This window comes from Chiloscyllium punctatum, chromosome 33 (genome assembly GCF_047496795.1).
Source record: "Chiloscyllium punctatum isolate Juve2018m chromosome 33, sChiPun1.3, whole genome shotgun sequence".
In the NCBI taxonomy this organism is placed as follows: Eukaryota; Metazoa; Chordata; class Chondrichthyes; order Orectolobiformes; family Hemiscylliidae; genus Chiloscyllium; species Chiloscyllium punctatum.
Genome location: NC_092771.1, coordinates 54,189,438 through 54,433,866, shown reverse-complemented (window position 1 = coordinate 54,433,866; position 244,429 = coordinate 54,189,438). Strand labels below are relative to the sequence as shown.

The following is a 244,429-nucleotide window of genomic DNA, read 5'->3' as shown; positions in this document are numbered from 1 at the left end:
ATTCCCTCAGTACTGACCATCCGACAATATAGCCCTCCCTCAATACAGATGCTCTTACAGTGCAGCACTCCCTCGATACCGACCCTCCAATAACGTGGCATTTTCTCAGTACTGACTCTCCGACAGAGCAGAACTCCCTCAGCACTGACACTCTGACAGTGCGGCACTGCCTCAGTCCTGCACTTCTGATAGTCTGGCAATGCCTCAGTACTGAGCGTTTGGCAGTGCAGCACTCCCTCAGTACGGACCCTCTGAAACAACACTCCCTCAGAACTGACACACTGACCGTGTAGCGCTCCCTCAGTAATGAACCTTTGAGTGTGCATCACTCTCTCAGTACTGACCCTCTGGCAATGCAGCAATCACTCAGTACTGACTGTCTGACACATAGTGTGGAGCTCCCTCAGTACTGACCCCCTCACAGTGCGGTGATCCCTCAGTACTGACCCCCTAAGAGTGCGGTGATCCCTCAGTACTGACCCCCTCACAGTGCGGTGATCCCTCAGTACTGACCCCCTCAGAGTGCGGTGATCCCTCAGTACTGACCCCCTCACAGTGCGGTGATCCCTCAGTACTGACCCCCTCACATCGCGGTGATCCCTCAGTACTGACCCCCTCACATCGCGGTGATCCCTCAGTACTGACCCCCTCACATCGCGGTGATCCCTCAGTACTGACCCCCTCACAGCGCGGTGATCCCTCAGTACTAATCCCCTCAGAGTGTGGTGCTCCCTCAGTACTGACCCCCTCACAGCGCGGTGATCCCTCAGTACTGACCCCCTCACAGTGCGGTGATCCCTCAGTACTGACCCCCTCACAGTGCGGTGATACCTCAGTACTGACCCCCTCACATCGCGGTGATCCCTCAGAACTGACCCCCTCACAGCGCGGTGATCCCTCAGGACTAATCCCCTCAGAGTGTGGTGCTCCCTCAGTACTGACCCCCTCACAGCGCGGTGATCGCTCAGTACTAATCCCCTCAGAGTGTGGTGCTCCCTCAGTACTGACCCCCTCACATCGCGGTGATCTCTCAGTACTAATCCCCTCAGAGTGTGGTGCTCCCTCAGTACTGACCCCCTCACAGCGCGGTGATCCCTTAGTACTAATCCCCTCAGAGAGTGGTGCTCCCTCAGTACTGACCCCCTCACAGTGCGGTGATCCCTCAGTACTAATCCCCTCAGAGTGCGGTGATCCCTCAGTACTGACCCCCTCACAGTGCGGTGATCCCTCAGTACTGACCCCCTCACAGTGCGGTGATCCCTCAGTACTGACCCCCTCACATCGCGGTGATCGCTCAGTATTAATCCCCTCAGAGTGTGGTGCTCCCTCAGTACTGACCCCCTCACATCGCGGTGATCCCTCAGTACTGACCCCCTCACAGCGCGGTGATCCCTCAGTACTGACCCCCTCACAGCGCGGTGATCCCTCAGTACTGACCCCCTCACATCGCGGTGATCCCTCAGTACTGACCCCCTCACATCGCGGTGATCCCTCAGTACTAATCCCCTCAGAGTGTGGTGCTCCCTCAGTACTGACCCCCTCACATCGCGATGATCCCTCAGTACAAATCCCCTCAGAGTGCAGTGCTCCCTCAGTTCTAACCCTTTCACAGTGCAGCGCTCCCTCAGTAGTAACCCTCTCACAGTGCGACACTCTGACAGCATGGCCATCCATTAGTACTGACCGTCAGAGAGTGCGCACTTCATCATTACTGAATCTCTCACTGCACAGCAATCCCTCCATCCTGACTCACTGACAATGCTGCACTCCCTCCACACTGACCCTCTCACAATGCTGCACTCCCTCCACACTGATCCTGTGACAATGCTGCACTCCCTCCACACTGACCCTCTGACAATGCTGCACTCCCTCCACACTGACCCTCTGATAATGCTGCACTCCCTCCACACTGACCCTCTGATAATGCTGCACTCCCGCCACACTGACCCTCTGACAATGCTGCACTCCCTCCACACTGATCCTCTGACAATGCTGCACCCCCTCCATACTGAACCTCTGACACTGCTGCACTCCCCCCACACTGACCCTCTGACAATGCTGCACTCCCTCCACACTGAACCTCTGACAATGCTGCACTCCCTCCACACTGACCCTTTGACAATGCTGCACTCCCTCCATACTGATCCTCTGACAATGCTGCACTCCCTCCACACTGACCCTCTGACAATGCTGCACTCCCTCCACAGTGATCCTCTGACAATGCTGCACCCCCTCCATACTGAACCTCTGACACTGCTGCACTCCCCCCACACTGACCCTCTGACAATGCTGCACTCCCTCCACACTGATCCTCTGACAATGCTGCACTCCCTCCACACTGACCCTCTGACAATGCTGCACTCCCTCCACACTGATCCTCTGACAATGCTGCACTCCCTCCACACTGACCCTCTGATAATGCTGCACTCGCTCCACACTGACCCTCTGACAATGCTGCACTCCCTCCACACTGATCCTCTGACAATGCTGCACTCCCTCCACACTGATCCTCTGACAATGCTGCACTCCCCCCACACTGACCCTCTGACAATGCTGCACTCTCTCCACACTGATCCTCTGACAATGCTGCACTCCCTCCACACTGACCCTCTGACAATGCTGCACTCCCTCCACACTGATCCTCTGACAATGCTGCACTCCCCCCACACTGACCCTCTGATAATGCTGCACTCCCTCCACACTGACCCTCTGACAATGCTGCACTCCCTCCACACTGATCCTCTGACAATGCTGCACTCCCTCCACACTGATCCTCTGACAATGCTGCACTCCCTCCACACTGACCCTCTGATAATGCTGCACTCCCTCCACACTGATCCTCTGATAATTCTGCACTCCCTCCACACTGATCCTCTGACAATGCTGCACTCCCTCCACACTGACCCTCTGACAATGCTGCACTCCCTCCACACTGACCCTCTGACAGTGTAGCACTTCCTCAGTACTGACCCTCTGACAGTGCAGCACTCCCTCAGTACTGACCCTCTGACAGTGTGGAAGTGGCCCTATACAGACCCTCTGACAGTGTGGCCCAATCTCAGGCCAAAACCTCTGACAGTACTGCACTCCCTCAGCACTGACCCATTGACAGTGTAGGACTCCCTCAGTACTGACTAATTGACAGTGTAGTACTCTCTCAGTACTGACCCATTGACAATGTAGCAGTCCCTCAGTACTGACCCATTGACAGTGTAGCACTCCCTCAGTACTGACTCATTGACAGTGAAGTACTCCCTCAGCACTGACCCATTGACAGTGTAGTACTCCCTCAGCACTGACCCATTGACAGTGTAGCACTCCCTCAGTACTGACCCATTGACAGTGTAGTACTCCCTCAGTACTGACCCATTGACAGTGTAGTACTCCCTCAGCACTGACCCATTGACAGTGTAGTACTCCCTCAGTACTGACTCATTGACAGTGTAGTACTCTCTCAGTACTGACCCTCTGCCTCGGTCCTGCACCTCTGACAGTCCAGCAGTGCCTCAGGGTACTCTCTATCTGACAGTGTAGCACTCTCTCTGTACTAACCCTCTGACAGTGCAGCACTCTCTCTGTACTAACCCTCTGACAGTGCAGCACTCTCTCTGTACTAACCCTCTGACAGTGCAGTGCTCCCTCAGTACTGACCCTCAGACAATGAGGCACTCCCTCAGTACTGACCCTCTGATGGTGCAGTGCTCTCTCAGTGCAGATCCTCTGATAGGGAGGCTTGCCGTCTGGACTGACCCTCTGACAGTGTGGTGCTCACTCAGTACTGACTCTCTGACAGTGCAGCACTCCCTCAGTACTGACCCTCTGACAGTGCAGCGCTCCATCAGTACTGACCCTCTGACAGTGTGGTGCTCCCTCAGTACTGACTCTCTGACAGTGCAGCACTCCCTCAGTACTGACCCTCTGACAGTGTGGTGCTCCCTCAGTACTGACTCTCTGACAGTGCAGCACTCCCTCAGTACTGACCCCTCTGACAGTGCAGCACTCACTCAGTACTGACTCTCTGACAGTGTGGAAGTGGCCCTATACTGACCCTCTGACAGTGTGGCCCAATCTCAGGGTTTTGAGGAAGGGTCACTTGACAAAGGCACTTCACAAAGATCCTGATCAATGTAACTTTGTGATATTAGTTCAGAAGGAACAGCTCAGACCTAACATTTCCGTGTGCCTTTGTTCTGTATCTGTTCTCCCATGTAGCCCGCCCTCCGAATACAATACCTTACACAGCCTTAAACCTGTTTGTCAACTTTCAGCAGAAGCAGCCTCAGGGCATTGAACACAGACTGAATTACTCAGTGACGCTTGGATCAGGTGAAGTTCTCAAGTCAACAGATGGTGAGGAAATTCAGCACAATTCAGCAGGGAGCAACGGTGAAGAGAGAGAGGAACAATTCGCATCCCAAGTGACTCTTCCTCAAAATGGTCTGTTCTGAAGGAACTTTCCCGCAGAAATCACTGGATTGAAAGGTGAACTCTCTCTCTGTCTCTTTCTCCCTCTCCCTTCAGAGATGCTGCTGGACATGCTGAGCTTCTTCAGCAATCTCTGTATTGATGTTTCAGGTCTCTAGTGCGTCCGTACAGATTGATTTTAGTGTTGAATTCTCCAGCTTGCTCTATTAAAGGGATTGAATCCCTCTGCTACAAAGGGGGGTCTGTTACCACAGCTAACAGGTTCGTGATGCCAACATTGTTGGTTCAATCTCTATGATGTCTGAAATTACCATGAAGGCCCCAGCTTCTCAACCTCGCCTCTCATCTGAGGTGTGTGACCCACCAGCCTCTCTCCCTGACAAGACAGCAGCTCTCGGGTCCTCCTGGTCTATATTAACTTCCCAACTTTAAAAAGGACACTCCAGTAAGAGAGCTCTTTACATGGTTCAGGTCAAACTCCTGGAGCCCCCTCCCTAACATCACTGTGGGACACCCAAGGACTGCAGCAGGAGAGTACAGCTCACCCCCACCTTCCAGGCAACTATTAGAGGCTGTGGGAATCACATACAAGCCACATTTGAAAATAAGTTTTATAACAGGGTGATGGTGGATGGTCACTAACTCTGTTTCTTTACCTCTGTTGAAATCAGCGTAATGAAGAAGCTCAGGGTGGGTCAAAAATTACAGAGGGTCAGTACTGAGGGAGCACCATACTGTCAGAAGGTCAGTACAGAGAGAGTGCTCCGCTGTCAGAGGGTCAGTACAGAGAGAGTGCTACACTGTCAGAGGGTCAGTACTGAGGCACTGCTGGACTGTCAGAGGAGCAGGACCGAGCCTGAGGGTCAGTACTGAGGGAGTGCTTCACTATCAATGAGTCAGTACTGAGGGAGTGCGACACTGTCAATGAGTCAGTACTGAGGCAGTGCTGTACTGTCAGAGTATCAGTTATGATGGAGTGCTGTACTGTCAGAGGTTTTGTCCTGAGATTGGGCCACACTGTCGGAGGGTCAGTATAGGGCAACTTCCACACTGTCAGAGAGTCAGTACTGAGTGAGTGCATCACTATCAGAGGATCAGTGTGGAGGGAGTGCAGCATTGTCAGAGGATCAGTGTGGAGGGAGTGCAGCATTGTCAGAGGGTCAGTGTGGAGGGAGTGCTGTATTGACAGAGGATCAGTGTGGAGGGAGTGCAGCATTGTCAGAGGGTCAGTGTGAAAGGAGGGCTGTATTGACAGAGGATCAGTGTGGAGGGAGTGCAGCATTGTCAGAGGATCAGTGTGGAGGGAGTGCTGCATTGTCAGAGGGTCAGTGTGGAGGGAGTGCTGCATTGTCAGAGGGTCAGTGTGGAGGGAGTGCAGCATTGTCAGAGGATCAGTGTGGAGGGAGTGCTGTATTGACAGAGGATCAGTATGGAGGGAGTGCAGCATTGTCAGAGGGTCAGTGTGCAGGGAGTGCAGCATTGTCAGAGGGTCAGTGTGGAGGGAGTGCAGCATTGTCAGAGGGTCAGTGTGGAGGCAGTGCAGCATTATCAGAGGATCAGTGTGGAGGGAGTGCAGCATTGTCAGAGGATCAGTGTGGAGGGAGTGCAGCATTGTCAGAGGGTCAGTGTGGAGGGAGTGCAGCATTATCAGAGGATCAGTGTGGAGGGAGTGCTGCATTGTCAGAGGGTCAGTGTGGAGGGAGTGCAGCATTGTCAGAGGATCAGTGTGGAGGGAGTGCAGCATTATCAGAGGATCAGTGTGGAGGGAGTGCAGCATTGTCAGAGGGTCAGTGTGGAGGGAGTGCTGTATTGACAGAGGATCAGTGTGGAGGTAGTGCTGCATTGTCAGAGGGTAAGTATGGAGGGAGTGCTGCATTGTCAGTGAGTCAGGACGGAGGGATTGCTGTTCAGTGAGAGGGTCAGTAATGATGAAGTGCGCACTCTCTGACGGTCAGTACTAATGGATGACCATGCTGTCAGAGTGTCGCACTGTGGGAGGGTTACTACTGAGGGAGCGCTGCACTCGGAGGGGGATTAGTACTGAGGGATCACCGCGCTGTGAGGGGGTCAGTACTGAGGGATCACCGCGCTGTGAGGGGGTCAGTACTGAGGGATCACCGCACTGCGAGGGGGTCAGTACTGAGGGATCACCGCGATGTGAGGGGGTCAGTACTGAGGGAGCACCTCACTCTGACGGGATTAGTACTGAGGGACCACCGCGCTGTGAGGGGGTCAATACTGAGGGAGCACCACACTCTGAGGGGATTAGTACTGAGGGATCAGCGCGATGTGAGGGGGTCAGTACTGAGGGAGCACCACACTCTGAGGGGATTAGTACTGAGGGATCACTGCGCTGTGAGAGGATCAGTACTGAGGGATCACCGCACTGTGAGGGGGTCAGTACTGAGGGAGCACCACACTATGTGTCGGACAGTCAGTACTGAGTGATTTCTGCATTGCCAGAGGGTCAGTACTGAGAGAGTGATGCACACTCAAAGGGTCATTACTGAGGGAGCGCTACACGGTCAGTGTGTCAGTTCTGAGGGAGTGTTGTTTCAGAGGGTCAGTACTGAGGGAGAGCTGCACTGCCAAAGGGTCAGTACTGAGGGAGTTCTGCTCTGTCGGAGAGTCAGTACTAAAAAAATGCCACGTTATCGGAGGGTCGGTATCGAGGGAGTGCTGCACTGTAAGCGCATCGGTATTGAGGTAGGGCTGCATTGTCGGAGGGTCAGTACTGAGGGAATGCCACATTGTAGAAATGTCAGTGCAAAGAGAGTGCTGCAGTGTCAGAGTGTCAGTACTGAGGGAATGCTGTTGTGTCAGGGCGTCATTTCTGAGGGTGTGCTGCAGTGTCAAAGGAGCAGTGCTGAAGGTGTGCTGCACTGTCAGAGGGTCAGTACTGAGGGAGTGCTGCACCGTCAGGGGCGCAGGGCCAAGGGGCTGTTGCAGTGTCAGAGGGTCAGTTCTGAGGGAGTACTGAATGATCAGAGAATGTGCCGCATTGTCTGAAAGTCAGTATGAAGGTGCCCACACTGTGGGAGGGTCAGTATACATGCAATGCCTCACTGTCAGAGGGTCAGTACAGAGGGAATGCTGCAGTGTCATAGGAACAGTATTGAGGGAGAGTCACACTGTCAGAGGGTCAGTACTGAGGGAGTGCCACACTGTCAGAGGGTCAGAACTGAGGGAGCGCTGCACTGTCAGAGGGTCATTTCTGAGGGAGTGCTGCACTGTCAGAGGGTCAGTACTGAGGGAATGCTTCACTGTCAGAGTGTCAGTACTGAGGTAGTGCTGCACTGTCAGAGGGTCAGTACTGAGGGAGTGCTGCACTGTCAGAGGGTCAGGACTGAGGGAGTGCTGCAATGTCAGAGGGTCAGTACGGAGGGAGTGCTGCACTGTCAGAGGGTCAGTACTGAGGCAGTGCTGCACTGTCAGAAGGTCAGTTCTGAGGGAGGGCTGCACTGTCAGAGAGTCAGCACTGCAGGTGTGCCATACTGTCGGAAGGTCAGTACTGTGGAAATGCTGCACTGTCAGAGGATACGACTGAGGGAGTGCTGCGCTATCAGGGGGGGTCAGTAATGGGGGATTGCTGCAATGTCAGAGGGTCAATCTGGGGGCAGTGCTGCACTGTGAGAAGGTCAGTACTGAGGGAGTGCTGCAGTGTCAGAGAGTCAGTACTGAGGGAGTGCTGCACAGTCAGAGGGTCAGTACTGAGGGAGTGCTGCAGTGTCAGAGAGACAGCACTGTGGGAGAGCTGCAGTGTCAGAGAGTCAGTACTGAGGGAGTGCTGCACTGTCAGAGGGTCAGTACTGAGGAAGTGCTGCACTGTCAGAGGGCCAGTACTGAGGGAGTGCTGCACTGTCAGAGGGTCAGTACTGAGGGAGTGCTGCACTGTCAGAGGGCCAGTACTGAGGGAGTGCTGCACTGTCAGAGGGTCAGTACTGAGGGAGTGCTGCACTGTCAGAGGATCAGTACTGAGGGAGTGCTGCACTGTCAGAGGGCCAGTACTGAGGGAGTGCTGCAGTGTCAGAGGGTCAGTACTGAGGGAGTGCTGCACTGTCAGAGGGTCAGTACTGAGGGAGTGCTGCACTGTCAGAGGATCAGTACTGAGGGAGTGCTGCACTGTCAGAGGGCCAGTACTGAGGGAGTGCTGCACTGTCAGAGGGTCAGTACTGAGGGAGTGCTGCACTGTCAGAGGGCCAGTACTGAGGGAGTGCTGCAGTGTCAGAGAGTCAGTACTGAGGGAGAGTTGCACTGCCAGAGGGTCAGTACGGAGGGAGTGCCACACTGTCAGAGGGTCAGAACTGAGGGAGTGCCACACTGTCAGAGGGTCAGTACTGAGGGAGCGCTGCACTGTCAGAGGGTCATTTCTGAGGGAGTGCTGCACTGTCAGAGGGTCAGTACTGAGGGATTGCTGCACTGTCAGAGGGTCAGTACTGAGGGAGTGCTGCACTGTCAGAGTATCAGTACTGAGGGAGCGCTGCACTGTCAGAGTATCAGTACTGAGGGAGCGCTGCACTGTCAGAGGCTCAGTATTGCGGGAGTGCCGCACTGTCGGAGGGTCAGTTCTGAGGGAGGGCCGCACTGTCAGAGGGTCAGGACTGAGGTAGTGTTACAATGTCAGAGGGTCAGTACGGAGGGAGTGCTTCATTGTCAGAGGGTCAGTACTGAGGGAGTGCTGCACTGTCAGAGTATCAGTACTGAGGGAGTGCTGCACTGTCAGAGGGTCATTACTGAGGGAGTGCTGCAATGTCGGAGGGTCTGTACTGAGGGAGTGCTGCACTGTCAGAGGGTCAGTACTGAGGGAGTGCTGCACTGTCAGAGGGTCAGTACTGAGGGAGTGCTGCACTGTCAGAGGGTCAGTACGGAGGGAGTGCTGCACTGTCAGAGGGTCAGTACTGAGGGAGTGCTGCACTGTCAGAGGGTCAGTACTGAGGGAGTGCTGCACTGTCAGAGGGTCAGTACTGAGGGAGTGCTACACTGTCAGAGTATCAGTACTGAGGGAGCGCTGCACTGTCAGAGGCTCAGTATTGCGGGAGTGCCGCACTGTCGGAGGGTCAGTTCTGAGGGAGGGCCGCACTGTCAGAGGGTCAGGACTGAGGTAGTGCTGCAATGTCAGAGGGTCAGTACGGAGGGAGTGCTTCATTGTCAGTGGGTCAGTACTGAGGGAGTGCTGCACTGTCAGAGGATCAGTACTGAGGGAGTGCTGCACTGTCAGAGGGTCATTACTGAGGGAGTGCTGCACTGTCAGAGGGCCAGTACTGAGGGAGTGCTGCACTGTCAGAGGATCAGTACTGAGGGAGTGCTGCACTGTCAGAGGGTCAGTACTGAGGGAGTGCTGCAATGTCGGAGGGTCTGTACTGTTGAGAGCTGCATTGTCGGAGGGACTGTGCTGTAGGAGATATGCACTGTCAGGGGGTCAGTACTGAGGCAGTGCTGCACTGTCAGAAGGTCAGTTCTGAGGGAGGGCTGCACTGTCAGAGAGTCAGCACTGCAGGTGTGCCATACTGTCGGAAGGTCAGTACTGTGGAAATGCTGCACTGTCAGAGGATACTACTGAGGGAGTGCTGCGCTATCAGGGGGGTCAGTAATGGGGGATTGCTGCAATGTCAGATGGTCAATCTGGGGGCAGTGCTGCACTGTGAGAAGGTCAGTACTGAGGAAGTGCTGCACTGTGAGATGGTCAGTACTGAGGGAGTGCTGCACTGTCAGAGGGTCAGTACTGAGGGAGTGCTGCACTGTCAGAGGGTCAGTACTGAGGAAGTGCTGCACTGTGAGATGGTCAGTACTGAGGGAGTGCTGCACTGTCAGAGAGACAGCACTGAGGGAGTGCTGCAGTGTCAGAGAGTCAGTACTGAGGGAGTGCTGCACTGTCAGAGGGTCAGTACTGAGGGAGTGCTGCAGTGTCAAAGAGTCAGTACTGAGGGAGTGCTGCACTGTCAGAGAGTCAGTATTAAGGGAGTGCTGCAGTGTCAGAGAGTCAGTATTAAGGGAGTGCTGCACTGTCAGAGGATCATGACTGAGGGAGTGCTGCACTGTCAGCCCATCAGTCTGGGGGATACCTGCATTGTAAGAGAGGCAGGACTGAGTGAGTGCCACACTATCAGATGGGCTGAATGGCCTAATTTCTGCTCCCATGTCTTGTGGTCTAAGAGGAATATCTGAAATTGTTCAGTATATTTCTGCCTCTGCTTCCTACAAACCCTGCTCAGCAATGATTCCCACGTTCAGATTCCAGAGGCTGTGTTCAAACAGACCGCCTTCATTTGGTTACCACCCTCTGTTCCCAGGGATCAAGTTTTCGTTTCGTGTGACTGACCTGCCAGCTCAATTGTATATTTTCATGCTGCAGGACTGAGGTTTATTCCTCAGCTTCCATGTGCTCATCCCAAATGAATCCCACTGCCCCACACTCAGCACAGTCGGGTGTTCCTTATTTCTGAGCTTCCCAATGCTAATCCACACTCCTCCAAATCGTATCGCAGGCGAATTGCCTGGGAGAGAGGAGTGCTAAGAGAGGAAATAAAAATCTGAAAGTACCTTACAGTGACACTAAGGGTGAATTGATAATGACAGAAAGAGTAAGTTGTGGAACACAGTGAGAATTTGTGCATGGACCCAGAGGCTACAGTGAATGGATTCATTTTGTCAATGCTCATTGGGACAGGGTTGATATGAAATTGTGAAGATGCTCCTTGATACAATTAAATGAATTAGCATATATATAGAGAGAGATGGTTCTGAGTGGTCTGGCCTTCTTCCAACCCAATAAATCTCCAAAGACGGTGGAAATGTATCTCAGTTTACCGAATGAGGTGATGGAGGAAGGAGCAGGTACACTTGCAAACATTTTCAAATCCCCTCTGGCCACAGGAGAGGTGTCGTCGGACTGACCAGGTGGTACTGTTATTCAAGAAGGAGCATGAGATATATCAGGCAGCTACAGGCCAGTCAGGCTAATATCGTGGGTGGGACGTCTGTTGGAAGCAATTTTGGGAGAGAGAATTAATCAGCATTTAAAGAGACTGGAGTTCATGAAGACCAGTCAGAATGGTTGTGTTAAGGAGGGGTCAGGTCTGACCAATGGGATTGCACTTTTTAAGGAGGTGACCCCGTGTGTAAATAAGGGCAATACTTTCCTGTGGCCTGCTTGGAGGTCAGTAAGGCTTTTATCAGGATCCATACTGGAAACTGATAGTGAACATAAAAACTCAAGATCCAAGGAATTTGGCGCAGAATGCTGAGTGGCAGGAAGCAGACAGTGATGGCCCAATTAGAAATCTCTGTCTGTTCATGTCTCACTGTTGGGGTCTTACTGATGTGGTTGATAGAAAAGATTTAGATTTGAATGGTGGAGGGTTAATCATTGGGTCCATGAATGATATGAAGATTGGTGGGGTGATAAATACTGAGGATGATAGCCTTAGATTACAGAAGGATGGAGATGGCCTTGTCAGATGGACCGATCAGTGGCAACGTGTGAGGTGCCTGAAGACTGGAGGGTGGTTAATGATGGGCCATTATTGAAGTAAGGCTCCAAGGAACAGCCATTGAACTATGGAGCTGTGAGCCTGATGGCAGTGGTGGGTAAGCTGTTGGAGGGCATTCTGAGAGACAATTTACATGCATTTGGAAAGGCAATGATTGATTAGGGATGGTCAGCGTGGCTTGTGGAAATGGTTTGTGATGGAGGCCACGTCCATTTTAAAAGATTCAGATCTTTTTAAACAATAAGTGAAAAATAACATCACCAGGTGCCTTAAACATGGATAGGGGAAAAAAAACTATTGTCAATGTATGGTCACTTGATGCTTGGCGACTCTCTAGAAAAGCAGGCACCCAAACAGACCAATGCTATCGATGCAAGATGCGGTGCACAGGAAGATCCAACAAGTCATTTTCAGTTGCTGTCTGTCTCCCTAGAGCAGTAATCATGCGAGATCAGGGTTCAGTCCTTGGAAAGTGATCTCTCCATTGAACCTTCCTCCACGTTTGTACCCTCCACGTTTGTACAGTAACCGTGGTTTTGTGTGCTTATCTCTGTGAGAGAGAGACACAGATAGCGAGTGTCTGTCCGTGTGTGTGAGAGAGTGCATGTGTGTGTATCTCTGTGTGTCTGTGTGTGAGAGAGAGGGATTATGTGTTTTTGTACGTGTCTGTCTGAGTGTGTGTTTGTGAGAGAGTGTGTGTGCATGTGTTTTTGGGGGAGTGAGAGTGTGTGTATGTTTGAGAGAGTGAGTGCCTGTGCGAGAGAGAGAGAGAGAGAGAGAGAGAGAGAGAGAGAGAGAGAGAGAGAGAGAGAGTGTGTGTGTGTGTGTGTGTGTGTGTGTGTGTAAACTAGCCAATCTTATCAGGTGCCCATGAATATAAAATCCAGCTGCTGTTTCAGGTGAATTGGTCCTTGTGTCTCCAATGACACAAAACCTGTCAGGGTGGCTTAACTGGGGGAGAGTGCTGTTCATTCCAGTGGGGATTCATCCAGTAAACCTTCCCCACACACTAACATCCCTCTGGTAATGCAGTGACTAGTCCTGCACACAGTGCTCCAGGTACAAACCAATGTAATGTCACCGTAGTCTTACCAGAGCATGGGACAGCTCCTCATTACAGAGTGGGGTCTGGTGGGGATTTAATCAGAGGGTCACTATGGCCCAACTGAGGGGAGAGGTTGTGAAGGAGAGTCCTTCAGAGTAACTTTAGCTAGTGTGGTAAGCTAACTGACCAGCCAACTGAGCTAACCAACCTCACTCCAGGGGCATGCCGTGTATAACCCAATCATTGCCAGCCTGCACCTCAATAGGAGCCAGAAGCAAGGCCATTCGGCCCCCACCCTAACCCAGAAGGGAGAGCACGGGAAGCTGATGAAGGAACCAAGCCCCTTCCATGTGGCCTTCTGAAATGGAGCTGGAGGACAGGGCAGACCTGGCCTGCTGTTTGCTTCCCCGAGACTGGCCTGCTCCACCTTACAGTGAGAGACTGAGGGGAACCTCGAGGAGATTTCACTTCTCACTGAGAGGCTGGAACTCCAATCCAAATCAGACTGGTTCCCTCCGAGACTCACGGAAGAGTGCAGCCCTCTACAGATCAGGGCCTTGTGGAGTCATAACCTCCAGTGTGGGGACCAAGAGCTGGGAGGTAGTGTTAAGGACATAAGACCATCTGAAATAGGAACAGGAGGAGACCATTCTGCCCCTCGAGCCTGCTCTACTATTCAATAGAATCGTGAATGATTTAGTATTGATTTGGGAGCTGAAACCTGGACAGTACAGAGACAGAGAATCAAATTATTCTGCGATAAGGAATTATCAGACGAGAGCACACACACACACACACACACACATACACACACACACACACACACACACACACACACACACACACACAAATTGTGGGATTCAGGCCGTCTGTGGGAACGGGGAGAGACAAAGGAGCATAATGCTAGAGAGGGATCTGATCCCACAGATTTCACTCCTTCCCTCTCTCTCTGCAGCTCTCATGTCTGTTTTTGTTTTTCCCAGTTCTCTCTCCCACATCTTTCCTTCAATCCCTATCTTTCAACATCCTTCACATCTCTGTCCTGTTTACATTTCCCAGTAGATTCCCTTCCCCCTTTGTCACCTCACCTGGTTTTTCAGGAATGCTTAATCATTCAGTCTTTCACAAAACTAACACCTTGCTCATCTCTCTCTGCATCTGTCTCTCAACTCTGTGGGATCTTGCTATTCCTGTCTGTACATCACTCTAGCAACATCATAGCCCCCACTACCACCCCACTCTCTCAGCTCTATCTCTCTGCTGTTGTAACTCCTCTCTCTCTCTGTCCTATATCTCTCCCTGGGATTTCTGTCTTGCTGTCTGCCTGAACTCTCCCTGTCTTTCTCCTCCCATTTTCTCCTTGTATCTGTCTGACATTGTATTTCTCTTCCTGGAGTTTCACTCTCTCTCTCTCTCTCTGTCTCTGTCTGCTCTCTCTCAGTTCTTCTCACTTCCTCTACCCCCCCCCCCCACCCCGCCTGCCTGTCTTTCTCTTGTTCTCTCCCTCCCTCTCACTGTCTGTCCATCCATCTCTCTTTCTCTCGTGTGATTGCTCTCCCTCTTTCTCCCTGGACCCCTCTGCTCTGTCCCAGTGACTGGGGGAAGGGGCATTGGGAAGAGCTTGCCTCAGTGCCTGGTCTCTCCCAGGTTTTACCCCCACTGTGGGGTGGAACATGAAGTACTTTTCTGAGTGAGTCTGAAATAGAGAAAAAGAGAAAGAGAAAGGGAGAGTGAAAAAAAGAGAGAGAGACATGGAGAGAGTGGAGATGGAGAAAGTGGAGAGAGAGAAATGGGCAGTGAGAGTCAGGGACGGGGAGTGAGAAAAGGACAGAGTGAGAGAGACAGGGAGAGAGAGAGAGAGTGAGAAGGGCATATATGGGGGGAGAAGGACAGTGTGTGTACTTGGCGATGGTTTCAGAGTGGGATCTTGTTGTGCATTACTGCAGTCAGTCAAAAGGTGAGTTAGTCTCTGCACTATGTCCTCCAGCCCAGGGGCTGTGAGTCTGCATGGGAAAGGGGGAGACTGGGAGACAAGGAGAGAGTGGGACAGCCAGAGACAGGGGGAGGGTTTGATGGAGTTTTGGGGTTGCTGGAGAAAGGAGGGGCTGTTGTCAGAGAGAGATGGAGGGAGGGATAACATGTGATGCAAAATCTGAGACAGGGTTGTGAAGAGGTCTCCACAGGAAGGATAGTCAATGAGGCCATTCAGGGGCCAATCCTGAGGATCCTGAACCGGTCCAGGATCATTTAATGGGTGAGGGGGGATGATGGGCAGAAAGGACTCCATCTGTGATGTAAACCTTCTGTAATTCTCGGACTGGGATCTTGCTGTACATTAAAATCGTCTCAGGCGAGTCAGTCAACCCAGACTCATTTACCTGTGTGAGAAAGTGAGGACTGCAGATGCTGGAGAGTCAGAGTTACAAAGTGTGGAGCTGGGGAAGCACAGCAGGTCAGCCAGGAGAGTCGATGGGTCAGGCCTGACCTGCTGGGATTTTCCAGCTCCACACTTTTCCACTCAACTCCCTCTGCCCCGGGGAGGGGGGCTCACAGCAATGTTGGGGGCAGCAAAATATTTGAGGGGGGCACAGTTGGTAAGGTAGGTATTTGGGAGGGAAGGTATTTGGGGAAGGGAATAAATTTGGGAGGAGAGTAAAAAATGAGGGGCAAATGTTTTTAGCGGGGTCAAAATTGGGTGAGCACTTTCAGGTCTGAAATAAAGAAAAAGAGAAAGGGAGGGTGAGAAAAAGAGAGAGAGGTAGAGTGAGTGGGGATGGAGAAGGGGGATGAGAGAAAGATGGGGCAGAGACAGACAGTGAGAGGGAGGGTGTGAGAGAAAGGCAGATTGAGAGAAAGAGACAGACGGGGAGAGAGAAGGACAAAGAGAGAAGGGGAAGTCAGACTGAGACAAACAGGCGTTAAAGCATGGACAGACTGAAGGGGTGACACTCAGTATTCCAGTTGGTTCCAGCTCTCTCTCTCTCAATGGTTTTTCACACTCCCTCTCTCCCATGCTCCTGAGGTTTCCTTCAGCTTGTCTCTCTCTCCCTCTCTCTCTCCCTCTCTCTGGATGGTGAGCTGGTCTCGGTCCCTTGCCATGTTGGTCACCTCAGAAAGCCTCCAGAAAATTCAAGAGATCAGTCTGCAGGTGATCCCTGGTTTTGTTCATTTCTGGATGGTTTCCCAGAACTTTCTATACTTCTGGCCAATTCGGAGAATCAGTTAATAGTTTGAAGCGTTGCTAATCATTTGGATGGCTTGTTCCTGTTAGTTTCTTTGTGTAGCAGGACCCGGTACCTTCCTGTTTGGGCCCTCCTTTGTTTAGTGGAGACGTTATTAGGGATATGTCTGCCCAGGGGAACTGTTGCCTTTTACATTATGCTGATGGGATAACCATCTGGCTGCTGTCTGGCTTTTGTGATTTGGGAGTATAACTTGTCCAATATACCCAGCATCTCTTAGCTGTCTATCTGTGTTTTAGCAAGGAGGCAGGAACATTTCACCCATTCCCCCTCCCCCACCCAGTCTTTTGAATAGAAAGAAGCTTATACAATGAATTACAAACCTAATTTTAAAAGCTGGTTATGTTTGTTGTCAGAGTAGCCTGCTGTTTGAGCGAAAACCATTTTGTACATTGGTCAAACCGATTGTCATATGGCTGATAAGTGATACCATAGAATCCCTACAGAGCAGAAACAGGCTCTTCAGCCCATCGACTCCACAATGACCCTCTGAAGAGAATCCAACTCAGATCTATCCCCTGATGATATCTGTGAAACCGTACATTCCCCATGGCTATTCCAGCTAACCGGAATATCCCTCGGCACTACGGGCAATCTGTCAAAAATGCCCACCATTGAACAGTGGGAGAAAACCCATACAGATGGAGGGAGAATGTACAAACTCCACACAGACAGTCGCTCAGGAGTGGAATCAAACCCAGGTCTCTGGCACTGTGAGGTGACAGTGCTCACCACCAAGTGACTGTGGCTCTCCAAACTGTTTTGACAAAACATATTCCGTTCTGAGAATCCATACAGAATTGTGATGCATAGCCAACATCCGGTGAGCAGAATAAATGCAAGTGAATGAGACCTCCTGGCTCAAACTCCCGGAATTCCCTTCCTAAGGACATTGTGGGTCTATCACCTGCAACAGTTCAATGTGCAGCTCATCACCAAAAGCAGCTCCCGAGCAGCTACGGACAGGCAATCAATACTGGGCCCAGACATGAACACTCAAACACTGCAAATGAATGAAACTAAGGTGATCACCCGGGGAGTTCCATCTACCTTCCAGTCCCTGGGGGTGTGTCCAGGCATTATTCACTGTTAGAAACGAAAATTGCTTCTTAATAATCGCTCTTGACAAATTCAGGAAAACAAAGCTTTATTAGCAAGTTTGCAGAGATGGGCAGCCTTCTGAGTAAAAGGCGCGCTGAGGCTTACAAAGTTTCTCATTATATACAGTACAAGTCCCTCCCCTCCTTGGTTCTAACGAGCCATGAGGTTCACATTCTTAAAAACATCATTATTCTCCAACTTACATCCTTATCACAAAGTCTGCAACAAATGTCTCCAGACCCTCCCCTTCCTGGCCCTTAACGAGCCATGAGGTTCACATTCTTAAAAACATCATTATTCTCCAACTTGCATCCTTATCACAAAGTCTGCAACAAATGTCTCCAGACCCTCCCCTTCCTGGCCCTTAACGAGCCATGAGGTTCACATTCTTAAAAACATCATTATTCTCCAACTTGCATCCTTATCACAAAGTCTGCAACAAATGTCTTCAGACCCTCCCCTTCATGCCTCCAGACCCTAGAGGTGTTATTTTTCTCTCCCTGTAGTCTTATCAGTCAAAGACTTATTCTTCTCTGTCTGTGCTGTAGCAGATGTCTCTGTATCAATCTGTAGCAGATGTCTCTCGAGTCGTTTCCCTGTCCTGCAGTCTTTATCAGTCAAGGACTCATCCTTCCCTGCCTGTGTTTATGGTTTCATCAATCAAGGGCCTGCTTGTTTTACTCTGCTCACAAACTGCATGCACTATTTTAAACTATTCTACTTTTGAGTATACAAAATGTTTTAAGAAAGCAAAAGTCTAATGTTTTAGAAAAGAAGCAAAAGTTTTATCTTTTATTATAGATCAGTCTGTGGTCTAGGCACATCTTAAAGTTGCAAACCGAAATTACCTCTCACAATCACCATGATCGTACCCATCTGTTACAGCCTGCAATCCTAACCACCGGTATCCCGAGATATATCAAGGTGAGTGTGGTTAGGACCACAGCTTGATGTGAGAGGAGCCGAATTCGTTAATGACAGGTGGTGGGAATGCCATGGTATGGCCTGATCCTTCACATTTACGTAAGTGTGGTCCTTTTCAATGTCCCCTCTATCTCCACAGCATGTGGGATGGAATCATGATAACCCATCTAAATACCTTCTTTAATGTAATTCCGATACTTTCGACTTCAAAGATCCCCATCCTAACATTGTCACTTGGGATAACTGGAATCCCTCGCACCAAGCCCAGTGCCCCACCGAAAGTGTCCTTACAGCTGTCATTAACCCAGCCCTTGGTGAGCTGCTGTAACTGACAGTGAGACATGTTAGTGTGGGTGTTCTCCTGGAACAAATATTTCCGCTGTTTGTCACTAATCCGGGATGGGACTTCTCTCGAGCAGTGAGGTCCGCTGCCTTCATTTCATAATGGATGCCCCCCCCCCTCACTGTTGTCCCTCAGGGAGGGCTGAATGGCCTGGTGGACAAAGTCACATGGTGATTAATTTAATTTGTTTGTCAGCATCCAGTCCGTGTATGACAGACTGTCGGTCTGTCTCAACCAAAAATGTATCTGGGTTTGAGACAGGATCAAACAGAGTGGCCTTTTTGGTGCTGCCCACCAGCTGGGTGCCTGGAACGGCTGTTGTGTATGGAGTGAGACCATCAGCTGTTTGACTCTTGGTAACCACAGGATTCATGGAATCTGGGTCCGTCTGTGGGTCAGGGCTGGGGGCAAAAGGTGCAGTTACCTGGGAGACAGGCAGTGGGAGTCCCCATCTGTGAGCGGGTGTGGATGTGTCAGTGTGGAGCCTGTCAGTATCTCCCTGGGGAGGTAGAACCCCAAAGGCACACATTATCCCATTCTGGGAGGGGTCCTAGTTCCCTAGGGATTGTATTTGCTCCTGGCACCTCCTACTAGGGCCTGATGTGTGTTGTTCCGTGTTGTAGGTGTACAGGACCCATGCAGCTGCTTGGAGCTCATACACTGTCCTTCCAGATTGTCAATGTAACCTGAGGCTGCCTCCCCATCCCCAGAGACCCTCCTTTCACTGGATTGGGCTCTTCCCAATTGGAACTGGAGTAGTCCCATGTTCCTGCAACCTTCTGTCCTGCTCATTGTGTCGGAGACCAAGCTCGGTCACAGCCTGTAGTTTTCCCTGGGGTGACTGGATCCCAGCTGCCTTATCCCAGCTGGGGGTCCTCCAGGCTATCGGCAGTGGAGTGAGCTTTCCAGCTTCCTTCCCCGGTTCTCTATGGGCATCTCACCACAGCTCCTGTACCAGGAACCCTTCACTGCAAGGCTAGGCTGGCTTCCTGTGAAATTCTGCAGGACTGTTTCACATTTGTCCCGGCTCGTGATCCTATTGCTTTGGTCGCTTCTGTATTATGGGACACCTGGGTATACTCATAGAGTCATAGAGTTCTACAGCATGGAGACAGGCTCTTTGGCCCAAACTGGTCCATCTACACTAACCCCGTTTCCATGCACTTGAACCAAATCCTTCCAATACGTTCCTCTCCATGTATTTGTCCAAGTGCATTTTAATTGTTCTTAAATGTATCCTCCTCGACCACTTGCACTGGTAGTTCATTCCGTATGTGTACCACCCCCTGGGTAAAAGCATTGTCCCTCAGGTTCCCTTTTAATCTTCCCCTTTCTCCTTAAACTGATGCCCTTTCATCCTTGATTCCCCAAGCCTTGGATAAAGACTGAGTGCATTCACCCTATCCATGCCTCCCATGATCTTATACACCTCTATAAGGATACCCCTCAGTCTCCTACACACGAAAGAAAATGTCCTTGCTTGTCCAACCTCTCTCTTTATCTGTCTAGTTGAGCTCTGGCAACATCCTTGTAAATTTTTTCTGTCCTCTTTCTAGTACAATAACATCCTTCCTATAGCAAGGTGGATAAAACTGAACACAATATTCCAAGTGCGGCCTCACCAACATCCTGCACAACTACAACAGACCTTCCCAACTTCGATATTCCATGCCCTGACTGGTGAAGGGCCCAGTGTGCCAAAAGCCTCCTTCACTGCCCTGTCTCCCTGAGTTCAGAGAGCCGTGCTCCTGGAATCCAAGGTCCCTCTGTTCCACGACACTCCTTCAGGCCCTACCATTCACCATGAAACCCCTGTCTTGATGTTACTTTCCAAAATGCAAGATCTCGCCCTTGTCTGTATTAAACTCCATTTGCCATTTCTCAGCCCAATTCCCCAGCTGATCAAGGTCCTGTTGCAATTGCTGAGAACCTTCCTCACTTATTTTAGTGTAATCTGAAAACTTTCTAATCATGCCTTAAACATCCTCATCCAAATCATAGATATAGATAACAAACAGCCATGGGTCTAGCACTGACCAGCTGCGTGGCACAATGGCTCAGTGGTTAGCACTGCTGCCTCACAGCACCGCGGATCTGGGTTCAAATCCAACCTCACAGGATGCTCTGTGGGGGTTAGATCCTGTTAGGGTTAGATTTCCTACAGTATGGAAACAGACCATTTGGCCCAACAAACCACACCGACCTGCTGAAGAGTAACCCACCCAGAGCCATTCTCCCTACCCAACATTTACCCTTAACAAATGCACCTAGCAATATAGGCAATTTAGCCTGGCCAATTCATCTGACCTGCGCATCTTTGGAATGGGGAGAAAACCGGAGCACCCAAAGGAAACCCACACAGACACAGGGAGAATGTGCAAACTCCACACAGTCACCCGAGGCTGGGGTCGAACCTGGGTACCTGGCGCTGTGAGGCAGCAGTGCCAACCACTGAGCCACCATGACACACCAACTGAGTTTGTACATTCTCCCCAGTGGATTTCCTCTGGATGCACCGGTTTCCTCCCACAATCCAAAGATCTGCAGGTCAAGTAAATTGGCAATGCTCAATTGCCGAGAATGTTCATGGATGTGTAAGTAAGTTGCATTAGTCAGGGGTAAATGCAGAGTAATAAAGTAGGTGAATGGGTTTGAGTGAAATATTCTTCAGAGGGCCAGTGGACTTGTTGGGCCTTAGGGCCTGTTTCCACAGAGGAGGGATTCTATGATTCTATGACCGCTGAGGCACACCACGAATCACAGGCCTCCAGTCTGACTGTTACCCTCTGCTTCCTACCATCAAGCCAATTGTGTACCCAGCTTGCCAACGCCCCCTGGATTCCATGTGATCTAACCTTCCAGAGCAAGGTACCATGTGGAACCTTATCAAAGGCCTTCCTGAAATCTGTAGAGTCTACACGTACTGGCCTGCCCTCGTCAAACTTCCTGATCACTTCAATAAAGAACGCTGACAAATTTGTGAGGCATGGTCTCCCATGCACAAGGCTTTGCTGACTACTCCCAATCAAATGTTGTATTTCCAAATGCATGTCTATCTAATCTCTCAGCATCTTCTCAAGTAACTTACTTACCACGGATGTTAGGTTTACTGATCTATAGTTCCCAGGTTTATCTTTGCAGCCATTCTTGAATAAGGGCGCAACATATGCTGTCCTCCAGTCTTCCGGGACCTCACCCGTGGCTAACGGTGAGGCAAAAAGATCAGCAGGGACTCCACAAGAACTTCCCTCACCTCTTGAGGTGCCGTTGGATATGTTTGGTCAGGTCCAGGAGATTTATCCACCTTCATACATTCTAACACATTCAACACATCCTCTCCTGTGATATGGTCTGACACCAAGAGATCATCACTAACTTGCCCAAGTTCCCAAGCCTTCATGTCCTTCTCCAAGGTCAACACAGAGGGGAAATAACTCCTCTGATTCTGCACACACGTCTACTTTGGTCCTTGAAGGATCCTATTTTCTCTCTAGTTATTTTTTTTTCCTTGGGAGGGGTTGATTGCAGTGCTGGGTAAGGATCAGTCAGGGGGGGATATTGCAGTGCTGGGTAAGGATCAGTCAGGGAGGGGGAGATTGCAGTGTTGGGTAGGGATCAGTAAGGGAGGGGGAGATTGCAGGGTTGGGTTGGGATCAGTCAGGGAGGGGGTGATTGCAGTGTTGGGTAGGGATCAGTAAGGGAGGGGGAGATTGCAGTGTTGGGTAGGGATCAGTAAGGGAGGGGGAGATTGCAGGGTTGGGTTGGGATCAGTCGTGGGGGAGATTGCAGTGTTGGCTGGGATCAGTAAGGGAGGGGGAGATTGCAGGGTTGGGTTGGGATCAGTCGTGGGGGAGATTGCAGTGTTGGCTGGGATCAGTCAGGGAGGGGGAGATTGCAGTGTTGGGTAGGGATCAGTCAGGGAGGGGGTGAGTGCAGTGTTGTGTAGGGATAGAGGGAAATCAGGAGGCCAAAAAGGGGACATGAGATTGCTTTGGCAAATAGATTTAAGGAGAATCCAAAATGTTTTTATAAATCCAAAAAGGACAAAAGGGTTACTAGGGAGAGAATAGGGCCCCTCAATGATCAAGACAGCCTGCACGTGGAGCTGCAGGAGATTGGGGAGGAACTGAACAAGTATTTCCTGTAGAGAAGGACATGGAAGATATCGAATAGAATGATGGTTTGAGAAGTAGCATTGGGAAAGAGTTGATGTCATCTTGTAAAATGTCCACATTACAGAGGAGGAGGTGCTGGATGTCTTGAAATGGTTAAAGGTGGATAAATCCCCAGGACCTTATCAGGTGTACTCTCGATCTCTGTGGGAAGCTAGAGAAGTGATTGCTGGGTCTCTTACTGAGATATTTGTATCATGGATATTCACAGGTGAGGTGCCAGAAGACTGGAGGTTGGGCTAACGTGGTGCCACTGTTTAAGAAGGGTGGTAAGGACAAGCCAGGGAACTACAGACTGGTTCGCCTGTCGTCAGTCGTGGGCACGTTGAGAGACGGATACATGAGGGACAGGAATTACATGTGTTCAGAAAGGCAATGTCTAATTGGGGATAGTCAGCATTGCTTTGTACGTGGGAAATCATGGCTCAAGATATTGAGTTTTTTGAAGAAGTAACAAAAGGATTGATGAGGGCAGAGCGGTGGATGTGAGTGATCTGGACTTCAGTAAGGTGTTCGAAATGTTTCCACATGGGAGATTGGAGAGCAAGGATAGATCTCACCGAATACAGGGAAAACCAGTTATTTGGATACAGAACTGGCACGAAGGTAGAAGACAGAGGGTGGTTGTGGAGGGTGTTTTTTTCAGACTGGAGACCTGTGACGACTGGAGTGCCACAAGGATCGGTGCTGCGTCCACTACTTTCCATTAATGATATAAATGATTTGAATGTGAACACAGCAGGTATAGTTAGTAAGTTTGCAGATGACACCAAAATTGGAGGGGTAGTGGACAGTGAAGAATGTTACTTCACATTACAACGGGATGGTGAACTGATGGGCCAATGGGCTGAGGGGTGGCAGATGGAGTTTAATTTAGATAAATGGGAGGTGCTGCATTTTGGGAAAGCAACTCTTCGCAGGACTGATCCACTTAATGTTAATGTCCCAGGGAGTGTTTCTGAACAAAGAGACCTTGGAGTGCAGGTTCATTGTTCCTTGAAAGGAGAATTGTAGGTTGATAGGATAGTGAATAAGGAGTTTGGTATGTTTGTGTTTAATAATCAGTGCATTGAGTAGAGGAGTTGGGAGGTCATGTTGTAGCTATACAGGACATTGGATAAGCCAGTTTTGGCATATTGCGTGCAATTCTAGTCTCCTCCCTATCGGAATGATGTTGTATAAATTGAAAGGGTTCAGAAAAGATTTGCAAAGACGCTGACAGGATTGGAGCATTTGAGCGAAAGTTAAATGGGCTGGGGATGTTTTCCCTGGAATGTCTGAGGCCGAGGGGTAACCCATATGGAGCTTTATAAAGCTATGAGAGGCATGGTTCGGTTGAACAGACAAGGTCTTTTCCCTGGGGTGGGGTAGTCCAGAACTGGAGGGCCTAGGTTCAGGATGAGAGGGGAAAGATATAAAAGGAACTAAGGGATAACGTTTTGATGTGGAGGGTGTTGTGTGTATGGAATGACCTGCCAGATGAAGTGGTGGAGACTGGTACAATTACTGTATTAAACAGGCATCTGGATGGGTATACGAACAGGAAGGGTTGAGAGGGATTTGCGCCAAGTGCTGGCAAATATGACGAGATTATGTTAGGATATGTGGGTGACGTGGATGAGTTGGACACCGAAGGCCTTGTTTCTGTGCTGTCCATCTCTCTGACTCTAAATGTTTTGCACTGTCCATTTCCAGCCATACACTTCACTGTTTCCCCTGTTTACCTTGGTCAGTTCCCCTCTCAAACACATGTCAATGGCTTTGGTTGTGATTGTTGGGTGTGCTTTATGGTCACTTTAAAAATCCATCATCTCGCTGAATTCCACTACACTACAATTTCCCAGAGGATATCTCAGTGGGACATTACTCCTTCCCTCAGCGTCATCACCCAACGGTCGATCTGAGATAGTCACGTCCCTGGCTGTTTCCACGACGTGTTATTCAAAGAAACACTGACACAAACATTCAAAGAGGAGTTCGGAGAACATCACTTTTGCCGATGTGACTGTCTCAGATTATACAAAGACTGAAGTCTCCCAGAATTATCAGCGCCTTTGTATTACACAGGAATACATTGGAATGTGGAACAGGGATGAGCAATAAAATGCTGTTTTGCAGCCTCTAAACTGTTCTCCTGCTTGTGTTTTTGACACGTGTTACCCAGAATCTCCATTCGGACTGATTCAGCTTCATCATCTGAGGCCAAATGCTTTCTCTGTTATGCCTTTGTTAACCATTACTGTCAGGGTCACCAATCCTCAACTCCCTGACACCCCTCAATAAGGTGTACAATAAAATATTCATGTTCCACCTTTTGTTCACCCTGTCACCACTAAATCTCATTTATCTCTGTGCCCCAGTCCATCCACCTTATTGCAGAGACTTTATCCAGTCCAATAAAAAACATTACGACTGACTCTTTCCACAATTTCTTGTCACAGTCCAAGTCACTGATGTGCAGTTTCAGTTAAACTCTGTCTCTCCCTGTTCCTTTCTGCTTGTCTTCAGCTACATTGCCATTTCTGTTTGGATTTGGAAAGCTCCTTTCACCTGAACCCTGGCCCTGCATCCTCTCTGTCAGTTTAAAGTCCTGTCCATAAGCTTACCGACATGGTTGACCAGGACACTGCTCCCAGCAGTGTTGTGTTTAATTCACTCATGGGATGTTGCTGTCTCTGGCTGGCCAGCATCGCATGCCCACCCCGAGCTGCCCTTGAGCTGAGTGCCTTGCTGGATGATTACAGAGAGCAGTTTAGAGTCAACCCCATCACTCTGGGTCTGGATCATGTGTAGGCCAGACCCGCTGCCTATAACAGATTTCCATCCTAAAAGGATATTAAGCAGTTAGATGGTTATACTGGACACCGGCATTAACATCTGGATGAACAGTCGGGTGAGAATAACACGAGGCCATCACCTGTCCCACTCGTAGCTCACCTGTCACTGAGTACTGATCCCCGTGCACCATGAATCACAACCCTTTTATCATGACCATTGTGTGATCCTGATACCTTCCTGCACTCTGGTGATATCACTCAGTATCTCTCCATGTGGTATCCCTCACTGTGTGGGTCTAATTACTGCCTCTGTCAGTGTCTCTCACTCTTGCAGCTACTCCAGATCCTGAGCCAACAGCATCCTCCATTCCAGAGAGACACAGTAGCACAGGCCAGGGATGGAGACTGGGATTTTCCAGATCTCTGTGGGACTCAGTGCCATTCTTCATGTGTAACCCTCACTGCATCAGTCTAATTTCCCATTTTGTCTGTTTCTCTGTCTCCTGTAGGTCATCAGGATGTTCCTGTCTCAGCCGAATTCCTAACTCTTGTCTCGTCCATAACCACATCAAAGACGGTTGATCAGTCAGAGAGACATGAAGAGGGAGGTCTGGAGCCTTCAGTAAATCCTGCAGCCGGTAAGATGACTCACAGTAAACAGCACAGGGAGGGGTTAGTGACCTTCTGTATTCAGACCTGGAAGACAGGACATAGACACAGAGCTGGGGAAGGAAAAGCAACATTCTAGGCTTCATTCACATCATCTTGTGAGGGACCTGCTTTCACCTCTGCTGTACTGGTCCTCCCTGAGACATCTCTCTCTGACTCTCTCTCTCACCCCCTCACTCTCATTCTTTCTTTCTCACCCTCTCTTTCTCTCTCACCCCCTCATTCACTCTCCACCCAAACTCTCTCTCTCACCCGACTTCTCTCTCCCTCGCATCCCTCTCTCTCTCATCCCTCTATCACTGGATTGCCCTCTATCTCTCCCTATCAGCTTTGCCTCCTCGATATCTATCTTTCTCTCTCTCTCTCACTCTCGCTCTCTCTCGTCCCCTTCTCGTGCGCTCTCTTGCTCTCAGACTCTCTGTCTCATTTCCTTCCCCTCCCTCCCACTCATTTGCACCTCTCTCTCTCTCTTGCCCCCCCTCTTGCCCCCCTCGGTCTCGCGCTCTCGCTCGCCCCTCTCTCACTCACTCGCCCCTCTCTCTCACCCCCTCGCCCCTCTCTCTCACCCCTCCTCACTCTCAACCCATCTCTCTCTCACCCTCTCTCTCCCTTCCCCTCTTATGCTCTCTTCCCCCTCTCTCACTTACCCCTCTCTCCCCTTTTCTCACCCCCTTGCTCTCATTCCCCCTCTCAACAGTTTGTATTTTTATTATCATGCTTATAATTTCACAAAAATCCTATTGAGAACTTTAGACATAAGGCCAGAGATGGAGATATTAGGTCATTGCCAAAGCATTGCCAAAAAGCAGGTTTTGAGGGATGTCTTAAAGGTGGAAAGCAGACCTGTGAGGTTTTGGCTGCGAATTTCAGACCATGCTGCTTCAGCAAGTGTAGAAACAGCCACACAGGTGAAGTAATGAATTAACAAATGGTTTGGAGTCTCGAAGAAAATGGGTTGTCCAGGTCTCAAAGTGTGTGTGGTGCAGGGAGTTAGGGACTATGACAGCCAGGAATTAAATCAAGTGTGAGAATTTTAAATTGAGGGATATTGGCCAGGTGCTGGCAGGTGAGACTAGATTGGGTTGGGGTATCTGGTCGGCATGGACGGGTTGGACCGAAGGGTCTGTTTCCATGCTGTACATCTCTATGGCTGTATGCTGTTGATTCTAATTAGGAGCCTTTTGATGAATCAACAAGCAGAGATTTAGACTTTCTTGAGATTACAGGGAGATTGAATGTTGGAAGCTGGCCCTGAGTATGTTTGGATAATGAAGTCTGGAGATAACACACAACGGATGAGAGTTTCAGTATATGAGCTGAGACAAGGGTAGAATCAGCTAGAATTAGTGATCTTGGAGTGGGACTGGGCTGTCAACCTCACCTCACCTCTGGGATTCAGTTAGTTGTCAGGTTGTGAATCAGGGCAGTAACACAATCAGGAGCTGAGTGGCCCTGGTGGAGCCTAAAATGAGTGTCGCTCAGCTGGCTGTTGTTGAGCAGCTGCTGCTTGGTAGCCCTGTTGATGACATCTTCCATCACTTTACTGTTGGTCGAGTGTGGACTGATAGATGGAAATTGCCTGGGTTGGGTTGCCCTGTGTTTTTGTGTTGAACATCCCTGGGCAATGTTCCACATTGTCGATAGATGCCAGTGCTGGAGTGGTACTTGGCTTGGTGGGTGGCAAGTTCTGGAGCACAAACCATCAGTATTATTGCCAGAATATTGGCAGGGCCCATAGCCTTTGCACTATTTAACCATTTCTTGATGTTATTCAGACTGAATCGAACTGGCTTAAAACTCGCATCTGTGATGTTGGAAACCACTGGAGAAGGCTGAGATGGATCATCCCACTTTGCACTTCTGGCTGCAGATTGCTGCAAATGCTGTCATCTTATCTGGTGAATGGATGTGTGAGGCCCCTCCATCAGTAAGGGTGGGGATATCTGTGATGCCTCCTCCAGTGAGTTGTTTAATTGTCCATCACCGTTCACAACTGGGTGTGGCAGAACTGCAGAGCTCCGATCTGTTCCACTGGACGTAGGATCACTTAGCTTTACAGATTGTGCTGGAGTACAGTTCTGCTGCTGTTGATGTCCCACAGTGCCTCCGAGATATCCAGTTTGAGATCCTACATCTCTTCAAAGTCTGTCCCATTTAGAACGGTGATAGTGTCACTCAACACAATGGAGGTTTTTCTCAACTTTAAGGCAAGACTTTGTCTCCAAAAGGAATGTGTGATGGTCGCTCGTACTGATACTGTCATGGACAGATGTATCTGCCGCTGGTCAATTCATAACAATGAGATCAAGTATGTTTTTCCCTCTTGTTGGTTCCCTCACCACCTGCTGCAGACTCAGTTGAGCAGCTATACCCTTTAGGACCTGGCCAGCTCAGTCAGTAATTCTGTTGCAGAGCAAGTCTCGATCATGGACATTGAAATCCTGTACCCAGAGTACATTTGACATCATTTTATTGCCTCAGTGCTTCCTCCAAATGTTGTTCAACATGAAGGAGAACTGATCCATCAGCCAAGGGAGGATGGTATGTGGTAATCAGCAGGAGCCATGAAACCTACTGGTCTCCGGAGCCAATGCTGTGTACTCCCAGGACAAATCCTCCCTGTCTGTACACCACTGTGCCACCACCTCTGCCTGGTCTGTCCTGCCGGTGGGACAGGACATATCAGAGATTTCAGGAGAAAGTGAAGATTGCAGATGCCGGAGATCAGAGTCAAGAGTCTTGTGCTGGAAAAGCACAACGGTCAGGCAGCATCCGAGGAGCAGGAGAATCGACGTTTCAAGCCTAAGCCCTTCATCAGCCTGACCTGCTGTGCTTTTCCAGCACCACACTCTCGATATCTAGGGATGGTGATGGTGGTGTCTGGTTATCTTTGTAAGGGATGATTCCGTGAGTATGACTATGTCAGGCTGTTCCTTGACTAGTCTGTGAGACAGCTCTCCACGTTTTGGCACCAAAAACCATAGGTTAGTGAGGAGGACGTTGCACCATCGAGAGAGCTGATTCTGTGGTTGTAATTTCTGGTACCGTGTTAGTTGCCAACTGGTCCATCCAGTTTCATTCCTGTGTTGAGACTTTGCAGTGATTAGTACAGTGAGTAGCTGGCTGGGCCGCTGTCAGGTTGGCAGGATTTTTTTCGCCATTGACAATGGTTTCATGGAGTTCAGATTTCTAGTACGTTATTCTTTTTCTTGAATTCAGATTCCACCATCTGCCAAGATGGGATTCGAATCAGGACTTCAGCCGTTTGTTTTAATATTCTGGATAAAAGCTAAATACATCAGGTTTGTTCACTCATTTTAAATATCACTAACCCTGGTTTTGTTTCTTTCTAAAACACTGTCCATCGTCCTGTCTCCTCCATCCTCCTCTCCAACAACGAGTGAGGAGCACATGGGGTTTCCCTGTCACTAAGACTGAGATAATCCGATCTGCTGTTTCTCTCCCTCCCACTAGCCCACTGAGCCAAACTGCCTCACGTGGTGTTCCTGGTTTTTGTCCTAAACCTACATCTTTCTCCAGTCTCTTGTCAAGCCTTATCAGAGCTCACCTTGACCCTTTACCCTAATCTCGCTAAACTCACTTTCCAACTCTCTTTCCTCTTCTGCCGCCTCATCACTCCCCCTCGCCAATTTATAGATATTGTTCCTTGTTCTGTCTGTTGGTCTTTTCTGGTTATGTCCTTCTCTCCCATTCTGTGAAAAACTAATATTTGACCTCACCGTTGTTGGAAAACCCTGCTCCATCTCCACTCTCCTTTTCCTTTCTGAATTCCTTGCATTTGGTGTCCCTCAATGATCCATCCTTGGTCTCTCCTGTATCTCACGTACATAGTGCCAGGAGGTGATATCATCCAAAAACACTGTGTTAGGTTTGACATGTACACTGACGATGCCCAGCTCTCCCTCCCCATCATCCCTCTCCCATTACTCCACTGTTACTCAGTTATCAAACTGCTTATCACATTCCCACTACTCAATTAGCTGCAATTTCCTCCAATGAAACATTGTCAAGGTTAAACCCATTGCCTTACTGCTGAGCCCCTCCCTCCCACTGGGAACTCTGAGGCAGAACGACACTCTCAACAATATTGCTGTTCTATCTGACCCCAAGGTGACCTTCTGATCAGACATCCACACAATCACAGCACCAGGAAATCCAATCTTTTAAAAGTTGCTTTTCTCCACCTCACCCCAGCTCCATTGCTACTGAAACCCCTTACCCGCGTCTGTGTTCCCTTGTAGAACATAGAACATAGAACAATACAGCACAGAACAGGCCCTTCGGCCCACGATGTTGTGCCGAACTTCTAACCTAGATTAAGCACCCATCCATGTACCTATCCAAATGCTGCTTAAAGGTCGCCAATGATTCTGACTCTACCACTCCCACGGGCAGCGCATTCCATGCCCCCACCACTCTCTGGGTAAAGAGCCCACCCCTGACATCTCCCCATACCTTCCACCCTTCACCTTAAATTTATGTCCCCTTGTAACACTCTGTTGTACCCGGGGAAAAAGTTTCTGACTGTCTACTCTATCTATTCCTCTGATCATCTTATAAACCTCTATCAAGTCACCCCTCATCCTTCGCCGTTCCAACGAGAAAAGGCCGAGAACTCTCAACCTATCCTCGTACGACCTACTCTCCATTCCAGGCAACATCCTGGTAAATCTTCTCTGCACCCTCTCCAAAGCTTCCACATCTTTCCTAAAGTGAGGCGACCAAAACTGCACACAGTACTCCAACTGTGGCCTAACCAAAGTCCTGTACAGCTGCAACATCACTTCACGACTCTTGAATTCAATCCCTCTGCTAATGAACGATAATACTCCATAGGCCTTCTTACAAACTCTATCCACCTGAGTGGCAACATTCAAAGATCTATGTACATAGACCCCAAGATCCCTCTGTTCCTCCACCTGACTAAGAACCCTACCATTAACCCTGTATTCCGCATTCTTATTTGTTCTTCCGAAATGGACAACCTCACACTTGGCAGGGTTGAACTCCATCTGCCACTCCTCAGCCCAGCTCTGCATCATATCTAAGTCCCTCTGCAGCCCTCCTCACTGTCCACAACTCCACCTATCTTTGTATCATCTGCAAATTTACTGACCCACCCTTCGACTCCCTCATCTAAGTCATTAATAAAAATTACAAACAGCAGAGGACCCAGAACTGAACCCTGCGGAACTCCACTTGTAACTGGGCTCCAGGCTGAATATTTACCATCTACCACCACTCTCTGCCTTCGACCGGTTAGCCAGTTTTCTATCCAATTGGCCAAATTTCTCTCTATCCCATGCCTCCTGACTTTCCGCATAAGCCTACCATGGGGAACCTTATCATGGGGCGGCACGGTGGCACAGTGGTTAGCACTGCTGCCTCACAGCACCAGAGACCTGGTGCTGGGTTCAATTCCTCCCTCAGGCGACTGACTGTGTGGAGTTTGCACATTCTCCCCGTGTCTGCATGGGTTTCTTCCGAGTGCTCCGGTTTCCTCCCACAGTCCAAAGATGTGCAGGTCAGGTGAATTGGCCATGCTAAATTGCCTGTAGTGTTAGGTATGGGGTAGATGTAGGGGTATGGGTGGGTTGCGCTTCGGCGGGGCGGTGTGGACTTGTTGGGCCGAAGGGCCTGTTTCCACACTGTAAGTAATCTAATCTAATCTAATCTAAATGCCTTACTAAAATCCATGTACACTACATCCACTGCTCTTCCCTCATCCACATGCTTGTTCACCTCCTCGAAGAATTCAATAAGACTTGTAACGCAAGACCTACCCTTCACACATCCGTGCTGGCTGTCCCTAATCAAGCAGTGTCTTTCCAGATACTCGTAAATCCTATCCCTCAGTACCCTTTCCATTACTTTGCCTACCACAGAAGTAAGACTAACTGGCCTGTAATTCCCGGGGTTATCCCTCTTCCCTTTTTTGAACAGGGGCACAACATTCGCTACTCTCCAGTCCCCTGGTACCACCCCCGTTGCCAGTGAAGACGAGAAGATCATTGCCAACGGTACTGCAATTTCCTCTCTTGCTTCCCACATAATCCTAGGATATATCCCGTCAGGGCCGGGGGACTTGTCTATCCTCAAGTTGTTCAAAATGTCCAACACATCTTCCTTCCTAACAGGTATCTCTTCTAGCTTATCAGTCTGTTTCACACTCACCTCTTCAACAATACGGTCCCTCTCGTTCGTAAATACTGAAGAGAAGTACTTGTTCAAGACCTCTCCTATCTCTTCCGACTCAATACACAGTCTCCCACCACTGTCCTTGATCGGACCTACCCTCGTTCTCGTCATTCTCAGGTTTCTCACATACGCATAGAATGCCTTGGGGTTATCCTTGATCCTATCCACCAGGGATTTTTCATGCCCTCTCTTAGCTCTCCTAATCTCTTTCTTCAGGTCCCTTCTGGCTATCCTGTATCCCTCCACTGCTCTGTCTGAACTTTGTTTCCTCAACCTTATGTAAGCCTCCTTCTTCCTCTTTACTAGACATTCAACCTCCCTCGTCAACCAAGGCTCCCTCACACGACCATTTCTTTCCTGCCTGATAGGTACAATAATATCAAGGACACGTCGTATCTGCTCCTTGAAAAAGTTCCACATTTCCACCACATCCTTCCCTGACAGCCTATGCTCCCAACGTATGCTTCTCAAATCCTGTCTTACAGCATCGTAATTTCCCTTCCACCAATTGTAAAATCTTCCTTGTTGTGCGCACCTATCTCTCTCCATAACTTGAATCCAAGACAGAACTCTTGATTCTGTAACTCAGAATCTTGTTTCAGACTCCCCTCTCAGTATTTACCCTCGGACACATCCTCTCAGTATTTATCTTGTCAAACCCCTTAAGAATCCCATCTGTCTCAATGAGATCACCTCTCTTTCTCCAAAATCCAGTGAGTAGAGTCCCAACCTTTTCAGCCTTTATTTAAATGATAATCCCTCCAAACCAGGGATCATCTCATTGAATCTTCCCTGAAATGCCTCCAATAAAGTGACACATTTCCTTCTCTAAAGGGACCAAATCTGCTCTCATTCCTGCAGATATGGTGGTCTCACCAGCACAGTCACACGTTACTCTCAGGTAGAGACGCAAACTCTAATACTGAAAACCTTTGAAACAAAACATTCGATTCCCCTTCCTGATTCCCTATTGTAACTGTGTGGTAGCTTTCTGTGTTTCCTGAACAATTACCCCTGGTCCCTTTGTGGTTCAGCTTTCTACAGTTTCCACCATTTAAATAGTACTTTGTTCTTTTATTATCTCCTCCAAAATGAGCAACTTCCCATTTTCCCGAGTTACACCCCATCTGGCAACTTGTTACCTCCTTCTCCTGTGCATCTCTCTCTCTCTTCATAATTCTCTTAGACCTTTACAGTTATGCCTTTTCTAGGAGATATTCCTCTCCTCCCCCCCCCCCATCCCATTCTTACAAACATTTACTGGGAGCCCTGGGCAGTGGGAAGCAGAAAGAGTTGCTATCTTTTTAGGGATAAGCTTTGGAGTGATTGGGAGGATCTTCCTACCCATTGGTCAGGATGGAGACAACTTGCCCATCGTTAGGCATTAGCCTTTCACACCCATGTCTTATTGATGAGGCAGAGCGGCAGCACGGAATGAAAGAAAAGAAAGTCATTCTTGTTCCCCATATCTCACTGACCCTTGGATCATTTTCTCCAATGTGTCAAAGAACTGCTGTGTTCAGTCACATGAGATCTCAAGTTGGAATCTCCTAGAAACCCACAGATTTCCCCCTGAGTTGACAGCTGATGTCCTCAAGGGTAATATGTACAGTAATCCTGGGCCACAAGGAGGGGATGGTGTGAGTTTCTAACTTGAACTGATAGTGACAGATTTTATAAACTTGTATTAAGGGATATTACAGGTGGACATTCAGATGGTAATCTCAGTAAATATTCTGCTAAACTCTGATTGAATTACTCAGTATATCAGGATCTGGATATTCACATTGTGTGTGTGAGTATTGTGTTCCAGATCAATCCCATTTGCTGCTTAAATATTCTCCTTTGAATCATCGCATTCTCTCAAAAGGTCTCCCCAAACCTTCAATGTGTCATGTAATCCTTTTATGCTGACCTGATGAGTGTAAGGTTTATTATTCGAATGTGTAATTTTTGTATAAGGATGTTTCAGAGAGGGAGCAGAATATTCTTAAAGGGGAGAATAACCATTTTGAGGGGAGGCTGTTGTTTATTGTTGTCAATGACATAGGAATAGAAGAGTTCACATTGTTGGATCATTGGAATCTCTTGTGGGGTAGAATTGACCTCCATCAGAAGGTTGGATTGCACTGGCACTGGAAGGGAACAGTTGCTAGTGCTATTCAGGAGGCATTAAACCAGTGAAGGTATGTGGGTAAACCCAGAGAGAGAGAGTGAGGGAAGAGCTCAGTCCGACGCTGGTACAGTTCAGATGTCAAACAGTCAAGGCAGACAAGGGCAAGGCACAGAATGAGCAGCTACACTGCATTTATTTCAATGCAGGAGGCCCGATAGGTCAGGCAGAGGAGCTCAGGGGGATGGTTTTGAACATCGCACTGGGGTATTATAGCAATTACAGAAGCATGACTTAATGATGGATAGGACCAGCAGCTTAATGTTTCACTGTATAGATGCTATAACAAAGATAGAAAGGGGGCAACAGAGCAGGGGGAGAGGAATTTTTGATAAGGGATAACATCACAGCTGGGCTTCAAGAGGGTATTCCTGGGAGTACATCCAGGCAGGTTATACAGGTGGAACTGAGAAATAAGAAAGGGATGATCTCCTTATTGGGATGGTACTATTGACCCCCCCCCCCCCCCCCCCCACTTCCCCAATAGTCAGCAGGGAGTTGAGAAGCAAATTTACGAAGAGATCACTTATCTGTAAGAACAGTATGGTTGGGTACAAGACTTGACCTTCTTTGTTATTCATTCACAGGATGAGGGTGTCACTGGCTGGGCCCAAAGGGCAGTAAAGAGTCATTGCTGTGGGTCTGGAGTCACATGTAGGCCAGACCAGGTAAGGATGGCAGATTCCTTCCCTGAAGGATATTGGTGAATCTGATGAGGTTATTTTTTGCAATAATCAACAATGGATTCATGGTATTTAATAGATTCTTAATTCCAAATTTTTATTGAATTCACAGTCCACTGTCTGCCATGACGGGATCCAAACCCTGGGCCCCAGAACGTTATCTGGGTGTCTGGATTATCCATCTAGTGATAATCTCGCTAGGCCATTTGGCAGGGTGAGTGACTGAGATATCCATGGGGCAGCACATCAGCACCAAAGATCCCATGGTCTCTGCGGAAGATAGAAAGGGCTGGAGAGGGAGATATATCCCTGGTAGTGGGGTCTGACTGTAGGTAGCGGTCATAGCAGAGGTTAATGGAGATTAATGGGTGGCAGGTGAGGAGTGGGGGATTATATTCTTATTGTGGTTGGAGGGGTGGGGGGAAGGCGGAGGTACAGGAAGTGGAGGATATGCGTTGGAGTGCATTGTTGATCAAATGGGAGGTAAATGCGGTCCTTGAAAGAGGAAACCTTTCTGGGATGTCCTGGAGTGGAATTGCTTCTCCTGGGAGCAGATATGGCAGAGGCGGAGGAATTGGGAGTACAGGATCACGTTTTACAGGAATATACTCGAGAGTAATCAGGAGAGCAAAAAGGGGACTTGAAATATCTCTAGGAAATAGTTTAAGGAGAATCCAAAGAGATTCTACAAATACATTAAGGATAAAATAATAACCAGACACAGAATAGGACCCCTTAATGATCAACAAGGGCATCTATGGAACAACAGGAGGTGGGAGAAATACTATGCTATTCTATTCTGGAGAGTTTGGAGAAATAAATAGTGATAACTTGAAAAGTGTCTATATTACAGAGTAGGAAGTACTGGAAGTCTTAAATAGTAGCAAGGTGGATAAATCCCTGGGACCTGATCAGGTGTATCCCAGAAATTTGTGGAAAGCTAGGAAGGTGGTGGCAGTGCCCCTCCCTGAGGTATTTATACCATTGTTTGTGACAGGTGAGGTGCTGGAAGATGGGTGCCATTATTTAAAAAAGGTGGTAAGGAAAGGCCAGGGAACAAGAGAACAGTCAACCTAACGTCAGTGGTAGGTAAGTTGGTGGAAGGGATTCTGAGGGACAGGATTTACATGTATTTGGAAAGAAGAGGATTGATTAGGGATAGTCAACATGACTTTGTGTGTGGGAAATTCTCTCTCTCTGACTTGATTGAGGTTTTTTTGAAGATGTGACAAAGATGATTGATGAAGGCAGACTGTGGACGTTGTCTATATTGACACTGAACGATGTTCCACAAAGCAGACTGGTTAGCAAAGTTAGATAACATAAACTGTTGGGAGAACCAGACATTTGGATACAAAACTGGCTTGAAGGTAGGAGGCAGAGGGTGGTGGTGGAGGGTTGCTTTGCGGACTGGAGGCCTATGAGCAGCAGAGTGCTGCAGGAATGGATATTGGGTCCTTAAATAAGTGAATTGGATGTGAATATATGAGATATGGGCATTGGGTTTTCAGAAGACACCAAAATTGGAGTTGTATTGGACAATGAAGAAGGTTAGTTCAGAATGCAACAGTATCTTGACCAGATGGGCCATTGGAGCAAGGAATGGCAGACTGGATTCAATTTAGACAAATGTAAGCTGTTGGATTTTGGAAAGGCAAATCAGAGCAGGACTTGTACACTTCATGGTAAAGTACTTGGGAATGTTGCTGAACATAGAGACCATGGAGTGCAGGTTCATTGTTCCTTGAAAGTAGAGTCGCAGGTCGGCAGACTAGTGAAGGTGGTGTTTGGTATGCTTATATTTATTGGTCAATGCATTGAGTACAGAAGCTGGGACGTCAAATTGTGGTTGGACAGGACATTGATTAAGCCATTTCAGGAAATATGTTTTAAGTTTGAAATTCCCTGTTCTGGAAAGGATATTGTGAATCTTGAAAGAGTTCAGACAAGATTTACAAAGACGATGCTCGGGTTAGAGGATTGGGGCTGCAGGGAGAGGGTGAATAGGCTAGGGGTAATTTCCCTGGAGAGTCAAAGACTGAGAGGTGACTTCATGGAGATTTATAAAATCATGAAGGGCATGGATAAGGTGAACAGCCAGGGTCTTTTCCCCCAAGTTATGTGGGTTCAAAACAAGATCACATGGGCTTATGTTGAGAGGGCAAAGATTAAAAACGGATCTAAGGGGCAAAGTTTTCAAGCTGTGTGTGGTGTATGTGTGGAATGAGCTGCCAGATGAAGTAGTGGAGGCTGATACATTTACAACATTTGAAAGGCATCCGATTGGGTACGTGAATAGGAAGAGTTTCCAATGATACGGACCAATAGCTGGCAAATGGGGTTCCATTTGTTGAGGATTCCTCGTTGTCATGGACCAATTGGACCAAAGGTCTGTTTCTGTGCTGTACATCTCTATGACACTAATAAATGAAAATAAGATGTGTTCCTCTTTTGTGGAGAGCTAGCAGAAGCACAGATAATTGTCCTTGGAGCTGAGAAGGTTAAGCAGTGACTTTGACCAGGTGCAAATTTGTTTCTAGGATCTCTAATCTGCAGAGAGAGGGGAATTGTTAACAATGTCACAATTTGAGTAACTATTTTCAGGTAACTGGCAAATAATGTGAATATGTGAACATTATTTTATTCAGTAAGTTCTGAGTATCTGGAACAGTCTGAATGGCAGCTGGAGACAGACTCAGCAGTTATTCATAAACAGATTTGGAATTTTACTTTTTAAGGGAAGATTTGGGGGTCTATGGGCAAATGGGAAGGGAATTGGGACAGATTTGCAGCATCTCCAGAGGGAGAGGGTACATCCCAAATGGGCCGAATAGCCCCAGCCCCTGTGCTCTGTGATACTGCCCCATTGACTGTGAATGTTGAAGCTCATCCCAGGGCAGAGAGAGGGAGGATCCCACCACTCACCTCACAATGGGCCCCGATGATTGATGTCAGCGCAGGCCAATGGGGCAGAGGGTAGTACTAGAGGACCCGGTCGTACCAGTTTGTCCTCCAACCAATCGGAGTGAATGAGGGCATCCTCAAGGCTGGAACTAAAGAAAGGCACATATCGCAGAGATTTGAGAAACTGGAGGACATGAGATAGGGAGCGTTCTGTGGCTGGTGAGGAATTCTATAAATAAGGAAGAGTTGTGAGGCTGGATGAGGTGACAGTGATTGGGAGAGTTGTGAGGATGGAGGAATTTAGAGTTAGTGAGGATTCGAGTCATAATGTTATACAGCAAGGAAACAGGCCCTGTGGTCCACCCAGTCCATGCCAACCATAATTCCAAACTGAACTAATTGTACCTGCCTCCGCTTGGTCCACATCCATCCAAATATTTAAGGTCTTTTAAATATTGTAATTGTATTCACAGCTACCACTTTCTCTGGAAGTTCATTCCAGTGTGTAAATTTTTTTTAAAAAACCCTAATGTCTTTCCCCTCAAATCTTTCTCATTTCTTCTCAAAACGAATGCACCCGAGTTTTGAATCTCCCTCTCCCCCAGCTATTCACCTTATCTACACTCTTTCTGATTTTGTAAACCTCAGTTAAGGTCACCCCTTAACTCGTGCACGCCAGTGAAAAAAATTCCCAGCCTATCCAGCCTCTCCTTAGAACACAATCCCTCCATTCATGGCAACATGCTGGTAAATCTCTTCTGAACCTGCTCCAATTTAATAATATCCTTCCTATAACAGCACAACCAGAACTGGACAGAGTATTCCAGAAGAGGCCTCCCCAACGTCCTGTACATCCTCAACATAACGTCCCAACTCCTGGACTCAAAGGTCTGAACAATGAAGGTAGGTGTGCTAAGCAAAGCACCTTCTTCACCACCCTGTCTACATGGAACACAAACTTCAAAGACGTGAAGCTCTCAGTCTCTTTGTTCCCACATCACTGCTCAAGGCCCTACTTTTATTGAGTGTAAGTCCTACCTTCGTTTGTTTTGTCAGGATGTTATATTTTGCATTTATTCCAATCCAAAAAATTTTCGAATATAATTAAAAGGGAAATCAGGAGGGAAAAAAGGGGCGTGAGATAGCTTTGGCGCATCGGGTTAAGGATAATCCAAAGGGCTTTTGTAAATACATGAGGAACAAAAGGCTAACTAGGGAGAAAATAGAGACCCTCAAAGATCAGCAAGGCAGCCATTGTGTGGAGCTGCAGGCGATGAGCGAGATAGGAAACAAGTATTTTGCATCAGTGTTTACTGTGAAGAAGTATATGGGAGATATAGAATGTGGGGAAATAAATGGTGACATCTTGAAAAATGTCCATATTACAGAGGAGGAGGAGGAGGTGCTTAATGAGTGGCTAAGGAGCTGGTGCAGGGGAAAAGGATTCACGTTTTTTGGATCGTTGTGATCTCCTGGAGTAGAGTTGACCTTCATAAGAAGGATGGATTGTACCTGAATTGGAAGGTGTCTAATATCGAGGCAGGGAGACTTGCTGGTGATACTCGGGAGGCATTAAACCAGTGAGGGAGTGGGTGTAAACCCAAGAAGATAGTGAGTAAAGAGATATGTCTGTGGCTGGTACAGTTCAGAAGTCAAATAGTCAAGGCAGGCAAAGGCAAGGCACAGAATGAAGTCGGACTGAGCAGTTGCACTGCATTTACTTCAATAGAAGAGGCCTGACAGGGAAAGCAGATGAGCTCAGGGTATGGTTTTGAACATGGCACTGGGATATTATAGCAATTACAGAGGCATCACTCAGGGATGGATAGGACTGGCAGCTTAATGTTCCAGGGTATGGATTCTATAGGAAGAATAGAAAGGGGGAGAAGGAAGGAGGGGGAGTGGCATTTTTGATTCGAGACAGCATTATGTTTTTGCTTAGGGAGGATATTCCTGGGAGTACGCCCAGTGAAGGTATTTAGGTGGAACTGGGAAATAAGAAAGGGGTGATCACCTTATTGGGGATTTCTGCATGGATCTCGTCTGGGTCCTCTGGTTTCCTCCCACAGTCCAAAGATGTGTAGGGTAGGTTGGATTATCCAGGCTGAATTGCCCACAGTGTTGTGGGATGTGCACGTTGGGGGGATTATGCAGGCTGAATTACCCATAATGTTCAGGGATGTGTAGGTTGGGTGGCCTTGGGAAATGCAATGTTATAGGGGGAAGTTTGGAGGCTCTCAGGGTCAGTAGTAATATGATGGGCTGAATGACCTGAAAACACAGTTTGGAATTCTGACATTTCTACTAGTTTTAAAATATAGAACATAGAACATAGAAGAATACAGCACAGTAAAGGCCCTTCAGCCCTCGATGTTGCGCCGATCAAAGCCCACCTAACCTACACTAACCCACTATCCTCCATATACCTATCCAATGCCCGTTTAAATACCCATAAAGAGGGAGAGTCCACTACTGCTACTGGCAGGGCATTCCATGAACTTACGACTCGCTGAGTGAAGAACCTACCCCTAACATCAGTCCTATATCTACCCCCCCTTAATTTAAAGCTATGCCCCCTTGTAATAGCTGACTCCATACGTGGAAAAAGGTTCTCACTGTCAACCCTATCTAACCCCCTAATCATCTTGTACACCTCTATCAAATCACCCCTAAACCTTCTTTTCTCCAATGAAAACAACCCCAAGTGCCTCAGCCTTTCCTCATAGGATTTTCCTACCATACCAGGCAACATCCTGGTAAACTTCCTCTGCACCCGTTCCAGTGCCTCCACATCCTTCCTATAGTATGGCGACCAAAACTGCACACAATATTCCAGATGCGGCCGCACCAGAGTCTTATACAACTGCAGCATGACCTCAGGACTCCGGAACTCAATTCCTCTACCAATAAAAGCCAGTACGCCATATGCCTTCTTCACTGCACTATTTACCTGGGTGGCAACTTTCAGAGATCTGTGTACATGGACACCAAGATCCCTCTGCTCTTCCACACTACCAAGTAGTCTACCATTAGCCCAGTAATCCATCTTTTTATTACTCTTACCAAAGTGAATCACTTCACACTTAGCTACATTGAACTCCATTTGCCACCTTTCTGCCCAGCTCTGCAGCTTCTCTATATCCCGCTGTAACCTGCCATATCCTTCCTCACTGTCTACAACTCCTCCGACTTTCGTATCATCCGCAAACTTGCTCACCCAACCTTCTAACCCTTCCTCCAGGTCATTTATAAAAATGACAAACAGCAATGGTCCCAAAACAGATCCTTGCGGAACACCGCTAGTGACGGCACTCCAAGATGAACCTTTGCCATCAACTACTACCCTCTGTCTTCTTCCAGAGAGCCAATTCCTAATCCAAACCTCCAACTCACCCTCAATGCCATATCTCTATATTTTCTGCAGTAGCCTACCATGGGGGACCTTATCAAACGCCTTACTAAAATCCATATATACCACATCTACCGCTTTCCCCTCATCTACCTCCTTAGTCACCTTCTCAAAGAATTCAATAAGGTTTGTGAGGCACGACCTGCCCTTCACAAAACCATGCTGACTATCCTTGATCATATCATTCTTATCCAGATGTGCATAAATCCTATCCCTTACAATTCTCTCTAAGACTTTGCCCACAACAGAAGTGAGACTCACTGGCCTATAGTTACTAGGATTATCCCTACTCCCCTTCTTGAACAAGGGAACCACGTTTGCTAGCCTCCAGTCCTCTGGCACTACTCCTGTCGACAAAGAGGACACAAAAATCAAGGCCAATGGCTCTGCAATCTCCTCCCTTGCTTCCCAGAGAATCCTAGGATAAATGCCATCAGGCCCAGGGGACTTATCTATTTTCACCCTTGCCAGAATTTCCAACACCTCTTCTCTACATATCTCAAAGCCATCCATTCTACTTATTCGTGCCTCAGTATTCATATCGACAACAATGTCCTGTTCCTGAGTGAATACTGACGAAAAGTATTCATTCAGCGCCTCCCCAATCTCTTCAGCCTCCACACGCAACTTCCCATTACTATCCTTGATTGGACCTATTCCTTCCCTAGTCATTCTTTTATTCCTAACATACCTATAGAAAGCCTTAGGGTTTTCCCTCATCCTACCAACTAAGGACCTTTCATGTCCCCTCCTCGCTGCTCTTAGCTCTCTCTTCAGGTCCTTCCGGGCTACCTTATAACTCTCAATTGCCCCTATTGAACCTTCACGCCTCATCTTTACAAAGGCCGCCCTCTTCCATTTAACAAGGGATTCCAACTCCTTATTAAACCACGGCTCCCTCACACGACCCTTTCCTCCCTGCCTGATAGGTACGTATTTATCAAGGACACTCAATAGTTGCTCCTTGAACAAGTTCCACATATCAATTACGCTCTTGCCTTGGAATCTACTTTTCCAATCCACACATCCTAAGTCATGCCTCAACGCATCATAATTTCCCTGCCCCCAGCTATAACTCTTGCCCTGTAGTACACACTTATCCCTCTCCATCACTGGAGTAAAAATCACCGAATTGTGGTCACTGTCCCCAAAGTGCTCACCTACCTCTAGTTCTAATACCTGGCCTGGTTCGTTACCCAGAACCAAATCCAGTATGGCCTCACCTCGTGTTGGCTTATCTACATATTGTGTCAGGAAACTCTCCTGCACACATTGCACAAACACTGACCCATCTAACGAACTTGAGCTATAGCTTTCCCAATCAATATCAGGAAAGTTAAAGTCTCCCATAACAATCACCCTATTACTGTCACTCTTCTCCTGAATCATCTTCGCAATCCTTTCTTCAACGATTCTAGGACTATTAGGAGGCCTGTAAAAGACTCCTAACAGGGTGACCTCACCTCTCCTGTTCCTAACCTCAACCCAAACTACCTCAGATGGCAAATCTTCGTCCATCTTCCTTTCCACCGCTGTAATACTATCTTTGACAAGCAAAGCCACACCCCCCCCTCTTTTGCCCCCACCTCTGACCCGACTAAAACATTTAAACCCTGGAACCTGCAACAGCCAATCCTGTCCCTGATCTAGCCACGTCTCCGTAATAGCCACAACATCGAAGTCCCAGGTACCAACCCACGCTGCGAGTTCACCTACCTTATTTCGTATACTTCTGGCATTAAAGTATACACACTTCAAGCCACTCTTCTGTTTACAGGCACCCTCCTTTAAGATTGATGCCATATTCCTAACCTCCCTACACTCCAGGTCCTGCACCCTAACGCTACAGTCTGGGTTCCCATGCCCCTGCAGAGTTAGTTTAAACCCCCCCCAAGAGCACTAGCAAACCTCCCCCCAAGGATACTGGTGCCCCTCAGGTTCAGGTGCAGACCATCCTGTTTATAGAGGTCCCACCTTCCCCAGAAAGAACCCCAGTTATCCAAGTACCGAAATCCCTCCCTCCTGCACCATCCCTGTAGCCACGCATTTAACTCTTCTCTCTCCCTATTCCTCGACTCTCTCTCACGTGGCACGGGTAACAAACCAGAGACAACAACTCTGTTCGTTCTAACTCTGAGCTTCCAACCTAGCTCCCTAAAAGCCTATCTAACATCCTCAGCACTCCTCCTACCTATGTCATTGGTGCCAATATGGACCACGACTTCAGGCTGCTCCCCCTCCCCCTTAAGGACCCGGAAAACACGATCAGAGACATCACGTACCCTTGCACCTGGGAGGCAACACACCAAACGTGAGTCTCTCTCGTTCCCACAAAACCGCCTATCTGTGCCCCGAACTATCGAGTCCCCAATTATTATTGCTCTGCTCTTCTCCACCCTTCCCTTCTGAGTAGCGGGGACAGGCTCCGTGCCAGAGGCCTGAACCCCATTGCTTACCCCTGGTAAGTCGTCCCCCCCACAAGTATCCAAAACGGTATACTTGTTCTTGAGGGGAACGACCACAGGGGGTCCCTGCACTGGCTGCTTCCTCCCAGTCCCCCTCACTGTCACCCATCTATCTGCCATCTTTGGAGTTACTACTTCCCTATAGCTCCGATCTATGACCCCCTCTGCCTCCCGAATGATCCGAAGTTCATCCAACTCCAGCTCCAGTTCCCTAACACGGTCTTGGAGGAGCTGGAGATGGGTGCACTTCCTGCAAGTGTAATCAGCAGGGACGTCCATGGCATCCCTCACCTCATACATGTTGCAGGAGGAACATTGCACTGCCTTCACTGCCATCCCTCTAAAGCTAACCTTAATTTTAAACAAAAAACTGGGTCTAAAGAATACAACAAGCAAAATTCGGCACTTACCTCCTTACCACAACGGATCTTATTATTAGGTTAGAGGAGGAGGGCGGGTGGGAGGCACTACCTCCGTAGTGCCTCGGGTTCTTCAGCTGTTACAGAAAATAATACACCAGATCTAAACGTTAAGGTTCTGAATTGGACAAAGGCCAATTTTGATGGCACAAGGCAAGAACTTTCATCTATCCCCTCAAGCCTGCTCTGCCATTCAATAAGATCAGGCCTGAGCTTTTCATGGTCTCAGCTCCACATTCCTGCTCTCTCACCATAACCCTTAATTCTTTTCCTGTTCACAAATCTACCTTTTCCCTTAAAGGCATTCAAGTTGATAACGTCAAATGCTGCACTCGGCAGGGAATTCCACAGATGCACAACCCTTTAGCTGAAGAAGCTCCTCCTGAACTCAGTCCTAAACCTGCTCCCCCTTATTTTAAGGTTATGCTCTAGTTTGACCCGCCCCCAGAGGAAATAGCCTCCCTGCTCCAAGCTTATCCACTCCCTTCATAATTTTATTTTTTCCTCTCCAACCTCCTATTCTTCTAAATTACAATGACTGTCAAACCAGTTTTCTCAATCTCTCCACATATACCAATTCTCTCAACTCCCAACTCAAACTAGTGAACCTCTTCTGTACTCCCTCCAGTGCCAGTACATCCTTACTAATGTAAGGGGACCAAACCTGTACACAGTACTCCAGGTGTGGCCTCCCCAGCACCCTGTACAGCTACAGCAGAACCATCCCTCTAGCAATGAAGGACAATATTCCCTTCACTGCCTTAATTACCTGCTGCACCTGCAAACCAACTTCCTGTGATTCATGCACAAGGACACCCAGCTCCCTGTGCACAGCAGCCTGCTGCATGTTTTCACCATTTCATCAGTTAGCTGTTAGTCTGACCAAAATGGATGACCTCACATATCCCAACATTGTCATCCATCTGCCAGACCCTTACCTACTCACTTAACCTATCTGTATCCCTGTGCAGACTGACAGTGGCCTCTGCAGACATTGCTCTACCTCATCTTTGTATCAAATATGAACTCTGACACCGTACACTTGGTCCTCAACTCCAAAACATTTGTGTAAATTGCAAACAGTTGTAGTGCCAACACTAATCCAAACACCCATTTATCCCCATTCTTTATTTTTTGTTGGTTAACCGATCCTGTATCAATGATAATACATTACCCATAATTAGATTAGATTAGATTAGATTACTTACAGTGTGGAAACAGGCCCTTCGGCCCAACAAGTCCAAACCGCCCCGCCGAAGCGTAACCCACCCATACCCCTACATCTATATCTACACCTTACCTAACACTATGGGCAATTTAGCATAGCCAATTCACCTGGCCTGCACATCTTTGGACTGTGGGAGGAAACCGGAGCACCCGGAGGAAACCCATGCAGACACGGGGAGAATGTGCAAACTCCACACAGTCAGTCGCCTGAGGCGGGAATTGAACCCGGGTCTCAGGCTGTGCATCTTTACCTTATACAGCAGCCTTTTGTGTGGCAACTTATCGAATACCTTCTGGAAATCCAGATACACCACATCCACCAAGTCCACTTTGTCCAATGCGCTCATTGTATCCTCAAATAATACCAGTAAAACCTTAAACGTGACCTGCCTTTCATGAATCCATGCTGTTTTTGCAAAATGAGACAATTTCTACCCAGATAACTCACCACTACTTCCTTAAGAGATTCAAGCATTTTCTCCCCTCAGAAGTTAAGCTAACCGGTCCTTTTTGAAAAATAGTGGCACCACATTTGCAGCTTCCAGTCTTTCAAAACCATCCCAGAATCCAACAAATTTTAAGTGAATTATCACAAGTCTATTTGTTATTCACCACCCCCTCCAACCACTACCCCCGCCATCTACTTTACTCCCTGGGATGCAATCCATTAGAGCCAGGAGACCCATCTACCTTTAGGCTGTTAACTTTCCCAATATTACCTCTTTACTGGGAATGATTGCATCTCTGTCCTCATCTGCCATTGCTTCCATAGGCCTGCGACAACAAGAGTACAAAGACAGTATGTTCCTGTTAAGGCCAAGGCTGGAAGGTGTAGGGAATGCTGTCTATCGGAAGAAATTGAGGGCCTGGTCAAGAAAATGAAGGAGGCATATGGCAGGTACAGAGAGCTGTTTTTGTGTGAATCCCTAGAGGAGTATAGGGGCAGTAGGAGGAGACTCGAGGTAAACCAGGAGGGCAAAAAGGGGACATGAGATAGCTTTAGGAAATAGGTTTAAGGAGAATCCAAAGTGATTGTACAAAAACATTCAGGACAAATGAGTAAGCAGGCAGAGAATGGGTACCCACAAAAATCATCAAGGCTGTCTGTGGAACCGCAGGAGGTGAGAGCGATTCTGTATGAGCGGAGAGGTTTTACAAACAAACTGTGCACGTCGGAAAACACGTCCCAGTCTCTTGTTTTCAGTAAACGGTGAATTGCCTCAGTGTGGCTGCAGGCATGGGTGCGCGCCGCCATCTTTATTTGGGGCAAAAATTCACTGGACACGTGTGGAGCCGCCAGCTTTGTAGGGGGCAAGGTGCAGCCAGGCGCATGTGCAGCCTTTCTCTGGTACAGAGTCATTGGGCAGGATTTACACAGAGCACATTCAAACTCCGAGAAATGGATGTTTATTTCGGGATTTGTTTCATCATTCATTTAAATGATTTGGTATCATAAATGAGTTTGCAGGTCATACAAAATTGGAGGTATTGTGGATAATGAAGAAGGTTACCTCAGATTACAATGAGATATTCATCAGATGGGGTTTCATTTAGAGAAATGTGAGGTGCTGCATTTTGGAAAAGCAAATCAGGGCAGGACTTGTACACTGAATGGCAAGGCCCTGAAGACGTTTGCGCAACAAAGAGACCTTGGACTGCAGGATCATAGTCCTTGCAAGTCAAGTTGCAGGTAGATAGGATTATGAAGAAGGTGTTCAGTATATTTTCTTTCTTTCGTTAGAGCATTGAGTATTGGATGTGGGAGGTCATGTTGCTGTACAGGACATTCGTTAGGCCACTTTTGGAATATTGTGTGCAGTTCTGGCCTGCCTCCTATCAGAAGGGTGCTGTGATACTTGAAAGGTTTCAAAAAGGACTTACAAGGATGTTGTTAGGGTTGGAGGATTTGAGCTACAGGGTGAGGCGTAAAAGGCTGGGGCTGTTTTCCGCTGAGTGGTGATGTTATGGAGGTTTATACAATCATGAGGGGCATGGATAGGGTAAATGAACAAGGTGTTTTCCCTGGAGTGGTGGTGTCCAGAAGTACAGGGCATTGCTTTAGGGTGAACAGATAAAATTTCAAAGGGCCCTAAAGGACAACTCTTTCATGCAGTGGGTGGAATGAGTTGCAGAGGAAGTGGTAGAGGCTAGTACAATTAAAACATGTTAAAGGCATCTAAATAGGCACATGATATGATTAGGAAGCATTTACAGGGATATGGGCCAAGTGCTGGCTAATGGGAATAGACTAGGTTCGGATACCTGCTTGGCATGGATGAGTTAGACCAAAGGGTCTGTGTCGGTGCTATACATCTCTATGACTGTGGGATCATAACAGCTTATACTGCTCTGCCTCATCTCTGGGCTCCCTCATGACCACTTTGTCAATATCTAGCTTCCTCAATCTCGAACAATGGGTGTATTTTTGGTCTGTTTGGTATTTTAATAATATAAAATACCAAAGGGTGTATTTTTGGTCTGTTTGGTATAAAAATAATAACTATTATTTTTACAAACATTTCTGTAAGTTAATTTTTCACTGCCACCCAGCCCCTGACCATGTGCTGCTTATCAATATTTTCTGGAAAATCTTTAACAGTCAAGAATTCCTTTTTCCAATAAGCAAGTGTATCTTCCTTCCATTTCTGACTATCTCATTCTGCACCGTTTTCATTCCCTGTAATCCATTTTGCTCTCCCTGAAACATCAACTGTGTTTCTCCTTCCACAGATACCAGTGATAAATGCCAAATCCCTGTTGCCTGGGAGAGGGTGATGTTTGACTTTCATGTACAGCTGCAGTTTGTGTGGTGAAGGTACTCCCTCAATGTGGTTGGTTAAGAGACATTACAGAATATTCATTCAGCAACAGTAAAGATCTGAAGATAATGTCCAAATCAACAACAGTTCATATTTTTATTATCATGCTTATAATTCCACAAAAATATTATTGAGAATTTTAAACATAAGGCCAGAGACTGATGATATTAGGTCAGGTGACCAAAAGCATTGCCAAATAAGCAGGTTTTGAGGAATGTCTTAAAGGAGGAAAGCAGACCTGTGAGGTTTTAGCTGCAAATTTCAGACCTTGTTGCTTTGGCAACTGTAAAAGCAGCCACACAGGTGAAGTAATGAATTAACAGGTCATTGGGAGTCTCGAACAGAATGGGTGGTCGAGGTCTCAAAGGTTGTCTGATGCAGCGAGCTAGGGATGATCACAACCAGGAATTAAATCAAGGGTGAGAATTTTAAATTGAGGGATGTGGGCCGGATGCTGGCAGGTGAGACTAGATTGGGTTGGGATATCTGGTCAGCATGGACGGGTTGGATTGAAGGGTCTGTTTCCATGCTGTACATCTCTGTGGATCTATGTTGTTGATTATGAATAGGAGCCTTTTGATGGATCAACAAGTTTTGGTACGAGGGAGTACTTGGGCACCAGAGATTTAGTTTTTCTTGAGATTACAGGGAGGTTGAATGTGGGAAGCTGGCCAGGAATATGTTTGGATAATGAAGTCTGGAGATAACACAGAGATGGATGAAGGTGTATAAGCTGAGACAAGGGTGGAATCAGCTAGAATTAGTGATCTTGGAATGGGACTGGGCTGTCACCCTCACCTCACCTCTGGGATTCAGTTAGTTGTCAGGTTGGGAATCAGGGCGGTAACACAATCGGGAGCTGAGTGGCCCTGGTGGAGCCTAAAATGAGTGTCACTCAGCTGACTGTTGCTGAGCAGCTGCTGCTTGGTAGCCCTGTTGATGACATTTTCCATCACTTTAGTGCTGATCGAGTGTGGACTGATAGAGGGAAATTGGCTGGGTTGGATTGCCCTGTGTTTTTGTGTTGAACATGCCTGGGCAATGTTTCACATTGTCGGTAGATGCCAGTGCTGGAGTGGTACGTGACTTGGTGGGTGGCAAGTTCTGGAGCACAAGCTATCAGTATTATTGCCAGAATATTGGCAGGGCCCGTAGCCTTTGCACTATTTAACCATTTCTTGATGTTATTCAAACTGAACCAAACTGGCTTAAAACTCACATCTGTGATGTTAGAAACCACTAGAGAAGGCTAAGATGGATCATCCCACTTTACACTTCTGGCTGCAGATTGCTGCAAATGCTGTCATCTTATCTGGTGCATGGGTGTGTGAGGCCCCTCCATCAGTAAGGGTGGGGATATCTGTGATGCTTCCTCCAGTGAGTTGTTTAATTGTCCATCACCGTTCACAACTGGGTGTGGCAGAACTGCAGAGCTCCGATCTGTTCCACTGGACGTAGGATCACTTAGCTTTGCAGATTGTGCTGGAGTACAGTTCTGCTGCTGTTGATGTCCCACAGTGCCTCCGAGATACCCAGTTTGAGATCCTACATCTCTTCAAAGTCTGTCCCATTTCGAACGGTGATAGTGCCACTCAACACAATGGAGGTTTTTCCCAACTTTGGAGACTTGTGTCTCTGAAACGAATGTGTGATGGTCGCTCTTACCGATACTGTCATGGACAGATGTATCTGAAGCTGGTCAATTCATAACAATGAGATCAAGTATGTTTTTCCCTCTTGGATCCCTCACGACCCCCTGCAGACTCAGTTGAGCAGCTATGTCCTTCAGGACCTGGCCAGCTCAGTCAGTAATTCTGTTGCAGAGTTAGTCTCGATTGTGAACATTGAAATCCTGTACCCAGAGGACCTTTGACACCTTTTTACTTCCTCAGTGCTTCCTTCAGATGTTGTTCAACATGAAGGAGAACTGATCCATAAGCCAAGGGAGGATGGTACGTGGTAATCAGCAGGAGCCGTGTGACTTCCTGGTCTCCGGAGTCAATGCTGAGTACTCCCAGGGCAAATCCTCCATGTCTGTGCCACGACCTCTGCCTGGTCTGTCCTGCCGGTGGGGCAGGACATATCCAGAGATTTCAGGAGAAAGTGAAGACTGCAGATGCTGGAGATCAGAGTCAAGAGTCTGGTGCTGGAAAAGCACAGCAGGTCAGGCTGATGAAGGACTTAGTCTCGAAACATCGATTCTCCTTCTCCTCAGATGCTGCCTGACCTGTTGCGCTTTTCCATCACCACAATCTCAATATCTTGGGATGGTGATGGTGGTGTCTGGTGGTGTCTGGTGGTGTCTAAGTCTGTAAGGGTTGATTTCATGAGTATGACTATGTCAGGCTGTTCCTTGATTGGTCTGTGAGACAGCTCTCCACATTTTGGCCCCAAACTCCAGATGTTAGTCTGGAGGACATTGCACCATCGAGAGGGCTGATTCTGTGGTTGTATTAAATGGTGCCTTCTTAGATGCTCAGTGATCCACCCAGTTTCATTTCTTTGTTGAGACTTTACCGTGATTAATACAGTGAGTAGCTGGCTGGGCCACTGTCAGGTTGACAGGGTTTTTTCTGCCATTCACAATGATTCCATGGAGAACAGGAGTTTCCTAATTCCAGTTATTTTTTCTTAAATTCAGATTCCACTGTCTGCCAAGATGGGATTCGAATCAGGACTTCAGTCATTTGTTTAATATTTTGGTTAAAATTTAAAGACATTAGGTTTGTTCACTCACTTTAAATATCACTTACCCAGGTTTTGTTTCTTTGTGAAACACTGTTCATCATCCTGTCTCCTCCATCCTTCTCTCCAACAACAAGAGTTTGGAGCACATGGAGTTTATCTGTCACTAAGACTGAGATAATCCGATCTGCTGCTTCCCTCCCTCCCACTAGCCCACGGAGCCAAACTGCCTCACGTGGTGTTCCCGGTTTTTGTCCAAACCTACATCTTTCTCCAATCTCATCTCATGTCCAGCCTTATCAGAGCTCACCTTGACCCTTTACCCTAATCTCACTAAACCATAGACTTTCCAACTCTCTTTTCTCCTCCTCCACATCAGTCCCCTTCACTGATTCACAGACATTGTTCCTGTTCTGTCTTTTCTGGTTATGTTCTTCTCTCCCATTCTGTGAAAAACTGACATTTGACCTCAAGGTTGTTGGAAAATCCTGCTCCATCTCCACACTCCCTTTCCTTTCTGAATTCCATGCATTTGATGTCCGTCATGGATCTATCCTTGGCCCCTCCTGTGTCTCACCTACATACTGCCAGGAGGTGACATTGTGCAAAAGCACCGTGTTAGGTTTCACATGTACACTGACGATGCCCAGCTCTCCCTCCCCATCATCCCTCTCCATTACTCCACTGTTACTCAGTTAACGAATTGCTTACCAAATTCCCACTACTCGATTAGGTGCAGTTTCCTCCAATGAAACATTGCAATGTTTAAACCCATTGCCTTCCAAATTCCTTTCCCTTCCTGCTGAACCTCTCCCTCTCACTGGGAACTATGCAGCAGAACTAGACTCTTCACAATACTGCTGTTATATCTGACGCGAAGCTGACCTTCTGATTAGACATCTACACAATCCCAAACACCAGGAATTCCAATCTCTAAATCGTTGCTTATCTCCTCTTCACCCCAGCTCCATTTCTACTGAAACCCCTTACCCATGTCTGTGTTGACTTAAACTTGACGAATCCAAAGCAGAACCCTTCATTCTGTGACTGGCTCAGAATTTAGTTTCAGACTCCCCTCTCAGTATTTACCCTCAGAGACATCAGTATTTATTCTGTCAAACCCCTTAAGAATCTGGTGGTGTGGTCTGATTGTAGGTGGTGGAAAGGCAGAGGATGATGTGTAGTATCTGGGTGGAAGGTCAGGACTTGAGGGGGGGTGTTCTATCCTTGTTGCAGTTGGAGGTGTGGGTTTAAAAGGCAGATGTGCGGATAGTGGATGGTATTGACCACATGGGAGGTAAAATTGCAGTCCTTGAAATACGGGGCAATTTGGAATATTCTGGCTTCACTGGAACACAGCAGTAAGCATGAGACAGAGATGTTGGCCAGGGAACAGGTTCGTGTGTTAAAGTGGCAGGCATCTGGAAGATCAGGGTCTGTTTTTGCAGCAGAACATAGATCATTAGTCGCCATTTTTGGCACCTCCACTGAGATGCTGCCAGACACAGCTTCCTGTCCCCTCCATTAACAGCTATGCACCCTCCCAGCCAGATCGTAATCCACTCCTTTGTCTTTCCAAATGTTCTGGTCTCTCTTTGGGTTCTGTCCCTGCCTATTATTGACTCTTTAACCCCTATCTGCTGCAGTACAAAGATCTGCAGGTTAGTTGAATTGGCCAAGCTAAATTTCCCATAATGCTCAGGGATGTGTAGGTTAGGTGCATTAGTCAGGAGAAATGTAGAGTAATAGGGTAGGTGAATGGGTCTGGGTGGGATACTCTTCGGAGGGACGCTGTGGACCTTTTGGGCCGAATGGCCTGTTTCCACAATGTCAGGATTCTAATTTTCCCAGCTCCATCGGTTCTGAGGAAGGGCCACTGGACAGATTTCTGTTCCCAGATGCTGCCAGACCTGCTGAGCTTTCCCAGCACCTTCTGCTTGTTGTTCCTGATTGACACCATCCATACACCTTCTGGGTTTGATTCAGACAGGGGGAGGATCCCACCACTGACCTCACAATGGGGTCCAGCTGATTGATGGAAGCTTCGGACCAATAGGAAAGATTGGTGGGACCGGTGGACGAAGTGGAACCAGCTGGTCACCCAAACAATGGGAGTGAATGAGGGGCGTGGCCAGTGGGATGACACGTCACTAGTAACTCAGCCGATGCAGTGCCATGTGACTCTGAAGTTGGTGAATGTGGGAGGCGGAAACAGGGAAGGGGAGAGTGGCCTCAGAGACAGGGAGATAATGAGTCACTTTAGACTGGGAAGTTTTAATTACCCTCTGTGCGGTTCGTAAATCTGAATTAGAAACTCTTAGTCCCGCGTTTGCAGCAGATGGGAAAATGACTGCGGACATCAGGCAGTGACAGTTCCTGGGATATGGCTGCCATCTTTATTGGGAGCAAGGTACAGTGAGGCACATGTGCATGTTCCCTTCCTAGGATGGGGGGGGGAGAAGGTTTGAAGAGAGGCATTTACACATCAAGCACATACCAAGAGAAAAGTATGTCTTTGTATTCTTCCTGCACTGACTGTGAGTTTTGTTTTGTGAATTCATTTCATCGGATATTAAATCAGAATAATTGAGGCTGGGATCTCAAAAGCAAGTTATTAGAGTCAATGGAGTCATTAGGATCTGAATATCATTGGCATTTTACTGTGGAAGGAGAAAGGTTTGTCTATTCTGTTTGTGGGAAGATATCTCCAATATTTTTGTTAAGCAGAAAGATGTACAAATTCGTGATTGGATTACCCTTTGGGTCTGTGCTCTGTTCTGGGCCCTGGGGCTGAGGAAGAAGATATTTGCCTGAGAGGGAGCCCAGATTTATCCAAATGACACCTCGTCTCTTTGTAAGAACTCTCAGATTTAGACCCAATCACCCACTTCATGATGTTAACCTGTAAACTTCATATTTTCAATTACCTGCAAACTTCGTTTTAAAAATCCTTTTGGACTCAAATTCCAGCACCTTTTCAGGTGGAATGTTCCAGATTCTGACAACTGTCTGTTCATTCAGAAACTGCTGAGGTCCATGTTGACTCTGGGGTTACAAAGGACTGAATTGAAAGATGAGATGCTGTCCCTGAGCTCCCATTGAGATGCATTGGAACAGTACAGGAGGCTGAGGGCAGTGTAGGTGTGAGCAGATAATGAAAATGACAGGGCTACGCTGTGAGGGCTGCTTGGCTCAATGAGAGTGTTCTGGAGTTGGGTGTAAACAGAGTGGGGGGAGACAGGGAGAAGGTGAAGCTGAAACTCCGTTTTAGTTCATGCCATTCAGAAATTCACAGTCCCAATGGGAACAGCCAGTTTTTAAGTGATACCTGCGGAGTATTTGTTAACAGTTTTTAAAGTATTATTCCTGAGGGCAGTTGAGAGTTAACCCCATTGTTGTGGGTCTGGAGTCACATGTAGGTCAGACCAGGTGAGGATGACAGTTTCCTTCCTTACAGGACATTAGTGAACCAGATGGGTTTCTAACAATCAACAATAGTTTCATGGTCATCATTCGCCTTTCCATTCTAGATTGTATTGAATTCCGATGCTGCCATCAGCCATGTTGGGATTCTAACCCTAATCCTCGGAACATTGCACATGTCACTCATCTGGCAGGAATACCATTAAGCCATTGCCTTCCTTTTTAGCAATGTTTAAAAGAAAGTTCAATCATTCTACGTGTACAATGTGAGATAAAATACTGCAACGTCCATGTGTCAGACACTCAAAAAGTTCAATCAACAGAAAATTGTTTGTGGGCGAAATATTTCACTTTTTTGGGGTGTGGTTTATTACACAAAAATGAATCCAAATAAAAATCTTATCCCACGGCCATGTAATTTCTGAAGCCGGAGGGGGATGACAGAGACAGGGAGGGTGGTGAGGCTGGAGGGGGATTACAGAGACAGGGAGGGTTGTGGGGCCAGAGGGGAATGTTGTCCAAACATCACAGTGGTGTACATGGACTGCAGCATTTCAGGGAGGTGGTTAATCACCACTTTCTCCAACACAAAGGTGGCCAATAAATACTGGTCTGGGCAGCAAAGGCAACCCCCAGTGAATAAAACCAAACAGTGACCTCTCTGAGCTGACTGGCTGTGAAGTTAAAAACCTCTCTGGAAATGGAGTGGGCAGAGAAGAGAAACAGTGACATTTCACAGCTGTCCTCAGAGAGACCTCACCCTTGGAAGTACTAAGAGCCGGGAATCAGCTCAGTGAGTTTCAGTCTCTTCAAATATCAATCTTAGTCGGTTTTATTTTATTAAATCTACAATAGTGAGCCAGGTGAGGATTTCTTTTTAATGTCTTACGGTCTCTTGATTAAATGCTTAAGGTATAAAACGGAAGCATTAAGTTATTCTCGGGCAGTATTTTTCGAGCAGTAAGACTGTGCCTTTGTCTTGGTCTGTAGATTGTTAAGGCGGAGAGATGGCCTGTTGTAGAGTGGCGTGCTGTTCCTGGCGGATGTGGGAGATTAGGGAGAGTTTCGATGACCCTGATGATGATGTCTGCAGGAAGTGTGATTGCAAATCCTGTTGGATCGCATGGATTGGTAGAGGAGTGATTAAAGGCAGTGAGGAATTGACAGGAGCCTGGGGGTGTGATAAGGGGCAGTCTCAGGATTGCAGGATTGCAGGATACTGCAGATACAGTCAGGTAGATGGGTTACCTCCAGGAAAGCTAGGAGGGGTAGGTTGGTACTGCAGGAGTCTCCTGTGGTTATCCCCATCTCAGACTTTTTTTTTTATTTCAAAAATATACTTTATTCATAAATGATTTGATGGTCTGTACATTGGATCATGCCATACATATGTCCATATTTACAAACACAGATTCGACTTTATTCTTGTCCTTTACAATCCTGTGCATTTTTTCAATCTTGTATATATACATAAATTTGGCTGAGGCATCAGCAGAGCCCAAAAAAAACGTCCGTATGGGCCCCCTGTTCTTCTTTCGGCAGGCCGATCTTACACGGTGGTCTTTCCCCACCGCGCCTTGGCGGCAGCTGCCCCAAGCTTCAGCGCGTCCCTCAACACGTAGTCTTGGACCTTGGAATGTGCCAGTCTGCAACACTCGGTCGGGGTCAACTCCTTCAGCTGGAAGATCAACAGGTTTCGGACCGCCCAGAGAGCGTCCTTCACCGAGTTGATGATTCTCCAGGCGCAGTTAATGTTCGTCTCGGTGTGAGTCCCGGGGAACAGGCCGTAGAGCACGGAGTCCCGCGTCACGGCGCTGCTCGGGACGAACCTCGACAAGCACCACTGCATTCCTCTCCAGACTTCCTCTGCATAGGCACATTCCAGAAGGAGGTGTGTGACAGTCTCGTCCCCCCCGCAGCCACTTCGAGGGCAGCGTGCGGTGCGGCAGAGAGTCCGGGCGTGCATAAAGGATCTCACGGGCAGAGCCCTTCTCACCACCAGCCAAGCCACGTCTTGGTGCTTGTTGGAAAGTTCTGGCGATGAGGCATTCTGCCAAATGGCTTTGACAGTCTGCTCAGGGAACCGCTCGACAGGATCCGCCCTCTCCTTTTCCCGAAGGGTCTCAAGGACGCTACGTGCTGACCACTTCCTGATGGACTTGTGGTCAAAGGTGTTTTTCCTCATAAATTTCTCCACGAAGGACAGGTGATACGGAACGGTCCAACTACTCGGAGCGTTCCGCGGCAGCGAGGCCAGGCCCATCCTTCGCAACACCGGGGACAGGTAGAACCTCAGTACGTAGTGACACTTGGTGTTTGCGTACCGGGGATCCACGCACAGCTTGATGCAGCCACACACAAAGGTGGCCATCAGGGTGAGGGTGGCATTGGGCGTGTTTTTTCCCCCATTGCACCGGTCTTTGTACATAGAGTCTCTTCGGACCCGGTCCATCTTTGATCTCCAAATGAATTGGAAGATGGCCCGGGTGACTGCGGCGGCACAGGTCCTGGGGATAGGCCAGACCTGTGCCACATATAGCAATACTGAGAGGACCTCACACCTGATGACCAGGTTTTTTCCCACGATGGAGAGCGACCGTTGCCCCCATCTGCCTAGTTTCTGTCTCATCTTCCTGATCCGTTCCTCCCAGGTCTTGGCGCACGCCCCAGCCCCCCCGAACCAAATACCCAGCACCTTCAGGTGGTCAGTCCTGACGGTGAAGGGGATAGAGGATTGGTCGGCCCAGTTCCCGAAGAGCATGGCCTCGCTCTTGCCTCGGTTTACCTTGGCCCCCGAGGCCCGTTCGAACTGGTCGCAGATGCACACGAGTCTGTGCACGGACAGCGGATCCGAGCAGAAAACAGCGACGTCATCCATGTACAGGGAGGCCTTAACCTGCAGGCCCCCGCTGCCAGGAATAGTCACCCCTCTCAGGCTCGCATCCTTCCTGATGGATTCGGCAAATGGCTCTATGCAACACACAAACAAGGCGGGTGAGAGGGGGCATCCCTGCCTGACTCCAGATCTTACAGGGAAGCTATCTGATTCCCACCCATTGATTGAGACTGCACTGACAATGTTGGTGTAGAGCAGTCTGATCCAATTTCCGATTCCCTCCCCAAAGCCCATTTTGGAGAGGACATCCCTCATATATGTATGCGATATCCTGTCAAAGGCTTTCTCCTGGTCCAGGCTGATGAGGCAGGTGTCCACCCCCCTGTCCTGCACGTAGGCGATCGTATCCCTGAGGAGTGCGAGACTCTCAGAGATCTTCCTGCCCGGTACAGCACAGGTTTGGTCCGGGTGGATCACCGATCCCAGAGCAGACCTGACCCGGTTGGCGATGACCTTTGACAGGATTTTGTAGTCTGCATTTAACAGTGAGATCGGTCTCCAATTTCTAATTTCCTCCCTCTCCCCCTTCCGCTTGTAGACGAGGGTGATGATGCCTTTCCTCATGGATTCACTCATGGTACCTGCCCGGAGCATACTGACATACACCTCCAGCAGGTCCTGGCCGATCAAGTCCCAAAGAGCGGAATAAACCTCGACCGGTAAGCCGTCGCTTCCGGGAGTTTTATTCTTTTCGAAGGACTCGAGGGCCTTGGTCAGTTCATCCAGAGATAGCGGCTGGTCCAGCCTCTCTCGTGTTCCGTCATCTAGGACCTCCGTGATAGAGGACAGGAACGACTGGGAGGCCGCGCTGTCGGTCGGCTTCGAGTCATACAGGCTGGCGTAGAAGGATTTGCTGATCCTCATGACGTCAGCCTGAGATGACGTTACCGAGCCATCTTCTTTCTTCAGGCTGCTGAGCACGGAGCTCTCTTTGTGCACCTTCTGGAAGAAGAAACGTGAGCACGTCTCGTCCTGCTCCACCGAGCGGACCCTGGACCGGAAGATTATCCTGGAGGCCTCCGAGGCAAAGAGCGAGGCTTGCTGGCCCTTCACCTCCTTGAGGTCCTCCGTGACATCCACCCCCATCGTCTGCAGCAGGAGCAGGTTCTGCATACTTTCCTGGAGCTGGGACAGTTTTCCCCGCCTCTCTCTCGCCTCCTGGACACCTTTGAGGATAAAGAACCTCTTGATGTTCCCTTTTACCGTTTCCCACCAGTCCGCTGGAGACTCAAAGAGGGGCTTCACGGTTCTCCAACCTGCGTAATCCCTCTTGAGCTCTTCGATGTTTCCCGGGGTCAACAGCTTAGTGTTCAGTTTCCACGTTCCCTTGCCCGCCCGCTGTTCGTCCTGTAGGTGACAGTCGGCCAGCAGGAGGCAGTGGTCAGAGAAGAACACCGGCTTGACGTCGGTGGATCTGACCGAGAGCGTTCGGGACACAAACAGGTAATCTATCCTTGAGCGGATAGACCCGTCTGCCCGTGACCAGGTGTATCTACGCTGCGCTCCGTCTGCAGGGGCGCTGAAGGCGTCGTGCAGCTTGGCGTCTTTGACCGTTTCCATCAGGGCCCTGGACGTAGCGTCCGGTTTACTGTCCCCCCCGCCGGATCGTCCATCAGCATCAATGATGCAGTTGAAGTCTCCGGCCAGAATGACCGACCTGGACGTAGCCAGCAGCAGTGGAAGCTGTTGCAGGACGGCCAACCGTTCACTCTTACCCACTGGGGCGTACACGTTGATTAGTCTCACGGGAGCGTTTCTGTATTTAACATCCGCGACGAGGAGGCGCCCGCCCACCACCTCCTTAACCTCGGAGATGGTGAAGTTGCCTCCCCGCAACAGGATACCCAGGCCGGAGGCGCGGCTATCGTTGCCCCCCGACCACACTGACGGCCCGTGGGCCCACAAGCCCGACCATCTCCTGTAACTGCTGAGGTGCGGTATCCCACACTCCTGCAGAAACAGGACATCGGCTTTGACGTTGGCCAGGAAGGCCATCGTAGAAACACATCGCGTAGCCGCTTTAATGCTACGCACATTTACGCTGGCAATTTTAAACCCCATTTTAACAGTTTACGGGGTTACCAGTGTCCATTTTCTTCTGGTCTTGCTCCAGTGGGGTAGCTGCGTGCATCCCCGTGGTGACAGCAAACTGCTGGACCTTCCCAGGGCTGAGGTAGTTGTCCGGCTCCACGCTGGAGTCATTTCCCCGCTCTGGTGTCATCGTGTCGGACCCAGGGTCCTCATCGCCCCGTTCTCCATCTGACAGCAGGGCTGTCACTGGGACGCTGCTCCCAGTTCCCTGGAGCTGTGGGCCGGTGGGTACCCCTTGGTTCTCACCGGGTAGGGGGAGGCCTTCACCCATCCCCTCAGAGGGATCGTCTTTTCCTTCTTGGGCGGTGTTGCCCTCCTTTCTCCCCACGGCGCTCTGCCTCTTCCTCCGGAGGCGACCCTTCTTGCGCCCGTCCTCACCCTCGGAGGAGCTGCCTGTATCCTCCTCTTGGAGGTGTCTCTTCCCCCTTCGCTTGGTGGCTTTGGGGCCCTCGAGAGGTTTCCTTTTCCTGTTTTTAACGATAATCCACTGCTCTGCCTCCTTTGATCCCTCCTCTTCCATTTCCTCCGTCTGTCTTGCAGGAGCTTGGGTCGGCTGCTGCATCTCCCCGCTGTCTGCTGCCTGCTCCTCTACAACTTTCCCTTCCTTCTGGGTGCCTCCAGGTACCGTTCCTTTGCTGATTCGCGGTACCTTGTTAGACTTTGTCGGTCCGCGGCTCGTGTTGCCACCTCCGGCCATCTGTGCGTAGGTGGCGGCTCCTCGTCTTGGGCAGGCCTTGTACATGTGGCCCGCCTCCCCGCACAGGTTGCAGCTCTTTTCCTCCCGACAGTCCTTTGTCAAGTGACCCTCCTGTTTGCAGTTCCTGCAGACATACTGTTTTGGAAAATGTAGGTGGTAATAGACTTTCAGGGGAATGTAGCACTGACAGCGAAGTTATTGATACTGAGACTGGCTTCTAACATAATGTGAGGTGTATCCAGTTCCACATGATCGATGATGATAGGGGACTCTCTAGTCAGAGGCACAGTCTGCCATTTCTGCAGCTGACAGTGAGACATCAGAATGGGGTGGTGCTGCCCTGGTGCTAGTGTCAAGGATGTCTCAGAGGGAGCAGAATATTCTCAAAAGGGAAACTAACCAGTGGGAGGACATTGTACATTGGTACAAATGGCATAGGAAGGGGAAAGCATGGGGTCCTGACGAGCAGGGAGATTTGCTAGTGCCACTTGGGAGGCATTAAACCTGTGAGGGAGTCAGGGTAATCCTAACGAGGTGAGTCTGAGGCTGGTACTGTTCACCAGTCAGACTGTCAAGGCAGGCAAGAGCAAGTCACAGAATGAGGTGGGACGGACCAGTTGCACTGCATTTATTTCAGTGCAAGAGACCTGACAGGTCAGGCAGGTGGGCTCAGGGTATGGTTTGGAACATAACACTGGGATATTATAGCAATTACAGAGGCATCACTCAGGGATGGACAGGACTAACAGCTGAATGTTCCAGGGTATAGATGCTATAGCTAGGATAGAAAGGGGCCAACAGAGCAGGGAGAGAAGTGTTTTTGATTAGAGATGACATTATGGCTGGGCTTCGGGAGAATATTCCTGGTAGTACCTCCAGGCAAGTTATTTGGTTGGCACTGAGAAATAAGGAAGGGATGACTATATTACTGGGATTGTATTATAGACTCTCTACCAATAGTCAGCGGGGAATTGAGACACAATTTTTCCAGGAGACCTCAGATATCTGTAAGAATAATATGGATGCAATGATAAGGGGTTTTAACTTTACCAACATGGCCTCGGAGTGCTGTCATGTTAAGGGCTTGGATGGAAAGGTATTTGTTCAGTGTGTACGAGAATATTTCAGATTCAGTTTGTAGATGTACCTACTAGAGAAGGAACAAAACCTGACCTGTTTTCTTTATTCATTCCCGGGATGAGGCGGTCACTGGCTCGACCAGCATTTATTGCTGCGTTTACCCAGAGGGCAGTTAAGAGTCAACCACGTTGCTATAGATCTGGAGTCCAATGCAGACCAGACCAAGTAAGGATGGCATTTTCCTTCCCTAAAGGTCATGAGTGAACCACATTGGTTTTTCCAACAATTGACAATGGATTCCTTGTCGTCACTAGATTATTTTTTTCAGATATTTATTGAATTCACGTTCCAAAATCTGCCGTGATGGGATTCAAACCCGGGTCCCCAGAATGTTATCTGGGTCTCTGGATTAACTGTCTAGCAATAATTTCACTCCGTCATCGCTGCCTCTTAGAAAATGAGGCAGGGTGAGTGATTGAGGTATCAGTGGGGCAGCGCATCAGCACCAAAGATCCCACAGTATTGTGGCTCAGTGGTTAGTGCTGCTTCCTCAGCATCAGGGACCTGGGGTTGATTCCACCCTCAGGCGACTGACTGTGTTCAAGTTGGCTCATTCTCCCCAGTATTTGTGAGGGCTTCCTTCGGGTGTTCCAGTTTCCTCCCACAGTCCAAAGATGTGTAGGTTAGTTGGATGAATCATGTTAAATTTCCCATAGTGTCTAGATGCAGTATATGAGGTTTTGGGATGTGCAGGCAAATCTCTGCCTGATGTGAAAAGATCCTTTTGTGGTCTTGGACACAGGTCAGAGGGAGGTGTGGCCGCACGTTTTACATTTCCCATAGCGGCAAGGGAGGGTCAAGGGTGTGGAGCGTGGGTTGGTGGGAGGGTGTGGACCAAACAAGGAAGGCGCAGAGGGAATGGTCTCTGCGGAACACAGATAGGGTTGGGGAGGGAAATATGCCTCTGGTGGTGGGGTCTGACATGAGGTAGCAGAAATAACCGAGGTTAATGGGCTGTATCTGGAGATTAGTGGGGTTGAAGGTGAAGACCGCAGGATTATATTCTTTATTGTGTTTGGAGGGGTGGGGTAAAGGCGGAGGTGGGGGAAGTGGAGGGTATGTGTTGGAGGGCATTGTTGATCAAGTCAGAGGAAAATTCCGGTCCGTGAAGTCGGCCTTTCTGGGATGTCCTGGAGTAGAATCCAAAGAGATTAAACAAATGTATCACAGACAAAAGATTAACTGGACCAGAGAATAGGACCCCTTAAAGGTCAACAAGACTGTCTATGGAACCACAGGGGGTGCGAAAGATATGCAAATATTTCACGTCATTTTTACTGGAGAAGTATATGGAAGCTCGAGAGTTTGGAGAAATAAACAGTGATAACTTGAAAAGTGTCCATGTTTTAGAGGAGGTGGTACTGGATGTCTTAAATCGCATCAAGGTGGATAAAGCCCTGGGACCTGATCAGGTGTATCCTGGAACTTTCTGGAAATCTAGGGAAGTGATTGTTGGGCCTCTCCTGAGGTATTTGTATCGTTGATAGCGACAGGTGAGGTGCCATTATTTTTAAAAAGGTGGTAAGGAGAGGCCATGGAACAAGAGAACAGTGAGCCTGAAGTCAGTGGCAGGCAAGTTGTTGGAAGGGATTCCGAGGGACAGGATATCCATCTATTTGGAAAGGTAAGGAATGATCAGGGAGAGTCAATGTGGCTTTGTACATGCACAATTGGGTCTCACTAACTTGAGTGAGTGTTTTGAAGTGACAGAGAAAATTGATTAAGCCAGGCGGTGAACATTGTTTATATGGACATTCAACAAGGTTCCACAAAGCAGACTGGTTCGCAGGGTTAGATAACATGGAATGCAGGGAGAGCAAGCCATTACAAAACTGCCTTGAAGGGAGGAGACAGAGGATGATGGAGGGTTGCTTTGCGGACTGGAGGCCTGTGAGCAGCAATGTGCTGCAAGGATGGATATTGGGCCCTTACATAAATGACTTGGATGTGAATATATGAGGTATGGTCAGTAGGTTTACAGAAGACACCAAAATTGGAGGTGTAGTGGACAGTGAAGAAGGTTAGTTCAGAATACAACAGGATCTTGATCAGATGGGCCAGTGGAGCAAGGAATGGCAGACGGAGTTCAATTTAGATAAATGTGAGCTGTTGTATTTTGGAAAGGCAAATCAGGGCAGGACTTATACACTTAACGGTAAAGTCCTGGGGAACGTTACTGAACAAAGGGACCTTGGAATGAAGGTTCATCGTTCCTTGAAAATAGAGTCACAGGTAGGCGGGGGAGTGGATGCAGCATTTGGTACGCTCCCCGGTTTTGGTCAATGTATTGAATGCAGCTGTTGTCATATTATGGCTGTACAGAATACTGATTAAGGCCCTTCTGGAATTCTGTCTTCAGTTCCAATCTCCCAATCACAACATTTAAAAAGGTTCCAACTGGGTACATGAATAGGAAGGGTTTTGATGGATACAGGCCAATAGCTGGTAAATGGGAATCCATTAGTTTAGGATTCCTTGTTGGCACGGACGAATTGGACTGAAGGTCTGTTTCTTTGATCTTAATAAATTAAGATGCATTCCTCTATTTTGCGGAGAGCTAGCTGAAGCACAGATAATTATCCTTGGAGCTGAGAAGGTGAAGCAGTGATTTCGACCCGGTGCAGATTTGGTTCCAAGGTCTTCAATTTGCAGAGAGAGAGAGAGGAATTGTTAACACTGTCACAATTTTTAGGAACTACTTTCAAGTAATTGGCAAATAATACAAGGTGAAAATGTGAACACTATTTTCCTCAGTAAGTTCTGAGCATCTGGAACAGTCTGAATGTCACAGATTCAGCAGGTATTCTGAAACAGAGGGGGGGGGGGAGGGATAAAAGGAGTAAAGGATAGGTGGGGATAGAATGAGAAGAACAGTTGGATAAAGGAGTGGATAACAATCTGGCTGGGGGAGGGTGATTAGCTGTTAATGGAGACTGTTAGTGGCGAACCATAGGTAGTGTGTAATGGCAGGCTGTGAGAACGAGGACTGGTGTGTGGGGTAGGGGGGCTAGGACATGAGGTTGTTAACTTATGGTTAGTCACTAACTGTCTCCATTGTAAGCTTTTTTTTATTTCAAAAATATACTTTATTCATAAATGATTTGATGGTCTGTACATTTGATCATACCATACATATGTCCACATTTACGAACACAGTTTCGAACTTATCCTTGTCATTTACAATACTGTGCATTTTTCCATCTTGTACATATACATATATTTGGCTGAGGCATCAGCAGAGCCCAAAAAAACGTCCGCATGGGCCCCCTGATCTTCTTTAGGCAGGCCGATCTTACACGGTGGTCTTTCCCCACCGCGCCTTGGCGGCAGCTGCCCCAAGCTTCAGCGCGTCCCTCAGCACGTAGTCTTGGACCTTGGAATGTGCCAGTCTGCAACACTCGGTCGGGGTCAACTCCTTCAGCTGGAAGATCAACAGGTTTCGGACCGCCCAGAGAGCGTCCTTCACTGAGTTGATGATCCTCCAGGCGCAGTTAATGTTCGTCTCGGTGTGAGTCCCGGGGAACAGGCCGTAGAGCACGGAGTCCCGCGTCATGGCGCTGCTCGGGACGAACCTCGACAAGCACCACTGCATTCCTCTCCAGACTTCCTCTGCATAGGCACATTCCAGAAGGAGGTGTGTGACAGTCTCGTCCCCACTGCAGCCACTTCGAGGGCAGCGTGCGGTGCGGCAGAGAGTCCGGGCGTGCATAAAGGATCTCACAGGCAGAGCCCTTCTCACCACCAGCCAAGCCACGTCTTGGTGCTTGTTGGAAAGTTCTGGCGATGAGGCATTCTGCCAAATGGCTTTGACAGTCTGCTCAGGGAACCGCTCGACAGGATCCGCCCTCTCCTTTTCCCGAAGGGTCTCAAGGATGCTACGTGCTGACCACTTCCTGATGGACTTGTGGTCAAAGGTGTTTTTCCTCATAAATTTCTCCACGAAGGACAGGTGATACGGAACGGTCCAACTACTCGGAGCGTTCCGCGGCAGCGAGGCCAGGCCCATCCTTCGCAACACCGGGGACAGGTAGAACCTCAGTACGTAGTGACACTTGGTGTTTGCGTACCGGGGATCCACGCACAGCTTGATGCAGCCACACACTAAGGTGGCCATCAGGGTGAGAGTGGCATTGGGTGTGTTTTTTCCCCCATTGCACCGGTCTTTGTACATAGAGTCTCTTCGGACCTGGTCCATCTTTGATCTCCAAATGAATTGGAAGATGGCCCGGGTGACTGCGGCGGCACAGGTCCTGGGGATAGGCCAGACCTGTGCCACATATAGCAACACTGAGAGTACCTCACACCTGATGACCAGGTTTTTTCCCACGATGGAGAGCGACCGTTGCCCCCATCTGCCTAGTTTCTGTCTCATCTTCCTGATCCGCTCCTCCCAGGTCTTGGTGCACGCCCCAGCCCCCCCGAACCAAATACCCAGCACCTTCAGGTGGTCAGTCCTGACGGTGAAGGGGATAGAGGATTGGTCGGCCCAGTTCCCGAAGAGCATGGCCTCGCTCTTGCCTCGGTTTACCTTGGCCCCCGAGGCCCGTTCGAACTGGTCACAGATGCACACGAGTCTGTGCACTGACAGCGGATCCGAGCAGAAAACAGCGACGTCATCCATGTACAGAGAGGCCTTAACCTGCAGGCCCCCGCTGCCAGGAATAGTCACCCCTCTCAGGCTTGCAACCTTCCTGATGGATTCGGCAAATGGCTCTATGCAACACACAAACAAGGCGGGTGAGAGGGGGCATCCCTGTCTGACTCCAGATCTTACAGGGAAGCTATCTGATTCCCACCCATTGATTGAGACTGCACTGACAATGTTGGTGTAGAGCAGTCTGATCCAATTTCCGATTCCCTCCCCAAAGCCCATTTTGGAGAGGACATCCCTCATATATGTATGCGATATCCTGTCAAAGGCTTTCTCCTGGTCCAGGCTGATGAGGCAGGTGTCCACCCCCCTGTCCTGCACATAGGCGATCGTATCCCTGAGGAGTGCGAGACTCTCAGAGATCTTCCTGCCCGGTACAGCACAGGTTTGGTCCGGGTGGATCACCGATCCCAGAGCAGACCTGACCCGGTTGGCAATGACCTTTGACAAGGTTTTGTAGTCTGCATTTAACAGTGAGATTGGTCTCCAATTTCTAATTTCCTCCCTCTCCCCCTTCCGCTTGTAGATGAGGGTGATGATGCCTTTCCTCATGGATTCACTCATGGTACCTGCCCGAAGCATACTGACATACACCTCCAACAGGTCCTGGCCGATCAAGTCCCAAAGAGCGGAAAAAACCTCGACTGGTAAGCCGTCGCTTCCAGAGTTTTATTCTTTTCGAAGGACTCGAGGGCCTTGGTCAGCTCATCCAGAGATAGCGGCTGGTCCAGCCTCTCTCGTGTTCCGTCGTCTAGGACCTCCGTGATAGAGGACAGGAACGACTGGGAGGCCGCGCTGTCGGTCGGCTTCGAGTCATACAGGCTGGCATAGAAGGATTTACTGATCCTCATGACGTCAGCCTGAGATGACGTTACCGAGCCATCTTCTTCCTTCAGGCTGCTGAGCATGGAGCTCTCTTTGTGCACCTTCTGGAAGAAGAAACGTGAGCACGTCTCGGCCTGCTCCACCGAGCGGACCCTGGACCGGAAGATTATCCTGGAGGCCTCCGAGGCAAAGAGCGAGGCTTGCTGGCCCTTCACCTCCTTGAGGTCCTCCGTGACATCGACCCCCATCGTCTGCAGCAGGAGCAGGTTCTGCATACTTTCCTGGAGCTGGGACAGTTTTCCCCGCCTCTCTCTCGCCTCCTGGACACCTTTGAGGATAAAGAACCTCTTGATGTTCCCTTTTACCGTTTCCCACCAGTCCGCTGGAGACTCAAAGAGGGGCTTCACGGTTCTCCAACCTGCGTAATCCCTCTTGAGCTCTTCGATGTTTCCCGGGGTCAACAGCTTAGTGTTCAGTTTCCACGTTCCCTTGCCCACCCGCTGTTCGTCCTGTAGGTGACAGTCGGCCAGCAGGAGGCAGTGGTCAGAGAAGAACACCGGCTTGATGTCGGTGGATCTGACCGAGAGCGTTCGGGACACAAACAGGTAATCTATCCTTGAGCGGATAGACCCGTCTGCCCGTGACCAGGTGTATCTACGCTGCGCTCCATCTGCAGGGGTGCTGAAGACGTCGTGCAGCTTGGCGTCTTTGACCGTTTCCATCAGGGCCCTGGACGTAGCGTCCGGTTTACTGACCCCCCCGCCGGATCGTCCATCTGCATCAATGATGCAGTTGAAGTCTCCGGCCAGAATGACCGGCCTGGACGTAGCCAGCAGCAGTGGAAGCTGTTGCAGGACGGCCAACCGTTCAGTCTTACCCACTGGGGCGTACACGTTGATTAGTCTCACGGGAGCGTTTCTGTATTTAACGTCCGCAACGAGGAGGCGTCCGCCCACCACCTCCTTAACCTCGGAGATGGTGAAGTTGCCTCCCCGCAACAGGATACCCAGGCCGGAGGCGCGGCTATCGTTGCCCCCCGACCACACTGACGGCCCATGCGCCCACAAGCTCGACCATCTCCTGTAACTGCTGAGGTGCGGTATCCCACACTCCTGCAGAAACAGGACATCGGCTTTGACGTGGGCCAGGAAGGCCAGCGTTGAAACACATCGCGTAGCCGATTTGATGCTACGCACATTTATGCTGGCAATTTTAAACCCCATTTTACCAGTTTACGGGGTTACCAGTGTCCATTTTCTTCTGGTCTTGCTCCAGTGGGGTAGCTGCGTGCATCTCCGTGGTGACGGCAAACTGCTGGACCTTCCCAGGGCTGAGGTAGTTGTCCAGCTCCACGCTGGAGTCATGTCCCCGCTCTGGTGTCATCGTGTCGGACCCAGGGTCCTCATCGCCCCGTTCTCCATCTGACAGCAGGGCTGTCACTGGGACGCTGCTCCCAGTTACCTGGAGCTGTGTGCCGGTAGGTACCCCTTGGTTCTCACCGGGTAGGGGGAGGCCTTCACCCATCCCCTCAGAGGGATCGTCTTTTCCTTCTTGGGCGGTGCTGCCCTCCTTTCTCCCCACGGCGCTCTGCCTCTTCCTCCGGAGGCGACCCTTCTTGCGCCCGTCCTCACCCTCGGAGGAGCTGCCTGTATCCTCCTCTTGGAGGTGTCTCTTCCCCCTTCGCTTGGTGGCTTTGGGGCCCTCAAGAGGTTTCCTTTTCCTGTTTTTAACGATAATCCACTGCTCTGCCTCCTTTGATCCCTCCTCTTCCATTTCCTCCGTCTGTCTTGCAGGAGCTTGGGTTGGCTGCTGCATCTCCCCGCTGTCTGCCGCCTGCTCCTCTACAACCTTCCCTTCCTTCTGGGTTCCTCCAGGCACCGTTCCTTTGCTGATTCGCGGTACCTCGCTGGACTTTGTCGGTCTGCGGCTATTGTTGCCACCTCCAGCGCCCCCCCCCCCCTCCCCCCGTCTTGGGCAGGCCTTGTACATGTGGCCCGCCTCTCCACACAGGTTGCAGCTCTTTTCTTCCTGACAGTCCTTAGTCAAGTGACCCTCCTGTTTGCAGTTCCTGCAGATGGTCACTTTGCAATCCACCGCCACGTGTCCCGACTTCCCGCAGGTTCGGCACACTTTCGGCTGCCCTGCATATGTCAGGTAGCCTCTGCTCCCTCCGATTGCGAAGCTCGAGGGTGGGTGGAGGATGTTCCCACTGTCATCGGCCCTCAGAGTTACCTTGACCTGCCTCTTACTGGTCCAGATCCCAAAGGGGTCGATCACATCAGTGGCTTCTCCCTCAACTTGGATGTACCTTCCCAGGAAGGTCAGGACATCAGCCGCTGGAACATAGGGGTTGTACATATGGATTGGAACAACCCGATTCCTCTGTGCAGGAAGCACACACAATGGGGTCGCTGACAAGATGGAAAACAGCAGCTCCCCTTCCTTCTCCTTGAAGACCTTCAGGAACTGTTCGCACTGCTTCACGCTTCTGAAGGTCACATCAAAGTAGCCTGCGCCAGGGAAATCTGCAGCTGCAAAGCCGCAACACTCCAGCAGAACTTTCTTCACAAACACCGTCCGATCCACTGGTGTGTGCTCCTCCTCCTTCTTCACAGTCACCCTGACTGTGTTTCGAACCCCCTGGCCCGGGCAGCGAGTGGCTGCTGAGGCCATAGCTCAGAGGTTGGCTGGTCCCTGAATTGGCGTTAGGCCGAAGCCAGCATAAAGATCCACCAAGAGCAGGTCAGCACAACCAAACGATCCTTCAACGTCCAATCACGATCCAGCGATGATCTCTTCACTAGCTCTGATGACTCGCAACTCGACACCTGTCCTGATAAGAACAGACACTTGATCTTAGCCAAAAGGCCGAGAAGCGATATGCTGTTGCCCACCTATATCACTCCCGATTGGAGCTGCCGAGGACACAAACCTTTGGAATATCCTCCCTAACCCCCTCTGTCCGCCTTTAAGATGTAATTAAAAATTGTTCTCTTTAATCAACTCTTTCCATCATTCGTGAAACATTTTAGGAGATTTGTCAATGTGAAAGGCTCCATGCAATATAGGTAGTTGTTGTTATTGTCTGATATCAGGAGAAACAGGGATGAGCAGCTGCTGTCAATCACCCGGACTCCTGTATGATCGGGAGCACGTGCTGTAGGAGGGGAGACGAGTACACGGGCGCAGTGCTGGCCAACAATGGGAGTATGTGCAGTATAGGTCAGTGCCTGGGAAGGAGGCTGTGGGTGTGAGGGATTAATCTATCATTAGCAGCTTCATCCCTCTGGGAGCAGGACCCAGGGGAATGGCCCTTCTCTTGCTACCCTGACATGTGATCAGACTATCAGTGGGGCAGCGTTTTGCAGAAAGTTATCAGAACTCTTTTGTGAAGATTCAGGCTTCTTGTGGAAAGGGACAAGGATGGACCTGCAATTCTAATTCTAATTTGGCTCATTTTAGTCAGATGGGTTTTGGCCAGAGTGTGCAGGAAGCTGTGTATGCAGGATGGTTCTCATCAGGAGCTAGGAAACTGAATTTGAAGAGAGTGTGTGTGAGAACTGGGTGTGGAGGAAAGGAGTGGGGGGATTGGTTTGGATTTCAGTTCACAGAAGAGAGAAATTGTGAGACTGAAGTTTAAAGCTTTGGGGGAACAAGGAAACTACAGTTTAATACAACAATTGTCTTATGAATTTCCATCCTGTATTAACAGTGGTATCTTGTGTGCTCTGTTGTATGGTACTGAAAGGGTGGATTTGCGGATGAGAAATACAAATTGAACTTCATGTTCCGATCTGATAGTTACTTGATCCGTGCCGATCTGAATATCATTGGCCTTTTCATCTGGAAGGAAAGGTGTGCATTCTGTCCGTGGGCGAATATTTCAAATCTCAGTGTGACTGCAAAAGTACTGAGACACAGCCAAGTCCATGTCAGCGTGGTGAGTGTGGAGAGAGATTTCATTTGTTTTTGAAAGTCTGGAAAATCATGGCACATTTCCCAGGAACAATTAATCCACAACTTTGTTTTGTAGAAGGACAAGTCTTTAATTAACCATACAACCAGAAAGACACAAGGATACCTGCACCATGGGGAACACTATGAAAACGGGATTGTTGTAAAGGAGTTCATTCTCGATCATGGATTGTAATCCATTGACATTGTCCCGTCGGTTCCAGCCCCGCAGGGAAACACTGGAAATATGATGGATGTAATGGAGGTTTCAGTTATTAAACTGTAAAAAGTGCAGAACAATTTACAAGGATGTTGCCAGGGCTCAGGGGTCTGAGTTATAGGGACAGGTTGGACAAGTGAGGATTTTATGTTTAGAGCAGAGGAAACTGAGGGGGTTCTTTTCTAGAAGTGTATAAGACCATGAGAGGCATGGATAAGGTGAATGCACTCAGTCTTTTTCCCAGGAACTCGAGGATTGGACGGCTTGATTGGATCAGTTTAAGGTTAGAGGAGAAAGAATAAAAGGGAAGCTGAGGGGCAACTGTTTTACACAGAGGGTGGTATGTATATGGAAGGAGCTGCCAGTGGAGGTGGTTCAGGCAGGAACACTCACAACAGGTAAAAGACATTTGGACAAATACATGGATAGGAAAGGGTCAGAAGCAAATGGGCCAAGTGCAGGGAAATGGGGTTAGCGTGGATGGACATTCTGGTCGGTATGGGCCAGTTTGGGCCAAAGGGCCTGTCTCTGCTGTCAGACTCGATGACTGTAAGTGTATTTGCTCTTTCTCCCACTAACTCTGTTGGTATCCTGGGATGTATTCCATCGGGGCAAGGAGACTTGTTTACCTTTAGCTCCATTAACTTGCCCAGCTCTAACTCTATCGTGATAATGGGTGTTTCTTGGTCCTCACCTTCCTCAGTCTCCTTATCAATTACTGGCATGTTCTTCGTATCCTCCATTGTGAAGACTGACTGCTGTGTACTCATATTCCTGAACCCGGCTGGATAGGAATAACTGGGCACAGAACTCTGAGAGGTCTTCTTTCAGTATTTATTGATGAAACATGGCAGTTACCTGTGTAGTGTACATGCAGAACACCTCCAGGCAGCATCAGGGAACCCCCCACCTGTCCGATGTGCCGCTCCCACTCTTATACCTTAGTGGTTTGGGACTTAGAATAGAGACTGTCTCTCAGTATTATCTCCATGGCAACGGCAGTTAGAAAGTCTAATTCAGTTCAGCACTTTGTGGTTAAACCACACACCCCTCCCCCACGCCCCTGTGGCTCCCTCAAGTACCCTGACAGGCACTTCAGTTTCAGTGGGGTATCTCTCAGGATTCTGATGTGGAGGAGCCGATGGTGGGGTGGGGTGGACAAAGTTAAAAACCACACATCACCAGGTTATAATCCAACAGGATTATTTGGAAGTACAAGCTTTTGGAGTGTGCTGTGATTTTTAAATTGCTCAGGATTATCTCTATGGTAACAGTTAAGTGCTTCAACAATTCCAGAGGCCATATATTCCCCACACAATAGGTTCCCCTCTAGCAGGGTAAACTGCTGTTCCGGCCCTGGGGATAGCTACTCATCACTTTTCTCCCCCAATCCCATCTCGCTTTCTGTTGATCTTTAAAGTTTTTCTAATCTCCTCGTTTCTCCTTGGTCTTTGCCAATCTGTGTGCATTCTATTCCAGTTTGATCGACTCCCTTATTTCCTGAGCCACCCACGGCAGATTATTCCTTTTCCTACAGTCCTTCCTTTTCCCTGATCGGTAATTTTGCTGAGCACTTCAAAAAATTGCTTTGATATTCCCGCACTGTCCGTCAACTGTCCCACCCTAAACTCTTTGTTTCCAGTCTACATTAGCCAACTCCTGCCTCATCCTATTGTAGTCTCCTTTTGTTTAAGCACAGGATCTTGGGATTGGATTTAATCTTCCAACTTTCCATCTTTGTTCTAAGGTCAACCAGATTTATCAGAATTCTTTTATCAGATTACGAGGTGAGGCGATGTTTCCTGGGTGTATTGGTTTTCATTGTCAGTGACCTTGGCTTTGTAATAAAGTACAGGATGGATATTCACAACAGCGTACTCTGGACGCTGCAAATCTAAAATCATAAATCACTGTCTCCCCTCAGTTTAAAATTGCAAAATCATTATCTCCTACATGCTTCCTCACTATCTAAGATTGGAATGCTAATCCACCTGACTATCTGTCATTTTCCGAAAATCTCCTTTGGTGAAGGTGATGATTTTTGGATTCAGCTTTCCCGTTATTACCGCCTCTCCAAGGACACCCTGCTTTATCCTCAATCATAGAATAGCCTTTATCCTCAATCATAGAATAGAATCCCAACTGTGTGGCAGGAGAGCATTGGCCCATCAAACCCCACCAACCATCTAAAGAACATCCCACTTGGAGCACTCTTATCCTTGTAACACTGCATTTCCCATGGCTGATCCACTGAGTCTGCACAATTATGGAGACTGTGGACAAGTCCACACCGACCCGCCAAAGCGCAACCCACCCATACCCCTACATTTACCCCTTACCTAACACTACGGGCACCCACAGAAACACAAAAGGCAGCATGTGTACCTGAGTTGAATGAACCTGCACTTAGGAAAATTTTAGAACAATCACAACTAGTTAGAATTACAGAATCCCTTAGGTGCACAAAGGGACTATTCGGTCCATCGAGTCTGCAATGTCCTGCTGTCCCACCCTACCTCCATAACCCCACATTTAGCATGGCTAACCCACCTAACCTACAAACTACAGGCCATGTTAGCACGGCCAATCCACCAAACTGGCACATCTGTGGGAGGGTCACATATTATGTCTAAGTGCTCAGGATTGTGGATGAAGGCTGACAAATACTTGAGTCTGACAAAAATCCTCTTTTTTTTTCAAAATAAAATCTGGGGGAAATTGCAGCCAGATAGTTTTCCAATTATCTCATGAGAAGAGATTTCAAAACTCGTGCCCCTGACCCAGGGGGTGCAGTGAAGTCACAAAAGGTCTGGGAACCATCAGAAATGTAACCAGTTGTGAGCAAGGTGAGAGTGAGACAAGGACAAAAAGACAGTCTGTCACACAGGGGAAGGCAGGAGAGATTAAACAGCAGAAATGGTAGTCCCTCAAGGCCATGGGGAATGGAGTTAGAGCTGGGAAAGAAACCAGGAAACAAGGTGAGCAGCTGTCAAAGAAATACATTGACAAAACAGATTATAACAACATAGAGGGCAGAGTACACAGTCTGAAATTGTTGCTCTCATTGGTGAGTACAGAACGCTGTAAAGCCTGGGTCATTCTATTACAGCCAACACATGCAGGATGGGCCAAGTGGCCTCGATCTGTGCTGAACTTTCTGATAAATTTATTCTGACATTTGGAATTCAGGTCGGATGATGTTCATAAATTCTCAAATTGGACTTGAGTTTAATATTCTGGAGAAATGTTAAATCAATCACAATGATCCCATTCTGCAGACTTTAGTCCGCAGCCCTGCATGTTCCAGCATCTCAGTTACATCCATGTCCTTTTATTCTAATGTGATGCTGGTTACTGCCTCTGCCACCCCATCAATGAGTTCCTGCTCCCCACCATCTCCGAGTGAAATGAATTCTCCCCTCCCCTCCTTTCTGGGAATTAGTTTCAATCTAAATCCTCCAGTTTCTGACCTCTCAGTTAATGAATAGCTCCTTCCTATCCACTCGATCTGGATTCCTCAGCATTTTATCACTTCAATTAAATCTCAGCTCATCCTCCTCGGAAATCATCCACAGCCTATCCAACCTTTGCTCAGAGCAGAAATTTTCCAATTGTAGAAACATTCTGATCAATCTCCTGTGTACCCTCTCTGGTGTGATCACATCAGCCCTGGAATAAGGGGATCAGAAGTGTGTGCAGTACTTTAACCGTGGTCAACCGAGTGTTCCTGACATTTCCCCTGTCACCTCCGTGTTCCTGTGGTTGTCGCTCACACAAGAGTGTCCTGGTTTTCCACGTGGAACTGGATGTGCACTCCATGGGGCTGGGATTCCCTACCATGTGTTTTTTTGTTAACTAATCCTAAATTAATTTCAGATTAAAACAAGATTAGCAGCTACCTACCAATCAATTTTTTCCGTTATACTCAAGTCACCTTACTTTATAAAATCTCTTTAAAATTATTACTATCTAAACACAACAGGCTTTAAGTTGCAGATCAAGTATTCAGATGTCTCCACTGTTACTATCACTTGAAGATTATCTTTACCTTCAGCTACATTTGGTGAATTGAACACTGATTGTAAATATATGAATATCAAACGGACTAGAGTTTTATGGTAATTAATCCAGTCTGACATTCTTGTTGGTTGATATCTTGAAGAGAACTGTCCTCAGAACTCCAGCTGCGCTCTGACTTCATTCACAACTGGATTTGGTTGGACTGCAGATCTTAGATCTGTTCTGTTGTTTCCCGGATTGTTTTGCCTGTCTATCACTTGCTGCTTATGCTGTTTGGAACGCAAGTAATCCTCTTTGGGAACTTCATCAGGTTAACACCTCATTGTTAGGTATTCATGCTGCTGTTACTGACATGCCCTCCTGAATTCTCTCAGTGGAATGAGGATTGATCCTCTGGTTTGATGGTAAGAGGCAAGTTGGGGGCATGCGGGGCTGTGATTCTGTAAGTTTTGTTGGAGTACAATTCTACTGTTGTTGGAAGGAAAGAGCTAAACTCTTGCACTGTAAGACGTATATGCAAGAAGCTACATGCAGTGTCATGAACACTGATAGGCCAAGACATGAAATACGAGCCACATTGTACAATGATGCAGGATCACAACTGCAGCAAGGGGAGATTAAGATCCAACTTGACATCGGAGTTGGGAAAGAAGCAGCTGATCAGATTGTCTTATTCATCGTCACAAAGAGACTCTGTGAGATTATTGTACTGTTGGGGGTGAGGATGGAGGAGGTCGGGGAGATGGAGAGCCCTTCAAAAGAAACTAATCTGCCTGAGAGTTATGGGATCGACTTGATTGCCATGCATTTAAAGCCCCAGATAGTGTTCTGGAGACCAGGGATCAAAGCTTGCTGCAGCAGATGGGGGGGAATTTAAATTCAATAAAAAAAGCTCTGGAATTTAAGAGTCTAATGATGACCATTAATCGATTGTCAGAAAAACCCATCTGGTTCAGTAATGCCCTTTCAGGAAGGAAGCTGCCATCCTTCCCTGGTCTGGCCTACATTGTGACCTCAGACCCACAGTAATGTGGTCGACTCTTACCTGACCTCTGGGCAATTAGGGATGGGCAGTAAATGCTGCCGGGCCAGTGACATCCTCATCCTGTAAATGGATAAAGGAAAATAAAAGTCTCGACCCAGTGTGAATCTGCATGTTCAACGATGTTGTGAACATTTCCAAAAGTAAGTTCTCTATATGCAAAACTTTATGAACTGCCAAAACCATTGTTCATTACTTGGTGTGAACAAGAGAAAAGAAATCCTTCAACTTGTGGTTATGAGTAAATTCACTGGTGTCTCAGCAGGATGGATGCCTGAGAGAATCCCTTCCCCCTCACACACACACAGAGCAGGTGAACAGCTTCTCCCCAGTCTGACTGGTTTGGCCAGTTTCCAGGTGGGATGGGTAAAGAATTCCCTTCTGACATTCCCCACATTTCCAGAGTCGATCCCTAGTGTGGCTGCACTGGTGTTTTGCCATTTCAGATAAATGCTGGCAGACTGTTATACACACCGTTACACCGCCCCCTCCCCCCCCCCCCCCCCACCCCCCACGACCCCCAGAACCCAGTATAAAGCAGTAAACATTATCTCTTGCTGTGGAGGGACAGCCTGTATTGGTCTGAGTAGGAACACTCAGCAGATTTACCTTAATGAAAATTTAATCGGTGATCAAAGCAAGTTAAGCAAGTTCAAATAAAATGCATTCTAGCACAGAAAGAGGCCCATCAAATCCAGGCTGGCTCTCTGTCGCAGAATCTCACATTCTCATTTCCCATCCGTCCCCAAACTCTGCGATTTTATTTCCCTCAGATCTGATATAAATGTTTTTTTATCAATCATTCATCTTCTCTGCCTGCACCACCATAATAGGCAGCATGTTCTGCATATTTCCAGCCAATACAGTCAGCAGAGACACTTACTCATCTCCCACTGTCTCAGATCCTCACATCTGGTCTTAATTCTTGTGCCATTACCTATCGAATAAAGATATTTTTGTCTGCCATATCTAGGTCTGTTATAATCTTATACAGCTCTATCAAAAATATATTTAACTTGTTTATTTCAAAGAAAATAGCAATCTCTTCAAATCAATCCAGTGACTGCATTTTCTTCATCAGTGAACCACTCCAGTAAGTCTGTACTCCACATCCTGAAGATCACTTATATCCTTCCTTGTTAATGTCTGTTTTGTTCCACAAATCCAGACGACACAAGTTTTCTGTACAACAGCAGTAGCTTTATTATCGGACAGCTGGCAAGAATTTCAAAGCATCTCTAAAGTAGCCAAGTGTCTACTTGTACAGACTCATCTTCACGAATCTCTGCCTTACCCTCAGAGACAGTATATTTAATAAGAATTAGACAAAGGCATATCAGTCACATGGACGATTGTCATTACATAGTTTAAAGCAGGTAATTATGAATTTACAAAGCTTGATGAATGCCAATGTCCTGTGATAATGTGTGATAGATTACAGAAACTGATTATCGTATTGTCCATGATTGTGTGTTGATGGGAAGAGATTAAGACAGAAGGGTTCTTCCTTCAGTAAATGGGGGGGTTAATTACCTATGCTCATATGGAGGGGAGGTAAGACAATGGGAGCAGGAGGCAGTTTAACAGGGTTGTGCCCAGGGCTCTCAGTCTTGTCTGGAAAGGGCAAATTGCTCTATCTGGGGTTATGGTAGAATCCACATGTGTGGCTCCAAGAGGTTCTGTTTCGAAGATACGGTCTGCCTCACCCCTACTGAGGTGTTCCGTCTGTATTGGAAGAGTACAGGCCTTGTATTCTTACAATATGGCAGGAAGACCTTTGGCAGGAGAATGTTTAACCCTTGAGTCGCCAATGCATCCTGAAAGAGAAGCAAAGTATGGAACAGGCCCCTCTGTGGTATTTTAACTTCCTCATCCTGACCAGGAATCTGTTGACCACAATTGGATGCAATGATTGACTGTGACCTAACTATAACTTTGTCAATGGTCAGCATCTTTTCCATGAGTATGTTATCATTCCCTCCATTAATGAAGCCCAGCATCCGATACGTTTACTCAAAACACTTTATGTTCTCTCTCCTTTAAAGATTTGTACACATTGTCCCGCATTCCTGCTGTCCTGCTCTCTATGTCTGTGCCATTCAAATATATATTCCCTTTCGACATTGCTTCTCTCAAAATGCATCAATTTACTGTGTGTTCTAAAGAAGAGACATATTATACTCAAAATATTATCTCTCGCTCCACACATTCTCCCCCCAGGAAAACAGAACAGGACAGCACCGGAATAATCGGCCCACCATGTCTGTGTGGATCATGATGCCATTCCAAACTGATTCCATCTGCCTATACATGATCCATATCCCTGCCAACCCTTGCCTGCTTATCTGTCTATCCAAATGCCTCTTAAACATTGTGATTGTTTCTGCTTTTACCATCTCTCGGGCAAGTACATTCTAGTCACTGACCACCTCCTGCACAAGAAACTTGTCTGACACAACTCCCTTTTAACTTGCACAGATGTTGTTGAAAATGCTCAGCAGGTCATGCAGCATCTGTGAAGAAAAATCAGTTAATGTTTCGGGTCCGGTCCCCCTTCCTCAGAAATGTTAACTAATTTCTCTTCACAGATGCTGCGAGAATTGCTGAGCTTTTTCAGAAACTTCTGTTTTTCTTTCTGGTTTACAACATCTGCTGTTCTTTCGGTTTTCATTTCCTTTAAACTTGCCCCCTCTCCTCTTAAATCTATGGCCTGTCGAATTGGTAATTTCCACTTGAAAAAAGATTCAGATTATTCACTCTGTCTGTGCCTCTCGGATCACTCCACAGCCACTGACTTTCCAAAGACAACAATCCAAGATTTTCCAACCTCTCCCAATCCAGGCAACATCCTGGTAAACCCATTTCCACCCTCTCCAAAGCCTCCACATCCTCCTTATAATGCGGTGCTCAACACAGCCCACAATCCTGCAAAGGTGGCCTAATGACAGTTTTATATTCAGTCCCCTGACAGAAGAAGGCAAGCCTGCCATCCACCTCCTTCACCACATTCAGGGAGCTGTGAACTTGCACCTGAAGATCCCTCTGTGTATCAATGCTGCTCAGGGCACTTCCTTTTAGTGTATACATTCCTCTTACAATGAGCCGCCCAAAACGCATCACATCACACTTGTCTGAATTAAAATCTATCTGCAATTTCTCCGCATAACCTTCCAACTGATCTCGTCCTTGATGTTTCCTTTGATAACATTCTTCACGATTCACAACTTCTTCACTTTGTGCCATCTACAAACTTGCTAATTAAGTCGTTTACATTTTCAGGCTAATCATTTCTATGTATTACAAAGGACAGATGTCCCAGCTCTGACCCTTGTGGAACAGAGGCACTGGTCACAGACCTCCAGCCACCAACATACCCCTGCACAACTGTTACTGGGAGAAATATCAAAGAGGAGCCTTGAGTTCTGTGCTGAGCAGCACGACCAATGTTTATTCAGAGCTCCTTACTAATGCAGGATGGAAGAGTTCCCTCTCTGGAATTCTGTGGATCCCCCAGCCATGTCCAGCATTTGGATGTGTTTCTTTCATACGTTCCACTAATATTTCCCCCCTGACCCGATCTCCTGGGTTCGGGATGTCAGCTCGGATGTTTATGAGCTCCCTTTCCCAGTCTCTGATTCTCTGTCCCTCTGCAACTTCCCCTCTCAGCTCATGCAGTTGCTTTGTCAGTTCTTTCACAAATTGTTTCACCCTATCCTTGCCATTGTACATCTCCTGCCCTCCCACTACCCTCTGGCAGCTGCATAGTCCAAATTCAAAGGGGGATTGCTCAGTTCCCTTTGCTGGGGGTGACGTCAGTTTTATTAGGATTGTGGGGAGTACACTAACCCATCCCGGCCTGTCTCTGTCAGGGCCTTAGTCAGACGAGCTTTCAGTGTCTGCTTCATTCCTTCTACTGTCCCTGAGCTCTGGGGGTGGTATGTGAGATGGGATTTCTGCTCAATACCAAACAAGCCACAGAGCTGCTTAACTTCGTTTCCTGGAACATGTGTCCCTTGGTCAGAATCTGCAGGGGAATGTTTCCACCCACTGAGTAAACCTGTTTATTAAGACCCAGCAGGATTTCCTTCCCTGGGATTGGGATGGGGGTGTATGTAAAATCCATCTGTAATTTTTCACGTGGGCCCCTGCTGCTGTCTCCATTTTATCCTGATTGTTTTTCCTTGCTCGCACTTTATACAGACTACACCCCTTCAACAAAACCTTCTTGTTCCAGAACACTCCTGTAGTTGATCATCCGATATTGCATTTTATCCTGCTCAATATGGGCCAGCCCATGATATGTTTTTAACAATGTTTGTCTTATACAGTGGCACTGCTGGATCATCCTATGTCCTATTACTGCCCCACCCTTTTCCCATTCCTGTTTCTCCTGCTATGGGACTGTTTCTGGAAATGTCTTTAAACTTTCCTTTCTCGCTTCTGTAGCTACTGCCATTGCATCCTCCTAAAGAGTCTGCACTGTTCCAGTAAGTATGCTCACCCATGCTCACCAACTACCCCGTTGGTGTGGGGTTTCTACTTTCCTGTGAGCTCTAATCTTCTTTATTGCTGCTTCACTGGGAAAGTTAGCTGCTTCCACTAACTCTCTGACCTGTTCTTCATGCTCAATGTGGCCCCCAGACAGGGTGATATACCTTCACCAAGCCCAGTCATGAACTATACCAAAGGCATGCTGACTGTGTGCATTTTGCCTCCCTCACCACTGGTTAATGAGCGCGCTTCTGCCAGGGCTCGTGATGGTTCTCTATTTCTGGATAATTCCACACAAAATTCCCACAATAATTAAACAATCCTAAAGTTTGCCTGATCCCTTTACGGTGTGTGGGTGGATAATTTTATAATCATAGTTTTTGTTCCCCCTGGGACATAGTTTTTGTCCCCTCTCCCTTCCTGATTTGATCTCCCCAATATGATGTCCCAGTTCCGTCTCTCCCTACCTTCCCAGTTGCACTCTCTGTGCGTTAATTTTCAGCCTGGCCTGGCTAACCTGACCCAATACTCTGTCTAATATCTGGGTATGTTCTTTCTCACTGCTTGAGGTGATGAAGTGTTGGTAAGATCAGTGTGACTAAATCCATCAAACACACATCGGTGGGATATACTGGAATATTGCGGGATCCCTGAGGTAATAGTATCCTGGTGGACTGTTCTTCTCGGTCAGTAAACACCACTTTCATCTGCCATTCAATGTCCGCAGGTATTGACACAGATTATTTCCAGCTTATGTCAATCTATCACTCACAATTACTGTCTCTTCAGCCCCAGCTTTGATGAGATCCCGTTTGTGTGGGGAGTGAGAGGGCCCTCAATCTCTACAGGGTCGATAGATAACAACCCACTTTCCTGTTTGAGTTACGCACACCGCTGAGTGGGTCCGAGCTATAACCCACCAGATTCTCTGACTGTCCCAGTCTCCCTGCAATGTAGCTACTCTGGAGAGGTTGCCTCTCCTTTTCTTTCTGTCCCAGTCCTGGCTGGAGCATCCCCATGTTTAAATTCGGGTGTTGATGTCAATAGTTGCCATTTTAGAATAAACAGGAGCAACTCCCAGAATGGTCCCTTCTTGAGTTTCACACCTCCATATCTGAATACGTTTTGTCATACTCCCGGTCTACATCGGGGCAGGTTTGCTTCATCCAGCTTCCTAGGTTCCCTCTCTGACTGCTCTCATTTTAGTAATTGAGGGGGTGAGGGGTAAATCCTTATCGGTAACTGACAAAGATGCTCTGGTGTTAGAATCATGCAAATGTTGGCCCCTTAACAGCACGTCAATGAATATTCATGGACTATGCATATACCTACATGAACACAGGCCACTCACAATATGAACACCTATCTCCCACTCTGTGCCTACGTTCCTTGTCTATGTGCCCTTTCCTGCTTCCCTTGTAACATTGTGGGTCTGATTACCCTCCCTGTACTGCAGCTATTCCCCTGTGTTTCTGTGTTTGCCTCAGCTCTCATGGCCCAATTCAGAATGTGGTTAAAATTATCTCCCACTGGGAGTCCCATGTTTATAATTACAGTTAAATAGGGTCCCATGTCATCTTTTAAATACATCAAACCTATTTCATCATCACATGTTAGGGTTTGGTAATCCCCCATAGTCCTTACACACCTCAGGCTTCCTCTCTGTATGATCCTCGATATTACCCTTGGCTCCCTGAGTCACCAAAGTTATTTTAGCCCATTCAGTCTGTCCCCTCCCCAGTGTGTCCCTGCAATATCTGTAAATGCCTGGTGCCATGGATCAGCTGTACTCTGGGGGGAACCGGCTCACACCCCATCCTCTCATTGCAGGTACAGTTTCTGCTGTACACTTCAGGGCATCTTGGGCCGAGGAAGGGTCCGTACATCATCTTCGGTGAGACTGTGTACCTCTACTAATTCATCCATATTGTCCCAATAAGGCCCCATTATTACCATTTCTGTATCAGGCTGGGTGTTCATTCTCCAACATCTGTCATTCAGCGGGTGAACGGTTCAGGTTTGGTTTCTGTCAGTTCCCTTTGTTGCTCCCTACTGTCTAAGTTGAGCTTTGATGCCCAGTGGTGCCGTAGACATGGCCTTCTGGGTCTTACAGGGCAGTGGGTCATCCCACCCATTGCCGTCCCTCTGTCCATACGTGGGTGCTTCACCATCTAACCCGTTCCAGTCAGTGTCACCATCCTCACTGCCTTCTGAGGAGAGCGGGGCACTAGGTACCTCCCCCACTGTAACTACCACCTGGCCCTTTGGCTTTAAGGCCTCACGTCTGACAGCCACCACCTTCACTTGTTCCTGTTTCCCATAATAATGTAACATATTCCATCATGTCTGGATTCAAACAGAACAAAATGTGAATTTGGTTTTACTTGAAATATTAATAATTTGACATTCACTTTACATATCTATAGAGGTGAAAATTCTACTTTGATTATTTAAGTGAATTTAATGTAATCATACAATGAACTGATAGTCAATGACAATGAATGAACTGAATAATATGTGATTATTTGTACAAGTTCTTACAATGAAAATTCAATTTTATTTAATGTTTGTCACCTATTACACCATGGGCATTGTTATTAGGGAATAGAGTAATGGAAGGATATCAGAGAAAATAGACTTTAATTTTAGCTTCACTGCAATAATGAACCAAAACAATATTTGGAAATATGGTTAAACTACATAACAAAATTTCCAGTGTCATTATTGACATGAAAACTCTTTTAGTTTGCAAGTTGTTTTGCACTAAGAATAATTGAAAATGAATTGTGATTTGGAATACACCATTTAAATTATATTTTGAAGAGAATAATCAGATACATTTTTGGGAGGAAATTAGGAATGGAAATAAATATATATTCATTGATATTAATAGTTTTAAAATGTTGAGAAGTTGACTGGGATTATTTGATTGAGAGAGGCTGCATGATTATAAAGACCAATTCACCTTTTTCATTGCATTGTTGGTTTCACTAGAATCTGTTGTGGTCTGAGCTCTTGTTCTGTGCAGTGGACTGTCACTAATAGCTTAATTAACCTGCGAGTCCCTGATCAGATTTCCTTTGTCTGCAAGTCAGTCTGTAAGTGAGCAACACACCTCCTTTTGTGAGGGGAAACAGGTTCTCTTCAAAGGACATAAGTGGCAGATCACTCTGAGAATGATTTCTAGCACACACCATCAGCAGGGAAGGGTTTTTTTCTAAAGAATTCCAATCTCTATCTACAAATCTGATTTGTCAGTTTGTGGAGGATTCACCCCCTTTGTTCTGAGCTGTTTTTATACAAGCAGTTGGTTCATTACGTCTTTGCCAAGAATGTTGTTTACTTTCCCCTTTTACTGTGATTCTGCAGGTTAGAATATTCTGTGAGTCAGTAATGTTCAGTAACTGAACATTGAATGGTTTAGACTCTAACAGAGCAGTGGCCTTGTTTTCAGCTAATTATTCACTTTCCATTTCCTGGTTGTGTTGAATGTTCCAGAACCAGACTCTGAGCAATGTTTCCATTCACTTGTGTTGGAGTCACTGACAGCCACATGGTCAGTCAGTTTCAGCAGTTTGAATTCAATAATCATCTAGAATTATGAGTCTATTAATGAAATTATTCTCGATTGTCAGGAAAAACCCATCTCGGTCACTGATGTCCTTTAGGGAAGGAAGCTGCCATCGTTACCTGATCTAGTCTACATGTGACCCCTGACCCACAGCAATGTGGTTGACTCTTTCCTGCCCTCTGGGTAATAAATGCTGCCCATAGCCAGTGGCACCTACATCTAGTGAAGGAATTTTCAACAAAGCTCTTAGTCCGGTGTCATGTGAAAAAGAAGCAGAAGGTGACCATTTTGCCTCTCAAGTCCATCCATCATTCAATAAGGCCAGGCCTGATCTGTTAGTGATTTGTGTTCCATCTTCCCCCAACGTCCCTTAACAAGAACCTATCAACCTGTGTCTTAAATTTATTCATTGAGCCCACCTTCTGGGGCAGAGAGTTCCAAAGTTGCACAGCCCTCTGAGAGGAAATAAATCTCCTCATCTCTGTCCTGAAAGGGTGAATCTAATTTTAAAGTAGTTCTCTCGAGTTCACGTATGACCCACAAGAGGAATCATCCTTTCCACGTCCTCCTTTAACAAACCATTCAGGATCTTAGACACTTCAGTCATGTCACCCCTCACTCTCCCAAACTCCGGCTGAAACAAATCCAGCCTGTCCAACCGATCCACATTTTATTACTGTCATGCCGGGTTGAAATGTTGTGTTGTGTTTATTGTGCAGTGAATGTGTTGTTCCACTGTGTGGGCTCTAAGAGTCAACGTAGCCATACTAGCTTTCCTGTCTCACTGTGTTCCATATATCTTACATCACTGTGGTGATCCAATCCCTCCCTACCTCATATACCCAAAAAGAATGGCAGAGAGAGATCAAGAAAAGTTGTTAGAAAATTTGTTTTTGCCTAAAAGGTACTTGGTCTGTTTGTAGAGATTGCATTGTAATTGAAGTAACCAGTTAATGAAAAGTTACTGACAAAATCTTTGAAGCGGAGTTGCTGCTGGTGATGGAAATGCTGCTGGTTGGTATAAGAGAGGGCTGGGGGGAATACTGTACTGAGGAGAAAGTGGAGCAAGGTAACCTTTTATCATTGTCAATAAGAAGAGGCAGAGATTGCAGCTCGGACAGCGTTGGAGCTGTTTTGATCTTGCAGACATTATTTTAATATTTATTTGATGTGATGTGGGTGTCACTGGCTGGGCCCAGCATTTCTTGCCCGTCCCTAGTTACCCTTGAGAAATTGGTGCTGAGCTGTCTTCTTGAACTGCTGCAGTCTACCTGCTGTGGGTTGACCCACGATGCCATTGGGGTGGGGATTTCCAGGACATTCACCCACCGACAGTGAAGGAATGGCAATATATTCCCAAGTCAGGGTGGGTTAGTACCTTGGAGGGGAACTTGAAGGTAGTTATATTTCCATCTAGCTGCTGCCTTTGTCCTTCGAGATGGAAGTGGCCATGGGTTCCTTGAGTGTTGTTCGGGCTGCACTAATCCAGGCAAGTGGGGAGTATTCCATCACACTCCTGACTTGTGCCTGGTAGCTGTTGGGCAGGTTTTCAGGAGCCAGGAGTTGAATTACTCTTGTAGCCACTGTGTTTATGTGGTGAGACCAGTTCAGTTTCTGATCAATGATTATCCCCAGGATAATGTTGATAGTGGGTGTTCAGTGATGGTAACAGCATTGAATGTCAAGTGATGGTGGTTAGGTCATTTCTTATACGTGATGGTCGCAGCCTGCATTTGTGTGGCATGTATGTTACTTGCCCCTTGTCAGCCCAAACCTGGATATTGTCCAGATCTTGTTGTTCTTGGGGTTGGACTGCTTCAGTACCTGAGGAGTTAATTGGTTATCAATGTTCAATAATTACAAAATTATGCAAATTCCTTTTTCTATCAAATGTCATGGACTGTATCTTGTGGTCACTCTGATATTAAATTTCGTTATCACCTTATTTTCTTCCAAATTCAGACACAAACGTTTGAACATCAATCAGGATAAAATTAAATAATTTAAAAACATACGTTTCTACATGTAAACTAATTGAATGAAATACATTCCTTCTGTATTGTCTGCATTTTGAGCAAAAGTCATTTCTTTTCAATCATTACCGAATGGCTCATTTATTGTCCTCAATCCATCAATCCAGCTGTTAGATTTTAGTCTTCAGTTTACCGATCTTAATGATGTCTAATCAACATTAGAGCAAAGTGCTTTTAAAATGTTGAGTCAATTTATTTGTTCTGATTACAACATTTATTATGAATTCAATATCATTATAATAATTACAGAATAATTTGTTTGTCTTTTTAACATGTATAGTCAGATCCATATTTTAATTTAATCCATTGTTTCATTTAATCCATTGTAACAATACTATTGTTTTCAGGTCAAGTATCCCACAATGGAACCAATGATTTTGCATCCAACATGCTTCGAAAACTGACTTTTGCTCGTTTGAATAATCACAGTAATCTCAGCCTTATAAGTTCAGAGAACTGTAATTACTTTTCAATGCAATGATTGCTGTTCATGTCTACACATTGCACAGTCACATAGCAACATTAAATATCTCCTTCTTTGAAGTGTACTGATATATTTTCAAAAATCTATGTGTTGCTAATATGTAACTATTGTTCAGTTCAGTAAGGGGTATAAATGTGCAATAATAGCTCAGTACGTGAACTGATGTGAATATATTGCAGTGTACAAACTCACAATCATTGTGAAAATCAATTTTTGTTTTAACCATGGAAACACAGTTGAATTAATTCAATTAAATTTCACTTTAATGCTCGCATTCATTGTATTTCTAATCACAATGAGAGTGAACTATTTCATGTGACACAATTATTTAAAATTCATGTCACTTTTTTATGGACACAAACTAGAATTAATACCCGTTTTTGCTTTCCCTTACATATCACAGTCAAGTTTGAATTGTAGAAAGTTAGACTGATACAGCACGGAAACAGGCCATTCAGCCCAAATTGGCATTCCGGCCAGGTTTCCAAAACTAAACTAGTACCATTTTCCTGTGTTTGTCCCATATCCCTCTGGATGTTTTCTGTCCATGTAACTGTCCGAAAGTCTTTTAGATGTTGTAATTGTACCAGCCGCTGACTTTCCTCTCACATCTCATCTCAATATGCCAAACACACATTGTGAAAAGAGTTGCCCCTCAGATGCCTTTTAAAACTTTCCCCCTTACCTTAATAACATTTATACTTTAATCAGTGACCTGAAGCAAATAAATTCAAGATATTGTGACCATTATAATCAACAACAGTTGAGAAAATGTTGGATTGAAAAGTAATTCAATTGACACTTAGATATTTTCTAATCAACTCTGAGGTGCTTTGACACATCTCTCTTTAAGGTAGGAATTGAACGCCTGCCTCCTGATCTATTAGTACAGACATTACCAGAACCCTCCATAATGTTCCCATGCAGGAAGGGCAGGACTATAATCACATACTTTCTGTGGTTACTCACAGGGAAAACTGCTCAGATATTTATCGTGATAATTGGACTAGGATTATATTAGACACTTCCAGTGTGTTATGGATAAAAAGAATTCCTAATTTCTAATAATGATGGAACGAAGCGACAATGATCTTAAATAAATATAAGTCTCATGATAATCAAATAATTCAATATGTTTGTTGCAGTTATTCATACACATAAATTAACATTGACCTGCTTTGTAACTCACATGATTTGGAAACAAAGCATTCGCCATTCAACGTGACTACTCAGCGAAAGACAACTTTCCTCAGTTTCACAAAATTGTGATTTCTAAGAATTCAAGATTTATTGTAAAAGAATAGATCAAACATTTGTTAATTCTGGTTTGTGTACACAAGAAACACATGAAATTTAAATAATGTTTAATGTGAAAAATAGTTAGCTCTTTTGTAATAATCAGAAATATAGAAATGTTAGCATTGAAGTGAAATACAATCAGTACAAGAACGCAAAAAACTGTGGATGCTGGAACTCAGAAACAAAATCAGTAATTGCTGGAAAACAACACAGCAGGTCTGGCAGCATCTGTGGGAATCATTCAGTGTTAATACTTTGGGTCCAGTGACCCTTCCTCAGAATGTATTTTTGCTCACAGCCAATTCAATCCAACTAAGCTTCTGCACTGAAAATTATTTTGCTAAGATTACGAGATTGTAGAGTGCAATATTGTTTGTCAGTTGATGTATTGAGTCATTGTTCCACATCGACAGCTGGATATATTGCATTTAAACAATGATTACCAGTTAGACATTAGCAATAATTAGTTTTAAAATGGCTGCAACCAAATTTAAGGTTGATAAGAAAATCCTTATTGCAATGTAATTGTGCAGTATATCTGAAAAAACTGAAATATTGAAGTGAAAAATAATTAGCCATCTCTTAATTGATAAGGCTGATTAATAATCCTTCCATTAATACGAGAATTCAAATGAAAGAGAATGAGATAGTTACTATGAGTGTTGGGTGAGAAAACTCTGGTTGATTGCAGGTGTGTTGACCTGAAAAGAATGTTAATATTTCATTATGATACTGGCACTAAGAAATAATGGATTCAACTAAAATGTGAATCTCATGATGGTGTGAGAATTGAAATGACAATCAAATAATAATTAATGTTAGAACTCAACACTTAAAATGATTCAATATATTCAAAGCAGGTTGTACTGGATATTCATTAAGATCAGTAAACTGAGAATTAAAATATTGGGTTAATTTAAAACAAAAATCACAACTTCAGAGATTATTCATCAGAATTGTTTTGTCATTGAAAAAACCTCATTTATTCAAGAAATTTCCCTCATTTTCTGTCTTTTTTCCACAGGGATCTGTACTGGAACCCTTCTGGTTACGATACAAATATATAGAAGTGACATGAATTAAAACCTAATTGGGTGAGTTAATAAGCTTGCAGATGATACAAAGTTCAGTGCAGTTGTGAATAATATAGAAGGTTGTCAAAGAATGCAGCAGGAAAAAGATAAACTGCAGCTATGGGCAGAGAAATTAAAGGTAAAGCTTAATCCATACAAGTATGAGGTGTCACACTTTGGGAGCTCAAATATTAAGGAAAAGTAGATAGTTAATGGCAGGACCCTGAACAGCTTTGTTGTTCAAAGGGATGTTGGTTTTGAAGACCATGGCTCCCTGAAAGTGTCCATGCAAGTAGATAGGGTGGTAAGGAAGAGAAATGGCATGCTTGCCTTTATTCGTCAGGGAACTGGTTACAAGAGTCAGGATATCATTTTGCAACTTTGTAAGACTTTGGTTAAGGCATACTTAAAGTATTGTATTCACTTCTGTTCGCCACATTTCAGGAAGGGTATGGAGGCTTTGGAGATGGCACAGAGGGCGTTTACCAGGATGTTGCCTGGATTTGGAGAGGCTGCTTTTTTGTGGAGTGGTGGTGGCTGAGGGGAAGAATTGATTGAAGTCTATGCAATCAGGAGATACATAGGTAGCGTTGTCAGTCAGGAAGTTTCTCCCCAGAGTTGAAACGTCAAAACTATGAGGCATGCATTTAAGGTTGCGGGGGGGGGGGGGGGGGGGGGGGAGTTCAAGGGGCATGTGAGGGGCATTTACTTTTTACACAGGGAGTGGTAGGTGTCTGGAATGAACTTCAAGGGTTGGTGGTGGAGGCAGATACATTAAGGCTATTTAATGTTCATTTAGATAATTTGGACGGATATGGACCAAGGATAGGCAGAAGGGATGAGTTTCTTTTGCATTATATTCAGCACAACGTTACGGGCCAAAGGACCCATTCCTGTGCTGCACAGATCTTTCAGAGAAATCTAATACCTCACTCATACGACATTTTAATCTAATCAATATTTAGCCACTGGTGTCAGAAATAGGAAGAAAATAAGTAGAGAACAAACTTGACGATAATCTAAAGATAGAGTCAATGACATTTACAGAGGTAATTTTTTTGATTTTTTTAAATTATAAGATTAATAACTTTGGAGATGTGTTGAAAATATTTGCAGTTATTGATGTGCTGAGCCAAAATTACCCTTTTTAAATTGAAGATTGGCCTAGAAACCTGTTAGAAAACTTGAAAATATTCAGTAAGGTGTGATGCGCATCATAATTTAATCCATTGATTATTACTGCCAATACTACAATAAAAAAAATTTCAGCTCTACACCAAAAAGCATCAATTTCCCATCCAATGCTCATTGGAAATATTGGAATACTACTCATTTCAACAATCAAAGTAATCACAGCCTCATCGATTAAGAGATATCTAATGACATTTCACCAATTTTGTTTATTTTGTTTATTTTGTCACATTGCTCGTTCAAACGGCAATGTGAAGTTTCTCATTAATATTCAGTTCACTGACAGCATATTAATAATTTAGTTATTGCTAATATCTAACCATTGATCAATCCAGTCAGGGATAGAAAAGTGGAAATATGGCTCAGTACATAAACTGATTATTGTGAATATCGATGTATATTTTGATTTGATTTGATTATATTTTTCTTCAACACAAAGATTTATTGTAATTCTGATCACAGTAAGCTTATTTAAATTTGTGACTTTTTTGTAAACAAAAAATAGAATTTACAGGTGTTTGCTCTTTCCTTTATCAATTAGAATACATTTGGAATTGTTGCAAGTTATACATTTGTGGAAGGAAGAGAAGATGTCTGCAGCTAAATAGTTACAGTGAATGACATTTTCTTCCGATTCCATCCGACTGCTAAACATTCTCATTATAGAACATAGAACATAGAACATAGAACAATACAGCACAGAACAGGCCCTTCGGCCCACGATGTTGTGCCGAACTTCTAACCTAGATTAAGCACCCATCCATGTACCTATCCAAATGCTGTTTAAAGGTCGCCAATGATTCTGACTCTACCACTCCCACGGGCAGCGCATTCCATGCCCCCACCACTCTCTGGGTAAAGAACCCACCCCTGGCATCTCCCCTATACCTTCCACCCATCACCTTAAATTTATATCACCTTGTAACACTCTGTTGTATCTTTTTCTTTATAAGAAAAACTGCTTTAAACATATTCAGCAGTTGTATTTTTTATAAATTTACAATAAGCTCATGCCGATTTATCTTGCTTCCAATTATTCTGATATTAATTTGTAAGTAAGAGCATATGTGCTTAGTACCATTATTATAGTGAATTACTATTTCATTCTCAGTCCATTACACAGAAACAGTCGAATTAATTCCCAGCCCAATTATCGGAATGAACACTGGTTAGTTTTCATTTGAGTAATCCCATTGATTATAATCCCAACCTTCCTTGTTGGGACGATAATGAAAGGCACTTGTGTATCTCTAGTAGTGTCTCTCCTAAAAGACCAGATCACCTGATGCAGAGCCATAGCCTTGAAAGCTAGTGCTTATAAATAAACCTGTTGGACTATAACCTAGTGTCATGTGATTTTTAACTTTGTCCACCCTAGTCCAATACCGAGATCTCCAAATTGTTGTTGCACAAAGGAATTCTCGTAATTTTTAAAAGAAAATATGACTTTAATTAAGATCTTTAACACACGATTATTAATCCCTTCCTATATTCTTAAAATATAGTTGCAATTGAAAAAAATGCTCACTGACCACGGCACACACAGCTGCACAAATGTCTTCCTGGTCATCTAATTACTGCTCCAGAGTTAAACCTGAGTAAGTATCTTATTGTTTCTGAGAACAAGAACCACAATAAACATTTGGTGAGCAGTTTCATCCAATAAATGCACTTGATTTCTTACATATCACTTCAGTAATTGCACATGAAATATTTCACTAAAACCAATAACAATGCTTTATTACAAATGAGCGAGGACGCTAACGTCAGCATACATAGCAGATTTCCAATCCAGTTGAAGTATCGCAAAATAAAATGATGTATTTTGGCTTAGTACAACCTGTAGGTGAAAACATTTTGAGCTTGCACCTTTAAAATCTTTATCTGCTTATTCAGAGAAAATAATGAAAGATGGCACTGTAATTTTATTTTGACTTTCACTCATGAAAATACTCATGTGAATCGCTTCTCATTTTCTTCCTAGTTCTGATACAAATGTTGAAATATTTACGATAATAAAACTTTAGGAATAATAAGAGTGTTCTTTGCAAGAACGACATGAAGATGTTCAAGGTCCTCGAATTCCTGTTGAGTAGAATACCCTTCATAAGGGTCTTATTGTCTCGCGCCGATATTTTTTGTGACTGGTGACTGATGCGTTTTCAAATCATGTACACTGTAGAATGATTTTTTTAAATTTTCAATTTGTTATGAGCAAAAAAACTGCTTTGAACATGTTGATTTACTTTTTTTACTCCAAAGTTATTTATCAATGTACAATCATCACAAAATTATGGAAGTTCCCTGTATCTTACGTTCACTGTCATACGTACTTTCACTATCTACTTATTAACATCCTACTTCTGACAGGAATATCGAAACATTGGTCATGATCAAAAGTATATAAATTAAAAGTACGTCTCAAGAAGCAAACCAATGGATGGTAACATGTCATTCTTGTAATCCTGCATGTTTGACCCAAAAACAATTCTGCTGAATAATAACTGAAATGCTCATTTTTGTGAATCCATAAAGCTAGCCATTATATTGTATTCCTCAGTTTACCGATCTTAATGAATATCCAATAATCATCACAGCAAAGTGCTTTTAGAATATTAAATCAATTTATTTTTTCAGATTATAATGTTATTTTTCCAGTCACTGCCATTATGATAATTGCACAATTATTGGAGTTAATCTTTCTAACAAATATAGTGAGAATCGCATTTTAATTGCATCAATTGTTTCTGAGTATGAACCCTACAATATAAAAATCAATTTACTGTTCAGCTGAACGATCCCATAATGGAACCAATGACTTCCCATTCGATGCCTCATTGTAAATATTTGATGATTGCTCATTTGAATGATCACGGTAATCTCAGCCTGAAGCGTTCAGAAAACTGTAATGACTTTTCATTAGAATAATTCCTGGTCGTTTCTCCGCATTGTTCAGTGAAATAATCAACTAAGATTTCTCAGTATTCTTAAATTAGAATTTAATAGAATTTTGACAATCCAATTGCTGCTATTATCTAATCATTGTTCAATATAGTTCAGGGTATATCTGTGGAATTATGGCTCATGCATGAAATAATGTAAAGATTTGCAGTGTGTGTTGTAAATATCAATTTTTATTTTAACCCTAACAAAAGTTGAATTGATTTAATTATGTTTCGCTTACATGTTAACATTTACTGTATTTATAAACACGATACAAGTTAATCATTTTTCATGGAACAAAATAATTTAAAGTTCTTGTGACGTTTTGAAGTTCAACAAAAGGAGCTAATATCTCTATTGTTCCATGAAATAGTCACAGTACATTTTGAACTTTGGGAATTTGAACATTTTGGGAAAGAAGGGAAGTTGTCTTCGGATGAATAATCATATTGTGTGACAAATTCATTTATTTTCCTATTCATTTATGTTGCAAAAGCATTTTAATTTTCTTTTTATTCTGTGAAAACTTGCTTTGAACATATGGAACTATTTGATTGATTTTTGTTCATCAGTGTACAATGATCAAATGATTAGGCTTCTTTTCCTCTCATGGATCTTCATGAGATTCATATTTAATTAAAGTCATTATTGCTTTGTTACAACTTTACTATAAATTACTAATTCATTTTGTCAGTTCATTACACACAGGAAATATGTAATTAATTCCCATACAAATTATTACAATAAACATCTGATTTGTTTTCATTTGTGATGCCACAGTTAGCATGTGACTATGGTCCTACCCTTCCGGGGGTGGGGACATTATGAAGGGTCCTTGTGGAGCTCTAACAGTGTCTCTACGACAAGATCAGGAGGAATGATTTCAATTCCCACCTTCAGCAGAGACGTGTCAGAGCAGCTCCAAATATTCATGAGAAAATACCTGGCAGAGATTGAACTGCTTTTCAAAACAACATGAAATATACTTCAATCTGCAGTGCATTTCAATCATCACCATATCTACTACTTATTTTCTTCAGGTCACTAATAAAACGTATCATATCTGCTAGTTCAACATTCCTTGAAAAAGTAATTGAGAATGTTGCAATCTTAAAGTTGGAAGAGTCTAAGAAATGATACTCACTGATTTTTTTTCTCTGTTTGAAAGAACCTAGTTCAGACATTTCAAGCACATAAATCCTTATTCTCTAGTGTTATAAAGATGAAAAAATAAACAGTCAAAATTCCTCTTCAGCAAAATAACCAAATGCAACTTCATATTATTCATTGGTCAGTTGATCACCTACAATTGTAACTAAATATTGCAATTCATCTAAATATTGTTATGTGCTTTGAACAAATTAAATTTCTTATCACTATTCATTCTTGAATTGTCAGGAATTTGTTTTTATTTTCCATCCACCAATTCATAATTCATAAGATTGATATGCTTTCAAAATATCGACGTGTTCATTTTAACATTTAATTTGTCTCTCTCTCTCACTTATCTCACTTCATGCATGATAGCTTCAATGCATTTTGCTAATTAACTCTACGAAACTTAAAAATGTTGTTGACTGTGCTTCTTTTGTACGCAAGAAAACAATGAAGGTACACCCATTTGTTCATTAGCTCAAATAACACTAAATTTTAAATTATTGAAAAGACTACACTGGGGGAAAAAGAACGATTCTTCATCTCAAATATCACATTAAATGACACTTTTTTCAAATCGATACAAAATGATTTGTATTTTAATTTCATTATAAGAAAAAAAACCAGCTTTGGAAATGTTAGAATCTGTTCCTTTTACTTCCAGCATTAGTTGTCAATGAACAATAATCACGTAATTATCAGTCATTTTGTGCAAAATAATTTTCTGTACCAAATGTCATTTATTTGACCTTTTGTTCACAATAGTACTCACTTTCCTGGTCTAATTATTTTCTTCCTTATTCTGTCATAGATGTCTAAACATTTATCATGATAAAAATTAAAAAAAATAAACATGACTCAACAAAAAAACCCAATGTTGAACGGTGTCAATTGTTTGAGTATTTTTTATAATTATTAAAGCGACTTTTTATACATTAATTTCCTGTTTATCAATCTTAATTATGACGCAATTGATGTCAGAACAAAGTGCTTTCAAAATATTAAGTTAGTTTATCTATCAATATTCTAGAAACAATTAACAATTACAATAATTACACAGCACTTTGTGCTTGTTACGAAGTCTAAGTTAGCATGTTATTAATATTTTCCATATTTCGTATTGTGAATGCTACAATATAAAAACCTGTTTGGTCGGGCCAATACACCCAGAAAAGACCAATAACTGCCCTTGCGACATCCTTTGTAAATATCTGACTTTTGCTCATTTGAAAGATCACAGTCATCTCAGGCATTGATATTCAGAGAACACCAGTTACTTTACACTGCAATATTTCTCTTCATTTCTGCACATTACTCAGTGGAATAGTAAGATGAGATACCTCATTATTCTTAAATTCATTAATAGTAGTTTTAAAATCAATTTGTTGCTAATATCAAATAATTGTTCAATTTGGCGAAGGATGTAAGTGTGGAATTATGGTTCCATATAATAGCTATTGCAAGAACTTATCAATGTAGAATCTCTCAATCATTGTGAATATTGCTTTTCATTTTAAACTTGGAAACACTCCTGAAATGATTTGATTTTAATTCACTTCAATGTTAACATTTATTGTGCTTCCAATCACAATAATAGTTGAATATTTTTCTTGTGCAAAATTATTTAAATTCCAATGAATTTTTTTGAAGTACACAAAAAAAGGATTGAGATCTTTCTTGTTTCATTAAACAATCACAGGAAATGGTGACTTCTTAGAAATCAGACATTTTCAGAAACAATGAAAGTTGTCTTCAGCTGATTACTCCCATTGACTGACCAAGTCATCATTTTGTTCCAATTTATGTGTAGAACAAACAAAATTTACGTTGCATTTTATAAAATGAGAAACTATTATGAACATGTAGAATGATTGTATTCATTTTTATTTATCAATTTACAGTAATCACACAAATCTGTCAAGTTGTCATTCCACAAATTATCATAAAAATCATATTTAATTAAGACATCTGTTAACTCCCATCATTATTGTAAATTACTATTTAATTTTAAGTACATTACACACAGGATCCATCCATTTAATTCCAATCCAATTATCACAATAAACATCTGATTATTTTTCACTTGAGTAACCACAGTGAGCATGTGATTATAGACCTGCCCAGCCTGGTTGGGAACATTATGAAGGAATGTTGTACAGCTCTGATAGTGTCTCTGTTACCAGACCAGGAGGTACAGTTTCAATTCCCACCTTGCACAGAGTTGTGCCAGAGCAGCTCTCAATGTTGATTAGAAAATATCTAAGAATCAAATGAATTGCCTTTCAATTCAATATTAGATATGCTTCCATCTGTTGTTCATTCCAATAATCACAGTATTTGCTATTAATTTTCTTCAGGTCACTAATAACAGAATGTATCTAATTCCACTCAATCAATATTCGTTGGAAAATATTTCAGAATGTTGCAGTCATACAGATGAAATATACAAAGTAATGATATTAATTTATTTTCTTTTGTTCTGAAGAGCTGAGTTCAAACAGTACATAGAACTTGATGCTCCAGTGCTATAAAAATGAGGAGAAAAAATACATTTCTTGTTCAGTCAAATAAACAAATGCCAATTCTTTTTATTTATTAATTTTTAAGTATTGATGTTTATGAATTGTGTGAAATTTGTTTTTTCATTTTCTACTCACCTATTATTTTTAATGTGAGATTGAACTGCTGTGAAAATATCCAAGTGCATTCATTTGAAATTTGACTTTGCATATTTATCACTGTGGGATATATGTAAAGCACTGTTACTTCTGCAATCATAATTGTTTATTCAAGGTAAATGAACTCGCACCAGTGTATAATTGTTTCAGCCAAGAGCTGAGTTAACAAGAATGAAAACTATATGAAGGAAATATATAATTGCTTTTGTATTAGCTAAAATGTGCATACAAGTATGAAATGTGTCTGCAAATAACGGGAGATGTTATAGACAAATAGTTAAGGTGCTGCGAGGGGAGGGGTGCAGGTTAAGCTAGATATACCTGTACAAACAGTTACAAGCATCTGTTTCTCGCGTCAGCAGGAACAATATAACACCATAAAAAGGTCATAAGGCTCGGTGTAAATAAAGAATAAAAAGAAATTATGCTTTGGTTAGCATGGAAATAGATGGCAGTGAAGAAGGATAAATAACAATAATACCACAGAGGGAGGTGGTCAAACGGCCTTGTGAGGCCAGAGATAAACATTTTGTCAGGGACGAGGCTGGATGAGTTCAGAGATAAACAGCCGGTTTAGATTAGAAATAGTTGTAAACAGGGGAGGAGCAATGGGAGGAGGGAAGAGAAACGAATTACATAAATATTGTGTACTCGTTAAATTCAGTGTGTGTGTGTGCCTTGTGGACAGTGGACACCACACCCCTCTTGCAACAGCGTAATAAACGATACTACTGATTCAGGTCTTGTTCCGGACTGAAGTTATTGAAGTGACTGAACTTCATTTCTCATAATCACTTATCTCATTTATTGCATGATGTCTGAAGTGTGTTTTGCTCAGCAATTCTATCAACTATTTAAAAAGTCTAATCTTAAATAAGATCCTTAACACCCAATTACCAATCTATTCCTAATTCATGTAAATATCTCAATTTTCTTGAAGTCAATGTTCACACAAAACAGTGCACATAAAGTGACACAAAGATATTCATCATCAGCTGATTACTGTTCAGTGGAATAACCTGAGTATCTTATTGTTCCTGAGACTAATGACAACAGTAAGCATTTGTTTACTCGTCCATGCAGTAAGTGCATTTGATATCTTATATTTCAGTTCAATCGTTAATGACAATTTATGTTGTTTAAACCAATAATTCTAATTTATCATGGATATTGACTGTAATACAATAACACTGGAAACATTTTTTAAAAAATATTCTAACAATCTTTAAGCTCCTCTTCTGTTGTGTGTGTGCAAAAGATAATTCAAATTATAACCATTTTTGTTGCAAATTCAACAAACGCTACATTTTGAATTTATGAACTTCTTACAGTTTTGCAAAAAAGTTAGTCCACTGTATGTCATATTAAGACTGCTTTTTCCAATCATGCATGCTACAAAATGATTATTGCTTTCATTGCATTGTAAGAAAAGAAGTGTTGAATTTTTTGTTGTTTCAATTCCAACATTATTCATCATTGTACAATAATGACACAATTATTACAATCGCTTCATATACCACCCAGCAGTGACTTCATTGTTTGTTTATTTTCATGCTCATTTTCATGATCTATTAATTCTCTTCCTAATTCTGACACTTTGATTATAATATTAATCAACGTACCATCTCTACAAGGAATACAGTGAAAGAAATTCGCAATTTGTATATTGCATATATTTTTGAGTTCAGAAAAGAATTTTGTTCAATAATCACTGAATGTCTCATTTTTTCTTTAATACGTAAAGCTAGCTACTATGTTTTATTCCTTAGTTCACTGATCTTAATAAATATTCAATCGACATCACAGTAAAGTGCTTTTGAAATATTGAATCATGTTAATTCTTCATATGTATTGCAGTGTACAATCTCTCATTCATTGTAACAATCAATATTTATTTTACCTGTTGAAACATAGTTGTATTCATGTAAATATATTTCACTTCAATGCTAACACTTAAGACTTAAGCATTTTTCATGCAACAAAATCCAATGAAAAAGCATCAGCATCTCTTTATTGTTTCATTAAACAATGACAATAAATTTTGAATTTTTGAAAGTTGAACATTTTTAGAAAGAAGGAATGTTGTCTTCAGTTGAATGTTCGCATTGAATGACTTCTTCACAGGATCTGCTGTTTATTCTCTTCTTCGGGTTCCCAAGAAAAGAAATTAACTAGTTCTGCTGGTTCTAAATTCCTGAAAAATATTTGAGAATGTTGCGGTCTTAAAGGTAAAAAGCTAAGTGATCATAAGTGATTAGTTTTTTGTTCGAAAGAGCTCGATTCAAACATTTCGGACATTCACATTGTTATTCTGCTGTGTTACAAGGGTGGAAAACAAGTCGCTTTCTTCGTCTGTAAACATATGACACTTCCAATTATTCATTAGTCAGCTAATTACCTACATTTGTTATTAAAAATTGCAATTCATCTAAATATTGGAATGACCTTTGATCAAATTAAATTTCTAATTATTTTTCATTCGTGAATTCTTGAAGTTTTTTTTTGTTTTCCATTCATCTATTCGTATTGAATGTAAACTTTACATGCTTTGACAATAGCGGAGGGTGTTTATTTGAAATTTGTCTTTGCATACCTTTCACTGATTTTACTTATTGCATGTAGTTGCACTTGGCTCAGTCATTAACAATGCTGCCTCACAGTGCCAGGGATCTCGGTTTGATCCCATCCTCGGTGACTGTCTTTGCGTACTTCACCCATTCTCCCCAAGTCTATGTAACTTTGCTGTGGTTTCCTCCAACAATCCAAAGACGTGCAGGTTAGGTGAGCAGACCATAATAAATTGCACATTGTGTTCAGGGATGTGTATTTTAGTCAGCAGTAAATGTAGAGGAATATGGTTGGGAAAGTGTTTGGCTGGGTTACTCTTTGGAGGGTCATTTTTTTAAACGAAATGACCTGTTACCACATTGTGCTAACAGGGATTCTACAATAGTTTAATTGCGTTTCTCTAAGCAATTCTAACTTTTTAAAAGTTGACTTTAGTTAATACTTTTAACACTTGATTATCAGTGTTCCTAAATCTTGTAAAATATCTCAATATTTTTTAAATCATTGCTCACACAAAACACTAAACATGAGGCCACACAAAGGTCTTCATGACCATCTAATTACTGTTCAGTGGAATGATCAGAGTAACTATCTGATTGTTGCTGAGATCAATCCCCACTGCCACAGTAAGGATTTGGTTATCATTCCCTCCAATAAATGCAGACGTTGTCCTCTGGTATTTCAGTTCAGTAATTACACACGATACTGGTTGTTCAAAGCAGTGGTTATTCTTTATTATGAATGGCAAAGGATTCCAACGGAAGAGGTGTTCATATGTCCTAAAGTGTTGCATGATCACAAACAATTTTCAATCCAAATATTGCACAAAAAAGTGTAAATTTGGTTTTGTTCAACTGCCGAGGCTAACATTTTCAGTTCATGTCCATTACAAATATTTGGAAAGTGAGGAAAGTAGATGCTGGAGATCAGAGTAAAGAATGTGGTGCTGGAATAGCACAGAATGTCAGGCAGCATCTGAGGAGCAGGAGAAACCATGTTTCAGGCATAAGCCTTCATCGGGAATCTCCGGCTCTATGGATGCTGCCTGGTCTACTGTGTTTTTCCACCACCGCACTTTCAACATTAAAAAAAATTGCTTATTTGGAGCAAATACTCTCTGTTTCCTCTGTATTTTAAATCTACTGTGCTTTCTATTCACTCAAGTTCTCATTTTAATAGCTCCTCGTTTTCTTCTTAATCTGATACAAATCTCAAAACTCTGGGCACAATAAAAGCAATATGAATTATAAAGTAGCATCTGGACAAGAGAACCAATGAACACCTACATAGACCTCTTGAACAACAAAGATATTAGAATGAAAAAGCAATGCCTTCCAAAAAAATCTCTGTACGTCTGTATCCTTTTTCAATTCATTAATCCTGCAAATAGCTTATCATTGTCAGTTGATCTCTCTTAATGACTATCTAATCAATGTCATTGTAAACCACTGATAAAATTGAAACATTTTATTTGTTAAAATGCAAAGATTCATTCTCAATTCGTTATTACAACAATAAGTGAACCATATTTTATCTGTCTGCTAAGGTCAAGTGACCTGTGGCCCATAATTGAACTTTCTAAATATTCCCACAGCTGGGGAAAGCAGAGCTAAAAAGGTCAAATGAAAGGAAACAGAAGACAAAGTAACCAGCTCCAGAAAACAGTGGAAAGCCCAGTCAAAGAGCTCAGAAAGGTTCGGTAGATCCTGTTACAACCAGCCCAAGAGCTGTGTTTTGGAGAGGTTGAAGCAGACTTCCTGGCACCTTGACTTCCAGCCAGTGCCTGAGTCATTAGACACCTCACTTGAGAATGACGACAAGTGAAGGGTGTTTACACAATACTCATTGAATGCTTACAATCCAGAATTTTGGTAAAATGTTGTGAAACATTTCCCAGATCATGGAAATCAGCTCAACATTATTGAAATCAAAGTACTTGTAATGGTCTTCAAGACCACCTAATTACTGTTCGGTGAAAAACACTTTGTACGTGTCTTATTGTTTTCAGGATGAATAATCATAGCAAACATCACAGTCTCACCAGATCCAGACATATGTAAGAGACACCTTATTATAATTTACACACTATGTCTTTCCCAGATTATTGATAACACCTTATTACTTATGCCTGAGGATACCACGTGTAACATGTATCGAGATGAAGCAAGTCCTGAATGTAAGATTTTTTTTCTGATAAATTTCCAATCCAAAAATTATGATAAAAATGATATTGTGGTTCATTACAATGTCAACAGATCCCCATTAAACATATTTAACTGTTTATTCAGAGACAATATTGAAACAAATACGTTGATAAATGCTGTTGACTGTATGCTTCTGTGAAAATAAATCTTCCTTATTGACTTATTTTCATTATAATTCTGACTCAAATGTCTAAATATTGATGATATGAAAAATTGTATGAATTAAACACAATGCAGAATTTGTTCTTATTATATATTATATTTCTCCAGAAGAAAAGTAGAGAAACCAAATATAGAAATCTTGAAGATCTGAGAATGTTGAATGACAAACCATTTCTGATTAACGTTCACTGAATGTCTAATGTCTTTCCATGTCATCATGGCAGAATTTGCATTCTCAGCTGACAGATGGAGAAATATCTAGTCATCATCAGAGCAAATCCATTTGAAAATATTGAATCATTTATTTTGCCAAAGTTCTAAAATTAATTATCAATTCATTGCCATTCCAAAAATCACATAGTAATTCAGTTTAGGTTTTGTAACAAACATCATCAAATTCACATTTTAATTTAATCCATTATTTCTTAGTGTCAATATTAAAAGAAGAATAATAGTTCTCTTATTCCAGGATAACACAAACACAAACTAATTAATGATTCCCTATCCAACACTCACAGATAATATCTGTTCCCTTCTCATCTGAATGTTCCCAGAATTCATTGGATTAATATTCGGCCTTACATATTAAGAGACTTTATAATTAATGAGCAGTCAACATCATTCCGTGAAGTTAATTCCTAAAACTAGCTAACTTCAAATCCCAGTCTAAATGCTTTTTCCATAATGTTTTTAGTAGGCATTGGTTACATATATCAAACTTATGTTGCAAATTTCCCCTATTATACTCAAGAATCTGTACTTAGAACCTATATTTAATATTCTGAGTAACTGTAAAATAATAACTATATCTGACAAATGAACTTTTCTGTTGTCATGATAGCTGCTTAGTGAGTTAACTGGGCTGTACCCTGCAGCTGCTGTTTTACACTCCAATAAATGCTGCTCATTTTTACACATGACGGGCAGCTATATGAGATTTCTAATCATTTTTAAGTTTGCTATGAAATGTTTTTAAGATTAATTGTTGCTTGTATCTAATATTTAAGAATTGATCAAATCCAGTCTATCCAGCTTTAAGTGTGAAATTAAGGCTCAGAAACGTAAACGTCTTGCATTGTACAGAAACCAATGGTAGTGAATGGTGATTTTTATTTTAATACTTGAATCTTAGTTGATTTACTGTTCTGGGCATGGCCTGCCCCCACCTGGAATAGAATGGTCCATATTGGCTCATACAAAATGCCTGACATTTAAATACAGGCAGCCTACCTTCGAACTAAAATACAAGGTGTCAGGGGGGTGATAAACTCGACTAACATTCTGTTCCAGCCTTAAATTAAAAGAAAGCACACTACCAATGGACCTACTCCAACGCCAGGACGACAGCATTCCTGACATTTCTTGATAAGAGCATGCCGACATACAGACAAATGACCAATCCTGATCTTCATAATTGAAAGGATAATTGTCCCAGTAAATGAATAAACAGCAGCTGCAGGGTGCAGCACAGTTAACTCACTAAACAGCTATTGTCAGATATAGTTATTATTTTACAGTTACTCAGAATATTAAATATAGGTTCTAATTACAGATTCTTGAGTATAATAGGGGAAATTTGCAACATAGGTTTGATATATGTAACGAATGCCTACTAAAAACATTATGGAAAAAGCATTTAGACTGGGAGTTGAAGTTAGCTAGTTTTAGGAATTAACTTCACGGTATGATGTTGACTGCTCATTAATTATAAAGTCCTGACAGAAAGAGTAGCTGTATAATTTTACACAATATAACAAACTTTATAACACAAGTCATATTACTAATCTTATAGCAAGTAAGCGAAAATCAACTGTCTTTTCTATTTTTTTGTACATATATAATTAAGACAGTGAACGATATGAGGAGTAATTGGCTTTGATAAAATAAAATTAAATGAATGGCAGAACTCAAAATGTCTCAACTGATACGGTATCCTGAGATGCCCGAGGGAGTTCAGGAATACCTTTGGAATCTAAGTCAATAAGATGCATGGAAAGATCCCAACAGGAATCTGGGGAGGTCCATTAGAATGCCCATCTGCGATTATGTGTTTCAATTGGGTGGCTGGATGAGGAGGGAAGGGCTGTAATCACATTGCACGTGGCCATTGTGATGCAGAAAGTCCATAAAAATGCTGCTTTTTACTGTACATGTTACAGTGTGTTATGGATCTCCCTTCCGAGATTGGCCTCGGGGGACGATCCCTTCATTAACTGGTTGCTGCATGAGTAAACATCTTCCACATGCCTGAGCTCAGATTGCCTCCTGAGTCCTCATTTCCTGCCAGTGAAAACAATTCGACAGCTATGATGACATTTCAATTCAACACATACATTTATTGTGTGAAATGATTACATTCAGAGCGATATAATTTTCATGATAAAATTGCTTTACATTTACTTTTTTTGGTGTACAAGAAAACATTTCGATTATATCCATTTGTTCTTTTGTTCAACCAACACTAAGTTTTAAATTAATTTAAAGACTACAATTGGGGGAAACGGGAACGAGTCTTCAGCTCAAATGTCATATGAAATGACTGTTTCCTTTTTTCAAACAAATTGCCCTACAAAATTATTTTTATTTTCATTTCATTATAAGAAAAAAATTGCTTGGAAATGTTGACAATTCTCTTTTTCCTCCCATAGTAGATGTCAGTGAACAATAAACACACAATTATGAGAATTCCTTTCCGTATCAAATGTTAGTGACTTTATATTTTGTTCACAGTAATAGTCACTTTTATGGCCTAATTCTTTTCCTCCTAATTCTGAAATAAATATTGGAACATTTATTGTGGTAAAAATTACACCAACAAAATTGACATGAAAACTATTGGAAGCATATAAATCTTGCATTGCCTGCATTTTTAAACAAAATCATTTTTTTCAGTTGCTGCTGAATGATTTTTTTCACACCATCCAGCTAAGTTTTCTGCTTTAATTTTCAGTTTCTTAATTTTAATGAATATTCAATCAACATCAGAGCAAAGTGTTTTCAAAATATTAAGTCAATTTATCTGTCAGGATTCTAAAAGCAATGATCAATTACAGTAATTGCACAGCAATTTAACATAGACTTTGTAAAAATGCAGTGTTATTTTGAAAATGTCATTCATTATTTCTTGTTGTCAATGCTACTATATTAATACCTATTTGTTCAGGCCCATGCACATACCAAACAACCAATAATATCCCTTGCAAAATTCTTTGTAAATGTCTGATTTTTGCTCAGGTGAAATATAACAATTATCTCAGCCTTTGAAATTCAGAGAACTCCAATTCCTTTTCCCTGCGATATTACTCTTCATTTCTACATATTACTCAGTCTAATATCAAGATGAGATATCTCATTATTCTCAAATTCACGAATATATATTTTAAAATTCCGTTTGTTGCTAATATATCTTATATCTAATAATTGTGCAATCCAGTAAGGGCTACAAATGTGGAATTATGCTTCTGTACAATAAATACTGCAAGGACATTACAATGTACAATCTCTCAATCATTGTGAATATTGTATTCATTTTAAACTTGGAAACATTTTTGAATTGATTTGATTGTAATTTACTTTGATTCTGACATTTACTGTATATCCAATCACAATATCAGTAGATTATTTGGAGGTCTCATCGTCCATTCCAATAATCACACTTTCTGCTATATACTTTCTTCTAGTCACTCATAGCAAAATGTATCTAATTCCACTCAATCAATATTCCTCAGAAAATATTTGAGAATGTTGCAGTCATAAAGCTGAAATATGCAAAGTCATGATAGTTATTAATTTTCTCTTGTTCTGTAGATCTTAGTTAAAACAACACAGAATTTTATGCTCCCGTGCTATAAATATGAGAAAAGATCAATTACTTCTCAGTAAAATAAACAAATGTGACTTGCTATTATTTATCAATTTTTGGTTATTGGTCAGTTTATGAATTGTGTGAGATTTGTTTTTAGATTTCCAGTCATCTATTTATATTGAATGTGACATTGAAATGGCGTGAAAATATCAGGGTGTGTTCATTTGAAAGTTCAATTTGCATATCTCTCACTTATCCCATTGATTGCATGATGGTTTAAGAATGTTTCATTCAGCAATCCTGGTAAATATCATAAACTGTCTGATTTTAAATCAGATCATTCACACCCAATTATCACTCTGTTCCTAATTCATGCAAATACCTCAATTTTATCAAACCCAATGTTCACACTAAACAATACACATAAAGCAACAGAAAGACATCCATCACCATCTGATTATTGTTCAGTAGAATAACCTGAGGAAGTAACTTATTGCTCCCGAAACCAATGTCAACAGTAAGCATTTTTTTACTATTCCGTGCAACAAGTGGAACTGATACCTTCTATTTCAGTTCAGTAGTTAATGATGATTTATGTTGCTTAAAACAATGCTTCTACTTTATCACGGATATTGACTGTAATACAATCATGCAAACAACAAACGTTTTGTGATTCTAAAAATCTTTAAGATTACTTATTTTAAATTTGTGTGCAAGAGATATTTCAAATTACAACCGTTTTTGTTGTATAATTCAGCAAACCTAAGTTTTGAATTTGGGAAAGTCTCCATTTTTGCAAAATGGAAGTAGTTTTCAGTTTATATAACACAGTAAATGACTGGTTTTTTTTCCAAATCACGTGCTTTGCAAAATGATTATTGGTTTCATTTAATTGTAAGAAAAGAACTGTTTTGAACATGTTAATTCTTTTTGTCTTTTCTATTCCAACATTATTCATCACTGTACAATAATAAACAATTATTATAATTCCTTTATGTACCAAATGTCATTGACTGTATCGTTCACTTTCATGCTCACTTTCATTATCTATTAACTTTCTTCCAAATTCTGACACAAATGTCTGAACTCTGACCATAATATTAATCATCTAAATTAAAATAACATGTCTCTATGATGAAACCATTTGATAGAGATTCATATTTCTTGTGTTACCTTCATTTTTTAGTAAAGGAAGAAAAAAATTTTCTACTATCACTGAATGGCTCATTTTTTCTTCAATTCATAAAGGTAAATTCACAGACCTGCAATTACTTTTCACTGCAATAATTCCTGTTTGTTTGCACATATTCCTCAGTCACATAGCAAAACGAGATTTCTCATTATTTCTAAATTCATTGATCGAATTTTATAATTCAGTTGTTGCTCATACCTAATAATTATTCAATCCAGTACATGCTGTGAACGTGGAATTACGGCTCTTTACATGAAAAACTAATATAGTGTGCAATCTCTCAATCATTGTTAATATTAATTCTTATTTTACCCGTAGAAACATAATTGAATTCATTTAAATATATTTCACTTTGATGCGAACATTTACTGTATTTCTCATCATCATAAGATTGAAGTATTTTTCATGACACAAACTTATGTAAAATTCCTGCGTTTTTTTAAGTCAAATGGAAAAGAGTTAACATTTCTGTATTGTTTCATTTAACAATGAGAATGCATTTTGAATTTTTCGAAGTTGAGCATTTTTGCAAAGAAAGGATGTTGTCTTCAGCTGAATAATCACATTGAGTGACTAATTTACAGAATCTGCTGTTTATTCTCTTCGAGTTTCCAAGCAACCAAATTAACTAATTCTGCTGGTTCTAAATTCCTGGAAAGTATTTGATGTTGTTGCAGTCTTAAAGATGAAGAAGTCAATGTGATTTTACTGATTTTTTTTTTATTGGGAAGAGCTTAATTCAAACATTTCAGGCACATAAATTGCTATTCTGCAGTGTTACGAAGATGAAAAGCAAGTCAATTTCTTCATCAGTGAAGTAAACAAATGTCACTTCCCATTATTCATTAGTTAGCCCTTTCCCAAATTTGTAATTAAACAATGCAATTCATCTGAATATTGTTTGCCCTTTGATCATATTAATTTTCTAATTATTGTTCATTCATGATTTGTCAGGAATTTCTATTTTTTGTTTTCGATTCACCTATTCATATTGAATGTAAGATTGATACGCTTTGGCAACATCAGAGAGTGTTCATTTGAAATTTGACTTTGCACATCTCTCACTTATCTCACTTCTTGCATGGGGTTAGACATTGACAACAGAGGATCAGTGGTTAGCACTCGTGTCTTACAGTGTTATGCACTTGGGTTTGATTCCATCCTCGGCCACATGTTTGCGTGGAGTTTGCATGTTCTGGTTTTCTCCCACAATCCAAAGATATGCAGGTTAGATAAATTGACCATGCTAAGCTGCACGTTCTGTTCAGGGATGTGTAGGTTATGTGCATTAGTCAGGGGTAAATGTCCAGTAATCTGAGAGCAGAATGGTGCTGAGTGGATTATTCTTTAGAACATAGAACATAGAACATAGAACAATACAGCACAGAACAGGCCCTTCGGCCCACGATGTTGTGCCGAACTTCTATCCAAGATTAAGCACCCATCCATGTACCTATCCAAATGCCGCTTAAAGGTTGCCAATGAATCTGACTCTACCACTCCCTCGGGCAGCGCATTCCATGCCCCCACCACTCTCTGGGTAAAGAACCCACCCCTGACATCTCCCCTATACCTTCCACCCTTCACCTTAAATTTATGTCCCCTTGTAACACTCTGTTGTACCCGGGGAAAAAGTTTCTGACTGTCTACTCTATCTATTCCTCTGATCATCTTATAAACCTCTATCAAGTCACCCCTCATCCTTCGCCGTTCCAACGAGAAAAGGCCGAGAACTCTCAACCTATCCTCGTACGACCTACTCTCCATTCCAGGCAACATCCTGGTAAATCTTCTCTGCACCCTCTCCAAAGCTTCCACATCTTTCCTAAAGTGTGGCGACCAGAACTGCACACAGTACTCCAAATGTGGCCTAACCAAAGTCCTGTACAGCTGCAACATCACCTCACGACTCTTGAATTCAATCCCTCTGCTAATGAACGATAATACTCCATAGGCCTTCTTACAAACTCTATCCACCTGAGTGGCAACCTTCAAAGATCTATGTACATAGACCCCAAGATCCCTCTGTTCCTCCACCTGACCAAGAACTCTACCATTAACCCTGTATTCCGCAGTGTAGACCTGTTGGATCAAATGGCCTGTTTCCACACAGTAGGGATGGTATAAACTTAGAATTGTGTTTTTCTAAACAAAACTGAGTTTTTTTAAATGTTGCATTTAAAACTTATCTTTAACTGTTAATTGTCAATCTTGTAAAATATCTCAATGTTACTGAAATCAATGTTCACACAAAACACTGCACATTAAGCCACACAAATATCTTCATGACCATCTAATTACTGTTCAGTGGAATAATCACAGTAAAATTTTATTGTTTCTGAGATCAATCACCATTATCACATAAAGGATCTGGTTATCATTCCCCCCAATAAATGCAATCGTTGTCTACTGGCATTTCAGTTCAGTAGTAATACACCATACTGGTTGTTCAAAGCATGGTTATACTTTATTATGAATGGCCAAGGGTTCTCATGGCAAGAGATGTTGTTTGATCTGATTTGTTGCATGTTCTCAAACAGGTTTTCACTATAAATATTGCAAAAGAATGTGTTAATTTGGTCTTGTTCAACTGCTGATGCGAACATTTTCAGTTTGTGTTCATTAAACATATTTGGAGAAAGTGAGGAAAGCTGTAGCATTGGAAAGGGGCAGGCACATCCAAAGAGCAGGTGTATCAACCTGTCGGGCATTAGGCCATCATCAGAAAAGATTCCTGATGAAGGGCTCATGCACAAAATGTTGATTCTGCTTCTCCTCGAATGCTGTCTGACCTGCTGTGCTTTTCCAGCACCACTCTCTTTTGACATTAGAAATATTTGACTGAATGTTCAGAGATAATACTAAAAGTTGCCTCTGTCAATTTAATTTACTGTGCTTTCTATTCACTGAAGTTTCCATGTTAATTCTTCCTCTTTTTCTTCTTAAATCTGATGCAAATTTCAAAATACGAACACATTAGAATTCACATGAATTATAAATTTGATTTCTCGACAAGAAAACCAGTGAAAGGCGATATAGAATTCTTGAAAAGCCTACACATTTGAATGAAAAAACAATTCCTTCCAAACAATGTTTGCACGTCTGAATATTTCTTTCAATTCAATAAGTCTGCAAATAGTTTATAATTGTCAGTTGATCTCTCTGAATGAGTACCTAATCAATGTCAATGTAACCAGCTGAGACATTAACATCAGATTGATAACTGGGTGTTAAAGACCTTATTTGAATTGAACAAATGTTTGGAATTTACTTGAATTCCACCAGAAAACATTCTTGAATCATAATACAAGAAATGAGATATGTGAGAGATGTGCAAACCTTATTTTTAAATGAACGAACTCCAATATTTTCAAGGCATTTCAATCTTACGGTCAAAATGAACAGGTGAATGGAAAAATAAAAAAAAACAAGTATCTGACAATTCATAAACTGAACAACAATTACAAATTCACTTTGATCAAAGGACAGAGTAATATTTAGATGAATCACAACATTTAGTTACAAAGTAGGCAATCAACTGACTGACAAGTAATTGATTGTAGAGTTTGTTAGTTTACTGAAGAAGGTATCAACTTTATTTCAAATTTATAGCATGAGAGAACAATGTTTAATGTGTTTCAATTGTTTGGACTTGCCCCTTTGCAACAAAAAAAAAATCAATCTAATTACTTAGACATCGTAATCTTGAATTCTGCAGCATTTTCAAATATTTTCCAGGAACGTATAAGCCACAGAATTAGATACAGGTATCCCCACTATCCGAAAGTAAAGCGTTATTATGAAACCTTACATAATCTGAAAAGGCGTCGAAGAAGCATTAATTTATATGGGAAACATGTCCCCTTTTTTCGTAAAAGTGAAAATCCTCTTCAGATTTCTTTCAGTTAAAGAAAACAGGGATAGATGAAAGTCTTTTGTAAATGCAAAGTGGCTAAAGCGAATTTTCCAACACATATTTCTTGGTAACCTGGTATTCTGATAAGTATCAGATTTTGTGATGATTGATATAATAGATAAAAGCAGATCTAATGTTGGATTGAAAAGCAGTTCAATCTGTGCTCAGGTACTCTCTAATCAACATTCAGATAGCTCTTGATATATTTCTGTTGAAGGTGTGATTTGAAACCTTCCCTCGGGTCTAGTAATAGAGACACTGCCACAGCTCCACAAGCTCCTTTCATAATGTTCCCACTCAGGACGGCAGGACTGCAATATTGTGTTTCATGTAGTTTCTCAAATAAAAACTAATCAGCCGTTTATTGTTGTAATTTGAATGGAAATTAATTCGGTAGTTTCTGTGTGTAATGGACTGGAAATTAAACAATATTTTACAATAACAATAGAATAAATGAATAATACTCTTAAATAAACAGGAATCTCATGACAATTCTTTGAAAGACAAATTGACAAAACTGCGTGATCATTGTACTTTGATTTAAAAATGCATCAGTCATTCAATGTGAATATTCAGCTGAAGACAATTTCCCTTCCTTTCAACAACGTACAACTTCCACAAATTCAAAATGAACAGTCATTGAAAAAGGAAGGAACAAGCAGATGGTAATTCTATTGTCTGTACATAAACGTGCGATGAATTTTAAGTTTTATATATGTAAAAATGAAACTCTTATTGCGGTTTGAAATACAATAAACATTAGCATGATGTGAAATATAATCAAATCAATTCAACTGTGTTTTCTCAGTTAAAATACAGTTCAATATTCAAAGTAATCGAGTGATTACACTGCAATATCTTTACATTAATTCAGTGCTGAGGCATAATTCCACATTTATATCCCTTATAGTGAAGCAAGCTTGTGCCAGGAGTCTGAGAGGGTAGGGGAGGTCTTTACTGAGTACTTTGCTTCAGTATTTACGAGTGAGTGGGACGTTGTTCTTTGTGAGGACAGCGTGAAACAGGCTGATATGGTCGAACAGGTCGATGTTAAGTCTGAGAATGTGCTGAAAATATTGAAAAGTCATGGGGATAGATAAGTCCCCGGTCCAGAAAGGATATAACTTAGGTTGTTATGGGAAGGGAGGGAAGAGATTACTGTATTTTGGCAATGATCTTTGCATCCTCACTGTCCACCGGAGTCAGACCAGATGATTGGAGGGTGGCAAACGTTATTCCCTTATTCAAGAAAGACAATTGAGATAATCCTGGGAATCATCGATGAGTCAGTCTTACATCAGTTGTGGGCAATTATTGGAGAGGATTCTGAGAGACAGGATTTATGATTATTTGAAAAAGCATTGATTGATTAGAGATGGTCAGCATGGCTTTATGAGTGGCAGGTTATGCCTCACAAGCCTTATTGAAATATATGAGGATGTGACAAGCACATTGGTGAGGACAGAGTAGTGGATGTGGTGTATATGGATTTTAGCAAGGTGTTTGATAAGGTTCCCCATGGTGGGCTCATTTAGAAAGTAATGAGGCAAGGGATACAGGGAAACCTGCCTGGTTAGATAATAAATTTGCTGGCCCATAGAAGACAGGGTGAGATTACATCGATAGTTTTCAGCTTGGAGCACGGTGACCAGTGGTGTTCCGAAGGGATTAGTTCTGGGACCTCTGCTCTTTGTGATTTTTACAAATGACTTGGATGATGAAGTGGAAGGGTGAGTTCGGAGGTTTGCCAATGACATGAGGGTTGGTGGAGTTGTGGGTCGTGTGGAGGGCATTGGTAGGTTGCTAGAGGACATTGACAGGATGCAGAGCTGGGCTGAGAAGTGGCAGATGGAGTTCAACCGGGGAAAATGTGAAGTTATTCATTTTTGAATTTCAAATTTGAATGCATATTTTCAGATTAAATGCAGGATTCTTGGCAATGTGGAGGAACAGTGGGATCGTGGGGTCCACGTCCATAGATCCCTCATACCTGACATCCAAGATGATAGTGTTATTAAAACGGTGCATGGTGTGTTGGCTTTCATTAGCAGGGAGATTGAGTTTAAGAGTGACGAGGTTATGCTGCAGCTCTATGGGTCCCTGGTGAGACTACTCTTGGAATATTGTGTTCGGTTCTGATCACCTCATTACACATTGGATGTGGATGCTTTAGAGAAGGTGTAGATGAGATTTATCAAGATGTTGCCTGGACTGGAAGGCATGTCTTATGAAGAAAGGTTGAGGGAGATGGGGCTTTGGTCATTGCAGTGAAAGAGGATGAGAGTTTACTTGATGGCTTTGTGTAAGATGATGAGAGGCATAGATAGAATGGATAATGAAAGACGTTTCCCCACAAAATGGCATAATTTTAAGGTGAATGGGGGAAGTTGTGGGGAGATGTCAGAGATAGTTTCTTTATAGATAGTGATGGGTGCGTGGAATGCACTGCCAGTGGTGGTAGTAGATTCAGATCTATCAGGGACATCTAAGCGACTCTTGGATAGGCACATGGATGATAGTAAATGAAGGGCATGTTGGTTAGTTTGATCTTAGAGTAGGATAAAAGGTCGGAACAACATCGTGGCCAAAGGGCCTGTACTGTGCTGTACTGTTCTATATTCTATGGACGGAAATGATCATTTATATATTAGCAACATATAGATTTTCAAAATTGTATTAGCATACTTAAGAATAATGATAAATTTCATCTTGCTATTTGACTGTGCTATATGCAAAAATAAACAGGAATTGTTGCAGGGAAAAGTAATTAGGTTTTTCTAAATTTATAAGGCTAGGATTACACAGATCATTCAAATGAGCAAAAGTCATATTTTTAACAGTGTGTTGCATCAGAAATAATGGATTCTTTTGTAGGTGTGTTGATTGGAAATAAAATGGATTTTTATATTACTTTATAGGTATGAGGGAAGATTGGATTAAATTCAAATATAAACTTCACTGTAGTTGTTAGCAAGATAAACTAAACCATATAATAATTATTGTCATGCAAATTCTTTAATAATTTCTGTTAGAATCCTGAAAAAATGATATACTGTACCATTTTTCAAACAGTCAATAAATTAAATTGTGAACCTCAGTATACTTATTACCCAAACCAATTATTATGCAATTATTGTAATGGCAATGACTTAATAACTAATGCTAAAACCTAAACAGATACATTGGTTCAATACTTTGTAAGCATGTTGCTCTGAAATTGATTGGATATTTATTAAGATCGGTAAACTGAGGGATCAAATAGCTCACTTGATAGAATTGAAGGGAAAAAATGAGAGTGTTTATTGAACAGGATTGTTTTTGTTTAAAAATGCAGTTGATGCAAGAATAATATATTTTCCTCCATTGGTTTTCTTGTAGAGACATGTTCTTTTAAAAAAAATGTCATGAGTCAATGTTGACACTTGTGTCAGAGTCTGCAAAGTGGAGAGTAAGAGAGAAAGGAATTTTTTTAAAAGGAGAAAAGAAAGGAACTGGCGAGAAGAGGAGTTCCAACTGTAGTGTCTCACCCTACTAACATCTTATTGGGTGAACTGCAATGCAGACTAGTCAAGCAACAAGCTGACACAATCATACGCACAGAATCATAGCTTACAATGACCTAGACACCATCGTCACCATCCCTGTACGTCCCATCCCAACAGCAGGACATGGATGTCACTGAAATGCTGGAACATGCAGGGTAATGGACTAAGATCTGCAGAATGTGATCAATGTGATTTATTTGACACGTCTCCAGAATATTAAACTCCAGTCCAATTTGAAAAGTTACGAGCGTCATCAGACTTTAACGACAAATGTCAGAAAAAAAAAGTTATCAGAAAGTTACAGCACAGTTCGAGCCCATTTGGCCAATCCTGAGTATGTGTTGGCTGTAAACACCCCAGGCTTTACAGCTTTTTGTACTCACCATTGAGAGCAACAATTTCAGACTGTACTCTGCCCTCTATGCTTTTATAATCTGTTTTTAACATATTTCTTTGACAGCTGCACACCTTGTTTCCTTGTTTCTTTCCCAGCCCTAATTCTATCCCCCGTGACCTTGGGGGGGGGGGGGGGGGTCGACCATTTCTGCTGTTTAATCGCTCTTGCCTTCGGCCGTGTGACAGAGTGTCTTTATGTCCTTGTCTCACCCCCACCTTGCTCACAACCTGTTACATTTCTGATGGTTCCTAGACCTCTGTAACTATCACTGCGCCCCCTGGGTCAATGGCATGAGTTTTGAATTCTCTTCCTCCTGAGATAATCAGAAATCTTTCCGGTTGCAGTTTCCCCCTGATTTTATTTTGAAAAGCAGAGCATTTGTGTCAGAGTCAAGTATTTGTGAACCTTCATCCACAATTCCGAGCATTTGGATGTAATTTGTGACCCTCCCACAGATGTGTAACGTTACTGGATTGGCTATGCTAACATGGTCGCAGTGTGCAATTTAGGTGGGTTGGGCTAGCCATGGTTAATGTGGGGTTATGGGGGTACGGTGGGTGAGCAGGTCATTGCAGACACGATGGGCAGAATAGACTCTTTCTGCACCCACTAGATTCTGTGATTCTAACTAGTTGTGAGTGTTGTCCCATTTTCCTCATGCCAGGTTCATTCAACTCACACATATGATTCTGTGGGTGCTCACTCACTCCTTCCCTTCAGTTTTACATCAATTTCACACTGTATGTGAGGGTGGGAATGGATTTGTAAATATAAATACTCCAACCAAAACCCCTCACAGGTCAGGAACTGTTTCTGCTCCTTTCATCACTCACAAGGAACAGGAAAGTAAAGGTTCAGTCACAAATCCTACAGGAACATAGCAGTTATAATCACCAGAAAAGGCTGAACAGCTCAAAACGCTTTTCTCAAGAAAAGAGGAGGCTCAGAGACAGCCTGGTACAAGTAGAAAGCTTTGTGTTTGTGTTTTCAGAGATTTGTGGTTGAAGTCATTGGGTTGGAAGCATGTTTCATTGCACTAGATCATCAAAGCTGCTATCTAAATGTGCATCTTTCTATCTATCTATCTGAGTTAACAATCAGATGGACAGGTCATTGTCTGAGTGTCTTACCAAATCCCTGATTGAATCTGCCTCCCCCCACAATCTCAGGTGCCTCACCACTCACTGTGTCACGGAGAAACTCTGCCGTTACAATGAGAACTGTCTTTGCTGTCACCTCTCCTCGTGTTTCCGCCTAATCCCCACTTCCCTTCATTAAATCCCAGCTGCCTCTAGCCCACCCACATGGACATGTTGAAGAGCATGACAGGAGAAAGGATTGAAACCGAGAGTTCAATAGCCCGAATGAAAGTGGAAGAAGGAAATAAACGGGGATTGTGGATCCCAGGGGATACAGACTCAGTGATTCATCCACCCCCCGAGACTCCAGCGGGTTCACACTGGGTAGGAGCTGTTCACCCCTCTGTGTGACAAGGGATTTGCTGCGTCTTCAACACGATTGAGAGCCCAGTGAGTGCACACAGGGAAGTGGTCATCACCCTGCTCCATGTGGACTGCAGGACTCTGATTCTGATGTTACTGTCCATCAGAGTCAGGAGTGGACCTTGTACATGATGACACTGTTGGAGTATTGATGTTGTTGTTAACCACATTAACTGGGCTGGAGGTGACTGAACTTACATTGCCACTTTCTGAACCTCAGGATGTCTCTCTGGGCAGTAAGTCTCCACAAACAGCACTGTGACAATGAGCAGGGATCATCTGTTTTGATTTAAATTGGTATTATAGCACGGCTGCTTCACAGCACCAGGTACAAGGTTGGAGTTCAGCCTTGTCCAACGGCCCGTGTGGAGTTCCCACATTCTCCCCATGATAGTGTGGGTCCCCTTCAGGTGCTCTGGTTTCCTCCCACAGCCCAAAGATGTGCAGGTTAGGTGGATCAGTCGTGCTAAATTGTTCACAGGATCCAGGATTGTGCAGACAAGGTGGATCAGCCGTGGGAAATGCAGTGTTACAGTGATGGAGTGCTCTGGGCGTGATGTTCTTTGGATGGTCGGTGGGGTTTGATGGGCCAATGCTCTCCTCCCACACTGTAGGGATTTTATTCTATGATTTTATTCTAAGGCTACACAGCAGGGTGTCCTTGGAGAAGGAGCATGTAGTGTGGATCAATGCTCTCGATGCCTTTAGATAGAGGTGGGCACCGCAGGGGATACAGTGCTTTATCTCCACCGCTGCCCCCTCCCCACAACTCTACTTTGATTTAGTCCCTTCTCACTCTGTCACTTGTAATAGTTTGCTTGGCCCGTAATGGGCTTTGTTAGGAAATATTCTATTGGTTACACAAATGGTTTACTGCTGGTGATGATATGTCTAGATTAGAGTGGTGCTGGAAAAGCACAGCAGGTCAGGCAGGATCCGAGGAGCTGGAAAATCAACGTTTTGGCAAAAGCCCTTTTCCAGCACCCCTCTAATCTAGGCTCTGGTTTCCAGCATCTGCGGTCCTCACTTTTGCACTGCTGGTGATTATAGGTTAACCAACCAAAATGGTGTAATGATGATTTTGATGGTGGGAAGGTTGCTGTGATAACATTTCTGGATCGGAAAAATGAGGAAAAAGAACGCTTTACAGCTCATAGAACGAGAACTGAAAAGCTGTTAAATCAAACCAAAGGTTCAGACAGGGAGGGAATATTTCCCTGGAGTTTGAGGAGCTGGAAAGTGATGGCGTCTGGGAATAGACAGGATTTTGTTTTACAGGAGGTTGAAAGCTTTAAAACTGTTATATTCAAACAGTTCAATTTATTTTCTTTAATTTTGCTTGCGGTGCAAAAAGCTCTTACAATGTTTTAAAACCAAAATTTACAAACCTTGTGTTAAAGATAAATGTTAAATAAAATCCATCAAACTATCCCTCACTGAAAACTGTTGTGGAAGTGCAATCTCCTGGAGAATCCCTGCCCACTTCTTCCTACCCGGGCTCCATGACTATATACATACCTGGGAGATAGCAGCAGGAGGAGACCATTCAGCCTTTCAATCCTGCTCCACCATTCAATGGGAAACAGCTGACCATCCTGCTCAGTCTCCTGTTCCTGCTCTGTTCCAATCCCCTTTCATGACTTTACCTCGAAGAACGATATCTAAGTCCTCCTTTGGCTTCACTGCCTTTTGTTCCAATGACGTTGCTGTGTGGGTGTAGGCGGGGGTAATGTGATGGTGCTGCCTCCTGGAGGATACACTCAGCATCCCTCATCATCCTGCAGTAACATCAACTGGGTTTCAGCAACTAGAGATAGAAACCGTTTCCAGGATATGGGCATCACTGGCTCAGTCAGCATTTATTCCCCATCTCTAGTTACCCTTCAGAAGATGGGAACCTCTGCTGTCTTGAACCATTCACAGTCCATTTGGCGCAGATAGACCGACAATGCTGGGAGAGAGAGTGTTACAGGATTTTGGCCGAGTGATTCTCCATCTTTGGTTCTTCAAATGTTGTTTAACATAATCACAATCTGCACATGATTTTGAGATTTCAGTCTGCAAATCTTCACTATCTAGCACCCTGTATAAAGGATTATGTACAGATTAGAAATTCAGAACAGACAATTCTAGTTTCTCTGGAATATCTATTTCCCCTTTCTTCCCCCAAAGCTGTAACCCTCCAGCCCACTTACTCTCTCCCACCATTCTGACTCTACTGCCCCTAATGTACACCCTCCACATTCTCATGGAGTAACTGATAAACAGATCCACGGCACCACTTCCCATCCCTGGTTAGTCTGCACCCTTTCTGGGTTCACTTCCTTTCCCTTCAGTTGCTGCAAGTCAATAATACAACAGCAGAATGAAACAAAATAAAACAGAAAGGGAGGTGGCAGATCCTGGACAGAAGAGGAACCTTCAGACTGGGAGAATGGGTCAGATTCTTCCTTGTTTCCCATTGGTCAATTCCCAGTGTTATGACAAGTTGCGAATGGAACTTGGTCCCATCTGGGCGTAGTGATACTTTGCCCCACCCGCCCAACTGATCAATACTATAGGCAGATGCGTCCCTTCTCCAGCCAATCAGTGTGAAATGCTTTCCACTAGTTAACCCAAAGAACATGCTCCAAAACCCACCCACATTCTGTACATATACAGAATATACATATATTTCCCCACACACATGTGGTCCCTGCCTCAGGGACTGTGGGAGTTGTAGTCCCCATGATGCCTCTGGAGACCTGTCCCTGGAAAGTGAGAGAAAGTGTGGGCTGGAGGGTGTTGTGTATAGGATATCTATTCAGACATACAGGACATGGGCTGTCACTGGGATTTACCGAGACATCCGCTTAGACACCTCGATTTCTGACATAAGGAATATACATTCAGCCAATTGCGGGGTGGGGAGGTTAATAAGGGGCAGCAGATTTTAAGCAGAGGTGGCTCAGTGGCTAGCACTGCTGCCTCACAGCGTCAGGGACCCGGGTTTGAATCCAGCGTTAGGCAACTGTGTGGAGTTTACACATTCTCCCCACGTCTGCATGGTTTTGTTCGGTGCTCCAGTTTCCTCCCACAGTCCAAAGATGTGCAGGTTAGGTGGATTGGTCAGGCCAAATTGCTCACAGGGTCCATGCATGTGCTGGTTAGGCAATTAGCCACGGGAAATGTAGGGTTACAGGGAATGGGTGGGTCTGAATGGGATGCTCATCATAGGGTTGGTGTGGACTCGATGGATGAATACCCTGTTTCTGCACTATAGGGATTCTATTCTATTCTCATGAGGAAGAATGTACTTATCTCAATGTGTTGTGAATCTGTGGAATTTCCTATTCAAAATGCGGTGGATGCCAGGACAATGAGCCAATTTAATGAAGAGATACAGATGCTGAATTTGCAATGAGTTGAAGTGTGAGAGAGAGCAGGTGGGAAAATCCAGCTGAGACCGAGGTGAGCTCAATCATCACCATATTAAATGGTGGAGCTGGTTCGAAGGGCTGCATTGCCTCTCCTGTGCCCAGGGCTTATCTTCATACGGTAATAACCAGAAAGATGAATCAAAAACTCACCACCTTCACCAAAGGAGATTTTCAGAAACAGCAGGATAGTCAGGTGGATTAGCGTTCCAAACTTAGGTAGTGAGGAAGCGTGTAGGAGATAATGATTTTGCAATTTTAAACTGAGGGGTGACAATGATTTATGGTTTTAGACTGTGTAGTACATTCACACTGTCCAGAATACTCTGTTGTGAATATCAATCCTGCACTTTATTACAAAGCCAAGGTCACTGACAATGAAACCAAAACACCCAGGAAACATCGCCTCCCCTCGTAATCTGATAAGACTTGTCATTAATCTGGTTGAATTTAGAACACAGATGGAAAGCGGGAAGATATAATCCAATCCCAAGATACTGTGCTTAAACAAAGGAGACTACAATAGGGTGAGGCAGGAGTTGGCTAATGCAGACTGGAAGCAAAGACTTTACTGTGGGACAGTTCTCAGACAGTGGAGGAATATCAAAGTAATTTTTCAAATTTCTCAGCAAAAATATATATCAGTGAAAAGGAAGGACCAGGAAAAGGAGTAATCTGCCATGTCTAAGGAAATAAGGGAGTCTATGAAATTGAAGTCGAAGGCATACAAATTGGCAAAGACCAAGGATAAATTCGGAGATTGGAAAAACTTCCAAGCTCAACAGAAAGTGTGATGGAATTGGGGATAAAAAGTGATGAGTAGCTCTCCCCAGGGACAGAATAGCAGTTTACCCTGCTAGAGGGGAACCTATTTTGTGGGGAACATATGGCCTCTGTAATTGTTGAAGCACGTAACTGTTACCATAGAGATAATCCTGATCAAGTTAAAAATCACAGCACACCCCAAAAGCTTGTACTTCCAAATAATCCTGTTGGACTATAACCTGGTGATGTGTGGTTTTTAACTTTGTCCACCCCACCCCAACCCCGGCACCTGCACATCAGAATCCTGAGAGATACCCCACTGAAACTGAAGTGCCTGTCAGGGTACTTGAGGGAGCCACGGGGGCGTGGGGGAGGGGTGTGTGGTTTAACCACAGAGTCCTGAACTGAACTAGACTTTTGAACTGCCGTTGCCATGGAGATAATATTGAGAGACAGTCTGTATTCAAAGTCACAAACCACAAAAGGTATAAGAAGGGGAGCCATATATCGGACAGGCGGGGAGTTACCTGATGCTGCCTGGAGGTGTTTTGCATGTACACTATCCATGTAACTGCCATGTCTCATCAATAAAGACTCAAAGAAGACCTCTCTGAGTTCTGTGCCCAGTTATTCCTATCCAGCAGGGTTCAGGAATATGAGCACACAGCAGTCAGTCTTCACAGTGGAGAACACGAAGAGCATGCCAGTAATTGATAAGGAGACTGAGGAATGTGAAGACCAAGAAACAACCATTATCACGAAAGAGTTAGAGCTGGGCAAGCTAATGGAGCTAAAGATAAACAAGTCTCATTGCCCTGATGGAATACATCCCAGGATACCAACAGAGTTAGGGGGAAAATTAGCAAATGCACTTAGAGTTATAACGTCCTGCAGCAGAGACAGGCCCTTTGGCCCAAACTGGCCCATGCCAATCAGATTGTCCATCCACACTAACCCCATTTCCCTGCACTTGGCCCATCTGCTTCTGAAACTTTCCTATCCATGTATTTGTCCAAATGTCTTTTACTTGTTGTTAATATACCCACCTCAACCACTTCCACTGGCAGCTCATTCCATATACATACCACCTTTGTGTAGAACAGTTGCCCCTCAGGTTCTCATGTATTCTTTCTCCTCTACCTTTAACCTGATGCCCTCCAATCCTCGAGTCCCTGTGAAAAAGACCGAGTGCATTCACCTTACCCATGCCTCTCATGGTCTTATACACTTCTATAAAATATTCCCCCGCAGTTTCCTCTGCTCTAAATAAAAATGTCCTCACTTGTCCAACCTCTCCCTGTAACTCAGACCCCTGAGACCTGGCATCATCCTTGTAAATTTCTTCTTCACCTTTCCAGTTGAATAACTGAAACCTACACTGCACTCATCAAATTTCCCGTGTTTCCCCACGGCGCTGGAACCGATGTGACAACGCCAATGTATTACAATCAATGATCGATAATTCACTCCATTACAACAATCCCATTTTTCATAGCTTTTTCCATGATGCAGGAATCCTTTTGTCTTTCTGGTTTCATGGTTAATTGTCCTCATACAAAACCAATCTGTGGCTTACCTGTTCCAGGGAAATGTGCCATGATTGTTTAGACTTTCAAAAACCAATGAAATCTCTCTCCATAGTCCCCACACTTACATGGACTTCGCTGTCTCAGTACTTTTTCCAGTCACTCGGACATTTGAAATATTAGCCCATGAACAGAATGCAAACCTTTCCTTCCAGATGAAAAGGCCAATGATATTCAGATCGGCACGGATCAAGTAACATGAAGTTCAATTTGAATTTCTCAACTGCAAATCCCCCCTTTCAATACTCGATAACAGAGAAAACAGAAAGTGCTGGAGATCCTCAGCAGGTCTGGCAGCATCTGAAATGGTGACAGATGCAGGAAACATTGCAGCCTTGAAGAAGTGTTTAGATGATCACACCAGGCATGTGTGCTTGATGACCATTATGGAGAAGATGGGGACAGGGATCCCTTTCTGGAAGGGCCTTGGTGAGACCACACCTGGAGTACTGTATACACCTTTGTTCCCCTTTTCCAAGGAAGGCTCTCCTGCTTATTGAGAGAGTGTAAAGGAGGATAACCAGATGAGTCCTGGGATGTGAAGATAGTTAAGGACTGCAGATGCTGGAAGTCAGAGTCTGTACAATATGGACCTGGGGAGGTGCAGGTCAGGCAACATCAGAGGAGCAGGAAGGTTGATGTTTTGGAACGGGACCCTTTGTCAGTCTTGATAAATAGCCCTGACTGAAACGTCAACTTTCCAGCCCCATCGTATTCATGCTGGTCATCAAGCACCTATTTATGCTAGTCCCACGTTCTGGCACTCAGCGTGTAATCGATATTGTCCTGCTTGGTGTGATCATCTAAACACTTCTTCAAGGCTGCAATGTTTCCTGCATCTGTCACCATTTCAGATGCTGACAGATTTGCTGAGGATCTCCAGCACTTTTTGTTTTTATTGCAGATTTCCCCCATTTTGCTGAATGCACAGAGTCATAGACATGTACACAGCTCCAGATTTTGTTGACTCACCTTCCTGGGATGTCAGGACTGATGGATGAAGAGGGACTCAATCTTCGTTTAATCCTCCTTTCCTTTGGCTTTCTGAGCCGCTAACTACATCACTAATATTCTACCTCCCATTCCCTGTCCTGAATCTGACCCATATAAGCCTACACTTTCGTTCCCATCTCCCTGCCAGACTAGTTACAAACTCACCAATCGAACTGGCAAAAGCCCCCACCAGATTTGTCTCAGCTCTGCCCAGGGGTAACCGATCAGGCTGGTACAGGTCCCACCCAGAAACAGTCCCAGTGCCTGAAGAATCATAACCCTTCTCTGGTACACCATTTCCCCAGCCACACATCCAGCTGATCGACCTTCTCATTCCTGCTCTCATTAGCACATGGCACTGGAAGTAAGTCTGACATTATTACATTTCAGGAGCTACATTTTAATGTATCTCTGCTCTCCCCATATCCAGCTTTCAGGCCCTCATCCCTCTGTTTAGCGATGTCCTTGGCATTTGTGTGTTGCACGACCACGGGCTGTTTACCCTCCAGCTCCAGAATGTCCTGAAGCCACTCCATGATATCATGGATCTTGGCACCAGGGAGATTACATACCATCCTGGATTCATGTCTGTGGGCACTGCAGTGCCTGGCTGTACCCCTGATTATTGAATCCACTACCATTCTCATTCCTCTTGTTCTGATCAGCAGAGCTCTCTGTGGTGTCATGAACCTGGCTGATGCTGATTTCCCGAGAAGCCACCCCACCCATTCCCGCCCTTACAGAATCCCAAGTGGTATACAGTATCTGTATGAGAAGGGGATAATAACGGGGGACTCCTGTACTCACTTCCTGAGCCTTTTACTAGATCTGATGTTCACCCATTCCCTTTCTGCCTGTGTAACCCTCACCTGCAGTGTGACTAACTCACTAAACGTACTGTCCATAACATTCTCAGTATTGCAGATGCTCCACAGTGAGTCCACTCCCAGCTCCAGCTCTGAAGGGCAGTTTCCCAGGAGCTGCAGATGGGAACCCTTCCTGCACAAATAGCCGTCAGGGACACTGGAAGCGGCCCTTATTTCCCACATTGTGCAAGAGGAGCACACCACGGGTCTGAGGGCTCCTGTCACAATGTCTCGCTACATTCATCTAGTTACTTCCATTAAGAGAATTTAAATGAGTGAGCAACCTTCCTACACTTCAAACATGTCCATTATAATAACAAAAAATATCTTTACTTAAGCTGATGTCATACTTTAAAAACTTAAATACTCCACAAGTATCACTGAAAAATTGGCTATTCCCATTTGGACTGTGAATTTCTGAAAGGCCTGAATTAAAACGGACTTTCAGCTTCACCTTCTCCCTGTCTCACCTCACTATTTACACCCAACTCCAAAACACTCTCATGGAGCCAAGCAGCACTCACAGTGTAGCCCGGGCATTTTCATTGTCTGCTCACACCTACACTTCCCTCAGCCTCCTGTACTGTTCCAATACAACACAATGGGAGCTCAGGGACAGCAAATCATCTTTCAATTCAGCCCTTTGTAACCCCAGAGTCAAAATGGACTTCAGCAGTTTCTGAATGAACAGACAGTTGTCAGAATCTGGAACATTCCACTTGAAATGGTGCTGGAATTTGAGTCCACGAGAAATTTGCAGAGAATTGGAAGTAGGGAGTTTACAGTTTAACATTATAAAGTGGATGATTGAGACTAAATCTGACAGTTCCTGCAAAAAGACGAGGTGTAATTTGGATAAATCGGGACTAGTTAAAAAATTTACTTCGTGTTTTTTTTTTGTGTGTATACATCAAGTCCTTACGTAGGGTAAAAAAAAACTATAGCAGAGAGGCATCAGAAGGTATTCTAACTCATACTTGTACTAAGTAAGTAATTAACTAACTAAGCAGAGATGGCTGGGCAGGTGATGTGCTGTTGCTGTATGATGTGGGAGCTGGCTGATCCCATTGTGAACGGCAGTGACCACATCTGCAGCAAGTGTTGGTTGCTGGAAGAACTCCGGATCAGAGTTGATGATCTGGAATCTGAGCTTCAAACACTGCGGCATATCCGGGAGGGGGAGAGTTACCTGGACGCTTTGTTTCAGGAGGCAGTCACACCTGGGAGATTAATTAATTCCCACTCAGCTAGTGATCAGGCACAAAAGAGTGTGACTGTAAGTGAGGCAGGTAGGGGGAACCGGAGTTCAGGAGTGGAGGAGCCTCAGCCCTTGACCTTGTCCAACAGGTACGAGATTCTTGCTCCCTGTTCGGATGAGGAAAAGGGCTCTGGACAGGATGAGCCAACTGACCAAGGCACCATGGTGCAGAAGGCCATTCAAGAGGGGGGAGCTAATAGACAAGTAGTGGTTATAGGGGATTCTATAATTAGGGGGACAGATAGTATCCTTTGCAAGCCGGATCGGGAGTCTCTCATGGTGTGTTGCCTGCCCGGTGCCAGGGTGCGAGACATCTCTGACCGGCTTGAAAGGATATTGGAGCGGGAGGGGGAGGATCCAGTTGTTGTGGTCCACGTTGGTACCAACAACATAGGCAAGACTAGGGTGGAGGACCTGTTTGGGCATTACGAAGCACTAGGCAGGAAATTGAAGCACAGGTCCTCAAGGGTCATAATCTCCGGATTACTGCCCGAGCCACGTGCCAATTGGCATAGGGACAAGAAAATTAGGCAAGTAAACACGTGGCTAAGGGATTGGTGTGGGAAAGAGGGATTCCACTTCATGGGGCACTGGCATCAGTTTTGGAACAGGGGGGATCTGTACCGTTGGGACGGTCTCCACCTGAACCGATCAGGTACCAATGTTCTGGCGAAGAGGATAAATAGGGTGGTCAGTAGGACTTTAAACTTCTGAGTTGGGGGGAAGGGAAAGTGAAAGCAACAGGGAGTATGGAGGTAAATGGAAAGATAAGCAGCAGGATAGCATGTTTCCAGGCGGATTTAAAATTGAGGCAGACTGAGAATGCAGAAAAAAGCAAGGATAACTTAGGACATATGACTTACAACATCTCTAATAAGGAAGTTAGCATTAAGGCACTTTACCTGAATGCTCGTAGCATTCATAACAAAGCCAATGAATTAATGGCACAGATAATAGTGAATGATTATGATGTAGTAGGCATCACAGAGACTTGGTTACAGGGGGGTCAGGACTGGCAGTTAAACCTCCATGGTTTTTCGACTTATCGAAAAGACAGAGAGGTGTGCAGAGGGGGTGGGGTTGCCTTGTTAGTTAAGAACAAAATTAAATCTATGGTATTGAATGACATAGCGTCGGATGATGTGGAGTCTGTGTGGGTGGAATTGAGGAACCACAAAGGCAAAAAAACCATAATTGGAGTTGTGTACAGACCTCCTAACAGTGGTCAGGACCAGGGACGCAACATGTACCGAGAAATAGAGAAGGCATGTCAGAAAGGCAAGGTTACATTGATCATGGGTGACTTCAATATGCAGGTGGACTGGGTAAATAATGTTGCTAGTGGATCTAAAGAAAGGGAATTCATGGAATGCTTACAGGATGGCTTTTTGGAACAGCTAGTCATGGAGCCCACAAGAGAGCAGGCTATTCTGGACCTAGTGCTTTGCAATGAACCAGACTCTATAAAAGATCTTAAAGTAAGGGAACCCTTAGGAAGTAGCGACCATAATATGGTAGAGTTCAGTCTGGAGTTTGAAAGGGAGAAGGCGAAATCTGATGTAATGGTGTTACAGTTGAATAAAGGTAATTATGAGGGCATGAGAGAGGAACTGACTAAAATAGACTGGAAGCAGAGGCTAACCGGGAAGACTCTAGAGCAAAAATGGCAGGAGTTTGTAGGTATAATTGAGGACACTGTACAGAGGTTCATTCCCAAGAAAAGAAAGATTAACCGGGGAGGGATTAGACAACCTTGGCTGACAAAGGAAGTCAGGAAATGTATTAAAGAAAAAGAGAGATCCTATAAAGTGGCTAAGAACAGTGGGAAATCAGAAGATTGGGAAGGATACAAAAGCAAACAGAGGATAACAAAGAGTGTAATAAGAAATGAGAGGATCAAATATGAAGGTAGGCTAGCCAGTAATATTAGAAATAATAGTAAAAGTTTCTTTCAGTACATAAGAAACAAACGACAGGCAAAAGTAGACATTGGGCCACTTCAAACTGATTCAGGGAGCCTAGTGATGGGAGATAAGGAAATAGCAGGAGAACTTAACAAGTACTTTGCGTCAGTTTTCACAGTGGAAGACAGGAGTAATATCCCAAAAATTAAAGGGTGTCACGGGGCTGAGTTGAGTATGGTTGCCATTACGAAAGAGATAGTGCTAGAAAAGTTAAAAAGTCTTAAAATTGATAAATCTCCTGGCCCTGATGGGATACACCCGAGAGTTCTGAGAGAGGTTGCTGAGGAAATAGCAGAGGCATTGGTTGAGATCTTTCAAGAGTCACTGGAGTCAGGAAAGGTCCCGGACGATTGGAAGATGGCTGTAGTAACCCCCTTGTTCAAGAAAGGATCAAGGCAAAAGATGGAAAATTATAGGCCAATCAGCTTAACCTCGGTTGTTGGTAAAATTCTAGAATCCATCATTAAGGATGAGGTTTCTAAATTCTTGGAAGAGCAGAGTCTGATTAGAACAAGTCAACATGGATTTAGTAAAGGGAGGTCATGCCTGACAAACCTGTTGGAATTTTTTGAAGAGGTAACAAGTAGGTTAGACCAGGGGAACCCAGTGGATGTGGTCTATCTGGACTTTCAAAAGGCCTTTGATAAGGTGCCACACGGGAGACTGCTGAGCAAGGTGAGGGCCCATGGTGTTCGAGGTGAGCTGCTGGGATGGATTGAGGATTGGCTATCTAACAGAAGGCAAAGAGTTGGGATAAAAGGTTCTTTTTCAGAATGGCAGCCGGTGACGAGCGGTGTCCCGCAGGGTTCGGTACTGGGGCCACAGCTGTTCGCATTATATATTAATGATTTGGATGAGGGAACCGGGGGCATTCTAGCGAAGTTTGCTGATGATACAAAGTTAGGTAGACAGGCAGGTAGTACTGAGGAAGTGGGGAGGCTACAGAAGGATCTAGACAGGTTGGGAGAGTGGTCCAGGAAATGGCTGATGGAATTTAACGTGAGCAAGTGCGAGGTCTTGCACTTTGGCAAAAAGAATATAGGAATGGACTACTTTCTAAATGCTGAGAAACTTAATAAAGCCAAAGCACAAAGGGATCTGGGAGTGCTAGTCGAGGATTCTCTAAAGGTAAACATGCAGGTTGAGTCTGTGATTAAGAAAGCGAATGCAATGTTGTCTCTTATCTCAAGAGGGTTGGAATATAAAAGCAGAGATGTACTACTAAGACTTTATAAAGCTCTGGTTAGGCCCCATTTGGAGTACTGTGTCCAGTTTTGGTCCCCACACCTCAGGAAGGACATACTGGCACTGGAACGTGTCCAGCGGAGATTCACACGGATGATCCCTGGAATGACAGGTCTAGCATATGAGGAACGGCTGAGGATACTGGGATTGTATGCGTTGGAGTTTAGAAGATTAAGGGGAGATCTAATAGAGACGTACAAAATAATACATGGCTTTGAAAAGGTGGATGCTAGAAAATTGTTTCTATTAGGCGAGGAGACTAGGACCCGTGGACACAGCCTTAGAATTAGAGGGGGTCATTTCAGAACGGAAATGCGGAGACATTTCTTCAGCCAGAGAGTGGTGGGCCTGTGGAATTCATTGCCACGGAGTGCAGTGGAAGCCGGGACGCTAAATGTCTTCAAGGCCGAGATTGATAGGTTCTTGTTGTCTAGAGGAATTAAGGGCTACGGGGAGAACGCTGGCAAGTGGAGCTGAAATGCGCATCAGCCATGATTGAATGGCGGAGTGGACTCGATGGGCCGAATGGCCTTACTTCCACTCCTATGTCTTATGGTCTTATGGTCTCTCTCTCAGGTCAATACCTGCTTCCACAGCTGCAGGGCCAAGAATTGAACACATACCCCAAGGGGGATCCAACCATGAACTTGAACATCTTTCTGCTCTTGGCTAGACAAAAATATTGAAGATATGTTCCCACAGACAGAACAGACAAACCTTTCTCGTTCCACAGTTAAATGCCAATGATATTCAGATCCTGATGACTCCGCTGACTGTAGAAGCATGTTTTTTGAGATCCCAGTCTCAATTATTCTCAATTAATATTCTATAAAATGAATTCACAAAACAAAGCTCACAGTCAGTGCAAGATGAACAGTGAAGGTAAACACTTCTCTTGGTATGTGTTTGATGTGTAAATGCTCGTCTTCAAATCACCCCGCCTCCACCCAGGAAGAGGACAAGTACATGCTCCTTACTGTACTTTGCCCCAAATAAAGATGGTGGCTATAACCAAGGACCTCTCACTGCCTGAGGCCCAAGCCATCTTCCCCTTTGCTGCAAATGTGGGACCAAGAGTTTCTAATTCAGACTAATTACCTGCCCAGAGTGTAACTAAACCCTCCCAGTCTACACTGATACATTTCATCCGGTTTCTGCTGCCACTCTCCCCTTTCCCCTTTCCGCCTCCTGCACACACCATGGGTTACCGCGGGTCCAGTGACCCTTCCTCAGAACAGATGACAGCTGGGAAAATTAGAATCCCTTCAGGAAACAGGCCCTTTGGCCCAACAATTCCACACCCACCCTCCGAAGTTTATCCCACCCAGACCCATTCTCCCACTCTATTCCTCTCCATTTCCCCTGAACTAATGCACATCCCTGAACCCTACGGGAACCTTAGCTGGGCCAATTCACCGAACCTACAGATCTTTGGACTACAGGAGATAGGGGTTAAAGAGTAAATAATAGGTGGGGACAGAGCACAAAGAGACACAGGAACATTTGGAAAGATAAGGGAGTGGGAAGTTGGAAAGTTGTTAATGGAGGAGACAGGAACCTTTTAGCATTTCAGTGGCAGTGGTGGAAATGGTAGCTACATTGTGCCTGCAAAAAATACCTTGAGCTTCCAGTTGCCTGCTCTTTAACACACAAGACTGTTCCCTGTCCAACATCTCTGTCTCATGCTTACTGCAGTGTTCCAGTGAAGCTTGATGCAAGCTGGAAGAACACTTCAGAACATACCCAAATGGCTTCCTATTTCAAGGGTTGCAATCTCCCCTCACATGTTGTTAACAATGCCCTCCAGTGTATCTCCTCCACTTCCCACACCACTGCCCTTGAACTCCACCCCGTCAAATGCAACTAAGATGGAACCCCACCATCCTCACCTTCCACCATCAGATCCAAACACCTGAGATATATTTCCCTCCCCACCCCTTTCATACCTTCTGTGACTTCCACTTTAGATCCACACTCCCCACCAACCCACTCTTCACTCCAGGCACCTTTGCTTGCCACTGCAAGAGATGGAAAATCTTTGCCCAAACCCTCCCTTTAACTCCATCCAAGGCACCACTGGATCCTCCCACATCCAGCAGACATTTCCCTGCCCACCCAAACACCTCACCTAGTGTCCCTTGCTCTCGGGACGCCAAATTGTGGAATATTTCAGGGAACATATCTGGGACACATGCACCAACCAACCCCACCGCCCTGTGGCCGACCATTTCGGCTACCCCCCACTCCCTCCGCCACCATGCTGCCAAGGACATGCAAGTCCTCCATCCCCAAATCCGAGCCACCCAATATCTGGAGGAAGAACACCTCATCTTTGCCCCCTACCCCACATACCAGGCCTTGTTATTACGTAGCCTACCATTACACATTAAGATTAAATTAGATTAGATTACTTACAGTGTGGAAACAGGCCCTTCGGCCCAACAAGTCCACACCGCCCCGCCGAAGCACAACCCACCCATACCCCTACATCTACCCCTTACCTAACACTACGGGCAATTTAGCATAGCCAATTCACCTGACCTGCACATCTTTGGACTGTGGGAGGAAACCGGAGCACCCGGAGGAAACCCACGCAGACACGGGGAGAATGTGCAAACTCCACACAGTCAGTCGCCTGAGGCGGGAATTGAACCCATGTCTCTGGCGCTGTGAGGCAGCAGTGCTAACCACTGTGCCACCGTGCCGCCCAATGGTTAGCCACTAACAGTCCCCATAAACAGCTATTCACCTTCCCCCCCCCCCCCCCCATCCGATCGTTATTCACTCCTTTGTCCAACTGCTCCTATCTCTCTCTTCGGACTCTATCCCCACCTATCATTTACTCCTTAACCCCTACCTTCTGCATAAAAACAGACTTTTTTTCTCAGTAACGTCAGTTCCTGAGGAAGCGTCACTGGATCGAAAATGTGAACTGATTTCTTTTCACAGATGCTGAGATCTGCTGAGCTTTTCCAGTACCTTCTGGTTGTTGTGTGTGATTTACAGCATCCACAGTTCTTTTGGTTCTAATTTACCCGGAGTATCTAATTCAGGTCCAGCAGACTGAAACAGTGTTTATCAACCTTCCCAGTCCACACTAACTCCATCTCTCTCCCAGTATCTGCTGTCTCTCCCACTCCTTCACATTCAGTCCCCCCCTCACAGTGACACTGCGCCTGCAAAGCTAATGGTCATGTGTTGGCCTGCTGGACCCACCCCTCATTCACTCCCATTGGCTGGAGGATCACGCCAACTCTCCTATTGGTCTGAAGCTGTGTCAATCAGCCAGGCCCCATTGTGACAAGAGTGTTGGGATCCTCCCAGGTGCATCAGAGGCTGAGGGGTGACCTCATAGAGGTTAATAAAACCATGAGGGGCCTGGGTAGGATAAACAGACAAGGTCATTTCCCTGGGGTCGGGGAGTCGAGAATGAGAGGGTGTAGGTTTAAGGTGAGAGGGGAAGAATTTAAAATGGATCTGAGGGGCATTTGTTTCCCCCACTGAGGTTGGTGCATGTATGGAGTCTTCTGTCAGGAAGTGGAGGATGTTGGTACAATTATACCATTTGGCATCTGGATGGGTATATGTATAGGAAGGGTGATACGTGCCAAGTGTTTGCAAAAGGGACAAGATTAGATTGGGATATCTGGTCAGAATGGCCCAGTTTAACCAAAGGGTTTTGTTTTCATGCTGTACATCTCTACGGCTCTGCCCTGTGATGAGCTTCATCATTCACAGTGAATGGGTCAGTGTCACAGAGGACAGGGGCTGAGGGCTATTCAGCCCATTGGGGCTGTACTCTCTCCCTCTGGAGATGGTACCAGTCAGTCCCAACTCACCTCCCATTTGGACAGAGCCCTCCAAATTCTTCCTTAAAAATGTTAAATTTCAAATTTGTTTTGACAATAATTACTGAATCTGCATCCAGCTGTTGGTCAAACTGTTCCAGATGCTCAGAACTTAGTGAGTAAAATAATCTTCACATTTTTCTTTGCATTATTTGCCAGTTACCTGAAAATAGTTACTAAAAATTGTGACGTTAAAAATTACTCACTCTGTCTCTCTGTAAATGAAATACCCTGGAAACAAATCAACTCCTGGTCGAAATCACTGCTTAACCTTCTCAGCTCCAAGGAGAATTGTCAGACCTTCTGCTAACTCTCCATAAAAGAGAAACCTATCTTAATTTTAATTTATTAGTGCCATAGAGATGTACAGCACAGAAACAGACCCTTCAGTCCAACTTGTCCATGCTGACCAGATATCCTAAATTGATCTCGGCCCATATGCCAACAGTTGGCCCATATCCTTCGAAACCTTTCCCAATCACATATCCAATGAGATGCCTTTTAAATGTTGTAACTGTACCAGCCTCCACACTTTCTCTGGCAGCTCATTCCATACACGTACCATGTTCAGCTTGAAACTTTGCCCCTAATATCCCTTTTCAATCTTTTCCCTCACTCCTGTGCTTTCTAGTTTTGGACTCACCTAAACAGGAATAAGACCCTGGCTGTTTACCCTATCCATGTCCCTCACGATTTTATCAAACTCTACGGTCACCTCTCAGCATCCGATTCTCCAGTGAAAACAGCCTCAGTCTATTCAGCCTCTCCCTATAGCTCAATCCCTCAACCCTGGCAACATCTTTGCATTATTTCTGAATCCTTTCAAGTTTAACAATATCATTTCGATAGCAGGGAGAGAAGGACTGAAAGCAGAATTCCAGAAGTGGCTGAATGAATGTCCTGTACAGCCGCAAAATGACGTCACAACTCCTGTACTCAATGCACTGACCAATAAAGGCAAGTACACCAAACACTTTCTTCACTACCCTGCCTATCTATGGTTCCACTTTCAAGGAACTATGAACCTGCACTCCAAGATCTCTTTGTTCAGCAACAATCACCAGGACCTTCCCATTAAGTGTAGAAATCCTGCCCTGATTTGCTTTTCCAAAATGCAGAACCTCATATTTATCTAAATTAAACTTCATTTGCCACTCCTCAGCACATTTGATTGGAGTCTCATTGTACTCTCGGATAACTTTGCTGTCCACTGCACCTCCAATTTTGGTGTCTATTGTAAACCTACTAACCATAGCTCCTATATTCACATAGAAATCATTTATATAAATGGCAAAAAGCAGTGGACCCAGTACACAGCCTGACAGCATATTGGTCATCACAGGCTTCCAGTCCAAAAAGTACCCTCCACTCTGACACTGACTTCTCAGCAAGGTTAGTGCTCATGGCATACAGGGAGAACTAGCCATTTGGATACAGAACTGGCTCTTCAGACTGGAGGCCTGTGACTAGTGGACTGTTACAAGGATCACTCCTGGATCCACTACCTTTCATCATTTATATCAATGACTTGGATGTGAACATCGGAGGTATAGTTAGTGAGATGACACCAAATCTGGAGGTGTAGTGGACAGTGATAAACAGTACCTCAGAGTACAATGGGATCTTGATCAGATGGGTGAATGGGCTGAGGACTGGCATTTTGGAAACTCAAATCTTAGCAGGTCTTATACACTTAATGGTAAGGTCCTGGTGAGTGTTACTGAACAAAGAGTCCTTGGAGTGCAGGTAGATAGGATAGTGAAGGCGGCATTTGGTATGCTTTCCTTTATCGGACAAAGTATTGAGTACAGGAGTTGTGAGGTCATGTTGTGGCTGTACAGGACATTGGTTAGGCCACTTTTGGAATGTTGCGTACAAATCTGGTCTCCCTCCTATTGGAAGGATGTTGTGAAACTTGAAAGGGTTCAGAAAAGATTTACAAGACCTTTGCCAGGGTTGGAGGATTTGAGTTAGGCTGGGGGGTTGAATAGAGGTTGAATAGATTGGGGCTGTTTTCCCTGCAGCGTCGGAAGCTGAGAGGTGATCTTATCTATGTATATAAAAACCTGAGATGGATTGATATGATAAATAGACAAAGTCTTTTCCCTGGCGTGGGGGTTCCCAGCACAAGAGGGCATAGGTTTATGGTATGAGGGGAAAGACTTTAAAGAGACTTGAGAGACAACATTTTCACACAGAGGGTGGGACGTGTATGGAATGAGCTGCCAGAGGAAGAGGTGGAGGCCATTACGATTGCAACATTTAAAAGGCATCTTCATGTGTATATGAATAGGAAGGATATGGGCCGGGTGCTGACAGGTAGGACTAGATTACATTGGGATATCTGATCAGCATGTACTGGTCGGACCGACGGGTCTCTGTTTCTGTGCTGTCCATCTATGACTGTTTGACCTTCCAGCCAATTCCGTATCCAAACAGCTAGTTCTGACAGAATTCTATGGTATTGAACCTGCTAACCAGTGTGTTATCTGAAACCTTGTGTCTTTCTCAAGTCCAAGGTACTGATTTCAATGCACAAAGCTATGCTGACTCTCCCTAATATTTTCTTGCTTTTCCAATGACATGTAAATCCTGTCCCTAAGAATCCCTTCCAACAACTTCTTTGCCACTGACTTCAGGCTCACCGGTCTATAGTTCCCTGGCTTTTCCTTACCACCTTTCTCAAATAATGGGACAAATCTTCCAGCACCTCACATGTGGCGATCAATGATACAAATATCACAGTGAGGGGCCCAGCAAAAGCTTCTCTAATTACCTACAAAGTTCTGGGATATACCTGATTAAATTCCAGGGATTTATCCACTTTTATGCATTTTAAGACATCCAGTACCTCCTCCTCTGTAATATGTACACTCGCCAAGTTATCAATATTTATTTCTCCAACTTCTCTAACTTCCACATCCCCTTTCAGTAAAAACTGACATGAAATACTTACAGAATCTCTCCCACCTCCTGCTGTTCCATAGACAGTCTTGTTGATCATTGAGGGTCACTATTCTCTGCCTAGTTATTCTTTTGTCTTTAGTGTATTTGTAGAATCTCTTTGGATTCTCCTTAAACCTTTTTCCCAAAGCTATCTCATGTCCCCTTTTTCGCCTCCTGGTTTCCCGCGAGTATACTCCTACTGCCCTTACAGTCCTCTAGGGATTCACACAAACACAGTGGGGTCTGTACCTGTCATATCCTTCCTTCATTTTCTTGACCAGAGCTTCAATTTCTCAGGTCATGCAGCATTCTCGATGCCTCCCAGCCTTGGCCTTAACAGGAACATACTGTCTGCATACTCTCATTGTCACAGGCCTATGGAGGATGTGGCAGATGAGGACAGAGAAACAATCATTATCAGTAAAGAGGTAGTGTTGGGAAAGCTAACAATTTATCCTTATTTCTATCATTCCTCTCTAGCCTCAGAACTATCACTATCTCTGCATCAAAGACATCTCAATCTCTGCAACATCCTCCAATCTCTAATCTCCTCCAGTCTCAACACACTCTCTATCTTTAATCTTGTCCACCCTCTCAAATCTCTGTGATGTGCCTTTCTTTAATTCCAGCCTTCAAGATAACCCATTTTTATTTCAGATTCATGCACCCAGAGATCCACAATGTCCCGCTTAACCTCTGTCACATTTTTCCTCCAAAAAACATTATTTAATCACGTATCATCTATTCTAATATCACCTTCTCTGACCTGGTTTCTATTGTGGCTTGTCATATTCCTATATTACGCGTTTGTGGTCTACATGACAGAAAACGGTTTTGTGGTCCATTGGATTTATGCTGTAAAGAAATCTCCCAGCTAACGATTTTAATCCCATTTTCCAGCACAGAGCCCATAGAACTGTCAGCCTTGGCCTTGCAAGTGTGTTCCTAAATAGATTTTAAATGCCTTCAGGATTTCTGTCTCTCACTCTCTTCCAGACAGTGAGGTTTAATGCAACTGTTGCTCGATGCTATCACCCACAGGGTTCAGAGCAGCACGGTTTGTGCGAACCAGAGATCGCCCATTGGGAAGGATGGCAGGGTCCCTGACAGGGGGCACTGGAGATTTACCAGGATGGTTCAAGGAATGGGGGATTTTAGTTGCAGAATTTGTGGGCCTTTTTTAACATTAATTGTTCACGTGACATGTGTGTTGCTAATACACATCAAGAATAACCATCCGCAATTAATGGACTCTCCTTTTCAACCTCTCCCCTTGCCTGCGCTGTGGTAATATTCAGGTTAACCACTACCAGACATCTCTCTCTAATGAGAGAGCAGTCCTGTGGTCGGGTAGGACAATGCTGACTTGATCTTTTACACAGTGATGCCACTGTGCCTCGAGGGTTGGGAGAGGGAATGCTGAAGGTGGTGGATGGGAAACCACTCGGGTACAGTACTTTATCCTGGAGGATGTTCACTTTCTTTAATATTGTTGGAGGGGGGTGCACTGATGCAGGCAAGTGGAGAATGTTCCAACACAACCCTGATGTGTACCTTATAGAGAGCAAACAGACATTGGGGAATCAGGAGTTTGGGGAAACTGAGGTGTTCTCCTTGTAGCAAAAGAAATTTGGGGAGCTGTGACAAAGTGGTTTACAAAAGTTACGCATTATTGTAATAAACCTTAGATCCTTCAGCTATTATACAAGGATTCCAGGACACATGTTGAAGATTTGGGAAGTTCTATTGAAAGGATGGTTTGATTCAAAGGAGAACTTTTATTCAGCAAATGGTATTGATCTGGAACACAATACTCTCACAGAATACGAATATCCAGGCCCTGATGTATTGAGTAATTCTGTCAGAGTTTGGCGTTACAATGACTGAGATTACCATCTGAATATCTACCTGTAATACAAGTTTATAAAATCCGTCACTGTCAGTACAAGTTTGAAACTCATACAATCCCTTCCTCCTGGCCCAGGATGACTGGTGGAGGTCAGCAGGCTCTTCAAGGGCAAATCTATGTGGGTTTCTATGAATTTCCACCTTGGAACTTCATGTGACTGAATATGGGACAGAATGTTCCAAGATTCAGTGAGATATGGAGAGTAGGATTTGCCTCCTTTTCTTTCTTTCCATTCTGCCGCTGAGCCTCCTCAATAAGACATGGGGTGTGAAAGGTTCATGCACCTTGATGGGCAAGTTATCTCCATTCTGACCAATGGGCAGCAAGCTCCTCCCAGTCATGAAACAGAGTATCCCTGAAAGATAGCAACTGCGCATGCTTCCCACTGCCCAGTGCTCACAGTACATGTTTCGAATAATGAGGGGGGAATCACCTAGAAAAGGCATAACAGGAAAGTTCCAAAAGGATTATAAACAGTTTACAGAGAGATATTCACAGGAAACCTGGGCAACAAGTTGGCAAATAGAGTATAACTTGGGATAAACTGTAGAAAGCTGCATCACAAAGGGACTGGGGGAAAATGAGCAGGAAACAGAAAGCGAGCACACAGTTACAACATGGAATCAGGAAAGGGAATGGAATACTGTCCCTTATTTCAAAGAGTTTGCAATATAAGAGTTTGGAGTATATACCTTAGGGCAACTAAACAAATGGCAAGTGAGACCACATCTGGAGTAACGTGAACAGATTTGGTCACTTTAGTTCATGAAATAGAGCAGTTTATTGGAGGCATTTCAGAGAAGATCCATTGGGATGATCCCTGTTTTGAAGGGATTATCCTGTAAGCAAAGGCTGAATAAGTTGGGAATCTACACACTGGACTTGGGAAGAATGAGAGGTGATCTCTTTGAAACATACAGGATGCTGTTGAGGTTTGACAGGGTAAATATGGAGAGGATGTGTCCCATTACGGTGAGTCTTGAACCAGATTCTGGATCAGTCGCGGAATCAAGGGTTCAGTTTCAGATTTGTTAAGTTAAAGGCAACACCGACACAGGTTAGGGTTTCAGTAGCAATGGAGCTGGGGTGAGAAGGAGATAAGCAACGTTTTAGAGATTGGAATTCCTGGTGTTTGTGATTGTGTAGATGTCTGATCAGAAGGTCACCTTGGGGTCAGATATGAGAGCAATATTGTGAAGAATGTAGTTCTGCCTCAGACACTTCCCAGTGAGAGGGAGGGACACAGCAGTAAGGGAAATGAATTTGGAATAGCAACTGAAGGCAATGGGTTTAACAATGACAGTGTATCATTGGAGTGAATTGCAGCTAATCGAAGCGTGGTAAGCAGTTTGATAACTGAGTAATAGTGGAGTAATGGAGAGGGATGATGGGGAGGGAGAGCTGGACATTGTCAGTGTACATGTGAAACCTAACACTGTGCTTTTGGGCGATGTTACCTCCTGGCAGTGTGTAGGTGAGATACAGGAGGGACCAAGGAGAGATCCTTAAGGGACACCAAATACAGGGAATTCAGAAAGGAAACGGAGAGTGGAGACGGAGCAGGATTTTCCAACGATGGTGAGGTCAAATATTAGGTTTTAGCAGAATGGGAGAGAAGGACATAACCAGAAAAGACAGACAGACAGATCATGGAACAATATCTGTGAATTGTGAGGGGGGGTTGGGAGGGCGGTGACAAGCAGGAGGATGAGACAGATTTGGAATGTCCATGATTTAGCTACACGAAGGTAAATGGTCAAGATGACCTCTAATAAGGCTTGACAAGGGACTCGAGGAAATGCAAGTTTAGGACTAAAATGAGGAGCACCCTTGTGAGGCGGTTTGGCTCGGTGGGCTAGTGGAGAGGGAGGAAAGAAGCTAGGCAGCTGATCGGATTGTCTCAATGTTATGGACAGAGAAACTCCATGTGCTCCTCATTGTTGTCGTTGGAGGGGAGGATGGAGGAGACAGGATAATGGACATTCTTTTTATTTCCAAAACAATAAACAAAACCTGTGATAGTGATTCTAAAAATAAGTGAACAAACCTGTCGTATTTATCATTTATCAAGAATATTAAAATATACAACTGAAGTTCAGGTTTGAATCCCAAATCGGTAGAGGGTGGCTCTGAATTCAAGAAAAAAAAATAACTGGAATGAAGAATCTACTGTTTGCCATGGAACCATTGGGGATGTTTTTCTGCCATTGACAATGTCCTTGAGGGAAAGAAACCCGACAGTGGCCCATCAAGTCACTCATTGTATTAATCACTGCACAGTCTCAACAAAGGATTGAAACTGGATGGACCACATTACATCTACCAATGCACTGGAAAATACAATCACACAATCAGCCCTCTTGACCCTGCAACTTCTGTCTCACTGTGGGCCAACAGCAGCAGAACTGTACTCCAGCCCAATCTGAAATCTCATGGCCTGATATCCCCCACTCAACCATTAACATCAAGCCAGGGGAATCAACCCTGGTTCAATGGTGAATGCAGGAGGGCATGTCAGGAACAGTACAAGGCATACCTAAAAATGAGGTGCCAACCTGGTGAAGCTACCAAACCTGCATGCCAAATAGCACAAGCAACACTAAATAGAACTAAGTGATCCCATAGCCAATAGATTAGATGTGAGTTCTGCAGTTCTGCCACACCTAGTCAAGAATAGTGATGGACAATTAAACAACTCACTGGAGGAAGCATCACAGATATCCCCACCCTTACTGATGGAGGGGTCTCACACATTCATGCAACAGATAAGAGGACAGCATTAGCAGCGCTTTTCAGCCAGCAGTGCCAAGTGGATGAGCCTTCTCCATTGGTCCCTGACATCACAGATATCAATCGACTTGGTTGAAAACACATTTCCAATCAGATCAAGAAATGGATAAGCAGTGTAAAGGTATGGGCCCTGCCAATATTCTGGCAATAATACTGTTGGCTGTGCTCCAGAACTTGCTGCCCAACAAGACAAGTACTGTTCCAGCACTGGCACCTACCGACTTTGTGGAACATTGCTCAGGGATGTTCCAACACAAAAACACAGGGCAGATCCAACTCGGGCAACTTCCCTCCATCAGTCCACACTCGCTCAGCAGTGAGGTGATGGAAGGTGTCATCAACAGTGCTGTCAAGCAACTGCTCAGCAATAACCTGCTCAGCGATGCCCAGTTTGGGTTCTGCCAGGGCCACTCAGTTCCTGAGCTTGTTACAGACTTGATTGACAAACTGACAAACAGCTGAATGAGGTGAGGATGAGACCAGACCCCCTCCAAGTCCACTATTTCGACTTCAGTGATATCACCTGACCTCACCATAGTCTCAGCTCGTTTGCTGAAACTCTCATTCATTCCTTTTGTTAACTCTAGATTTCACTATCTAAACCCACGCCTGGCCAGCATCCCACATTCACCCTCCCGATAATCTCAAGAATATTGAAAACTCTACTGCCGAACTGCTCACTTGTACCAAAACTTGCTGATCAATCAAAAGACTCCCATTTATAAGCAACAACCATTTACTTTCGCACCTTTGAATTAATTCCTGGCTGTAATCATTCCTATCTCCCTGCACCACACACCTTTTCATATCTCAATAACTCATTTTAGTTCAGACTCTCAATGATGTGTTTATTTTTGAGTTCTCCTGTGTGAATGTTTCTATAGACTCCAAGTGAACATGGTCTGGAATCCCCATGCTAACCCTCTAAGATCTACTTTCTTCCTTTAAGGCATTCTTGAAAAACTGCTTATTTGGCAATGGTTTTGGTCACTGGACACAATATTCTCCACTTGTAGCCTTATGTCAAAACTTCTCAATAATATTTTTGTGAAATTAAAACCATGATGATTTGCACAGATATCTTCTACTCTTCAATATCATTGAGTGAATAATCTGTCATGTCTCTTACCCAACCACCTTCACCATACAAACTGCAGCAGTACAAGGAAGTCAAACATCACCCTCTCCACAGGCAACAAGGCTTTGACATTGATCACGGGTTTCTGTGGAAGGAGAAATACACAGTTGATGTTTCAGGGAGTGCAATATGAATTACAGGGAATGAAAATGGTGCAGAATTTGACTGTCAGAAATTGAAGGAAAATGCACTCACTTATTGGAAAAAAGAATTCTTGACTGTCAAAGATATTGTGGAAAAAAATAACCTGATAATGGAACATCATACGGTCAGGAGCCAGGCAGCAGTGGACAATTCATTTACATTCCTGAAGAAAGGCTTATGCCGAAACGTTGATCCTCCTGCTCCTCGGATGCTGCCTGGCCTGCTGTGTTTTTCCAGCTCTACATTTTTCAATTCATTTACAAAACAGCTGTGAAAGTAATAGTAAAATACTATACAGAGCAAAAATATACCCATGAGAGACTGAGGAAGCTAGATAATGAACAAGTGGACATCAGAGAACCCAGAGGTGAACCAGAGCAGAGTTCACTTTTATGATCCCACAGTCAAAGATGTCTCGCACAAAAACAGGCTTTTTCGGTCCAACCTATGCCAACCAGATATCCTAGCTTAATCTATCTAAATTAAATCCTATCTGCCACTTCTCAGCCCATTGGCCCATCTGATCAATATCCCACTGTACTCTGAGATAACCTTCTTCATTGTCCACAACACCTCCAATTTTGGTGTCACCTGCAAACTTACTAACTATACGGCCTCTATTCACATCTAAATCATTTAAATGAATGACGAAACAAATCCAGAAAAAACTCAATTTCTCTGGGGTTGAATGTGCTCTGTGTAAATCCTGCCCTCTGACTCTTTATACCAGGGAAGGCTGTACAGACATCCCTCTGAACTTTGCCCCCTACAAAGATGGCGGCCACGCACGTGTCCAGTGAATCATTGCCCCGAATAAAGATGGCGGCGCTCACTCGGGCCGATTACTCAACGAGGCATATTCCCGTTTGCTGCAAAAACGGGACTGTAAGTTTCAAATTTGTATTTTCCGATGTGCAGCAAATGATTGTAAAACCTCTCAGCCCATACCAACACCATTTCCCTCCCGCTTCCTGCTGTTTATTTCTTTCCTTACCGACAGCTCTCCGCGCACACACATTCCGAACATCCGCTCCCACCGCGAGGATGATCACGTGATATAGTCTAGTCCCGCCCTCATTCACTGATTGGCCGGAGGACCAACTGCCCCACAAGGTCCTCCAGCTCCGCCCCTGCCTTTCCATTGGTCCGCCGCTGACATCAGTGATTGATTCTTCGGTCCAACCTGTCGATGACAACCAGATATCCTAACCTCATCTATCTATATTAAATCCTATCTGCCTGTCCTCAGCCCATTGGCCCATCTGATCAATATCCCACTGTACTCTGAGATAACCTTCTTCATTGTCCACAAACCAACTGTTGGCTGGAGCTTGCGCACTGCTTCGTGACTTTTGTTGCTGTTTATCAGTTACAAGAGTGAGGGACAAAGTTAAAAATCACACAACTACCTGATGAAGGACCAGCAACATAGTGCTTCCAAATAAACCTGTTGGACTATTACCTGGTGTTCTGTGAATTTTAATTTTGTCCATCTTAATCCAACACCAGCACCTCCACGTCACGAGTGAGGGAGGAATGCATAACATAAGAACAAAAGATCGAGGAAAAGGAGAAGGCCGTCCTGCCCTTCGAGCCTGCTCTACCATTCGATAAGATCATAGCTGATCATTTTGTGGATGCAGAACCATTTACCCACGTTCTCACCGTATTCCTTAATTAGTTATTTCTTTTTTTAAAAAAAAACTAACTCAGCTTTAAAAACGTTCATTGAAGTAGCATCAACTACTTCCCTGGGCAATGCATTCCATAGAGGTCAAGAAGTTCCTTCTCAATTCACTCCTAAGTTTGCTGCCTTTAATCTTGTGGTGATGCCCTCTTGTCCTGGCTTCATCTGCCAGTGGAAACATCCTCTCTACTTCTATTTTATTAATTCCATTCATTATTTTATATATTTCCCATTCTTCTGAATTCCAATGAATATAATCCCAATCTACTCAGTCTCTGTTAAGCCAAACCCCTCACCTCCAGAATCAACATAGTTAATCTCCTCTGCACCCCCTCTAGTGCCAGTACATCCTTGAGCATGTAAGGAGGTAAAAACTGCATGCAGTACTCCAGGTGTGGCCATCACCAGCACCCACTATAGCTAGAACATAACCTCTGCTTTTAAACACAATCCCTTCAGCAATTAAGGACAAAATTCCATTTGCCTTCTGAATTGATTGTTACACCTGGTGACCTACCCTCCTGCAGAAGGATATTCAGGTGCCTCTGCATAGCAAATAATGTAACTTTTTTTTAAATTCAAGTAATCATCTTTTTATTAATGTTACTCCAACCAAAGAGTATGACTTTACATTTATGAAAATAATATTCCACTTGCCAAACCATTGCCCACTAACTCAATGTATCTATGTTCCTCTGCAAAGTTTCCCAGTCCTCTGCACACTTTGTCCTGCTACTCATCTTAGTCTCATATGCAAACGTTGACACCCTACATGTGGTCGCCAACTCCAAATCATCTGTATCAATTCTAAATAATTGCAGTCCCAACACTGATCCTAGAGGCACACTACTAGTTACTGATTGCCAGCCAGAATAAGGCTTATTTATCCACACTCTTTGCTTCCTGTTAGTCAACCAATCTTCTATCCATGCTAATACTGTATCCCATGCACCCTTATATAATGCAACAGCCACTTGCGTGGTACCTTGTTGAAGGCCTTTTGGAAATCAAGGTACACTGCATCCACTGGGTCCCCATTGTCCACCTTGCTTGAAATGTCTTCTTAGAATTCCAAACGATATGTCAAGCATGACCTGCCCTTCATGAATCGATGCTCTGTCTGCCCAATGGGACAATTTCTATCGAGATTCCCTGCTATTTCTTCCCTGATAATAGACCCACGCATCTTTCCAACTACAGAGAATAAACTAACAGGTGTAGAATTCCCTATCTTTTGTCCACCGCCTTTTCTTCCAGTCCTTCCTTTGCATTGAAATATGCCTTTGCTGAGCACTTCCTAAAATGTCTTTGAAAATCTTTCACTGCTCATCAACTGTCCCACCATAAAATCTTTGTTTTCAGTCTACTTTATCCAGGTTCTCCCTCATTCTATTTTAGTTCCCCGTGTTCAAACACAGGACCACGATATTAAATTTTATCTTCACACTTTCCATATGTACTCTAACTTCAACCATACACTGATCACTTCTTGCAAGAGGATCCCTAACTCTGAGGTCATTAATTATTCCTGTCTCATTGCACAGGGGCCAGATCTTGGATAGCTTGCTCCTTGTCGGTTACATTTCATACTGTTCAAAAAAACTATCATAGATACACTTAATGAATTCCTCAAGGCTACCCTGACTGAGCTGGTTCGACCAATCTACATGTAGATTAAAATCACCCATGGTAATAGACATGGCATTTTTACAGGCATTAGTTATTTCTTTGTTTATTGTCCATCCCAATGTGATGTTATTATTTGGCCTACACACTGCGCCTATCAGTGACTTTCTTGTTAGAATTTTGAAAGCATCATTCCTGTTTCTCCTAATGTAGAGCAAAAACAACTACTTGCTTTGTATGGGATCTTTCACAATGGCAAATCTCCTAAGGTGCTTCATGGATGATCAAAACATTGATTAAGAAGAATGATTTTAAAATACATCTTAACGGAGGAGAGAGAAGGTTAGGGAGGGTATTCCACAGACTTCTGCTCTTGACAGCTCCAAATGTGGACTGATGCAGGTGGGGTGGGTTGAAAAATGAACGTGCAAAGGGGAAATGGAGGAGCGTAGGCAGTGCATAAGGTCTTAAGGATAGAGGAGGTTCCAGACTGAGTCTGTCTGTCATAGACAGTATGGCTGCCTCATGGAATTTGAAGCAACGCAATGGGCCCATGCATGTCATGTTAGTCAAGGATAGTATAACGGTGGCTGAGAGAACATTTGATGAGGACTTGTCTACTGAAGAAGTGTGGGCTGAGGTTAGAAACAGGAGAGGGGAGGTCACACTGCTTGGATTTTTTATAGGCCACCACAGAGTTCCAGGGAGGGGGAAGAGATGATTAGCAAAATTACTCTGGGTAGGAGTGAAAGTAACATGGTGGTCATTATGGGGGACTTTAACTTCTCCAACATTGACTGGAAATAGTACTTTGGATGGATCAGTTTTTGTCCAATGTGTACAGGAAGGTTTCCTGACACAGTATGTCAAAGGGCCGACAGGAGGGGAGGCCACATTGGATCTGGTGCTTGGTCATGAACCGTACTAGGTGTTTGATTTAGTTGTAGGTGAGCACTTTGGAGAGAGTGATCATAATTCAGTTATGTTTAGTTTGGCGATGAAATGGGATAGGTACATGCCACAGATGAAGACTTATCAATGGGGCAGTGGCAATTATAATGCAATTCAGCAAGAATTAGGATGCATAGGATGGAGTACCGAAATGCAGTGGATGCAGACAATGGAAATGTGGAGCTGGTTTAAGGAACAGATATCGCGTGTCCTTGATAGGTATGTCCCTGTCAGGCAGGGAGGAAGTGATAAGGTAAGGGAACCGTGGTTTACCACAGAAATTGCATCTCTTATTAAGAAGAAGTAGGAGGCTTATGGTTTGATGAGGCAAATGGTTCCGATGAAGCGATGGAGACTTACAGAACAAAGAGAGGACACGAGCAGTCTTTAGCAAATAGAATAAAGGAGAACCCTTAAGCTTTCTATAGGTATGTGAGGAATAAAGGATAGGGTAGGAATTGGGCCAATTAAAGACAGAAGTGGGAAGTTGAGAGTGGACACTGGAAATCAGAGAGGTGCGAAACGAATATTTCTCATTGGTTTTCACTCAGGAAAATTAGAATATTGTAGATAATAATGAGGTAGAAGATGTTAGACTAGAAAGGATAGAGGTTAGTTTCGAACAGGTGTTATCAATTCTTGAAGGATTGAATGTAGACAAGTCCCCTGGGCTAGATGGGATTTATCCGTAGATTGTCTGGGAAGCTAGGGAGAAGATAGCAAAGACTTTGGCTTTGATATTGAGCTGTCATTGCCTACAAGTTCAGTACCAGAGGACTGGATGATTGCAAATGTTATGCCCTTGATCAAGAAGGGCAGTAGAGATGACCCAGGTAATTATATACCAGTGACCCTTACTTCTGTTGTAGGAAAGGTTTTGGAAAGGATTATAAGAGACACTATTTGTAATCATCTGGCAAACAACAATATGATTTCAGATCGTCAATATGGTTTCGTCAAGGGCAGGTCGTGTCTCACAAATCTCATTGAGTTTTTTGAGATGGTGACCAAGCATATAGATGAGGGTAGGGCAGTTGACGTGGTATACACGGACTTCAGTAAAGCCTTTAATAAGTTTCCACATGGTAGGCTGTTAGAGAAATTGCAGCGTCATGGAATTGAGTGTGATTTAGCAGTTTGGATTAGAAACTGGCTTTCTGAAAGAAGGCAGTGAGTGGTGGATGATGGAAAATAATCAGCCTCCAGTGCGGTTATTAGTGATGTGCCACAAGGATCTGTTTTGGGATCACTGCTGTTTGTCATTTTTATAAAAGTCTTAGACACAGGCATAGGTGGATGGATTAGTAAATTTGCAGACAACACATAAGTCAGTGGAGTAGTGGACAGTGTGGAAGAATGTTACAGGTTGCAGGGGGACTTGGATAAACTGCAGAATTGGGCTGAATGGTGGCAAATGGAGTTCAATGCAGCTAAATGTAAGGTGATGCACTTTCTGAAAATAACAGGAAGGCAAAGTACTGGGTCAATGGAAAGATTCTTGGTAGTGTAGATGTGCAGAAGGATGTTGGAGGCCATGTACATAGATGCCTGAAAGTTGCCACTCAGCTGTACAGTACTGTTAAGGCTGCATACAGTGTGTTAGGTTTCAATTGTAGATGGATTCAGTTCTGGAGCTGCAATATCATGCTGCAACTATACAAAACACTGGTGTGGCCATATTTGGAATATTGTGTGCAGTTCTGGTGCCTATGTTTCTGGAAGGATATGGAAGCATGGGAAAAGGCACAGAGGATATTTACCAGGATGTTGTGTGGTCTGGAGGGAAGGTCTTATGAGGAAAGGTTGAGAGACTTGAACGTGTTCTCATTGGCAAGAAGGCTAAGAGAGGATTTGATAGAGACATACAAGATGATCAGTGGCTTAGATAGGGTAGACAGTGAAAGTCTTTTTCCTAGGATTGTGACATTAGTGTGTATGAGGGGGCATATCTACAAATTGAGAGGTGATAGATTTAAGACAGATGTTAGAGGCAGGTTCTTTACTCAGAGTGGTTAGGGCATGGAATCCACTACCTACTAATGTAGTTAACTCAGCCACATTAATGAGATTTAAACAATCCTTTAGATAAGCACATGGGTGATTTCAAGATAGTGTAGGGGGACGAGCTGAGAATAGTTCACAGGTTGGCACAACATCAAGGATCGAAGGGCCTGTTCTGCACTGTATTGTTCTCTGACTATTGTGCTACAAGAGATTTTTACTGTCTTAAACAGAGTGATGGATCTTGTATTGTGGGCTTACGAAGTGTCACTGATCTCTACCAAACATGTACGAGGTAGAGAATGCTGCCTGACCTGCTGCGCTTTTCCAGCAACACATTTTTCAGCTCTGATCTCCAGCATCTGCAGTCCTTACTTTCTCCATGTACGAGGTAGAGTCAGAGCAATAATAAGAGGCTGCAACAGGAGGGGGACAGGTAGCTCCATACAAAACCCGACTCCTTCTCAACTGTTTTCACCACAAAAACCGAGCGCCTTCCAGAAAAGCACCTCTGTATCCTACAAATTTGCCCCACTATCGTGGTATCTGGCTGTGCACTAAGAGGAGTGCAACAGTCTGGACTGGGACCCTGAAACGCTTGGTAAAGAGTCAAATCATCTGAGCATTGAGAGCCCCACCACATTGCATGCATTTTCTATTGTTTTCTCTCTGTTCCTGACTTCCTTTGGTTTTCCTAATGAACCTGCTAAAAGTTGTTATTACACACATCTGCACAAGCTGTGAATTGAACCCAGGCCCCTCGGTCCAAGATTCGGGATATTTTCACCGTGTCACAAAACATCGACTCGAACTTCCTTTGTCCCTTGCCTGGTCAGTCACGCCTGAATCAACTCTGCAATTGGGAGGAAGGGGCGGAACAGGAGGACCGAATAGCAGCCGGTCCTCCAACCAGAGTGAATGAGGAGAGGGGCCAAAGTATTCTCGGGAGTGAACGCTTCAAGATTGGTCAGAGAGCAAACTATTTTGCAGGATTGATCATTCTCACGACATAGTGGAGCATTAAACGTCTCTCATAAATCAATGTGAGATTTTTAAAAATACTGTAGTTGAAATGTAAATCTGATAACGTACATATTTCCAATCGATTTACATGACTCGAGTAAGAAACTTATTTTCAAACTCCCAGTACGATTGGTAATTTACATACTTGGCCGGTATGGTTGATTTGGACCAGACAATTTGCATGTTAGACATCTCTATGACTAAAACACGACAAAGCAATTGTTAATGACTAATATTTTACCCATAAGTCTGTGCAGATATGAATATTCTCTATAAACTCACTGATAACCTCTGCCGCAAGCGCAGTTTGGTTTCAATGTAGAGCATGCGCAGTGTCACAATGGTAAGGGCACAGACAGAGAAAGATGGAGCTGCTTTTTCCGGCAGCGGCTGCGATCGACTTCAGAGAGTCGCGCTTAGAGCCAGTGTGTGGGAGGCTCGCTGGGAGAAAGGAGCGGAGAGAATTCACAAGTCCCGGATAGAGGTTAAAAATAACTCGAAAAAGACCCTCCAGGCCCGGGTAAGGAGGCGGCGGTCTCTGATCAGGGAAGTGGCCCAGAGTCACGGCCGCCATTTGTTTGAGGGAAGTGGCAGCTCAGGGCCGCCATCTTGGGAAGGTCAAGGTGCAGGAGGGCGGGGCTTTCGGGGTCTGTAGAACAATCAGAGGAAAGGGAAGCCCCATTGTTATTGATTAATTCCACGAACACAGCGTCACTGGGCGATCCTGCAGGAATATCCTCTCTCAGTCCTGCTGGGATGTTTCACCCAATCAGAACCAGCAGCTCTCCTCCTCTCTCAGCTCCCCTTCTGTCCTTCCTGCAGCATCTGTCCCCTGGAACATTGAGCTGCCTGTCCTGTCCCTCCCTCAGCTGTTGTTTCTGTAATACCTGTGATATCCCAGTCTCATCTTAGATTACTTCACTAAAGACAGAAATGCACCCGATGGATGTTTCTTAACATCAGCAATTGTTTAATACTCACTTACAGGTTTTTAATTACATCGTTTTTGAAGCATTTACTTCACACTCAATCATTTGCAATGGTGGGATTTGAACCTGTGTCCAGAGAACACTTGCTGAGTTTCTGTATAAATTGTCACACATAATGCTACTAGGCCACCACTTCGCCTGCTCACAGTTTGTATATCCCATTGCAACATGAATCAAAACCCTTTCTTCCTGCACACTTGTTTGATCCGGCACTCTGGTGATGTGACTCAGTACCTCTCCATGTGGTATCCCTCACTGTGTGGGTCTAATTGCTGCCTCTGTCAGCGTCTCTCACTTTTGAAGCTAGTCCAGACCATGAGCCAACAGAATTCTCCACTCCAGAGAGATGAGGCAGCACAGGTCAGGAATGGAGACTGGGATTTTCGAGATCTCTGTGGGCTCAGTGCCATTCTATATGTGTAACCCTCAAAGCATCAGTCTAATTTCCCATTCTGCCAATTTCGGTGTCTTCTACAGGTACTCAGGGAGTTCCTGACTCAATAGACTTGCCAACTGCTGGTTGGGACGATGGTTGGTCAGCCAGAAAGACAAAGTCAGGGAGGTCGGGAGTCTTCAATAAATCCTGCTGCCAGGTAAGATCATTCCAGTGCACAGAGCAGAAAGTAATAAGGGGGATCCAAACATCAGCTAACAAGACGTGACATAGAGAAAGTGCTGGAGGGGGAGCACAGTACAGACACACCCCAGGCTCAATCACCACGCCTGCTGCAGGTTTTGTTGTAATGAGACAGCATCGGGAGTTCCCAATTATCAGTCCAGGCCTGTGCTTTCTTAGGGAGCATCAGTACAACTGAGGGGAAAGCACCTCCCACGAGAGGGTGGTAATGCTGCCTGGGATCTTTCTGTTCCCTATTCCCTCTCCAACACTGTATCTATGGCTTGTATTGAGGACCAGTGTCTTCAATCATTCTAACTCCTATAACAGTTCCTATCTCTGTCATCTCCTCCCCTCTCACCAATTATTTCACATATTTGAAACCTCCAGTCCAGATGACCATCCGTATCACTGTAACTTGCTTCAGTCTCTCCAACATGCCTTGCCTCGATAGTCTCCTCCTCCAATAACTGGAGACATCGGGTCTGTTTCTGTGCGTCATGACTCTTCGGCCGAGGTTCCCTAAATGGAATGAGTCGTGTTTGCCTGTGTTTGGCCCATATCCCTTCAAACCTTCTCCTCTCCATGTACCTGCACGAGTGTCTTTTCAATGTTGAAATTGTACTTGTTTTCACCATTTCCTCTGGCAGTCCATTCCGTCTATGCACCATCCTCTGTGGATAATGTTGCCCCTCAGCTCCCTCTTTAAATCCTTGCTCTCTCACCCCACATTTATGCCTCTAGCTTTGGACTCACCTACCCTTGTCAATTCACCTTACTTAGATCATACATGGTTTCATAAACCTTTATAACGTCGCCCTGTGGCCTCCTTTGCCCAGGAGAAATATTGACGACAGTGTTACCAATATTTCTAACTCATGTACTCAATGCTCTGACCAATGAAGACAAGTGTGCCAATTGCTGCTTTCAACACCCTGTCGCCCTGTGATGCCAGTCCAAGGAACAATGTAACTGCACCCCTTGGTCTCTCTCTGTTCGACAGCACTGCCCAGGGCCCAACTATTATCCGTATGAGTCCTCCCTGGTTTGTCTTAACTAAATCCAACACCTGAATTAAACTCCATCTTTCATTCCTTGGCCCAGTTGATTAACATCCCCTTCGATAACTATATTCCCTGCCCACTCTTCCACTCATCTTGGTATCCATAAACATACGAACAGGGACTCCTGTATTTTCACTCAAATTGTTTATGTAAATGGTGCACAACAGTGGTCCCAGCACCAATCCTTACAGCACACTGCTGGTCAGAGGGCCCAGTCTGAACAACAACCCTCTCCCACCACCCTCTGTCTCCCACTGTCATCCCATTTTGTATCCAGTTGGCAATCTCTCCCTGATCCCTTGTGATCTACCCTTACTAACCAATGTATCATGCTACACCCTGAACAAGGGCTTGCAGAAGCCAGAAACAACGTCTGTTGCTCTTGTTTTAGTCTATCTTTTATCTTTTTGGTCACACCTTGAGCAAACTCCAGTCAAGTTTGTGGGACATGTTTTCCCACGCACAAAGTCATGCTGGCTGTCCGTAATCAGGCGTTATCTTTCCAAATGCATGTAAGACCTACCTCTCAGAATGACCTCCAACAACTGACCCACCCTGATGTCTCGCTCATCAGTCTGTAGTTCCCTGGCTTTCTCTTGCAGCCTTTCTTAATTGATGACATAATATTATAATCATAGTCAGAGTCATACCGTACTCTTTGGTTAACGCTAACCATACTCTAAAACTGATCTCATCGCACCTGCCTGTTCCTGGATCACATCCCTTCAAACCTTTCCTATTCCTGTACTAATCCAAATGTCTTTTAAACATTGTTATTGTCCCCATGTTCACCCCTTCCTTGGCAAGTTCATTCCACACACAACCCACCCTCTGTGTAACAATGTGCCTCTCGTGTCTTTTTAAAAAATGTTTCTCCTCTAAACTTAAAAATGTAGTGCCTTGTCTTGAAACTCCCCTGTCCATGGGAAAAGACAACTCCCATTAACTCTATCTATCCCCCTCATGATTTTATAAACTTCTATGTGGTCATCTGTCACCATTCAGGTTTCAGTGAAAAATACCAACCTATTCAGCCTTTCTTTATACTGAAGCCTTTCGTACCCAGCCACATCCCAGTAAATCTCCTCCCAACCCTTTCCAGCTGAATAATATCCTTCCTATAACTGGGCGACCAGAACTGGACACAGTATTCCAGAAGAGGACTCACCAATGGCCTGTATAATCTCAATGCTACTTCCCAACTCCTATATCCAAAGGACTGAGCAATGAAAGCAAGTGAGGCAAGCACCTTTTTAAAACTATCCTGTCTCTCCATGTTACAAACTTCAAAGAATTATGTAGCTGAACCCTGAGGTCCCTCTGTTCTCTAACACCACTGAAGGCCTTGCCATTAATTGTATGAGCTCTGCCCGTGTTTGTTGCACAAAATGCATTACCTTGCATTTATTCAGATTAAACTCCATCTACAGTTTTTCAGCCATTCATTCACACATTTAATCAGGATCCCTTTGTAATCTCAGAAAACCTTCACTGTCCACAATGCCACCCTCCAGTCTACCTGCCTATCACACACAGCTCTCTATGTTACAAATATCTCTGCTAGGGGCCCTACAATTTCTTCACCAGCTTCCCACAGTGTCTTGAGATACATTTGATCAAGTCCTGGGGATTGTTCTACCTTTATGTTTTAAAACCTCCAGCACCTCCTTTTCTATAATGTGGACTCATTTCAAGACATTGAGTCATAGAGATGTACAGCATGAAACAGGCCCTTTGGACCAACTCCTGCATGACGTTTCTAGTCACATTTGCCACAATTTTGCCAATATCCCCCTAAACCCTTGCTATTCATACACCCATCCACATGCCTTTTAAATGTATTTCTATCAGCCTCCACTATTTGCTCTGGCAGCTTATTCCATCCACTCTGCGGGAGACCGTTGTCCTTTAGACCCCTTTGAAAAGTTTCCCTCACCTGGGGAAATGGCCTTGTCTATTGACCCTGTCGATGACCACCATGATTTTAAACCCCTTTTATCGGTTAACTCCTCAGCCTCCCATGTTCAACTGAAAACAGCCCCAGCCTATTCAGGCTTTTCCCTGAAGCACAAACCCTCCAACCCTGGCAACATCTTTGGTCATTTCTTCTGAACCCTTTCATGTTCCACGACATCCTTTCGATGGCATTGAGACCAGAATTGCACACAGTATTCCAAAAGTGGTCAGGTCAAACACCGTTTAGTTCCCAGAGCGCCCCAGTCTTTATCCACAGTAAGTTCCAAAGTGAAATATTTGTTTTGGATCTTGTAGTTTCACACTTTGTTGCCTTCATTGATCATTAAGGAGACCGGGTTTGTCCCGAGCTCTTCTTTTGCTCTTAATACACTTGTAGAGTCTCTTTGGATTCTCCTTAACTTTCTCTGCCAAAGCGATCTCGTGTCCCCTTTTTACATTCCTGATTTCCATCCTAAGTGTATTCCTACAGCCCCGATGCTCCTGAAGGGATTCCCTTGAGTCAGCCAGTTATATCTGACATGTGACCCCTGTTTCCTTGACCACAGCCTCGAAACCCAGCCAGTGTTTCCTAATTCAGTCAGCATTGAGCTGCACACTAACAGGAACACGCTGGCGCTGAACGCTCCTTTTATCTCGGTTTTAAAATATTCCAACTTGCCAGACTTCCCTTTATCTGCAAATAGCCTCCCCAGATCTACTTTAAAAATTCATGTCGAATACTATCTTGCTCCATTGAATAACTTTAACTTGTGGACCAGGCCTGTCCTTTTCCATCGCTATTTTCAAACTAATACAATTGTGGTAACTTTCCAAAGTGCTCCCCCACTAACACCTCAGTTCCGTTCCCGACCTTGTTTCCCAAGGGGAGGTCAGGTTTAGCCCCATTCTCCAGTTGGGCCACTTACATAATGTCTGGGAGTTTTCGGAACACACTTAACAAATACCTTCCATCCAAATGCTTAACTTAGTAGCAATCCCAGTCCAGGTTTGGAACGGTTAAGATCCCCTATCATTCCAACCCTATTATTCTAAGAGCTATCTGAAATCTCCTGACAAATTTGCTCCTCCATCTCCCATTGCCTATCGCTGTAGTACGACCATAGAAAACTCATGACCAATTTTTATTTCTCAGTTCCACTAATATCGTTTAACTGGGCGATCCTACATGAATCCTCCCTCTAGGTACTGCTGGGATGTTTCCCCCCAATCAAACCCACCAGCTCTCCTCCTGTTTTGCCTCCTGTTCTATCCTTCCTGTAGTATCTGTCTCCGGAACATTGAGCTGCTGGTCCTGTTGCTCCCTCAGCTGTGTTTCTGTAATATCTATGGGATCCCAATCCCATGTTCCCATCCATGCTCTGGGTTCATCTGCCTTATCTATCTGGCCTTTTGCATTGAAATAACTGCAGTTTAATCCATCAGTTTTCCCTAATTGTCTGCTATGTTCTTGCCTGCCGTGTCTACTTATATTCCTCTCTTGAACCTTTGTACCAGCCTCAACTTTCTTTCTGACCTTACGACTCTTTGGGGTCACACAGCCCTGCCAGACGAGTTTAAATCCTCTCGAGCAGCTCCAGCAACGTTCCCCACCAGGATGTGGGTCCACCTCCTGCTCCCAGTTCAGGTTTATTCCCCACCCTGTCTTCTTGTGCTGACACCTTCAGACATCCAGGGACTTGCCCACCAAGGTCCCTGTATTCCTCAGTACTCCAGGAGGACCTACCCTTCATGATGTATATCATTCGTTTATTAGACTTCCCACAGTGCATTACCTCACAGTGATCAGAAGTAAACTCTGTCTGACATTACCCTGCTCAGTTTAACATCTGATCGATATCAGATTGCAGCCTGAGTCCATCCCCCTCACTGTGGACAACACCCTCACCTTTCATGTTCTCTGCAAATCTACTAATGTTACCTTCTGCTTTCACATCTGAGTGATTCATGTCCATAATGAACAGCAATGGCTCCTGCACAGATCCCTGTGGTACAGCCGCTGGGAAAAGGCTTTCAATCACAAAACCAACCCTCCACCAATTGTGGAGTCAAGTTACCAACTTACCTTGGATCCCATGGGATCTTCCGTTTTGGACCAGCCTTCCATGTGGAACCTTGTCCAAGACCTTAATGAACTCCATATAAACCACATCATCTGCACTGCCCTCATCAATATCAGAGGACAGTCGTCGAGCAAATCCATACAGACAATCCCTAATGAAATTGCGCGGGTGTCCGTTTTTCGCGATTACATTGTATAGGTGTTCTTCCTCTCTTTGCAGTTCTGGTGTGCTGCAGTGTGTTGTGGCCCTTTTGAACAGTGTCTTGATGCAACTTCTTTTGTGTGTGTTGGGGTGGTTGCTTTCGTAGTTCAGGACTTGGTCTGTGTGTGTGGCTTTCCTGTATACCTTTGTGTTGAATTCTCCGTTCAGTGTTCTCTGTACCATCACGTCTAGGAATGGGAGTTGGTTGTCCTTTTCTTTCTCTCTTGTGAATCAGATTCCTGTGAGTGTGGCGTTGATGACCCGGTGTGTGTTCTCTATTTCTTGTTTTTAATTATTACAAAGGTGTCATCCACATATCTGACCCAGAGTTTGGGTTGAATTTGCGGTAAGACTGTTTGTTCTAATCTTTGCATTACCGCTTCTGCTATGAGTCCAGAGATGGTTGAGCCCATGGGTGTGCCGTTGATTTGTTCATATATTTGGTTGTTGAATGTGAAGTGTGTTGTCAGGCCCAGGTCCAGTAGTTTGAGTATGCCGTCTTTGTTGATAGGTTCACCATCTTGTTGTCTGTTTTGCATGTCCAACAGGTTGGCTATTGTTTCTCTGGCTAGGGTTTTGTCGATAAAGGTGAACAGTGCCATTACATCGAATGAGACCATGGTTTCTTCCTTGTCTATGTGTGTATTTCTGATGATGTCCAAGAATTCCTGTGTTGACTGTACAGAGTGTCTGGATCCGCTGATCAGGTGTTTCAGTTTCTGCTGTAGTTCTTTGGCCAGTTTGTGTGATGGTGTCCCTGGGAGTGATACTATGGGTCTGAGTGGGATGGCTGGTTTGTGAACTTTAGGCAATCCATAGAATCTGAGGGTGTTGTTGCTTTCAGTTTTCATTCTCTGTAGGTCAGACCTGGTTATCTGTGCGCTTTTTTTGTAGGTTTCTCAGTGTGTTGTTTATCCTATTGGTGAGCTGTGGGGTGGGGTCAAACTCCACACAATTTCATCCACAGATGCCTCAGGGAAAGACAACGGAATGAAGACATGCCACGACCCAAAGGAATAGCCACACTACCATACATCAAGAACATTTCTGAACTGACAGCCAGACTACTGCGACCACAAGGACTCATAAAAGCACACAAACCAAAAGCCACTCTCAAACAACAACTCATCAGAACGAAGGACCGATACCCAACATGAGCAAATCCAATGTAGTGTACAAAATCCCATGCAAGGACTCCACAAAACACTACATAGGACAAACAGGAAGACAGCTAACCATCTGCATCCATGAACACCAACTAGCCACGAAACGACACGACCAGCTATCCTTAATAGCCACACACGCAGATGACAAGCAACATGAATTCGACTGGGACAAACTACTATTATAGGACAAGCCAAACAGAGAACAGCCAGAGAATTCCTCGAGGCATGGCACTCATCCACAGATTCAATCAATAAGCACATTGACCTGGACCCAATATACCGACCACTGCAGTGGACAGCTGGAACTGACAATCGGAAGCAGCAGATGCAAATCACTAGGTTTCAGAGGAAAGATCACAGAAGCGCTTCACCGGAGGGTCCCTGAAGAAGTCACCTCGACAGGGGACGAAACGTCCCTCCCTCGCTGTGTGTGTGTGTGAGCATGTCCCTCCCTCACTGTGTGTGTGCGTGTCCCTCCCTAATTGTGTGTGTGTTTGTGTGTGCGTATGTCTGCGTGTCACACTCCCTCACTTTGTGTGTGTGTGTGTCCCCTCGCTTTCTGAGCACATGTCTCACCCTCGCTGTGTCTGTGTGTCTCAACCTGGCTGTGTGTGTGTGTGTGTGTGTGTGTGTGTGTGTGTGTGTGCGCGCGCCCCTCTTGCTGTGAGCGAGGGTGTCCTCCCCTCGCTCTGTGTGTGTGTATGCATTTCACTCAGTCACTGTGTCTGTGTGTCCGTCCCTCACTGTCTGAGTGTGTGTGTGTCCCTCTCTCACTGTGTGCGTGTTGCACTTGCTGTGTGTGTGTGTTTGTGTGTGTGTCCCTCCCTCGCTGTGTGTGTCCGTGTCCGTGTCCCTCCCTCACTGTGTGTGTCCGTGTCCGTGTCCCTCCCTCACTGTGTGTGTCCGTGTCCGTGTCCCTCCCTCGCTGTGTGTGTCCGTGTCCGTGTCCCTCCCTCTCTGTGTGTGTCCGTGTCCGTGTCCCTCCCTCACTGTGTGTGTCCGTGTCCGTGTCCCTCCCTCGCTGTGTGTGTCCGTGTCCGTGTCCCTCCCTCACTGTGTGTGTCCGTGTCCGTGTCCCTCCCTCGCTGTGTGTGTCCGTGTCCGTGTCCCTCCCTCGCTGTGTGTGTGTCCCTCCCTCGCTGTGTGTGTCCGTGTCCCTCGCTGTGTGTGTGTCCCTCCCTCGCTGTGTGTGTCCGTGTGTGTGTCCCTCCCTCGCTGTGTGTGTGTGTGTCCCTCCCTCGCTGCGCGTCTCGCTGCGTGTCTCGCTGCGTGTGTGTGTGTGTGTGTGTGTATATGAGTCACACCGTCACAGTATGTGTTTGTGTCCCCCCTTCACAGCGTGTCCCTCCCTTGCTGTTTGTGTGTGTCACTCCATCATGTTGTGTGTATGTGTCTCTCTCTTGCTGTGTGTGTCCGTCCTTCCCTTGCTCTGTGTGTGTATGTCCCTCGCTTGCTCTGTGTGTGTATGTGCCTCTCCCTCGCTGTGTGTGTGTGTGTGTGTGTGTGTGTGTGTGTGTGTGTGCATGTCCCACGTTCTGTATGTGTCAGTTCCCCCCCCCCCCCCCCGTGTGTGTGTGTGTGTTTCCCTCTTGCTGTGTGTGTGTGGGTACATGTCCCCCCTTGCTGTGTGTGCGTGTCCCTCCCATGCTATGTGTGCATGGCCTTCTCTCCCTTGCTCTGTGTGTGTGTGCGCGCGTGTCCCCCTCTTGCTCTGAGTATGTGTCCCTCTTGATGTGTATGTGAGTGTCACTCCCTCACTGTGTGTCTGTGTGTCCCTCTCTCGCTGTGTGTCTGCATGTATCCCCTTTACTTTGTGTATGTGTGCGTGTCCCTCTTGCTGTGCGTGTGTGTGCGTGCCCCTCCCTCGCTGTGTGTGCATGTGTCGCCCCCTTGCTATGTGTATGTGTGTGTGTGTCTCTCCCTCGCTCTGTGTGTGTGTGTGTGGTCCCACCCTCGCTGTCTGTGTGTGTATGTGTGTGTGTGTCCCTCTCTCGCTGTGTGCCTGTGTTTGTGTGCTTGTGGATGCGCGAGTCCCTCCCTTGCTGAGTGTGCGTGTCCCCCTCTTGCTGTGAGTATGTGTGTCCCTCTTGCAGTGTATGTGAGTGTCCCTCCCTTGCTGTGTGTGTGTATGTTTGTGTGTTTGTGTGTGCGTGTCACTCCCTCACTGTGGGTCTGTGTGTCCCTCTCCTGCTGTATGTGTGTCCCTGCCTCGCTGTGTCTGCGTGTATCCCCTTAACTGTGTGTATGTGTGTGTGTCCCTCCCTTGCTTTGTGTGTGTGTGTGTGTGACCCTCTTGCTGTATGTGCGCATAACTCCCTCGCTGTGTGCGTGTCCCCCTCCCTTGCTCTTTGTGTATATCCCCCTCACTGCGTCTGCGCATCTCCCCTCGCTGTGTGAGTGCATGTCCCCCCTTGCTGTGTGTGTCCCTCCCTCGCCGTGTCTGTGCGTGTCCCCTTTTGTTGTGTGCGCACATGTCCTCCCCCTCGCCGTGTGTCTGCTTGTCCCTCCTTCCTTGTGTGTGAACGTGTCCCTCCCTTGCTGTGTATGTGCGTATCCCTCCTCGCTGTGTGTTTGTGTATGACCCTCCCTCACTGAGTGTGGGCATGTCTTTCCCTTGTTGTGTGTGCGTGTCCCTCCCTTGCTCTGTGTGTGTGTGTCCCTCCCTCCCTCCCTCACTGTGCGTGTGTGTACGTTTCACTCCCTCGCTGTTTGTGTGTCCCTCCCTCGCTATGTGTGCGCGTGTTCCTCCCTCTCTGTGTTTCTGAGCAAGTCCCTTACTCGCTGTGTGTGTGTGTCTCACTTGCTCTGTGTGTGTGTGTGTGTGTGTGTGTGTCTCCCTCGTTGTGTGTGTTTATGTGTCACACCCTCACAGTATGTGTTTGTGTGTGTGTGTGGTTGCGTGTGTGTCACTCCCTCACATTGTGTGTATGTGTCTCTCTCTCACTCTGTGTGTGCACCTCCATCCCTCGCTGTGTGTGTGTCTCCATCCCTCCCTCTCTGTGTAAGTGCGCGTGTCCTTCCCTTGCTGTGTATGTGTGCATGTCCCCCCCTCGCTGTGTATGTGCATGTCCTTCCCTCGCTGTGTGCTCATGTCCCTCTCTCACTTTGTGTGCATGTGTCACTCCCTTGCTTTGTGTATGTGTGTGTGTGTGTCTTTCCCTTGCTCTTTGTGTATACCCCCCTCACTGTGTGTGTCTGCGCATGTCCTTTCCTCGTTGCGTGTCTGCGTGTATCCCCCTCACTGTGTGTCTGCGTGTATCCCCCTCACTGTGTGTGTCTGCGTGTATCCCCCTCACTGTATGTGTCTGCGTGTATCCCCCTCACTGTGTGTGTCTGCGTGTATCCCCCTCACTGTGTGTGTCTGCGTGTATCCCCCTCACTGTGTGTCTGCGTGTATCCCCCTCACTGTGTGTCTGCGTGTATCCCCCTCACTGTGTGTCTGCGTGTATCCCCCTCGCTGTGTGTCTGCGTGTATCCCCCTCGCTGTGTGTCTGCGTGTATCCCCCTCGCTGTGTGTCTGCGTGTATCCCCCTCACTGTGTGTGTCTGCGTGTATCCCCCTCACTGTGTGTGTGCGTGTATCCCCCTCACTGTGTGTGTCTGCGTGTATCCCCCTCACTGTGTGTGTCTGCGTGTATCCCCCTCACTGTGTGTGTCTGCGTGTATCCCCCTCACTGTGTGTGTCTGCGTGTATCCCCCTCACTGTGTGTGTCTGCGTGTATCCCCCTCACTGTGTGTGTCTGCGTGTATCCCCCTCACTGTGTGTGTGCGTGTATCCCCCTCACTGTGTGTGTCTGCGTGTATCCCCCTCACTGTGTGTGTCTGCGTGTATCCCCCTCACTGTGTGTGTCTGCGTGCATCCCCCTCACTGTGTGTGTCTGCGTGTATCCCCCTCACTGTGTGTCTGCGTGTATCCCCCTCACTGTGTGTGTCTGCGTGTATCCCCCTCACTGTGTGTGTCTGCGTGTATCCCCCTCACTGTGTGTGTCTGCGTGTATCCCCCTCACTGTGTGTGTCTGCGTGTATCCCCCTCACTGTGTGTGTCTGCGTGTATCCCCCTCACTGTGTGTGCCTGCGTGTATCCCCCTCACTGTGTGTGTCTGCGTGTATCCCCCTCACTGTGTGTGTCTGCGTGTATCCCCCTCACTGTGTGTGTCTGCGTGTATCCCCCTCACTGTGTGTGTCTGCGTGTATCCCCCTCACTGTGTGTGTCTGCGTGTATCCCCCTCACTGTGTGTGTGCGTGTATCCCCCTCACTGTGTGTCTGCGTGTATCCCCCTCATTGTGTGTGCGCGCGCATGTCGCTCCCTTGCTGTGTGTGTGTGTGTCCAAAATTTGCACCATCAGTGGGTTGGCCATCATAAATTGACTGTGGTATTCAGGAATGTGTGGTTTAAGTAAGTTCACCGCGAGAAATGCAGGATTTAATGTATAGGTAGAGGGGTGGGTCTGGGTAGGATGCTCTTCAGAGTTTTGGAATGGACTGGTTGGGCCGAATGGCCTGGTTGCACACGATGGCGATTCTCTTCAGGTTATTGTCCAGTCCTGTCACCATCCCTGTCTCTTACACCTTGCGTTATCCCCAATATTCTCCTTAACACTGTAATCTCACCCAGACTCTAAAACACTCCTTGTCTATGTAACCTTCTGCAGTCCTTGCAAAGATCGATATGTCTGTCAGCTCTTTCTGATTAGATTAGATTAGATTAGATTATTTACAGTGTGGAAACAGGCCCTTCGGCCCAACAAGTCCACACCGCCCCGCCGAAGCGTAACCCACCCATACCCCTACATCTACATCTACCTCTACCTCTTACCTAACACTACGGGCAATTTGGCATGGCCAATTCACCTGACCTGCACATCTTTGGAGTGTGGGAGGAAACCGGAGCACCCGGAGGAAACCCACGCAGACACGGGGAGAACGTGCAAACTCCACACAGTCAGTCGCCTGAGGCGGGAAATGATCCCGGGTCTCTGGCGCTGTGAGGCAGCAGTGCTAACCACTGTGCCACCCTGCTTTTCGAACCCTCCCTATAACTATTCCCATTTGGTACAGCACTCCCAATCATTGTTCCCTCTTGAAACTCCCATAAACATTTGTATCTCTGAAAACTCATCTGGACTGTCTCAACTTCCCTTTGACAGTTACATGCTGAGACCTGCTCTATATCGGTGAAGTAATTAAGTCTTGGCAACACTCACTGTTATAATCTCCCTCCAGCCTTACAGCACCGAGGATCTGTAGAAGGTCTTTTCAACCCGACAGCCATCTCTGTGTCTGTAATCTCCTCCACTCCCCATAATACATTCTCTCTGAGCTCCTCTGTAGTCCACTAAACACTCCCTAACACTGTCTGTATCAGTGTAACCTTCTCCAAAAACACAACCTTCCCTATCTGTGTAAATCCCTACACCAGTCCCTATCCCTCTCAGCTCCGTCTAACAATACAACCCTCCATGTCTGTGTATTCACCTTCAGTCCCTACTCACCTCCCGATCTGTGTAACCTTCTCCATGCATTTTTGCTTCAGTCTCTTCAACTCTCCCTGTCAGTGTAACCTCTTCCAGACGCGAAAACTCTCCTCTTTTTGACTTACTCAGACCACACAACCCTCACTATCTATAACCTACTCCTGTCTGAGAAACCTACCTCTGCAAATTGCTCAAACTCTTCAAGTCTCCGTAAGCTCCTGCAGCTCTTACATCCCTCCCTATCGACCAAATCTCTTCCAGTCCCTAAACACCAACAGTCTGTGGAGACCCGACCACCATCCCTATCAGTGTAATCCTCACAGATCTCTGCAGTATTCCTGATCTGTCAAACTCACTCCATTCCTGTGCCTCTCCCAATCCAGTCCCTACAAAACCCACTATCTATTTAACACCCTCCTGTCACTATCACCCCCATGTCAATGTAAGCTCCTCCTGTGTCTCCACCATCTACCCATCTCCATAACCTTGTCCAGCTCTTACACCACTATCTGTTTAAACGTCACCTTCCTCTACAACTTCCTCCTGTTTGTGCTATGCTCCCTTATCTGTGAAACTGTTTCTGACCAAAATTGTTATCCCAGTCTCTGAAATGAAATCCAGATTCCACAGCCTCCATAACCCCCAGAACCTAAGCCTTCCTATGTCTATAAACATCTTCAGTCACGACTCCCCTGCATATCTCAGTTTGTTCTTCCAGTCAATACAAATATCTTTATCTCTGTAATCTGCTCAGCTCCCTAAAACAGTCCCTGTCTGTGATCCAGCCCTGGCCTACAATCATCCTTATCCCTGTAAACTTCTCCATCCCTCCCAACATTCCCATCTCCATGAACCCCTGTCAGCCCTACAGCTCTCCACATATCTGTAACCTCCTGTGGGTCTATGGTCCTCCCTCCCTGTGAAACCACCTCCAGTCCCCACATCCCTCCCAATCTGGGTCCTCTGCTCCAGATCAGACCATTGTTGTCTCTGTAAACACCTGCACTCCTGACAACTCTTCCCATTTGTGTAACCTCGTTCAGACCCCATACTCTCCAGCTTCCTGAATCCTCTTCCTGCATTGCAACCAAAACCACATGTTTTTGTTAAATCCTCCAGTGCTTACACCCTCCCCAACTCAGTAACCTATTGCAGTCTTAACAAAGCACCTAAACTATGAAACCTCTCATTTCCCTACAATCCTCCCTCTTCAAATGCCTTCATCACCATGAACCCTCACAATTTCTGAAACCTCCTTTTGGCACTGCAACCCTCCTAATGTCTGCAAATTCCTCCTGTCCTGATATCCCTCCCTATCTCTGTAACCCCCACCACCCTCCAGTGTCATTTTGGGGAACATGGCAGAGGAGAGAAGGTTTGTAGCGTCTGGACCATGTTACGGAGGTAGAATTCTGGGAATTACAGATTTAGTCTTATGTCAGTGGTCTGCAGATTATTGGCGAGGACTCTAAAGACAGGATTTATGACTACTTGGAAAACCATAGTTAAATTAGCTACAGTCAGTATGGGTTTGTGTTGGGCAGGTCATGCCTCACAAACCTGACTGAATTCTTTGAGGATATGACAGAATATGTTGACGGCCCATTCAGAAAAGAAGGAAAATTGGGATATAGGGAAATCTGTCTGTCTGGATACAGTATCGGATGGCCTAGAGACGACAGAGGGTGGCAGCAAATGGACAGTATTGAGCCTGGAGCTCAGTGACCTGTGGGTTTTTTTAACAATCAGCTCTGGAACTCTGCTCTCTGTGATTTTTATAAATGACTTGGATGTGGATGTTGGAGAGTGGGTTAGTAGGTTTGCCAATAACGTGAAGGTTGGTGGAGTGGTGGGGAATGTGGAGGGCTGTTGTAGGTTGCAGTGCGACATTGACAGGACACAGAGCTGGGCTGGAAGTGGCAGAAGGAGTTCAATCTGGAAAAGTGTGAAGTGATTCATTCTGGAAGGTCGAATTTGAATCCAGAATACAGGGTGAAAGGCAGAATACTTGGCAGTGCGGAGAACAGAGATCACGGGGTCCGTGTCCATAGATCCCTCAAAATCACCACGCACGTTGGTAGGGTTGTTAAAAATGCATATGTTGTGTTGGCTCCCCTGAGAAGCGGATTGACTGTAAGAGCCGTGAGGTTTTACTGCATCTTTATAGCGTCCTGGTGAGTCCACACTTGGAATATTGTGTTCAGTTCTGGTACCCTGTTTACAGGAAGGATGTGCAAGTTTTGGAGAGTGTATATAGGAGATATACCAGGATGCTGCCTGTAATGGAGGGCAGTTCTTACGGAGAAAGGTTGAGGGAGCTAAGGCTTTTTTCATTGGAGAAGGAGGCGGGGTGACTTTGTGGAGGTGAACAAGATGATGAGAGGCACAGAGTGAGTGAATAGTCAGAGCATTTTCCTCCTGTGGCATAAATGGTTATTACAGGGTGGCATAATTTTAAGGTGAATGGAGGATGGATAAGAGGATAGAGAATGGTAGGTGGTTGGATGGACTGCCAATGGTGGTAGTAAAATTAGACACATCTGGGACATTTAATAGATTCTTGGACAGAAACATGGATAATAGTAAAATGAAGGGTATGTAGGTTAGTTTGATCTTACAGTTGGATAAAAGGTTGGCATGAAATCATGGCTGAAGGGTCTTGGGCTGAACTGTTCTGTGTTCTGTGTTCTGTCTGGTAAACTGGGTAATAAGCTCAGATCAGTGTAAAAAGGATATGGCATTCAGGAGGAGCTAGTGAACTACATACAAAATTAGCTTGATGGTAGGAGACAGAGGGTGGTGGGAGACATGTTGTTTTTCTGACTGGAGACATGTGACCAGCGGTGAAGTGGGTCCACTGTTGTTTGTCATTTGGATAAATGGTTTGGATGGGAATATTGGTTTCCTGGTAAGTAATTGTTTTCAGTGACACTGAAATTGGTGGGAAAGTGGACAGTGAAGAAGGTTATCTATGATACAACAAGATGAACAGTACTGCTGGGATAGTGTGCTGAAGAATAGCAGATGGAGTTTAATTAGATAAAGGTGAGGTGTTCCATTTTGGTGAAACAAACCAGGGTGGGACCTGTACAGTTAATGTTCGGGCCCTGGGTAGTGTTTTCAGTCAGAGATCCAGTGACCCAGGTACACAGTAAGTGGTGCCACAGGTAGACAGGCTGGTGAAGCAGGCATTTGGGATGGTTACCTTCATTGGGAGAGCATTAAGAGTAAGAGTTGGGATGTCATGTTGTATCTGTAAAAGACATTGATGGGGCCACCATAAAAACATTGTTGATCAGTAGGAAGAACTCATCTAGTTCACTAACCTCCTTTAGGGAAGGACATTAAATATTCTTACCTGGTCTGGCCGACATGTGACTCCAGACCCACAGCAATATGGCTGACTCTGAGCTGCCCTCTCAGTAATTAGCAGTGGGGTCAAAGAACGTTGTTCCAGGCAGCGACACCCACATTCCATGAATGAATATATAAAAATACCTATGTCCCTCTGTACCTCTGCAAATCCCTCCAGCTGCAGCAATCCGTCCTGGCTTTGTAACACCCTGACCACTCTCTGTAACACTCTCACCAACTCCATCACCTTCACCTCTCCCTGTTCCTATCGTGTCAATGAACCCTGATCGTGGCTCCCCTTCCCACAGACCTCTTCTTTCGAGCAGACTCATTGCAATCCATTAACATTTACTCCTAACACACACACACACTTCAGGATTTTAAGTACTTTTTGGTGATCTTCTCATAATCTAGTATGATTCCTTTTGTCCCAAGTGAGCGATCAGTGGGAATTTCTTGGTGAGGTTTTTACTGTTTCAATCGAATGTCCTTTTGTTGAGTATTTTGCATTGTCCCTTCAAATGTTTTCCACTGTTCATTGACAGGCACATATTTCAGTCTGTTTAGCCTGTTTACCTTGGTCAGTTCTCTCAAACTCATGTCATTGGCTATTTTTGTTTCTAAAGTAGCTTGTCCTTTCTGTGATTCACTTTAAAACTTTATATTTATATAAACTCTGCACTGTATCACAATTTCCCGAAGGATCTCTCCAGGTGACATTACTCATTCACTAAGTTTCATTACACGGTCGCTCTGTGATAGTTATGTCCCTAGCCAGTTGCACAATGTGTTTTTCAAAGAAACACTGGGAAAAAAAATAACCGAACTCCTTCCAATATCAATGTTGTCCGTGTGAATGTCCCAGATTACACAAATATTGACGTTTTCCAAAATTATCACAATGCCTTTGTTAAAAAATTCCAATGAGTTCCTGTGTAATACAGTGATGAGCAATGGAATGCTGTTCGGTGACTAAATCTGTTCTGCTGCTTGTGTCCTTGCCAAGTAGTAGCCAGAATGTACATTCAGACTGACTCTACTTCATGATCTGAGGCCAAATGCTTTCTCTGTAATCCCTTTGTTATCCATTATTGTAAGCGTTGCCCATTTTGCCTGAGTTTGCACAAGATTACGAACCACTGAATATTTTATTCACCCTATATCCATGTCTCCCTGGTGTCGAAATCTCTTTTATCTCTGAGTCACAAATCCATCGACCTTATTGCAGCAACGTTGTCTATTCAAAAAAACCACAATATACTCTCTTCCACAATTATATGTCACAAATCTATTCACTGATGTACAGTTTTAGTTAAACTCTGTCCCAACCTGTTCCTTTCTGCTTGTCTTCAGACACATTCCCATGCTGTTCCATTGCTTCACCTTTTCCCTTTGGATTTGGAAAGCTCCTTTCACCTGAACCCTGTCTCTGCATCCTCTCTGTCAGTTTAATGCCCTGTCCATAAACCTACCGACATGATTGGTCAGGACACTGGTCCCAGTGCGGTTCCAGTGGGACCATCCTAATAGATTTTTTTTTTAAACCAGGTATGGGATGTGTGAATCTCTGGCTGGCCAGCCTTTCTTGCCCACTCCCAGAAGCCCTTGAACTGAGTAACTTGCTCGGCCATTTCAGAGGGTAATTGAGAAGCAAACACTTTGCTGTGGGGATGTCGTGCAGACCACGTGAGGATGGGCAGATGTCCTTCTCGAAAGGACAAGTGTTTGGATTTGTTGTACATCAGTAATGGTTTCATACTTATTTGTGGATTGTTAATTATTCTTTTTAAAATTATTGATTTCAATTGTCTCCTTTTCAGATGGCGGGATTCAATCCTGCCTCTCCTGAACATTAGCTGAGGTTTTGGATACATTCTCTCGCAATAATACCACTAGGTCATTACTTCACCTGCTCACTGGGTGCTCATCCCTGAGCACTGATACCAGGGCATCATGAAGCTAAACCCATTCTTCCAACACAATTGTGTGATCCTGACATCTTCCAGCAATCTGGGACTATTACTTAATTTCGCTCCATTTTCCAGATCTCTGTGGAACTCAGTGCCATTCTCCATGTGTAACCCTCACTGCATCTATTTAATTTCCCATTCTGTCTATTTCTCTGTCTCCTGTAGATACTCAGGAAAGTCCTGACTCAATAGCCTTCCCAGCTGCTGGGTGGGTCGTCCATCACCTCATTGAACACAGTTGGTCTGCCAGAGAGAGACAAAGGGAAAGGAGATCTGGAGCCTTCAATAAATCCTGTAGTGAGGTAAGGTCACCCACTGTGCACAGAGCAAAGAACAATGAGAGGGCTCCAACCATCTGTGAACACAACATGACACAGATACAGTGCTGGAGGGGAGTACAGTACACACACACACCCCAGGCTCAATCACCATCCCAATGTAAGTTCTGTTATATTAAAACTCCCTACTCTACAACAGTGTATCTATGGCATGTCTTGTGGCCCAGTGTCTTCAATAATTTTTAATTCCTATAACAGATCCTATCGCTGTAACCTCTCCCCTTTCCGATCGTCCCTCCACATATTTTAAATGTACTGCATTCCAGACTACCATCCCTATCCCTGTAACTTGGTTCAGTGTCTCCAACATGCCTTATCTCGGTAGTCTCCTCCTTCAATAATGTAAAAACAAGGACTGCAGATGCTGGAAACCAGAGTCTAGATTAGAGTGGTGCTGGAAAAGCACGGCAGGTCAGGCAGCATCTGAGGAGCAGGAAAATCGGTGTTTCGGACAAAAGCCCTTCATCAGGAACAGAGGCCATGAGCCTGCAAAGTGGGGAGATAAATGAGAGAGGGGTGGGGATGGGCAGAAAGTAGCATAGAGTACAATAGGTGAATGGGGTGGGGATGGGGGTGATAGCTCAGAGTGGAGGATGGGGGAAGGTAGCAAAGAGTACAATAGGTGAATGGGAGTTGGGATGGGGGTGATAAGTCAGAGCCGAGGGTGGAATGGATAGGTGGGAAGGGAGATAGGCCATTAGGAAAGGTCATGAGGGCGGTGCTGAGCTGGAAGGCTGGAGGTGGGGTGAGATGGGGGAAGGGGAAATGAGGAAACTGGTGAAGTCCACATTGATGCCCTGGGGTTGAAGTGTTCTGAGGCGGAAGGTGAGGCGTTCTTCCTCCAGGCGTCGGGTGGTGAGGAAGTGGCGGTGGAGGAAGCCCAGGACCTGCATGTCCTTGGCAGAGTGGAAGGGGGAGTTGAAATGTTGGGTCACAGGGCGGTGGGGTTGATTGGTGTAGGTGTACCAGAGATGTTCCCTAAAGTGCTCTGCTAGGAAGCGTCCAGTCACCCCAATGTAGAGGAGACCGCATCTGGAGCAACGGATACAATAAATGATATTGGTGGATGTGCAGGTAAAACTTTGGATGTGGAAGGCTCCTTTGGGGCCTTGGATGGTCGTGAGGGGAGAGGTGTGGGCGCAGGTTTTGCAATTCCTGCATGGCAGGAGAAGGTGCCAGAAAGGGAGGGTGGGTTGTTGGGGGGCATGGAACTGACCAGGCAGTCATGCAGGGAATGGTCTTTGCGGAAAGTGGAGAGGGGTGGGGAGGGAAATATATCCCTGGTAGTGGGGTCTTTTTGGAGGTGGTGGAAATGGCGGCGGATAATTTGGTTTATGCAAAGGTTGGTAGGGTGGAAGGTGAGCACCAGGGGCGTTCTGTCCTTGTTTCGGTTGGAGGGGTGGGGTTTGAAGGCAGAATTGTGGGATGTGGACGAGATGCTTTGGAGGGCATCTTTTACCATGTGGGAAGGGAAATTCCGATCTCTAAAGAAGGAGGCCATCTGGTGTGTTCTGTGGTGGAACTCGCCCTCCTGGGAGCAGGTACGGCAGAGGATTTGGGAATAGTGGTTAGGAATTTTGTAGGCGGTAGGGTGGGAAGATAAGTAATCTCGGTAGCTGTGGGAGTCAGTAGGTTTGTAAAAAATGTCAGTATCAAGTCAATTGTCATTAATGGGGATGGAGAGGTCCAGGAAGGGGAGGGAAATATCAGAGATGGTCCAGGTAAATTTAAGGTCAGGGTGGAAAGTGTTTGTGAAGTTGATGAATTGTTCAAACTCCTCGAGGGAGCACGAGGTGGTGCCAATGCAGTCATCAATGTTGCAGAGGAAGACGTGGGGAGTGGTCCTGGTGTAACTACAGAAGATGGTCTGTTCTACATAGCCAACAAAGAGACAGGCATAGCTGGGACACTTACGGTGCCCATGGCTACCCCTTTGGTCTGGAGGAAGTGGGAGGATTTGAAGGAAAAATTGTTAAGGGTGAGGACAAGTTCAGCTAAACGAATGATAGTGTCGGTGGAAGGGTACTGTTTTGGCTTGGAGGTCCTGGTTATGGTGGATGGAGATGTAGAGGGATTGGATATCCATTGTGAAGATGAGGCATTGGGGGCTGGGGAAACGGAAGTCTTGGAGGAGTGGAGGTTGTGAGTGGTGTCTCGAACGAATGTGGGTAGTTCTTGGATTGTGGGATAGGACAATGTTGAGGTAGGCAGACATGAGTTCGGTGGGGTAGGAGAATGCTGAGAGAATGGGTCGGCCAGGGTGGCCTGGCTTGTGGATCTTGGGAAGGAGGTAGAACCGGGCAGTGCGGGATCCCGGACAATGAGTTTGGAAGCTGTGGCTGGGAGATCTCCTCCTGAGGTGATGAGGTTCTTTATGCTCTGGGAGATGACGGTTTGGTGATTAGAGGTGGGTCATGGTAGAGGGGGTGTTCAGAGGAGGTGTCTTCAAGTTGACATCATGGCTTCAGCAGTATGGAGGTCAGTGCACCAGACTAGCACAGCACCCCCTGCTGGTTTGATGGTGAGGTCGGTTTTGGAGCAGAGGAAGTGGAGGGCTGCACATTGTGAGGGTGAGAGGTTGGAGTGGGGGAGGGGGTTGATAGGTTGAGGCGGTTAATGTCTCGGTGGAAGTTGGAAATGAAGAAATCGAAGGCAGGTAATAGGCCAGCGCGGGGTGTCCAGGTGAATAGAGTGTATTGGAGGGCAGCAAAGGGGCCCTCAGAAACTAGGCGGGAGTCTTCATTGTAAAAGTAAGCTCTGAGGCGGAGGTGGTGGAAGAAGCGTTCGATGTCACGGAGTGTATTAAATTCATTCATGTGTGGACGGAGGGGGATAGAGGTGAGGCCTTTGCTGAGGACTGATCATTCGTCCTCAGTGAGAGGGAGGTCAGGGGGATAGTGAAAACTCGGCAGGACTGCGAGCTTGGACCAAGCGTAGGTGTGGAGCTGGGGGAGGCGACGGAGCCTGTAACTGGAGTGGGTGTGGTGTTCGGGGGAATGGGGATGGAGTCATGAGTAGGGGTGGTGTTCCCCTCAGTGTTCTGGGGGCAGGGATGGTGACGGTGGGACTTGGGGGTGCTGTGAGCAGAATGCAGATGAGTGGCGTTGGTTGGGGCGGAAGTGGTGGCAAACACGGCAGTGGGTGGGCGTGGAAGTCACTGAGTGTGTGACATCAGTGGTGATGTGAGGGGCGGAAGTGATGCCACTTGTGGTGTATAAGGAATTGTGAGGGGCGGAACTGGCATTTACTTTATTTTAACCAATAATTTCCTGTCACAAATCTGTTTGACAATATCGTATTTTAAATAAACTCAGTCCCTGACTGTTTCTTTTGGTCTTCATTCACATCTCCATGGTGTTCCAATATTTCAACCTTTCTCTTTGGACTTGGGAATTTCCATTCACCTCAGACCCTGTCCCCCTCCTCATCTGTGTCCATTTATAGCACACTGCATAATCTCGTAACAGAGGAGCCTATCCCAATAAAATAGCTCAGTCCTCCCTGAGTACTGGTAGTAGTGCTCACTGGTCAGGACCACTTCTGATGATACCATTGTATGATCCTGATACATTCCTGCACTCTGCTGATATCACTCAGTCTCTCTCCATATGGTATCCCTCACTGTGTGGGTCTAATTGCTGCCTCTGTCAGTGTCTCTCACTCTTGCAGCTACTCCAGATCCTGAGCCAACAGCATTCTCCACTCCAGAGGGAAGCAACTGCACAGGCCATGCATGGAGACTGGGAATTTCCAGATCTCTGTGAGACTCAGTGCCATTCTCCATGTGTAACCTTCATTGCATTAGTCTAATTTCCCATTCTGTCCACTTCTCTGTCTCCTGTAGGTATTCCTGATGTCCCTGACTCAGCAGAATTCCCAATTCCTGTCTCGTCCATCACCACATTGAAGACAGTTGTTCAGCCAGAGAGAGATGGAGAGTGAGATCTGGAGCCTTCAGTAAATCCTGCAGCCGGTAAGATCACTCACAGTAAACAGCACAGGGTGGAGTTAGTGGACTTTAATTCAGATACTGAGGGGATGATGTTGGAACAATGCTGGGCAAGGAACATGAGAAAATTCTCAGGCTTCATTATCACCATCTTGTCTATAAATTCATCTGTTCCACAGAACCCTCCCTATGTCTGTCAGTTTCTCCATTTTCTGTTTCATCGATACCACTTCCCCTATCTCTATCAGCCCCTACAATCCTGCTTATCCCTGTAAGCTCCTCATATCAGTAAAACTCTCCAAGTTTCTGCCTTTGCCTTTAATCCCGGGTTCTGTCACATCTCTCCTTAACTGAAGAAAAACAACTCTTCAGTTCCTTAAGCCATCCTGGTCAGTGTAGTCCTTTCCAGACCTGAAACACCTCCCTGTCTTTGTGACTTTTTTGAACTCCTACTACCTTCATGATCTCTGTGACCTTCCCGTCACAACAACAAAAAAGCTCTGTACCTTAGTAACCTCCTCCAGCTGTTAGACTCCTCCTTGTCTCTGGGCACAAAGCAGAGTGACCCTGCTTCTCTCATAAATTAGTTTCTGCATTTCTAATGATGACTATGAACTCTTCCTGTCTCTAAAATGCACTCAGTCTCTGTAAACTCTGCTGGTCCCGATTGATGTAATTTCCTTCGGTAACTACAAACCTTTATAGCTTTCGTCTCTTCTAGACGCGACCACACAGTTTATTTTTATAACCTCTATGAGTGATAGAGTCGTAGAGATGTACAGCACAGAAACAGACCCTACGGTCCAACCCGTCCATGCCGACCAGATATCCCAACCCAATCTCGTCCCACCTGCCAGCACCCGGCCCATATTCCTCCAAACCCTTCCCATTCATACACCCATCCAAATGCCTCTTAAATGTTGCAATTGTACCATCCTCCACCACATCCTCTGGCAGCTCGTTCCATACACGTACCACCCTCTGCGTGAAAAAGTTGCTCCTTAGGTCTCTTTTATATCTTTCCCCTCTCACCCTAAACCTATGCCCTCTAGTTCTGGACTCCCTGACACAAGAGAAAAGACTTTGTCTATTTATCCTATCCTATCCATGCCCCTCATAATTTTGTAAACCTTTGTAAGGTCACCCCTCAGCCTCCGACGCTCCAGGGAAAACCACCCCAGCCTGTTCAGCCTCTCCCTGTAGCTCAAAACCTCCAACCCTGGCAACATCCTTGTAAATCTTTTCTGAACCCTTTCAAGTTTTACAACATCTTTCCGATAGGAAGGAGACCAGAATTGCATACAATATTCCAACAGTGGCCAAACCAATGTACTGTACAGCCACAACATGACCTCCCATCTCCTGTACTTAATACTCCTACCAATAAAGGAAAGCATACCAAATGCCGCCTTCACTATCCTATCTACCTGCGACTCTACTTTCAAGGAGCTATGGACTTGCACTCCAAGGTCTCTTTGGTCAGCAATACTCCCTAGGACCTTACCATTACGTGGTAAAGTCCTGCTAAGACTTGCTTTCCCAAAATGCCGCACATCGCATTTATCTCAAATAAACTCCATCTGCCAGTTAGCACATTGGCCCATCTGGTCCAGATCTTGTTGTCACCCTCTTCACTGTCCACTACACCTCCAATTTTGGTGTCATCTGTAAACTTACTAACTGTACCTCTTATGCTCGCATCCAAATCATTAATGTAAATGAAAAAAGTAGAGGGCCCAGCACTGATTCTTGTGGCACTCCACTGGTCACAGGCCTCCAGTCTGAAAAACAACCCTCCACCACCACGCTCTGTCTTCTACCTTTGAGCCAGTTCTGTATCCAAATGGCTACTTTTCCCTGTATTCCATGAGTTCTAACCTTGCTAATCAGCCTCCCATGGGGAACCTTGTCGAATGCCTCACTGAAGTCCATATAGATCACATCTATCATCTGCTCTCCTCAATATTCTTTGTTACTTCTTCAAAAAACTCAATCAAGTCTATGAGACATGATTTCCCACGCACAAAGCCATGTCGACTATCCCTAATCAGTCCTTGCCTTTCCAAATACATGTGCATTTTGTCCCTCAGGATTCCCTCCAACAACTTGCCCACCACTGAGTTCAGGCTCACTGGTCTATAGTTCCCTGGCTTGACCTTACCACCCTTCTTAAACAGTGGCACCACGTTTGCCAACCTCCAGTCTTCTGGCACCTCACCTGTGATTATTGATGATACAAATATCTCAGCAAGAGGCCCAGTAATCAGTTCTCTAGCTTCCTACAGAGTTCTCGGCTACACCTGATCAGTTCCTGGGGGCTTATTCACCTTTTACCATTTCAAGACATCCAGCACTTCCTTCTCTGTATATCTGGATGTTTTGCAAGATGTCACCATCGATTTCCCTACAGTCTATATCTTCCATATGCATTTCCACAGTAAATACTGATGCAAAATATTCATTTAGTATATCCCCCATTTTCTGCGGCTCCACACAAAGGCCGCCTTACTGATCTTTGTGGGGCCCTATTCTCTCCCTAGTTACCCTTTTATCCTTAATATATTTGTAAAATCCCTTTGCATTCTTCTTAATTCTATTTGTCAGACCTATCTCATGTCCACGTTTTGCCCTCCTGATTTCCCTCTTAAGTATATTCCTACTTCCTTTATACTCTTCTAAGGATTCACTCGATCTATCCTGTCTATACCTGACATATGCTTCCTGCTTTTTCTGAACCAAACAATCAATTTCTTTAGTCATCCAGAATTCCCAATATTTACCAGCCTTCCCTTTCATCCTGACAGGAATATACGTTCTCTGGATTCTCATTATCTCATTTCTGAAGGCTTCTCATTTTTCAGCTGTCCCTTTCGCTGCGAACATCTGCCTCCAATCAGCTTTCAAAAGACCTTGCCTAATACCGTCAAAATTGGCCTTTCTCCAATTTAGAACATCAACTTTTAGATCTGGTCTATCCTTTTCCATCATGATTTTAAAACAAATAGAATTATGGTCGCTGTCCCCAAAGTGCTCCCCCACTGACACCTCAGTCACCTGCCCTGCCTTATTTCCCAAGAGTAGGTCAACTTTTGCACCTTCTCTAGTCGGTGCATCCACAAACTGAATCAGAAAATTGTTTTGTACACACTTAAGAAATTCCTCTTCATCTAAACCTTTAACACTATGGCAGTCCCAGTCGATGTTTGGAAAGTGAAATACCCCAACCGTACCTACCCTATTATTCTTACAGATAGCTGAGATCTCCTTACAATTTTGTTTGACAATTTCCTTTTGACTTTTGGGGGGTCTGTAATCCAATCCTAATAAACTGATCATCCCTTTCTTATTTCTCAGTTCCACCCAAATAACTTCCCTGGTTGTATTTCTGGGAATATCCTTCCTCAACACAGCTGTAATGCTATCCCTTATCAAAAATGCCACTCCCCTCCTCTCTTGCCTCCCTTTCTATCCTTCCTGTAGCATTTGTAACGTGGAACATTAAGCTGCCAGTTCTGCCCATCCCTGAGCCATGTTTTTGTAATTGCTATGAGATCCCAGTCCCATGTGCCTAACCATGCCCTGAGTTAATCTGCCTTCCCTGTTAGGCCCCTTGCATTGAAATAAATGCAGCTTGATTTATTAGTCCTACCTTGTCCCTACCTGTCCTGAATGTTTGACTCACTTCTGTTCTCAGCTGTACCCGTCTCAGATCAAACTCCCAAATCCTCCCTGTGATTGTTATCACGTCCCATCCCTGCATTCCTCCAAATCCCTGTAAAGTCCTCCCATTCCTAAAACCCGCCCTGTATATGTCACCTGTCCCAGCTTCCACAACCCTCCCTATCTCTGTAAGACACCCCCCCCCCCACCCACCCCCGTCCCAGTTACTGCAGCCCGCTGTATCACTAAATGCCAGTAGTCACTATAATATCAGAGTAAGGTGTGAAAGCAGGAATACTGTACTGGGTTAAATGATCAGTCGTGATCATATTGAATGGTGGGACCCACTCTGGTCAAATGGCCGATACCTGGTCTTCTTTCCTGTGCTTCTCTATAAACTTACTATCTATATAACCTCCTTCAGTCCCCACAGCCCTCCCTATCTCCATAAACTCCTTCAGTCCCCACGACTCTTCCTATCTATGTAACCTGAATCATTCCCCACAAACCTCCCTAACTCCATAACCTCCAAAAGGCCCCACGACCCTCCCTATCTCCATAATCTCATTCTGACCCAACGACCCTCCCGTTCAGAGTAACCTCCTTCAATCCCCATGATCCTCCTGATCTGTGCAACCTCCTTCAGACCCAACAGCCCTGCAGATCTCTTTGGCCCCTTTCAGGCCCCACATCACTCCCTATCTCCATAATGTCCTTCAGTCCCCACGACCCTCCTTATTTCCAAAACATCTATTACCTGTTGAACCTGTAAGCTACCTTTGTCAGATTGATAAACATGAACTCCCATAACCCTTTCTGCTGCCAGTCTGAAACCAAATCGTGTTAACCTGACAGTAGGTCGTGAGCTGAAATATGTTTGAAAGTATATCTCAGTGAACAATAACTGGACCCTTAGAAACACTTTTAATAAAAAGAGAATGTGTTTTTTAACCTGTTGGATTTTATTTTTATTGGTGTGAATATAAATGGCAGAATAGATACGGGTGAAGGAGCGGCTGTACCGAGGATATGGTTTATTTGAATTTTCAGAAACCTTTACACAAGTTTCACTAAAGGCTAAAGAGTAACTTGGTAGAGAATAGGGCACCTTAACTGTCAGGAGGTGCGTGATATATTAGACAAAATAGTGTTGTTAGCATTTACTGTGGAGAAAGACAGGGAAGCTCGGGAACTTGGGGAAATAAATAGTGATGTCTAGAAAAAGATCCTCAACAGAGAAGAAAAAGTGCTGGAATCTTAAAACAAATAAAGGTAGATCAATCCTCAGTAGCTCATTAGGTCTATCCTTGAATATTCATGGGAAGTTAGGGAAGAGATTGCAGTGACCCCAACAGAGATATTTATATTATCAACAGACACAATGAGTTACCAGAAGACTGGAGGGTGGCTAATGCTGTACCATCACTTAAGGTCTGCAGGGAGCAGCCAGGAAATCACAGCCCAGTGAGCTAGTGCTGGGTAAGTTGTTGGAGGAGATTCTGAGAGAAAGGAGCGACATATATTTGGAAAGGCAAGGGCTGATTAGAGATAGTCAGCATGGCTTTCTGAGTGGGAAACCGTGTTTCACAAACCGGATTGACTCTTTGATGAGTTGACCAAGCAATAGATGAAGGCAGAGCAGTCAGCGTTGTCTACATGAACTTCAGCAAAGCATTTGACAAGGTTCCAAGGGATGTCGAACATCAAGAGGAAGAAGGAAGCTAACTTAAGTTTGAGGAACCAAGGATCAGAAGCTCTAAAGAGTTATATGGGGCAGCACGTTGGCTCAATGGTTAGCACTGCTGCCTCACAGCACTCGGGATGCGATTTCAATTCCAGCCCCATGCAACTGTCTGTGTGGAGTTTGCACATTCTCCCCATGTCTGCGTGAGTTTCCGACAGGTGCGCCGGTTTCCACCCACAGCCCAAAGATGTGCAGGTTGGGTGAATCAGCCATGCGTTGTTCAAGAAAGGGAATAGAGGTAATCCTGGGAATCACAGACCTGTCAGTCTTCTGTCTGTGATGTGCAGATTATTGGAGATGACTCTGAGATACAGGATTTATGATTCCTTGGAAAACCATAGTTTGATTAGAGGAAGTCATCATGATTTTGTAAGGGACAGGTCATGCCTCACAAATCTTATTGAATCCTTTGAGAATGTGACAAAACACATTTATGGCTCATTGAGAAAGTAGAGAGCATGGGATACAGGGAAACCTGCCTGTCTGGATACAGAATTCCTGGCCCATAGAAGACAGAGGGTGATGACAGATGGAAAGCATTCAGCCTGGAACTCAGTGACCAGTGGTTTTCTGCAGGGAGAGGTCAAAAACTCTCTGCTCTTTGTGATTTCATGTACGACTTGGATGTGTGAGTGGAAGAGTGGGTAAGAAAGTTTGATAATGATTTGAAAATGACACGAAGGTTGGTGGAGTGGTGAATAGTGTGGATGTCTGCTTGAGGTTGCAATGAGACATTGACAGGATGTAGAGCTGGGCTGAGAAGTGGCAGATGAAGTCAAATCGGGAAAAGTGTGAAGTGATGCATTCTGGAAGGTGAGACTTGAATGCAGAATACAGGGGTAAAGGCAGAATACTGAATAGTGTGGAGGAACAGATGGATCTTGGATTTCATGACCAGAGATCCATCAAATTTGCCACCAAGCTGATAGTGTTGTTAAGAAAGAATATGTTGTATTGGCTTTCATTAGCTGGGGGGATTGAGTTTTAAAGCCATGAGGTTATGCTGCAGCTCTATACAGCCCTGTTTCGATCCCAATTAGAATATTGTGTTCAGTTTTGATCCCTTCATTACAGGAAGGATGTGGAAGCTTTAGAGAGGGTAAAGAGGAGATTTACCAGGATTCTGCCTGGACTGGAGAGCATGTCTGATGAAGAAAGGTTGAGGGAGCTAAGGCTTTTCTCATTGGAGTGAAGAAGAGTGTGGTGTGACTTGGTAGAGGTGAACAAGATGGTGTGAGGCAAAGATAGAGTGAGCAGTGAGAGACCTCTTTATCCCATGGCATACATGGTACAAGGGGGCATAATTGTAAGGTGATTGGAGGATGGGTAAGGGGAGATCTCAGATGTAGGTTCTTTACACAGAGAGTGGTGGGTGATTGGAACGGGACACTTTAACAGACTCCTGGATAGGCAAAATGAAGGTTATCTAAATTAGTTTGATCTTACAGTCGTGTAAAAGTTGGGCATGGCACCATGGCCGATGGGTCTTGTGCTGTACTGTTCTGTGTTCTACGTTCTGTACGGTAAACTGGGTAATAAGCTCAGATCAATGTAAAAGGATATGGCATTCAGGAGGAGCTAGTCAACTGGATACAAAATTGGGCTTGATGGTAGGAGACAGAGGGTGATGGGAGACATTTTGCCTTTCTGACTGGAGACTTGTGACCAGCGGTGAAGTGGGCCCACTGTTGTTTGTCATTTGGATAAATAGTTTGGATGGGAACATTGGTTTTGTGTTAAGTAAGTTTTTTGAGTGACACTGGAATTGGTGGGAAAGTGGACAGTGAAGAAAGTTATCTATGATACAACAGGATGTACAGTACTGCTGGGATAGTGGGCTGAAGAATAGCAGATGGAGTTTAATTAGATAAATGTGAGGTGTTCCATTTTGGTGAAACAAACCAGGGCGGGACTTGTACAGTTAATGTTCGGGCCCTGGGTAGTGTTGTCAGTCAGAGACCCAGGGATGCAGGTAGACAGTTCTTTGTAAGTGGTGTCACAGGTAGATAGGCTGTTGAAGCAGGCGTTTGGGATGGTTATCTTCTTTGGGCAGAGCATTGAAAGTAGAAGTTGGGATGTCACGTTGTGGCTGTACAGGACATTAATGAGGCCACCATAAAAGCATTGTTGACCAGTAGGAAGTACTCATCTGGTTCACTTACGTCCTTTAGAGAAGACCTTCTGACATTCTAACCTGGTCTGACCTGCACATCAGACCAGACCCACAGCAATATGGCTGACTCTGTGCTATACTCTGGGAAATTAGCAGTGGGGCAAAGAATGTTGGTCCAATCAGTGACACCCTCATCCCATGAATGAATAAATAAAAAATACATATGTCCCTCCCTACCTCTGCAAACCCCTCCAGCTGCAGCAATCCGTCCTGGCTTTGTAACACCGTTCAGACCCTGACCACTCTCTGTAACACTCTCACCTCCTCCAGCACCTTCAGCTCTCCCAGTTCCTTTTGTGACATAAAGCCTTGACAATTATTCCCTCTTCCATCTGACCTCCTCCTGCGAGCAGATCCTTTGCAATCCCTTTTAAACTTACTCCTAAAACATTCTCCCACTTCAGGATTTTAAGTACTTTTTGGTGATCCTCCAAGCCCGATAATCTAATATGATCCTTTTTACTTGAGTGAGGGACCGATGGGGATTTCTTGCTGAGGATCTGTCCGTTTCAATGGAATGTCCTTTTGTTGATGGTTTACATTGCTCCTTCAAAAGTTTTCCACTGTTCATTTGGAGGCACATATTTCAGTCTGTTTAGCCTGTTTACCTTAGTCAGTTCTCCTCTCAAACTCATGTCATTGGCTATTTTTGTTTCTAGTTGTAGCTTGTCCTTTCTGTGATTCACTTTAAAACTTTATATTTCTTTAAACTGCACTTCTTCACAATTTCCATGAGGATCTCTCCAGGTGACATTACTCATTCACTAAGTTTCATCACACAACGGTCGCTCTGAGATAGTTACCTCCCTAGGCAGTTGCACAATTTGTTATTCAAAGAAACACTGGAAAAAAAATCTCTGAACTCTTCCAATGTCATTGTTGTCAGTGTGACTCTCCCAGATTATGTGAATATTGAAGTTTCCCAAAATTATCACAATGTGTTTGTTAAAAAATTCCAATGAGTTTCTGGTTAATGCAGTGATGAGCAACGGAATGCTGTTCGGTGGCTAAAACTGTTCTGCTGCTTGTGACCTTGGCAAGTAGTAGCCAGGATTTACATTCAGACTGACTCTACTTCATGATCTGAGGCCAAATGCTTTTTCTGTGATGCCTTTTTTACCCATTATTGTTAGTGTTACCCATTTTGCCTGAGTTTCTGCAAGGTTGTGATCCATTGAATAGTTATGTCCAACTTTTGTTCACCCTGTAAACACGTCTCTCTGGTGTCTAAATCTTTTTTATCTCAGTGTCAGACATCCATCTACCTCATTGATAAGACTTTGTCCATTCAAAAAAAATCATAATTTACTCTTTCCCACAATTTCCTGTCACAAATCTATTCACTGATGTACAGTTTTAGTTAAACTCTGTCCCATCGTGTTCCTTTCTGATTGCCTTCAGACACATTCTCATGTTGCTCCCATACTTCACCTTTTCTCTCTGGATTTGGAAAGCTCCTTTCACCTGAACCCTGTCCCTACATCCTCTCTGTCAGTTTAAAGCCCTGTCCATAAACCTACTGACATGATTGGCCAGGACACTGGTCCCAGCATGGTTCCAGTGGGACCATCCTATTGGATTTTTTCATAAATCAGGTATGGGATGTGGGTGTCTCTGGCAGACCAGCCTTTATTGCCCAGCCCTATCTGCCCATGAGCTGAGTAGCTTGCTCGGCCATTTTGGTGGGCAATTGAGAGGCAAACACTTTGCTGTGGGGATGTCGTGCAGACCACGTGAGGATGATCAGGTCTCGTTGTCGAAAGGGCAAGTGGGCGGCTCGGTGGCTCAGTGATTAGCACTCCTGCCTCACAACACCAGGGTCCCAGGTTCGATTCCAGCAATGGGCGACTGTGTGGAGTTTGCACATTCTCCCTGTGTCTGCGTGAATTGCCCCCGGATGCTCGGGTTTCCTCCCACAGTCCAAAGACGCGCAGGTCAGGCGAATTGGCCATGCTACATTGCCCACAGTGTTAGGTGTATTAGGTCGAGGGTGATGGGTCTGAGTGGGTTACTCTTTGGAGGGATGGTGTGGACTAGTTGGGTCGAAAGGCCTGTTTCCACACTGTAGGGAATCTAATCTCAGGGATTGTGATTTTTGTACATCAGCAATGGTTTCATATTTGTTTATCGATTGTTCATTGCTATTTTTAAAATTATTGATTTTTAAATTCCACCATATCTTATGATGGGATTCAAACCTGCCTCCACTGAACATTAGCTGAGGTTTTGGATAAATGCCCTAACAATAATGTTACTAGGCCATCACTTCACCTGCTCACTGGTTGCTCATCCCTGAGCACTGATACGTGAAGCCAAACCCATTCTTCCAACATGATTGTGTGATCCTGAAGTCTTCCAGCACTCTGGTGATATCACTCAGTCTCTCTCCATGTGGTATCCCTCACTGTCTGGGTCTAATTGCTGCCTCTGTCAGTGCCTCCCGCTCTTGCAGCTGCTCTACATCCTGAGCTAACAGAATTCTCCACTCCAGAGAGACGCAACAGCACAGGCCAAGGATGGAGTTTGGGATTTTCCAGATATCTGTGGGGCTCATTTCCATTCTCCTTGTGTAACCCTCACTGCATCAGTCTAATTTCCCATTCTGTCTACCGCTATGTCTCCTGTAGGTAGTCAGGAAGTTGCTGACTCAATAGACTTCCCAACTGCTGTGTGTCTCATCCATCACCTCATTGTCTCTCTGGCTGACCAACCATCTTCAAAGGGAAGGGAGATCTGGAGCCTTCAGTAACTCCTGCCGTGAGGTAAGATCACTCCCAGTGCACAGAGCAGAGAGCAATGAGAGGGCTCCAAACATCACTAACAAGACATGATATAGATACAGTGCTGGATGGGGAGCACAGTATAGACACACCCCATGCTCAATCACCACGTCTACTTTTACTTATGTTGCACTGAGACAGCATCCGGAGTTCATAGTTATCAATCCAGTCCTGTGCTGTCTGAGTGAGCATCAGTACAACTGAGGGGAGAGTAGGCCTCCGACAAGAGGTTGGGAATGCTGCCTGGGATCTTTCTGTTCTGTGTTCTCCCTCCAACACTGTACTAAGACTCACTACTCTGCAACACTGTATCTGTGGCATGGCTTGTGCACAAGTGTCTTCAGTCATTTTTAACTCCTACAATAGTCCCTGTCCCTGGATCCTCCTCTCTTCCCGATAGTCCCTCCACATATTTGAAATGTACTGCATTCCAGACTACCATACCCATCACTGTAACTTGCTTCATTGTCTACAACATGCCTTATTTTGTTACACTAATCCTCTTTAGCTGGATACAGAGCGATACAGCACGGAAACAGAACCTGTGGTCCAACTCCTCAATGCTGCCCATGTTACCTAAACTGAATGAGTCTCATTTGCCTGCCTTTGGCCCTTATCTCTTCAAACCTTCTCCTCTCCATGTACCTGCCCAGATGTCTTTTCCATGCTGTACAATTGTTCTTGTTTCTCCCATGTGCCTGAGGCAGTCTGTTCCGTCTCTGCACCATCCTCTGTGGATAATGTTCCCCCTCAGCTCCCTCTTTAAATCCTTGCACTCTCACCTCCCGTTTATACTCTCTAGTTTTGGACTCACCTACCCTTGGTTATTCAACATTCTTAGGGTCACCCCGTGGCCTCCTCTGCCCAAGGGAAATATTTAGGACAATGTTACAAATATCTCCAATGTATGTAACAAAGTGCTGGCCAATGTCGGCAAATGTGTCAAATGTCGCTTTCCCCACCCTGTCCACCTGTGATGCCATTTCCGAGGAACAATGTAACTTGCACTCCCTGGTCTCTCTCTCTCTGTTCAAAAACCCTGGCCAGAGCCCTTCCATTAACTGTGTTCGTCCTCCCTGGTTTGTCTTAACAAAATCCTGAATTAAACTCCATCTTTCCTTCCTTGGTCCACTGGCCCAGTTGGTCAGTATCCCCTTTGATAACCGTATTTACTGCCCACTACACCATTCATTTGATCATCAACAAACTTTCACACAATCACTCCTATATTTTCAACCAAATCGTTTATGTAGATGATGCACATCAGTGGACCCAGCCCTGATCCTTTCTTCAATAATGGAATCAAACCATATTCTTGTCATAGAGTCATACAACATGGAAACTGACCCTTCAGTTGATACCCACCATAATCTAAAACTAAACTCTTCCCAGCTGCCTGTTGCTGGCCCGTATCACTCCAACACTTCCCTATTCACCTGTTTATTCAAATATCTTTTAAATGTTGTCATTGTACCCTCATCAACCCCTTTCTCAGGATGTTCATTCCACACTCAAACCACCCTCTGTGTAGCAAATTGCCCCATATCTTTTTTTGAACATCTCTCTCCTCTAACCTTAAAAATGTGCCCCCTCCTCTTGAGACTCCCCCATCCTGAGGAAAAGGCAACTACCATTAAATTGATCTATATACCTCATTTTATTTCATAAACCTTTATAGCATCATGTCTCAACCTCCAGGCTCCAGTGAAAAAAGACACAGCCTATCCAGCCATTTTTCCGAACTCAAGCCTTCCATACCCAGCAATCTCCTGGTAAATCTCTTCTGAACCCCCTGCAGCTTATTATTATCCTCCCTGTTAACTGGGCGACCAGAACTGGACAGAGTATTGCAGAACAGGCCTCGGAAATGTCTGTACAATCTCAACATGACGTCCCAAATCCTCCACTCAATGGACTGAGCAATAGTCAGGCATGCCAAGCACTGTTTTATCCATCCTGTGATGCAAACTTCAAGGATTATGTACTTGAACCCAAAGGTCCCTCTGCTCTAAAACATGAACCGAGGCCTTAACATTAATTGTATAAGCTCTACCCTTGTTTGTTTTACAAAATGCATTCCTTCGTATTTATTCAGATTGAATTCCATCTCTAGTTTTTCAGCCCATTCACTCCCTTCATCAAGATCCCTTTGTAATCTCAGAAAACATCCTTCACTGTCCATGATGCCACCCTCCAGCCTGCCAGCCCATCACACGTGGCTGTCAGTAGTACACATACCTTTGCTAGGGGGCTCCACAATTTCTACCCCAGCATCCCACAGTGTCCTGTGATACACTTAATCAGGTTCTGGAAATTGCCATACCTTTGTGTTTTAAAACCTCCAGCACCACCTCTTCTATAACATGCACTCTTTTCAAGTCATAGAGATCTACAGCATAGAAACAGACCCCTTTGGTCCCCAACTCGTCCAGGCTTACCAGAAGATCTAAATAAATCCATTCCCTTTTCCAGCATTTGGCCCACATACGTCTACACCCTTACTATTCAGATGCCCATCCAGATACCTTTTAAATGTTGTAATTGTATCAGTCTCCATTATTTTCTCTCTCAGTTCATTCCATACACCCATCACCATGTGTGTGAAGAAGCTGTCCCTTCAGTCCCTCTGTAAACCATTCACCTCTAACCTTAAACCTATGCCCTCTATTTTTGGACTCCCCAACTTCTGGGAAAAGGCCTTGAATGCTTACCCTATCCATGCCGCTCATGTTCATATCAGGACCTCTGTAAGATCATCCCTCAGTCTCCGATTCTCCAGTGACAGTAACCCCAGCTTATTCAGCAACAACCCGGGCAATATCTTGTTAATTTTTTCTGAGCCCTTTCAAGTTTCACAACATCCTTCCTGTAGCAGAGAGACTGGAATTGCAGAGAACTCCATTTGTGGTCTAATGTTTTACTCTTGTCCCCGAGTTCCCCAGTCTTTGTCCACAGTAATTTCTGAAGTGAAAAAATTGTTTAGGATCTTAGCAAATATCCTGCAGTTCCACACATCGATGGCCTCATTGATCTTTAATGGACACTATTTTGTCCTGAGTTACTTATGCACTCTTAATATACTGATACAATCACTTTTGGATTCCCCTTTCCTTCTCTGCTGAGGCTATTTCATTTAGCCTTTCTCCATTCCTGTTTTCTACTCAAAGTGTATTCCTAAAGTCCCTGTATATCCTCAGGGATTCCCTTGATCCAGCTGGCTATACCTGACATGTCCCCCGTTTTCCTTGACCAGACCCTCAATAGACAGCCAGTGTTTCCGAATGCTGTCAGCATTGACCTGCACACAAACAGGAAAATGCTGGCGCTGATCACTTAATTTATCTCACTTTCAAAATATTCTCACTTGCCAAACTTCACTTTCCCTGTAAATAATTCCGTTCCCAAATCACATTTTGTAAGTTCCTGGCGAAATCGATCAAGTTTGGTCAGGCTCCATTTTATAACTTGCACTTGTGGACCAGGCCTGTCCTTATCCAAAGCTATTTTCAAACTACAAGAACTGTGGTCACTTTGGCAAAATGCTTTCCCACTCACATCTCAGTCCCTTTCCCTACCTTAATTCCCAAGTGGAGGTCAGGTTTTGCCCCTTTCTCTTTTCAGTCCATTTACATATTGATTGGGAGTTTTCTGGAACACAATTACCAAATTCCTCCCTTGCAAACACTGAACACTGGCAGTCCCAGTCTCGGTTTGGAAAGTTGCAAAACCCCAACCATAACAGCCCTATTATTATGCTTGTTATTTAAGATGTCCCGACATATTTGTTCCTCAGTCTGCCACAGATTTTCGGGGTCAGCAGTCCGATCTTATCAAAGTGATGACCCATTCTTATTTCTCTGTTCCCCGAACACAGTTTCACTGGGTGATCCCACAGGAATATCCTCCCTAAGTACTGCTGTGATGAATCATGCAATCAGAACCCACTACCACACGTCCTCTCTTGCCTCCCCTTCCTGTAGCATCTCTACCTTGAAACAATGAACTGTCAGTCCTGCCCCTCCCTCAGCTGTGTTTCTGTAATAACTATAATATCCCAGTCCCATGTTCCAATCCATGCCCTGAGTTCATCTTCCTTAGCTGTCTGGCCCCTTGCATTGAAATAAATGCAGTTTACTCATCAGTTTTCCCCCATTCCCTGCTATGTTCTTGCCTGCCTTGTCTGCTGAAATTGCTGTCTTTAACTCGTATACCAGCCTCAATCTTCTTTCTGGCCTTACGTTTATTTAAGGTCCAACACCCTGCCAGACCAGGTTATATCCTCTCAAGCATCTCTCGCAATTCACCCCACCAGGATATGGGTCCCTCTCCCACTCCCAGTTGAGGTGCCTTTCCCACCCTGTCTCCCTGTGCTGACACCTTCAGGGATCTATGGACTTGTCCACCAAGGTCCCTGTATTCCTCAGTTCTCCGCAAGGACCTACCGTTTATTATGTCTGTACTTCTCTTATCGTACCTCCCACAGAGTATTACCTCACTTCAATCAGAACTAAACTCTGCTTAGATTATCATCCGATCGCCATCGGACAGCAGACAGAGACCATCCTCCTCACTGTGAACAACACCCTCACCTTTCATGTCATCTGCAAACCGACTAATGATACCTTTTGCTTTCACATCCGAGTTATTAATGTTCAATGGTTCCTGCACAGTTCCCTGTGGTACACCCGGTGGTGAAAATATTCGATCCACCAATTTTGCATCCAATTTGCCAACTTGCCTTAGAACCCAGTCCTTTTGGACCAGCCTTCCGTGTTGGATCTTGTTTAAGGACTTATTCAAGTCCATGTAAACCACATCATCTGCACTGCCTCATCAATATACTTAAGCACCATTTCAAAAAAACTGAACTGAATTCCTCAGACAGTATCTTCCTCTGCCAAATGCGTGATGACTAAACCGAGTTGATCATTCAGTCACGATGACCCTCCATATCTCTGTTTGTTCTTCCAGTCGATACAAACCTCTTTATCTCTGTAATCTGCTCAGCTCCCTAAAACAGTCCCTGTCTGTGTAATCCAGCCCAGTCCTACAAACATCCTTATCCCTGTAAACTTCTCTATCCCTCCCAATATTCCCAACTCCATGAACCCCTGTCAGCCCTACAGTGCTCCACATTTCTGTAACCTCCTGTGGGTCTATGGTCCTCCCTCCCTGTGAAACCACCTCCAGTCCCCACATCCCTCCCAATCTGGGTCCTCTGCTCCAGATCAGACCATTGCTGTCTCTGTAAACACCTGCACTCCTGACAACTCTTCCCATTTGTGTAACCTCCTTCAGACCCCATACTCTCAAGCTTCCTGCATCGCAACCAAAACCACATGTTTATGTAATATCCACTAGTGCTTAAACCTCCCCGACTCAGTAACCACTTGCAGTCCGAACAAAGCACCTAAACTGTGAAACCTCTCATTTCCCTACAATCCTCCCTCCGTCCTCAAATGCCTTCATCACCATGAAACCTCACAATTACTGAAGCCTCCTTTTGGCATTGAAACCCTCCTAATGTCTGCAAAATCCTCCTGTCCTGATATCCCTCCCTATCTCTGTAATCCCCACCACCCTCCAGTGCCCTTCTAGGGAACATGGCAGAGTAGAGAAGATTTGTAGCGTCTGGACCATATTACAGTGGTAGAATTCTGGAAATTACAGATTTGGTCTAATGTATGTGGTGTGCAGATTATTGGCGAGGACTCTAAAGAAAGGATTTATGACTACTTGAAAAGCCATAGTTAAATTAGAGACAGCATGGGTTTGTGAGGGGCAGGTCATGCCTCACAAACCTTATTGAATTCTTTGAGGATATGACAGAATATTTTGATAGCTCATTCAGAAAAGAAGGAAAATTGGGATACAGGGAAATTTGTCTGTCTGGATACAGGATTGGATGGCCCAGAGAAGACAGAGGGTAGCAGCTGATGGACAATATTGAGCCTGGAGTGGGGACCAGTGGGGTTCTGTAACAATCAGCTCTGGGACTCTGCTCTCTGTGATTTTTACAAATGAGTTGGATGTGGATGTTGGAGAGTGGGTTAGTAAGTTTATCAATAACATGAAGGTTGGTGGAGTGGTGGGGAATGTGGAGGGCTGTTGTCGGTTGCAATGGGACATTGACAGGACGCAGAGCTGGGCTGGAAGTGGCAGATGGAGTCCAATCTGGAAAAGTGTGATGTGATTCCTTCTGGAAGGTTGAACCAGAATATAGAATACAGGGTGAAAGGCAGAATACTTGGCATTGTGGAGGAACAGAGAGATCATGGCGTCCATGTCCATAGGTCCCTCAAAGTTGCCACGTACATTGATAGGGTTGATTAAAAAGGCATATGTTGTGTGGGCTTTTCTTAGCAAGGGGATCGATTTCAAGAGTCGTGAGGTTTTCCTGCATCTTTCTAGCGACCTGGTGAGACCACACTTGGAATATTGTGTTCAGTTCTCGTCCCATCTTTACAGGAAGGATGTGCAAGTTTTAGAGAGCGTACACAGGAGATTTACTGGGATGCTGCCTGGAATGGAGGACAGTTCTTATGAAGAAAATTTGAGGGAGCTAAGGCTTTTCTCATTGGAGTGAAGAAGGGGGTGGGGTGACTTGGTAGAGGTGAACAAGATGATGAGAGGCACAGAGAGAGTGAATAGTCAGAGACTTTTTCTCCTATGGCATAAATGGCTGTTACATGGCGGCATAATTTTAAGGTCATTGGAGGATGGATAAAAGGATAGAGATGGCAGGTGGTCGGATGGACTGCCAATGGTGGTAGTAAAATTAGACACATTCGGGACATCTAATAGACTCTTGGACAGATACATGGATAGAGTAATATGAAGGGTATGTAGGCTAGTTTGATTTTACAGTCGGATAAAATGTTAGCAGAGCAGCATGGCCGAAGGGTCTTGGGCTGAACTGTTCTGTGTTGTGTGTTCTGTCTGGTATACTGGGTAATAAGCTCAGATCAGTGTAAAAGGATATGGCATTCAGGAGGAGCTAGTGAACTGGATACAAAAAGTTGCTTGATGGTTGTAGACAGAGGGTGATGGGAGACATGTTGTTTTTCTGACAGGAGGCATGTGACCAGCGGTGGAGTGGCTCCCCTGTTGTTTGTCATTTGGATAAATGGTTTGGATGGAAATATTGGTTTCCTGGTAAGTAACTATTTTGGGTGACACTGAAATTGGTGGGAAAGTGGACAGTGGAGAAGGTTATCTATGATACAACAGGATGAACAGTACTGCTGGGATAGTGGGCTGAAGAATAGCAGATGGAATTCAATTAGATAAAGGTGAGGTGTTCTATTTTGGTGAAACAAACCAGGGTGGGACCTGTATAGTTAATGTTCGGGCCCTGGGTAGTGTTGTCTGTCAGTGACCCAGGGATGCAGGTAGACAGTTCTTTGAATGTGGTGTCCCAGGTAGACAGGCTGGTGAAGCAGGCGTTTGGGACGGTTACCTTCATTGGGGAGAGCATTAAGAGTAAGAGTTGGGATGTCATGTTGTATCTGTATAAGACATTGGTGGGACCATCATTAAAACATTGTTGATCAGTCGGAAGAACTCCTCTGGTTCACTTACGTCCTTTAGAGAAGACCATCTGACATTCTAACCTGGTCTGGCCTGCACGTGACACCAGACCTACAGCAATATGGCTGACTCTGAGCTACCCTCTGGGTAATTAGCAGTTGGGTCAAAGAATGTTAGTCCAGTTAGTGACAACCACATCCCGGGAATGAATAAATAAAAATCCATATGTCCCTCCCTACCTCTGCAAACCCCTCCAGCTACAGCAATCTGTCCTGGCTTTGTAACACCGTTCAGGCCCTGACCACTCCCTGTAACACTCTCACCACCTCCAGCACCTTCACCTCTCCCTGTTCCTATCGTGTCAATAAACCCTGACCATGGTTCCCCTTCCCACTGCCCTCCTCCTGCTAGTATACCCTTTGCAATCTATTTAAAATTTACTCCTAAAACACTCTCTCACTTCAGGATTTTACGTACTTTTTGGTGATCCTCTCAGCCTCATAATCTAGTATGATCCCTTTTGTCCTGTGTGCGGGACCAGTGGGGATTTCTTGCTGAGGTTTATACTGTTTCAATGGAATGTCCTTCTGTTGAGTGTTTTACACTGTTCCTTCAAATGTTTTCTGCTGTCGATTTACAGACACATGTCTCAGTCTGTTTAGCCTGTTTACCTTGGTCAATTCTCCTCTCACACACATGTAATTGGCTTTTTTGTTTCTAGTTGTAACTTGTCCTCTGTGAATCCCTTTAAAACTTTATATTTCTTTAAACTGCACTTTATCACAATTTCCTGAAGGATCTCTGCAGGTGACATGACTCATTCACTAAGTTTCATTACACGGTCGCTCTGCGATGGTTATGTCCCTGAACAGTTGCACAATTCGTTTTTCAAAGAAACACTGAAAGAAAATATAACCGAAGTCCTATTCCAATATCAATGTTGACCGTGTGTTGTCCCAGATTATACGAATATTGAAGTTTTCCAAAATTATCACAATGCCTTTTTTTAAAAATTCCAACGAGTCCCTGTGTAATGCAATGATGACCAATGGTATACTGTTCAGTGGCTAAAACTGTTCTGCTGCTTGTGTCCTTGGCAAGTAGTAATTTACATTCAGACTGACTCTACTTCATGATCTGCAGCCAAATGCTTTCTCTGTAATGCCTTTGGTATCCATTATTTTTAGTGTTACCCAATTTTTCCTGAGTTTCCGCAAGATTGGGAATCATTGAAAATTTTTGTTCACCCTATATCCATGTCTCCCTGGTGTCTAAATCTTTTATCTCTGTGTCACAAATCCATCTACCTTATTACAGTGACGTTGTCCATTTAAAAAAAAATAACTTACTCTTTCCCACAATTTTCTGTCACAAATCTATTCGCTGATGTACAATTTTAGTTAAACTCTGTCCCATCCTGTTCCTTTCTGATTGCCTTCAGCCACATTCCCATGCTGTTCCATTGTTTCGCCTTTTCTCTTAGGATTTGGAAAGCTCCTTTCACCTGAACCATGTCCCAGCATCCTCTCTGTCAGTTTAAAGCCCTGTCCATAAACCTACTGACATGATTGGCCAGGACACTGCTCCCAGCACGGTTCCAGTGGGACCATCCAAATGGGTTATTTATTAAATCAGGTATGGGATGTGAGTGTCTCTGGCTGACCAGCCTTTCTTGCCCAGTCCTAGCTGCCCTTGAACTGAGTAACTTGCTTGGCCTTTGAAGAGGGTAATTGGGAGGCAAATACTTTGCTGTGGCCAAGTCGTGCAGAAAACGTGATGGTAGACAGATGTCCTTTTCTGAATGACATAGCAGCCTGGGATACATTTCCCTGGGCACTGGGGATTTCTCCACCTTTATGCCTGTGAAAACATTTAATACCTCCTCCTTATTGATCTTAACATATTCTGGAACCTCAGCATCCCAACTGAAATCCCCGGCGACAGTGTCTTTCACCTGTGTGAACACAGATGGGAAGTATTCATTGAAGACCTCACCTGCTTCCTCTGGCTCCATGCACAGATTGTCCCTTTGCTTTCTCACAGGCCTCCCTCTTTCGTTGGGAATCCTCTTACTCTCACGATGCTGATAAAATACTTGTGGCTTTTCCGCAATCGTATCTGCCAAATATATTTCATGACCATTGCTTGTCCCTCATTTTCCACAATCTGCTTGCACTCTTTATACTTGTGAAGGGCTTCACCTGATTTTATTGCACTGTATTTCCTTTATCAAACTCACGACATCACTTGATTAGTATTCCCTGGACTTGCTGCCTTTACTATTCACTCTTCAAGGAGCACGCTGCCCCTGCGGTCTCACTGCATCACTTTAAAATACTCCACTTTCCTAACATGGACCCAACTGCAGGGAGTTCCTCCCAGTCTATGTTTGCCAGATCCTCTGTAATGATCGTGATACTGATAGGAGGCACAGTTGTGAGGGGGACAGACAGGAGACTGTGTGACTCCAGAAGAGACCCCAGAATGGTGTGCTGCCTCCCAGGTACCAGGGTCAAGGATGTCTCTGAGTCGTTATTGAACATTATGAAAGGGGAGGGTGAACATCCAGAGGTCATTGTGAACATTGGTCCACATGACAGAGGTAGACAGATGGATGGGGTCCTGTGAAATGAGTACAGGGAGTCAGGTGGGAAGTTAAAAAAGCAGGATATTGACCTTAATGATCTCCAGATTACTCCCAGTGCCAAGTGCCAGTGAGGATAGAAATAGAAAGGTAGGATGGATGGATGTGTGGCTGAGGAGCTGGTAAATTGGGCAAGGTTTTCAGTTCTTGTGTCATTGGGATCTCTTCTGGGGTAGAGGGGACCGGTACAAAGGGGATAGTTTGCACTTGAAGCAAAGGGGCACAAGTATCCCAGGGAGGAGATTAGCTAGTGTTACCCAGGTGGATTTAAACTAGTTTGGCAGGGAGTTGAGACTCTGAGTGAGAGAGGGACCATCGAAAAGTCAGGGGAAATACATCAGCCATCAAGAGCAAGTTACCTATTCAGGATATCCAGGGGCACAGTCGAGGGACGGAAAGATATCTGGTTTAAAGGGCATTTATTTCAACACACGAGGCCTGACTGGTAAGGCAGACGAGCTCAGAGCATGGATTAGCTCTGGGGACTGGGATATTGTAGCCATAGCCGAAACATGGCTGAGAGAAGGGCAGGACTGGCAGCTCAGTGTTCCAGGATACAGAAACTACAGGCGTGACTGAAGGACAAGTAAGTGAGGAGGGGGAGTTGTCCTTTTGATTCGGAAGGAAATAACAACTGTTCATCAAGACAATTCTGATAAGCAGTCATCAAATGAGGCCATAAATTGAATAGTTAGAAACAAAGAGGGGATGGTCAGTCTGCTGGGATCGTGTTCTAGACCCTCAAATAGCCAGCGGGTCCGAGAGGAGCAAATGTGTCGTGAGTTTGCAGGTACCTATACAAATAATAGAGTAGTATTGGATGGAGATTTTAACTTCCCCTGGATTGACATTTCACCCAGAGTGTAAAAGGCCCGCACTGGGTGGAATTTGTAAATGTGTTCAAGAAAGTTTCCTCAATCAAGACGTAGAGGGCTCTATGGTACTCAGGCGGGTGCAACACTGGACCCCTCCTCAGAAAACCAGATCAGGCAAGTGACTGAAGTACCAGTCGGAGAGCACATTGCGTCCAGTCACCACAACTGTCTTTGTTTTAACATAGTTGTGGGAAAAGATCAGGCAGGTTGACAGATTTAGGTCTTAAACTGGAACTGGGCCAATATTGGGGCCATTCAGCAGGATCGAGCAGGGGTTGATTGGGTGAAGGTAAAACTCACACAACACTAGGGTATAGTCCAGATGGTTTACAGAGGAACCTCGATTATCTGAACGAGATGGGCGGGCACTATTTCGTTTGGTTAATTGATTATTCAGTTAATCGATTCAATACCTTTCCTCTGGGGCTCGGAGTTTTCAGTCCAGTCTGCTCCCTGTTCAGGTGACTAGGCAGCAGCAAGCCATGAGTGAGCCCCCACACCCTGACAGACCCCCAAAACACACCCCGCTCGCCTCCAAACCCATCCAACACCGCCCCCACCCGACTCTCAACATCACCGACCCAACAGCAAATCCTGCCCCCAAAACCATCTGATCCCACCCTCCACCCGCCACCTGCTCCCACCTCCCAGACACATCCTACATCACCCTCAGCCCGTCCCCAAATCCGTTCAACACCGCCCCCCCGCCCATCACATCCATCGTCCAATCCATGTCCACGCCCATGCCCCCGTAAGTGTTACCTAGGTAAGTGGATAGTGAAGAAGGTGTTTGGTATGCTTTCCTTTATTGGTTAGAGCATTGATTATAGGAGTTTGGAGGTCATGTTGCAGCTGTACAGCACACTGTTTAGGGCACTTTTGGGATATTGCATGCAGTTCTGGTCTTTTTCCTATTAGAAGGATGTTGTGAAACTTGAAAGTGTTTAGAAAAGTTTTACAAGGATGTTGCCAGGGTTGGAGGATTTGAGATATCGGGAGAGGCAGAAACGGCTGAGACTGTTTTCTCTGGAGCGTCAGAGGCTAAGGGGTCACATTCCTGAGGTTTATAAAATCATGAAGGGCATGGATAGGATAAACAGACAAGGTCTTTTCCCTGGGGAAGTGGAGACCAGAAATGGAGGGCGTAGGTTTAGGGTGAGAGATGAAAGATTTAAAAGGGACCTAAGCGGCAACCTTTTCACGCAGAGTGTGGTTATGTAGGGAATGTACTGCCAGAGGAAGTGATGGAGTCTGGTACAATTCCAGCATTCAAAAGGCATCTGAATTGGTATATGAACAAAAAGGGTTTATTGGGATATGGGCCAAGTGCTGGCAGATGGGACGAGATTAGGAAAGGATATCTGGTCGGCGTGGCCGAGTTGGACCGAAGGGTCCGTTTATGTGCTGTACGTCTCTAGGTCTCTCTGGCTCTAAATGTTTTCCACTGTTCATTTACAGCCTGACATTTCAGTCTGTTTCCCCTGTTCACCTTGGTCAGTTCTCTCTCAATATCATATAATGGACTTTGTTACTGATGCTCGGGTGTGATTTATGGTCACTTTAAAATGTCATAATCTCTTTGAATTCCGGTATAATTTCTTGGAGGATCTCGGTGTGATATTACTCATTCACTCAGCTTCATCACCCAATGGTCGATCTGAGATAGTTACATCCCGAGCTATTTGCACAATATGTTATTCAAAGAAACACTGACAAAAACATTCAAGGAGGATCTCGGATAATATCACTCTTGCCAATGTGTCTGTCCCTGATTATACAAAGACTTAAGTCTTCAAAAATTATCACACCACCTTTGATACAATTTCTAATGAATTCCTGTTTAATGCAGGGATGAGCAATGAAATACTGCAAGGCAGCATCTCCGAGACACCCGCATCAATCAACCAAACCGCCCCGTGGCCCAACCTTTCAACTCCCCCTCCCACTCTGCCGAGGACATGGAGGTCCTGGGCCTCCTTCACCGCCGCTCCCTCACCACCAGACGCCTGGAAGAAGAACGCCTCATCTTCCGCCTCGGAACACTTTAACCCCAGGACATCAATGTGGACTTCAACAGCTTCCTCATTTTCCGTTTCCCCACCTCATCCTAGTTTCAAACTTCCAGCTCAGCACTGTCCCCTTGACTTGTCCGGACTTGTCCGACCTGCCTAGCTCCTTTTCCACCTATCCACTCCACCCTCTCCTCCCTGACCTTCATCCCCTCCCCCACTCACCCATTGTGCTCTATGCTACTCTCTCCCCACCCCTACCCTCCTCTAGCTTATCTCTCCACGCGTCAGGCTCACTGCCTTTATTCCTGATGAAGGGCTTTTGCCCGAAACGTCGATTTCTCTGCTCATTGGATGCTGCCTGAATTGCTGTGCTCTTCCAGCACCACTAATCCAGAATTTGGTTTCCAGCATCTGCAGTCATTGTTTTTACCAGCATAAAAACTGTTCTCCTGCTTGTGTTGTTGACACATAGCACCCAGAATTTGCATTCAGGCTGATTCAGCTGCATAATCTGAAGCCAAATGCTTTCTCTGTAATGCCTTTGTTATCCATTAGTGTCAGGGTTCCCATCTTGCTTTTCCATTCTCCAGAGATCCTGTAAGGTTGTTTACTGTTGAATACTTATGTTCCACCTTTTATTCACCCTGTAATCACGTCTGTCTGGTGACTAAGTCTCATTTATCTCTGTGTCCCAAGTCTATTACCTTATTGTAGATACTTTGTCCATTCCAAATCAAAACAACATTATAATTTCCTCTTCCCCACAATGTCCTGTCACAAACCAATTCATTGATGTACAGTTTTAGTTAAACTCTGTCCCTTCCTGTTCCTTTCTGCTTGTCTTCAGCCACATTCCCATGCTGTTCTGAGGCTTCACCTTTTCTCTCTGGATTTGGAAAGCTCCTTTCACCTGAACCCTGTCCCTGCATCCTCTCTGTCAGTTTAAAGCCCTGTCCATAAACCTACCGTCATGATTGGCCAGGACACTGCTCCCAGCAGTGTTGATTTTAAATCACTCATGGGATGTTGCTGTCTCTGGCTGGTCAGCATCGCATGCCCACCCTGACCAGCCTTAGAGCTGAGTGCCTTGCCAGATCATGACAGTGGGCATTTGAGCGTCAATCCCATTGCCCTGGGTCTGGATTCATGTGTAGGCCAGACTGGCAGCCGAAAACAGATTTGCTTACTGAAAGGGTATTATTAAGCGGTTAGATGTGTATCCCTGACTCTGGCATTAAATTCTGGATGAACGGTCTAGTGAGAGTACTACGAGGCCATTGCCTGGTCCACTGATAGCTCCCTCATCCCTGAGTACTGATCCCAGTTCACCTTCTTCCTGACCGTGATTTGATCCTGAAACCTTCCTGCTCTCTGGTGATATCACACAGTCTCTCTCCATGTGGTCTCTGTCACTGTGAGGGTCTAATTGATGCCGGTGACTGCACCTTTTGCAACTATTCCAAATCCTGAGCCAACAGAATTCTCCACTCCAGGGAGATGAGGCAACACAGACCAGGGATGGAGACTGGGATTTTCCAGATCTCAGTGGGACTTGGTGCCATTCTCCATGTGTAACCCTCACTGCATCAGTTTAATTTCCCATTCTGTCTGTTTCTCTATCTCCTGTAGATACTCAGGATGCTCTTGACTCAATAGAATTCCCAATTCCTGTCTCGTCCATCACCACACTGAAGACAGTTGGTCAGCCCGAGAGATGGAGAGTGAGATCTGGAGCCTGCAGTAAATCCTGCAGTGAGGTAAGATCACTCACAGTGAACAGAGCAGAGTGTATTTAAGGGATTGAACTTTGGTCCGGAAGACGTGACACAGATACAGTGTTGAAGGGTAAACACAGAGCATGATGGTCCCAGGCTCAAACCCCACCTCTTGTTAATTTTCATCTCTGCTGTACTGAGCCTTCCTATGTCAATACAGTAAGTTGACCGTTATCAATTCAGGCCTATGCTGTCTTAGTGAGGATCAGTACAACAGAGGGGAAAGCAGGCCTCCCTCAAGGAGATGGTATTGAAACCTGGGATCTCTCTGTTCTATATTCTCCCTCTCACACTCTCTCTTCTCATGTGATAGAGTCAGACAGCAAGGAAACATGCCTTTCGGTCTAACTTGTATGTGCCAATGTCTTGAATGCTTGTAATTCCCAGAAATTTTCCTATTTCTGTAACCTCCACCCCTCCCAAATTCCCGCTGTATATTTGAAATCTCCTCCAATGCTGACAACTCTCCCTGTATGTAAATTGCTCCAATGTCAATAACATGCCCAATCTCAATGATCTCATCCTGCGCTCAGTGCAATAATTCCCATTTCTGTAGTTTTTCACAATACTTCCAGTAACGCCGTCTCTGTAAAATCCTCCAGCCTGGAGCAAAATACCCACCTGTGTACTTTCCTCAAGCCCCAAGAAAACATGATATCACTGTAACCTTCTGCAGGTCCGATCACACTCCTGTCTCCTGGCCTATAGCACCACATGACCACAGTAACCTTCTCCCAACCCTACCGACCTCCTTACCGATATGAACACCTCCAGACCCTATTCAAGCCACAGCAGCACTCCACATCTCTGTTTGCTCGTCCACTCCCTACAGTCCTCCCAGCACCTCAAACACTCTCTCTCTTTGTGTAATTCTGCAATTTAGGCAGCACGGTGGCTCAGTGGTGAGCGATGGTGCCTCACACTGCCAGGGACCCAGGTTTGATTCCAGCGTTAGGTGACTGTCTGTCTATGTAGAGTTTTCACCTTCTCCCTGTGTCTGCGTGGGTTTCCTCCGCGTGCTCCAGTTTCCTCCCACAGTCCAAAGATGTGCAGGTCAGGTGAATCGGCCATGCTAAATTGTCCATAGTGTTAGGTGCATTGTCGGAGAGAAGTGGGTCTGGGTGAATTACTCTTTGGTGAGTTGGTGTGGACTTGTTGGGCCGAAGTACCTGTTCTCATGCTGTAGGGAATCTAATCCAAACTCTCCCTCTGCATTCCATATTACTGCCCCAAATATATCCATCTATCCATAATCAGCCCCAACCCCTTCAAACCTCCGAGTCTCTGTGAACTCCCACACTCCAACATCCCTCCTTAACTGTGTAACCTTTTCCATTCCTGAAACACTCTGAAAATGTGAACATCCTACAAACCTCACTATCTGCGTAATCCTCCCAGGACACTGTAAAACTACCGATCTGTGAAACCAGCTCCAATGCTTGTGACTCTCCCGATCAGTTTCTATAAGACTTACTATCAATGTAACCTTCTCCCATCGCTATCACCTGCCCTGTCAATGTAAACTCCTTCGGTCCCCCCATCAATCTAATCATCTCCATAACCTTCTCCAGCTCTTACAGCCCTATCTGTGTAAACGTTACACTCCCCTACAACCATCCCGAAAGCAAAAACCTCCTCCAGTGTCTGTAATACTCCCTATCTGTGTTTGTGTCTCCAGGATCTATTGCTGTTCCTGTCTCTGTAAGCTCTGACAGATTGTACAGCTTGCCAGTCCATATTCTTTCCAGAATCTCAGCATCTGACATCAACAAAAGTCTTCATTAACTACAGCCTTCCATATCTCTGTTCTTTCCTCAATCCTATACAACTCTCTTATTCTCTGTAAGTAGCACAATTCCATAAAATACCCCATGCCTGCGTAAACTGACCCAATCCAACAGTGAGAAGCCTCCCTGTCCTTTCGATCACCTGTAGTCCCTTCAGATCTCCCTGTATCTTCTCTGACTCCATTGAATACAGCCTATCCCATGTTATAACTCCTCTAACTCATATATTACTCCCCATCTCTGTGATATTCTTCAGTTACTGCAATTCTCATTCTTTATCTCCAGAGCTTCCAATCCCCCTGATCAATGTAAGGTTTTGATCCTCTGCAGCATGTTTATCACCTGGAGCAGCCTCCAACTAATCAACGCATCCTGTTGCTGTAACCTCCTCAAATTCTACAGCTCACTGTCTTTGTAATATCTTCCAGTATCTGCAACCCTCTCGATTTTTGTAACCCACTCCAGAACAGCACTCTACATCTCTGTGTAACTGATGGGAATGCTGTAAACCTGCCTTCAGTCCTCAGTAACTCTCTGAACATCTGCAGCCCTACAACCCTCAGCATCTCTGGCTCCTCCAATCCCTATGCTTCTCCCTGGCTGTGTGAACTGATCCAGCCCCTTCAAACCTCCCTATCTCACTCACTCCTGCAGCTCCAACCTTTGTCCATGTCACTGTAATTCGAGCACCAACAATCCTCCCAGTCTCTATAAACTCCTGCAGCTCCAACTACAACCCCTACCTGTGTACTCTCCAGTCCTTCCAATCCTCCCTTTCTCTATCAACTCCTGTAGCTCCAATACTACCCCATCTGTCTACTCTCCAGTGCCTTTAACACTCCCTTTCTCGAAAAACTTCTGTAGCTCCAACTACTACTGTGTGCAATCTCAAATCCCTATATTCCTCCCAATCTCTGTAAATCCTTCAGAACTGATAATCCTTGACATCTTTCAGCCAGCCAACCATCTGATCTCTAACCACGAACACTGATCTCAAACCACCGAACTCTGTAACATCCTCCAGTCTCTACAGCCCAGCTTTTCTCTATTGGCTTCTCTGGTAACTGTATTCCCCTTCATCTCCGGTTACAGATCCTTGCTCAGTGAAACAATGTCTCAGTACCAAATCTGTAAGAACACAAGAATCTTTGGTGTATCAATATATTTGTCTCATTTTCTAAATTTTAACGACTGCAAGTTCAACCTTCTTCACCTCTTCTTCTCAATATTCCTCCATTTTGAAGATCAGCCTGGTGAACCTTCTCTGGGCTGCCTCCAATGCAAGGATATTTTCCCTCCAGATAGGGGACCAAACCTGTTCACTGTATTCTCAGTGTGGACCGACTGGAGTCCTCTATATTTATTACAAGCCTTCCCTATTTTTATTCTCCATTCCCTTTGAAATCAATTCCATTTACATTCTCTATGTCCTTCTGTCCCTGTATGCTACCTTTCTGAGATTTATACACCAGGATTCCCAGGTTAGGCCATAGCGTAGCTTTCTGCAGTTGATCTGAAACCAAGAGCTGACAGCAATAATCACGAAAGTACTGGAATGTATGTTAAACGATATGCCAGAAATACTAACTGCACACTTAGAAACTTATGGAATAAGCGCAGTCCATAAGACCATCATATATAGGGGTAGAATTAGACCATTCAATCCATCAGGTCTATTCCACTATTCGATTGTGTATGAATTGTTTCTTAACCCCACTCTCTCACTCCCTGTAACCCTTGATCTCCTTATTCATCTAGAACCTGCTTATCTCTGAGTAAGATACACTGAATCACTTCGCATCCACAGTCCCATGAGGCAGTGAGTTCCACAGATCCATCACCCTCTGGCTGAATAAATTCCTCCACATCTCTATTCTAAAGGCTCCTCCCTTCACTCTGAAGCTGTGCCCTTGGCCCCTCGTCTCTCCTGCTAGTGGAAACATCTTGCCCACGTCCACTCCATCCAGGCCCCTCAGTATTCTGTAAGTTTGAATGAGATTCTGCCGCCGCCTCTGAAACTTCATCAAGTGCAGACCCAGAGACTTTACCTGCTCCTCCTATGACACGAATGTCATCCCTGAAATCTTTCTTGGAAACCCATTTCTCGTACCCCTTCACATCTTTTGTTTAGACTCTTAATGAATAAAGTGTTGAGTGTAGTCCCAACACTGACCCCTGCGGAGCTCCCCCATCACCAGTTCCCATCGTGAAACATTGCCCTTTCTTCACACTCTCTGCCTTGTGCCAATCAGACAAATCCTCTATCCATGTTCAACATGTTGTTCTGAAACGGAAATGTCATTTCACACCCACTGCTGGATTTATTTTTCTGTCTGGCTGTAAACAGCAGAGTTTCCCCATTACCTTCCCATCTGTAATTCCCTGGAGAAGGTGGTGGGGAGCTGCCTTCCTGACCCATTGCAGTCCTTTGGGAGTAGGGACAGACACAGTGCTGGGAGGATGGAGCATGGCCTGGAGGGCACCTTGGAAATGTTGGTGTTCCCGTGCACCCGGAGCTCCTGTCTTTCCAGGGTATAGTGGTTCCGGGTTTGTAAAGTGCCGTTGAAAGGGCCTTCCTGAGTGACCTCAGTGCTACTTGTAGATCTTTTATTCCTCCATTCATTCATGCACATGAGCTTTGTTGGCTGGACCAGCATTTATTATTGATTTGGAGCTGTCCCTGAGAAGGTGGTGGGGAGCTGCCTTCCTGAACCACTGCACCAGCCGTTGGAACTGTTGTTATCCGTGTAGCCTCCAGCAGGTGCTACAACACTCCTCATGTCTCTAACTGCACACAGACAATGCAGCTCTCCCTTTTATATCTGGCATCCTCCCAGATTTATAACTCTTATAGTTCCTCACACTATCTCACCTCTTCCATTCCCATCTGTGCCTGAGATCTCTAAAATTTCTTTATTCTTGTTTAAATTTCTGATCACCTAAAATCTCTCCCTTTTTAAATTTGTAACCCCTTCAGCTTCTGTAACTCTCCATATAACTGTAATCAATGACAGCACAGGTTCCCTTCCTTAAATCTCGATAATTACAATGGTTGCGTGTGGTAAATCGGAACTTTTCATCCTCCTTATCTATCTCGGGACTTCCAGCCCCCACAATCCCACTATTTGGAATGCTCCCATTTTCTGCAAATCCTCATGTCCTGAGGGTCCTTGAACACCACCAGTGCTCCAAAAGTTTATACTCCCCCCAGTTACTGCAAGTCTTCTAACTCTGTAATATCCAACAGTCTCCAGTACCATACAACACTTGCTGGCTCTCAATTTGTACTTGTTGAAGTCTACACATCTCTGTAAGCAGCACAGAAAAAGTACTTTTGACTCTGCATAGCTCCGTCATGAACAAACTACTATCTCTATTTCCTTCACCTTCTTCAGTGTCTGCAACTCTCACTGTATCTTCCAATAACCTGCTTTCGACACTGCAGGTCTGCCATGCTCCACAGATAACCTGTTCCAGCCCATATAGCTCACTCAATCACTGTAACACCCTCTGCTCTGTCTAATCCTCCTCTTCCCCACTGTCTTCCAGGCACATCAGCGATTCTGTAAGGCAGCAGTGCGGAATGGGATGTTATAAATCTTAGCTGAGGCTTGAGGCCTACCATTACCTGGGAGTCACAAAGGGAGAGAACCTGAGAGAGTGCAGCACAGAGCGGGAGAACATTAATCAGTAGCGAGGATCGAGGCCGACTAGGACTCGGAGTTGGAGAAGCAGCAGAGCAGGAGGCTCGAAATCAGCACCGAGTCACAGAGGGAGTGACCATGTGAGGGAGCAACTTGGAGCAGGAGCATGAGGCTCACTCACACCTGGGAGTTACGGAGGCAGCAAAGTGGGAGGATATAAATCCGCACTGAGGATCATGGCCTAATTGTGCCTGGGAGTCACAGAGACAGTGACCCTGTGAGGGAGCAGAGTGGAGTGGGAGCTGGAGGATTACACGTCCCTGGGAGTCACAGAGACGGTGACCCTGTGAGGGAGCAGAGTGGAGTGGGAGCTGGAGGATTACATGTACCTGGGAGTCAGAGAGATAACCTTCTGCTGCTGGGACGGGCCTGCACTGAGTTTGGAAGAAGTACAAGAGCCTTCACAGAAAAGGCTGTAAATTCATTGGCAGATAATACACCGTTATTAGCGCCTGTCAGTGAATTGGTAGAAGTTAGCAAATTTGTTTTTTCAACTTCTGAAATAAGGATTGAACTCAGAAATAAGAGGGAGAAGTGAAATTCTGAGCCAATATATTATATATTACCCTCAGTAAGCCACAGTTGTATAAGGGAGTTAACCAGATTGTTATTTTTTCCCTGATGTTAATTTAATTCTAAGTAATTAATTAAGTTACTCTCGACATGTTTCATTTTAAGACATGACAAGACATGTTTGTTCGATGGAAAATCTGTTCTGTTACGTTGGGAAGTCATAGCCCCTGCTCGTGTCCTAGATGAACACTGGGTCATGGAACTCAGATAGTAACTAGAGACTCTATGGGGCATCTGTGATACTGAGAGTTAGGTGGATAGCTCACACAGAGAGCAGATCACCCTGCAGACATGACAGCCAAGAAGAAGAAAGGGAATAGGGGACTAGACTATCCATCTAACTAGTACAGCCTGGACCGTATGTGACTTCACTTTCTCAATCAGCGTACCATGGGGAACCCTATCAAACGCCTTACTAAAGTCCATGTATATGACATCTAATGACAGTCACTCAACAAGGAACTTTGTCACTTCCTCAAAGAATTCTGTTAAGTTGGCAAGACATGACATTCCCTGCTCAAAACTATGTTGCCCATCACTGATGAGCACATTTTCTTCCAACTGGGAATACATCCTATCCCTCAGTATTTCTCCAGCAGCTTCCATACCACTAACGTCAGGGTCGCCATTCTTAAACAAGGGAACACCATTAGCAATTTCCCAGTACTACGGGATTTCACCCGTGTTCAAAGATGCTGCAAAGATATCTGCTATGGTCCCACCTGTTTCCTCTCTCATCCAAGATCCCATCCGGACCTGGGAACCTGGTACCTTAATGTCTTTTAGAATAACCAACACTTCCTTATTTCAGCTTGACCTAGAGGAATCAAGCATCCATACCTAATCTCAACATTTCTTCTTGGTGAATAGTGATATCACGTGCTCATTAATAATCTCACCCATTTCTTCTGACTCCATGCATAACTTTTCTCCTTTGTCCTTAAGTGGTCCAACCCTTCCTCTAGTTACCCTCTTACTATTGATATATGAATTAAAGTCTTTGGGATTTTCCAAAATCATGTTTGCTAAATATATCTCATGACCCCTTTTAGCCCTCTTAATTCCTTGTTTCATATTGGTCCTACATTCCCGATTTTCTGCCCAAGCTTTGTCTGTCTTCAGTCGTCTAGACCTTATGTACACTTCCTTTTTCCACTAAGCTAGTCTCACAGTTTCACCTGTTATCCATGGTTCCCTAATCTTGCCATTCCTACCCCTCATTTCCACAGAAGCATATCTGACCTCAACTCTAATCAACCTCTCTTTAAAAGCTTCCCACGTATCAAATGTGGATTTACCTTCAAACAACTGCTCCCAATCTATATTCCTCAACTTCTGCTGAATTTTGGTATAGTTGGCCTTCCCCCAATTTAGCACTCTTCCTTTAGGACAACTGTTGTCTTTGTCCTTGCGTATTCTATAACGTATGGACTAGTGATCAATAGTCCCAAAGTTATCCCCAACTGAAACTTCAACCACCTGGCCAGGCTCATTCCCCAGCATCAGGACAAAAATGGCTCTTTCCTGAGTTGGACTGTTTACATACTGCTCAAAAATCCCTCCTGGCTGCTCCTTACAAATTCTGCTCCATCCAGTCCTCTAATATTAAGTGAACCCCAGTCAATGTTGCGAAAATAAAATCGCCTTTCACCACCACCATGTTGCTCCCACATCTTTCCATGATTGTTTCCATATTTGTACTTTCATCTCACGCTCACTGTTGGGAGGCCCCAATATTGTTTCTGCATCCTTCCTATTTCTGAGCTCTACCCTTATTGCCTCACTGTTTGAGTCCTCCATAGTGCCCTCCTTCAGCACAGCTGTGGTATCCTCTTTGACCAGTAATGCAACTCCTATACCCCTTTTACCCCCTTGTTTATCCCACCTGAAGCATTGATATCTTGGGATATTTACTTGCCAATCATGCCCTTCCCTCAACCAAGTATCATTAATAGCAATAATATCAACTCCAAGGTACTAATCCAAGCCCTGTGTTTATCTGCACATACTACACTTCTTGCATTAAAACAAATGCACCTCAGATAACCTGTCCCTTTGTGTTCATCATCTACTCCCTGCCGACTCTTCCACTTACTCACGCTGTCTTCATTATCTATTTCCTTACAGGCTGCAGTTGTTATTTCCTTAATATCGACTCAGCTCCTCATTTGGTTCCCATCCCTCTACAACATTAGTTTGAACCCTCTGAAGCAGCATTAGTGAAAGTACCCCGAACGACATTATTTCCATTCCAGCTCAGGTGTAGGCTGTCCAATTTGTAATAGTCCCTCCTCCCAGATAACCAGTCCCAATGTCCCAAAAATTAGAACTCCTCCCTCCTGCACCATCTCTCATTCCTACTCTGACTAGCACGTGGCATTAGTAGCCATCCTGAGCTTACAACCTCTGAGGTCCTACTTCTTAACTTGACTCCTAACTGCCTAAATTCTGTTTGTAGGACCTCATCCTGATTTTTAAAATCTATATCATTGGTGCCTACATGCACCATGAAAACTGGATATTCACCCTTCCCCTTCAGAATGTTCTGCAGTCGATCCAAGGCATTACTGTCCCTTGCACCTGGAAGGCAACATACCATTCTGGAGTCTTGACTTCGAACAGAAAAATGCTTATCTACTCCTTTTACAATTGAATCCCCTTTGACTTAGCCCTTCCAGTATTTTTTCCGCCCTTCTGAACAGCAGGTCCAACCACGGTGCATTTAACGGGGCTACTGCTGTCTTCTCCTGGTGAGCCATCTCTCCAAACAGTATCCAAAGCAGTATACCTGCTAAGGAGAGAGGTGTCCGCAGGGGACACCTGCAGTGCCTTCCTGCTCTTTCTCTGCTTTTGGTCACCAATTCCCTTTCTCCTTCAGCAATCCTAATCTCTGATGTGATCAGTTCACTGAATGTGCTATCTACAACCTCCTCCGCATTGTATGCGCTCCAAGGTGAGTCCATCGCCGCTCCAGAGCCATCATCGCGTCTATGCGTTCTTCATAAGAAGTGTCTTTGGTGCGAGGATCAGGGATGTCTCCGAGCATGCTCGGGGCATACTGAAGGGGAGGCTGAACAGCCAGTGGCTGTGGTACACATTGGTACCAATGACATTGGCAGGAAACGTGACAAGATCCTGCAAGGAGAGTGCAGGGATATGGACACACATCCTGCACGTGAACAGGGACAGCAGCTGTGTCCCTGAGCTCCCACAATGAGCAAATGGAGCATAACATGGCTCTGAGATCTCCTATCATTTTCACTCTAAAGCATAACTTGGTCTTAAATTAGATAAACGGAAAAGGAAAGGGTTTTCTTTAACTAATCACAGGATTAAAAAAAAAGAAGAGAAGCACCTTATCCACACAGTACAGAGTTCTTTTGCTTTGGTTAGATGAGGAGTTCGGGGTGGGAGACATTACACGTGTAGTGTCTCACGTTCAATCGCTGGCAAAATATGTCAGATCACTTACCCTCCCAGTGCACAATTCGTCCTCTCCCACTCCGCTCCTCGCTCTCACCGCTGCTGCAAATGGAGGCCTGATGCTCCAGGTAAGTCTGTTTTTAGTGGGAAATTAACCTTCCCAGAAACCCCCTGGTCCGAGCCCCTCACCCCCACCCCCCACCTCTCGCTAACTCCTCCCAAAAGATAATGCACAAAACATGCAAACATGTCTTTTATTCATGGATTGGCAAAGTGAACAAATGACAATTATGGACCAAACAAAAATAATTTAATGGATATTTGCTGTGGTTCTTGAATTACAAAATATTTGGATTTTTAATGAGAAAATAAATTCAGATTTTTTTTTCAGATCTGAGTTGGATACGTTTTGATCAGTATGTGATCATCATTGGTGTCAAAACCAGAAGTTACTGGGAATGCTCAGAAGTACTGGCAGTATCTGTGGTGCGAAAGCAGAATCCATATATGGTAGTAGACTGGCTCTGGCCAGGTTAATACGCTCATAGTGTTCAGGGATGTGTAGGTTAGGTGTATTAGTCAGGGATAAATATAGAGTATGAGAATAGGCTAACGGGTCTGGGTGGGTTAATCTTTGGAGGGTCAGTGTGGGCATATTGGCCCAAATGGCCGTTTTCCACAATATAGGGATTCGACGATTCTACGCATTCTTCATAATAAGTGTCTTTGGTGCGAGGATCAGGGATGTCTCCGAGAATGCTCAGGGCATACTGAAGGGGAGGGTTTACAGCCAGTGGTACACATTGGTATCAATAACATTGGCAGGAAATGTGACAAGATCCTGCAAGGAGAGTGCAGGGAGATTGGCCTGAGTGGAAACGCAGGATATCCAGTGTTGTAATCTTGGGTTACTCCTCGTGCTAGGTGGAAGTGGGATAAGGAAGATGAAGAGAGAAAACATTAATATGTGGTTGAAGAACTGGTTCCGGAAGAGGGTTTCAGATTTATGGATCATTGCGATTTTGTCCAGGGCAGGTGGGACCTGTAAAAAAAAGACAGGGTCCATTTTAACTGGAGGAACACCAACATCCTGGCAGGGAGGTTTGATGATGCATCTTGGGTGGAGTTAAATGAATAATGCAGGAGACTGAAAACCAGAGCAGCAGGACAGCAAGTGAGCTGAAATTAGAGTTTAATAGAATAGCCAGGCAGGGCCAGTCTAATGACTATGCTGAGGAAAATAATCATAGCAATTTTAAAAATGTGAGTGGAAATGATAGGTTCAGTATTATCGGAGATCAAAAAATAAGAATGGAATGTGTGGAGTGCACCAAACGTATTCAAGGAGATAAACCAATCCAATAGAATTTACATAAATACCTTGTACCTGAATGCATGGAATATTTGGAAAAAATGACAGCACAAACAGAGTTATAACGATACGGCCTGGTGGGGCTTACAGAAAGGTGGTTACAGGAAGGTCAGTGTTGGGAAGTGAAATGTCCAAGAGTACTCATTACTCAGACAAGAACGTACAGCAGGTTGAGTTGCTGCATTGATTAAGAGTGATATCAAGGCTGCATTGAAATGACATTAGCGCGAGGGACCAAAATGACAAATCAATTTGGATCCAAATAAAGCACATGGAAGCAAACCTGCTTCTAGGAGTAATTTCATGCCACAATACTCCCATCCTCCAAACATACTTTCAAAAACCAGGGAATACCAATGGCTTGTGAGAAGGGCACAAGAGTGAGCAATCTGTGTATGCATATTGGCTTAATTACTCAATTTGGCAAGGGTAGCCTCAAATAACGATGCGCAGAATGTATGAAGGATTATTACTTAGAACAACAAACCAGAAAACTGGCTTTTAGATTTGGTGTGAATAATAAGGAAGGAGTGATAAATCATCTTATAGTAGAGGATCCTCTAGAAAGAGTGACCGTAACATGCTGGAGTTTCACATTCAGATTCAAAGATACAAGGGTTTTAGTATCAGGCAGTGATAATTATGTGGAAGGATTGGCCTGAGTGGACTCGAAAAAATAACATTGAAGGGCAGAACATTTGAAGAACAATGGCAAATACTTAGTAAGATAGTACAAACACATCATTTAAAGTTTATTCCTGAGTGGAAGAGGAATTGTGAAAAAAGATAAAACGTCATTCACACCTTAACAAAGAAGATTATGATAAGATGAAAGTGATGTCCTGGTGGTATTATCGCCAACTGCTGATTCAGCGATCAAGATCATATTCTAGGAACTCAGATTCAAATGCCACCATTGCAAATGCTGGAATCTAAATTCAACATCAATCTGCAATTAAGCTTTACAGATTAATGGTGAGATCACTTTCACTTCAAAATTATGTCTCCTTTGTATTGAGCACTCGAGTAAGGGGAAGAGCTGCTCTCTGTTCAAACTGTCCATAAACCTCATGCTCTTAAATACCTCAATCAGGAACCCCTTCAACCTCCTCTGCTTCAAAAACATCTAACCCCTCATCATAGTTTGAGTATTCTCTCGTCTTGTTACTTCTGAAATGTATCACCTCACATTTATCAGTCAAATCTCATCAGCCATTGAACTAGCCACCTGAACAAACCATTTATATCATCTTTAAACTAACATGTTCCTCCTCACTGTGAACCACCCACCTAACCTTTGTGTCATCCATAACATTATTTATCATTCCCCCCAAAATCCATCCCTCACATTCTCATCATCATCACTTATGAAGCTCACAGATAAGACTTGTCTTATGTCTTCTGTTCTTCAGATGTTGTTCAAACGAGAAGAATTAAGAATTTCAGTCTCTTGTTCTTCCTATTTTTGGTGAATTTACAGCAGTGGAGGTCCTTTTATGAGAGAGCCACAGATTTGTTTTGGACATGCAGCTGAATTCTCCTTTTATCCTATTCTTCTCTGTATGTTTCATTCATAATGCTTGCATGTGTTTAATATTGGACTAGGTCGGGCTTACTTCATTTGCAACATTTGTATTTTACGTGGACCTGGATAATTTTCTTTGTAATATTCCCTGCAATACTCAGAGCTGAAGGAATTTTTCATCTGCAGGATGGGCTCATATGATTGCTTGAAAGAGCTGGAGAGATGAGGCTAAAGATTAAATTAAATGCTGCACATATACACACGGTAGTAGATCAAATCATATCGCCAAGTCTACCCTGCATTTGAAACAAATTATTAGAACATATGCCCACTCTTCTTTAAATTGTAAAAAAAAGTTTTAATACGTGTTCTTAGAGCAGTATGGATTTTACAGCTGCTCGTGGGATTGCATGCATAGCTAAAGATTAATTATAGTTTTTTATTCAATTTAATATAGTTCATATAGTTTATTAATATAAGATTATTTTTCCAATTTGTTTTATTAAAATTCAAAAACAAACCAAAAAAACAAGCAAAATAATTTTTTTCTCGAACGAACATTGTTTTAACGAGCTTTTCAAGGGGAGGGGGGGATTTACAAAACAAACTAGAAAAGTCTATATATGTTTCAAAAGTCATCGTCTTTAGTTTTAAATGCGAAAGTTTTTTTTTGTTTCAAAAACTATTTTTAAATAGGAAGATGTGCCTTTATTCTGGAGAGTCCGACACGCGTTCAGCTCTGGAGAAGACCTTTTTCTTCGAGAAATTTATTGAAGAGGAATATTTTTTGTTGGGTTAGTTTTCCAAATGGTTGATATTATTTATTTTTTATATGTTTGATAAGTATACGGATGTATTTTCTATTTTAATGTCATGAAAAATTCTGTTTATAGGCATAATAATATTAAGGCCAGATATATAAGTTAGAGAGGGAGATATCTGGAAGTTGTTATGCAACAAAATCAGTCAGATAGCTGGGTGACTGTCAGGACAAGTAAGAAGGTAGTTCAACAATCTCCGGTGGCTATTCCTCTATCAAACAGATGTCCAGCTTTTGGAATTGATGAAGGGGTTAGTCTCTCTGAGGAAAATGGAAGAGCCATCGGTTATTGGAATGTTGGAAAAATTCTTATGCCTAGGCAGCGATTGAGAAGATTTTGTATAGTTATTGGGACAGGGATCTCTCCTTTCAAGGGCATAAACAGGAGATTCTGTGGCAGTGAGTGAAAATTTAGGATAGTTTATTGGTTTCGCGGAACTAGGATTAAGAACGTCTCCGGAGGTCTCAAGCATATTGTTAAAGGTGTGATTTAGAAGCCAGAAATTATTGTATATATTGGTATGAATGACATTTTTAGGGAAAAGATTAAAACAGTCCGGAGGGAATTACAGAGGTGATGTAGAGGATTAAAAAGAAAACCTTAAAATAGCAATTTCTGGTTTGCTCCCAATGATAAATTCAAGCGGGGAAGGGAAAATAAAGGTTAAAGGAGAAAAATCAATGCATGAAGAGCTGCTGTGTTGTTGACCGATTCAGATTTTTGGGAGATTGGAAAGTCTTTTGGAATAGAAAAGGCCTGTTCCAAAAGGATTGATCTAATCTAAACGGGAAAGCCACCGATATCTTCACAGGGAGATTTGCTCATCCTATAAAGGCAGACTTTATATTGACAGAGGATGCAAGTGGGGGTACTCTAAGTAGCAGTGTAAATTGTTGGATGGCTGGAGAAATCTCTGAATATGATGAGAACATGCCAGTTAGAAAAGAAAGATGAGAGAATCAGATTATATAGTAATTCTGAAGAACTAAAATGCATTTACTTTAGTGCAATGGGATTTACAGAGAAGGCTAATCTCCTCAGCGCATGTTTCAGAACATGGGATTGGGATATCAAAGCTATTATAGGAACTTGGGTGAAAGATGTTCAAGATCTTTCAATAAGAACAGGCAAGACGGTAAAAGAGGAGGAGGTGTGGTCTTTTTAGCCAAGTAGTATAATGCTGGCTCTGAGAACTTTTGCTGAGGACTCGTCTACTGATGTAGTGTGGGCTGAGGTTAGAAACAGGAGAGGAGAGGTCACACTGCTTGAAGATTTTTTTTGTAGCCTCTGCAGAGTTCCAGGGAGGTGGAAGTGAGGATTATCAAAATTATTCTGAGTAGGAGTGAAAGAAACAGTGCGGTCGTTATGGGGGACTTTAACTTTCCTAACATTGACTGGAAATGCTATAACTCTCGTACATCGGATGGATCAGTTATTGACCAACGTGTACAGGAGAGTTTCCTGACATAGTATGTCGAAGAGCCGACAAGAGGGGAGGCCACAATGGATCTGGTGCTTGGCAGTGAGCCAGGCCAAGTGTTTGATTTAGTTGTAGTTGAACACTTTGGAGAGAGTGACCATAATTCAGTTGTGTTTAGTTTAGCGATGGAAAGGGATAGGTACATGCCACAGGTCAAGAGTTATCGATGAGTAAGGGCAATTATAATGTGATTAGACAAGAATTAGGATGCATAGAATGGGGTAGCAAAATACAGGGGATGCAGACAGTGGAAATGTGGAGCTGGTTTCAGGAACAGTTATTGTGTGTCCTTGATAGGTCTGTCCCTGTCATACAGGGAAGAAGTGATAAGGTAAGGGAACCATGGTTTTCAACAGAAATTGCATCTTTTGTTAAGAAGAAGAAGGAGGCTTATGTGTTGATGAGGCAAGATGGTTCAGATGAGGCGATGGATAGTTACAGATCAGCTCGGAAGGATTTAAAGAGAGAGTTAAGAAGAGAATAGAGAGGACACTAGCAGTCTTTAGCAAATAGAATAGAGGAGAACCCTAAAGCTTTCTAGAGGTATGTGAGGAATAAAAGGATGATTAAGGTGGGAATATGGCCAGTCAAAGACAGAAGCGGGAAGTTGAGTGTGGACCTTGTGGCGATCAGAGAGTTGCTAATTGGACATTTCTTATCGGTTTTCACTCAGGAAAAGGAGAAGATTGTCGAGGAGAAGAATGAAGTATGAGATATTAGACTAGAAAGAATCGAGGTTAGTTACGAACAGGTGTTATCAATTCTGGAAGGAGTGAAAATAGAGAAACCCCCTGGACTGAATGGGATTTATCCAAGGATTCTCTGGGAAGCTACGGAGGAGATAGCAGAGCCTTTGGCTTTGATATTTGAGTCATCATTGCCTACAGGTTTGATACCAGAGGACTGGAGGATTGCAAATGTTGTGCCCTTGTTCACGAAGGGTAGTAGAGATGACCCAAGCAATTATAGACCAATGAGCCTTGCTTCTGTTGTAGGAAATGTTTTGGAAAGGATTATAAGTGATAAGATTTAAATCATCTAGTAAGCAACAATTTGATTTCAGATAGTCAATATGGTTTCATCAAAAGCAGGTCATTTCTCACAAATCTTATTGATTTTTGTTTGAGAAGGTGACCAACCATGTAGGTGAGGGTAGGGCAGTTGACGTGGTATACATGGACTTCAGTAAAGCCTTTGATAACGTTCCACATGGTAGGCTGTTGGAGAAAATGCAGAGGCGTGGAATCGACGGTGATTTAGCAGTTTGGATTTGAAACTAGCTTTCTGAAAGAAGGCAGCGAGTGGTGGTTGATAGAACATATTCAGCCTGGAGTCCGTTTACTAGTGGTGTGCCACAAGGGTCTGATTTGGGACCACTAATGTTTGTCATTTTTATAAATGACTTAGACGCAGGCACAGGTGAATGAATTAGTAAATTTGCAGACAACACGAAAGTCAGTGAAGTTGTGGGCAGTTTGGAAGAATGTTACAGGTTGCAGGGGACTTGGATAAACAGCAGAATTGGTCTGAGAGGTGGCAAATGGAGTTCAATCCAGCTAAATGTGAGGTGATGCACTTTGGGAAGAATAACAGAAAGGCAGAGTACTGGGTTAATGGAAAGATTCTTGGTAGTGTGGATGTGCAGAGTGATCTTGGAGTCCATGTAAATAGATCCCTGAAAGTTGCCACCCAGGTTGATAGTGCTGTGAAGGCGGCATACGGTTTGTTAGGTTTCATTCGTAGTGGGATTGAGTTCCGGAGCCGCAATATCATGCTGCAACTATACAGAACGCTGGTGCGGCGATATTGGAATATTGTGTATAGTTTTGGTAGCCCCATTACAAAAAGGATGTGGATGTCTTGGAAAAGGTGCAGAGGAGATGTACCAAGATGCTGCCAGATCTGGAGGGAAGGTCGCATGAGGAAAGGCTGAGAGACTTGGGTCTGTTCTCATTGGAAAAAAGAATGCTAAGAGGGAATTTGTTAGAGACATACAAGATGATCAGAGGATGAGATGGGTAGACAGTTAAAGTCTTTTTGCTAGGATGTTGACGCCAGCATATATGAGGGGACATAGCTACAAATTGAGGGGTGATAGATTTCAGACAGATGTCAGAGACAGGTATGTTTCACAGAGCGACGTAAGGGCTTGGAATGCCCGACCTGCTAATGTAATCAACTCAGCCACATTAGGGGGATTTAAGCCATCCTTAGATAAGCACAGTGATGATTTTGGGATAGTGTAGGGAACGAGCTGAGAATACTTCAAAGGTCGGCGCATCATAGAGGGCCTAATGGCCGATTCTGCGCTGTATTGTTCTGTGTTCTATGCTTTTTGTTCTAAGAGTGGTAATTCAATCTTCCAGGTGTTAGATGCTATAGAAAGGACAGAAAAGGAGACATGGGGTGAAGGAGCAGTGGGGGGCAAGGCTGTCAGTTTTGATTAAGGAATAAATTATTGCTCTAACTAGGGGAGATATTACTAAAAATGTGTTCAGTTAAAATATATGGGTAGAAATTTAAGATAAGAAAGTAAAGAACACTTTGAAGAGATTGTGCGAAGTGCTCGTTTGTGACAAATCGTCCAGTGCAGATATATTGGTAGAAATTAAAAGTCAGAAAGAAAAGAACATGTTGATGGAATTGTACTCTATGCTCCCCAATAGTAAGGAAGAAATTAAGAACAAATATGTAGGGAGATCTCAGATATATGTAAACTTAATAAGATTGTAATAATGAGGGGATTTTAAATTTCCAAAACTTGACTGTTACTACCTTCGTGTTAAAGGTTTGGACGATGAAGAATTTGTCAAATGTGTTCAAGAAAATTTTCTTTATCAATATGTGGTTGCTCCAAATAGAGAAGGAACAAAATTAGACCTTATTTTGTGCAATATCAGGGCAAGTGACTAAAGTAAAAGTGGAGGAATATGATGGCTGTTGCGAACATAACTCTATTCATTTCAGAATGGTTATGGAAAAGGATAAGCCTTCCATTAATATTATCTTTTTAATTGGAGTACCATAAACTTTAATGGCATGAGACAATGACCTTCCAAGTTTGATTAAAGGAGATTGTTAGCAGGTGAAGAGAACGTGTGACTCGTGGAAGACATTCAAAGGTACGATGATGAGAACTGAGAGGCATTATGTTCTTGTTAGTGTGAAGGGTAACTCTGATAAGAATAAGGAACAATGGATGACTAAAGGTATTGAAGCTCTTCTCAAGAATAAAAGGGAATCTTAATTTAGATATAGACAACTTTAATCAATCGAATCTCTTAAACTATATAAAGCGTGTTGGACATTACTTCGAGAGAAATGAGGAAAGCAAAAAGGGGACATGAGATAGCATGGACAGATAATGTTCAGAATAAACTAAATATATTGTACAAATATGTTAAGAGCAAGAGGGTAACCAGGGAGAGGGCAAGGCCTCTTAAAAATTAAGGAGGACATCTTTGTGTTGTACCACAGCAGATGGGGAATACAATCATTCCATTCCCAGTGCATCAGACAGCGGCAAAAACACACCATTGTCTGCACCTCACAATCATCCAGATTGAACTCTCTCTGCTATTTGTCAGCCTATTGACCCATTTGATCAAGATCGTTTTGTAATCTTAGAAAGGCTTCTTCACTGTCCACTGTGCCACCAGTTTTGGTGTCATCCGCAAACTTACTAACCATGCTCTTTATATTGTCATCCAAATCATTTACATAAATGACCGAACAATGAAATCCCAGAATGAACCTCTGTGGAACACTGCTGGTCACATGCCTCAGTCTGAAAAGCAACCACCCACCATTCCTCTCTGTGGCCTGTTGTGATGCCAATTGAAAGTGTTGGAGATAAACTCAGCAGTTCTGGCAGCATTGGAACAGAGAGAAACAAAATTAACTATCTTGAGACCAGTATGACTTGCTCAGAACAGGTTCGTATCGACCTCAATCCGTTAACATTGTTTCTCTCTCCATATCCTGCCTTATCTGTTGCACTTCTCTACTATTTTGTGCTTGGATGTCTGATTTCCATTATCTCTAATCTGTTACTTTTCTGGATGGGTCTAGATGTTATATTTGAACAATTTGCTCCATTCCTGTTCCCGTGACTTGTGCCGGTGACACTTGTATTAAACTGGATTCTGTTTCTTCTTCAAGATCTAAAAATAACTTTTTTTGCCAAGGTCCACTTAAATGCGTGAATCTCAACACATTTATTTTGATTTGAAAGACATTTTAGAGATAGCTACACTTTATGAAACAAAAAATGTGTTGCTGGAAAAGCGCAGCAGGTCAGACAGAATCAATGGAGCAGGAGAATTGACGTTTCAAGCATAAGCCCTTTTCCAGCAACACACTTTTAAGCTCTGATCTCCAGCATCTGCAGTCCTCACTTCCACACTTTATGAAACAACAGGAATAGATTATTGATGATAACATCATTCATGTCCTTTATTAATAAGCTTGTCCTCACATGCTCTGAAAGCTTTTAAATACATTTCGCAGATTAATTACAGCAAAGGTGGTGGTCAGTCAGACTATTATCTCAATACCAGTTCTGAATGAGCAATATACCCACTCTTATTCTGCAGTAACTCCCTGTAACCCCACTCATGTTGTTATGTGTCTGTTTTTTTAATTCTGAATATCCTGTTCAGATAAACAATCTTATCAACCTGTATAGCCTATGATTGAATACTCTATATGTAAATTATAATTCCATCCATCACGTTTAAAATTGCCTTTTCTATTCACATTGTCGTTCAGCATTCCATCGCCCAAATGTCATCTGTTCTATCACTCTGCATTGCATTTCATTCCATTTGTGAGAAAGAATGAGGGTTGATTGGGAGATGTTACTGTACTCCCCTCATGTCTGCTCAGCCACTGGCTCCAGTCCTTTCTGCCTCCTAGCCAATATCAGATTCGTTCCATCCCTGATGCATTAATCCTTGGGTTTTAATGAACAAGGTTGTTGCACATTGTTAAGGACAAGGCCAGACCCCTCAAATATTTTGAAGCACATAACCCAGACCGTAACTGTGGTATTTGAAGGTAAGTATACAGTGCATATTCAATGAGGGAATTAGCTGGTCACACTGCCGAGTTTTTAACAAACAGCATTTATTTACGAAATTACGGAATGAAACAAAATGAACCGAAAACAGAATACCGAACAACTCATCCTATCCGAACCCAACAGGCTATCCCCACTAAAGGATGCTGTTCCAAAGTACATGCAACAATCCCAAAAAAAACCCTTAGCATAAAGAGTTAAAATAACTCAAAACGCTTACATGTTACAAAATCGGAAGGGCAGAAGGGGAGGGATAGCGTCCCGTTTCAACAGTGACCCTTACTCAACTAACCCCTGAACTGAACTGACCTGCACAACCAGAGAGCTGGCCACGCGCCCTTCATTGTGTCAGTTTTACTTGAAAGACTTGAAAGCCTTCTGTCTGAGGAATTATCTGTTCGGTATAAACAAAAGGGCCCCCGGTGAAACATTCAAAATTCAGGAATGTTGGAAACTTGGGTCGTTTATAACGTCTCTGGGAAAAGAAAATCAAGGACAAGAAAACCTTGTAAAGGGACCAGCTTTGTGACAACATGTCACATTTGGCTTTGGACAGAGTTTAAAAAATGTAAGACTTACTGAATGAAGCCAATCAAATGTATTAATGTGTTTGTGAATTTATATAAAACAGTGCAGAAACGCATTGTGTGTTGAAGATACAAAATTGCCTTATTGCAACGAGAGAAATACCCAGGCAAATCCACACTTCTTGTGTAATGGAGTGCAAATATGCCCACTGGAAATCTATTGGTTGATACCTGTTCTAGTGGAGGAGAGATCAGCATCGTAACGTCTTGATTATGTTTTTTTTTGGTGGGGGCAGGGATGTGGGGTTCAGGTGGTTACAGTATTGCAAACAGACAACACATCAGTGTTTCATTGTGTAATATTCTGAATAAGGTTCTTGTCTGTTTAAAAATCTGTAGTCAACCTCGTTAAAGTACTCCGGGTAATTTTCATTGTACACTTACCGACACAAGTTTCAAAGTTATGCTCTGGGATGCCTGCTTAAGAATGCTCTGTGTGGTCTAGCCATAATATCTCGAAGATGGAAGATGCCTCCTTGGGACTTGGTACAAACTAATCACTTTCCCTCCTCATGGTCAGCAAACCACGTTAACATAACAAATGTGCACCAATAGCAATGGAGTCAGGAGGGAAAACATGGAGCAGTCTGTCTTTGCAGTCTATACCTCATTGGTTTCACGTGTTGCAGGATCAATGACATCCTCGTATTTCAATGTAACAGTTAGGAGGGACTGAATGGCCTCTTCTGATCATGAGTCAGTGTCTCGAGGGACAAAATGTCTTACTCCTGGCCTGAGGACAGAGGTTCAAGGACTTCAATGGGCAACCCATGGTTCCTGCCTACCAGCATGTTGTGCTGACTCGACTCTATCTTCCTGAATTATAGGAGACAAACAGGAGGAGGGAAGAACACAGCAGCATCATGAGATATGAAAGTCAAAATTTAAGGTAAAACAGTTCTTCAGGACTGGGAGTGGGAGGTAGTGGGAGCTGCAGATAAAGAGGGAAGGGAGTGGATGGGATGGGGAGAGCAGCGGGATGGTGAGGTATGGATACGTGGACACAGGTGATGGATGCAACTTGGTTGGGCGATGAGAGGGATGAATCCAGTTGGGAGCTGGAAGGCGGAGTGGTTAGGTGGAATGGAAGGGAGGAGTATGGGCAGAAAATGGAGTAAGGAGATGGGTAGTAAGGTTATTTCAAACTGGAGAACTCAATGTTACATCTTCCAGGTGGTAGGCTTACCAGGCAGATGAGCTGTTGTTCCTCAAATTTGCGGTCTGCCTCACCAAGGCAACAGAGGAGGCCAGGGGTGATAATGTCGGAAAGGGAGTGGGAAGGGGAATTCAAATGGGCGGTGACTGGGAGGTCAGGTTGGCCCCTGCAGGCCCGGCTGTGATGCTCGGTGAAATGTGCACTTAGTTTATGTTCGGTCTCCCCAGTGTAGAAAAGACCACATCGGGAGCATCTGATGCAGTAAGCTCAGTTGGAAGAAAGGCAGGTGAACCTCTGTCTAACCTGCAAGTACTGTTTGAAACCCTTTAAGGAGGTGGAGGAGGTGGTGTGCCAGCAGGTGATGCATCTTTTGCGGTTGCAGGAGAAGGTACCTGGGGGTTATGGGGGAGATTGGTGTGGAGTGTGGCAGGATAACGATGGGGACAGTCTTGTGGGAGATGTGCCAGGTGGTGGGATCCAAACCTAGTTTCCTGCATCTGGTGCACCCGATGTGGTCTCACTGCATCAGGAAGACCAAATGTAAATGAAGTGAATGATTTGAGAGTATTGCAGTCAGGCTTCTAAGGGCTGACCTGACCTCCCAATCACTTCGTATTTCAATTCTCTCCCCCCACCCCCCGCCAATCCCTTTCTGACATGGCCATCCTTGGCCTCCTCCATTGCCACAATGAACCAAACCAAAAACTGGAGGAACAAGACCTCATATGTCACTTGTGCAACCTCCACCCCGGGGACTCAACATTGAATTCTCCAATTTCAAATAACCTTCCTTCTAATCCTATGATCGCCTTCCCAGGCCTTCCCCTCCTTGCCTTCATCTGATCAACACTTGATCCAGCTACCAACTGGATTCAGTCCCCCCATCACCAACCGGCTGATACCCTTTATCTGTGTTCACTTATGCCCATCTCGCCACTCTGCCTCCTCCTCCTTCACCCGCCCCTTTATCTATAGATCCCTTTACTCCTAACCCCAGTCCTGATGAAGAGTTATATCCTAGGCGTTGACTTCTCAACTTCTTGACGCTGCCTTGATTATTCTGTTCTTCCAGTCTCCTGCGTGTCTATTTTGGATTCAAAGCTGCTGTATTTTTTAAATTGTCTTCTTGTGGAATAGGCAGGAGAGAGGAAATGCGGTCCACATGTTTTTATCCAATAGTTTTGAAGGGCTGAATGGCTTTCTTATATTACTGAGAAACCAGCTAGAGTTGCAGTAAGGGTTCCTTCTTTTTAACCATGGAGATGCTTAGTGCCCAGCAGTACTTTTGATTAATGTTACCTATACATTAACAGCACAAGCTTGAATGTTGTCCAGATTTGATACTTTAGTACCTTAGGAGGTTACTCATTGTTCTGAACATTATATAATCTTCACAGAACATCCCCACCTCTGATCGTATGACAGAGGGAAAGACATTGATCAAGCATCTGATGATGTTTGTGCCGAAGATGCTATCCTGCGATTGCCCACAGAGATATCCAGGGACTGAGAGGATTGATGTCCACCAGCCCCATTGTGTTCTGACTGATCCAACCAGTGGGGAGTTTACAACTGATTCCCATCAAGTTCAATTTTGTTCAGTCTCCTTGACACCTTGCTCAGTCAATTACTGCCATGATATCAGGGCCAATCACACTGATGGTGTGTTCATATCTTTTGTTCATATCAATTGGCCAAGATATATGTGTGGGGAGCGTTTCCTTCTCTCAGATGGTAGTGAGGGTTGGGACCAGACAGTTAGGGGAGGCTACATCACTGAAATGTTTGGGGGGTGCGAGTGGGTGTCAATGGATTTTGACACATCATTGAGTCGAGGGCTGCAAAGAATTGGGCATTAAAGAGAAATTGCGTCCAAAATCTTCTCTACTGTGATCTTGATTGTCCCTAAGATATCACGGCTAACTTCCTCAAGTTCCCAGTATTCATGCATTTCTCCACGGTAACCGTAGAGTAGAAATATTCATTGAGGACTTCACCCATCTCTTATCGTTTCACACGGACTTGTCCCCTTTGATCTTTGAGGGGTTTTATTTTCTCTGGAGCTATTGCTTTTTCTTTTAATTTATTTAAAGTACGTTTTTGGATTCATCCTAATCTTCTCGGCCAAGCCTCCTTATTGCCCCCTTTTCACCCGACTGATATCCTTCTTTCATAGATTCCTGTATCTCTTATATACATCCAGGGGTTCCCTTGATCCAAGCCGCTTGTACCTGAATCTGTGGACTGGTTTTGTCCCTCTCCATAACTCTTTGAAGATTAATATAACTGTGGTTACTGTCCCAAAGTGCTCCCCCACTATTAACTCAGTCACCTGTCGTGCCCTATTTCCTAAGAAAATTTTGAATTTTGCCCCTTCCCGAGTAGGACACTCTATATACTGCTTGAGGAAACTTTCCTGACGCATTTACAGATTTTATCTCATCAAATCCCTTAACGCTCAGGCAGTTCCAGTCCATGTTAGAAAAAGAAATCACCAATTAGGATAACCCTATTGCTCCTGCAGGTCTCCCTTCTCTCCCTGCATATTTGTTACTCTCATTCCGGTTGACTATTTGGGGGCAGATAGTACAACCCCAATGACGTCACTATCCCCTTCCTATTTCTTACCTCCACCCACAAAGCCTCACTCGGTGATCCATCAGTTATTTTATCTCTGATTACTGCTGTTGTACTCCCCTTAATCAGAAGTGCAACTCCCCTCCCCTCCTTCCACCATCTCTGTCTTGTTTAAAGCACATGTAACCTGGCACATTAAGCTGGCAGTCCTATCCATCACTTAGCCATGTTTGTGTAATAGCTATAATATACCAGTCCCACCTATTTATCCATGCCCTGAGTTCATTGGCCTTACCTGGAGCCTTTTTGCATTGAAATAGATACAATTTAATCCAAAAGGCTGTACTTTCTCTTTGTCGTTTTCCAGTTTAATCTCACTGATTTCGGATTACTGTATCTCCTTTCAGCCTCGCACTTGCTTCCCTGCTCCTGAGCATACCACCTCCTGCCAATCTATTTTAAACATTCCCTTGTAACAACAGCAAAACTGGCCGCCAACATATTGGTGCCCCCTTCAGTGCAAGTCTCAGACGGTAATCTCCCTGTCAGGAGGTTACCACTGTCAAGGTTGTTTTTAAAAAAATGTTTCTCGTAGCGCTCTGCAATCACGCTGCCGGGCCTCGTCCCTATTTCTACGGGTATCATTTGTGCCAACGTGCATAATGATTTCTGGCTGATCAACCTCCCCCTTGAGAATGTTCTGCAGCCACTTGGAGACATCCTGGACCCTAGCACCTGGGAGGTAACCCACCATCCTGGATTCCCGTTTGTGGCCACATAATCTCCGATCTGTCCCTCTTTAACAATCGACCCTCCTATCTCGAACCTCCTGTTTACCTTTACCCTTTCCCACTGTGCCCCATAGCCAGTGGTAGTACCACCAACCTGGCTACTGCTGCTTTCCCCTGAGCGGTCATCGCCCCCAACAATCCGAAATGGTCTACTTGTTTTCGAGAAGAATAGCCACAGGGGATTCCTGCACTCCCTGCCTAGAGTCACCCATCTATTCTCGTCACAAATTCTGTTATCTGTATTTGTCAGTGAGAGAAACTATTGTCTTCAGTTCAATTGCAGTCTCCTTTCATTACCCATGAATTGCAGACCACTCCCTCACAAACATCTGCGAACAAGACTGTGCACAACCTCGAGATCCCTTTTTGCACTGAACTGATTTATGTATCGTGTTATCTCTGTTACCAAGCCTGTCCACTACCAGCTCCTAATGTCCCCCATCTTCATCTCTGTGTCAGTGCTGTTGCTGAACAAACCATTGGCTGCACGTTGGTAAAATTCAGACTTAATGTTTCAAGCTCTCTGCTGACCACTTTTCCAATTACAAATATTTCAGTCACAGAATTGTTCTTGTCTCGGACATTACTTCATGATTAGGACATTGTATGAATGTAGGAATGTCGCTGGATGCATTTCAGAAGCAAAGCCTATTAAACGAAAGATATTGTTTCAAGTGATTTGTTTCACGTCCGACCACAGCTGATGACAGAACTTCAATACAAAATGATAAGAATTGGAATAAAAGTGATTTTCACGAAAACAACCACAAAACCAACACTTTGTCTGAAAACCTTCCTGTTTTACTGATCACCTTCGATAAAAAAAATCTAATGTTATTACCCGGTGTGGGTTAAGTGAGACTTCGGCCCTGTGACAATGTGCTTGACTTTATATTGGCTTGTGGAATGGCCTCACAATCAGGGCAATTATGATGGTCACCAAATGCTGCCCTTGGCAGAGATGCCAACATCCCACGAAATAACAAAAATGAAGGTGAAACCAAATAAAGGAAGATACTGAAAATCTAAAATTATAGAAAGAAATGCAAAGAAATGAACAGAAAGTGATGGGAAACTTTCCTGAACAGAAAGCAGCTGGAAAAGAAGGTGATTGATACCAGTGACAGGGAAGTCTGCTTTGAAGGGGCGAAGGAATCAATAGAGAAAGAGATATAGAAGAAAAAAGAGCAAACAAAGAGAATGATGATCAGCTGGGCTGGAAATAAAATGTGAGATTCACCTCATTTATTTCTCGCTTATCCCATCTTCCTGAATATCATACCCTTGTAAATACAGGTATACCCCCCGCTTTTCAAAAGTTCGCTTTTCGCCACTTCCCTTTCCGAATGACCTCCATCAGACCCTTGTTTTGCTAACCAAAAGAAATCCGAAGAGGATTTTCACTTTTACGAAGAAAGGCAAATTTTTCCCCATACAAATTAGTGCTACTGCTCTTTACACCATATCGTAGGAACACTTTACTTACAGATAGCGAGGGAAACCTGTATTAATCTAAGATCATGTTTAAAGCGATTTGGCACCCCTGTCTTCCCTGAGTGTGGTCATCTTCTTATATTCATTAATGGGATATGGGTATCTCTGACTGCCAACATTAGTCCACTTTCCCAGTTGCTCTTGAGAAGACCGTGAGCCACTGCAGTCCACGTGTTTGATCTGATTTGATTTGATTTAATTTAATCAAATGTACAATGGAAAGGTTCTTTTGCAAAGAGTGCAGGCAGATGATAGTAAATAAGAAAGCAGAGATCATAGGGTACTTAGAGTGAGGCATACAAGGTTACAGCTTCACAGGAAGTGGGCAAAGCAAGATCGATCTTAGCAAGATTAATATTATATGAAAAGTTAGAGATGTTAATTCGTCAGTCCAATACTGGGAGGGAAGGAAGTGTTCCTGAGCATATTGGTCCATGTTTTCAAGCCTCTGTGTCTCCTCCCTGTTGTAAGAGGTTATAGGAGATCATTACTGTTTTGGAAGAGATCTTTGATGTTGCCAGCCTTTCTGCGACAATGACAAGTATAAATGGATGGAAGGCTATCTTCTGTGATGGTCATGGCTGTTCACACAACCGTCTGTAGTTTCGTATGGTCCTGGGCAGAGTAGTTACCATGTAAGTCCATTATGCACCCGAATATAATGCTTTGAGTTGCCAGTATCGAGAGCACTGGGAGACGGGCTGTTCCAAAATAGTTAGATGTAACAATTGGCTGTTAAATGGATACCCACATTCTGGTTGCTGTTTTGACAACAATTTAAATTTAACCAATAAATTTAAATTCTGTCCACGATACCAAATCCTAGTTGAGTTAATTGTATCGCCAACACCGAACCAATGAGCCATCACCTGCTTCAAACGAATAGAGAAGCCATCACTGTCACAACGAAGGAGAAAGAGGCAGAAACAAAGGGAAGGAGAGAGAGAGTGAACGCAGCGAGGGATATAGATGGACAGTCAGTGAAAGAGAGAATGGAAACAAAACAAGGAAATAAGCAGTCACATGGGCAGGGAGCAGGGAAGTGAGATACAAAGCACATAGGGAGCTGGGGGTGGGGAATTGGAGGTGCTGGGGGTGAGGACCAGAGAGATCTGGGAGTGAACACTGGTGGGAGCTGGGAAGAGGGAGGTGAGGGTTTATTTTGACCTGTACCAAGATGTCCAGACAGATCATAGTAAGCAATGATGTACAGAACAATGGCTGTAAAACATGTCTGGGAGGCATACAGGTTACGCTGCACAGGGTGTTCGCTAGGCGAGATCAACATGTACAAGATCAGCATTATCTGAGATTAAAGAATCCATTCATCAGTCTAATAACAGCCGGGAAGAAGCTGTTACTGAACCTGCTGATCTGAGTTTTCAAGCTTATGTACCTTTTCGCCTGATGGAAGAGGTTGTGGGAGATCTTCACAGGCATGTGATGGGTCTTTGGTGATGTTAGATCTAAGAAAATTCGAGTACAGGAAAAGGCTATTCGGCGGTCCAAGCCTGTGCTGATCCAGATCCTCTATCTAATTCCGTCGCCTATTTTCTAAGGGTCTGTGTCCCTTTGCTCCTGCCCATTCTTGTATCATTCCAGAAACAGCTTAAATGGAGCACCACTGGTCACAGTTCTCCATTTTCAGAAACTCCCTTCCCCTTCTATGCTCTGTCCCCTATTGCCCAGCCAGTTCTTTATCATTGTAGCCAGCACACCCTGGACACCATGTGACTTCACTTTCTCCATAACACGACCATGGGAAAACTTATCAAACGCCTTCCTGAATTCCATGTCCATGACATCTACTGCCCCTCCCTCATCAATCAACTTTGTCACTTCCTCAAAGAGTTCGATTAAGTTGGTAAGACATGACCTTCCCAGCATTAACCATGTTGCCTCTCATTAATAAGACCATTTTCATTCAAATGAGAATAAATCCTATTCCTCAGTATCTTCTCTAGCAACTTCCCTATCCCTGATGACAAGCTCACTGGTCTATAATTAACTGGATTATTCATGCCACCCTTTTAAAACAAGGAGATTAAAATCTTTCCAGTCCTGAAGAAGGGCTTATGTCCGAAACATCGATTCTCCATCTCATTTGATGCTGCCTTACCTGCTACACTTTTCCAGCAAAGCATTTTTAAGCTACAGGACCTCAGTTGTGTTCAAGGATGCTACAAAGATATCTGTTAATGCCCCAGCTATTTCCTCTCTCCCTTTCCTCAGTAATCTTGGATAGATGTTAGCAGCCTTTCTATGGCAACGAGCCTTGTAAATAGAGTCAATGGTTGGGAGATTGGAGCCCGTCATAGTCTGGGCTGTGAACACAATCTTCTGTAGTTTCCTATGGTCCTGGGCAGAGTGTTGCAGTACCAGGCCACTACGCACCCGGACAGTACGTTCACAATAGTGCATCTGTAGAAGTAGTACATGCTAAACATCCTGAGCCAAGTGAGGAAGGAGAGACGTTGTTGAGCCTTCTTGACTGTCACACCTATGTGAGAAATCCAGGGTAGGTTGTCAGTTATCATCACTCCGAGGAACCTGATGCTCTGCGCTTCCTCAACCATTGTTGTAGATGATGGCGTGTTCCTCTCCATTCTTTCTGAAGTCAATGATCAGTTCCTTACTATTGCCGAATTTGAGAGTTATTATCATTACACCATGCCACCAAGTCCTCGATCTCCTTTCCGTATTCTGACTCATCGTTGTTTGATATCCCTCCTGATTTGGTGATGTCATTGGCGAACTTGTAGCTGGCGTTGTTTAGAATTTGGCAACACAGCTGCATGTGTACAGGGAGTACAGTAGGGGGCTGAGGGCACAGCCGTGGGATTACAGGAAGTACAGTAGGGGGCTGAGGGACACAGCCATGGGTGCATAGAGAGTACAGTAGGGGGCTGAGGACACAGCCATGGGTGTACAGGGAGTACAGTAGGGGGATGAGGACACAGCCATGGGTGTACAGGGAGTACAGTAGGGGGCTGAGGGCACAGCCGTGGGAGTACAGGCAGTACAGTAGGGGCTGAGGACACAGCCATGGGTGTACAGGGAGTACAGTAGGGGGCTGAGCCCACAGCCGTGTGTGTACAGGGAGTACAGTTAGGGGCTGAGGACGCAGCCATGGGAGTACAGGGAGTACAGTAGGGGGCTGAGGGCACAGGCGTGGGAGACAGGGAGTACAGTAGGGGGCTGAGGGCACAGCCGTGGGTGTACAGGAAGTACAGTAGGGGGCTGAGGGCACAGCCATGGGTATACCAAGAGTACAGTAGAGATCTGTGGGCACAGCCGTGGATGCACAGGGAGTACAGTAGCGGGACTGAGCTCACAGCCGTGGGAATACAGGGAGTACAGTTGGGGGCTTAGGACGCAGCCGTGAGTGTACAGGGAGTATAGTATGAGGCTGAGGACACAGCCATGGGAGTACTGTAGAGGGCTGAGGGCACAGCGGTGGGTGTACAGGGAGTACAGTAGGGGGCTGAGGACACAGCCGTGTGTGTACAGGGAGTACAGTTGGGGGCTGAGGGCACAGCCGTGGGTGTACAGGGAGTACATAGGGGACTGAAGGCACAGCCGTAGGTGTACAGGGAGTACAGTAGACGGCTGAGGGCATAGCCGTGGATGCACAGGGAGTACCGTAGGGGACTGAGGACACAGCCGTGGGTGTATAGGGAGTACAGTAGAGGGATGAGGGCACAGCCGTGGATGCACAGGGAGTACAGTAGGGGACTGAGGACACAGCCGTGGGTGTATAGGGAGTACCGTAGGGGGCTGAGGACACAGCCGTGGGTGTATAGGGAGTACAGTAGGGGGCTGAGGACACAACCGTGGGTGTATGGGGAAAACAGTAGGGGGCTGAGGACACAGCCGTGGGTATATAGGGAGTACAGTAGAGGGTTGAGGGCACAGCTGTGGATGCACAGGGAGTACAGTAGGGGACTGAAGACACAGCCATAGATGCACAGGGTGTAAAATAGGGGGCTGAGGATACAGACGTGGGTGTACAGGGAGTACAGTAGGGGGTTGAGGGCACAGCCATGAGAGTACAGGGAGTACAGTAGGGGGCTGAAGGCACAGCCGTGGGTGTATAGGGAGTACAGTAGGGGGCTGAAGTCACAGCCATGGGATTACAGGGAGTACAGTAGGGGGCTGAGGGCACAGCCGCATGTGTACAGGGGGTACAGTAGGGATTTGAGGACACAGCTGTGGGAGTACAAGGAGTACAGTAGCGGGCTGAGTGCATAGACATGCGTGCACAGGGCATACAGTTGAGGCTGAAGGCAAGGCTGTGGTATACAGGGAGTAGAATGAGGGTTGAGGGACACAGCCATGGGTGTACAGGATGTGCAGCAGGGGGCTGGGCTCACGGCCGTGGGTGTACAGGGACTACAGTACCGGGCTGAGGGCACAGCCGTGCATGTACAGGGAGTACAGTTGGGGGCTGAGGACGCAGCCATGGGAGTACAGGGAGTACAGTAGGCTGAGGACATAGCCACGGGATTACAGGGAGTACAGTATGGGGCTGAGGGCACAGCCGTGGGTATACAGGGAACACAGTTGGGGGCTGAGGACGTAGCCATGGGAGTACAGGGAGTACAGTAGTGGGCTGAGGACACAGCCATGTGTGTACAGGGAGTACAGTAGAGGGCTGAGGGCACAGCCGTGGGATTAGAGGGAGTACAGTAGGGGGCTGACGACACAGACGTGGGTGTACAGGGAGTACAGTAGGGGATTGAGGGCACAGCCGTGGGTGTACAAGGAGTATAGTAGGGAGCTGACTGCACAGATGTGGGTGTACAGGGCGTACAGTTGGGGATGAAGGCAAAGCTGTGGTATGCAGGGAGTAGAGTGGGGGCTGAGGACACAGCCGTGGGTGTACATGGAGTGCAGTAGGGGGCTGAGGACACTGCTGTGGGTGCACGGGGAGTACAATAGGGGGTAGAGAACACATCCTCCAGGAGTTCCAGTGTTGTGTTTTATTGTGGAGAATGTGCAGATACCTAGCTTCACAGATTGTCACCTGTGTGTCAGAAACCGGGGATCTTGTTACAGAGGGTGGAGCCGTGATCAAGGTCACGGAGTTTTAAGATCAGCCTGGAGGGGATAATGATGTTGAAGGTAGAGCTGTAGTCAATGACCAGGAGTCTGGTGTAGGCATCCTTGTTGTCCAGATGTTCCATGGATGAAGGCAGGGCAGGTATATGGCATCCGTTGTGGACCCGTTACATCAGTCGGCAACAATGAATCAGAATCTGAGAACATTAGACTGGAATGTTACAGCAATGGATCACAATCTGTGAACATTAGACTGGAATGTTATAAGAACGGACAGGAGTTTAAACAGTGATGTTTGGTTTCTTTCTACATATTATGATCGAAGGTCATTATCGTGGCGGATCAAATAAGCACTTTACATTATTCAATATTTTTATTAACCAATCCTGGCTTTTGTTAGCGTACCTGTTAAGTCTCACTGTTCAGTCAATAATTCTATAAATCATGTTTGACAGTAATACTGTTCTTTCATTCATTCTACCGTCCTTGCCACTGTTATTGTTTCTGCTCAGACTCTGAATCCAGATATTCACTTGACAAACCACTACTAAATTGTTAAATCACTCTCTCCCTCCTTGCTTCTGGCAGTGTTACTCATGGGTTGCTATGTTGACTTGCTCAGTTACAGCTGTGAACCATGATTCCTTGTATCACTGCACTTGCTATCTAAATATTGAAAGCATTGAGGTCACTATCTTCTGTTCCGGTTACAAACTGCATTTCCTTCCTCTGACTCCATCTCGTCCCCGGCATATATCTGAAGCTGAAATAGACAAATGACAACAATTCCCAGTAATTGCAAAACACTGGGATAGTCTGCTCAGATCCCCATGCTGGGCAGAGAGTCCAGTTTACTGAGTAATACACTGGGAGAGTCTGCACAGCTCTCCATGCTGGCCAGATGGTCCAGTGAACTGAGCAAAACACTGGGATAGTCTTCACAGCTCTCCATGCTGGGCAGATAGCCCTAAATACTGAGCAATATACTCGCATAAGCTGCGCTGCTCTCCATTCTGGGTAGTCTACTTGTCGCAGTGTATAGTTTCTGCGTTTGTTCTGTGAGGCAAATTCAGAATTTAGTGGAACAAATCTTTTCAGCTGATCTGGCAATGCCATTATTTAATGTTCTCATTCTTGTGACTTGAGCCGCCAAGGTCTCACTGCTCCAGATAGACCCACTCCCTTGTTTCTTTTTTCTCATATTTCAGCAACATGCTCTGTTTCTGTATAAATTGCCCATTTCTAACTTTAATGTGAATATCTCTGTCCATTTCTATCTATCTCTGGCCTTGGGTTTTGGTTGTGTATCAAATACTGGAATTATCATGTTCAGAAATAATGTGATGGTGTGTGTCAGGCGATTGTTCACTTCCCGCTGTGTCCCATGTGTTACTCCATGGACATGGGAGTGTGTGATGGGCTGTTGTTCACTTCTTGGTGTACCCCTTGAGGTGTTTCATGAAGAGGTGTGCGTGTGTTTGTGCAGGGCAGTTGTTCACTTCCCGGTGTGTCCCACGTCGTCCTCCATGTTGGAGAGCGGTATGTGTATTGGACTGTTGCTGGTGCATCCCATGTGCTGGTCCATGGACAGGGGGTTGTGTTTCGGGTTGTTATTCACTTCCCGGTATGTCCAAGTGGTGCTCCATGTTGGACAGGGAGTTTCAGCATCTTTGACTCATGCCTTTTAAACTTGGTCTGTGCCTGTCCACCGAACACCTGTGTTTGTCCCTCACAGCTGATCGCTTGGTCAGAAACACGAGGAGGGCCCTGCAGTATAATTATAAAGGAGTAGATATCTCACTTTTAGTGGAGTGAAGTCTGATTGTCCCCTGTTATTGAAAAGTTAGTGGAGTGGAGCGGCTGGGGATGGTTTGCTGGAGGTTGTGCTGTGAGCAACCTCATCCATTCAGGGAGCCCAGAAGATTTGGTGACCCAACTCTGGATGGAGAATGGGGACTGCAGTCACAGCATCAGTGTCTGTAACATGAACAACAAATGGAGCAGAGGCTGCAGAGCGTGGACGCTCTGAATCCACGGACTGGGCGTGTGTGGGGAAAGGGATCTGCCAAATCTGTCTGTGTCTTAATGTGAGCACAGGCTCTCACTCTCATCCTTAAACATACACTCTCGCACGTGCACAGTCTCTCTCTCACACACACACACACACACACACACACTCCGCATCTCTCGCACAGACAGACCTATCAATCTGGGCGGCTAATTTGCATTTGCAGATTGATATTTTTGGATAGATTTTATTTTGTTCAAAACAACATTCAATTTGTACGCAGTCAATCATTGTGGCATTTTATTGTATCCCTTGAGGTGCTTCATGAAGAGGTGTGTGTTTGTGGGTGCAAGGCAGTTGTTCACTTCCCAGTGTGTTCCACGTCGTGCTCCATGTTGGACAGTGGTGTGTGTTTTGGACTGTTGTGGTGCATCCCATGTGGTGCTCCATGGACAGGAGGTTGTGTTTCGGGTTGTTGTTCATTTCCCGGTGTGCCCCAAGAGATGCTCCACGTTGGACAGGGAGTTTCAGCATCTTTGACTTATACCTTTAAAACTTGGTCTGTGCCTGTCCACTGAACACTTGTGTTTGTCCCTCTCAGCTGATCGCGTGGTCAGAAACACGAGGAGGACCCTGAAGTATAATTTCCTGCTTTGGAAATAAAACCGTTATGACTCAGGGTAAAACACGTCGGACTCTACACAAGACCTTCCATGATTTGTGCATGGAAGGTCACATCTTAGCAAACATCATAGAATTCTTTGAGGAATGACAAAGTTGATAGTGGAGAAAGGGCTGTAGATGTCATATACATGGACTTCAGTAAGGCGTTTAATGACATAGACTGATGGAGAAAACGACGTCGCAGGGTTCCATGGTGTACTAACTAGGTGGATTAGAGAACTGGCTGGGCAACAGAAGACAGAGAGTAGTAATCGAAGGGAGTTTCTCAAAATGGACAACTGTTCTGTGTGGTGTTTCACAGGGATCCGTGCTGGGACCAATGTTTGTTGTGATGTACTTACATGATCTGAAGAAAGGTATAGGTGGTCTGATTAGCAAGTTTGCAGATGACACAAAGATTGGTAGAGTAGCAGAAAGTTGAGGGGACTGTCAGAGAACACAGCTGAATGTAGATAGATTGGAGAGTTGGGTGGAGAAAGGGCAGATGTGAGGTGATGGAATTTGGAAGATCCAATTCGAGAGGGAATTATACAGTAACTGGAAAAGGCCCTAAGGAAAATTGATATACAGAGAGATCTGGGTGTTCAGGTTCATTGTTTGCTGAAAGTGGCATGTCGATAGAATGATCAAGAAGGCATACAGCATACTTTCCTTCCTGCATTCCAACAATTTATGAAGTGGAGAACCACAGACCAGTTAACTCGTCACCCACAGGAGGGAATCGGTTGGAATCTATTGCGTACAAGAGTAGGCAGGCCATATTACAGTTGTATAGGTCTTTGGTTCGGCCACATTCAGAATACTGCAGACAGTTCTGGTTGCCACATTACTGAAGGAATCTGGATGCTTTGGAAAGAGGGAAGAGGATTTTCACCAGAATGTTACCAAGGATGGAGAGAACAATCTATAAAGAGAGATTTGATAGATTAGGATTATTTTCATTCGAAAGACGGAGGTTGAGCGAGGACTTGATTGAGGCTTACAAAATCATGAGAGATGTAAACAGGGTGGGTAGCAAGAAGCTTATTCCGAGAGTGGGGGAGTCAGTTACTAGGGGTCAAGAATTCACGATGAAAGGGGAACAGCTTACTGGGGATATGCTGCAAAAGTTCTTTGCACAGAGGGTTATTGGTGCTGGGATGCGTTGCCAGCGGAGGTGGTAGAGGCGGGGACGAAAGCGTCATTTAATACGTATCAAGACAAATACGTGAATGGGCAGGGAGCAGAGAGATACAGAACCTTAGAAAATAGGCAACAGATAAAGATAGAGGCTCTAGATTGACAGTCTTAGCGGTCTGACGGGCCTGTTCCTGTGCTGTGATTTTCTTTGTTATTTGTAAATACTAGCGAAAAGCGTCTGTTCATCCTTGAAAGGAAAATGAAACCAAGATCAAATGTGGCACAGCGAATGTGTGGATATGAGAATTTATTGTAGAGAACATAAAAATGACAAGGAGACAAAACAGTGACATTGCGTCTGTCTTCAAAGAGGAAGATCCAGAAAATCTCCGAGAAATACCAAGTCGCCATGGGACCTTTGTAACTAAAGAGTAAAATCATCATATACAGTTATGAGGTAGTATTTGGAAACAGAACTGGGATGAGGATTGATCAGTCTGACAGACCGGATATAATTCAAACTGAAATTTCAGAGAAAACACCAATACACATGTTGATTCCAAAAGGGGCCACTGTATTTCTCTGTATTCACTTCGGAAGGTTCTAAATGCATTCTAATGATTTACGAAGGGAAGAAGTGGGAGAGTAGAGGACTACAGGCCAGTTGGTTGTCATGCACAGTAGGTAATCTGTTGCAACCTATTGTAAGGAAGATCTTATTGGACACTTATTGGACAAGTAATAGCAAATGTCAAGAGAGTTGTTCTGCATTTATGAAAGGGAAGTTATAATTTGCAATTTTTCTCTAGAAGATATCTCTTGTAGATGTAAAGAGTAGTGAATCAGTGAATGTGGTACAGTCAGATATTCAGGAGGAGGTTTAATCAGCACACACAGTAAGTTATCAGAAAACATTAAAGCAAAGTGCATTGGGAGGAACATATGCAAACAGGGGAAGGTAAGCATTAGAGAAACTATTGGAGAACATAAGTGGCTGTAGAAGGTTATTTGTATCGTCAATTGTCACAGATGAGGTACCAGAAGATCGGAGGCTTGCGAACTTGGTGCGATTATTGACAACACTTAAGAAGGATGGTAAGGAAAATCTAGTGAGCCAAACTTCAGTGGAGGGCAAGCTGTTGATAAGGATTATGAGGCACAAGGTTTGCATGAATTTTGAAAAGCAAGGACTGATAAGTGATAGGCCACATGGATCGACGCATGGAAAGTCGTGTCTCACTAAATTAACTGAGTATATTTGAAGAAGTGACTAAGAGGATTCATTGAGGCAGATGTGTATATTGTTGGTATGGACTTCAGTAAGGCAGTTTCCAACTTCCTGCATGGTAGATTGGTTGACAAGTTTCGTTCATATGGAAGACAGGGAGAACTAGCCATATGTATACAGAATTAGCCCGAAGGCAGGAGACAGAGGGTGGTGGTGAAGGATTGTTTTTCGAAAAGGAGGGTTGTGACCATTGGTGTGCTGCAACGGTTGGTGCTGGCTCCACTGGTTTTTACTATTCACAGAAATCATTCGCATGTGATCATTGCAACAATAGTTGCTACGTTTACAGATGGAACCCAAAATGATGGTGGAGTGGACAGCAAAGGAGGTTTACCTCAGAGTATAATGGAATCTTGATCAGATGGGCAGATGGGCTGACAATTGGCAGGTGGTTTTTAATCTAGATAAATGGGAGGTGCTGCAGTTTGGAAATGCAAATCAGGGCAGGAAATGTACACTTCATGCTAACGTCCTGGGGAGTGTTGCTGAACAAAGACACCTTGGAATGCAGGTTCATAATTTCTTGAAAGTAGAGTCACAGTTGGGTAGTATAGTGAAGAAGGCATTTGGTATGCTTGCCTTTATTGGCCAGTGCTTTGACTATATGAATTGGGTGGTCATGTTGCTGCTGTACAGCACATTACTTTGGCTATTTTTGGTGTACTGCATTCAATTCTCGTCTCCTTCCTTTTGGAAATATATTGTGAAACATGAAGGGAGTCAGTAAAGATTTACAAGGATTTTGCCAGGATTGGAGCGATAGGGAGAGTGCGAGTAGATTGCGTTCTCACAAACTTTGATGATTGGGTTATTTTATTCTTGTAGCGTGAGGGGCATATATAGTGTGCATAGCCAAGGGCTTTTTCCCCAAAACTAGAGGCCATGGATTTCCGATGAGAGGGAAAAGTTTTAAAAATGACTTAAGGATCAACTTTTTCCCACAGAGGATGTTGCATGTGTGGAATGCGCTGCCAGAGGAGGTGGTGGAGGCTTTTGCAATTATAACGTATAAATGATATTGGGATTGGTACATTAAGAGGAAGGGCTTACATCGACATTGGCCAAATGCAATTAGTTTAATTTGGGATATCCCATCAGCATGGGCGAGTTAGACTGAAGCTTCTTATTCTGTGCTGTACATCTCCGAGACTCTGACTCTATCTGACCTTGCACCAATAGACAATAGACAATAGACAATAGATGCAGGAGTAGGCCATTCTGCCCTTCGAGCCTGCACCGCCATTCAATATGATCATGGCTGATCATTCCTAATCAGTATCCTGTTCCAGCCTTATCTCCATACCCCTTGACTCCACTATCTTTAAGAGCTCTATCCAATTCTTTCTTAAAAGAATCCAGAGACTGGGCCTCCACTGCCCTCTGGGGCAGAGCATTCCACACAGCCACCACTCTCTGGGTGAAGTAGTTTCTCCTCATCTCTGTCCTAAATGGTCTACCCCGTATTTTTAAGTTGTGTCCTCTGGTTCGGCACTCCCCCATCAACGGAAATATGTTCCCTCCTGCCAGAGTGTTCAGTCCTTTCATAAGCCTATACGTTTCAATCAGATCCCCTCTCAGTCTTCTAAACTCAAGGGTATACAAGCCCAGTCGCTTCAGTCTTTCCGTGTAAGGCAATCCTGCCATTCCAGGAATTGACCTCGTGAACCTACGCTGCACTCCCTCAATAGCCAGAATGTCTTTCCTCAAATTTGGAGACCAGAACTGTACACAGTACTCCAGGTGTGGTCTCACCAGGGCCCTGTACAGCTGCAGAAGCACCTCTTTGCTTCTATACTCAATCCCTCTTGTTATGAAGGCCAGCATGCTATTAGCCTTCTTCACGACCTGCTGTACCTGCATGCTTGCCTTCATTGACTGGTGGACAAGAACACCCAGATCTCTCTGAACAGCCCCTTTACCTAATTTGATACCATTGAGGTAGTAATCTGCCTTCCTGTTCTTGCCACCAAAGTGGATAACCAGACATTTATCCACATTAAACTGCATCTGCCATGCATCTGCCCACTCACCTAACTTGTCCAGGTCACCCTGTAATCCCCTAACATCCTCATCACATTTCACCCTACCACCTAGCTTTGTGTCATCAGCAAATTTGCTAATGTTATTGCTGATACCATCTTCTATATCATTTACATATATTGTAAAAAGCTGCGGTCCCAGCACGGATCCCTGCGGTACCCCACTGGTCATTGCCTGCCATTTCGAAATGGAGCCGTTAATCACTACCCTTTGTTTCCTATTAGCCAACCAATTCTCTATCCAATCTAGTACTTTGCCCCCAATCCCGTGCGCCCTAATTTTATTCACTAACCTCTTGTGGGGGACTTTATCAAAAGCTTTCTGAAAGTCCAGGTACAGTACATCCACTGGATCTCCCTCGTCCATCTTCCGAGTTACATCCTCAAAAAATTCAAGAAGATTAGTCAAGCATGATTTCCCCTTCATAAATCCATGCTGACTCTGTCCTATCCTGTTACTATTATCCAGATGTGCCGTAATTTCATCCTTTATAATAGACTCCAGCATCTTTCCCACCACTGAGGTCAGACTAACTGGTCTATAATTTCCTGCTTTCTCCCGCCCACCCTTCTTAAAAAGTGGCACAACATTAGCCGCCCTCCAATCCTCAGGAACCAAACCCGATTCTATTGAACTCTGGAAAATAATCACCAGCGCATCCACGATTTCCCGAGCCACCTCCTTCAGTACCCTGGGATGCAGGCCATCAGGTCCCGGAGACTTATCAACCTTCAGACCTAACAGTCTCTCCAACACCAAATCCTGGCAAATAGAAATTCCCTTAAGTTCAGGTCCTTCAGCCACTGTTACCTCAGGGAGATTGCTTGTGTCTTCCCCAGTGAACACAGATCTGAAGTACCCATTTAATTCCTCTGCCATTTCTTCGTTCCCAGTAATATATTCCCCTGCTTCTGTCTTCAAGGGCCCAATTTTTGTCCTAACCATTTTTTTGCCTTGGACATACCTAAAAAAGCTTTTACTATCCTCCTTTATATTCTTGGCCAGTTTACCTTCGTACCTCATTTTTTCTCTGCGTATTTCCTTCTTACTAATCCTCTGTTGTTCTTTAAAAGCTTCCCAGTCCTCCGTTTTCCCGCTTATCTTCGCTAAGTTATACTTTTTCTCTTTTAACCTTATATGTTTCTTTACTTCCCTTGTCAGCCACGGCCGCCCATGTCTCCTCCTGGGATCTTTCTTCCTTTTAGGAATGAACTGATCCTGCATCTTCTGAATTATACACAGAAATATCCGCCATTGTTCCTCCACGGTCTTCCCTGTTAAGGTATTAAACCATTGAACTTTGGCCAGTTGCTCCCTCATAGCTCCATATTTCCCTTTATTCAACTGAAATATTGTCACTTCAGATTGTACCCACTCCCTCTCAAATTGCAGATTGAAGCTTATTGTATTATGGTCACTACTTCCCAATGGCTCCTTCACTTCGAGGTCACTGACCAATTCTGGTTTGTTACACAATACCAGATCCAGAATCGCCTTATCCCTGGTCGGCTCCAGCACCAGCTGCTCTAAAAATCCATCTCTGAGGCACTCCACAAAGTCTCTTTCTTGAGGCCCGATACCATCCTGATTCACCCAGTCTACCTGCATGTTAAAATCCCCCATAACAACTGTAGTAACATCTTTGCGACAAGCCAATTTCAGCTCCTGATTCAACTTACCTCCAACATCCAGACTACTGTTTGGGGGCCTGTAGATGACTCCCATGAGGGTCTTTTTACCCTTAGTGTTTCGAAGCTCTATCCACACTGACTCTACATCCCCTGACTCTAGGTCCGCCCGCGCAAGGGACTGAATATCCTCCCTTACCAACAAGGCCACCCCACCCCCTCTGCCCGTCAGTCTATCCTTACGATAACACATGTAGCCTTGAATATTCATTTCCCAGGCCCTGTCCCCATGAAGCCACGTCTCAGTTATCCCCACAATATCGTATCTGCCAATTTCCAAAAGAGCCTCAAGCTCATCCACCTTGTGTCTAATGCTTCGTGCATTCATATATAGAATTTTTAATTTGTTACTGCTCTCACCCTTCCCCTCAACCCTTATTTCACTCAACTTTACAGCATGATGCCTTTTCCAGTTTTCTGCCTCCTTGATACAGTTGTCTTTCTTGACTTCTCTTGTTCTAACTACCCCTTCAATTTCCTTTTTAAACATCCAGCTTGTCCCCTCCCCCCCGCTACTTAGTTTAAATGTAGCGGTGTTGCAGCAGAAAACCTGCCTGCCAGAATGCCGATCCCTGTTCTATTAAGGTGCAAGCCATCTCTCTTGTAGAATTTATGGTTACCATAAAATATACCCGAGTGATCCAAGAACTTGAAACCTTGCTTCCTGCACCAGTTCCCCAACCACACGTTCAAGTCCATTATCTCCCGGTTTCTGGCCACACTAGCCCGAGGAACTGGAAGCAAACTGGAGATAACCACCTTGGACGTCCTGCTTTTTAGCCTTCTTCCTAGTTCTGCGAAGTCTCGCTGTAGTATGTTCCTCCTCTTCTTCCCGACATCATTTGTGCCGACGTGTACCACCACCTCGGGCTCTTCACCCTCGTCCTTGAGGATGTCCTGCACTCTGTCCGCGATGTCTTTCACTCTAGCACCAGGAAAGCAACACACCATCCTTAAATCCCGTCTGCTGCCACAAAAACCCCGGTCAGTTCCTCTCACGATGGAGTCCCCTATTACCACGGCTCTATGTGATGTCCGACTCTTCCGCTCTGCTTCTGCGGCAACTTTTGATTGACAAACATGTATTGACAAACCAATATTGTATTAATTCATCATTCCCGGACATGCTAACCTATGTTGCGAGATATGATCGAAATGTCTTCATTTCAGCATTCTGAAACCTGCAAACACATCCTTCCATAACACTGACTCAGAGTCTCTCTCCCTCTGTCTATTTCCCAAATCCCTCCTATTTGTTGGTGTTTAAACTGCTTCCCCACCATCTAGTTTTAATTGTCCAGTTTCAATGTAAATAACTGTCCTATATCTTTTCTTGTCCTTGAATGTTGCTCAATCAAGAGCATCAGCTTCCAACACTAAGAAGCTTAGAAAATGTTCAAAAAAGCATTGCTTGCGTTTTCTTTGACTTCCCAGTGTCCTGCCCTGTGCTCCATGTTGGATAAAGGGGTTTTAACAGTTTCGAGGCCCAACTTTGTAACTTGCTCTGTTCCTATTCATTGAATGCCTGTGTTAATCACTCTCTGCTGCTCATGTGCTCAGTAACATGAGGAATCCTCACAACTGTTAGTGATTCAGACCAGGCTTCTCATTTGCCTTTGACTAACATTTGACTTAACTCTAGTTTTTGTACGTTCGTGGAAATGCTGGGGATGGTTTCCTGGAGGCTGTGTTTTAAGCTGCTGTGGAAATTCAGGAAGACCAGAGGCTGTGGTGATCCAAAACTGGATGAAACATGGTGACTGTAGTTACAGCATCTGGATCTGCAACATGACCAACAAATAGAGCAGAGGCTGCAGACAGGGGAATCTCTGTAAAATGTAATGAGGGAATTACAATCACATCAGCCATGGTTTTGAAGAATGTTGGAGCAGGATTGAATGACTCGCTCATGCAACTTATTCAGATGTTTCTTTTAGTTCAATTTCTCTTCTCTCCCAGTGTCCCAGACTGGTGGGTAGTGAGTCACCTCCTCCTGTTTATGGGGAACATAAATCTGGGCCTCACTAGCCTCCAGATTTCCCTGTATCCCAGTATCGAGCAGTTGAGTGACTGCCTCCTGTTTCTCCCTGTTCCTGAGCAGCAGTTTCAATACTCTGAATGATGTCACAAGGTTAAGAAAGGACTTGATAACAGGGAATTTCAATCTTGGAGCAGCATTACACAAAGGTATCTAGAAACGTCTCCACCAAACATTTTGTGCAGCTAGTCTGTTATTTTATTCCTGTCTCCTTTTATAAACAGGGTGAAACAGATACAACAGTGCAGTTTTCTGACAATACTCCCTTATATAGGGAAGACAGATTTTAAAAATTGAAAGATTTATGATCTATACCTCAGCAACTCTCATTCATTCCATCCAAACCTAGTAAATGTTCCCTTTTATTGTGTTATGTAAAATGATGAAAGGAACTCGTTAACTGAACCTATTTGTTTGGTGACTGTGACTAATGTCAGTCTCCATGGATTCTAATTATCCCAGTGGAGAGTTTCCATCTTTTAATGATAAAAGGGTTTCGATTCAATATGTTATCCCATGGTATGGGCGGGAGCATCACCGATAGCACTAACAGGGATCGGCTGCTCCAGAGAGAGGGAGAGATCAGAAAATGAGAACATTAGACTGGACAGTTCCAACAGTGGATCAGAATCTGAGAATGTTATACTGGAATGTTACAACAATGGATCAGAATCTGAGAACAAAAGATTGGAAATTCCAACAATGGACAGGGGTTTATCCTATTATGTTTGGATGTTTTCTACATACTCTTGGTGGCCGTTATCATTCCGGATCAAATATGTACTTCACATTATTCAATGTTTTTATTATCCTATCCTGGCTATTGTTGGTGTCCCTGGTAAGTTTCAATGTCGATATTATTTGCATTAACCATGTGCGACTGTATTACTGTTCTTTTCATTTACTCTGTAAGTATTCACGCTCCAAACCACATCAAACAACAGTGAACTTGTGCATTCTTTCTCTCCTTCTTTAGTTCTGGTACTGGGCCTTGTTGGTTGACCTATGCACTTTCTGGTATGAACTAGGATTCATTGCATCATTGGCCTTGCCATTTAAATATTGAAAGCTTGGAGGTCACTGTCTTCTGTTCTGGATGCAAACTTCATTTCCTTCCACTGACTCTATCTCATCCCTGGCCAATAACTGAGGCTGAAACAGACGAGTCACAACTGCGGTGATCCCTTTGGCCACAAGCTGATTACTGACACCATATCCTGACCATTCCTAATTTTAACTATTGAGAACTGCAGAATATACTTCACTGGTTCATCCCATCTGCTGTTTGAACCTTCAGCTATGAAACACAGTCTTAATAAAGCCAATAATCTGCTGTTGCTTAACCAAATCTGAGTCGGTATTCCATGGCTTGTATCTAAATGCAACCAAAATCCCATCATTCCTGTACGGATTGCTTTATATTGTTGTTGGGTCTGGCAATGCCTTTACTTTAATATTCTCAAGCACGTCGTCACCTCTGTCTATGACACGGTCCTCAGTCTCCTTCGGTTAATGACACAAAACCCTGTCAGGTATTCACATTTAAACTGATTTCCTCTATGTCTATTCTCTCTCAACTAATAATTTTCATATCTACTGCCACCAACACACACAGACAGACACACACACACACACACACACACACACACACACACACACACACACAGACACACACACACACACACACACACACACACACACACACACACACACACACACACACACACACACACACACACACACTCCCTTATTTCATATTTCAGCAGTGGAGGTACAGGGCCATACACTTGTGGGAGTCTATTTACAGTCACTTACTGCATGGGTTACACATCTTCCCGTGCAAGACATGTCTGTAGTCCAAGTATAGTAGCAATATACTGGCAAAGGTTTGCAATGGTCCCCATGTCCAGGTAGTCCAGTTTATAGAGTAGTCGACGAGCATGGTGTGCATAGCTCCCCATTCTGGCTAGTCCCTTGCCCCAGTTTATGGTGTCTTGGATGGAACTGTGAGGCAGATTCACAATTTGACGTAACTAACCATTTCAACTGATCTGGCAATAATTTTATTGAACGCTCTCATTCTTGTGATTGGACCCACCATTGTCTCACTTCTCCAGTTACTCCCACTTCCCTGTCTCCGTATCCATATTTTCACAATATGTTATCAGTTAATTAATTGTTTGTTTTTCTGTACCTTTCCCTGGTGTTGTTTTTTTCACTCCCGAGTGTATCGAGTGCTGGCATTGTGAATCTCAGAAAAAATGCAATGGTATGTGGCGGGCTGTTGCTCCAAGTTGGAAAGGGGTTTCCAGCAGCTTTGAGACACGTCCTTGAAACTTGGTCTGTGCCTGACCTCTGAAGGCCTGTGTTTGTCCCTCTAAGTTGATTGTGCAGTCCATACCATGAGGAAACCCCTCGAGTATTATTGTCAAGGAACAGGAGCTGAGGGGCATCTGACTGCCTCCTGTCATGGAAAGGTTAGTGGAGGTGATGGAGATGGTTTACTGGAGGTTGTGCTGAGAGCTGCCTCAGACATTCAGGGAGACCTGAGGATTTGGTGAACCAACTCTGGATGGAGCATGGGGACTGTAGTTACAGAATCTGGGTCTGCAACATGAACTACAAATGGAGCAGAGGCTGCAGAGACGGTGAGCTCTGAAACCACAGAGTGAGCGTGTGTGGGGAAAGGGATCTGCCAAACCTGCCTGTGTTTTAACGAGGAGACACACATCCTTTCCCTCTCCCTTTTAAATACACCCATCCAAATTCACCCTCTACTCCCCGCACGCAAACACATGCCCCCTCTCTCACATGCACACACACTCTCCCCCTCTCACACACATGCATACCCTCTCTCACCCTCCCAAAGACACACATACTCCCCCTCACTCTTTCACAAACACACACACTGTCTCTCCCTCCCACAGACACTCCACCTTGTTTTCAATCACACACACGCACATGCGCGCAAAGACACACACACAAACACATCTAATCTGTCAGATGAATTTTCTTTTGTCGGTTTGTATTTCCAGATGCATTATATTTTTTCAAAAAAAATACAATTTGGAGACAGTCAATCAATACGATATTTTATTGACTCCTACTTTGGAAGTAAACCTAGTCTGATTCCAGGTGAAGGCACATACAGACTCCAAACAAGACCAAATGCCTAAAATACGTTGTCTTACTGGAGGGGTCACCTCCTTTACATCGATAATACCTGAAGGTATCTCCAGTCAGGACTTGAAAGAACTCTGGATTTGCATATTCATCAATCAAAACCTGCTTCTCCATTCTAACCCATGAAAGATTTAGCAGCCTCTTCGATGTGATCAATTCATGTGCATGTGTTGTACAGCCCCTTCATCTTTTCCTTCTAAATTTTGTGCCTAAGGTCTTTTCTCTCTAACACCTGACGAAGGAGCAGGACAATGAAATCTTGTGTTTTCAAATTAACCCGTCAGACTATAACCTGGTGCCATATGATTATTGACCTTACTCAACCCAGTCCAAAGCTAGCACCTCCATATCATGGTTTTTTGATTGTTTAGCCAATTTTCTCTCCAAGCAAATAAATTGTTCTAACTCATGTGCTCTTCTCTTGCATATTAATCTTTCGACAAGCATTGCCTTCTTGAAGTCCAGATATAATACATCTTTCAGATCCCCGTTATTCAACTTGTTTGTCACACTTTTTAATTTAAAAAAGTTAGGAAAATCATTCAAGCATGATTTATCCTGAATACAATCATGTCGACTTTGATGGGTTATGGTTTGACTTTCAAAGTCTCCTGTTGTTAATTCCTTAATAACAGATTCGAACAATTTGTCTTCACTCGTTTGCTCATACCTTTCCATTCCCGATTGAAGTTGGTTATTCTAAATTCTTCCCTTTCCATAACCTCGACAGTCCGTTTCAATTCCTGTGAAATAGGTACGAGGCTGAGAAAGATCGGCTCCAATTGCTGTGTAAGGGGCATGGGTGGCTGATTGGATTCATTCTGTTCCTGCTTTACACACAAGATGGGCTGAATGTCCTCCTGGTGTTCCTACACTATAGCTTCGATGTCTTGCATGTCCTGCGCCTGTTCCTGACCAAGCTGCTTAAGATATCATTGTCCTCATCCTGTTGCACAATGACAAGTTTGGAGACTTATGGAATCTCCCTGCTGTTATGCCACATTTCGAATGTTGAATTGAGCAGGCAGGTTGCGTGGTCCACAGTATGTAGCTCAGTGGTTAGCACTGTTGCCTCCCAGCACCAGAGATCTGGGTTCAGTTTCAGTCTCGGGTCACTGTTTGTGTGGATTATGCACATTCTCCCTGTGCCTGCAAGGGGTGCCTGTCGGGTACTGCAGTTTCCTCCCAAAGTCCCAAGATGTGCCAGTTAGGTGCATTAGGCATGGAAAATGTTAGGTTGCAGAGATTGGGTTGGGAAATGGGTTGGGGAGTGGGGTTTGTATGGTATGGCCTTCAGAGGATCAGCGTTTAGTCGATGGGTCAAATGGTCTGCTTCCACGCTATAGGGATTCTATGATTAACATCTTCATTGCAGAATTCAGTTGAGGGAATAATATCTGAATTAATACCAATACCCTTTCTTAGTGAGGAGATTAAATCTGTGCACATTACTCCAGAAGTGATCTCACTAAGACCATGTACAGCAGCAGCCACACTTGACCAGCCTGCTGTAAGGTTCCTACTCAGGTTAGAGCAGGCTCAGCTGTCATGGGAATACACCATTTTGTTGAAAATGAATGGTGTGCTGACCTTCATTTCAGGATGTTTTGAGTACAGGAATAAGGGTGTCTTATTGCAGCTATACAGGGCCTTGGTGAGACCCCATCTTGAACATTGTGCAGTATTGCGTGCAATTTTGGTCTCCTGACCTAATAAAGGACAAACCTGACATTGAGGGAGAGCAGCGAAGGATGACCAGACAGATCTCTGGGATGACAGGCTTGTTGTGGGAACAGGGTTTGAGGCGACTGTGCCTGTATTCCATGAGGATTAGGAAAATGGGTGAACTATATAAAACTCTGACATGGCGAGACAGATTGGAAGCAGGGATGATAATTCCCCTGGGTGGGATATCCAAAACACGGGCTCACAGTGTTGGGTACAGCCAGGCCAAAGTGCGTTGAGATGAGACTAAATGCCTGCACTCAGAGACTCGTGAACTTGGGGAATTATTTCCCTGATCAGGTTATGAAAGCTAAGGTACTGAATATAAATAAAGATTTCAAGACACAGAAGGGATGAGG

General features: G+C 44.8%; 4 long non-coding RNA genes across 7 annotated transcripts; 3 read left to right on the top strand and 1 right to left on the bottom strand.

Annotated features, from left to right (window-relative positions):
* Positions 1–4,341: 4,341 nt before the first annotated feature.
* LOC140458548 (uncharacterized) lies at positions 4,342–95,309 on the top strand. 2 transcript variants are annotated; one of them, XR_011953516.1, is made up of 7 exons: positions 4,342–4,482; positions 26,029–26,157; positions 29,408–29,490; positions 35,168–35,248; positions 38,966–39,070; positions 89,053–89,122; positions 92,277–95,309. It is a non-coding gene; the product is annotated as an uncharacterized lncRNA (long non-coding RNA). The 2 variants fall into 2 exon arrangements; XR_011953517.1 differs by lacking the exon at positions 35,168–35,248 and having other exon boundaries at positions 4,344–4,482.
* Positions 95,310–103,576: 8,267 nt separating this feature from the next.
* On the bottom strand, positions 103,577–142,271 carry LOC140458549 (uncharacterized). 3 transcript variants are annotated; one of them, XR_011953520.1, is made up of 5 exons: positions 142,222–142,259; positions 141,279–141,495; positions 141,075–141,168; positions 117,878–118,442; positions 103,577–104,282 (listed from the first exon to the last, which is right to left on the bottom strand). It is a non-coding gene; the product is annotated as an uncharacterized lncRNA (long non-coding RNA). The 3 variants fall into 3 exon arrangements; XR_011953518.1 differs by lacking the exon at positions 103,577–104,282 and having other exon boundaries at positions 110,553–118,442; XR_011953519.1 differs by lacking the exons at positions 103,577–104,282; positions 141,279–141,495 and having other exon boundaries at positions 110,553–118,442; positions 142,222–142,271.
* Positions 142,272–148,924: 6,653 nt separating this feature from the next.
* On the top strand, positions 148,925–171,694 carry LOC140458547 (uncharacterized). Its single transcript, XR_011953515.1, has 4 exons — positions 148,925–149,035; positions 149,982–150,097; positions 167,552–167,688; positions 171,569–171,694. It is a non-coding gene; the product is annotated as an uncharacterized lncRNA (long non-coding RNA).
* A 10,192-nt stretch (positions 171,695–181,886) lies between these two features.
* On the top strand, positions 181,887–217,258 carry LOC140458546 (uncharacterized). Its single transcript, XR_011953514.1, has 3 exons — positions 181,887–182,012; positions 196,721–196,848; positions 209,947–217,258. It is a non-coding gene; the product is annotated as an uncharacterized lncRNA (long non-coding RNA).
* The last annotated feature ends 27,171 nt before the right edge of the window (positions 217,259–244,429 follow it).